At 47.6% G+C, this 287,101-nt stretch overlaps 9 protein-coding genes, 2 long non-coding RNA genes and 1 other non-coding gene across 16 annotated transcripts; 8 read left to right on the top strand and 4 right to left on the bottom strand.

Moving 5' to 3' along the window:
* Window positions 1-73,506: 73,506 nt before the first annotated feature.
* LOC144146332 (uncharacterized) lies at window positions 73,507-123,517 on the top strand. Its single transcript, XM_077678288.1, has 8 exons — window positions 73,507-73,525; window positions 77,849-78,378; window positions 86,199-86,763; window positions 96,630-97,032; window positions 103,820-104,100; window positions 113,342-113,540; window positions 114,180-114,198; window positions 120,041-123,517. The coding sequence occupies exons 1-8, from the start codon at window positions 73,507-73,509 to the stop codon at window positions 120,398-120,400; spliced, it is 2,376 nt and encodes a 791-aa protein (XP_077534414.1). The 3' UTR covers window positions 120,401-123,517.
* Window positions 123,518-127,391: 3,874 nt separating this feature from the next.
* On the bottom strand, window positions 127,392-134,295 carry LOC144145888 (uncharacterized). Its single transcript, XM_077677724.1, has 2 exons — window positions 133,904-134,295; window positions 127,392-133,176 (listed from the first exon to the last, which is right to left on the bottom strand). The coding sequence occupies exon 2, from the start codon at window positions 128,688-128,690 to the stop codon at window positions 128,175-128,177; it is 516 nt and encodes a 171-aa protein (XP_077533850.1). The 5' UTR covers window positions 128,691-133,176; window positions 133,904-134,295; the 3' UTR covers window positions 127,392-128,174.
* A 218-nt stretch (window positions 134,296-134,513) lies between these two features.
* LOC144145900 (uncharacterized) lies at window positions 134,514-139,956 on the top strand. Its single transcript, XR_013317631.1, has 2 exons — window positions 134,514-135,496; window positions 135,821-139,956. It is a non-coding gene; the product is annotated as an uncharacterized LOC144145900 (long non-coding RNA).
* Window positions 139,957-139,958: 2 nt separating this feature from the next.
* LOC144145894 (uncharacterized) lies at window positions 139,959-164,699 on the top strand (the record flags this gene model as incomplete). The annotated part of the gene is made up of 4 exons (XM_077677730.1): window positions 139,959-140,450; window positions 159,673-159,846; window positions 161,097-161,224; window positions 163,809-164,699. A coding segment is annotated over one exon (435 nt), but the record flags the coding sequence as incomplete, so codon positions are not given.
* A 3,148-nt stretch (window positions 164,700-167,847) lies between these two features.
* Window positions 167,848-179,194, top strand: LOC144145884 (uncharacterized). The gene is made up of 4 exons (XM_077677722.1): window positions 167,848-168,231; window positions 171,219-171,413; window positions 175,165-175,246; window positions 176,933-179,194. The coding sequence occupies exons 1-4, from the start codon at window positions 167,937-167,939 to the stop codon at window positions 176,976-176,978; spliced, it is 618 nt and encodes a 205-aa protein (XP_077533848.1). The 5' UTR covers window positions 167,848-167,936; the 3' UTR covers window positions 176,979-179,194.
* Trnas-aga (transfer RNA serine (anticodon AGA)) lies at window positions 172,138-172,211 on the bottom strand. Its single transcript has one exon. It is a non-coding gene; the product is annotated as a tRNA-Ser (tRNA).
* Window positions 179,195-203,618: 24,424 nt separating the features above from the next.
* LOC144145883 (uncharacterized) lies at window positions 203,619-213,939 on the top strand. 2 transcript variants are annotated; one of them, XR_013317619.1, is made up of 5 exons: window positions 203,622-204,347; window positions 205,212-205,406; window positions 208,324-208,405; window positions 210,544-210,635; window positions 210,906-213,939. XR_013317619.1 is itself a non-coding variant. In XM_077677721.1 (4 exons), the coding sequence occupies exons 1-4, from the start codon at window positions 204,035-204,037 to the stop codon at window positions 210,949-210,951; spliced, it is 636 nt and encodes a 211-aa protein (XP_077533847.1). In that variant the 5' UTR covers window positions 203,619-204,034; the 3' UTR covers window positions 210,952-213,939. The 2 variants fall into 2 exon arrangements, 1 of the variants encoding a protein (XP_077533847.1); XM_077677721.1 differs by lacking the exon at window positions 210,544-210,635 and having other exon boundaries at window positions 203,619-204,347.
* Window positions 213,940-218,731: 4,792 nt separating this feature from the next.
* Window positions 218,732-256,328, top strand: LOC144145874 (uncharacterized). 3 transcript variants are annotated; one of them, XM_077677694.1, is made up of 5 exons: window positions 218,732-218,978; window positions 250,024-250,203; window positions 250,879-250,979; window positions 251,245-251,329; window positions 255,634-256,328. In XM_077677694.1, the coding sequence occupies exons 1-5, from the start codon at window positions 218,780-218,782 to the stop codon at window positions 255,714-255,716; spliced, it is 648 nt and encodes a 215-aa protein (XP_077533820.1). In that variant the 5' UTR covers window positions 218,732-218,779; the 3' UTR covers window positions 255,717-256,328. The 3 variants fall into 3 exon arrangements, with proteins under 3 accessions (XP_077533820.1, XP_077533819.1, XP_077533818.1); XM_077677693.1 differs by lacking the exon at window positions 218,732-218,978 and adding an exon at window positions 241,093-241,436; XM_077677692.1 differs by lacking the exon at window positions 218,732-218,978 and adding an exon at window positions 241,093-241,595.
* On the bottom strand, window positions 225,091-238,469 carry LOC144145899 (uncharacterized). The gene is made up of 3 exons (XR_013317630.1): window positions 238,068-238,469; window positions 237,522-237,664; window positions 225,091-227,745 (listed from the first exon to the last, which is right to left on the bottom strand). It is a non-coding gene; the product is annotated as an uncharacterized LOC144145899 (long non-coding RNA).
* LOC144145869 (uncharacterized) lies at window positions 241,787-246,051 on the top strand. Its single transcript, XM_077677684.1, has 5 exons — window positions 241,787-241,972; window positions 242,060-242,236; window positions 242,833-242,953; window positions 243,042-243,164; window positions 243,259-246,051. Exons 2-5 carry the CDS (start codon window positions 242,142-242,144, stop codon window positions 244,279-244,281), a joined length of 1,362 nt encoding a protein of 453 aa, XP_077533810.1. The 5' UTR covers window positions 241,787-241,972; window positions 242,060-242,141; the 3' UTR covers window positions 244,282-246,051.
* LOC144144741 (uncharacterized) lies at window positions 246,026-248,905 on the bottom strand. Its single transcript, XM_077676259.1, has 6 exons — window positions 248,557-248,905; window positions 248,144-248,342; window positions 247,420-247,810; window positions 247,184-247,317; window positions 246,683-246,747; window positions 246,026-246,415 (listed from the first exon to the last, which is right to left on the bottom strand). The coding sequence occupies exons 1-6, from the start codon at window positions 248,776-248,778 to the stop codon at window positions 246,026-246,028; spliced, it is 1,401 nt and encodes a 466-aa protein (XP_077532385.1). The 5' UTR covers window positions 248,779-248,905.
* Window positions 256,329-257,755: 1,427 nt separating the features above from the next.
* LOC144145872 (uncharacterized) lies at window positions 257,756-266,696 on the top strand. 2 transcript variants are annotated; one of them, XM_077677688.1, is made up of 8 exons: window positions 257,756-258,047; window positions 258,122-258,268; window positions 260,693-260,749; window positions 260,838-260,891; window positions 260,967-261,017; window positions 261,095-261,145; window positions 263,499-263,580; window positions 265,875-266,696. In XM_077677688.1, the coding sequence occupies exons 1-8, from the start codon at window positions 257,846-257,848 to the stop codon at window positions 265,918-265,920; spliced, it is 690 nt and encodes a 229-aa protein (XP_077533814.1). In that variant the 5' UTR covers window positions 257,756-257,845; the 3' UTR covers window positions 265,921-266,696. The 2 variants fall into 2 exon arrangements, with proteins under 2 accessions (XP_077533814.1, XP_077533813.1); XM_077677687.1 differs by lacking the exons at window positions 257,756-258,047; window positions 258,122-258,268 and adding an exon at window positions 258,814-259,595.
* Window positions 266,697-287,101: the final 20,405 nt, after the last annotated feature.

Here is a 287,101-nt window from a genome sequence, read left to right as displayed (position 1 = left end):
GGGGTACACGGTCTCCGACGCGTCACTGCGAAGACTCCAGAAAATGCTAAACATTCACCATGACCCATACACAACATCTCATGTGCGTAAAAAAAGTCACAAATAACCGCCGAGGACACATGACCAAAGTCTCGTAGGCTTGGATGCCTCCCCCTTCACTCCTCCCCCCTACTGATCTCGTCCGCTGCCCCAACAGTGGTCCTGGACGTGATGAAGGGGCTTTGTTAGGCCCCTGTTGTCCCATTGGAAAGCAAGCTCGCTCGCTACACCCCTCCGAGCGTCGCAGTCGTATACCGACGCACCCCCTCTCCAGGAATCGTTCCTTGTTCGCCTCCGCTCACCCTGCAGCCAATTAACTCCTCAAGCCGCACCCACCCTCAACTACCGCGACATTCCTGGATGCCAAAATTCTCCTCGCTTTCTTCCATTGTACCAGGAAACAAACTTGAATAGACTGGTGGGGACGTAAATTGAACAGGCCAAAGCTGTGGTCTCATTACAGTTGTCTTCCAGTTTTCGACGTCAGCATTACTCATTGTTACTCATTGTAGGGGCACAAGTGGCACCCCCCCCCCCCCCTTTACCGAGGGGCTGGTACCCGGGGCCCAGGGACCCCCGGCCCCCCCTTAGCGACGCCACTGCAGCTGAGTGTTTTTTGTCACTACAAACGACAACTTACCTTTTGTATATATATTTAGAGGTGTGTGATTATCAACTTTGCGTCTGTGAATTGAACACAAGTTAAACTTGGCTGTGAATTCAATAAAATATTTTTGAATACGAATAGTAAAAGCTGGCTGCAAATTGAATATTTTCAAACCACACTATCTTTGTTTTGATGTTTCTAGAGTGTATAAATGTAACAGAGAAAATAAAACATAGACATGCAAACCAGTGCAACAAGAATTTTGCATATATTGAGATAAAGAAATATGGGTTCCTCAAAATACTGTGAACACAGTAAGCATATTAGGCATATTTAATATGATAGGCAGCAGTCCCCCCACTCTCCTCAATGATTGAAAGGAGGCTGCGCATGCTAGTTGCCGGTGGGACCTCACCAACAAGCCAGCAATAACATTTTATTTCTCACTTCTGCTATTATATTTATAGGAAAGCTATTTTAGATTATAAATTTTGCTTTCGTAGTGTTGCACTTGACCTAACATACACCACAGTTAGTGAACACTTGCTTGGTGCAAGGCTTCTGCATTAGGCTTTTGGCACGGCTTCGGTGTCATGCAGAAAAACCAACCCGCAGGGTCTTACCATGTAGTGAAGCTTCAAAGTTTGCACGTCTTCAGATAGAGCAAACATTCGTTCCTCTACTATTTGTAAATTTCAAATATTTGAAACAGAGCTGCAAATCGAATATCAAAAAGTACTCGCACAGTATTCTAAGTTGCGAATGTTCACACACCTTCAAATATACTGCCTGGTAACTTCAGTATAAGTGTATAATTTACACAAATAATTTCATGAACGAGAGTTAAAAATGCAGTAAGGTGTTTCATGCAAGTTTGACGCATTTATTTGAAATCACTGATAAGCACTGGGTGCAGTTGATTGGATGCTTAACCGCTCTGTCTTCCCTTTACTATCTCATACATACCCTCAAACTCAATGGGCATGGCTTCTCCTACTCCCTTCTTTAAACACTGCTATGCTTTCCTTTCTTCCTCCACCGGATTCGACCTCCCTCGAAGAATACGCCATTGCCCTTGCAATAGAGCATGCTACTCTTAATGTTCCTACCACCACGCCAGTATATATCTTCTCCGACTGTCAGTCAGCCCTTCGTAAATTCGCTAACCATGAGACCCACCCACACACCACTGATTTCGTCACTTCGATACTTGCATCGAATCCTCGGCCACGCTTCACACTGGTTTGGGTTCCTGGCCACGCTGGCATGTGTGGAAACGCCTTAGCAGACGCGCTCACCCGAGTACCTTTCCCGGGTCCGCCCATGTCCTGGCCAACCTTGTACCACCCGCTGACGGTTCGTACTCAACACTGCGCTTCCTGCCATTACCAATTACATGCCCAACGCCTATCACGCACCCTGTACCCACCCCCCAGTTCCTGTCTAACTCGTGAGGCTGCGTGCCTCATTCGACAGGCTCAAACCTCTTCACTCCCCTCCCATCACATTCTTCACCGCATCTATCGGCGCCCTGGCCATCCTTCCTGCCCCAGGTGTTCTTCCTACCCATCCGTCCCTCATTCTAATTGGGACTTCACCCCACCATCTCTTACCCAATCCTTCACTTTCATCACTTCCTGGGAGCTCTGGCTGTCTCCCCCGCCGACAGTGAACATCCAGGCTGCCCAGGAAGCTCTCTACAAACACGTGCACCGGATCCGCACGGACATTCTGGAGTACTACGTGGATCCGGTGAATTGAACTTTCAAATTAGGACCAGGCATTCAGGAGTACTACGTGGATCCGGTAAATTGAACTTTCAAATTAGGACCTGGACTTAGAAATAAGTGTTTGTTCTCTTTCTCTCTCTCCTTCCTTCCTTTACAGGGTGGGCATTCATAGGGGCACGTGTTGGGTAATATGTTGTGTTGTAGTATGTGTGGGTTTGTAGGCATCTGTAAAACGGCTTTGGACTTAGAGGTTGGTGAGGGAATCTGGCAGGTCTTTTCTGCTTTCTACGAATCCGTGGCTAGTAAATTTGAGGGCAGCAGTGCGTGCCGCCTCATTCCCTTGTAGAAAGGCGTGATGTCCAGATGAGGTAGATGATCACTAGCTTTTGTATGCGTCGTAGTGTATTTGAGGTGTGATGCATCCTTCTTGATAAAGGGACATGCTTACTGGGAAGCACGGCGGAATCTGTCATGGCTGTGCTTGCATCTGTTTTTTGCAAAGTTGTGGAAGTGGTAGTGGTGAGTGTGGCGGGCATCAAGGGTTTCTTATGAGTGATTAATGGCAGACGTCCCAGGGTTTTGTGCTTAAACATGCATCAAAACAGTGAACTGAATGAAGGTGGCTACGCAGGCTAGTTGAGACTTCATCTTGGAAAGTTTGGTCAAATGTCAGGCATGACTAAGGAAAGGATAGAGACAGGAATGAGCTTCATCAACGAAGCTTCATTTCCCTCTCAGAGTGATTACAAAGTAAACAATGACCTCATGTGACACTGCTTTAACACATGTAAAAAGCAATTACAGCTGCTGCACTCTTCACACGAATTATTCAGTATTCTATAGTGCATCTGTCTCCCACCTTTATCACATAGGCCTTAAAGATTTCTCGTTCCTGTTTTGTGCCATACAACTTTAGCACTCTCGTCGTATCAAATTCTGGCATGCAGCCACCTGGCGTGCATTGAGTCTTGGAGTGGAGCACCAAATCGGTTTCTGTTCAAGTCGTCACCAATGCGGCATGCTCCCACCACCGCCTGTTAGGGCCTTGTCTGCCCTATGTACCATCAAGATACATTGAAATAGGAACAACAAACTACGTGACTTTCAGTATATGCTGTGCATCATGGTGACGGGCTGTGTAGCCACAGGAGGAACAAAGTTACAAGAATTCGTGTCCAACAGTGTTATGGAAATAGCATTTGAGAATGTTAATTTGGCCCACTGCCGCATGTCGTGCGGGGTCCCGCTAAAGTTATCAAACTTTGTCACTGTGTACGCTCAAGCAGAACTCGTACGACGAAGGCTGATCGCAGAAGCACAAACGGGCACCAAATATGGTGGTGGGCGAAATAAATATTTTTACAGACCGAACAGTGCCCTCTCGACACCCACGTGCAAGTTGGTCGAACTGGAAGTACATAATACCTTAGATAAACTACACGAAGCTTACCATCACTTCCAAACCTCCCGCCTCAACCACCTACCAGACGAGACACCCTTGAACTCCTCGTATATCCAGCGCCCCAAGAACAGCTACAAAGTGTGCCCGTCCACATCCGTCAACACATTTGTACAGCTCCCATACCGCGATATACGCATCAATACGCTCGCCAGGAAAGCAACCCTCTGGAGACCAACGAAACACGTGGATAATTACAAACTTTTCATTTCTGCGCGCCAAGAGTCCTCTGCAATGATTTAACAAGAATATGCAGCAGGACCATGACCTGAATATAATGCCAAGAGCTTATGACAGCACGCAGCGAACCAAAGCGACGCGCAGGAATCACCTTTGTAGCCTGTAGGTCACAATAGTCTTGTTATTTCTTAGTCAACGACCGTGTGGTGAGCGACAAGAGTTTCGTGCGAACGATCGTTCGTGGCTGGCCGGTCGCAATAGTCTTGTCTTGATATTTCTTAGTCAATGACCGTGTGGTGGGCGACAAGAGTTTCGTGCGAACGATCGTTCGCGGCTGGCCATGATAGCACCGCCGTTTGATGTTGAAGGCATACGCGTACTCGCACGTCGGAGACGAAACGCCCAGCGGCCTCAACACGGTGCTCTAATTAAATGCAGCGCAGAAGCTTGTCGCGAGCGCATTCATCACTCTCGCAAATCGAGGCGGCACAACTGATGCAGAACGCCCGTGTTCACCGTCGTAACGCACTACGCGCAAATAAGGCGGCCGCACACACTCAGCGTCTCAATCACACGCTGCACACCACCGTGAGTGCTCTCCAGAAGTTCTTCGAGAGCGCCATTATCACAATCGCAAGCCGAACACCTATGCACCGCTGCAAAATCATGCCGAGAAGATCGCAGCGAGGTAACCGTACAACAGCTGCCATTTTTTTTAAAACATGACGTCACATCCGGCAAAAAAAAAGTCGCTTTCTTTAGGTCTCTTCGATTTGGCTGCACTAGCTGCACCAGTTCAAGGGGTGCAGCACCGTCGTCCTCGTTTTGCCGGTGCCGCGCGCGCCCTCTGCACTTCCTTCCTCGTTTTGCCAAGGTGCAAGTACAGTGCAGGCCCACCTCGGCACTAGTTCTCGGTCGCCGTGCACTCGCCGAAAAGGAGGTGCCGGAATAGTGCAGCATGGCGTACGGGCCGCCCAACGCGTAGCAGACGACGCTGCGCGTCGTTTGACGGCGTGGAGAAGGACGTGTACCTCCTTCACAGCCCGGACGGGTCACCCATGCAGGGTGACAGCGGCTGCTACCTGTACGAGACGTCCGGTAAGCGTTGTTGCATGCCGGCGATGCACACGTGTAGCGTTCAAGAGCGGTTTTATTTTTGGTCGTACCCATGTCGGCCTCGTCGCGTTGCTTTGGGTCGCAGTTTGTGATTTCTCAAAGGCTGTGCCGACTTTATACATGCTGGTGTGTACTTTTGCAGGCGGGCAGCACGTAACGTTGCGGTTCACGGCAGCCGGCGATGAGAATTTGCCCCCTCCGGCGCTACTGCCGACTTCCGCCTGCAGTGACGGCGATGATGGTGCAGCCGGTGCAGCCGCACTGGCTGAAAATGAGGGGGAACTGTGGAGCGCCCGGAAAATGAAGTTCTACATCGCCCAGTACACCGCGCTCAAGGACTTGGTGGGAAAGACCTGAACACTCTGATATGTTATCCTTTGTGTGCAGAATTACATTCAGGATGCCATAATTTCTCCCCGCGCTAATCTCTGAACGCAGTAGCTGCTAATGAACTGTACAGGGGCGCTGGCATTGTCGCTCGAATTTCTAGTTCCAAGCAATTTAAAATTATTCACAGAATGCTAACGTTCACACATATTTTCCTCCTGCTTCAAATATGTGACAGCTGAAATACAAATATCCTGATGTAACGGCACTTAATAGCAGCGCATGTTTACTAAGTTATAGATAAAACGTTGTGCACCCCTAATGCGACTCGTGTCAGTCAAGTGTTACTTTACTTTACCCATACATTACTTCAGCTGTGCTTTTCTTTTGTGTTTAGGACAAAAAAACAGCTCTGGATTAAAATAACCGAGCTCATTAACAAAGAGTTCCTATGCAATATGACGGCCACCCAAGTGGAAAATAAATGGAAGAGTTTGTACCGATCATATAAGCCAAAAATAAAAATAACACTTCAACACTTCCACTGGCCGTGCCCCCACAAGTTGCGCACACGAGGAGTAAGTTGGAATTATTTATTGAACTATTCAACAGGTCTGGCATCCCTCATACCCCGAGTCACCTCGAGACACCATGAACCTGTTTAACCATTGAAATGTTCTTACAGGGAGCTTTCCGCAGTTCTAGAGAAGGAACATAGCATAAACCCAAGGATCCTTTCGGAGCCTGGGAAGGCAATCCTACCAGGAGGGAACCCACCCAGGGTAAGTGAAAATTGCATTGTGTAAGCAAAGTGCTGTCTGTTGGCGTGACGTTTATCCACAACTTCACCAGGGCCAGCACTGCAGCCGAAGGACCTTGAGGGTGGAGGAGATGGACCTCCTGAGGACTTGTCGGTGCACAACAAGGGGGGCCCTGTACCGAAGAGAGTGCGACATAGCAGGTCGCAGCTTGGTCCCCTCTTGGAGACGCTCCAAAAGATGGGGGAGGCCAAAGCGAAGCAAGAGGAGGCCAGGGAAAAGGCCATAAAGCCCGCCAGCAGTGGCAAGAGGCGAAGGCAAAGCGCCACGAGGAGTGAATGCAGAGATTCGACCGCCTCATAGATCTGCTTGCGACAAAGGACAAGTGAAACAAACAATAAAGACGGCGTGTCAGGACTGCACACTTTTTAATTTCATGCAAATGTTTCTTCTAGCAGTGCCAACTCTGTTTTCATGCGAATGTTCTCTATGCACATGGTTTGCACATGATGTGAACACCACCCTTTTTCAGATAGTTCCCAGCCTTTCACAGTGGATGCAGTTCAACAACATAGCAGTTTCCGTGATGTCGGATATGTGGTAACACAAGGCACTTTCATGTCTACTTTGCGTTGGCAGGGCAAGGGTGTCCACAATTAGCACTGCTCTTTAGCAATGCAATCTCTCAAAGCCTGAGCGTAGCCTCGTTGGTTGCAGTCGAAGTCGAACGGTGCAATGACGTCAGCTCCTGCAGGAAGTCTGTCGTCGTTGCAGAAGTTGTGCAGAACGCACGCAGCCATTACAATGCAGCAGGACTGCTCAACAGTTCTGGCGTCTACAAAGTACAACCTCCTAAAACGCTGTTTCAGGAGGCTGAAGGCGTTCTCAATGGCCACTCTGCTGGCTATGTCGCCTATTAAAGTTACTTTTCCACGTGGGAAATGTGCACCCGTTGTCCCTGAATGGGGTCATGAGCCACGGCATCAAGGGGTACGCGCTGTCCCCAAGAATGTAGCTTTCCCCGCACTCGACGGCTGCGCGTTCGAAGAAGGGGCTCTCTCAGGACGCGGGCGTCGTGCGCCGAGCCCGGGAACCCGATGAAAACGTTTCGGAACTTGTTTCTATCGTCGCAGATGCCTTGCAAGATGATAAAAGGCCACTTCTTGCGGTTGAAATACGACTTGGCCGATTCACTTGGCGTCGGTATTTCGATGTGCGACCCGTCGATGCAGCCAATGGCATTTCGAAGGCCCTTTCCACCGCTCTTGGCTAGAAACCCGGCCTTGATGCGCGTCACTTCCTCCACGCTACTTGGCCAGCCGATGGCTTCAGCGCTAATTGAGTGGAGGAAGTGAATGACCCCTGTGACACAGGCATGCACCGACGACTCCGTCACGTTGAACTTGTCTCCGATCGCGTACATCGACACTTGCGAGCCGATGTATGTACACAAGCGCAATGAGGCACGTACTCTGAGCTGATATTTGTTGCCGGCCTTGCACTGCGCTCGGATAGTAGGCCGAAGCGCTGAACCTTGAGCTCAGGCAATCAAACGTCTCCCTCGACAGCCTGAACAGCCTCTTGAATTCTTGTTCGTTGTATCTGCTGACAACACGCTCGTAGCCAGACGCACGATTGGCGTCTTCGCGTACCAACGCGCACGCCACGGAAATGCACACGGTGGCGAACTCGTCGTCAGAGTCACTGCACGGATCACTATACTCCCTGCCGTCGCTGGCGGAGTCGCGCAGCTGCGCGAGCTGCGCGGCAGCTTCGAAAAGTGCCATGTCTGACAGCCGATCCATGCTCGCGATGCACAAAGCTCACGTTCGCGTCTCCCGGCTGCTGCTGAAGGCCTACACTTGTGTCCTCGTTTTGGTTGTATCCGGTGCGCGCTAGTGTCGTGGCTGCACCTGCACTTCCTGAACCGGCGCTGCACGCGCGCGACACCGGCCGGCACCGCTGCGGCACTTTTCGGAACTAGTGCAGCCAGTGCAAGCCAAATCGAAGAGACCTTTGGCGCATGCGCAGTAGGGCTCGTCCACCGTTCCTGAACGTCAGGTTCTTGTGACCGGTTCATCTTGGGCGACGCGTGGTTGAAAGCGGCAACGTTGGCAAAACTTGCTCCGCCGCGGGTCTAAGTTTTCTAACTCTAGCGAGAGCATCGGTATTTTCATATGGTTATTTTGCATGGAGGAAAGAAAAGGTATTCTTTCCTCCATGGTTATTTTGACCATAGAGTTTCTCAATAAGTTAGTGAGAAACTCTATGATTTTGACAACGTCTAATATCGGTTGCTTTGGCAACCAGGAACAAGCCGCTCTCGAGTTTAGTTACGGTCGGGTGATCCCGGTTCAGCTCGGGGCCCCACCTTACGACGTATGGACACTGCAGGCGTACCATTCACTGCCGCCTGTGTTTTTTCTTTTTTCCACACCGTGCATTCTTCTGCGCCTCGTGACGCTCACTAATGACGATTTTTTGCACGAGCTGGCGTGGAGAACGTGCGAAGAGTCTCTATGCGTGCAAAGGGTTGTGGGGGTTGCCTAAACGTCTCCGCGGGCTGATAGTTTCGCTGCAATGTAACACATATTCCAATATTGTAAAAATGGGGCCGTGGAGGAAGGAGCATCACCAGTCCTGCGCAGCTCTGTGGTGCCGCAACACAGGGCGAAACAGTTCGGCCAAGTTTTTTGCCTTCCCCAAAGATAGCAGGTAAGGAAATTAGGTCTGTACGAGTTGTAACGAATTCAAAAAAGGCCGACCGAAGGCACTCTTCTGTTTTAAAATGTTTTGCGCATGTTACGTGGTGTTAAAGGAATGTGCAAAAAAATCCCAGCTTGCAGGCGCGCGAAGTTTTAATGAAAGCGAACTCTTGCTCGTTAGGTGAATTTGTGGCTGCATGCTCGTTTTATGATTGCTTTATTAACAGTTTAAACGTCGAGTCAGGTTTCTTATCAATGTATTTTTTCTTCGTTTTGTGCAGCAGGTTTGAGGCTTGGATGAGGTACGTGAATCGGCTGGACTGGGAAGGGTTGCCGAAGGAGAGGACACGGCTGTCGCACCGTCTCTGCTCCGACCACTTCGTCGTTCGCGACTTCGCTGACCCTGGAAGAACAAAATTGCTCTGTTCTGCGCTTCCGTCGGCTGGAGTCCGCGACGTTAGAGTGTTGGCCCTTGCCAGTGACTGTAAGCACAACGCACCTATACAGTAGAACGTTATCTCTAAACGTTTAAAATCTACTTATTGCGCGCCCAAGAGTTTTCACAAACACCTAGAGGGAAGACAGAAGTGACGTTCGCTGCACAACAACGCGTTATATTATGCATGGATGGAGGAAACTTTATTCAGGACGAGATTTAGCTGCTGATGTTGGGGGACCTGCCCTGTGGGGGGTCTTTTTTAGTCTGAAAAACCCAGGTCCTCGCTGGCTGCTCTCGCTCTTCGTACCAGGTCTCGCTGGCCGGAGAAGTCTGAGCTTTTCAGCTGGGCCGCCCACTGCTCGTAGGTGGGGTTGGGGTTTGGGGAGAGGCTAGGGGTTTGCGAGCACTCCCATTCCAAATGGTGTAGTGTGCTGGGCTGTGCAGAATTTGCAGGTGGAGGGATAAAGGGTGGGGTGGATGGCGTGTAGAATGGTGCCGTGGGGGGTTGTATGAGTTTGTCTGTAATTGGCGCAGAACGGTGGCTTTGGTGCAGGTTAGTTCGGGATGTGGTGGTGGGAATCTTCTGTGCTCGTCTCGGTAGTGGGCCAAGTTGTCTGAGTATTTTAGAAGTTCAGATCTTGAATCGTTGCCCACTGGAGAAATGGCTTGGAGTGTATGTGCGTTGGCTGCAGCATGCGCCGCTTCATTTCCCTCGAGGGACTTGTGTCCGGGGGTCCAGACAAGTTGGATTTGGGGTACCGTCTTCGCAGAGCGTAGGATGTGAAGCATGGAGGGGCATATTCGGCCAATGGTGTAATTTCTGCATGCTGCTTGAGAGAGTGTAATTATCGTGAGGAATTCCTCGTCATGCTTGGTGGGGGGCAGTTGTTGTGGCCAATGCGATGGCTAGTTCTTCCGGAATTCCTCTTCATCTTGGTGGGGGGCAGTTATTTCGGCCAATGGGATGGGTAGTTTTTCTGCTGTTTCTGTGCTTCTAGTGCAAATCGTTGCTGCTGTTAGTTGTGCTCCTTGGGGGTCAATTTTTTTTATTTATTCCAGATACCTACAGTGCCCATTGGGCATTTTTGTAGGGGAGTTAAAAACAAGTAATCATACAAATGCAAGGTATAGAATGGTAATATAGGTTTGTCTCAGTAATCAGAATACAGCAGAACGTAGCAACAGAACACAATTCAAAACATAGCAACAATATATGGTCAAAAGCAGTAAAATCAAATGTTAGCATTTAGGAAACACTTTCAATAGCAGTCAAAACATTCGGTGAGCGCACAATTTCATTCGGGAGCACGTCCCAATGGTTAATTGTATTAGGAAAGAAGGTATACTTAAATACATTAATGTGGCACTGGTACGGTTTAATTTTTTATAAATTGTCTATTCGTGCCGACACGTAATTCGGCGTTTTTAGATGAGTATTTTTGTTAATTCCAGTTGATTCTATTTTAATGTTATAGAGAAGCTTTAATCTACAAATTTTTCTACGCGACCATAATGTTTGCCGCCCTAAGTTACCGTATTTACTCGCATAATTTGCGCACTTTTTTTCGGGAATTTAGGGCCTCAAAAAGGGGGTGCGCAAATTACGCGGGTATATTGCGAAAAGTCCAAAAAAACGTGTAAACGGTCCTAACGCGGACTATACAAATAAAAGAAAATCGAGTATGATAGCAAAAGCGAACGATACTCGTTTATTTAAGCGCGTACACAGTCAAAAGTACACAGAAAAGTAGTTGAAAGTACACAATCAAAAGTACCTACAAAAGTCCAGTCTGTGTGGTCTAGTCGGAATCGCTCGTCGATAAATTCGACTCCGAGTCGTCGTCACGGCCGCCATCACTGCCCTCCCAAAGCGCATCGTCCTCAGCTCCATCGAGTGCATTCAACAGCCCCGTCTTTTTAATGCTGTGCTCCATGATGCTGGGTGAGACCATGTCCCACGATGCCACGATCCACTCGCAGACCGTCTCAAGTGGCGGTCGCTTTATCCTCCCAGTGGGAGTGAGCCCGTGCTCTCCGCTGGCCATCCACTCGACGTACATCTTGCGCACGTAGTCCTTGAAGGGTTTGTTGACCGACACATCCAAGGGCTGCAGGACAGATGTTAGGCCACCCTGAATAACGGCCAGGTGGGTCTGCATGTCGCACAACTTCTCCTTCACACTCTCCACAAGATGCCCTTTGAAGCTGTCGAGCACCAACAGCGATGGCAGTCGCAGCAAAGCCCCTGGTCTCTTGCCCCAGACAGTGTCGATCCAGTCCTGCATCAGCTCCTCTTTCATCCACCCGTTTTCTTGAGCACGAATGTGAATGCGGGCCCCCAGCTTCATTTTAGGCACTGTCTTCCTCTTGAAGTTGACGAAGGGCGGGAGTTTGCGGCCATCCACTGTCACGGCAAGCATCACCGTGCTGCGTTGTTTTTCGAAGCCAGTGGTCTTGATGGGCACAATAGAGCACTGCACGGGCCCGGGCCGCCCGAAGTCGATTATTGGCGGGCCCGGGCTCAATGCCGCGGGCCTGGGCCAGGCTCGGGCTCGACGCCGTGGGCCCGGGCTGGGCTCGGGCTTGAATTCATAGGCACGGCCGTTAATAGGGCTGACGTGAAGTGTAGAAAAGAGCATCAAAATGAATATTCTTAGTTTATTTTTGCGCGATTCTGGCTGTTAGTTGTAAGCATTATTTTAAAAACGTGTTTTGCTAGGTCTGATGGTCACTATACTGCAATTTTAATGACATTTCTTGTACAGCATCAAGATTTTCTATTTGGTTGTATAACATAACCAAGATACGATTACAAGGAATGCCCTAGAGGGGAAGAACTTAATTCAGACATTCTGGAGCTGTGCACCTATGTCTATGTATGTACACGTGTGTTTTAGATATCGCACCAATCAAAATGTGGCTGCCATGGCCGGGAACCAAACACGCATGCCAGAGAAACACCACCGCTTAACGATTACTGCATGTGAAGTACTTCAACGTGCGTACATACTCGTTGGTTCAAATGCGGATCGAAAAATGTCAGCAATACCAACTTGTGGCCGAGACAACCACATGAAGTTGCCAAGAGTCTAGTCATCAAAGGTGATGATGTCTCTCGTGTAAGAATACGAGCTATTATTGCGCCGATGTTGCGTGAACTGCAGACGGTGCAAGCTAAACTATGTGCACTTTTAAACCCTTATTTTTTGCGTTTCAGTTCATGACGTGCTTGTACAGACTAGATGCTCCATCTGATCGCCCGGAATATAATAAACAAACTTTCTTTAGCGTCAAAGACTGGGCCTGGTCACACGCGCGGGCCCTCCCTAAGCCAAAAAATAAATTACCGGGCCGGGCCGGGCCCGGGCTTGAGATGGCGGGCCCGGGCCGTGCTCGGGCCAGGCTCACTAATGAATGCCCGGGCCTGGACCGGGCTCGGGCTAGGTGTTACGGGCCCGGGTCGGGCTCGGGCCTTAAAATCAGGCCTGTGCAGTGCTCTAGGCACAGACGAGACGCCTTTCTCGCTCACTGTGGTGTTGGGCAGCATGTTGAACGTCAGTGGCGTTTTGTCAGCGTTCCCAATCTGGGACATGATGAAGTTCCCCGTTCGGCGTAATCCAATTACGAAGCGGTGAAACAACACAATTTTCTCCTCGTAGTCCTGCGGTAACCGCTGGCAAAGGGTCGTTCTCCGTCTGAGAGACAGTTGGTGGCGTCTCATGGAGCGCTTCACCCAGCCTCTGCTCGCCTTGAATGCCGCAGCAGGGATCCCTTTCTCGTGCGCAATCTTCCTTGCTTCAAACTGTAGCATCTCGCACGACACGTTAAGACAGGACGACCTCATCTGTCGAACATACTTCAACAGCTCTTCTTCCACGGCAGGAAACTTTCCTTGCTTTGGTCCCCGAAACACCCTCCTTCCAGGTTTGGTATTTTGGAGGGAACTCTTCTGCTTCTTCCAATACCGCACGTGACTCGTTCACGTTGAAGTGCTTTGCAACGGCACGGTTCCCGTTTTTCTCAGCAAACTCAATGACACTGAGTTTGAATTTCGCCGTATAGTTATTGTAGCCCATCGCTACTGTAGCAAAAGGTGACTGACTGACGGCGACGGCAAAACGTGAACACAGAGGGAGGATTCCGTTGCAGCGCGCACGCAGGAAAGAGGCAGAGGATTCTCTCGCAGCACGAACGCGTAAAAAAGAGGCGGCAAGGCGACACCGCGGCAGTGCTGATACGCCCTCTCACACCTCCGATGCAGAAATTAGTGCTTCCGACTCCGCGTCTGCCTTTGTTTGTGTTGTGTGTGAGTTCTCACGGCGCAAAAGAAAGGAAAGGAGGAAGGCACACACTCGAGCAGTTTCGACTCCCAGCGCAAGGGTGTGCATGTGTCGGGAAGGGCAGAGCAGGGGAATGTAGCTGGCATGGAGGAAAAAAAGCTTTTTTTTCCTCCATAGTAGCCGGTAAGGGCGCCTGGATGTTCCTCCTCGCCTGCGCTCCGTCACGGAGGGGCGGAGTGGAGGCGCACGCAGACACGGAGAAGGGAAGAAGTGAGAAAAGAATGAAGGGACTATTGGCGCGGCATCGTGTATTACTACTCTCTCATGCGCCATGCCGCTGTCCAAAGCGTGCTTGTTTGTGCGCACGTGCCAATGTGTTCTCTTGGGCGAGACAGGGAGCGCAAAATATGCGAGTAAAATTTTTTTTCTCTAAACTTGGAAAAAAACTTAAGGGTGCGCAAATTATGCGAGGGCACAAATTATGCGAGTAAATACGGTATCTCGGATGAGAGAGCTGCTTATATCGAAGTTGAAGTTACCTGTAACAAAGCTGGCTGCAAGCTTCTGTGCCCTTTCCAACTGTTCTTTCAACACTTCCGTATACGAGGTCGCGGGTTCGATTCCCGGCCACGGCGGCCGCTTTTCTGATGGAGGCGAAAAGCAAAAACGCCCGTGTGTTCGAGATTTCGGCGCACGTTAAAGATCCCCAGGTGGTCAAAATTAATCCGGAGCCCTCCACTACGGTGCGCCTCATCGCCAGCGTTGCGTCGGCGCGTTAAACCCTACAATCAATCAAATCAACACTTCCGTATATGGGTCCCACACTGCGCATGCGTATTCCGAAATAGGCGTAATGTTGGTGAAATAAAGTGTTTCTTTTAGTGATTGAGGGGAATGTTTGAAATTTCTCTGAAAAAAGTACAAGAGCCGAGAAGCTTTTGCAGCTTTTGCATGGATAAGGAGTGTCCAATCTAATTTGGAGTTCAATGTTACACCTAGACATTTCATTTCTTGTACTTTTTGTAATACATTATTGTTTAAAAGATAGCTACATTGCAGTGGCTTTTTCTTATTAGTAAATGTTACATGGTAGCATTTAGCTATGTTTAAATTCACCTGCCATTGCACACACCAATCTGAGACTTTGAATAGAGACTTTGAATAAATCTGCTTGTAATACACATGAATCACCGACACTCTTGACAGGGTAGTACAAGACGCAGTCATTGGCGTACAGTCTGATATTTGACCGGATACAATTGGGTAAATCATTGACGAAAACCAAAAACAGCAGCAGCCCAAGAACTGATCCCTGGGGCACACCAAACAGAACTTCAACAGGTGATGATGACGTGCCACTTATGACTACCGTTGTTCCTGTGCACTAAGATACTGTTTTAACCAACCAAAAAGGAGACAAGGGATTCCCAAAAGTGATAACTTATGCAACAAGAGGTTGTGTGGCACTACGTCCAGGGTGTCTAGCGACCAGGAAAACCGGGAAAAGTCAGGGAATTTTTAGCCACCGGGAAAAGTCAGGAAATTGTCAGGTATTTTCGAATCAAGTAGTACCAGTCAGGGAAAACCACTTTGGGGCCTGCCCACACAGTTTTAGAATAGGGGAAACCAGTCGAACACAACGCGAACGCAAACCAAACGCAACACGTTCACGCGCGACGAAAACGTGAACCGCATGAAACGTTTTCTGCAAGGGAAAACGCGGCGCGTACGCCCGAGGCGCCCTGACGCCGCCGCGGAAACCACCCGCAAGGTGCGTGCCGAGCGGTAGGCGGTGGCAACATGGCGGCAGCACCGGCCGCGGAGACCTGACGTTCAGGAACGGTGGACGAGCACTACTGCGCATGCGCCAACTAGACATCAAAAAACAAAGAAAGCGACTTTTTTTTTTTTTTTTTTTTTTTTTTTTTGCCGTATGTGACGTCATGGTTTAAGAAAAATGGCAGGTGTTGCGCGGTCATTTCGCTGCGCTCTTCTCGTCGTGATTTTTGCCTGCCGTTGCAGCGGTGCATAGGTGTTTGTCTTACGATTGTGATGAAGGTGCTCTCGAAGAACTTCTGGAGAGCACTTACGGTGGTGTGCAGCGCGTGATCGGGACGCTGAGTGTGTGCGACTGCCTAATTTTCGCGTAGTACGTTGCGACGGTGACGTCGGGCGCTCTGCATCAGTTCTGCCGCCTCGATTTACGACAGTGATGAGTGCGTTCCCGTCGAACTTCTGCTCTGTGTTTTATTAGAGCGCCGTGTTGAGGCCGTTGGGCGTTTCGCCGCCTACGTACCGTGGCGAGAGGCAGCAACGCCGGTCAGAAGAGGGCACTGGGATGGCGCATGACCACTCCCATCGTAACCAAGCTAGCCACTGCAAACGTAGACCACAGGGCTGTGTTTTTGTCCCAGTACAACGGAGTTAACCTGTGCGAAGGTATAATTGTGTGTTCGGAGTCGTGAGGCAGGCAGGTAATGTTCACCATTGCGAAGGTGTAGTAACTACCATAATCTGTCTGCTAATCACTTTCTTGGTCTGAAACCTTAAGCCAGCTGATAATAGGACATGCAGCCGGGTGGGAGGTAGGGCTGCGCACAGGACAAAGTTTTTTTGTTGTTGTTGTTACCGGCTGTAGGAACCAAGCCTTAATAATACACATCCAGGCCTCAAGTAGTGAATGAGAAAATATTAACTAGTTGCACTTAGCCCTGGTGCCAACCATTTTTTTTTTTTTTCGTGGGCCCTCTCAAGTTACCGTTTTTAAAATTATCCCTTCTAAGGCACGTTCAAGCTGGTATAATGCCATGCATTCAACAGATGCTGGACAGTTCACCCAATATGTCCTTGATGTGTGCTGTCACATGCTGAAGAACAATATTGTACTTCAGTTGGTACTTTTAGGAACAGATCTTATGATGAGCAATGCTTTCAAGTTCATTTCTTCTGTGTTTAGCGTGACTGAGGACTTGCCTGCAGCAACCTTACCGCAAATAAGTTATTGCTTGTCGAACAGCACAAAAGTACCACTACAACTTAAAACTGAAATTAGTCGGGGATGAGGTTTTGCTTGTCAGTTTTCTCTCTCCAGCAGTGATGGCAATAGAAGCTGAGTAGTGGCGTTGCTGGGTAAACTTGCACCCGGGGCCCAGAAAATTTGTCTCCCCCTCACATATACAAAACAATTATTAATAATAAAACTAGTGTTATTGTTATTATTGATAATATTAATGTCTTCTATTGTTAGCATATGAAGGCTGGTTCACACTTGCGACTGGAGTTACCAAAAGCGATTTCTGTCACTCTTGTCACTCGGCATTGCTTTCATCGCGCAACAAGAGCGATTGGTCTCGACAAATTTTGTGTCTTTCATTTGGATACCAATGTAAAAAAACTTTTTACAGCTACTTAATGCATGGGCTTCGAAACGTCAATGCAAGCATGCATAATATGCGACATGCGATGCGAAATGAAGCCACAGGATACTTGATGTGTAGTTATTTATGAAGAACTGGCAATATATTAGAAAAGTAAGCAGCAAGATAAGCCGTGTGTTATTTAGGCAATAATAGCTACACGAGCTTGGTTTAGAGAACCCCAGACGACGACTCTGGTGCAGATCTCGATAAACTACACCGACCTTTTCAGTGAATTAGGCATCGATAAAAATCCTAACAGTAAGGAGCATCATGGTGTGTCACTCGTGAGCACGAAAACACCATTAGCCGAGAAAGGAGTGGCCAAGAGCTACTTGCGGCAGCACAGGGTGTAATGCGCCAAACCAAAGTAGCGTAGGGGAAAAGTGAAGGCTGATATGAAGCAGTGTGAGAGTACCACATCTTACAGTCGATACCAAGCGAATGGATGCCTGCAAGAGCAATGGAGGTGTGAGAGAGTCTCGGGCCTCGTCAGAAAACGGCACTATAAGGTGGTCACCAGAGGCGTTCGGAAAGCTTTGCAGCCCGCTGTGCCGACTAAATCATGCAGACGTCCCGTGGGCCTGGAGGAGGGTGGCCAGCAATGATAGGGCTGTTTAACGGCAACACATGCAAGACAAATAGTCGCTTCATTCGCATCAATTTTCCTGTGTCTAGGAACACACCTTGAACAAATTATGCTTGAAGGACCACAGGCGGAGCCTGGTGAAAGAAGGCTGGGGAGAAATAGAAGTTTTCCCAGCAAATAAACAGCAGCCGCCCTTAAAAAAAAGCTATTTCCAAGTATTGTGCAGGAAAAGTGGTATACAATGTGAAAGAAACGGCCGCCCCATAAATTAGGAAAAACCGCCTGCGCCTGCCCGTTTGTCACTAAATGCAGCCTCTGTGGCAGCATGCAACTGCGGGAAATTTCTCTAAGTGAGAATTTTAGTATGTTTGAAATAGATACATTGTCGGGTCTCTTTATTTCTATGGTTATGTGATTACTGAGAATGGAAACAGATAGAAAGGGAACATTCAGCGTTGAAAGAGATGACTGGCCGTACATGAGTCGTCTAAGCGGCCAGTGCACGGATAGTCGTGTGGATGTTTGTCTGCGACAATGTTGTCACTTCCTTTCGTACGTTGTAAAAAGATTCCACCACACATTTGCAAATAAGTTAATGGACATTGGCATTTTGGGAAAACGAACACAGTATAAAGTATAAAATGTGAGGTTTGGGCTTTCCAGTGAAGCAGCCACCAGCCAATGGAGGAAATCTGAATCGAAGGAGGTTATGAAGCGATAAAGAAAGAACTCTTGAGTAAAATATCAGATTCGTATGGGCCCGAGTGTATCAGCGCCACACGCTGGCTCACACCCGTTCGGTCGCGCTCATCCCGATGTATTGGTGACGATTTTATTGACGTTGTATAGTCGACTAGCTCAAGACAGATCCTAGATGAAACAACCTTTTCCCAGTAGCTGAGGAAATAATATCGCCCTCTCCAACCAAAAGTAATAACCAAGAACAAGACGTTTGGGACCCATCTCGATTCCCTCTTCCTTTAGGGGTGACTGGGGTCGCGTTGTAGCGCCGGTCGCTCACAAAGCGCCTCGCCGTGGAGCGCGGTGCCTGCATGTACACAAGTGGGAGGGTTCGGAGGGAAGGATTTATGTTCTTTGCATCTTTTCCTCCAGTTGGTCACGCTTCTGGAGCGTTTCACCGAAGCCTCTTTTGCGGTCTGATGTTTTGCAGTACTGGGCGACGGTTTTGCAGCCGGACGTCGTCGTTGTGCTGCCTGAGTCACTCCAGTAGATTTTTCCTCCCAAATGCATGGGGAGGGGCACTCAGCTCAAAAATCGTGTATACGACACCGGGCGTCATGTCCTTTGTCGCACAGTCGTCAACATTTTTTTTCTAGTAATGTTCACAAAGCACTCAGCAGAACGATTTCACTAACACAGAAACTGCCCCTCACTCCCACCTCAATTATCGTGGGGTCTCCCGACCATATTCCGGGATGGGAGCACTCAGCGGATCGAATGCCTAATGATGGAAAGTGGGTGACGTACCTGGTGTTTATCTTTTTGTTATGCACTTAATTCGTTGTCCTGTCCTTTTTTTTCTCACCCTCCACCTTGAAAGATGGACCTACCAGAGCAAAATATTTAGGTCATCAGCTTCAAATATTTCTTCACTTAGAACTCCTTGGGACAGCCACACGAAAACCATGATAAAATGGAAAAAAGATGAACACACGGCTATCCACTTTATTTATGTGCGCAACGCAGATACTCATTTATATTGCTCTTAACTTACAGGGGAATGAAATAAAAAAACGTAGATTTACCTGATTAAAAGTTAGGTAAATAAAATAAATGCCTACATAACTGTTCTAGTTCTTGCATAATTTGTTCGACAAGCTACTCGTCCGTTGTTCTTTTAGTTTAATTACACGGGGCCGCATGGGATATGCCCCTTCCATATAATGCCATCTTCGTACAATTGCCATGTGCTGGCTGCGTCACTGGGCACGATGAAGGAAAGTCAACGACATAAAAAATATGAGCTATCAACACCCGACATCAGATCCTTCGCGATTGCTTAAATCGCAAATTGGTTGGTTAGTGCAAGCACTGAAGGAATCTGGTGCAACCAAGGGGAAATCGCGACAACCCATTTGTCTCGCCTAATGTTGGACAACTGAGCTCCCACCCCTCCTCTTCCACTTGCGCCCCTCCTCCCAACACAGGCTTAATTCGTACAGTTAGCTCCCCCGCACCAACCTTCATTGCATGTTTCACACTTACTTTCATTTCGTTTTAATTATCAGTCCCCGCTTCCTCAAGATTCAATCTTCCCCGTATTTTTTTTTTTTTTTTCAGGTCAATTTCACCTTCATTTCCTTCTGAAAATATGACAACCGGACCGGGGTACGGTCTCCGACGCGTCACTGTGAAGACTCCAGAAAATGCTAAACATTCACCATGACCCGTACACAACATCTCATGTGCGTAAAAAAAGCCACATAAATAACTGCTGAGGACACATGACCAAAGTCTCGTAGGCTTGGATGCCTCCCCCTTCACTCCTCTTCCCTACTGATCTCGTCCGCCACCCCAACAGTGGTTCTGGACGTGATGAAGGGGCTTTGTTAGGCCCCTGTCGTCCCATTGAAAAGCAAGCTCACTCGCTACACCCCTCCGAGCGTCGCAGTCGTATACCGACGCACCCCCTCTCCAGGAATCATTCCTTGTTCGCCTCCGCTCACCCTGCAGCCAATTAACTCCTCAAGCCGCACCCATCCTCGACATTCCTGGATGCCAAAATTCTCCTCGCTTTCTTCCATTGTACCAGGAAGCAAATTTGAATAGACTGGTGGGGACGTAAACTGAACAGGCCAAAGCTGTGGTCTCGTTACAGTTGTCTTCCAGTTATCGACGTCAGCATTACACATTGTAGGGGCACAAGTGGCACCCCCCCTCTTTACCGAGGGGCTGGTACCCGGGTCCCAGGGACCCCCGGCACCCCCTTAGCGACGCCACTGCAGCTGAGCGTTTTTTGTCGCTGCAAACGACAACTTACCTTTTGTATATATATTTAGAGGTGTGTGATTATCAGCTTTGCATCTGTGAATTGAATACAAGAAGTTAACATGGCTGTGAATTGAATAAAATATTTTTGGATACGAATAATAAAAGCTGGCTGTGAATTGAATATTTTCAAACCACACTATCTTTGTTTTGGTGTTTCTAGAGGGTATAAAGCATAGCTACTCCAAAAAGACAGCTTGGGCAGTCAGAACTAGACACATCTCTGTTCAGGTACTTGTCTTTGACATACAAAAAATTTAATGTAACAGAAAATAAAACATAGACATGCAAACCAGTGCAAGAAGAATTTTGCATACATTGCCATAAAGAAATATGGGTTCCTCAAAATACTGTGAACACAGTAAGCATATTAGGTATACTTAATATGATAGGCAGCAGTCCCCCCACCATCCTCAATGATTGAAAGAAGGCTGGGCATGCTAGTTGCCGGTGGGACCTCACCAACAAGCCAGCAATAACGTTTTATTTCTCACTTCTGCTATTATATTTATAGGAAACCTATTTTAGATTATAAATTTTGCTTTCGTAGTGTTGCACTTGACCTAACATACACCACAGTTAGCGAACACTTGTTTGGTACATGGCTTCTGCATTAGGCTTTTGGCACGGCTTCGGTGTCATGCAGAAAAACCAACCCGCTAGGTCTTACCATGTAGTGGAGCTTTAAAGTTTGCACGTCTTCAGATAGAGCAAACATTCGTTCCTCTACTATTTGTAAATTTCAAATATTTGAAACACAGCTGCAAATCGAATATCAAAAAGTACTCGCACAGTATTCTAAGTTGCGAATGTTCACACACCTTCAAATATACTGCCTGGTCACTTCAGTATAAGTGTATAATTTACACAAATAATTTCATGAACGAGAGTTAAAAATGCAGTAAGGTGTTTCATGCAAGTTTGACACATTTATTTGAAATCACTGATAAGCATTGGGTGCAGTTGATTGGATGCTTAACCGCTCTGTCTTCTCTGTACTATCTCCTACATCCCCTCAAACTCAACGGGCATGGCTTCATTTCTCCTACTCCCTTCTTTAGACACTTTCGACCTCCCTCGAAAAATACGCCATTGCCCTTGCAATAGAGCACGCTACTCTTAATGTTCCTACCACCACACCAGTATATATCTTCTCCGACTGTCAGTCAGCCCTTCGTAATTTCGCTAACCATTAGACCCACCCACACACCACTGATTTCGTCACTCCGATACTTGCATCGAATCCTCGGCCACGCTTCACACTGGTTTGGGTTCCTGGCCACGCTGGCATGTGCGGAAATGCCTTAGCAGACGCGCTCACCCGAGTACCTTTCCCGGGTTCACCCATGTCCTGGCCGACCTTGTACCACCCGCCGACGGTTCGTACTCAACACCGCACTTCCCGCCGTTACCAATTACACGCCCAACGCCTATCACGCACGCTGTACCTACCCCCCAGTTCCCGTCTAACTCGTGAGGCTGCGTGCCGCTTCGTGACGCTTCACACTGGTTTGGGTTCCTGGCCACGCTGGCATGTGCGGAAACGCCTTAGCAGACGCGCTCACCCGAGTACCTTTCCCGGGTTCACCCATGCCCTGGCCAACCTTGTACCACCCGCCGACGGTTCGTACTCAACACCGCGCTTCCCGCCGTTACCAATTACACGCCCAACACCTATCACGCACCCTGTACCTACCCCCCAGTTCCCGTCTAACTTGTGAGGCTGCGTGCCTCATTCGACAGGCTCAAACCTGTTCACTCCCCTCCCATCACATTCTTCACCGCATCTATCGGCGCCCTGGCCATCCTTCCTGCCCCAGGTGTTCTTCCTACCCATCCATCCCTCATTCTAATTGCGACTTCACCCCACCATCTCTTACCCAATCCCTCGCTTTCATCCCCTCCTGGGAGCTCCGGCTGTCTCCCCTGCCGACAGTGAACATCCAGGCTGCCCAGGAAGCTCTCTACAAACACGTGCACCGGATCCGCACAGGCATTCAGGAGTACTACGCAGATCCGGTAAATTGAACTTTCAAATTAGGACCTGGACTTAAAATTTAAATAAGTGTTTGTTCTCTCTCTCTCTCTCCTTCCTTCCTTTGCAGGGTGGGCATTCATAGGGGCACGTGTTGGGTAATATGTTGTGTTGTAGTATGTGTGGGTTTGTAGGCATCTGTAAAACGGCTTTGGACTTAGAGGTTGGTGAGAAAATCTGGCAGGTCTTTTCTGCTTTCTACGAATCCGTGGCTAGTAAATTTGAGGGCAGCAGTGCGTGCCGCCTCATTCCCTTGTAGAAAGGTGTGATGTCCAGATGAGGTAGATGATCACTAGCTTTTGTATGCATCGTAGTGTATTTGAGGTGTGATGCATCCTTCTTGATAAAGGGACATGCTTACTGGGAAGCACGGTGGAATCTGTCATGGCTGTGCTAGCATCTGTTTTTTGCAAAGTTGTGGAAGTGGTGAGTGCGGCGGGCATCAAGGGTTTCTTATGAGTGATTAATGGCAGACGTCCCAGGGTTTTGTGCTTAAATATGCATCAAAACAGTGAACTGAATGAAGGTGGCTACGCAGGCTAGTTGAGACTTCATCTTGGAAATTTTGGTCAAATGTCAGGCATGACTCAAGGAAAGGATAGAGACAGGAATGAGCTTCATCAACGAAGCTTCATTTCCCTCTGAGAGTGATTACAAAGTAAACAAAACCCTCATGTGACATTGCTCTAACACCACCTGTACAAAGCAATTACAGCTGCTGCACACTTCACACTAATTATTCAGTATTCTATAGTGCATCTGTCTCCCACCTTTATCACATAGGCCTCAAAGATTTCTCGTTCCTGTTTTGTGCCATACAACTTCAGCACTCTCGTCGTATCAAATTCTGGCATGCAGCCACCTGGCGTGCATTGAGTCTTGGAGTGGAGCATCAAATCGGTTTCTGTTCAAGTCGTCACCAATGCGGCATGCTCCCACCACCGCTTGTTAGGGCCTTGTCTACCCTATGTACCATCAAGATACATTGAAATAGGAACAACAAACTATGTGACTAAGTATATGCTGTGCATCATGGTGACGGGCTGTGTAGCCACAGGAGGAACAAAGTTACAAGAATTCATGTCCAACAGTGTTATGGAAATAGCATTTGAGAATGTTAATTTGGCCCACTGCCGCATGTCGTGCGGGGTCCCGCTACGGTAATCAAACTTTGTCACTGTGTAGGATCAAACAGAACACGACGAAGGCTGATCGCAGAAGCACAAACGGGCACCAAATGTGGTGGGCGAAATAAATATTTTCACAGACCGAACAGTGCCCTCTCGACACCCACGTGCAAGTTGGTCGAACTGGAAGTACATAATACCTTAGATAAACTGCACGAAGCTTACCATCACTCCCAAACCTCCCGCCTCAACCACCTACCAGACGAGACACCCTTGAACTCCTCGTATATCAAGCGCCCCAAGAACAGCTACAAAGTGTGCCCGTCCACATCCGTCAACACATTTGTACAGCTCCCATACCGCGATATACGCATCAATACGCTCGTCAGGAAAGCAACCCTCTGGAGACCAACGAAACTTACGTGGATAATTACAAACTTTTCGTTTCTGAGCGCCAAGAGTCCTCTGCAATGATTTAACAAGAATATGCAGCAGGACCATGACCTCCTGAATATAATGTCCCGCAACTTATGACAGCACGCAGCGATTACAAGACATGGGGTTCGACGAACCAAAGCGACGCGCAGGAATCACCTTTGTAGGTCGCAATAGTCTTGTCTGGTTATTTCTTTGTCATTGACCGTGTGGTGTGCGACAAGAGTTCCGTGCGAACGATCGTTCGTGGCTGGCGGGTCGCAATAGTCTTGTCTTGATATTTCTTAGTCAATGACCGTGTGGTAAGCGACAAGTTTCGTGCTAACGCACTATGCGCAAATAAGGCGGCCGCACACACTCAGCGTCTCAATCACACGCTGCACACCACCGTGAGTGCTCTCCAGAAGTTCTTCGAGAGCGCCCTTATCACACTCGCAAGCCGAACACCTATGCACCGCTGCAACGGCAGACAAAAATCACGGCGAGAAAGTCGCTTTCTTTGTTTTTTGATGTCTAGTTGGCGCATGCGCAGTAGTGCTCGTCCACCGTTCTTGAACGTCAGGTCCCTAGAAATATGTGCTATAGTTGATGACAGGGTAAGAATGCAGCTCCGCCCACAAGCGCTGTTTGGCCGCTAGCTGACTCTCCGCGGTTAGAAAAAATAGTTTGTTATATTGCAGCTGTTTATACCCATGATTACTAATATGAGCGGCTGACAGTATAACCATCTGATTATGATGTCGTTTATATATGTTTCATTCCGAAGAATGAATGATTTTCACAGGAAAAAGAAAAAGTCATCCTCATTGAAAACTGGCTCAGGAGAAAAAAAAATTACTCACTAAAACAAAGATTATTCTTGATAGAAACTATTTCCGGTGTATTTTATGCTTAAATCAAAGCTATCTGGGATTGTTTTTCTGTCTTACTGTTAGACAACAGAAATAAACATATAAACAACGCGCACACGATTTTTTGGGTCTGAATAGTTCGAATTTCGACCGCTGCACGTCACTTAGCCGTCGTCTGCTTGGAGAAACATAATCAACATAATGGTCGTCGTTATATTTTGTCGGGCTCGTCGCAGTTCGACTATTTCTTCGCTTCGCGTGTGCAATCATTGTCAAGAAATGTAGTCGGTACAATGTCTTCCACAGCCATCATCACCGCTAAATCAAGCGTCGTAAACGCAGGGTGGAAGAAAGGGGCGGTTCGTCGCCGCAATGGCTGGATGCAGTGCACGGACTGTGTAAGCCCAGGGTGAAAAGGAAACCAGCGGCGAAAATTCATCGGTGTCTTTCAGAAATCGGCCGCGATATCAACGGGCCACGCATTGTTCTATGTGACTGTTTCGAACGTAGTGACGCAGTGCAAACACCTATCGCGGCGACGCACGCAACCGTGGAGGTCGCGATGCCGCATGAGGTGTCCTGCCTTGCGAAATCAGCTGTTGGCGCGAAGAAACAAGCGTTATTTTATTCCGCTTCAACGAGACGACAACATAATATGGCGCGAGCAGAGAACTGCGGGATGTGAAACGTTACAAGACTAAGCATTTCTACTTCACGAGACACGCGAGTGGCAAGACGCTCTACGTCAGTTGGTTAGATTGACAGTATACAGTGTCATGCTTTCAATCCAGGCGACCATTTCCGAGGTGTTTCCCGGCGATGTAATAAAAGAGCTGCCGGCGTTTCTTTAGTGTCATATCACCACTGCGCAGTTTACAGTGGAATGATAACGCAGAGAACCCCAACTGGCAGTGAAAATTGATAGAAAAACACCCTAAGCACTAGCAGCCGCCTAAAAAAATTACTGTTGCGAGCTTTTATGAAAAAAAACGAATAGTGACCTACAAATGCATCCGTCCGAAGTTCATTTCCCAGTTGTGCTACATTCAACTTTCATTGGCTTTACACTGATGTGCAGCAGCCTACCGTGAAGATATTTTTATTGTTGATTAGGCTTTTGAAATAGCATACATAAAGAAAATATTCGGTTCAACATGTAGTTGCTTTGCAGCCATGTCATGTCAAGCTTTTGTTGAAGCATTTTAATTTCTGATAATCTTCCCGAAGCCAATAATCTTCCCCTATGTACACCAAACAGTGACGTCGAACACTGACTGCCCCATACGAAACCTGAACGAACAGCTATACAAGTGCACTCAATTCTTACTGCACCTATTTAGACAACCACACTCAACAGGCCCAATGATATGAGTATGGACGTGAGATCTAAGTGAATTATTTAAAAATGTGCCGACATCTCCGTGCAAGCATTTCCATTTTATCCACTTCTGCAACCAATCAGAGCACCAAACTGGAACAGGGAGAAGAAATATTTAATTCTCACTGCCCCTTGTCAAGGTGTCATGGGCTACTGCACAAGCATTTTCTATTCTTACCACTCTTTCAAGCCAGCAGCAGCAAAGTGGCAGCCTGAAAGCCTGACATTGGATCCATTTTTATTTGCTGCACCAGTGTTTTCAATGCCTAATGCAGCGTTAAAGCCAAAAGCAACAGTGTGTACGTGAAAAGCAGTGACTTCACAGCGTGAAGGTGTGGCATGAATTCATTCTAACGTACTACATAAGCATCTTCAACTCTCACCACAACTTCATGGCCACAAACTACAACGTGTGTGCGAGAGAAGCAGCGATTTCATAGCCTGAAAGTGTGGCATGAATTTATTCTAACATACTATGTAAGTGTCTTCAACCCTCACCACAACTTCATGGCTAGAAGCTACAATGTGTGCATAAAAAGCAGCGACATCACAGCTTGAAGGCCTGGCATAAACACATTCCAACGAATTTTATTAAAGCTTTCACTTCTTACCATAGCTTTCTAGTCAGAAGGAACAGTTCAACCTTGCAATGAGTTACATAGCATCTTGAAGAAGTGACCTAAAATCGTTGCGACCTGCTGAGTAAGTTTTTCCAATTTTTACTGCATCTGAACCAGCTGGAAGCAACAGAACGCACAGAAAGTAGCGACATGACACTCTGGAGGCCTGAAGTTGAACCATTTTTATATGCCGCATAACTGCTTTCTATTATTCTTGCAGCTGTATAACCAGAATCAACAGTGCATGCTTGAAAAGTATGAACATAGCATTCTGAAGGGGTGACATACCTCATTTCTACCTGATACACAAGTGTTAGCAATTATTACTGCAGCTCTGCAACCTGAACCACCTTCAGTCACTGTTTGAAGGCTCTCCACAGTTGCTGGAACAATAAAAACATCTAAAAGTGGGAAGCGGTGTTGAATCTAAATTAAAGTATGCTCCATGATAAGACGCTCAAACATGTCCTCCACCCTGTATAATAACAGTCTATCATGACAGAGACACTGGAAATCTGAATGTCTGCCAATACACTCTAACCCTTTTGTTGAAACTTAAACTGCACAAGCACCAAAATGCAATCATTAAACTACAGCCATCACTATGAAACACAGCTGCAATAGACAAATTTTTATAACTCATAAAGCCCATCACACAAACTGCATGAAAATAAAGGGAAGATAAACTATTGGTTCATTCCTACTAAACGCATTCAGCTATTTCAAAACAACTTTAACAGCTCATGACACTTATGAGAAATTCCACACTGCACACGAAATACGCAGCCTCAGTACATGCATAGTCAGTTTCTCTGATGCCACTTAGTGTAGCGATGGGAACATACGCACTAATAAGCTTAGCAGGCATAATAAAAAGCTGCGCGCGTGTGTATTTTTGGCAATGTATAAAAAACTACGTGGTCATGTTGCGGGGCCACACATTTCTGGCTTCCTTCAACGACGTGGTTCAAAATCCACCAATCATGCAGTTTTGCGGGGCCACACATTTCCGGCTTCCTTCAACGACGTGGTTCAAAATCCACCAATCATGCAGTTTCGATGTTTATTTAGCCCTCTTATACGTTTCAAAAATGCTACTGATGATTACGACCAACCAATCAGTCAAGAAACGAAACGCAACCACATTTGATTACCTCAACAATACTCGCACTCGTTCATACTTTTGTATGTTCGATAATGTGCCCATTGGCACAAACAGAACGCCATAGGCACCCGTCTCTCGCAGCAAGGCAGGTTCATACCGATTTTCTTAAAGCTACCCAACCCAGTCTCGGATAATTGTGCACGAACGTTTACTTCTTCGCGAGCCTCTGCAATAATGGTTTAATCACACATGTTTACGACGGGAAAAAAAAAAACGCCACACCGCTGCTCCGTTCGTACCCCGGCAGGCTAAAGCAATGCGCGAATCGGCAAGGAAAGATACCTTAAATTGTAAGATTTGGCAATCGTCTTAATAACGTGTTCGGCTGTACGAGCGGCCGTTTCCGGCAAAAAAACACGCCGCACACGTTTGCACGATCCGCGTCGGGCCGGACGGACACCACGTAGGCCTGCGCTCAACATCGGGCGCAGCCTATGCTCACAGCAACAAACGAAAACGCTTGCAACTTGTCACCGCTACTGCCGTAGACGAAAGCAAATCGCGTTATTTCGTCACAAAGGTTGCGTTACACCGACACAATTTCCACAATCACACCAGCAACAGATGCAGCTTCGACGCTTTGCCGTTCTCAGATCGAGTTCGTTGACGACGTTCCGAGTACGTAAAACAGTCCACCAGTGACGCCACGATTTCCTCACGTACGTACAAACCACGACGCGGCAAGACACACACGGGACAGGTGACGATAAGCGGCTTCTTGATGCACTACAGCACATTCGTAACACAAATCGCCTACAGAGCTGTTGGTTCTGGGCAACCTCGTTGTCGCTCGACAGCGCAGCAGCGGTGGGGAAGCGAGCGCGGCCATATTGGAAGTAGTTCTCCTTTCAAACGTACGTCGCCGGCGTCACACTACTTCTTCTTAGGTGATTCGGGTGAAAAAGGAAAAGGAAGTGCACTGGGGATATTATTGAGCCCAACGGGGGGCTCACCTGCATACAACCCAGTGCGGTGGGGAGGGGGAGGAGGGGGATATAAAGATTAGAGAGGAGAAAGGGGGTGATATAGGGATAGGTAGGCGAGCAACAAGAGCGAGGAGCCTCGACGTGAATCAAACGGCGAGACGCCATTGGTTGCGGATGAACACAAAATCCCTTTGATCTTGAAAAGCCGCTGCAGAGTTAAGCCCCAACCACATGGAGCGATTTTGCAGACGTACATCGATCTGACCCTGGTGTCGCAGCGGTTGCCCTACTGCTGGGAGACTGCCAGCAGCACCTGGGGGTCAGACCACTACCCCACACTGGTCACCCCCAGGGATGGCCGCAGGCGTGCTGACACCAGGGTCTATGCCGTCACCAGTTGGGGCAACTTCCGCAAGGAGCTGGCCAAGTGCCTGGAGGACCCGGAGCCCGACTTCCTGGCAGCTGTTGTGAGGAGTGCCGACAAGGCAACGGTACGGGGGGAGGTACCCCTATCCGCGGCACTGCCAGACCTGGAGCTTCTTCGGCTGCGGGCGCGCCGCAACCAGCTGCAGCGACGTGCCATCAGGAGCGGGCGGCCAGGTGACTGGACTGAGCATCGGCGGGCAGACGCACAGTGCAGACGACGGGCTCGGCAGCGACGCACGCAGGGCTGGCAGTCTCTCTGCTCCTCCCTGGACTCGGGCAGAAACTCAGCCAGGGCCTGGCGTGTCTTCAAAGCCTTGCTGCGGCCTGCCACAACCAGCCGGCGCCCGCTGCAAACTGCTGCCATCGCCCGGGGCATCACCGAGGCAGGCCTGGCAGAGATTCTTGCGGACCAGTTCGCCCAGTCTGTCCAAGCCCCCCCGCCTCCTCCCCCTGTCCGGCGGAACCTCACTGCGGCCGTCCTGCCGGAGCCCCAGGTCGTGGCCCTGTGCATCACTGAGCTGACCTTGCGGGAGCTGCAGGCCGCCCTGGACCGCTGCCCCAAACGCAGAAGCGCCCCGGGAATCGATGGGGTGACGTACCAGATGCTGCGAAACCTGGACGTCACCCACCTGGGGCCACTCCTGCGGCTCTTCAACCGCGCGTGGACAACGGGCATCCTCCTGGCAGCCTGGCTTGTGGGCCTGGTGTCTCCTATCCTCAAGGTGGGCAAGCCGCCGTCGGAGCCAGAGTCCTACCGGCCGGTGTCGCTCACGTCCACGGCGGGCAAGGTCCTGGAGCACGTGGCCTTGGCGCGCCTGCATTGGATCGCCGACCAGCGGGCAGTGTTCCGGGAGCAGCAGAGCGGCTTCAGGCGGCACCGCTGCACTGCTGACTCCCTGGGCGACGTCATCTCCATGCTTGAGCAGGTCCGCCACGACAAGGAGGTGGCCTACCTCCTGCTGCTCGACATGAAGGCGGCGTTCGACACTGTCCCACACGGCGCCATCCTGGAGGCGCTGGACGGCTTGGGCGTCGTGGGGCACCTCAGGGCCTACGTGCAGGCATTCCTCGCTGGCCGAACCTTCCGGGTCAAGGTCGGCCGGGCAACCAGCAGCCCACGGGACGTCTGCTCTGGGGTGCCCCAGGGGGGCGTGCTAAGCCCCTTCCTGTTCAACCTGGTGCTGGCCCCGCTTCCAGACTGCATCCCCGCTGGCCTCCAGTACCCAGTGGAGGTGGCGGTCTATGCTGACGACATCCCCATTTGGACGCACGGGCCCACCGGGGAGAACAGGCACGTGAGGGCGTGCCTGCAGACGGCACTGGACTCTGTCGCGGCTTTCCTGGCAAGCCGCAGCCTGGTGCTGTCCGAGGCAAAGACACAGGCCTTCATGCGGCACCCCTCCGGGAAGACCGCCCGCCGCCAAACGCCGGAGTTTGTCCTGAATGGCAAGCCCCTTCCATGGCGCCTCCAAGTCACATACCTGGGGTTCCTGGTGGACTGCCGGCTCAAATGGACACCAGCCGTGCGGGCCCAACAGCGACGTGCTGCCGGGGTACTGCATGGAGTACGACAGCTGCTGGCCCGTGGCAACGGGTGCTCCCACCGTGTGGCATTGCGTATCTACAACAGCATGGCCACGTCGGCCGTGCTGTACGCGCTGCCGCTGGTGACGCTAAAGCGCCGCCGGTGGGGGGAGCTGGAGCTGGACCAGCTCCATCCGGCCATCCGGCTCTGCCTGGGCCTCCCCAGGTACTCTCCCGTTGCGGGCACCTACACCGAGGCGGCCACTTGGACCATCGAGATGCGGGCCCTCCAGACGGGTCTGCGCCACATCGATCGGCTGCAGAAGTCCCTGGATGGGGCCGCCCTGCTGCAGCGGTTCCGTGGCAGGCCCAACTCGCAGATGGGCACGCTGCTGAAGCTCTACGAGGCGAACATCGTGGTGCCGCAGCGGCCCCGTCTGGAGCCGCCTCTGCCTGGCACGGGGGAGGCCCTGCAGATCGCCACCAAGCTTCCCGGGGTACGCAGCAAGCGCACCACCCCACACGTGGCCATCTGCCAGGAGGTGGCTACCCTGCTGCACGAGGGCGCCAGCGGACGCCTACATGTCTACACAGACGGCTCGGTGCTGCCCCACACGGGCACTGCGGCAGCTGCCTGCACGGCTCCTGTGCTGGGCGCCAGCCGAACGTGCCGCCTGCCCTTCCCTGCGTCGTCGACCACTGCGGAGCTGGCTGGCCTGCACCTGGCTGCGGACCTGCTGCTGGAATGGGCGGGCCAGGACAGCCAGGCTTTGGTCCTGACGGACTCTCGGCCAGCTCTGCTACGACCAGCCGTCCAGCTCCTGCGGGCATGTAGAAACATCGTTGGCTGCCAAGCTTCATGCGGTTGCCTCTGGCGGCTGCAACGTCCGCCTGCAGTGGCTGCCGTCCCACATGGGGATCCCAGGGAACGACGCCGCCGATGCCCTGGCCAAGGGTGCCCACCAGCCAGTCACCCCTGTCTCCCGGGACTTCACAGCATTCGACGCTGCACGCCAGCAGCTCGCCAAAGTGGCCCTTGCCATGCACCCAGACCGCCGTGTGGTGAGTGGCCAGACCCCTCGGGTCCTCCCGGGGCGCCTGAGCAGGGACGTCCGCAGCCTGCTGCTCCGGCTGCGGCTGAATTGTGTTGACGTGGCAGCCCGACTGCACCGCCAAGGCCGCCGCTCCTCCCCCACCTGTGCCCACTGTCCCGAGCCTGAGACGCTGGAGCACCTGCTTTGCTCCTGCCCGGAGTTTGCGGCACACCGGAGAGTGCTGGAGACTTCGCTCCAACGTCTTGGGCTGCCCCACCAGCGCCTGGAGAACCTGCTACACCCAGCAGGCCTCGACGCCACCTGCCGTGACGTCTTCCGCCTCCTGCTGGCCTACTTGGAGGCTACAGGACTTGCTCAGCGCCTATAGACAATAGGCGCTCAGCGCCTATAGACGCGCCATTGCTGCTGCTTCACGGATATTCACGTCGAGGCTCCTCGCTCTTGTTGCTCGCCTACCTATCCTTTTATCACTCCCTTTCTCCTACCTATTCTTTTATCACTCTCTTTCTCCTCTAATCTTTCAATACCCCTCCTCCCCTCTCCCCCCCCCCCCCCCCCCCCCGCACTGGGTTGTATGCAGGTGAGCCCCCAGCTGGGCTCAATAATATACCCAGTGCATCTCCTTTCCTTTTCACTTGAACCACCTAGTTAGTTAGTTTGCAAGCGACTTGGGGAGCGACGCGACTAGCGACGAACTACTTTTCGCCGCGGACCAAGTCGCTCATCGAATCGCTCGGTTCTGGGCCGCCAGAAACAGTCGCTCGCCTCCCGGAAGTGGCCTCGGCGACTAGCCAATAGGAGAGCCCCTACGTAAGCACGCAATCTCCGGTTTTGGAAGAGAACGGGGGGAAGACTTTGCAAATCCATGCAGACGGCGTTCGCGGTGCAGCGGAAAAAAAAGCTTCGCGTGGCAAAGCTTGTGTACACGCTGAAGCAGGAGCAAGAAGGCTCCCGCACGCAATGGGTGAGACCCGTGTGGGAAAAACGACGTCAAGAAAGCGAATTCTTCACGGCGTTCATGTTGGAGCCGAGAGACGAGGCGCAGAAGGAGGAGCGTAACCCAAACCAGTTTTAGAGATGCAATGAAGTGCAAAAAGCAAGATAGAAAAGCGTAATACTTTTTAGTCATGCTTTTTATGACATGAACAAAAATATGTTTGCAAACAACCAGCGTACCAAGCGCGTGTGTGCATCAACATTGAAATCGCCATCCTCAGTCGCTCGAGCAGTCGCTGTCATGTGGTTGCCTCGGTGAGCGACTTCGGTTCGGCGACTGCGGATCCTAGTCGCGTCGCTCGTCGCGTCGCTGGAAAAATCGCTCCATGTGGTTAGCGCTTTAAGCTGTCACCAACTATAGTCTGCCGTCCGCCGGCCACGAAGGGGGCTCCCACAGAACAGGGAGGATTTTAGAGAAGCAAAGGTCTAGCTTTGCCTGTAGTGCCAGAAAAAGCGTAGTGGCGGCGTCGTGAACTACCCAGTACGCCCGCTTGATGGCGCTGTAAACACGGCTTTGTAAACATGGCGGATGCTTTTTGCACAGGCCGCTTGAGCTCCTTAATAACATGGCTGCCCTCGCACGGCGGCCGCCGGCTCGCTGCTCCACGGCCGGACTGACTCTCCTCCTCCCGCGCGCGAAAGGGGCGTCGAGACCGGCCGTGGCTGCTCCTGCTGGCTCCTGGCTGGCACGCTGGTCGCGTGTTTACTTGCGTCGCGCTAGTGAAGTGATGTTACGCCAGGTGACCAGATGGCCTCGACTGGCACAGACCACAGTGAGCAGCAAGTGAGAACAAATCGTTTATTGACATCCGCAAGTTTACAGAGGCCAGGACATCATTTCATTTCGATCGCTGCAATTGTACGTCGCTTTCGTGACAACATTTTTTTTTTTGCCATAACAACTCGTTCACTTGCGCTAAGATTTCGAACGAAGGGCACAAATGAAGTATTGACGGCGACAACGGTTTCCTTTGCACCGTCTTTCTAGCGGAGTGCATAACACTCACCTTCTGTTGGAAGAATCGAATATTCTGGCCTCGACAGCTGCCTTCCGATGCGGAATTTCCCACATTTGTCATTCCACAAGCACTCAATTCCCGTGTTTTGCCAGTCCTCTCAACAACTGATGGACGCAAAAGCACATAACAGCAATAACAGTCACGAAACCGGTGCTCCGCGCACATTGAAACGGTCGGCCGTTGCAGCGGTTTCAATCATAGAGATGTTTCAATTTGAATTGGCGGCTTTGTGGTTGCGAATTCAGAAACGAGGTGGTGCACCAGTCGGCTGTTCGTAAAAAGTTGCGTACATTTTTGCTCAACGGGTGTTTGATGCGGAACTTGTTAATAGTATTTTTAAATAACACATTGTAATCGAACTGTGTGGGCTCTTTGAGTCACGGAATGAATGTTTTGTATTCTATACCAAAAGTAACATTTTGCCTGCGCCGTCTGGTGGGCTTGATGGTCGAAAACAGCGCTTTAGGTTGGTCACGTGGGGCGTCGATTTTTACGCCGCCTATAGGGAAGACAGGGAACGTCCAAGCTTGAGAGGCCTGGGGCTCCTCCGTGATGCATGCAGCGGCGGCGCTGTAGTCAATCGGAGCGCGGTGCCGGCCGGCGCGATGGGCAGCGGCGGACGGCGCTCTGCCGTGCCGCTGCTAAGGTGGCTACCGCTGCTGCCTCCATAGTTCTGCCCTATTTCTGGGCGGGTTCAGCCCATTTTAACTGCCCCTTCTCGAACCCTATCCGTTTCTGTCGAGAAACCAGATTAGCCAAATAAGTTCGCTCTCACCAGTACGAAGAGGTTTAACCGAAACGTGAAGTGACAGGAGTACGTTTTCGCGTGTTATGAAGGATCGAGCCTTGTAAAAACCGCGAATCGTGTCGCTACGCTATTTCGATTTCGACACATACTCGGGGGCTTCGGGAACACTGCCGGCACAGCGTCGTTTTGCAGCTTGGAAACATCATGCGGGACTTCAGCTAGAAAACAGCCGTTTTTTGTGAATACCCCCGCCGTTGTTAACTGATCTATTAGTCAGCGCGTGAAAATGTGTCTGTGGTGTGTCGGCGCTCCGCTTTTTTGTATGGCTCTTTGGAACCGACTTTCTTTGCAAGTTTCCCGAGATGTCCCCTGTACGTGGTGTATGTAAATAAAGGAGCTCGAACCGGTGCCTTCTGACCTTTCGCATCGTTCATCTGGAAACCCTTAAAGGGACACTGAAGTGATATGTAAACATTGCGGGATTACTAGCGCAAATTGTAGTCCGGAGTCCCCAGGCCATGTTTCGACCACTCTAGGCGCGTTTACGCGATTTTATTTAGTAGAAAAACTAATTCGAAAATGCTGTCCTCCTCTCTTTACGCTCGCCCATTTTCTGTGGCGTTTTCGTGTGACGTCAGGAGGGGATGAGCTGGCAATTGGCTGCGCCACGGCTGCGCTACTGCACGGCTCCCCGGCCGACAGAGTCAGTCGGCCCAACGTTTCGTCCGCCGGCCGCCGGCGGGTCGTCGCAATCAAGGAGGTTAAAAAAAAATTGCTTGGTCGCAATTCGTTCGCTTAGTTGAAACGAAGCCAGGACACGTTTGTGAATGGAAGAATGTGCCTTTCTTTCCTTGGTTTGTTTGTACACTGTATCTAGCTCCAAGTCAAGGTCGCTTCACACAAGCGCTGCACAAGCGCACATGCGACGCTTCGCTGACTGGTACGCCAGTAGGAAAATATAAGGCCTCTTGAAGGCGGGAGAAGAGTCAGCGAAGTCAATATAGGTACTAAGCAAATAAAATCAACTGATATTTTTACCGTACAGCGTAAAACTAGGGCGCGGGAAGCACTTTTTTGCGCTGGGCGAACAAGCACAGCGGTCAGCAGCACGACAACGCATCTGCGAACGCTTTTCCGTCTACGAAATGCAATTGCTAGACGTGAGCTACTGTGGAAACTCGGGCGACGCTTACTGCACGATCGCAGTACAACAAATAGTCACCTAAGCGGCTTGAAATGCCAAAACTAAATAAAAGTGTAAACCGGTTGTACAATATATACTCTATATTAGCAAGGCCTCCGCGTCCCGTTCCGTGGCTCAGTGGTCTGAGGCGTAGGTATGTCGCCGCGAATGTTTTGCAAGTTACGAGGTCGAATCCCCGCAGGTACGTGCTTTTTTTTTTGTAAGTTAACTTTTTTGTTTTCCGCCGATGTTTTCTATATTGAGTTCACCTTTTTTTGGGCCGCAACGTTAATGGCTACACGAACTAGTTCACAAAACGCGCGCAGGCTGGCACTGGCGCGCTAGCGAGTTCTCGTTGGCGTGCTGTTGCCATAAGCACCGACCGCTTGCAGGCAGTGGGCATAGGCCAGAATGAACAGACCCTTGGCCTGGTGCGAACACGCTTTTTACGATACAGGCATGAGGGAGGCAAGCTCCAAATATGGGGGAAAAGCGCATGACATTTGGGCGTCTGCGGGTACGCGGAGGGCGTTCATGCACTGCGTAGGTCTCGGCTAGTGAATGCTACGACTACAAGCCGTCCTGGGAGGCTTATCTTGTGCATTTTACAGCCGACAACATGGCAGAAGCGCGGTACGATGATTACTGAGATATTGAGAATGCCCATCCAACAACGCCATTGGTTATGTTTTACAGAACCGAAACCGAAACTTGTGTGATTACTAACCTTGGGCATCGTCCAATCACGGCGCCCCTCCTCCCAACGTCACAGCCTTAGTTGGTGCGGCCACCGCAAACCGCGCATGGTAGTTTTCCTTCTTTCGCGCTTTGTAAAATAATTACCGATTTGTCAACCGGATAAACGATGAAAAGTGTGCTAATTTGAGCCAGTCTACGCAGTGCAAGCAAAAACGGGAGCTTGACAAATTCACTTCAGTGTCCCTTTAAGCGCACGTCTTCGCGGCCCCCTGCAGTTACGTCCAGTCAACTGGGAATCTGTTAAATGTAAATGCCGAATAAAACATCAAGACGTGTGCACATGCATACGAATTTTTATCACCTTCAGTCATCAGATACAGTGATTTCTCCATAACTCGAACTCGGATATCTCGAAATACCGGTTAAGTCGAAACCTTCTTTTGCCGTGCATATACCTGCCATAGGCGACATTTTCCACCCTTTGTCTCGAAACGACTTTTCGGGGATCACGGATATCTCGAAATGTTGACAAAGAGGACGCAATGCAACATCCGCTGCAGGCAGCTGATAAGCTCTCGGTTAAAGCTTAGCTCCAATTACGCGCCGAACACTGTCGCGAACGGCAAATTTGCGCGGGGTACGCACTGTGCGCGGCCGATGTCCTGTTATCGGAGCGCTGTCCGACGCCTACATTGTTCATATAGCTGGGGAAGACGCTTCTGATCATGTGGACGACGACGTGTCTCAAGAAGTGCCAAAAACGGCAGGAACAAGAAAAACATATGCTTTGCCTGCTTTACAGCAAGATAGAATATAGCGTTGGCGACCAACAGTTGATGCGGCATTGAGAAGCTCGAGAACACTTTTTTGGAGCCAGATGCGAAGGCGAAACAGGCGAGCATCACGCAGTTCTTTTTCCGCAATACCTAGAAAAAAAATGTTTTTTTTTCTGCAAATTATTTTGCCTGTATTCCGGAAGCGTCCCTGTGCATTAGAGCGTTTGTTACCAGCACTAGCTCTTATTCCAGTGATCTGGCCGTATACATTTTTCGCATTTCGCTTAACCCAACACTCCGCTTACCTCGAAATTTTCAATTATTTGGGTACTATCAAACCTCTTTTGCGTGCCTGTAATTTTCGTGAATACCACGATTTGAAACATTCGCCAGCATTGTGTGCGTGAAACTGATTTTTAATAACACCCGGCTGCAAATCAGTAACTTCGCTTGCATTCCTCATTGCGCAGGTTCTTTTTGATCACCCACACACTCGAAGGGAATTGCGAGGCGCACGCGGGGAAAGCAAAACGGGAGAATATTTGTGTTATGGCCAATCCTTATAATCGCGGCTGTTTCAAACCAAGGAGTAAAAATATTGACGTTTATTTATACTGTCATGACCATATATACCTCGCTTGATCCCCCCTCCCCCCGCACTCTGCCCAAAGTATATAGGAACAAGTTTTTGCTGGCACATTTTACTCAAGCAAGCTTTCGCTTTTATTTTTGTCAGCCTACCAGCCGTCTGTGTGCTTGTCACCGTCAATGACGTTCGTGAATGACCCGGTAGTTTCGATGTGGAACAAACGCAGCTTCTGGTGCCGCAGGGAGCTCTTTTTGAACGGGATCTCACTGTCTGAACATTGATGGTTGAACGCCAAGCTTTCTTGTGAGCGATTCCTTGTCGTCTGAGTTTTGACTTTGACTCGATTGAGCTTTCACTTTTACTCGCACGCATTTTGGACTTATGATCGCGCCGGATTTGACATCGACCCTTCGCCGTTTGATTTCACGCAAAGAAAGCTTCGTGTTCAACCATCGTTGCGGAGTGGAGGAGTGGATACTTTTTCTGACTGCACTCCTCTCCAAATCCAAACTGCTTTAACCATGTTGGAATTGCGCATTGAGATAGACGTCGGCTTCAAAACGCGATGGAGCCAGCTTCGATTCGGACCACGGGAAGCGTTTTTTTTTCCCTCTCACTTTACTCACAAACATCACTGTCGTCAGAGACAGTTGGCTTTCCCGCAGTGCTTTTTCGAGGCGACATAGGCCATCAGTGATACATAGAAAGCTTCACTTTAATAATGGTTCAAGCGGTGGTAGTGAAACGGCTACGCTGGTTGCTGCGGTTTCATCCTTCGGTCTCATTCGCGAAATTCAGCGGCCGCAAAGAGGCTCCGTAGCCCAATTCGCGAAAAACTCGGGGCGTGAAACTAAAAGGTCATAGCCCTAGTGCGCTGCTACTTGAGCGGCACAGGCAGCGCCTCCTGGCAGCCGCGGCGGCATATTTTGCGCGTACGGGGCCGGCGCGGTCAGCCGCCCCCAGCGGCGGAGGTATCACAGAACGGCGCCTTTACGGGCGAAAAATAAGCAATTCTGCCTACATTTATGTTTGCCGATGGCTCAACAGTTACAAAAACAAGTATGGAACATCGCCAAAGAATAAATTATGTTGGTTTTTATAAGAATGTTATTAAGGAAAGCGCAGGCTGAGCTCGCGAGGAGCCATCTGATCACCTCAACGCTTGGTTCCAGCATTTCTCCGTCAACAGCGTCTGTCGGAGCATATGTTGGCTCTACATTTTTGTGGCTGCCCTCGTACGCAGGAACGTCAGCAAAACCACATTCTACATCATGAATTTGTGCGGGCACCTTTTTCGGGTGACGTGTACACTAATTTCGATGTTGGACAGTTTCAATAGCGCTCGTCATGCTAACATATTAATAAGCGTTTTATTTGCTGCTGTGTGCCCTGCGTTGGACGCGCAGATGCCTTATCCCACGCACGCGGCAACTTCTTGGACAATTTCTTCCCGGCTGTCGTGGCTACTAATGTAAAATCGCCGTCGCCGTGTGTTAGCCCCAGCCGCGGCATACAGCCTTCCAGCAGCTTCCTCGAAACAAAAAAAAAAAAGAGAGAAAAAAAAGCGTTTTGGGTTTGCCGACGAGCACAGAAACGAAGCAAGGGATTATGTACGTGAACTATCAACAAAATTCGAGAAATTTAGAAAATTGTACGTGTGTATGGATTCCTATGTCGCTTCTGTTCATCTTGAGGCTTTTAATTGCAGCCATATTGGTGCTTTTCTGACTTCTTCGTCTTTTTGTTTGCTTTTCTGGTTTGTGTTATTTTGGAATCAATAAACAGGTTAGTGCGGCGAATCGGTTTTCGTTTTGTTTCATTGGTTCATTTCTAGCTCTATTGGTATTTTTAGTTTTTCTTATACAAATAACATACATTTACATTATTATACAACAAATGTTTTAGTAATTGTGCCCTTTTGCGCGAATGCAAGGCGTTTGGGATTTGGTGCGTATTAATAATTTTGTGTTCTTCGGGTTGCATTTCCGGGTTCTTTATAATTTTGTTTTATTAATCGTGTGAATGTTGTGATTAGGTAGACTTCTCGATATAGCAAGTTCATTTTTATTCTTTTTCCTGTATTTTTAACTTCACTCGACAAATGGTCTACAGTTACACTATTACGACGCGTTAACTTCGATCTCCCATTGTGCGTTATTGTGCAAATGCCAGGCATTACACAGATTGGCCGGGTATTAGCAAAAAATGCTGATGGATTAAAATTTACGTTCCATATTTTTTCCTTACTCCCAGCCGCACTTGCATTTTCAACTATTCATTTGAATCACACCATGTTCCGGGGCTATATAGAGGGCCCTATTTCGGTCTGAATTTCTGCGTTGAGGCCGAAGACATGGTTGCTGCCGTCTAGTCTTTTTTTTTCCGCAGGTCAAGTAGCCTTTATTTTTGAAGTATTTCTCAGGGCCCCCTATTTATTCTAAGCCGCAGAACAGTTCACGCACGGCTCGCTTCGCGTAGTCACGCTGGCCCTGCGCGCGGGATACGCGGGCAGGCGAAGCGCGGTACGCGCAAAAGATGCGGCGCGTGTCGACAGGGGGCGCCGCTGGTTCGAATTCAGTGGCGCCACCATACCAGCGCACGAGGCCTATATGAGCTGATTGGGAGCTGATGTACCTCGTACCATTCGATTTCACCGCTCTAAGTGGCCGACAAACCCCAATGCGCGCTCCGCGGCAGTAGCGCGCGGCACAGGCCGGCCTGCGGCCGCTCTCACTCCGGCCGCTCGGGCGATGATGATGATGATGATTAAAGGCCTCCCCTTTGAATCGGGGTGATGGCGTGTGCCATCTAGTCTCTCAACTCGGATTTCTTTTTAATTCTGCCCTGCCGCTACCCCTGGCTGGGCTGTTATTTTATCGACTTCCCTGCTTTTTTTCCACCAGTACTCTAGCCGCTGCTTAGTAATACCTACTGCTGACCAGTTAATGTTTCCATCTATTGCGAAGCCCAGTGCCTCAGGAAGTAGGACTTTCCCCCCAATTCTATCCGGCTGAATCTTTTGGCATCCTATTACTATGTGGTCGATTGTTTCTTTATCCCTGCCACATACAACAGATGTCTCATCCTGGGACGAATATTTGCTCATGTAAGTTCGAGTTCTCAAGCAGCCAGCCCGCGCCTCAAAGAGCAACGCACTACCTTTATTGTTGTCATAAAAGTTCTCTTTCCGGATCTCTTTTTTGCTTGCTTTGTAGATTCCCAGCGACGCCTTCTTTTCCATCCTCTCTTTCCACATGAGCGTCTCTGTTTCCTTCACTTGCTTTTTAACTGCCCCCCCTTGTTTATTTGCCGCGGTCAAGGTATATTTAGTCGCCAGCTTTCGCGTCCTCTTCCGCCATTGGGTGTCCACACTTTTAAGGTACAGGTACCTGTGCACTCTGGCTGCCCAGTTCTTCTCATCTAAATGTCTCAGCCGCTCCTCAAAACGTATCTTACTTTGCGCTTCCCTCGCCTCAAATGAAGCCCAACCCATATCGCCTTGTTCCGCCTCATTTGTAGTCTTACTGTGAGCTCCCAGTGCTAATCTGCCGACTGCCTTTTGGTTAACCTCCAGTCCCGACAGGATATCGGACTTTAAGCATAATATACTGCATTAGAGAACGTGAGCGCCGGCACCATTACCCCTTTCCAGATGCCTCGCACTACCTCGTACTTATTGTAACCCCAAAGTGCCCTATGTTTCATTACTGCTGCATTTCGCCTCCCTTTCAGTTTGAGGTGTTCTTCATGGGCATTCAGGTAGCCTTTTCCTTCATTAAGCCAGATCCCCAAGTATTTGTACTTATTTACTAATGGTATGGCCTCCTGTTGAATTCTTATTGGTGCTGTATGAGCTTCCTCGTTGAACACCATGACTGCAGATTTCTGTGGGTTAAAATGTAGTCCTAGGTACGTTGCCTCATCACCACAAATGTCGGCCAGTTTTTGAAGGTCTTCCACATTATCTGCCAGCAACACTATATCGTCCGCGTGCATCAATCCCGGAATCCGTTGCTCCACCAACTCTCCATTGCTTCGGTACGACAAGTCAAAGCCTAATCCACTCTCCTCCAATCGTCTTTCCATTCCTCTAATGTACAGTGTGAACAGCAATGGCGAAAGGGGGCACCCCTGCTTTAAACCTCTTCGAATGTATACGGGCTCTGTGCCTGTACTCCCTTCCCATGTAATATGCGCCCTGTTATCCTCATATATTGCCCTTAGCAGCCCCACAAAGTCTGACCCAATCCCCTCTTCTTCCAGTATATGCCACAGCAATCCCCTATCCACGTTGTCATAAGCTCCCTTTATGTCCAGAAACAGTAGCCATGTTGGTCTGCCCTGCGCTGCCGAAATTTCGATGGTCTGGGTTATTACGAAAATATTATCTTCTAGGCGTCGACCCGGCCTAAATCCATTTTGCAGTTCCCCTAAAATACCGTTACTTTCCACCCACTTCAACAACTCGACTTTGACGGCTTGTATAGCTAATCTATAGAGCACTGACGTGACTGTAATCGGCCTGTAAGAGCTCGCCTTGTCCTTCTCTCCCTTGCCTTTATAAATCAAACGCATTCTGCTTTCGTGCCATTGCGTGGGAATCCTCTCGGATTTTATAGCGCGCTCGATGGCTCTATACAAGTGCGTCTTTCCTGCTGGTCCCAAATGGTTGATAATCTCTATTGGGATACCATCCGGTCCTTTTGCCGTACTTTTGGGAACACTGTGTTCTGCCTTTTTCCAGTCCAAAAATTCGATATTAAATTCTTTATCTGTCGCTCTTCTATTGGCCACATGTGTCCGGGTAGCCGATATCTCGCGTGTTTGGCCGAATGTATTTGCTATGACTCCTTGTAGGTATTTTAATGCGCTGTCCCCCAGAAGAACGTTACCGTCCCCGTCCTGTATCTGAGTCTGCACCTCTTTAGTCGTTGTTCCCAATGCTTTTCAATGATTCCAGAATTTTTTTTTTGGGGGGGGGGCGCTCTTATCCTTCTTACGTATACCTGATACCCATTTCTCACTCGCAGTTTTAATCTTTGCTTGTACTAGTTTTTGCACCTCAAATTTCTTTTCTCGGTACCGGCTCCACCGTAGCTGCACCTCTTCATCCTGATATCCCATTTGTGTTGCCTTTCTGTGCAATCTAGAAGCCCGTTGTCGCTCTTCAATAGCCAGTTTAATTTCCTTGTCCCACCAGCTTCGTGGTTTCCTTTTACCCCTCCAGCGGTTTTGTTTCCTTACTTTGTATATTTCCTTCTGTATACAACTCACAACCTCGTCATATTCCCACACCTTCGTGGGCTCGGCCTCTAATTCTCTTTCTATGCTATTGACAATGTCTGCTACCTGCTTTTCGCTCAATTTCGGGAGCCCCACCTCCGGTGTTTCCTGCCTAGCCCCTCCACTGTCAAATTTCAGGATTATACGCCTGTGGTCGCTGCCCAGGCTGTTTTCTCCTTCATCTATCGTCATTTGGTTCCACCGCTCGTACGTGTGCTCCGAGACCAGGCCGTAGTCTATGCAAGACTGTCTATTGCCGCTTTGCCACGTTATCTGCCCGTCGCATTTATGCTCCCGGTTAACTATTACTAGTTGCTGTTCTTCACACATATCTAAAACCATTGAGCCGTTATAGTCCGTATATCCATCTAGATCCTCAATGTGGGCATTTAAGTCGCCTACTAATATCACCTCGCCGGATTCTTTAAATTTCTTTATGTCCTTCCTGAGGCAGTCCACCAACTCTTTATTTTGTTCTCTGGCGTCATTCCCTGTCCACAGATAGGCCACTCCCAACCGTGTCTTTTTTCCACCCACCGTTCCACAAACCCATAAGTGCTCCTTACAGCCCTGATTCTCCCTTTGCCAATTCCCTCCTCGCCTGATCAACATGCCCACACCCCCACCTTTCCTCTCTCCCGCTGCCCTGTTGCACCCCACCCATACGTAGTCATTCATCACTGGTGGCTCCTCCATATCTCTCAGGTGGGTTTCAGTCAGGGCGTACACGTCAATTTCTTCTTTCTCGAGTTGGGTTTGTATCTCAATCCATTTTTCCTGCTTGCGGCCGCCTTGCATGTTTATGTAACTAATTTTAGTTCCACGGTTTATTTTCCTTTTCTTTGCTTTACGTTTCCGCCGCCGTGCATCAGTGCCCCCTCCCTCCTGCCCTTCGATACCACCTCCACTCAGTCCGCCTTCTTCTTGAACGTTCGGGGCCCCCCTAAAAAAGCCACTGCGCGGGCTGCCAGTCGGTGCCCTACAGGCTCAGCTAGACGGCCACTGAAGTGTATGCCGTCGAACACAAACGCCCCGTTGCGGCCTGCACGGACCAGGTCCCGGTTCAGGTTGACCACCTCAAACTTCATCGTTTTACCCAGGGTCCAAAGCTCCCTGTTTGCCGCAACCACCGCCCTTTCTACGTGGACCCCTTGTTTCTGAACCTCCGGCACCGTGCAAACCGCAATCTGCACATCCTCCGAGACCGCCCTCAGCTCGGTGACCCCCTTCGCAATCTGCTTTGCGAACCCTCCGCGTCCCTGCAACACATCGTTCACACCCCCCATTATCACTACCAAGCTCCGATTGCTCGCAGCGCCCTCTGCGCAGCGCTGTGCGTGCATCAGCGGCGCGGACACGCCTTCCAATAGAGAAAGCGCGCGGACGGCAGACTAGCACAATTTCTAGGGACCCTAGTAGTGCGGTAGCTCCAACGGCCGCTTCTAGCCTCTCTTTAAAATGCTACTCAAGGCACAAACGCACTTGCTTGTGCAGGAAAGGAGCCACCGCAGGCACGAAATCGTCGACGCGGCCGTGAAAATACCGCGCACGAATCGCGTGCAGAAACTCGCTGTGCGGTTCACGCACCTGGCTTAGGTTGCTGGGTGCATTTGTTGCAGAGGGACGTCTAGGTGGTTCCCAAATCGCACGCAAAACGGGCCTTTTTTTCCAGCGAATTTTAAAAGGCAGCGTTATTTGGGGGCTAATCTTGAAAGAACTTCCTTATGACATCAGGAGCCAGAATTATTTAATCAAAAAGGAACATGGTTTAGCGCGAACCCATGAACCGCATGGGGTGTTTTCTGCTCGCGAAAGCGCGCCACGCACGTCACAGGCGCGCTGACGCTGCCGCGGAACTTACCCGCACGCTGCGCATGGTGCTGCAGGCGGCGGCAACATGGCGGCGGTTTCGACCGCGAAGTGGGGACGGGAGCTCCAGCGACCGCTAAGCGCTCTCTAAAATGCCGCTAGGCACGCACGAAGTTGCTTGTGAGGTAAAGGAGCTTATAATGTGGGTGAAAACGGTACAATAAAACATCATCCGCGCCGCTACTGAAAGGGCACATGCACTACCTGACGGGGTGGTAAGCCTTAACATGTCTGGCGGAGCCAGCCAGCTGCATCGAGAGCTTCGAAACTGCCGTCATGAGGCGCGCGGCTCCCCAATGGCGCAATTAAGTCGTCAGGGTCCTCCCACTGCTGCGCGCGACGTGCGTCATTTTCTGAGCGAGGCAGAAGCTGCCGCGCGCGCGAATCGTCGACGCGGGCGTCAAAAAATCGCACGCGCAACACACCATGCAGTTCACGTTGCATGTCAAGCCAGGACAATCAAGAAAAAAAGCAAAAGGGGCTTGCTGAAGCGCAACTTGAAGTTTCTATCCCGCAAGATGAAATAAACTCTCTGAAGCCGTAACTGAAGGCAAGGAAACCTCAAACTGAACAAACTGAAATTAAAGTGCATTTTGAGAATTAGGGCACTTGCAACAAATGTGTTTTTCCGTATGATAGAATGTCTTTTCTCTATGCTTTTTATATGCTTCACGGACCGTTTCCACAAAACGGCGCGTGTTGTATTGGTCAGGGAATTTCAACTAAAATGGTCATGGAAAACCTGGAAAAGTCAGTGAAATTGAATTAGCCAATTTGCTAGACACCCTGTACATCAAACGCCTTTTTAAAATCTAAAAATACTGCGTCTACTTGCATTCCCTGGGCGAAAGAGAAGGCAACATACTAACTGCATGAGCTGGTTTGTGCGGGTACACATAGGCGTCGCAGTACCAGGTGTCAGATTGTCCAGCACACTTAATTTGACGTGGGCGACGCGTCGTGCTTGGTTGTAGATGAGATGCATATTGCATAGAATTGAAGTGACTCTGATGGTTTTGCGAATGTCGAGAAGGATGCGCTGTTAGTTAGAAGGGTAGTTTGTCTAGTTTTGGTGACTTTGAGGCGGGACAGCTGGGCGACATTGTGGGCTTCTTGTATTCTTCCTATGTGTTGTGAAGTCCGAGTTTCAGTAATTTGCATGTGGCCATTTCCGGAGGTAGACCCAGTGCAGTTTTATAGGCTCGCCTAATCATAATGTTTAGCTTCTCTTTTTCAGCATTTTTTGGGGCGAGGTATGGTGCACATAAGTCATCCGACTAATCAAGATAGCTTGGATTATGTGTGTGGTGTCGGCTTCTTTAAGACCATATCGGCGACGAGAGACCCGCCGAGTAATGCTAACCAACTGACTCAGAGTTTGTTGTAGAGGGAGAATAGTGTGAGAGCCGGAGCCGTGCTTCGGGATGTTGAGGCCTACAATTCGGAAGTGGGATACTTTAGGTACAGGTTGGCCATTTATGTGTAGATTAGGATCTGAGATTGCTTGTTCCTGTTTTTTGTGAGTTCTTTTGCATAGCGTGAGGAGTGCGGATTTTTCAGGGGCGCATTCCAAACCACGAGATTGCAGGTATTGTTGGGCGATCTGTATTGCTTCTTGAAGAGCGTCTTGGGTGCCTGTGGAGCCCATTGAGTTCCGCATAGTCAGGTAGTCTGCGTATATCGTATGCTTGAGGTTTGGGATGTGTTGGAGGAGAGGTGGCAGATCCTTCATGGTGATGTTGAATAGCAGGGGGGACATGACTGAGCCCTGTGGGGTTCCCTTTGGGTATTGTTAAAATGTGGGGGACTGAAGGTGTCCGAGGCCTAATGTTGCGGTGCAGTCAGGTAGGAAGGAGGATACGTAGTTGTAGGTCCGTTGGCCACAGCTTATTGAAGCCAGGCCAGCATAGATGTGGGAGACGTTGTCAAAAGCTCCCTTGACGTCTAAAGCCAATATGGATTTTTTGTTTTGATTGCTGAGATTGCCTATGATGTCTTCTTTTAGCTCTAGCAAGGTGTCCTGTGTTGATAGATGTGATCGGAAGCCATACATCGTGTCCTGGAAGTAGTCGTGCTCTTTTATGTGCGAGAGTAGTCTGTTGTGAACTACCGTAGATGTTCAAAAACCTTGCGTATGCAAGAAGTCAGTGATATTGGGTGAAGGTTTTTGGGGGTGCGTGGCTTGCCTTGTTTTGTAATTAGTGTAATGTCTGCATGTTTCCATTGCTGGGGTAGGGGTGTGGCTAGCCAGTGTTCTTTGATATAGTTGAGGAGGTTTTCTAGGGCTATGTAATCCAGATTGCGAAGTAATTTGTTGCGTATCTGGTATCTTCCCGGGATGGTGTTGCGGGGGAGTTTTCTGATCACCGCTTCGATCTCAGCCATTGTAAAGGGTTTGTCCAATGCGGGGTTGACTTGACCAGTGTACAGCGGGGCCTTGTAGGTCTTGGGGCAGGTGGTCGGCTTTAATATAATAGGGTTTCAGAGTTTGCTGAGCAGGCCGTCCTCTGTTCCCTGGTAGTTGTGCATAAGCCGTTGAAGCTGGTGTGCTGTGGCTTGCTTGGACATACCTGTCCCCAGAAGGGAGCGTAGCATATGCGATGTTCGTCGAGTCCAGTGTTCCTTGCAATTTGTCGCAAATATGTGTCCAGTTTTGCTAGCTCAGCCGTGTCGCGTACGCTGCAGCTTCTGCGGTCAGCTTAGCCATGCGACCCTTAAGACGGCGGTTAGTGCGGTGTTTGTTCCATCTTTTGCATAAGCCACAGCAGGCATCCCAGAGGTGGAGAAGGTGCACGTCCACTGCGGGGTGATCTTCAGTGAGAGCAATTCTTTGGTGTGTTGCTGGGCCATTTAGAGTTTTTTGGAGGTCCATTCTTCTAGGTCGGGGATGGGTTCTACAGGTGCTGCCTTGCGGAAGCTCTTCCAATTAGTTAGATGGGTTGTGCCAATTTTACACTTCTTGTTTGGATTATGCGGCAGTTGAATTTGGATGATGTAATGGTCGCTGCCCAGTGTCTCATCAAGTGTGGGGTCGTGTCCCGTGATATGCTGTTGCCGATACAGGTAGTAACTTGGGCGGTATTGCAAAGATGCAGCTGGTTTTGTTGTATTGCATCGTACAGGGCAGTGCCTTTTTTATTGGAGTGGATGTAGCCCCACGTAGTATGGTGCGTGTTGAAGTCTCCCATGATTATTACTTTATGACCTTTTGTTTTTTGGCGGATGGTGCCGACTAGTTGGTCAATGCCGGGTAGGGCGTGATGAGGAGGGCTCTGTATGTTTAGCACAGATAGGATGGTTTGCTGTTTGTGTAGTGGTATGACTTCTACAAATTTATAGTCCAGTTGTGTGGGTGCAGTGAGTTGTTGAGCTTTCAGGGTGGATCTTACTAGTATGGCTGTGCGGGGGATGTTGGATTAGATACAAATGTTGTGTATCCACTAAAGGATATATTGTCAGTTTAACTGGAGTTTTTTGTAGTATTACGTTGTGCATCGAGGAACAAGAAAAAAAAGCTAGAAACGATATTACGGGACCACACCCGATTGATCACGCGACGACCACAAATACCAACTTCGTTTTGGATTCGATGCAATTCCTGGTGCAGTACTCAGCCCGAAAATTGTGCAACCCTTGTAAGGCACTGTGGGCATAGCCACTTTTATTTTGCCCTCTGCATGTTTTTGCAGCGCTTAAAAAAACGCAGAAACGGTTATTTTGACTAAGGTCAGTATTTTCAGTATTTTACATCTGTTATGAGCAATCCCTTCCCTGGATGGCGCTACTGGTTCAAACTTGCGGCTGTACCGCTACGCAAGAAGGCCTTGCCCACAGTGCCTTACAAGGGTTGCACAATTTTCGGGCTGAGTACTGCACCAGGAATTGCATCGAATCCAAAACGAAGTTGGTATTTGTGGTCGTCGCGTGATCAATCGGGTGTGGTCCCGTAATATCGTTTCTAGCTTTTTTTTCTTGTTCCTCGATGCACAACGTAATACTACAAAAAACTCCAGTTAAACTGATAATATGCGCACGAGCGATTGGTTTGATGGCAACATTCACATGGCCTAAAAAGAACGCTGTGATTTTCTTCAACAAAGCATCGATATTGAATAGGGTAGCACATAGAAATGTGGCATCTGGTATTCTACTCTTGCACAGGTGTTCTTTTGACAGTGTGCCGTTGGGTTGGATTTAATGATTCCTGCGTGCACACATCTCTGTGCTCTGACGCAGTCTCTGGAATGTCCCTGATCCAAGCATTCAGCGCTATTCCTCGAGTTAAGTGACCAACCAAGTGCGCATCAACCAGCTGCTAAATTTCCAAGCACCTACGAGGATACTGTTCTAGAGAACTACCCAGGGATCCATCCACACTGGGTCTACAGCAGTTTCTCCAGTACAACCGGTGATCTCTTTCAACTAAGTCCACTGTGATTTACCCACCGCACACGATAAGCAAGTGACCTCACCACTTGCCAGTCTCAAGGCAAGGCTTGTAAACGTGTTATGCAACTGTTCAAAGAACTTGTGTACTTAGCCCTATGCAGAGCTGTGGACACATTATTCCTCGATGTGACAAGTGTGGACGGTGACTTCGTGACCGATGTCCTAGTGTCTGACCTGGCCAGAGCAGCTTAACTTGCTACTATCCATGGCGGGGTTGAACATGAGGTTATTAGTGTGTTCTGTTGATTATGTGGAACACGCGTCAGTTTCTGCTTGTCACGGGCCTGAATTTTCTCTGATGAGAGAACATGTCTGGCCGTCAACTGGGATTGCGTATACCAGGTGCAATCTAATGCTGTCAGTGTGGGCATTGCTGATATTATTTTGAGTTATTGTTGAATGGGGTTGCTGTTCTGACCTTCATTGTGTGGAGGCGGTCTCTGGCAAGATCTGTCCATGTCGCCAGCTACAACAGGTGTAGCCTTAAAGGAGCCATGAAGATGGCATACAACGGCAGCCGCTTTTCTGATGGAGGCGAAAAGCAAAAACGTCCGTGTGTACGAGATTTCGGCGCACGTTAAAGATCCCCAGGTGGTCAAAATTAATCCGGAGCCCTCCACTACGGCGCGCCTCATCGCCTGCGTTGCGTCGGCGCGTTAAACCCTACAATCAATCAATCAAATCAATCAAAGATGGCATACAACATTGTTTTGTTCAGAATATTCTGTTTTATAGTACCCTTAGCACTTGTCTGGCCACAAGCGTATATTCACAGGGAAATTTAATAATTAAACCCACCGTTTCAATCCCGCTACACTACATGTTTCGCAACTCCTACCTAAAATGGGTAGTTAGTATGTCGACTCCCTGCTGAATCCAAACACACTTATCCGCCAGAGACCTGCAGTGAGGCTGACAAGGGCATGATTACTGACTTGGTTCCAGTCGCCCATCCTAGATGACAAACAACATCACTCTGCCTTGGCCTCTACAAATTTTTTTCTAGGAACCTTAGCTCTGCTGATCACACTGCTTTCATGCTCGGTTAGCTTCTCATCGGAACTACGGTTTGTTGTTATTTTTTCCTGAAACATTGTTTATGCCTTGACAAACAGGTTCAAGAAAGTGCCAGTGTTACTTATGCCAACTGGCCGGTGCCTTGTCAGTGCACCCACTACAGCGGTATTACACTGTGCCAGTTGGTAGTAATTTTATGCGTGGTTCTTGCATGGTTACATGCTTGTCTAGAACTTCCGTTGTTTATTCCACCTTCTTACTCTGATCAAGTATAAGATATGCACTAAATTGTAGAGGCCAAGGCAGAGTGATGTTGTTTGTCATCTAGGATGGACGACTGGAACCAAGTCAGTAATCATGCCCTTGTCAGCCTCACTGCAGGTCTCTGGCGGATTAGTGTGTTTGGATTCAGCAGGGAGTCGACATACTAACTACCCATTTTAGGTAGGAGTTCCTCTAACTTTAAAGTAGATAGCCACAGTTACAAGTTATTGAAAAATGCAACTAGTTTCCGGTAACGCTTTACTGGTACTCGTCACTGACCAAGACTGCTGGTGAGTCATGTGGTTGTTCCTTATTTTACTCAGTAGATAGCCTACTGGAGGGAAATTTGTGTTAAAAGTGATATCGCTGTTATTCTAACCAACGTTACTAGAATAAGCTCGGTTTCAGAGCTCCGCATCCCCGCCAGCGGAGGAGGGTGGCCCAAACGGCGGTCACGAGAACTAGTGGCACTGCAGTCAAGTCTTGCGTAAGGTCCCTAAAATTACTAAGGTAGCGCCATCTTTAGATCTCGCCGCCTTTCGCCCTCGCCCGCGCTCCTCTCTTACTTCGTTTTTTGCCATTTTTTTTTCGCCGGCGAACGCCGCGCGCCATTGGCCAAGGGAAAAGTCACGTGGTTTTGTTTTTTTTGCTCCGCCGCCGGGTCGCCTCGCCGATGCCTCGCCGGCTGGGACATTGCGCAACGCCGCCGCTGCGACGCCATTGCTGGCTTCCGAGCCACCGTCGCCACCGTGCTTCAGTACCGGAATTAGCTGCTCGCTTCGAAAAAATGTCGCACCGGTGTCGTTTTAGGTTGCTTCTCGGTGTCGATGTGTTGTGCCTTAGGCAGCGCGAATATCGTCAGGCAGGGCACAAGACTTCGTTATTCCGTCCGGGAAACGCGACGCAGAAAGGAGAAAAGTTTGGTTGCATAGATTTGAACGGACATACTTCAGGCCGACGCTACCATCACTCTTTTGCGAGGTAAGTTTCTGAATGCTTGTTCTTGCTCTGTTAAATTCTGCGCGAGCTTGAGCGGTCACTTACGAAGAAATGCGTATTCCCTTCGCGACCGTCGTCCACGCTTTGTTCTGAGTAGGCATTGCGCGCAGCGCCGAGTTCGTCCCGTCGTAAGCTTTAGTTTGGATAAGAGGCCGTGTATTTGTCATGTGCGCGCTTAACTTCCAGCATCAATATCAGCGGCGTAGCATGTTCAGTCAGTTGTCGTGAGGGTTTCGTGACGCGAGAATTGTTCACCTGAATTCATGCTTGTTTTGGCCGACGGCAGCTTGCGTCTGACCATGTATCGTGTGCGTTCCGAGTGCGTGTACGCTCTTTTTGGCGTGAAGTCATGTTTTGTGTGTTAGCTACCTGGGTGGTATTATAATCCCGTTGTTATGACATCGGAGTGATTTGCTGCGTAATATGGGCTTGGTCGGTGCGGCGCAAATTGAGGCTGTTGCGAGAAAAAAAAAATTGCGGCTAGGTAAAACAATTTAAGGTCAGCTAATATAGTGACCGCGCCGTTGACGTACGTTTGATGCGTAATTTCTGTTATCGCTTTATTAAATTCGCGCACGTTTGAATGAGCACTTCAAATGCATATTCGCACCGTAACGGCTGTACGCCCTTTCTTCCGTGTATGCACAGAGGAACGTTAATTACGACTTACGTTTGCATTACACGTGATGCCGTACATTTGCAGTGTGCGCGCTTACTTCATCTTAGTAGTCAATGGCGCAGCGTATCCAGTCATTGCGATTTGAACCAAAACACACTGGGCGACTATATTATTTTCAGCAGACGTATTTTTGTCCAGCAAAGCGCTTGCTAAACGGGTTTAGTGTAGCGAGTTGAGCGGACGCGGCACTGAGCAGATGCGCGAACACGAATTTGACCATGCTACGGTAGAACAGTCACTAACTCCCTTCTGCAATGCATTATTGCCTATATTTGCGGAGTGTTTGTGGCGCATCTCAAACTCGGTGGCGACATTTCTTTTCCCTTCTCAATAGGATTATTTCACGGATCAATTTGAGCAACGGATATTGGAGAAGCTTGGCGTTAAAAAAACTAAACCCAAATGCCACTCCCAACATTTTTTCTCACGGGAAGCCACGTCAGCAGCACAAGCCACCTGCACGACGTCATTACGGACGTTTGTTCCAATAAAATATGTATTTGCTGGCACCAATTCATTTTTGTGATTTATTGTTTTCTCTTGATAATCATCGTGACATTGGTCCTCTTTCGAATTTCTTTCGGGTGTATCTCTGTGTTACTGCAATGTACAAATCTGCCAGAATATATCCCAGCACAAAACAATTCTGTCCAGGCGCCTCCATTAATAACGGCTGTAAACGACCGCGCCCGGTGAAAAAACGTATTGCATGATTAATTAACTGCAGTAACTAGTTACATAATTTGTACCTAGAGGGACTGTAATTTCAGTTTACCCGATCGATTGATCGCAGTCTTCTCTGGCGCGTATTCCCAGAATTACAAGTCTGCGTTTTTCACTAGGTTCGCACATGAACGTACGGCCGCGAGTGTAGTTTAGTGTATCCGGCTGCGAAGTCGGGGAAGCAGGGGCTTTTCACGTCGCTGTACGTGCACACACGCACAACAGCATGTGTATGTTTTTAGTCTACTCACAGCAGCCTATAACGACATGAAGGTGAAGGAAACATTTCTACGAAAACGGCAAAGCACTCTAAACTGCGCGTAATTAAGGTAGGCTGTAGGTCGTTAGTAAAAGCGGGCGCAGAGTGAACGCCGCTGAGGATACACAATTATCGCAAGAAAGGCGAGTGCAAGGACGCCAGCGCAGCGCTCGAACTACGGCATTTGCGAATGAAGCGCACTGTATACTGCCGCGAACCGTGCGCAAGACCTCTGTGCAGTGATTGCACGACCGCAGTCACGCGAATGCAAGAACGGAACTACCGTAACAGAGCAGTTTGAAATGTCCACGCTCGATCCTTTCGCATTCACGAGCTATCCTGAGGTGTTACAGAATGCCGCACACGTAAACAAAAACCGCGCTGTGCGTATGCGCCAGCGGCATCCGCCCCGCAAATATCCCCTTGTAGACAAAAATATAAAACAAAACACTATCACTCAGTGCCTGTTGGTAAAACGGGGCTCTAGAAATCCTATAAATGCTACCAAAGAGCGATTTCGGCGCGAAAACAAGAGCAAACTGCAGCGAGCGCCCTGAAGCGTAGCGAGGGCGTCTGCTCTCAAGTGGCCAACAAATATGGCGGCCCCGCCGCGGAGTTAAAGGGACGGCGGCGCCGCGGGTGAGGGGAGAGAAAAAAGAGGAGGGCAGCGGAGAAGGAGGGAGCAGTTGGCGCTACCTTAGTTCTTTCAGGGACCTTAGTCTTGCGCTACTCCTGGCGCGTCGTCTGCTTCGGCGGCGGGCGGCCGCTGCAGCCGACCACGGCGGGCCGCCGCGCAGACGTACCGCGGCAGCTTTCTAGTACTGCTATTGCTAAACTTAAACATCTATCATCTTTCCAGTCGACTAGCTTAAACGCCTTCGTCCTTCTAGTCGACGTTACCGCATCACATTTGTGCACTGTTTAAGCGGAAATGCAATGGGTCGCCTGTATGCACTAACCTGCAAGCGCAGCTCATTGGCTAGCTAAGAATCGACGGTCAGCCTATATTTTAACTGTCTACATTGCGTTTAACTTGATTGACTGTGGGGTTTAACGCGCCGAAGCAATGCAGGCGATGAGGCGCGCCGTAGTGGAGGGTTCCGGATTAATTTTGACCACCTGGGGATCTTTTGTGAAAGCTGTGCCTTTATAAGTGCTTTTATCTCCACGTGGCAATAGGACAGTTTTTCTGTATCTCGTCGGTGCAAGGTCCCATTAACCAGCTTCCGGTGTAGAGATCCTATGCTCAACTTTTATATCCGCTGGGCTGGTCCCACCTCATCTCGCCTTTGTGCACTCTGTGGTGCATACGAACATTAGATCACCAAAGATGAAAGTTCGCTTTACAGTTCTTACGCTCAGTTCATCTGTGACAAACGCACTCGTATTTTGTGAGTTCACATTAAAGCTTGATTCCGCAATTTAAAAGTGCTCATGGTACGCCTGTATTAACAAGGATTTTTGACCGCCATTTTGATGTCTTGAACTCAAGAAATCCGTTCAGCTGGTCATACAAGACACCTCCCTGAAAGGCGAATCAGTCTTCAATGAGGACTTTTTTTTTGAAAAAGGCTGAATTGTACATAGCATGACACAAGGATGCACAAGAAAAACCAGCGTTTGAGGGCTTCAAGAACATTGTATTTGCAGGACTCCTTATATGTATGTTTGCAGGACTCCTTATATGTATGTTTGCAGAACTCCTTATATGTTTGTATGTTTATGTGGTGCAGCTTAATGTATGTTCTTTTCTTTTCCTGATGTACCCACTCCTGCTATGTCTCGTGTATCGAGACAGCAGTATCTGTAAATAAATAAATAAAATATGTATTCACGGTGTCAGCACCTTTTGATGTGTTTGTGGTGACGGGAAGCTGCCGAAATCGCTCACACTCAAAATGACTCCATACCACATCGAAACATTTCTTGGTTGCGTAAAAAGAAAATGGTGGCTAAAACAACAAATTACTGCCTCCCAAAGCAGCTTTTTACAGAATTACATATGTGCTGTACGCGATTACATATGAGCGAATACGCATTCAGCCGTTCACGGTGTAAGGTATATTTGCTCGAAACGTTCCAGAAGAGAGGCACATGGAGGAAGCAACAAACGGTACACGAATTTTATTCACCTCATTGTTTACACAATTTCAAAATAAAAAAGACACACGATAAAAGACTAACCAATTAAAAAAACTGCCTGATTTATCAACGTTAGGCTATGAGGCGACTTATACAAAACGCACGCACTTAAAAACCGCAAAAAATACGAAGGCATACCAGCTAACCAGCTTCCTTCAGTTCTGGTTCTTATCTGTCGTTTGCAGATTTTACGAAATAATAGACTGTCTGCTGTGTTCATACACCGTTGTGCGTGCAAGTTTTTCCGGTTGATTTCAGTCAGAATGGGCTGAACCTGATTCTTGAATACACGTTGGCAATCTTCTTCGACAAAACTTAAATGTGATTGTCGATGCATCGCAGTTCAACAGATGAGGCTCCAACTCGGCAAGTAATATTTGTTCAAACAATACTGTCAACACCTCCACTATTGGCGCTCACTATTTGCATATAACGGCTGCATTAAACGTGTAGAACATTAACCCTTGCATTAAACCTGGAAGCACTAAACCCTTTTTCCACGACGTGACGCAATTTCAAGAAGTATTTCGATGGTGCCACGAGACCACCGTTTGTTTTCGCAGTAACGACTTCTGGAAGCTCAGTGGACATCAGTGTAGTGCAGTATTCATTGTGGGATGCGCCTCCATATACTGTCCATGCCCCAAATACTGCTGTATATGGCACTACTGCACTGAGAACAAGCGAAAGGCTTGTGTGGAAGTCGACCCGCTGGGTGTTATAGTTATCATCATTAAGTACCTGCAACAGCGATGATCTTCTTAACGAGGCAAAAGCTGTTGCGTTTCAACGAGGTTTTCATCACCTGAGGGGCAGAGATCAGTCACAACATCGCAAGAGGAGTTTCCAGTATCTGATGATGCAACTTCTGTTCTAATAAAAAGACGCTTGTCGGCAGCTGTAAATTGACACGCAATAGGGCTGTTGTTTTAGCCGCCCTTTCCTTTTTACGCAACCAAAAAATGTCGATGTGGTATTGAGACATCTTGAGCGTGAGCGAATTCGGCAGCTTCCCGTCGCCACAAACCCATTAAAAGGTGCTGACACCGTGCATACATAAGGAGTCCTGCAAATACAGTGTTCTTGAGGCCCTCAAACAGTGATTTCTTTGTGCATCCTTATGTACAATTCAGCCTGTTCAAAAAAAGTCATTATTGAAGCCTGATTCACCTTTCGGAGAGTTGTCTTGTATGACCAGCTGAACGGATTTCTTGAGTTCAAGACATCAAAATGGCGGTCAAAGATCCTTGTTAATTCAGGCGTACCATGAGCACTTTTAAATTGCGGAATCAAGCTTTAATGTGAACTCACAAAATTCGAGTGCGTTTGTCACAGATGAACTGAGCGTAAGAACTGTAAAGTGAACTTTCATCTTTGGTGATCTAATGCTCGTATGCACTACAGAGTGCACAAAGGCGAGATGAGGTGGGACCAGCCCGGCAGAATATAAAAGTTGAGCATAGGAACTCTACATCGGAAGCTGGTAACGGGACCTTGCACCGACGAGATTCAGAAAAACTGTCCTATTGCCGCGCGTAGATAAAAGCACTTATAAAGGCACTGCTTTCACAAACTCGTTGGGTCGTTTTTGGTCGTGGTAAGACGGCGCACTAGTTATAAAAACTACGCTGAGGAGGGTAATTGGCTTAGAAACTACCGTACATGAAGTTAAACGCAATGTAGACAGTTGAAATATAGGCTGACCGTTGATTCTTAGCTAGCCAATGAGCTGTGCGTGCAGGTAAGTGCATACAGGCGACCTAACGCATTTCCACTTAAACAGTGCACAAATGTCATGCGGTAACATCGACTAGAAAGACGAAGGCGTTTAAGCTAGTTGACTGGAAAGATGATAGATGTTTAAGTTTACCAACAGCAGTATTAGAAAGCTGCCGCGGTGCGTTTGCGCGGCGGCTCGCCGCGGTCGGCTGCAGCGGCCACCCACCGCCGAAGCAGACGACGCGCCGGGAGTACCTCAAGACTTGACTGCAGCGCCGCTAGTTCTCGCGACCGCCACGCGGACCGCCTCTCCAGCGGAGCTTTGAAACTGAGTTTATTCTAGTAACGTTGATTCTAACAAGGCAACCGTTCCTATGAACCAAACTGTATTTTGTCTTCATCGCAATTTTAAACCTACTCCTGCATCTCTCTTTATACAAGACGACATGCATCAGTTGCAAAGAAACGAGGTGCTGGTTTGCTGCACTGCACCTCTCGCCTAACATCTGTCAAGCATTCATCATAACCCAGACTAATTCGAATTTGAGACTTAAAATTTGGAGAGTGTATTCCTTTCCTAAGGTGGGGAATTTTCTGATTATGATGATGTACCTTCAAGGGTATGCATGTGAATGTCTTTAATTGAATTAAGAGATTTTAAATTTAACTCGTAAACAAGTTTAAATAAATGTTATCTCGCAGAAACATGTTTTTTCAACTTCTACGATATCTTTTGGGGTTGTTTTTATCCCAAGATTACTCGTACAGATGCCTAAAAGTAAATTACAGAATTTTTAGATATTTTTTGTAAAAAAAATGACCACTCAACAAAAAAGGGTGTGTGTGCATGTGCGTACCATTGCAAGCTAGTTGGTGCAAGTTGCTACGAGAAAAAAGCAGCACTACAAAACGATGAATGGCAGAAAAGATAGGCATCATTTTTTTAGTGCTGTTTTTTTTTCTAGTGTTTGTGTGTGTCATGTGCAAAAATTTTTAGCTAGACGTTTGTTTCAACCATTACACACGCCAGAAAGCACAAAAATGTGCATCTAAAAAAACTTTGTGGAGTTTGACTAAAGTGGAAGCTTGGGCTTATTATACAGTTAAACCTGGAGGTAACTAACCTGTATGTGGCGATTTCCTGGATTTTACGAAGTTTTTCGATTCCCCGTTACCACCCCCATTGAAGCCCATGTGTTTTTTACAACCTCTATGTAACGAAACGTCGCAGCAGTTAACCTTGAAGTAACGAAGTCGGCGAACGGAGTGGTCATTGTTTTTTGCACTTTTGCTCAAAAATCGCCCGGCGGAATGGACTAATTTAGTGAACGCCAGCACTACCATAAGGAGCCAGCAGCAATGATGATTATGATGATGATGAACGTAGGGTCTAGCACCACCCATGGCAAACGTAGCAGTCACTTCCGGTTCTGCTTGTCTAGCGTGGCCCCACACCAGCTAGTAAGTGTTACTAAACCATTCACGTTTTTTTTTTTTCGCCCGCACCGCGAATCACGGTGTGTTTCCATGTGTGAGTGCAGTTTCGGTTCCAGGCTTACGTTTTGAGGTGCTAGGTCACCCTGTCGATGTGTAGTCCCGCTCCTCCACTTCTCTCTGTGGTATCGGTTCGTCGGCGATGAGCGCTGTTGCTAGAAAATGAAAAGTTGTGTCTTTTCTAGAAAAGGGCACAATTTTAAATGCCGTCTCTGTTGGCAAGAAAAAAGAATGTTGGTGCCTAGTATCCCTAGCAAAAATTACCAATAGACAAAACCAATAGCCTATTGGGTTATCGACACCAATAGGTATTGGTGTATCAGTCTATAGGTGTATTGGTACCTATTGGTGTATTGGTCTAGTCCTGTAGGTCTATAGGTGTATTGGGACCTATTGGTGTATTGGTCCACTCGTATAGGTGTATTGGTATCATGGGCCCACTGGAGCACCAATTGAAATATTGCCAAATGCATGCCAAGGCCTTTAGTTCACTGCATTCATTTGGCCATGCTACACTTGCTTCAGCAAGTTTCTAAACACAACGTGGTCCCACTACCCTTCAAATACCACAAAGCCATAAGTGCTGGTTGACTGCAGCTTTATTGCCCAACAGGCTGTCAAATTTCCGGTGCATATATTCCTCGAGTCAGAGCTGCAAGACCTGCAAAAACAGTATGGCAATAATTAGAAACTTCCGCAATAACTGCACAATGTTATAAGTGTGTCTAGCATTTCGTCCAGGCGAAACATACCACTCTACGGCAGCACACCGCCAGACCCCAACGAACTACGGTGCGTCAGTATGCCGATGTGGTCGCAACGCTTCTAAAGCTAGACATTCCGTTTCGATTCCATCTGGATGAAACATTACCCGCGGCACTTCACTTCAGTCGTTAATCCGACATGCATTTGTACTCAGTTCACACGTGGTTTCATCGATAGTGGCTTTTCCAAAAATGAAAGCGCCGATTGTTGAACTACTCTGCTATTTTTAATAAAAATTTTATCAGAAAATAAAAGCTTCTACAGCTTCACGGTGAAAAGAAATGTATACATACCTTCAAATGCAAAAATCCGAGCTGTGTAATGCGTGCACGTTCGTCACCTCGCCGTGCGTGAAGACAATAATCCTTGAATACGAGCGACGTCGAAGGGGTCTTTACATTCTAGTGCTCCACAGATGATGTCCTCGTAACATTAAAACTAACAAATAAAATGTGTGGCACTAAAATTCACAAACACGGTGACTGGCCGCTGAGATGAACGCCCACGCCGGGGATCGTGCCGAAGCGCCGGACATGGAAGAAGCCATTTTGCTTTTTCTTGCATACGAAACCTCCGCCAGGTTCATATTTTCAGAGAAGCATTATTGAGCAGTTTTAATGAATGTATTTCACCCTAAAATTATGATGCCATTTTAAAATTTGAGGTTAATTATTTTGGTGTTAATTTTGATTTTGTAGACTTTACTTTCTGCAAACATATATGAAGTACGACACCCATCCTAAGAATCGGCCGTTGAATCGGCACCCAAAACAAATATGGCCGCTCCGCGGCACAGCGAGTTTAGAAAAATGTGAGTTGATGGTTACGAAGGCGAGCGCTGACGCTCGCGCAAAAAATCTATAACTACTGTAGGCACAGAATCACACGCGCGGTGTTTTTTGTTTGTCGCAAGCATTGCGGGCAACCACCATGCGCCGGCGTCTGCAACTCGTTGCTACCAGGACATTTCTGATCGCTACAGGGACATTATTTTTGAGGCGTACGTGCTAAATGCAATATGCTTGCAGCCAACGTGAATCGAATGTCTTCGGGCAGAAACATATTGCTTGCAGGGCTGCAGATTAATTTTGACCACCGGTGGTGTGTACCGATCGAGCGGCGCAGTGCGAGATCGACACACGGGCGTTTTACCTTTCTCCTCGATTTGGAAAACAACCGCTGCGGCCGGGATCGCACCCCCGCCCCTGGGCTTAGCAGCAAACCGCCTAAAAAAAGCTAACAGCTCTACTTTTTATTAGTGCCTGTAAACCAATAGCACCGAACAATGTATTTGACCAATAGATATCCCCTATTGGTCTATTAGGCTGATACAACCAATAGCTATTGGTTCACTATCCCAATAGCTTTTGGTCCCAATAGCTATTGGTCCCATTAGGACCAATACAACCAATACGAATTGGTCTATTGGACCAATACATGTCACTCTATCGGACCAACAGATTTTGTATTGGTCCTATAGATACTCAAATAGAACCAATAGCCTGACCTATAGGACCAATAGATTATTTCTATTGGACCAATACAAATTTCTATTGGAATTTTTGCTAGGGAAGTCCCAGCTAGCACCCTCTCAACAATCTTGAGTACGGTAAAGAGCATCAAGTTCGCCCAAGAGCGCCGTTTCAGCGCAAGTTTGGTCCTTGTAATGTGTTAAGGCGCAGAAAAGTGTCAGAAGGCGGAAGCAATTCTTAAGTTACGTTAATACGTGGGTAAGTTACCTTGCTTCGTTGGAACGCCGTGTAGTGCCTAAGGTCGTGCGAAAGCAGGGGGCACAACTCGCGCAGTTTTCGCTGTGAAATAAATTAATAAATTGCAAGTTTGCCTCAGATTTCTAAAATTTGGCTTCGTTGCTGCTTCATTCCCACGAGCATTAACTCGAAACCTGCACGCAACGAATATTTGCGAACTTTTATCAACTTCGTTACGTCCAGGTTTAGCTGTAAACAGCGTGAAAGGGAAGGAGAGAAGGGAACATACCACAGTCCAAGCTTTGGCCCAGGCATTGATGCGTCCAAGTACTCAAAGCAAAGTGCATAATTTTAAAACTAGCGCAGCAACAAGTCTTGTTTAACAGGTAACAGTTTCAAGTTCATTTCTTTCGTGTGAAAAATTAAAACAGTCGCTCTGGAGATATCAACAGAAAGAAGGTCGAAATTTATACCATGCAAATAGTTCATGTGCAAACTTTTCAGAAAGTAGGCTCTGCCTTCCGGCTATTCTGACCTGAACACACAGGGCACATGGCATGGTCCCTTATGGCTACCCATGTTGTTGCTCTGTGACGGCGGCTTTCAGCACACCTTACTTGAGCCTTCCCCCGAAAACCACTACATACTGTCATGACCTGAAGCTGACCCCCACCTATCAAGCCCACCTTCCCGCGTACTTCAATCATGAAACTCTACGACTTGGATCCGATCTTTCTTCCTCATACTCCCCTCCTCTTTTCCCCCCCCCCCCTCTTTTCTCCCTTTCTCCTGTGCACACCTAATGCCGTAGTTGGGTTACAGTGATTTAGAGCTTGGTGCGGAAGCCGTGCATGCCTAGATTTGGCTTCATCAGGCCTCAGTGTGATTAAAGGTATTTTATCAGTATTATGCGTTAGAGAGTTATTGTGGCTAGTGCAGGCTACGCTGGGGTCGGCAGGTAGCGGGACCCTACTTCGCATGCACACTCGGGCATGGCCAGCAGGGCCACCCCTTAGAGTTTCCTCGAATATTTACTAAGAAACTCTTTGGGCCACCCTTCGCCAGAACAAATGCACGGCGAGTTGGGGTGCTTGTCCCTGCGGACCGAATGAGCACTTACCCATTCGAGTCCCGGTAGCTGCGACCGTAGCATAGCGCATGCTAGCCACTATGCTGAAACTCCCTAAAGAGTTTTAGCATAGTGGTTAGTGTGCGCTAACACTACGGCGGCGAGTTACCGGGACTTGACTGCGCATGCGCGCGTGGAGAGGGTGAGAAAGTCGGCCCTCAGCAGAACGAATGCGCGAGCTCAGTGGCACTAACAGAATATCCTGGCGAACATTTTAAGGAGAAAGCTTAACGTGTTTTAAATGATGCAGTTTGTGCGTCAAATACTCCATGTTTTATTTTGGGCCTTGGGCTTTGCAAAGTCGTATGATCGATATCAGAGTTTTATGCTAACATGAAACTATGGTCAAGATGGTCAGATCCAGATGGCATCAATGATCGTGGCCCGCCACCCTTTGCTTTGACGTTTCGACCATTTCTTCCTGCACGATGTAGATGCACAAAATCAGCTATGCAGAGGCAGCCAGGCGTAGCAGCTCCCAGCGGGGCACTGGGGGCGAGACAACACAGCATAATACAGGCGGGTGGCCAGCCCATCACCAGCAGCCTCAGGCGACAGCCAGCGTACAGAAACCCCCAACCACCCAGCCTGCAGCGCAATAATAGGAACAGCTGGTCCCTGTGCTGCTGGCCCTGGTCCACAGCCTCATGGGCAACCTACCCACTGAGAACCAAGCTCGTCTAGCAGCCCACAGTGGCCTTAGCCCACTTTAGTCCCCTACCATGGCTAGGAGACCCTGCAGGATTGGCCAACGGCCCCGCATCCTGCAACTCACTGCTATGGCAAACTGCTGATCTTGCAGAGACACTTCAAAGAGAAGACTACCATGTCCTTGCTCTGCAAGAGGCCTATGTCACTGACCCACCATGTCTGCTTGCACACGGCACTCATGCACGGCACTCAGACGCTGGGCACCCACCTGCACATGCCACGACTGCGATCTGCGTCAAAGCCACTAGTGGTTAGCGCACCTGTGCATCTGACATTGGTTGCAGCAGGGTCTATGAAGTGCGTAGCTGTGACTGTTCGCATGGGCACCACAGACACCACAGTGGCTTGTGTCTATCTCCAGCCTGGCAAACCCTGGGACCCCTCAGCCTTCTACAATTTGTGGGGAAAGCTGGGAAAGACTGTGTTGTGTGGGGGACTTCAGTGTGCACCAAAGCTGTTGGGGAAGCGCAACACACGCCAGGGCCGGGAGTTGTTATACTCCTTCACATCCACTGGCCCTGCAGTCATCAACACTGGCAGCCCCACCTTCGTCCGGCATCACCGACATAAGGTGTCTGTCACCCATATTGACCTCAGGCTCGTCTCTGGAGGGTGCGTGTACTCCTGGAGCCTTGCATCCAGCATGTGGGGGTCTGATCACTGCCCCATAGTGGCTGCCGCCACCACGGTCCGAAGAAGAGTGGGAACAAAGACCTACCAGGTGACGAACTGACCGGTGTTCAGGAGGGCCCGGTCAACTTCAGAGGAGAACGGGCAGGTGGACCTTCTGACCACGGTGGTGCAGTGTGCAGCATTCGCCACAGTCCAGCAAGAGCTGCCTCCAGGTGATCCGGTTTCTGACATCCACCTGCTGAACTTGCGGGCACGCCGGAACCAGCTGCAGAGACGGGCCGTTTGCAGCGGCAGACGTGAAGACTGGACAGCGCACAACCAATCGGACGCACAGTGTAGGCAGCACGCGAAAGAACAGAGAACCCAGTTGTGTTGTGCTGTGGACTGGACGATGTTGTGCTGTGGACTGACGGACCAGCAACAGAGGCCGTCACCATCCGGATCGGCCTTCAGCAGAGTATCGACGCCATAGCAGCCTTCCTGTCAAACCAGGGACTGCCTCTGTCCAAGAGCAAGAGTCAACAAGCCTTTCTTGTTCATCCTTGGGGCACTGTTGCTCAACAAGCTACCCCATCTCTGCAGCTGCATGGCAACCCTCCTACCTGGCGCAAGTCCATCACCTACCTTGGTCTGGTCATCGACTATAAGCTAAACTGGATTCCTGTGGTGAAGGCCATCTGATCAAGGGCAGCCCAGGTGCTCCAAGACGACAATGTAGCGTACGGTGGTATGGTTGAGTTTTTGACGCGTACCAGTTTTCGTTCGCAGTGCACGCACCGGCGGCCCGGTGTGTTCGAAACTGCGTTCATGAGGGCCCTCATGTGTGCAGTTTTCGCTGGAGCCGTCAATAACCTCAGAGAATTTATTACCGCACATTCCGTGTCCCTTGTTGTTCATGTCGGTGGTTACACTGGGAAAACGAGCCCTGCATACGCTCATAATGATTCAAATTGCAATTTCTCACTTGCGCCGTCTTCGTTGCTAGCATTTTCGGGAAAGTAACTTTCAACATGGTTCATTTTAACGCCTTGGTTGTGACATACACACTTCTGAAAGGAGCCATGAAGACAAAAGACACGTTCGGTTCATTCAAAACACAGCCTCGTTAGAATCATACTGACACCAGTTTTAACGTAAGCTTTACTCAAATAAGCATATAATTATGAAAAACGGAAATGGTCATGCGACCCACTCGCTCATTTCCTGCAACAGAACCTGTGATGTCATACCAGCCTGCTCTACGATTGGCAGAGGCCAGCAAAAGGAAATGCCAATTAGGCTGAGCTTATAAGCTTGCAAAACGAAAAATTTGTGCTTAAATTTAGGGCACAGTTTTTTAAAGCAACAAGAATGGTGGGACAAACAGTGAAAGTTACGAAATCACATGTAAACACAGAAGTACTGCTGTTTGTACTGCGCGCACTACGCTTGGCTTAGCTGCACAGCGCTGCGGGGCTTTGGGGGTGTCTCAGACGACACTGGCCAATTGACGCAAGCAACGGTGCCTCACGTGAGCATATTTCTCATGAGCTTATGTTTCGCATGAGCATATTTGTCCTGAACATACGTTTCACGAAACGATTATTTTCGCCCGAACAAAAACAAACCAAAGGCAGGAAACGGCTTGCCACAGTATGGTGGCGCCATCTAGGTTCAGTAACGTAAACAAACGCGCGAATACCTCAAACCAGCGCCGCTATACAGGATGGAGACACCCTTTGTACGGTCCCATGCTGCTGCAATTGGGTCAACGTGCTCAACGCGTTCTTTTCATTTCCCATGAGACCCAGCAATGCAAAACAAATAAGATGATTCAAACTTCGCCAGTAAACCGCGTTCGGCGATAATTTTAGCACGGTTTTGAAACAATGACTTGCTTCGGCGGCAGCAAGTGACCCAAAAAGGCGGTGCTGATGTACACGTGTCTCCACCCTGTACGGCGGACGCGTGAATTAAGAGACCCTAGGCTGCAGAGCGGTCGGTTCCTGTGATGTCATTGCAGACCACGAAAACACACGATTTAGCGGGAAAATCAAAATTTGAACTTAAATTGATTAATTTCGCAGTGAATAAAGTATCGTTTGTATCCGGACAAGCGCTGTGAACACTATAAAACACGAAATTTTTCGAATAAAACAAACTTGTATGTTGTCTTCATGGCTCCTTTAACCCGACAGTGCAAATGAAACTGCCGTTAGCGAGATGCTGGTAAGAGCGAAACAAACGTAATGACCTGTCTGGCACGTCCTCTTCCTGGTGATCTCTCCGGCACCATTTCTGAGCTAGCAGCAGGAAAAAGCTACTGTGCTCTCCATAATCGCATGCTCTCTTCTCAAGTCTGAACAATCAGTTGACTATCCAGCTCTAAGACTAACCATTCTACATGGCAATTCCATATCGAGCTGCTTGTTGCGAATAGTTGAGCCGTTGTGAAAGCACCCTTTGGCCGCACGGCAGCTTGTAGAATAAGCTTTGTGGCTTTGCAAAACTGAAGAAGCTTGGTATGTCATTCTTTATATTTGCAGGCATCAGTCCCACCAGTGAATCCCTGAGCTGCTGTGACGAAAATTGTGCTGAGAAGGCCCACCGTCTGCACTGTGGTGTGGCTGTGAGCTTCAGATTAATTATGCATGACCTTGCAGTCAAATCGTCTCCTTTCTGCGGTCTCCTCTAGTCCTACCAAGTGCCTGAGCCAGCTCTACCATCAGCTAAGCAGAAGCGTGCCAGCTGTTCAACCCAGAGAGAAGGCTGTGCTTGGAACTTGTGCTTGGAACTTTTTTGTTGGGCTATGAGTGACGGTTCTTGCAAAATTTTGGTGACCCCAATAAGGGCTGCGTATGTCATTGCTGCTACATTCGTCAGTGCTTGAGCTGGTCGGTTATCTGTTCCAAACTGCTCTGTTGTTTCCTGTTGATGGTCATCCTTGTTCTGTGTCATCTGGTTGTCACCTAAGGATGGTTGTCGTTTTAAGGGTGTCTGATGTGCTCAGCTGTTACTAATCTGTATGTAGCACTTGGGTGGTGTAGGAACAAAAGAAACAATTTTTGCTTGATTTGATAATTTATCATCAAGAGTGGCAGCAATTGCACCTGCATGTGCCATTGCATAGCTACATACAATCCAGCTGCTGGTCTCTAATTTCTTATAGCCTAAAGGGACACCTACGTCAGTTGTAAACATTGTCTTTTCTGAATTTATGAGCTGGGTTTTAAGCTTTTATGGGTGATTTACGCACATTTCTTAATGTGGAAAGCACGGTCTAAAGTCAAAAGTGCTGCTTTCCTCGTACCATTCTATCTGCTAAATTGCTGATGTCCGCTATGATGGCACACTGCAAGTCCTCAGGGGTAAATTTAACGGATTGCTAGCGTGTTTAATATACTCTGAGTAAACGCAAAATTACCAGTATGACTTATAGTGCAGTGAATGCGAACGCATTAATGTGCCATGGCTGCACATGTCTGCTCATTATAATTTCCCCTTTCCGTCTTTCTCTTTTCTCATATATGCAGTGCTTGCCACCATCTGATGGAACAGTGCCATATAAATGCAGGTTTCAGTAATGCCACTTGGTGACACTGTTTTCAAACACACAGCAATGAGGGCATTTTGCAGAAATGTGCATTGTTGCTTGGTGGTTAGTTCTGTAATTAGCATTCATGAGCTACAAATGTGGGCTTTGGTACATGTCTCTAAAGTGTGTTCCCAAGTCAAAAGCCACAACCCATTCAGTGGGTACACCTGGAGCCATTGGGTCACCGTGTTGTTGGTGATACATATTTGTCTCGCGTTTCAGATGACCGGTACGATTCCCACCCGGATCCCCATTAACTGAATTTTCTTATCAATTGAATTGCATTACTGTGTTTGCAGCAGTTTGGCTGAGATATATGCCATCACTTTGAGCATTTTAACTGAATTGCATTAATCTGTGGGCGCTTTAATGATAAATGTGCCGTCAATGTCAGCAATCGTTCAACTTTTGGTATTCTCTGAGATCCCGGTCTTTCTTTTGTGTGTGTGTGAACCATCCAGCAGCCATGTTCTGTGCTATTCTCTTCCTCTTGGTGACACCAGGTTTTACGCATACCAAGTTTACTGATGCTTTCATATTAAACAATTCACTCTAACAAAAAAGCCAATGTTTTTAAGGCTGATGCAGCATGAAAACAGTCTGCAAACTATTATAATGTCATTTCGGTAGTGATTAAGGTTGCCATGATTTGTTTATGGGGTTTCCTGTGTTGCCACCTGCTGCAAATTATCGAAACTAGAGTTTTCTAAATCATCGCATAAAGAGCACTTCATAATACAGACACAAATAGGACCTGGAGTAATTTGCTTCGTTGTCTCCAAGTTTATTTCGTGGACAAGAACTGTGTTTGCAAATTCATGACATGACTGCAGTGGGTGAAAAGTAATCTGGTTCATTTGTTTCGGTTGAATCAGACAGGATCGTTTCTGGTATGCTCCGAAACAATCTCCAAAATTTAGCCTCGTGTCCAATTTGTTCACCGCAAATGGCATTGAATGATTTTTGTTGTCAGCCGCCCCTGTCCCATAACTCCTTCTCTACTCCAACCCCTCATGCTATTCCCTCCTCTCTTACTCGTCTTGTGATGAGTTGAATGGAGGTGTGTTCAATGCAATTTAAATTTTCCTACCTTTGCACTGCTCATGCCCCCATGTCGGGATAGTGGGCATTAGCCAGTGTTGTACAGAACTGCGTTCCTGGAACTAGTTCCTTTTTGGAGGAACGGAGTTATGCCACCGTTCCATTAAGGGCTGGTGGAACTGTAACGGTAACCCATTAGCCTTATGAAGGAACGGCAGAAACGGCGTTCCTTCTGCAAACGTTACATTGCTAGGATTTGGCTCTTTTTGATCCCAAGGCTTGAGTACGAAATTCCACGTCGCTACTGTGCTCCTCTTCCTATAAGCTGGCCAATTTGCCCACCCTTCCGTGGAATGTGCTTCCTCGAAGGTCAAAGGAAAAAGAATAAGCATGCAGCGGGCCACAGCTTCTGCTTGCTTTCATGCCGGTTGAGCTTACGCGGTGTTCGACGGGTGAATAGCGCAACCGCGAGAATGCTTTTCACCTTTCACACCTTTCATCGTTTGTCTGGGGAGGCCAGGATGCGCGTCTGGCCGAGAGTTGTCCCCTGCCGGGGACGGGTTGCCTAAGTCTGAGCGGCGCTGCAGGTACCTTGTGAAACCACCGTATGTGTATATTGTCCGGGGTAATTACCGAATCAGTGTACATGAGGCGTGGGTGAGTTGTTGTCGGGAGAGTTACGCTCGCTGTGAAGTCATTCGAAGGATCACCGGCTATCATTAGAGCTGGGCGCACCGCAGTGTCTCGGGATGTTGTACTGCTCGCAGTTAGAGTACGCACGCAGTTCGTCGCGGCACGGTATGTCGCCGATCTGGCGGGAATCGGTCGATGGGGGTGCGAGGTCCTTTTATAATGCACGCGAAGTGTTGACAAAGGACAGGAATTTCATCATTGTTGGGCCTAATTTTGTCGCACGCCGTATGGACAATACCTAAGAGAGGCCGCCCGAAGGTCGACGGCCAGCATTCAGAGTTACTTATCGAAGAGAGTTTGTGAAAATCCTCACCACAAGTTTTTGTATTTATTTGTGTTTCTGCATAGATCAATAGTTATTTGCAAGTCTGCACTGGTCCTTGTGTACTTCTCTGTGTGGTGTCTTCCTCAGCGCACGTTGCACCTTTTGATAATGTGCACCAACTCGCCCAACAACAAGCCCGTCTAAAGTTCTTACTTGCCACGGCATCTGATGTGAATGTCACCTAAAATAGAGATACACATTTTATTTAAAAGGCAATTGGTTTTGTTTTAAAACAGTAAAAGGTTAAAGATATCCTGGAGGCATTTACGTTGTTTTTTTGCAATTCTGCGAGTTTTTCAATCGCTACTGCTATCATTATCGAACATCATTTTTTCGCCATGTAGACCCGCATGCTCAAAGTGAATGTCATTTATAGGGTACGCCGTTCGCATTGAATGGCAATAAAGACCTATGTATTGTTCATTTCCATGCGGTTTCTTATGCAAGAAATTTAATTATGTTCCTGCATGTAAGTAACTTTCTATTTGCACATCTGAAGCGCAGTCACCGAAGTGGAAAGTGCCACATGTGTTCCACCTATAATAGACGAGCACCAAAGTTACAGCTAGACATGTCTGGAGTTTGTCCGGTGCTCCCTGAACAAATTCGTCTAGGATTCTGTTTGTCTCCAGGTAATCTGCTGCCAGCGGTGTACATATTCAAATAATATACGTAGCTCTAGCTGAGTTTTAAATTTCTCACTATTTCGCCTCCGGACTAGCCGACACCATATTTCCATTTTAAAAAAATGAAATATAACGACACGTTCCAATGTTCGAAGTGTAACTGGAACGCGTTCCTTTCGCAATAAAGGAACTTGTAACAGAATCTCGTTTCAAAATTGGGAAGGAACGAGCTTTCGTGCCTGTTTTAGAGGAACGTGTACAACACTGGTGTGAGCAGCCTTCTCTATCTTTTGTTTCTTGCTCCGCCTAGAACAGTGTGCGAAGCTGGGCGAGTCAGTAGGGATTCATGATTAGAAACAGCGCAAGAGACAGGACAAGGAAACTGACAAGGACGGGTCGGGTAGCCCTAGCAGAAGCGCACCCAGTGGAGCTCGACTGCTTCTTCTGGCTGGCCCGAGGAACAGGCACACGGCCGGCTGCAGTGTCACTTCTGCTTCATGGCTGTATGCGCGATCTGCCAGCAGGTGCAGCGTCGTCGGCGACTAAGCTAGCTTAAACATTTATAGTTAATTGCGAACACATTTCACGGAGCTACTTGTTATGTGTCAGTTTTGGTGATGGGTACGGTTCGTTAAAAGTAAGTTTGGCTGAGGTTAGAGAGTCCAGTTGGCATTTAAAGCCCCACTGTTGGTGCAATGCGGCCTAGTTTCCATGGTGTAAGGACTGTTTCCCCTCCCTCCCTGATGCAGGCCCCTCTGCTTCTCCCTCCTTGGGCCATGGCCACAAGCAGCAGCAGGGCCCTCCCCCGGGTCGTCGGCTGCTGCACTGCAAGCAGTGCAGCTACGTGACATCGTACCAAAGCCACCTTAAGAGCCACCAGCGCATCCACATGGGCGAACGCCCCCACCAGTGCAGTCAGAACAGCACGAACGCAAGCTCTGTTTTTTGGGGCTTGCTTTTATCTCGCAAATGTTGAAGTGTTTTTGTGTATTTTGAGTGTGTCCCCTTTTGTGTCTCAAGAACCAACGGGTCCTGCCATTGTTTTCATTGTGACTCAAGTATGCCTGTCGTTTCCTTTGTGATTAATAAGGAGGTCATTGCAGGTTTTGTTCTTTGGAATTGGTCTGCCAAAATATGCTTCGTTTGGATGAACAATATCAACTTTTGGCTGGGAGGCCATGTCGAGGGAAAGACAGGCAAAGGTTTTTGCATTTAGGTGTCCTAATGAAGACTCATCTTCAAAGGCCAACTGCACTCAAAATTTCGACATCTTAAAAACCACATTTTCATATAAACTGTCTAAAAAGACTGCAAGATTCAAAATCTGACAGCTAAAATATGCGTAAGCACGGCACAAATAAAAATAAGAAGTCGGTGATCTTGACACCGACATTGAGAAGAGCGGTGCTGAAGTTGCCTTGCCGCCGGCTGGCCTGAGCGAACTTGCGCACAATACGTCACGGTCGCTGTAGCCCTAGCAGAAGCGCACCCAGTGAAGCTCGACTGCTTCTTTTGGCTGGCCCGAGGAACGCACACAGCCGGCTGCAGTGTCACTTCCACTTCATGGCTGCGTGTGCGATCCGCCAGCAGGTGCAGCGTCGTCGGCGACTAAGCCAGTTTAAACATTTATAGTTAATTACGAACACATTTCATGGAGCTACTTGTTATGTGTCAGTTTTGGTGATAGGTACAGTTCGTTAAAAGTAAATTTGGCTGAGGTTAGAGAGTCCAGTTGGCATTTAAAGCCCTACTGTTGGTGCAATGCGGCCTAGTTTCCATGGTGTAAAGACTGTTTCCCCTCCCTCCCTGATTCAGGCCCCTCCGCTTCTCCCTCCTTGGGCCATGGCCGCAGGCAGCAGCAGCAGCACCCTCCCCCGGGTCGTCGGCTGCTGCACTGCAAGCAGTGCAGCTACGTGACATGGTACCAAAGCCACCTTAAGAGCCACCAGCACATCCACACGGGCGAACGCCCCCACCAGTGCAGCCACTGCAGCAAGGCCTTCGTGGAGAAAAGCAAACTGGACATCCACCTGCGCACCCACACAGGTGACCATCCCTACCAGTGCCACCTGTGCCCCATGGATTTCGTCCGGAAGACCACCCTTGTTAGCCATGTGCTCACCCACACGGGCGAGAGGCCCATCGTCTGCCGCTTCTGCCCCAAGGCCTTCACACAACACACTCAGCGGAAGAGACACGAGCAGAAGATGCACAGCCACCAGCTGTAGTGCAGGAGAAGAGAAGGGGGACGGTGACTCTAAGCTAGTTTGATTGTGGTTAGGGGTTTGACAGACAATAGCATCTTCTCTTGGTCTCAAGCAACCGCTGGGGCTTTGCAGACTGACATAAGCAAGACACGCCCCTCTTGGAAAGTTGCAATTACGATGTGTCGCCACAGATATGCATGCAAATGCTCACACAGTGTGTTTGTCTTGTGTAATTTCTCAGTTTGATGCTGCCTTTTGTCAGTAAACAAGTTTTGATGTGCAGGGTGTGCTCCTTGTACAAGTAATTTTAATGTGCGTTGACGCAAACACAGTGACAAAACACGAGAGGCGTAAATTGATGCCTATCATTCGTGTTAGATTCCATTTTCCAAATCTGTTGAAGGAACAAGCACAATGCCAATGAAAAAGAGGGAGGCATCAATATTGTCCGTATTAATGTGACACTGGTATTGTCTGTTGGGATAGTCAAGTACCCCCTCTCCCCACACCTAATTTGGTATTGTCTGGTTCCGTTTCTTTGATATACTCGCTAAATGGTATAGTGGGCAGTTGGATCAGTGTACGTCTGTTTCTTCACTCCATGAATGTTTTACTTGAACCTTAAACATATTTGTGCAATGAATTATCCAAGATCCTCAGTTCCCACACGTTTTACTCTTCGCATATGAAAGACCTGGGGGATCCCTTAAATGGGGGATGGGGAGGAACAACTGTTGTCAGAATTGATGAAAATGTATTTGCGAGACAGCTGCTGTTATTTCATAGCTGAAAAATTTAAAGGAGGCAGTGTGGCTCCTGGTACCTTTCTTCTAGAAACAGTGCAATTGTCCAGCCTTTGTCCAGCCTTTGCCCATTTCAAAGATCGCTTGTGTCTTCGATTTCCACCTTCATGGCTTCATGTTGTGCAACCTCTGCATCACAAATGCAATGGCATAAATGCGTTGAGCTTTAGCTAGCTTTCTTCCCCCAATGACATCTGAGCAGCCAGGTTGTATCATACTCAAATGTACAGTGTGCAGCACACTTGCATATAACAGCGAATGTCAACTAGTTATCGCTGAGAACTGCGGACACAAACCTAAGCAAATACGCCAAGGACAACAGTCACAGCCGTAGACATCAACGCTATAGTAGTTTTGTTCGATCCCGTTTCCGGGGAGGCAACTTATGCCCCCTGTACAGCTTCCGAGTGAGCGGACGTGAAGAAGTAACTTTGTTGATTGATTCTCCTTCTGAAGGGATTAAAACAATCCGTTGAATTTTTTGCAGTAAAATCTGGTTTATGGAAGTGCGAGCTGTCACACTTGGAGCCTGCCCAGCCCCCCTGTCTGATATGCATGGACATGCACTCAAAACTGGACAAATACGCACATTGGAGTTTATTGGGGAGTGAGCTAGTTCAAATACGACACCGGGCATCTGCATCCTCTTCCATGTTTCCCACATCGCTTATGGCGTGTTGTTTACTTCTCTGAAAATATTGTGCTGTATTTCTTGCCCACACGGGGGTAAGAAATACCATCTGAATATTCCAGGTTCTGTGTGGTGACAACTTCACGGGGATGTGCCCTTCGGTTGCGACTGTGACTCACTATCTTGGGTCATGACCGCAGGGTGACTTTTCTACTGTTTGTGTTATTTTTGGAAAAAAAATGAAGGGAGCTGACAATAACGTGTAAGACTTGAAGGTAGCAAAGCAGTACACAATTACAACAGTTTGTCTGCAATTGTGGGCGATTTGCTTCTTCAGTGCCGCAAGGACTTTTACTCCGTCATTGTTGCCATAAGTATGGGCTTCCTTAATTTTCTTGGAAGTGATAACACCTTGGAGGTGCATAAGATGATGCGTCTTTCTCGTTCCAAGCAGGTGTTGCCATGGTTATAGTGAACACTGGAGTCTCTCATTCCGAGCAAGTGTTGCCACAATAACGGTGAATGCTGGAATTTTAGATGCAAAGCATCTCTTAGTCGACCCTCCGTCGTCCGACGTCCGCGCCTTTTCTCCTCTCCACAACAGCTGTGATAACGCCGCTCTCTCCCCTCCTCCTCTCCACACCACCTGTGCGCTAACGTGCACTGCTCCTCCTCTCCCCTCTGCACACCAGCTATCCAATCGCGCATGCGCGCTGCTCCTCCTCTCCACTCCCTCTGCTCTGCAAATAAACCCATCCGCGCTCCGCTCAGTTGCTTCTTCGGTACTGCACCGTCCGATTACTGCAAATGGACGCCAACGATTCCGTCAGCAAACTGGCTGGCACACCTTCAACTAGCACCAGCCAGCACACTGTCAGAACCGCGAGAACCTCCGAAGACAAGGCTGCACAGAGGAGAGCTCGCGACACTGAACATAAATGGCAGCGTCGAGCAGCGGATTCCTCGCTTCGAGAACGAGAAGCCGCTTTGAAACGCCAGCGGCGAGTAGCTGATTCAGATGGCGTTCGGCATTGTGACAACGCTTCGAAACGCCAGCGTCGAACAGCGGATTCCTTGCTTCAAGAACGAGGAGCCGCAAAACGTTCCCCACTACTCAATAAATAAGGAAGACATTTAATATGCTACTACACGTATATTTGCTCTACCAAGCAATTAACACACTACTACTCCACAGCTTTGCATCCCCTCAGGGTTCCCACGTGGGGAGATGGTGTAATTTTTTGTTTGTTTGTTTGGCCAGTCTCCCTGAGTGGGTATAATTGGCTTGACAAACGTGTGCCGGGAACGCTGGGCAGTTGCCACGAGGCACACACATGAGCTCTCAGAATTTTTATGGTTTTAACAGTGAAGCGCTGTTGAGCAAATTATTTGTTAAAATTACAAAGAAAAGGTCAAGTGCACGTTCGTCAAGCCAAGTATACCCACTTAGGCAGATTAGCCAACATTGGCCACAAAAAGCTCAAGCATTCGCCATATCGAGCCAACACTTACCCGGAATGAGAAAGACGCGTCATAGCGTACGTCGCTCGTTTGTTCATCCTTGTGTCGTCGTTAGCATTCGCTCTACCGTAGAAGAGCCGCAACTTGAATGTCGAAGTTGCTGTAGGTGATCATTGACCCGACATGTCCCAGCCGTGGATAGTTCGCACGGCTGAAAAAGGGGCCGCGCTTTGAGAGGCTGTGCCTGCAAAGCATCTGCTAGAGATGATAAGCCTTGCTTGCAGAGGGGTGTACGAAAATGTCGACCAAAATGACGAGCTCTTTCTGACCTTTGTGTACATAAGGTCATTGAAATGCCAGGCTGCCGACGTCAACATCGACACCACAGGGATACCAAAACTCAACTTTTTGTCCGTGAATTATCACCTACAACTGCTGGTCGGTCGCCACAATCTTGGCCAATGTCCCTAAGTTGGTATCCTTGGCTTGACAAATGTGCGCCGGGGACGCTGGGTGGTCACCATGAGGCACGCACACACGAGTGCTCGGCATTTTCCTTTTTTTTTTACTGCCGGGTGGTCACCACGATATGCGCTCACACACACACTCCGCATTTTCTTGGTATTTTTACTGCGGACAAGAAAAATTAAAATTAGCTAAACAGCTTCGCTGTTAAAAGAAACAGTCGATCTGTAATCAAATGTATAAGGCACTCTGACTAAGGTTGTAAGCTTCTGCCTCCAAAATCAAATCAAAATTGTCATCACACTTGATTTTTGCCCTTATTTTTTCCTGTGTTGCTCTTGTTACATTTATTACTTGTTCTAAACGGCAGCTTTGAGTGGTAGCAGACGAGAACCACATAAGTGATAACTTAAAGCAACCGTATGCTTTCAGTTGAGGAGCCGTGCACAGGATGGTGAAAGCTTTTTTTTTCTTTTCTGCTACATCTGAGGCTGTCAGATAACCTGATAACAGTGCATGTTGTCTACACCGAAATTGGTGAACACTGCTGAGGTGCTCAGCCTAGTTGAAGCGGTAGTGCAGAGTTGGTTGTCTCAGTCAAACCGCACTTGCTTTTAAATTTTTAACCGTTTTTTTTTTTGTGTGTGTGTGTATTTTCAGGGGATGTTTCTATATGAAAGCCGGGCATAGAAGCTGAGGCACGTACAACGATAAGTGGATGACAAGCGTTTGTTTAGAAGGAACCATTTGATGGGCAATTTGAATTGAGTGTCTTTTTGGTGGGGGGTGCATTTTGGGACACCATTGGTATGGCCAGAAAACCTGCCGAAGTTTTAAAATTTTTGGGTAGGCTTGGAAGTTGGTAGTTTCAGCACATTTGAGGACGTTTTGAAAGTGAAGCTTCATATGGCTAGGCAAAAGGAAAATCTGCTGGTCCTGTGTATGAAGAAAACCCCTCCAGCATAACTCTACAGGCATGCGGGAAGGAAACATGTTCGGAAGGCAATAGAAGAGTGGTGTGGGGCGAGCACCATCAGCGCAATAATGATAGACTAGCTACATGTTACGTCGAATTGGGAAGGTCACGTCTCGTATGCACTTGTGGTCGGTTTCTTTGGTTGTCCGTCTTTTTCCAAACTGCTTCGACCATGTCGAAATGGAGCAATCGGTAATGCTGACCTCACAAGGGGAGGGACCCAGGTTCAATTCTGTCCATGGGAACCATTTTTTCTTTCACTTCACCAACAATCATTCATCATCATCGTTAAAAAAAGTTTGCTTTCCTTCAGGGCACATTGGCATAGAATGAAATCAGCCAGGACAATAACGCTTTCATTTAAAACAAAGGCAAAGCTTGTTCCAGCAACAGTTGCTGATTTTCGATCTTCAGCTATGCCTTTGTCTACGAAGCAGAAGGTAGAGGCGACATTACATTCTTTGTGAAATAAAACAGCCTGAAAAAGAAAGGAAGCAGCAAAAACAAAAGAACTAAACTCCAACCAAGAAATAAAAAGTTGGGATAAAGGAGCTTTCACCTCCTTAGCACCTATAGATGTTGTGTGCTAATGTTATGAGCAATTGTGCAATTCGAACCTTTTGCAATGTTGACATTAAATGGGATCCTTAATTCCTTGAAAGACCCTTGAGTTTTTACCTTTGTAGCCTGTACGAACCCTGTGCGTGGGCGCACTTTTTTAGTGAGAACACTGACATGTCGTTCCTGAACAAACCACAATTTAAAAAGCCCGGATCCGGAGCGAAATACTGCTGAGCCAGGAAAAAGGGGGAGGTATGCGCGGCTGGACAATGCCCAGGCATAATAAGCTTGCACAGAGAGGCTCTCCTGGCACTTGCAGTTTTCTCCCTTCCCTTTGGTGCTGTTCCTTTCCCCGTCCATTCAAATGTTGATGCACTACCCCTGCGTGTGCCACTGGATGGTCTCTCGGTGTTTCCCCCACCCTCCCTGTTGCAGGCTCTCCTCCCTCCTCGGGTGGCCGCAGGGCGCAGCGACGTTCCCCACCAGGTTGTCGGCAGAGGTGCTGCCAGCAGTGCAGCTATGCGACGCCATCTCTGAGCAACCTGAAGAGGCACCAGCGCATACACACAGGCGAGCACCCCTTCCAGTGCAGCCACTGTGGCAAGGCCTTCGAAAAGAAGGGCCACCTGGTCGAGCAACTGCGCACCCACACGGGTGACTGTCCCTACCACTGCCACTTGTGCCCCATCGATTTCGCCCATAAGACCAACCTGGTTAGACATGTGCACACCCACAAGGAAGAGAGGCCGTACCAGTATCCCCTGTGCCCCATTGATTTCACCCACAAGACCAACCTGGTTAGACATGTGCGCACCCACACGGGAGAGAGGCCCTACCAGTACCCCCTGTGCCCCATTGATTTCGCCCACAAGACCAACCTGGTTAGACATGTGCACACCCACACAGGAGAGAGGCCCTACCAGTATCCCCTATGCCCCATTGATTTCGCCCACAAGACCAACCTGGTTAGCCGTGCGCACCCACACAAGCGAGAGGCCCCTCCACTGCCGCTTCTGCCCCAAGGCCTTCACACACCGCCTCCAGCAGAAGAGGCACGAGCATAAGGAGCACGGCCACTGCCAGTAGCACAGCACGACGGGAAAGCCCCAGTCGGGTGTGTGCGCTGACAATCGGGAGCACGCTCCTCGATGTGGAATGTTACGACAATCGTGCGGAACGTTACAGAGAATGCGTTTGAAGCATGCCAAGAGGTGCAGGACTTGGAGAGAGAGAGAGCCCATGTTGCCATACGACAAGACCTGGCTTTTACTGAAGATTTTGTCATGAGATTGTGGCCTCACCAGCCAGTTGCGATTGCTCCACTCTCTTGTGGGGAGCGTCACTGTGGGTGGGACTTGTGGCAGACGGTCGCGCCCTGTGGTGGTGCAGCTCCTGTAAATTTGTGGTTGATACAGCTTCTTCTAATGTTAACACAATTCGTTACATTTTTTTAGTAGAGAGAGAGAGAGAGAGTAAACGTGTTTATTGCGAAAAGCAATGGGGAGGAGTCCTCCGTCCAAGACCCCTTGAGCTTTCCCCGTCTCAACAGCCCTCAACACCAGCAGGCGCTGGTCATTGAGGTCGGAGCTGGTCAGAGCTCTCCCAAAGCTCGCGAGAAGGAATGGAGGGGTTTCGCGAATGTAGTGGGGTGTGCGCGCAACCCCCTACCATATGAAAGAGCGTCCCGGGGGCTCCGCAGAAGCGGCATAGCGGGGAATATACGGTGGGGTGCAAGATATGGCATTTAGTGGGATGGGGGAAAGTATTCGTCTGGAGTGCACGGAGCTGCCGTTCCTCCTCTTTCGTTAGGTGTTTATGCGGTGCTGGGTAGGTGATACATCCCAACTTGTAGTGCTGTGTTATTTCGTGATACGTGATCAGCGGGGTTGGCCTCTCTTGCTCGCTTCCCGGGGCCCGGGGGGATAACTCTCGGGCCAACAGGTGGGCGGTTTCGTTGCCTGGGATGGCAGAGTGGGCGGGTGCCCATGTGATCATGATAGATCTGTCTGGTGTACGCTGGCAGATGATTTGGTGGGTTGTGCGGTGAATTTGTCCACACGAGAAGTTGCGGTACGCTTTCTGCGAATCTGTGATGATTACGCTGGCGGTAGTTTGCGTTATGGTGAGAGCGATGGCCGCTTCTTCCGCTTGTAAGGGGTCGTATCCGGGTAGGGTTAGGCTGGTGACGTGTTTATTGTTCTGGACAACCACGGCTGTCATTGCTCTTATGCCGGGATAGGAAGACGCGTCCGTGTACACTGTGGTTGGTTCCCTCCCGTAGTATGTGTGGATGGCCTTGGCTCTTGCTTCCCTGCGCCCAGTGTGATGCTCAGGGTGAATGTTTCTAGGGAGCGGTGAGACGTACAGCTGTTTCCTGATATTGTGGTCGAGAATTCTCATTTGAGATGTCTGACGCTGCAGAGGGGATGTGAGCCCCAGACGAGAGAGGAGTCCTCCCTGTGCTTGTAACTCCCAGCCTCAACCTTTGGCTCGAAAGATGGGCTTCTATGAACTCGTCGGCTGTATTGTGCAGGCCCAGCTTCAATAGCTTGTCGGTGGCCGTGCTGATGGGAAGTCCGAGTGCCTGTTTGTAGGCCTTCCGAATGATGACATCCAGCCGTTCCATTTCTGACTTGGAGAGTGTTTGTAGGCCTTCCGAATGATGTCATCAAGCCGTTCCATTTCTGACTTGTAGAGAAGAGCGTAGGGTATGGCGTATGTAATTCTTGAGATTATGAATGCTTGGACGAGGCGGAGGGTGTCCTCCTGGCGCATTCCCCGTGTTTTGGTGGTCACACGCCTGATCATATGTGTGACTTGGTCCGAGGTATGTTTCAGCCTATTTATTAGGATGGAGTTTGTTCGACCGGCTTGAAAGGTCATACCAAGGATCTTGATATGCGAGGAGGGAACGATGGTGTGGCCCTCCATGTGGATGGTGACAGTGGGTGGCCTCTGGAGGAGTTTCGTTCTTGTACAAACAAGGAGGAGCTCCGAATTTTGTGGAGCACATTGGAGGACGCAAGACTTGGCGTAATGAGTTACCGTGTTCGCTGCAGTTTGTAGGCGCTCCTCTATCTCGCCTAGGGATCCTGTCTTCGACCAGATGGTAATATCATCTGCATACAAGCCGTGATGTATGCCCGGAATAAAATCCAATAAGGGAGGGAGACCGATGAGCGCAATATTGAACAACAAAGGGGAGAGCACTGCCCCTTGTGGTGTGCCGCGGCTGCCCAGCAGCATGGGATCTGTGGTTAGGTCTCCCACTTTAAGTATTGCCCTACGATCTGTGAGGAAATCTCTTATGTACTGATACATTCTAGGCCCGCAGTCGAGAGCATTTAGTTGCGAGAGGATGGCGGCGTGTTTAACATTGTCAAACGCCCCCTTGAGGTCCAGCGCAAGGATGGCTGTGGGTGAGTTTCGGGTGGCAGGCAGCATAACCTCTTCCTTGAGCTGGAGTAAGATGTCTTGCGTAGACACTCGAGGGCGAAAGCCAAACATGGTCGTAGGTAGCTTATCGTGATCTTCGAGGTACGTTTATAGCCTGTTTAAAACGATGTGCTCCAACAATTTGCCTACACATGATGTGAGGGAAATAGGTCGAAGGTTATCAGTGCTCGGTGGTTTGCCCGGCTTAGGTATGAGCCTGACTTCCACTGTTTTCGATTCATCTGGGAGTAAACCCATCTGCCAGATGTGATTGAAATAATCCGTTAGCTCAAGCAGGGAAGGAGTGCCCAGATTAGCGAGGGCCTTGTTGGTTATTTGGTCTATTCCGGGCGCCCTATTGTGGCGAAGCTTGTCCAGAGCGGCCATAACCTCATGCAGATGGATGTCGTCGTCCAGGAGCGGGTTGGGCCTTCCAGAGTAGGGGGAAGGGGCTCCGTAGGGTGAGTGGGAAGATAGCGGGCCGTAAGAGTGGCGAGCAGGTTTCGTGTGCTTCCCGAGTGTTGGTGAAGGATTCTGGCCATTGTGCGTTGGGATTCCGTCTTGCTCTTGCCGGGGTCTATAAGAAAGCGCAGCAGCTTCCACGTTTTGGAAGTGCTAAGGGAGTTACGCATACCATCGCAGAGGGCGAGCCAGTTTTCTTTGCACAATGAGGCGGCATAGCGTGCGGCTTCCTCTGTAAGCTGAGCAATGCGTTTTTTTAACTTACGGTTGAGCTTTTGTTTGCGCCAGCGTTTAATTAGACTGCGGCGAGCTTCCCACATGTGGAGGAGCCGCGCGTCCACGCATGGGGCAGTAGTTGACGTCTCAATTACTTTTGTGTGATTTTGGACGTCCTGGTGGAGTCGGGATATCCACTCTTGAAGAGTGAGTGGTGGATGATTTCTCGGTTTTTCTCTTGTTTGTCGTTCTTCTCGGAGTTTGTCCAGTCAGTGAGACGCGCCGTGCCGAATTTGACTCGGTACTGTGTGCCGTGTATGGTGGTGGCCAAGATGGCGTGGTCACTTCCTAAATATTCTCCGAGGTGCGCCCAGTCCGCGTAAGCATCAGCTGACGCACGGTTCTGGTTTATGGAAGTGCGAGCTGTTATGCTTGGAGCCCACCAAGCCTGTGCGTCTAATATGCACAGATGTATCGGGAAAATATACGTGGAATATTGCATGTGGAATTGGCTGAGCATTTAATACCCCTCCCCGATTTTAATATTTGAAAATCTAGGCCATCTTGTAATTTTTTTTATTGATTTATATGCATTTTTAATAAGAAAAGCATGTTTGGAAGTACCGTTTTCCTCATACCATCCTGCCCACCGAATTTCTGACATTGTCCATGTTCATGATGACACAACGGTAAGTCAGTAGAGCCAAATTTAGTGAATTGCTTGTGAGTTCAGTGTGGGCTTATCGTGTACTACATTTGCATGAAGAAACGCGAAATTTTGAGGGTACCTGATGATGTGAATGTGAAGGCACTATTGTGCAATAGTAGAAAATGCCCTCTCATGACCATCATCATCTTTCCTCTTTTGCTTCGTTTTCTTCCCTTGTTTGTACAAGCCTTTCGTTCAAGTCTTGTACCTGGCGACTGATGTCTGCTTCCCTCTTCCCTCAACATGTAGTGGTAATTCTCCAGCTCATATGGCCTAATTAGCCCAATTGTTGCTTGAGGAGGGTGATCTGATGGGTACGTCTGTTGTTGGCTGGAATGTGGAGACCCAGAAACCAGACTAGCTTATATGTCCGTTGTACGTTTTGGCCTTTGCTGGTGAAGTAGAGCTGTTGTAATGCAGGGTCTTGAGAATTGCCTCTCTTCATAAACAGTACTGTCTTTTGAGGTGACATTTAAGGCCCATTGCATACGTGTGTTTGCTAATCATGTCTGTGGCTTCTTAGTGTCTCTTGTAGCTTGGCCAGGGCGTCCGGTTTGAGGGTCCATAAGGTAATTTCATCTGCATAGAAGGCTACCTTGAGGTTTGGAAAATGTACTAGTTTCTGCGGTGGGTGGAGAAGAGGGAGATTGAATAAGAATGGAGAGGACTGTTACTTGTGGGATGCCGCGGTCATCAATCTGGAGTGTGTCCGGCTGTAAGCCACCTATCTGGATCTGTGCTGCGCACGTTAAAAATGAGCGAATTCAGTTGTGACGTGCTCACCACAGTCAGTGATGTTGAGTGCAGAAAGGATCCCCTCATGGATCATGTTATCAAAGGTGCCTTTCCGGTCCAGTGCCAATGTACCTCTTTGATATTCCTGCTGGCCTTGTGAAATATGTCCTCTTTATTCACCAAAGAACTACATCATGTAAGCCAAAATTTCAATTCTCCCACTGCATCGTGTGTTTTGTGACGTCGGAAGTGACGTATCCAGGGCAGGTACGTAAAACGGAAGTTTGAATGTTTACTAAGGCTAGCACTAATGGCACAAAACAGTGTTTTGTTAACTTGGTTACCTTCTGCATGCCTATATAGATGATACCGCCAATGAACTGCTTCGCACCCTGTTTTTTTTTATATAAGGGAAGCTTTTTTTCATATCACTGATGGTGACGTAATAAAAATGTACTGCAGGAAAGCCAACTTTACACATTCGGAGGTTACGTGATGATGATGGTGATGAAACAAAAATAAAAACTTGTCCCGTGGTCGGAATCGAGCTTAGGTACCTCGTGTTATGAAACCAACATCGATCCAATTGTGCCATTCCGACACAGTCGAAGCTGTTTGGATTTTGTAAGCGTCCACTCATACCCTTACGTACAGGAACTTCTAAATAAAGCTAAGTCAAAGACATCAATCACAAGCACCCGCTTAATTTTGCACAGTGCAAGCTTCACGTTGCTACCATTTTCTTGCTAGATAAAAGGGGCTTTAATTTTTTGTGGTAACGTTTTGCATGGTTGTGTAAATGGGCGGCCTAGATCGGTGTCAGAAAATAATAAAACTAGCACGAGACATTTTCTTACTGGAATTGTGCCTGGCTTATTATTACAGTTGATAGTAATAGTTTCATGAAACAGGGTATAAATCGATGGACAGGGTCATGTAAGTTACGGTGTTGCTTATGCCAGTTGCCCAGTATCGTGGCAGACAAGCCCAATGCGCCCAATGGCTCTGCAGCATCAGCTGGCATACTCCACGCTGTACACACTAGTACTTCTATGTTTACATGTTTGTTGGTGGCTTCCTTTCTTTACTCCACCATTCTTAAGCTATAAAAATATTTTGCCCTTGAACTGAGTGCAAATAGCTTGTTCTGTAAGCTTTTAATCCTTCCTTAATTTGCATTAAATTTTGTCAGCCTCAGCCAATTGCTATGAGATTCCCACAGTAGGTATGCCATAAGTTCAGTGAGTAACTGGTGAGTCACATGGCTTTTCTCTGGTTTCCTCAATATGGCGACTAATTTAGTGAAGTTTGCATAACAGTGGCGTCAGTGTTATTCTAACGAGGCTAGCATTCGAATGGACCTACTTCCATTTTGCCTTCATGATCGCTTTAAAAAAATCCCTCAAATATTCCATTTCCACCTCCATACCTTCATGATATGTTTTCTCTGCATTAGAAATGCGGTGAGTTAAATGCACTGAACTTCAGCCTGTTTGCTTCTAAAAAAATTGAGCTGCACCATTGCATCTTGGAGAAATGTACAGCTGGTGAAGCGAGCACTAATAAAGAATTAAATTTGTGGGTTGATTCAGCTTCTTCGTCTTGCATAAAACAATTGGTTGCACTGTTTTCTTTATAACCTGCGGACTTGCACTGTTCTGGTTTATAGAAGTGTGTGCTGTCACACTTGGATTCTGCCAAGCCTCCTTGTCTGACATGCATGGATATGCACATAGAACTCGAAAAGTTGACTGTGGAATAGGATGTATCAAAAATAACACTAGGCACCTCCATTCTCTTCCGAGTTTCTATGTGCCTTATCCTGTATTCTTCCCTACTAAACTTTGTGTCACCTGAAAGATGCCTTGCTGTATTTATTCAACTATACACTGGACCCAAACATGCCGTTCTTTGTTGTTAGAGGCCACACGAGAGCAAAAAATACCAACTGCATAACTGATTGTCATTTTTATGCCACATGTGATTGGCATATGTGATTGTCATTGTCATATGTGTTGTCATGTTTGTGAGAAACTTATGTCTGCATCCTACTGTTCGGCCATGTTTGAAAGAAGGCGCTGTGCATGTGAAGAATGTATGCCTGTATTTATTCAAATATACCTCGCCTCCAAGTATGCCTTTACTCACTGTTAGGAGTTGTGCGAAAGTAAAAGAGGCCCGTGTGAATATGCCAGGTCGTGTGGTGACTTCATGCAGTGCGCTCTCAGTTGTGACTGTGGGTGACTTTCTGTGGTCATGACAGCAGGCTGACTTCCCTGGTGTTTGTGTACTTTTGTAAAAAGCAGTTAACCTGTAGTGGATTGAATACTGCATTCATTTTTCAGGTTTTAAACTTTCGTGTCATCAATGGTGCAAAAATGACTGCTGTAACTTCATCATACCGCATGCTTTGCAGTATTGAAAAGCAGTGCACAGGGGAGGTGACGGCTGTTCTTTCTTTCTTGCTACTTGGTGTCATCTCAGTCTGTCGGATAACGTAATGGCTGGGCATGTTATCTATGCCGAACTTGGCAAACACTGCCGAGATTCTTATTATAGCGGAACTGGTAGACAGCCATGCTGGCCTCAGTTATGTCACATGCTTTTCTTTCTAAGTCTTCTGAACTATTATTCTTTGTTTGAGTGCCCTCACCACTTGCCAATACACGGAGTAGAGCAAAGAGGCTGAGGTAGGAAGAGCTCAATAAGGTGACATAAACTTGTTTAGAAAGGGCCTGTTACCCGCCGCGGTGGCTCAGTAGCTAAGGCGTTGCGCTGCTGAGCACGAGGTCGCGGGTTCGATTCCCGGCCGCGGCGGCCGCTTTTCCGATGGAGGCGAAAAGCAAAAACGCCCGTGTGTACGAGATTTCGGCGCACGATAAAGATCCCCAGGTGGTCAAAATTAATCCGGAGCCCTCCACTACGGCGCGCCTCATCGCCTGCGTTGCGTCGGCGCGTTAAACCCTACAATCAATCAATCAATAGAAAGGGCCTGTTGAATTAAGCGTCCACTTGGTGACGGTTGCGTTTTGGGATCCCAGTGGTGTGGCAAGAAAATGTGCAGAATTTTTGGGTAGGCATGAACTTTGCAGCTTTCAGCACAAAGAGAAATATTGAAAGAAATTTAGCGCGAGCACTATTTTAACTGCCTTCTGAGCGGGAGACTGCCGAGCCAGTGAGAAAGACGAGGGCTCATTGGCATTGCTAGGCAATGCCCATGCATGTTAGGCCGGAGCAGAGCGGCTCGCCTGGCACCAACGCAGACGCTTCCTTCTCTTTTGTGCTGGTTCTTTCCCCTTTGACCTGCTGGTGCACTGCTACCACGTTTGCCAAAAGAAAGGCTCTCAGTGTTTCTCTCTAATACCCTTTTGCAGGCTCCTCTTCTTTTCCCACCCCGGATGGCCACAGGGTGCAACATCACCCCCAGTCAGGCAGTTGGCTGCTCTGCTGCCAGCAGTGCAGGTACAAGACACAGTGCCTGAGCCATCTCATGAGGCACCGGCGCATCCACACGGGGGAGCGCCCCCACCAGTGCAGCGGCTGCAGCAAGTCCTTCATTCAGAAGAACCACCTGGTCGAGCACTTGCGCACACACACGGGAGAGAGGCCCTTCTACTGCCACCTGTGCCCCATGGCATTCACCAAGAAGGCCACCCTGGTCACGCACGTGCGCACTCACACAGGCGAGAGGCCCTTCCGTTGCTGCTTCTGCCCCGAGGCCTTCACACGCCGACGGCAGCAGAAGAGGCACGAGCAGAAGGAGCACAGGCACCACCAGTAGTGCAGCAGAAAGGTAAGTGCCTTCTTGGGTGTGTGCACAGACAATCGAGAGCCAGCTCCTCTTTGGGGGACATGACAAAGAAGGGTGTGTAGAGAGAGCGTGTGTCATCACACAATGACACCTGGCCCCGAGCAAAGGTTTCCATGTTCGGCATCACATTGTCCCCTCACCAACCCAGTGACCATTGCTCCATGCTAGTGTGGGAAGTGTGATTGTGGGTGGGAACTGTGGCATCCTGTATTGCTCACATGCATCTGAAGACGGCATGGCCCACTAGCGCAGATTGCCGACTAGATCATGCATTACCACATTGCAGAAATAAATGAGCAAGGTGGTGGAAATTGTGATAGGTCACCAATCATACGCATGCAAGCGCATGTGTGTGTAGCTTGTGTAATTTACCACTGTAATGGTTCCTTCTGTGGGTAAACAGCCACTGACGTCCTGTGCTTGTCCTGCGTGGTGCGTGTATGGATACTTTTAAGGGGCAGCATTGAGAGAGTGAGGGCAGATGGCAGCCATAATCTGATGCCTGCTACTTGATCAAGTCTCCACTGTTTGGAAAATGCATTGAGCAAATGAGCGCAACCATGATAAAACATTCTTGGGGACGGTGACTTTTTAATAACGGATACCGAACACAGGTAATCTACATCTGAACAGTCATGTGCCCCCACACTGTTCCGCATGCTTTGTTTCCATGGCAGAAAAAAAACTTGAGCAATAACTTGGCATCGCGGATGTCTTGTGTATCAATGTATCCTCAGCAAGTTGTAAGTACCGTAATTACCCGATTCTAACGCGCCCCCGATTCTAACGCGCACCCAATTTTCCAGGCAAAAAACTGAAAAAACTTGCACCTCCGTTTGCAACGCGCAAGGAACTTTGAGAGCAAGAAAAACGAATGCAAGAGAAACGGGAGATTTATTCCCAAAAGTAATCTCACTCCTCGTCGCTCTCCGAAAGCTCCTTGTCGTCTTCCGCTGACAGCAACATCTAGTCATTGGTGCCGTCAAGCGCGTTCGCGATGCCACACTTTTGAACGAACGTTCAACCATGTTCGATGGGATTGTGGCCCACGCCTCGCATGCCCATCCCGCGAGCTTCTCCAGAGGCGTACGCTTCAGCCAACCGCTCGTTGTGAACGCGTGGGAGCCGCTCGTAAGCCGCGGAAGCGGCGCACCTTCGTTGCTGCTGCTGCCATCGCTGTTATCAAGCACGCAAGTGGAATAATTTGACGATTTGTGTGAACGCCGATAGAAAAGCCTAGGCGCCTAGATCCGAAAAACTGTTGCTAAAAGCTTTGGTGCCCTCTTGAGATGGCGATGGCGATGGGTAGAACGAAATTTCATATGTTTCGGCAGTTTCAGTTTCGTATCCGATTCTAACGCGCATGCGATTTTTCGGCCTATTTCTGCGGAAAAAAGGTGCGCGTTAGAATCGAGTAAGTACGGTATCTGTGATGTATTTTTTGTCATGGGTAATTGTTAGCTATCTTGTGTGCAATCTCTTGCTTATTACGCCTGATTTTCCGCCTCTCGTGTTTTCCGCCTCGTGTTATCAGGTACCACCCTTTGTTCCGTTATATTCTCCGGTCTGGGGTGCTGCCTTGTCCTGTGGTATGTCATCAGCGGATATCAGAGAGGCTACACCAGATAGGCGATGCCTAGAAGATGGCATCCGTTCACGAGAACGAGATTGGCCCCTTTGGTGTAGCATGCAGCGAAAACCTCCCGTATCGGGAGAGACCCTCGTCCTGCAGTGGACAGGCTGACGATGGGGATTTCATTTATGTGAGTGCGTCGTGCGTGCATGTATATGTAAGCGCCGTATTATACGCAGCTAAAGTACAGGAGGCGATGGTACAGTGAACTGTGGCTAAGGCGTCCGTTGTGCATAACCTTTTGAACTTTTGTAGGTGACATAATCCCTCCAAAACATAGGTTAGCGTGGTGTTTCACATAACAAATAAATGAAAGCTGCTATACATTCAACATTCCTCAATATTGCGGCAACCGAGATAAACATGTACACAGGCAATGTTAGTTAATTGTGGTTTTTTTCGTGAACATTGCTAAATATGTAAAAACCACATCCCGAAATTAACGTATCCTGACGTACATGTACTACATCGCCAACATTTAAGTTTGCTGTATGGGATCATTTGAATTTTTAGGCAGCTTATGTAACTCCCCATACGATCGTTTAACATATGAAATTTGCTAACATTTGGCAACACTGCTGCAACGCGAAAAAAGCGTCTAAAGGGCAACGTTGTTTTTAAACATTGTATGAATGTACCCGACGTTGGCCCACATTTGGCAACATTGCTGCAATGCAAGAAAACCTGCATGTGGGCAACATTGCCTATGCGCTGTTTGTAAACGTTGCGTGAATGTTGTTGAATGTGTCAAACGTTGGTCCACATTTGGCAACATTGGTGCAACGCAAGAAAACGTGCATATGGGCGACATTGCCTATGCGTTGTTTGTAAACGTTGCGTGAATGTTGTTGAATGTGTCCAACGTTGGCCCCACATTTGGCAGCATTGCTGCAACGCAAGAAAACGTACATGTGGGCAATGTTGTCCATGAGTTGTTTATAAACATTGCGTGAATGTTGTTTAATGTGTCCAACGTTGGCCCACATTTGGCAACATTGGTGCAACGCAAGAAAACGTGCATATGAGCGACATTGCCTATGCGTTGTTTGTAAACGTTGCGTGAATGTTGTTGAATGTGTCCATTGTTGGCCCACATTTGGCAGCATTGCTGCAACGTGAAAAAGCGTGCATACAGGCAACGTTGCCTATACATTGCTTGTAAACGTTGAGTCAATGTTGCTGAATGTGTCCAACGTTGGCCCACATTTGGCAACATTGTCACCACGTTGTGTAACGTTGCCTAACGTTACGCAACATTGGCAACACGGCAGAAACGTTGCGGCAACAATTTGTGCTACTAGGGTTGGCATTAGGGGAAAAAGCTTTGCAGCGCTAAACTCGTTTACAGCGCCGACGAAAGTGCCGGGACCGTGACGGCGTCTGCTACTCGCAGGTTCACCGATCGATGGTCGTACGAAGTAAAATTTTAAGTGAAATTTCTAGTTTAAACTAATACTCTAGGTGACAAAGACTTCTCAAAAACAGCTGATCAAAAAAGAAGAGTGACGCAATCGGCGATGATTGCGCTTTAAAAAGCCAGCGAGTCCGGCGGACCGCAGGCTCGCCTGCTGCGGTGCGCCGCTCTTTTAAATGCAGAGCATTTCAGTAACTCACGATGTCACCCGCGTTGACGTCCGTAGTCGTAGTCCGCACCTCTCCCCCTACATTATATAAAAAAATACTATCCGGCGCCTGGTTTCGATCCCTCGACCCTGCGGGCGGAACGCAATGTACATGGTGCTCTACCCACTGCGCCACAAAGCCGACACAGAATGGGAGGCTACGAACGCGCCTTATATCCTTGACTCATTCAAACTATGTCAAGACGCTGCTGATACAACGCATTCACTACCACCAACTCCCCAAACACTAAACGTTAACGCAATACACCCACCCCCTATGCGACGCATTTACTCGAGTCCCCCTCGCGGGGAGATGGGCCCAATTTTTTTTGCGTACCTGCACACTATGCGTGAACTTTCCTTAATAAACAGTGCTCGTTTGCGTCGCCGTTACGAATACATGGTGCAGCGTTAGCTTGCCGTTTTGTTACGTGTCTGATCAGTGACAAAATGCCGCGACCGTCAGAAGCGTGAAATCTGTTTTAAAGTGTTCGGGCGAACTAAGAGGACGCTCGCTTTCCTTGTTTGCTCTCACTTTACTTAATTAAGCTCTTGCAGCATACATTCCCAGTTCGCACTTAATAGCCTAGAATCAGGGTCAGCAACGGCCGAGTTCCATGCAGCTGACACGGCGGAGGGCTGGACGGCAAATCGGGTGGGAGGAGGAGGAGGGGCGCTTTGAATGCAAAGAGAAAAAGTTCAGCGAATTTCTAATAATATTTGACAATAATCTGGCGAAGTGTGAAGATAGGGGGGGGGGCAATTCAACTGGAGGACGCCAATTCTCTGTTCTTGTCTCGCTGTCTAACTTAATTAAAACTGGCGTGTCGGCGTTTAGATTCGACGACCCCAGCACTAGAAAACCGACACAGTCAGTGATGATCATATGTAAATATCCGGGGCCCCGCACCGTGTATGCGGCTGTGTTGTGTGATGTTATAGAATTACACATCTCTGCAGGCAGCGGGCGTGTAATTTCGTGCATGTTTTGCATCCTTTAATAGCGCATAATTTGTTTATTTGGCGCGCCCCACCTACTCGCTAGTATACATGTACCCTGCCGTTCGTAAATCGTGCGGCGTAAAACGTTACGCATAGGATGAGCAGCGATATAGGATGCGTTACGATATAGGATGAGCAGCGTTCCGTGTTTATGCTACTCGTGAACTTCCCTTTGTCGACCGCACGCAAGAAGAAAAAAAATTGGCTGCGTATCTGCTCCTTTCGTTGCAAATGCCGTCAAAAGACTATAGTCTTTATCCGCTTTTGCGAAGTAAATGCCTCCCTTCGTTTTCCCGCTCACCTGTCATGTTGTACCTCTTGCGTCGCGCTCCTCCCAATGTAAAGACGCCAAAGGTTTGCTTAAATCATTTTAAATTTCCCGCGTTCCACTGCTCCAAACCGGGTGTCTCGATGCGAACGCTGCCGTACGGCGAAGACGCGCGTTAATCGAGGCGCCCTACTTCAACGTTTATAGAACCGCGTTTCCCTACTCCACGTGTGTTGCAAGCAGAATGTGGAACCTATCTAGTGGAACTACAGTGAACTAGAATATTGGAACCTTGCGTAACTGTTGCCGGTTGATTTCTTAAAATGGCGCCAGAAGCTATAGTGGCGCGGGCGACAGCAGGCGACGGCGGAGTGAATTCTTTTTCTTCAGTTGATGAAGCATTTAATTTCACAAAAGCCAAGCATGTTTGATTTCTTTATAAAAGAAAACTGCAAATATCACTTCTGTATTGATTTGTTGTCTCATATTTGCGTAATATCTTGTTCTTCTTCAACAATATTGACAAGTATGACATAGACGGGTAGATTTAGCTGTGACTATATAAGACGATTGCGCAGGCATTGTTTTGCTTTGGCCGGGTGGCTGAATCGAGTCACAGACAGACAGACAGACAGACAGACCAAAATTTCTGGGTTTAAGTAGCCCTAGAAAGACTATCGTCTTTAAAACTGCAACTGTCGTCAGACAGTTAAACCACCCGACCTGTCGACACTGTCCCACGCCGCGACCACCACGACAGCTCGCTCAAAAGAAAGTCGACAAAACGGCTTCTTTTAGCGGATATTATTTTGTTTAGCCTCTGCAACTACTTTAAGGGCTGTTTCATACAGTATGCAGTCATTTAAACGCGCCACAAAGCGCCACAACCAATTTTCTTGTAATTGAAAACACATGGAGGGCGGCGAGTGTCGTCTGCTTTTGTACTACCCAGAGGCGTCGACCGCTAGGGGCGCTGCATGTCGCCAAAACTCCAGGTCAGGAGGCCTACCGGCGCCAGTGCCTCCTGCCGGCGCCCCAACAACACCGCGTCGAATGTAAATGCACCTGTCACTTTAGAGAGGTGAGCCCCAAGTTTGTTTTTCTTTTTTGCGCGCGCAAGTCTTCAGAATTATTTAATGACCGAAGTGTGACATTCGCTGGCCAGACACCGACGGAAATGAAGAGTCGCGTACTCGCGCAGCCTAGCACTGACGCGGCGTGATGTTTGAAGCGTGTCAATGCCGGCTGACTGCCACAACGCTTGCGTCATTCCAAGTGACGGCCATAACGCTTTCATGCGCGCAGTTTTTACTAAAGGTGCCGGTAACCCCGGACAATTGATTACCGCGTGTTCAGTGTCTCTCATTCTGCATGTTGTTGGTTACGCTGGGAAAACGAGGCTGTATACATACGCTCATGATCGTTCAAATCGCCGTGACTCACTTGCGCCGTCTTCGTTGCTCGCATTTTCCGCAAGGTAAGCTTCTACGCGGTTCATTTTAATGCCTTGGTTGCGACATACTCACTTCTTAACCCGGCTGCGCAAAACGAAACTGCCGTCCGTGAGATGCTGGTAAGAGCGAAACAAACGTAATGACCTGTGTGGCGCGTCCTCTTACTGGCGATCTCTACAGCGTCATTTCCGAGCCAGCAGCAAAAAAAAAGGCTGGTGTGCTCTCTGGAAGAGTCTGCTCTCTTATCAGGTCTCAACAATCAGTTGACCGTCAAGCTCTATATGCTTGACCGCAACAAACACCCTACATGCCGATTCCGTATTGAGCTGCTGGTTGCAGTGTTCGAGCCATCGTGAAAGCACCGCCAGGCCGCACGGCGGCTTCTAGAATAAGGTTTGTGACTTCGCAAAACTTAAGAAACTTGGTATGTCATGCTTCATATTCGCAGGCATCAGTCCCGCCAGTGAACCCCTGTCCTGCTGTGACGAAAATCGTGCTGAAGAGGCCCACCTTCTGCATTCTGACATGGCTGTGATCCTCAAATCCATTGTGCATGACCTTGCAGTCAAATCGTCTTCTCCCTGCGGTCTCCTGTAGTCCTACTAAGTGACTGAGCCTAGCATTACCATCTGCTAAGCAGGAATGTGCCAGCTGTTCAACCCAGAAAGAAGGCCGTGCTTGGAAATTTGTTGTTGGGTTACTAGTGGCTGTTCTAGCAGCATTTGGTTACCCCAATAAGGGCTGCATGTGTCATTGCTGCTACATTGATCAGTGCTTGAGCTGGTCGGTCATTTGCTGCAAATTGCTCTGCTGCTTCCCGTTGTTGGTCATCCTTGTTCAGTGCCCTCCAGTTGTCATCCAATGCTGCTGTGGCTATCGTCTTGCAGTACACTTCACTTTATTTCCTTAAAGACCCCACAAGGGGGTGTTGCATAAGGGGTGGGTTGTACTGAGATGTTACAAATGTCACAATTTTTAAACAAGACATGTACATGGATACACTTTGAACAAAATGTGATGGACAGGTGATAGAAACGATGTCGTGGGGAAGGCCATTCCATTCTGCAGCTGCGTGGCAGAAAAAAGATGCAGAGAAAGTTGTGGTACCAGAGCGGGGTCGGGAGACTTTGAAGTGGATGGCCCGTGCAAGCAGAAATGCCTGGTGCAGTTTTCTGATGGGCTCAGTTGTTACTAAGTGGACATTTAAATGTTAAATCTTCCAACTTCGGTGGTGTTGGAAGAATGCCATGTGTCAATGAAAAATTTTTCCGTGATATAATCAAGTGTGGGAGCAATTTCGCTCGCATGTATCATTGGATATAGCTATATATAAACCAGTTGGTGGTTACTAACTTGTTATTGCCTCAACGGCCACTTGTGTCAGTTGTAAACATTTTCTGTTTTAAACTTTTAAGCTTGGTTTTAAGCTATTATGGGTAATTTACATGCATTTCTTAACGGGGAAAGCGCTATCAAAAGTGCTGCTTTCCTCGTACCATCCCAGCTGCTAAATTGCTTATGTCCTCTACGATGGCACACTGGCGAGCCCTCAGGAATAAATTTAACGGAAATGGCTAGTGTGTTTAGCATGCGCGTAAACAATCGCAGAATTACGAGTATACCTTATGATGCAGTGGATGCGGACACATAAATGTGTGATGGCCGAACAAGTTCCTCTCATGATCTTTTCCCCATTGCGTTTTTCTCTTTTCCCCTATACGCACTGCTTGCCACCATCTGATGGGACAGTGCCGTATAACTTAAGGTTTCAGTAACGCCACATGGTGACACTGTTGTCAAACACTGAGTAAAGCGGGCATTTACAGAAACGTGCATTGCTTGATTGTTAGTTCTGTAATTAGCATTCCTGTGCTACAAAGGTAGATCTTCGTGTGTGCCTTTACTGTGTGTTTCCAAGTCAAAAGCCGCAACACGTTCAGTGGGTACACCTGGAGCCATTCAGCCACTGTGGTGTTGAGGATGCCTAGTTGTTTCACATTTCAGAGGCTCCGGGATTGATTCTCATCAAATCTATATTTACTCACTTTTCTTTTTGACTGAATTGCATTACTCTGTTTGTGGGAGCTTTGCTGAGAAATGTGCCGTCAATGTAAGTATGTTCAACTTTTGGTATTCTCTGACATGCCAGCCTTTCTTTTGTGTGTGTGTGTGAACCATCCGTCAGCCATGTTCTGTGCTGTCGCTTCCCCTCGGTGACACCAGGTTTTAGACATACCGAGTTTACTGATGCTTTCTTATTAAACAGTTCATTCTTACAAACAAGAAAAAGCCAAATCTTCGAAAGCTGACACTTCAGAAAACTAGTCTGTAAACTAGTATAATGTCATTTCGGTAGTTGATAGGGTTTCCAAATTTCGTTTATGGTTTTGTGCATTGCCACCTGCTGCGCATTAATTGAAATTCTAGAGTGTTCTAAACCATCACATGGAGGGCAATTCATACTATAGACACAAATAGGACCAGGAATAATTTGCTTCGGTGTGTCTAAGTTTATTTTTTGACAAGAGCTTTGTGTTTGCAAATTCTTGACATGATTGCCATGGATGGAAAGTAATCTGGTTCATTTGTTTCAGTTGAATCGGACATGATCGTTCCTGGTAAACTCCAAAACAGTCTCCAAAATTTCACCTCGTCTCCACTTGGTTCACGGCAAACGGCGTTGAATGATTTTTGTTCGCAGCTGCCCCTCCCCTGCCCCATAACTCCTTTTCCGCTCCAACCCCTCACCCTATTCCTTTCTCTAGCTTCAACCCCTTATGCTATTCCCTCCTCTCGCTTTTCTTGTTAAGAGTTAAACGGAGGTGTGTTCAATGCAATTCAAATTTTCCCGCCCTTTGCACTGCTCATTCCCCCATGTCGAGACAGTGCACACCCTCTATATCTTGTTTCTTGCTCCGCCTTGAACAGCATGAACGCGAGCGCTGTTTTGTTGTGCTTGCTTTTATCTCGCGAATAGCGAAGTGTTTGTGTGCTATTTTGAGTGTATGTATGTCTCTTTTTATGTCTTAAGAACAAACCCAAAGTATATTCTTAATTCAAAGAACACAGGTCCTGCCATTGTTTACATTGTGACTCAAGTATGCCTGTGGTTTCCTTTGTGATAAATAAGGAGGTCATGTATGAATTATGCCTGCAGGTTTTGTTGTTTGGAATTGGTCTGCCATAATATACCTCATTTTGATAAACGACATCAATTTTTGGCTGGGAGGCCATGTCGAGGGCCAGACAGACAGGCTAAAATTTTCGCGTTTACGTAGCCTGTCATCTTCAAAGGCCAACTGCGCTCAAAATTTCTCCATCTTAAAAATCTCGTTTCCATATAAACTGCCTAAAAAGACTGCAAGATTCAAAATCTGACAGCTGAAATATGTGTAAGCACGGCACAAACAAAAATAAGAAGTCGGTAATCTTGACACCGACATTGAGAAGAGCGGTGCTGAAGTTGCCGCTGAAGTTGCCTTGCCGCCGGCTGGCCTGAGCGAACTTGTGCACAATTCGTCACGATTGCTGTAGCCCTAGCAGAAGAGCACCCATGGAGCTCCACTGCTTCTGGCTGGCCAGAGGAACAGGCACACGGCCAGCTGCAGTGTCACTTCTGCTTCATGGCTGTGTGTGCGATCCACCAGAAGGTGCAGCGTCGTCGGCGACTAAGCTAGTTTAAACATTTATAGTTAATTACGAATGCATTTCACTGAGCTACTTATGTGCCAGTTTTGGAGATGGTACGGTTCGTTAAAAGTAAATTTGGCTGAGGCTAGAGAGTCCAGTTGGCGTTTAAAGCCCAACTGTTGGTGCAATGCGGCCTAGTTTCCTTGGTGTAAGGACTGTTCTCTCCCTCCCTGATGCAGGCCCCTCCGCTTCCTCCTTGGGAGATGGCCACAGGCAGCAGCAGGGCCCCTCCCCAGGTCGTCGGCTACTGCACTGCAACCAGTGCAGCTACGAGACATTGTACCACAGCCATCTTAAGAGGCACCGGCGCATCCACACGGGCGAACGCCCCCACCAGTGCAGCCTCTGCAGCAAGGCCTTTGTGGAGAAAAGCGACCTGGACTCCCACATGCGCGTCCACACTGGCGAGAGGCCCTTCCACTGCCACCTGTGCCCCCTGGATTTCGTCCGGAAGACCACCCTTGTTAGACATGTGCTCACCCACACGGGTGAGAGGCCCATCGTCTGCCGCTTCTGCCCCAAGGCCTTCACACAACACACTCAGCGGAAGAGACACGAGCAGATGATGCACAGCCACCAGCTGTAGTGCAGGAGAAGAGAAGGGGGATGGTGACTCTAAGCTAGTTTGATTGTGGTTAGGGGTTTGACAGACAATAGCATCATCTCTTGGTCTCAAGCAACTGCTGGGGCTTTGCAGACTGACATAAGCAAGACACGCCCCTCTTGGAAAGTTGCAATTACGATGTGTCGCCTCAGATATGCATGCAAATGCTCACACAGTGTGTTTGTCTTGTGTAATTTCTCAGTTTGATGCTGCCTTTTGTCAGTAAACAAGTTTTGATGTGCAGGGTGTGCTCCTTGTACAAGTAATTTTAACGTGCGTTGACGCAAACACAGTGACAAAACACGAGAGGCGTAAATTGATGCCTATCATTCGTGTTAGATTCCATTTTCCAAATCTGTTGAAGGAACAAGCACAATGCCAATGAAAAAAGAGGGAGCTGTCAATATTATCCGTCTTAATGTGACACTGGTATTGTCTGTTGGGATAGTCATGTACCCCTCTCCCCACACCTAATTTGGTATTGTCTGGTTCCGTCTCTTTGATATACTCGCTAAATGGTAAAGAAAACCTTAGTAGGCAGTTGGATCAGTGTACGTCTGTTTCTTCACTCCATGAATGTTTTACTTGAACCTTATATATTTGTGCAATGAATTATCCAAGATCCTCAGTTCCCACACCTAATTTGGTATTGTCTGGTTCCATTTCTTTGATATACTCGCAAGATGGTAAAGAAAACCTTAGCAAGCAGTTTTACCAGTGTACGTTTGTTTCTTCACTCCGTGAATGTTTTACTTGAACCTTAAATACATTTGTGCAATGAATTATCCAAGATCCTCAGTTTCCAAACGTTTTACTGTTGGCATATGGAAGATCTGGGGATCCCTTAAATGGGGGATGTGGAGAAACAACTGTTTACAGTGTTGATAATGTATTTAGGAGACAGCTGCCGTTATTTCATAGCTGAAAAAAATTTAAAGGAGGTAGTGGCTCACGGTACCTTTCTTCTAGAAACAATGCCATTGTCCGGCCTTTGCCCTTGCCCATTTCAAAGTCTTCCATTTCCACCTTCATGGCTTCATGTTATGCAACCTCTGCATCACAAATGAATGGCATAAATGCATTGAACTTTATCCAGCTTTCTTTCCCCAATGACATCTGAGCTGCAATGTTGTATCAGGCTGTACGATGGGCAGTGCTGCGAAGCTCGCCTCCATGACGTCAGCTTAGGGATTCTCACATTTGTCATCTGCTTCACTCGGGTCGCTCTCCCTGCGGTATCTTTGCTCTCCATTTACAACTGATGCTTGACCGCACCAGAATTTGCATGTGCGTAACTTTTTATCATAATAATAGACTTAAAATCGCATACACTAGCTCAAGGCGTGGGTTAAAGTATAGTTTTGGATACTGCTACGGATGAAACATTGCCGGTGTCGCCTCATTCCTTGCGAAGCCGGTCCTGTGTGGAGCGCGAAGAGTCGGAGCTAGGTGTTAGCTTCTGTATTAAGCAATCTTTCGAACAAAGGGAACATCCAGCTGCTAGTAACCGACAACAGCGAAAATACAAGACCAAAACCAATTCCATGCCTTCCGGGCTGTCGTTTTTGGCAGAAGGCATTACTAACATTCCCCGTAATCATATGTAAGGTAAAACAGTTCTTGGAACCTTGCCGAACTCTCAAAAGTATTGTATCACATCACTTTACGTTGTCATGGCATGAAAGTATGCCGACATGCATTATGGCGCACAAAAAATATAGGTTAAGTTCCAAATAACTTACTCTGTGTACAGGTGCCTGCTGGTTTTATACGAGGCTTCTAACCAGGATGGAGGTTTATCGAGCAAAATGAGTCACGTCTACGGTAAAGATGCAGTAGCACTATGTTTGTTCAGACCTGGAGGGATACTTCGGTACATTTCCCACAGCCATATCTTCCCAATATTCAGATGTGCTTTATGGGAGAACTGCACTCAAGAGGAGGAGGAGGAGGAGGAGAAAACCTTATTTAACAGTAAAATCGAGCTAATTGGTCAGACAGGCCCTCAGTCCAGGACAACAATCTAAAAGTAATTTCCTTCAATTCATAGGACGCCATCCCGAGAAGACCAGGATTAGTTTCTTATGCCTGGAAGGGTTGGAAAACAACAAAAAGCTCCTTGGAAATATTAATCGGTTTTGATTCTTGCAATATATGCACGTATACAATTTATTGCATTCGTTAGCAAGTATATCAAGCTTTCGACACCGTAATCATGTCATAATTGTTCGGGTTGAGAGTCTGTTATGATAATGATGGCTGCGATAGAAATTCAGGTCACAAAAGCCGCTTTCGAGTAACTACTCTGGACAACGTTGTCTGGAGCGCGGTTGCGTAGCACAAACTTTCTCATTGCATTTGCATGTGAATAAACAACGCACGCTATGGATATGCACCTTCTTGCACCCAGCTACAGCGAAAGCCATTACTGCCTGAAGAAAATATGCACAAGATCTTTGTGAGTCTCCCGAACATACCCAAACCTATTAAGACGTTTGTGACGGTGCAGGAAATTATAGGGTTGGGTATAGAAAAAAAACGTTCGTGTGATACAAGTCGACAAGGAAAGAAGTAGAAGACATCTGCTTTATTTCCTGCTCTACGATGCGCGTGTAGGGGCCCACTACTTGGCACATAGCATTAAATTGTTGAGTCTTCATAAGAGCATCTCAGAAATACTGTAGGCAACCCTACGCATTTTCAATACTTATCGGGGAACTCTGAGCACTGAGCCTCACGAATAAGCTAGACAGGACGAGGTACACAAGATCTTCTGACCGATGCTCTAAGGAAAGTTGTTCTCTCTCTCCTCGCTTGTGGCAAACTTGTGGGGGATACAGCTTGAACTTATTCAGATGTGTCAGAAGCTGGCAAAAATAGCTAAATTACTAGAAATACGCTTTTTAATGCACTAAAGCATCAAAGCGGGTGATTTCTAGCACAGGCACTGCTGCCCCTCACATGCGGAGTGTGCAGACGACAGCGGCACGAGTCCCTCAGCCGACGTCAGAGCCAGGGGGCGCCACTCAAACATCTCACCACCAATAACAGCAAGTACAACTTCAAGTAGTGATCAGTGAGAACTGCGGACATAAACTTTAGCAAATACATCAAGGATGACAGTCGCGGGCTTAGATTTCAGAATGCGACAGTAGTTTTGTTCAAATCCATTTCTAGTGAAGCAATATATTCCCCCTGTACAGCTCCTGAGTGAGCAGACTTGAAGTAACTTTGTGGGTTGATACTCCTTCTTGAAAGATGAACACAATTTGTTGCATTTTTGCAGTAAGCCTGAAGCGACGTCCCCCAATATGGTTTATGGAACTGCGAGCTGTCACACTGAGCCTGCGAAGCCCTCCTCTCTCTGACATGCATGGACATGCCCACTAAACTGAACAAATATGCACATTGGAGCTTATTCTGTAGCGGGCTAGTTCAAATGTGACACCGGGTAGTTACAATTAACGGTGGAGTTTTTATTTCTTTTTTTTGTTTCTTTGGCCAGTCTCCTCAAGTGGGTATGCTTGTCTTGACAAACGTGCACCGAAGACGCTGGGCAGTTGCCATGAGGCACGCACACGAGCGCTTAAAATTTTTATGGTTTTGACATTGAAGCTGTTGAGCAAATTGCTACTGTGTGGGTCCGCAGTTAAAAATACAAAGAAAATGCCGAGTGCATGGTCGTCAAGCCAACATTGGCCACAAAAAACTCCAGCGTTTGCCATATCAAGGCAACACTTGCTCGGAACGAGAAAGACACGTCATAGCTTATGCCCTTTGTTTGTTTGTACTCGTGTCATCGTGCGCATGCGCTCTGTACTGTAGAAGAGCTGCAACTTGAATGTTGAAGCTGCTGTAGGTGATCATTGACTCCAGATGGCCCGGCCGCGGATACTTCGCACGGCTGAGGAAGAGGCCGCTGTGCGCAAAGCATCCACTGAAGACGAGAAGTTGCGCTTGCAGTGTGGTGTACGAAAACTTCCACTAAAACAACGACCTCACTCTGGCTTTGCTCAACATAAGGTCTTTGAAGTGTCATGCGCCGACATCAACCCCGACACCACAATGATACTAAAACTCAACTTTTTGTCCGTCAATGATCATTAACAACTGCCGGGCGGTCGCCACAATCTTGGTTGCCACAATCTTGTCAAGCCAAGGATGCCTTAAGTGGGTATCCTGGCTTGACAAATGTGCGCCGGGGACGCTAAGCAGTCGTCGCAAGGCATGCACACATGAGTGCCCGGCGTTCTCTTTCTTTTTTTCAACTGCAAGGCGGTTGCTGCGAGATGTGTTTATGTGCATGCTCTGCATTCTCTTGGTATTTTTAACTGCGGACAGGAGAAATTACAATTGGCTAAACAGCTTCCCTATAAAAGAAACAGTCGACCTGTAATCAAATGTATAAGGCACTCTGGCTAAACTTCTGCCTCAATAATCAAACCACAATTACCATCACAGTGCAAGAATGTTGGTTTACTTGCTTCATCTGAGGCTGTCAGACAACCTGATAACTGTGCATGTTGTCTACACCGAAATTGGTGAACACTGCTGAGGTGCTCAATCTAGTGGAATTGGTAGAGCAGAGATGGTTGTCTCAGTCAAACAACACAGTTGCTTTTAAATTTGTTGAGCTGATTTTTTGTGTGTGTATTTTGAGGGGATGTTTGTATGTGAAAGCCGGGCATAGAGGCCAAGGTAGGTAGAGCCACAATTAGGTGACAAGCGATTGCTTAGAAGGGGCCGTTTGAAGGGCGATTTGAATTGAATGTCTGTTTGCTATTGGGTACACCAGTGGCATTGCCGGAAAGCCTCCCGATTTTTTAAATTTTTTGGGTAAGCAGGAACTTTGCTGCTTTCAGCACATTTCAGGACATTTTGAAAGTGAAGCTTCATATCGCTAGGGAAAATTAAAATCCGGCGGTATTGTGTGTGCAGAAAACCCCTCCGCCAAAACTCTACACGCATACGGGAAAGAAACACGTTGGAAAGGCAATAGAAGGGTGGTGCGGGGCAAGCAGAGTCAGCCTGGTCACGATCAGGACTGGCTACACGTTACGCCGAAATGGAAAGGCCACATCTCATGTACTTGTGAGGAGCAGACAGCTCACAATCAGTGAATTGGGCAGGAACAGAAACGAAATAAAATACCACAACCGTGCAAAATATGATGAGAAAAAACATTGATGAACCATGTGGAGTATCATGGGAGTAAATACTGGCCACACGTGTCAACTTTGCTGGTTAATAATCTGTAGATAGTGCATGCAGAGTTCGTACAGGTACATGAAAACCTTGGAAAGAATTGAATTTAAGTGTCATTTTCAAGCCTTTTCATCTGTACAATGGGAGTTTGAGAAATGTGACTGTTGCGTCGTCCTGTTTGATGAGTCCACTAGTAATTACTTACATTGAAGCAAATAGATATTCCAAAATGCGTAATTTCAGAAAAGGGGCAGCTGGCAGGAGCAAGGCAATCAAAAAGACACATTGTTGAAAATGAGACTGGCAACATGCGAAAAATCATGCACCCCTCCATGTAACGATGACAATAGTTCAATACGAAGCGTTCTCGTGACGGATTGTTTATTTTGGCAACCCCCCACTGTGACTATGCACTACTCTGGAGGTGCACACCTCTTTTCTAGAATACCCTCAGCAACTCTTGGGTGTTTGGGTTTGGTATGTACAGCGCGAATCGGTACCTGTTGCTTGGCGTTCAGTGAGCAATTTTTGAGTGGGTGCTAATTTTAAGTTTTTAAACCATGAGATGGGACATCAGGCCTAACGTCCTAAAAGTCAAGATGAGAAGTTAGGCCTAACGTTTTGTGGCTAACCACCTTACGCTTTGCAAAGAAACACCATTCGTCTCCTGATGGATTCTGTGGTTGTCAGTTTTCCAATCTACTTCGACCATGTAGAAATAGAGCCATCAGTAAACGCTGGTCTAACAATGCGAGAGACCCAGGTTAAATTCTGGCCATGGAATCATTTCTTATTTCACTTCAACCACCATTATTCATCACCGTTGTCAGAAAGAGGTGGCTTTGGAAGTATTGGCGTACAATGGCATCAGTGAAGACAATAACGCTTAGATTTAAAATGAAGGCAAAGCTTGCAGCAACAGTTGCTGATTTACGACCTTCAACTGATGCCTAAGTTGACAAAGGAGGAGATAGAGGCGACATTACATGCTTTGTGAAATAAAACAACCTGAAAGAACAGCAAAAACTAACTAAACTCCAACCAAGAAATAAAAAGTTTGGATAAAGGAGCTTTCGACAGCTCCTTAGCAAATGTGGTGCACTAATGTTATTAGGTGTGCTATTGGAAACTTTTGCGCCATTTAAAAAATATATATATTAGAAAATGAACGAAACAAAACAGACGGGATCTATGAAAGTCCTTAAAAACCCGAGTTTTTATCTTTGAAGCTTGTACGAACCCTGTGCATGGGCACAATTTTTACTGTGAGAGCACTAGACGTGCCGTTCCTCAACAAACCACAATTTCTTATGCCTCTGGAGCGAAATACTGCTGAGCCAGGAAAAAGGGGAGGTATGCACTGCTGGACAATGCCCTGGCATGTTAAGCTTGTGCAGAGTGGCTCCCTTATCACTTGCAGAGTTTGTTCCCCTCCCTCTGGTGCTGATTATTTCCCCATCTACCCCATTATTGATGCACTACCCCTGCATGTGCCACTGGGAGGTCCCTCAGTGTTTTCGCCACCCTCCTTGTTTTAGGCTGCTCTTCCTCCTCGGGCAGCCGCAGGGCACAGTGGCGTTCTCCACCGGGTGGTTGGCAGCAGTGCTACCAGCAGTCCAGCTACGCGACGCCATCTCTGAGCAAGCTTTCGAGGCACCAGAGCATACACACAGGCGAGCGCCCCTTCCAATGCAGCCACTGCAGCAGAGCCTTCATGCCGAAGGGCCACCTGGTCGAGCATCTGCGCACCCACACAGGAGTGCGGCCCTTCCACTGCCACCTGTGCCCTATGGCATTCACCAACAGGACCAGCCTGGTCAGCCATGTGCGCACCCACACAGGCAAGAAGCCCTTCTGCTGCCACTTCTGCCTCGAGGCCTTCACACACCGCCGCTAGCAGAACAGGCACAAGCAGTAGGAGCAGAGCCACTGTCAGTAGCACAGCAAGACGGGAAGGCCTGAACCGTGTGTGTACGCAGATAATTAAGAGCGAGCTCTTTTTTGCGGAACATTACAGAGAAGGGTTTTGCAGTGCGCCAAGAGGTGCAGGACTCAGAGACAGAAAACCCATTTTTGTCATACGACGTGACCTGCCTCTGGGATGCGACTTTGGGATGACATTGTGGCTTCACCAGCCAGGTGGCCATTGCTACACTCTAGTGTGCGAAGCATAGTTGTGGATGGGACTTATGGCAGACGGCCGCGCCCTGTGGTGGTCACAACCGCTTTGCACCAAGGGTCAGCCCACCATCATAGAGTGCACATTTGAACAGGCACTGCAGCTTTGCAGGCTGATAAAAGACGCACTTGTGAAGTGGGGAAGTCACAATGCATCTCTGGATAGGTGTGCAAACATGCACTCTGTGTGTAAGTTTCTCATGTAGCTGTGATGTTGCCTTCTCTCGATAAACAGCAGTTTATACCCAGTGCTTGTCAGGAGTGCTGCATCTACAGATACTTTTAAAGGGACACTGAAGTGAATTTGTCAAGCTCCCGTTTTTGCTTGCACTGCGTAGACTGGCTCAAATTAGCACACTTTTCATCGTTAATCCGGTTGACAAATCGGTAATTATTTTACAAAGCGCGAAAGAAGAAAAACTACCATGCGCGGTTTGCGGCGGCCGCACCAACTAAGGCTGTGACGTTGAGAGGAGGGGCGCCGTGATTGGACGATGCCCAAGGTTAGCAATCACACAAGTTTTGGTTTCGGTTCTGTAAAACATAACCAATGGCGTTGTTGGATGGGCATTCTCAATATCTCAGTAATCATCGTACCACGCTTCTGCCATGTTGTCGGCTGTAAAATGCACAAGATAAGCCTCCCAGGACGGCTTGTAGTCGTAGCATTCACTAGCCGAGACCTACGCAGTGCATGAACGCCCTCCGCGTACCCGCAGACGCCCAAATGTCATGCGCTTTTCCCCCATATTTGGAGCTTGCCTCCCTCATGCCTGTATCGTAAAAAGCGTGTTCGCACCAGGCCAAGGGTCTGTTCATTCTGGCCTGTGCCCACTGCCTGCAAGCAGTCGGTGCTTATGGCAACAGCACGCCAACGAGAACTCGCTAGCGCGCCAGTGCCAGCCTGCGCGCGTTTTGTGAACTAGTTCGTGTAGCAATGCACGTCGCGGCCCAAAAAAAGGTGAACTCAATATAGAAAACATCGGCGGAAAACAAAAAAGTTAACTTACAAAAAAAAAAGCACGTACCTGCGGGGATTCGACCTCGTAACTTGCAAAACATTCGCGGCGACATACCTACGCCTCAGACCACTGAGCCACGGAACGGGACGCGGAGGCCTTGCTAATATAGGGTATATATTGTACAACCAGTTTACATTTTTATGTAGTTTTGGCATTTCAAGCAGCTTAGGTGTCTATTTGTTGTACTGCGATCGTGCAGTAAGCGTCGCCCGAGTTTCCACAGTAGCTCACGTCTAGCAATTGCATTTCGTAGACGGAAAAGCGTTCGCAGATGCGTAGTCGTGCTGCTGACCGCTGTGCTTGTTCGCCCAGCGCAAAAAAGTGCTTCCCGCGCCCTAGTTTTACGCTGTACGGTAAAAATATCAGTTGATTTTATTTCCTTAGTACCTATATTGACTTCGCTGACTCTTCTCCCGCCTTCAAGAGGCCTTATATTTTCCTACTGGCGTACCAGTCAGCGAAGCGTCGCATGTGCGCTTGGTCAGCGCTTGTGTGAAGCGACCTTGACTTGGAGCTAGATACAGTGTACAAACAAACCAAGTAAAGAAAGGCACATTCTTCCATTCACAAACGTGTCCTGGCTTCGTTTCAACTAAGCGAACGAATTGCGACCAAGCAATTTTTTTTAACCTCCTTGATTGCGACGACCCGCCGGCGGCCGGCGGACGAAACGCTGGCCCGACTGACTCTGTCAGCCGGGGAGCCGTGCAGTAGCGCAGCCGTGGCGCAGCCAATTGCCAGCTCATCCCCTCCTGACGTCACACGAAAACGCCACAGAAAATGGGCGAGCGTAAAGAGAGGAGGACAGCATTTTCGAATTAGTTTTTCTACTAAATAAAATCGCGTAAACGCGCCTAGAGTGGTCGAAACATGGCCTGGGGACTCCGGACTACAATTTGCGCTAGTAATCCCGCAATGTTTACATATCACTTCAGTGTCCCTTTAAAGGAGCCATGAAGAGAAAATACAACTTCGTTTAATTTGAAAGAACGAGGATTCAGTATCTCACTCAGCTCCATTAGAGCCACAAAAAATGTTTTTTTAACGAAAAAAAAGCAAGAAGTATTTAAAAACTTTCAAATTTTGCGCCACAGTGACGTGTTATGAGCAAGAATGACGTCATACGGGCCAACAATAAAACATAATTTTCAGTGCGTTAACTGCACGTTAGCATTCAAGTGATGCGGTAAAATGGAACTAGAGGTCCCATTACAGACGTCCAGTCATGTGTCGTCGCGACAGGTCTCTTAGGCGGCCGCCAATCGCACAAACAAGGTTCTGTGACGTCATAGAAAAGTTGCGGGAAATTGGCTAGGGGGTCGCGACTGCTTCAAACGTTTTCTTTAATATCTCCGTTATTTGTTCGAAGATTGCGATGATATTGGTATCATTGTTATCGGGACTAAGCAGTCTTTCTAATAAACCCAACTTGTATTTTGTCTTCATGGCTCCTTTAAGGGGGAATTCAAACATTCAGAGTGAGGGATCAAACAAACAAACTGCAGCTATCTGAGTAAGTTTGTTTCCCTGTCAGGAAAATGCATTGAACAAATAAGTGCAAACCATATTTAAAAGAAAATCAGCAGGTTATGACTTTGATTACGGATACCGAACACTAGTGTATGGTACTGAGCACGCTTTTCCAGTATGCTGTGTTTCCATATCTTTGATGTATGTGCTAAATGTCCAAAGTAAACTTCAGTGGTGAGATGGCATCACTATATGTCGATGTTTCTTCAATTTCTTAATATTTCTAGTTGAACCTTAAAATTCAGTGTACCATTAAATAATCAACAACCTCAGTGGCCATTTATTGATCTCTTTTAAGACATGAGTTGTCTGAAAAGAGGTAAGGACGCAATGGAGAGAAAGTGCCACTTGGTAGCTGCCTTTCTGCAACAGTGTACTTTTGCTATAAGCAGTTGTCTGCCACCCCTCAATTTAACTGACCCTACCAGTCTTCCATTTCCGCCTTCAGATCTGCTATGTTACGTGACCTCTGTGTCACAACTGTGAAGACCAAAACGCATTTAACTTCGGCTGTCTTGCTTCTTCACAAGATATATGCTGAACATTGTTTCACATGGTGCTGAAATGTACAGCTCCTGTAAATTTGTTGTTGATACAGCTTCTAATATTAAACAAGTCTTTATATTTTTTAGCATTAAACATCATGTGATGCAGTTCTGGTTTATGGAATTGTGAGCTGTTATGCTTGGAGCCCGCCAAGCCTCCACATCTAGTACACACAGATGTACTGGAAAAATATGCGTGGACATCTAATGTGGAATGAACTGACCATTTAACACCCCTCCCCGGAATTAATCTTTTAAGGTCTAGGCCATGTTGTAGGTTTTAATGGATGATTCAGGTGCCTTTTAGTATGAAAAGCATGTTCAAAAGTACTGTTTTCCTCATGCCATCCTGCCCGCCGAATTTAACATTGTCCATGATGATCCAGCGGCAAGTCAGTAGGACCAAATTTAGTGAATTGCTTATGCGTTTAATGCGTGCTTATCGTGTACTACATTTGCATGAGGAAACGCGAAATTTTGAGGGTACCTGACGATGTGAATGTGAAGGGACTATTGTGCAATAGTAGAAAATCTCCTCTCATGGCCATCATCATCTTTCCTCTTTTGCGTCGTTTTCTTCCTTTGTACAAACCTTTCGTTCAAGTCTTGTACCTGGCGACTGATGTATGCTCCCCTCTTCCCTCAACATCTAGTGGTAATTCTCCAGCTCATACGGCCTGTTAGTCCAATTGTTGTTTGAGGAGGGCGATCTGATGGGTATGTCTGTTGTTGGCTGGAATGTGGAGACCCAGAAACCAGACTAGCTTGGATGTCCGTTCTACGTTTTGGCCTTTGCTGGTGAGGTAGAGCTGTTGTAATGCAGGGTCGTGAGAATTGCCTGTCTTCATAAAAAGTAGTTCTGTCTTTTGAGGTGCACATTTGAGGCCCATTGAATACGTGTGTTCGCTAATGATGTCTGCGGCTTCTTAGAGTGTCTCTTGTAGCTTGGCCAGGGCGTCCGGTTTGAGGGTCCATAAGGTAATGCCATCTGCATAAAAGGCTACCTCGAGGTTTGGGATGTGTTGTTTCTGCAGTAGGCGGAGAAGAGAGATTAAACAAAAGTGGAGATAGGACTGCCACTTGTGGGGTGCCACAGTGATCGATCTGCAGGGTTTCCGACTCCAAGCCACCTATATTTAAACTGTGCACCCTGTTAAAAAAGGAGTGAACGTAGTTGTGGCGTGCTCACCGGAGTCAGTGATGTTGATTGTAGAAAAGATCCCCTCATGGAGCACGTTATCAAAAGGTGCCTTTCAGGTCCAGTGCCAATATACCTCTGTGATATTGCGGGTGGTCTTCTCAGATGTGTCTTAGTTGCACGAGGATGTCCTGGGCGCTAACATGTGAGTGGAAGCTACTCACGTTGTGTAGGAATTGTCCTGTTTCCCGAGAAAAATTTGAAGTCAGCCTTGGATAACTTTCTCCATCAGCATGCCCACGCAGGAAGTGAAGGACAGTGGTCGTAGGTTTTTGATGGCGAGTGGTTTCCCTGGCTTCTGATGAATGTAACACTTGAGTGTTTCCATTCTCCAGGAGTGAAACCTTGTTACCATGCTTGGTTCATGTGCGTTGGGGGGAACAGTAAAAAGCTTCTTGATAATTTTTTCTCATCCTGAAATTTTGCTTCACACAATACCCCATGTATGGTATAAGCATATATATACCATACGTATGGTATCGTATACAGACCATATGTATGGTGTCCAGTAAGACTTTAACACATAGTGGCTGAAATGCTTTTATGCAGCTCCTGTCGTAGAAACCTTCACAACTAAGTTTAGGGTGTAACAGATATTTGAAATTGTTTTGTACATCACTTTCATATATTCATGAGCTCCTGAAAAAATGTGCAGCTCCTTTATTCTTTGTCTTCTATTTTCCAACGTTACCATTTTGGTTAGTTTCTTCTTGCTGAAAATTGTCTGCTGCAGGTGAAGTAGGACGTTTTGGGGCAAGTATGCAAGCCTTGCAAATCAGTTTCAGGTGAAGTTGTTCTTTTTTGAATGCTGTCGTAACTGGTTTATGGAAAGTGCTCATTTTATCAGCCGTTTTACAAAACCGTGGCCGACTCACCTCCAGTGATGTGTGCCACTGTATGCTTGCTTGTATGTACTACGTGTCCAGCTATGAAAAAGTCCAACGGGATCAACTTCGCATGCCTGAGTACAGTGCACACGTACTTGCGCAGCCACACTGGCACGGTCGAGTCAGGGGATGCGCATGTTCTGCAGTTAGCAAAGCACCTCCAGTAATTAACACTTCACTGGCTGCCTTGCTAAACAAGAGCTTAGGAGCTTTTCGCAAAAGCTGGTATCAGAGGAGACCTTTCCTAGTCTTGTAGCAAGACGTGCCATTCCTGAACAAAGCATGATCAAGAAATTTTCAAAGCCTTTTGAGCGTAATACTTTCGAGCCAGCACAAAAGAGGAGGGCTCATCTGCATTGCAGGGCAGTGTCCAGGCATGCCAGGCTTGTGCAGAGCAGCTTGCCTGGCACCAACGAAGACACTAAGTCCTCTTTTGTGTTTGTTGTTTCCTCTTTTACGTCACGGTTTACGCGCTACTCCTGTGTCCATTGATGGACGGGCTCTCAGTGTTTTGCATCCCGTCCTGTTGCAAGACCTTCCTCCTCCCTGGGTGGCCACAGCCAGTAGCATGGTCCCCCAGCGGGTTGTTGGCTGCCAGCACTGCAGCTACGTGCACTGTGCTCGCGTGATCTTGAGAGGTGCAGGTGCAAGCACATAGGCTAGTTAGTGACCCTACCAGTGCAGCCACTGCATTAATGCCTTCGTGGAGAAGGGTCCCTTTGTGGACCCCGTGCATATCCACACGCGTACGTGAGAGGCCCTTCTGCTGCTGTGTCTGCCCCATGGGCCTCGCCCGCAGCCACAAGCGGAAGGCACATAAGGGGAGGGCACACAACCACCGTGTGTGCGCGCATACACTAGCTGTTATGATATCTGGAGGAAGCAAGGCCCTTCTTGCAAGGAAGGCCCTTTTTGTTGTGCAGCTCGCTATGAGGCTAAAAAAGAGAGAGCCCATTTTAGCCTACATAGAGACGTGGCTCCAAGCAAAAATTTTGCTGTCACACTGGGGCCTGTGCTTGCACCTGTGCCTGTCAAGATCACGCGAGCGCAGTCACGCAGTAAAGGTCACTCTGGGGCAAAAGTTTTGCCGTCACATTGGGTGACAACTGCTCCATGCTGGTGCAAGAAATGTAATTATGGGTGGGACCTGTGGCAGACATCATCTTGTGTTGGTCACAGGCGGCTTGCAGTGAGAGCCGGCCCACCTCTGCAGAGTGCCCGTTTGCAGCTTTGCAGACTGATACATCCACAAAGATGAGCCCCTCTTGAAAAAAGACAGTCACAATGCACCACGGTTCATGTGATCTATGTGCAAACTCACTCTGTGTGTGTCACTTGCTAAATTTCGCATTGTAGTGATTTTTGTGTCATTCAACAATAGTTCTTGTCCAGTGCCTGTCCCATGTGTTTCTTGTACAAACGGTCAGCATGAAACATCAAGAAAGTAAGCCCAGAGATATAATTTCACAGCTAACTACCCTAAAAAAGTTGTTTCTACTATTGGCAAGCATTGCATGAGCGGGCGCTAACCATAATGGAAAAAGAAGTGATGGATGGGCATGCTGCTGATATTAAGCAGTGGTCGTATACATCAGTAAAGTCATGGTGCCCCTCGTACTTTTCATGATTTGCTTCTACTTCTTTGATATAGCAAAAATAATCCAAGAGTATCAGTGTGAATGCCACTGTAGCAGTAGTGGTAGTTGTAAGTGATCATTGCTGGCGCCCTCTTGGGCTAGCATAGAACTGCCAATAGCTGCTCTACCTAAGCGACACCATATCATATCAACGACAAAGAAAGTCGCGACTCATCACTTACGTTTTTCTTTGTTCAACAAATTGCCAACCTCAAAAATAGAGTTTTGCTCATTTCAGGCACAAAATATCTACAAAGAGTAAAGGAGACAGGCTTTGTGGGTGCTACCCACCTGACACAAAGTCATCGTTGTGGTAAAAATTTGTCCTCCCCTTGTTTGAAAAACCCCTCGCGTCTTCCATTTCCACCTCCATATCGTCATGTTATGCAACCTCTGCTTCACAAACGCAATGACGTCAGAGCATTGAACTTCAGCTGGCTTGCTTCTCCGAAAGACGTCTGTGCTCCAAATGTGCAGGCGTGAGGCAAGCACTCTTCATGAAGAAAATCTGTGTTAATACAGCTTCTAGGAGGATTAATATAACAGTTGCATTTCTTGCAGTAACCTGAGGCCGCATGCTGTTCTGATTAATAAGAGTGCGAGCTGTTACGCTTGGAACCTGCCAAGTCTCCCTGTCTAACACTCATGAACATGCATACTTCAAAAACGCGCACATTGCAGTTTACTGTGGAATGGGCTGGTTTAAACACGACATTTGTTACCCGATTTCTCTTCAAAGTTTTTCAAGTGGATTATCGTGTGCTGTTCCCATGGCAACATTATACACTTACTCGGCTAGGAAGATTGCATGCTGTGTAAAATTGTCATTTTTTGTCAGAAAATGCGCTTGTCCTATAACTGAGTCACCTGAAAAATGTACTTCCACATTGATTCGAATTAGCGCCATCCCAGATAAGCCCTACCTCATTGTTAGAAGCCACACGAGGACAAGAAATACCATCTGAATATGCAAGCTTGTGTGCATTGACTCTTTCACGTGGACGTATTCTTCGGTTGTAACTATGGGTCGGATTTGTTTGGTCATGGTTGCGGGCTGAGTTCTCTGGCACTGGGTGGTATCTTTAAAAAAAGTAGTGAACCTGTGCCCAAATAAATACAATATTTCTTTTGAGATTCTAATCTTTTGGGTCAGTAAACAACCCACAATAGTTATCATGGAGCAAAACTGTTGCATTGCTTTTTTGTCATTCTTTTTCCGTCATGTTGTTAAAGCAGTTAATGCCTGTTGTGGGAGGTTATTCTGAATAGTAGTAGACAGCGAACCGCAACTGTTTTAACTTGATCCTATGGCATGCGTTGCAATTGAGGATTGGTGCACAAAAAGGCAACTGCTTATTTTTCTTTTCTGCTACTCAACGTTGTCTGAGGCTGTCGGTTAATCTGAAAGCTGGGCATGTCATGTATGCTGAACATAGTGAACATTGGCAGGTGCTTTGTCTAGTGTAACTAGTAGAGCGGCCATGCTGTGCTCAGTTACGTTGCAGACTATATTTTCTAAGTCCTTCGAACTGTTTTTTTTTTCTGGATTGATGGGGCCCGTCTGGTTGAACTGATTACCAGTGTGGTGGGTGACGTTTTTTGGGACACCAGCAGTGTGGTTAAAAAAAATCAAGAATTTGACAAACTGGAGAAAGGCTTGACAGCTTTCAGGACTAAGCACTATATCAGAGAAGATTGTTTTCTTACAAGAGCACTAAATGTGGCATTCCTGAGCAAGCTGTGATTCCGAATTTTCTGAAGCCTTGCAAGGAGCAAGAGCTGAGCAGTAAGAAAGAAGGGCTCATGTGCTTTGTTCGACAGACCCAGGTGCATCGGGTGCACAGAGCGACTTTCCTCACACCAGTGGAGAACCATCCTCCTCCTTCATATTGTTTTTTATCCTTTCCCCTTCTGCCTGTCTGCTGGTGTACTGCCACCACGTGTGCTGCTAGAAGAGCTGTTTTTTCCTCCCCCAGTTGCAGGCCCTTCCCCCTCTTCTCCCTCCATGGGTGCCTGCAGGCTGCAGCAGCAGTGCGGCCCTCACCTAGGTTGCCAGCAGAGCAGCTACACCGCGCCATCCCTGAGCAAGCTGGAGACCTACGACTGCACACACGGGTGAGCGCCCCTACCAGTGCAACCACTGCAGCAAAGCCTTCATGAAGAAGGGCTACCTGGTTGGCCACCTGTGCATCCACACCGGCAAGCGTCCCTTCTGGTGTCACCTGTGCTCCGGTGCCTTTGCCCAGAAGAGTACCCTAGACAGGCCACGTGTGCACCCACACGGGTGAGAGGCCCATTTGTTGCCGCTTCTGCCCCCGCGGCCTTCGCACACCGCCTCCAAGGGAAAGCGCACGAGGAGGAGCACAGCCACCCTGTGTGTCGTGTGTGAACACTCGACCAATGTGACTGGAGGAGAGCAAGGTCTCTCTGGCAATTGTTACGATGAAGAGCATGCCAAGAGTTTGGGGGCTCCTAGAGAGAGAGAGAGAAAACATTTTATTGAGCATCTCCTTAGGTCAGAGGATACTCATGGCCACAGGCATGATCCGAGCGGCGACGTCGGTAGCTAGGGTGACCAGGGTGGTTTGCACGCCTGGGTCCGAGCTACGCAGTGCCTCCTCCCACTTCTCGGATGTGATGAAGGGAAAGCTATTTTGAGGGCAGGCCCATATGTGAGGTAGATTGGCTGGGGCGCCGCATAGGGGGCAATCAGGTGTGGGGTATGTTGACGGGTGAATGTGTAGCCTTGCAGGGTTTGGGAACATGTTTGTCTGTAGGAGGCGTCAGACATGGGCTTGCTCGTTAGTTAGGTTTTTTTCCGCCGGAGGGTAGACCCGGCGGCAGAGGCGGTAGTGTTGCGTGATGTCATTGTAAGACACTAGTCTGTCCCGTGTAGATCTGGCTCTCCGTGGTTTGGATACAGGCTAGCTCCAGCCCGGATGGTGAGGCCGTGGGCCATTTCGTGAGCTGCCTCGTTTCCGTTGAAGCTTGAGTGCGCCGGTGTCCAGACAAGTTCTACGGGGGACAAGGGGGGATTTCTGTTCAAAATTCTGAGTGCTGCTTTGGAGATTAAGCCAGCAGCAAAATTTTGAATTGCGGTTTTAGAATCTGAGATTACTGTGGTTGAGGTGGGTTGCAGTGAAAGTGCTATGGCTATTGCCGCCTCTTCCGCTGTCTCAGGACTGAGGTTCTTGAGAGTAGCAGTGTCTAAAGGGGACCCTCCGGCGTTTACTGCGGCGATCACGTAGGCATTGTGGTGTCTATACTCAGCTGCATCAACATACACATGTTGGGCTTACTTCCTAATTTTGTCTGAAGAGCTAGAGCTCTTTTTTCCCGTTGCTCTACGTGGTGTACGGGATGCATGTTTTTTGGGATTGGCCTAATGATCAGGCTTGCGTGCGTGTCATGCGGTATCGGGAGTGCACCAGTTTGTTTGCGGGATGTTTGATACCTAAGTTATACAGGATGTGTGCTCCTGTAGGGGATTTGGATAATCGGCCGTATTGATTTAACAAGTGGGCTTCAGGGCTCCTAGAGAGGGGCTATTTCGTTGCAGAATGAAACCTGGCTAAGCGAAAATTTCTTGTTCATCATCACATCCTAGCCTCCCAAGTGGACTGTGTGCCACATCATGCATGTGGAGCATGCATGATGTGGCGCTCGTGAAGAGACCAGTGCAGCACTTGGAGTCGCCGCTTGGCGATAGTATGAAAATAGGCCTATCGACTCCAACAACTTAAAAAGAGAGACAGAGAGAGCAATCTTTAAAGAATTCTGGTAATGTCAGCCGGGCCAAAATGGCTAGCTTGCTATGCCAGATGTATGTGGTGACAATGAAAAAGGTGATGGGGATAATGTTTGAAAAAGTTGATGTGCATGAATGCAATCAGTCATTTACAGTAACTTGTCAAGACCTATCTGTTGCAGGTCAAAGCTTGCGTGGCCCATGAAGCACGTTTGGGACATGTCCATGGACCTAAGACGCCCTTCAGTACAACCTTAACGGTGTTTTTTGATGATTGGCAGCCGCTTGAAAGCAGATCGGAAGGAGCATCACTGTGCCTGACTCTGAACCGCTTGTATAGAGGCCAGCCATTGACCACTTGCTTTACCGATAGTAATCAGTAGATCAACTGAAATGTGTAAGTGTGCTGTTTGACATGAAGATGCAATACAGACAGGAAAAACAAGAACAGACGAAGTAAAAGGCTTCACCTCATCTGCTTTTGTTCCCCCCTTGTCTTGCATCATCATGTCGAACAGCACACTTCGATAAAAGATCAGTAAACAACTATCCCAGTGCCAAACCTCGCAGTAGATCCAGTGCTTTTCTCTAAGCTGTGCCTGTGTGTCTCCCACGGCTTCATGTAGAACTTCACCATGGGATCTAGCCACTATTAGAGATAAAATAAGTGTTTTGCTATCAATATTATTGACTGCTTCTGCATTTCTGCACCTTCAAACCATGCTATAGGCATCTGCCTACTGGAATGATACCGCCAGCAACCAAGTAAGTATTTAGGTCAGCTGTGCTTGAACGGCCAAGACCGTCTGCAGCCTATTCTTTGCCAATAGGCAAGTTCTGAATCCTTTCATTTGCTGCAAACCTCCCTGTATGAAACCGAGCTTCTGCACCATCTGTTTTGGCGGAATTTGAAGAACTTCTGAAGCCTTGTAATTGCTATCTCGATGTTGCCTGAAACCTAAATCTCAGATTTCCACAGTAGTGCCACTTCTTATCTTCCATGCCGGAAGGAGTTGTTTTTCTGGGTGTTCTGTTCCACTGCATTCTGTGCGCTACATCCGCTTGATGGGTCTAAAAATGTTGTTTTCGACATTCCATAAAAGAGCAAAAGATCCGGACGAGTTTTGTTGTGTTGATTTTTAAAACGCAGAACATCGCACAGCTGCTTGTTGCAATTGTGACTTGTTGGAAGCAAAACGGCTTTAACTATCCATGGTAATGCACACCTGGCTAGAGATGTAAGTGTTTATGAAATTTTGAGGGGCATAAAAAAACAAGCTTTTTCGCGTTTTCTTTTCAGAAAGATTAAAAAACCATTCCGCACAGATTTGTAAAATTCTAGGTACTTCTTGAGGCGGTAGGCTTAGATGTCTCATCAAACGTGAACTCTGACTGTAGTTGCCGGCGACTACATGAATTAAACCAAATAATGATATTGTAAATAGAAAAGTAAATAAAGTGTACATAGAAACCTATTTGTGTCCGAATGGGATTGGAACCCGGGTAGCCAAAAGCCGCTGCCAAATGTGGTAACTACAGCACTGATCCTGTACCACACGATGATGCAACGGAATTATCCAGAGGCATGTCGCATGACATGTGAACGTGGGGGCACCGCAAACAGGATGCAGCAGTGTTTTCAATGATTGCTGGCTATCGCCTTGAAATAGCTTAAAGGGGATATGCAGACAAAATACAAGTTTGATGTATTCGAAAAATTTTGTGTTTGTAGTGCCCCCCAGTGCTTGTCTGGAAGCAAACAATGCTTTTTCACGGAGAAATTAATCAATTTAAGATAAAATTTTGATTCTCCGGCCAAATCGTGTTTTCGTTGCGTCTGCAATGACATCACAAGAGCAGGTCTTCAAGCTCAACATAGCGGGCTGTGGAGCCTTGTTTACCGTTAGTCAACCTAGATGGCGCCACCATACCACAGCGGGACGTTTTCTGCCATTGCTTTGTCATTGACCGTATTTGTACCTGGCTTATTTTCGTTAAGGTAGAAAATAATCCTTTTGTGAAACATTGTGTTTGCTTAACAAATATGGTCACGTAAGACCCCGTCGCTTAAGTTAATTGCCAATTGTCATCTGAGACAACCCCAAAGCGCCACAGTGCTGTGCAGCTAAAACAAGCATAATGCCCGCAGTACCAACAGCAGTACGCATCAATACTTCTATGTTTACGGGTGCTTTCGTAACTTCCACTGTTTAGTCTAACATCCTTACTGCTATAAAAAGGATGTGCCCTAAATGTAAGCGCAAATAGCTTGTCCGTAAAGCTGATAAGCTCTGACTAATTTGCGTTTGCTTGTGCCGGCCTCAGGCAATCACAGAGCTGGCACATGACATCATAGGATCTGTTGCGGGAAAGCAGCTAGTGGGTCACATGGCCATTCTGTTTTTTCCTAATTATGTAGCTTGTTTGAGCGAAGTTCACATGAAAAGTGGTGTCTGTATTATTTCAACAAGGCAATCTTTCGAATGAACCGAACTCGTGTTCTGTCTGCATGGTCTCTTTAGGAAACCTAAACGCCTGATGAATTTTGCACTTACACTAAAAAACATAATTGTTACATGCTGTATCACAACAGTCCTAGCAGAGCTACCACTCTCAAAATCTGCGCACGATTTCATGCCAAATCATCAATTTCAGAAACCATTTTCCTCTCTGCCGATTGGTCGCATCACTACGAATGTCACTGGCGAAGCTCAGTGTGTTTTTCATTGTTACCATTGTTGAAAAAAACCTGTTTTTTCGTAATGCTTTCTGCTGTATTTTTTTCAAACGTTCACATCTGTACCCCTGGCCCACCTTGCAGCTTGTAGAATAAGCTCCGTGTCTCCGCAAAAAACTGAAGCAACTTGGTATGTGTTGCTTCATATTTGCAGGAATCAATCTCATCAACAAGCTCCTGATCTGCTGGTACGGAAGTATCCACCATCTGCATTTTGACGTGGCCACGATTTTCAAGTTCATTATGCCTGACCGAGCTGTCAAATCGTGTCCTCCCCATGTTCACATTCAGTCCTACCAAGTGCCTGAGCTTAGCCGCACCATCTTCTGAGAAGATATGTGCAACCTGTTGAACCTTGGAATGTAGTTTTTGCATCACAAGTGAAGGTTTTAGAAACATGTGGTTGCGATATTAAGTTATGCATGTCTTTGTTGCCACCTTCATCAGTGCTGGAGCTTGTTGCTCATTTGTTACAGATTGCTCTGTTGCTTCCCATTCTTGTATTCTTTTTCAGTGCCTTTGATTTGCCAGCTGAGGATTCTGTCCTCTTGCAAAAGTCTGGTATGCTCAGCCATTTAACGAAGCACTTGGGGGTGTAGGAAGAATGCCATGTGTCAATGGAGTTTGTTGTTGTACTGGTAGGGATACTTAATTTTCCATAGTGGCATATTTCTCCAGTATTTGCTGCTCCACAAAGCTGTGTCATATGCTTGCGTCTAGTAAATTTTACATTTTGTAGCATAAAAGGACAGATAAATTGGTTGTCGACACCGGTAGTTCTGAATTTTTAAGATAGGCCTTAAGTGTTTATGCCCAGTTTACTCACATTTTTAATGAGAAAAGCAGGTAGAAAGTGTGATCTGCCGTATACCACTCTGCCTGCTACTTTGTTTATGTCGGCTATAGTAACATACTGGCAAGCGGCCAGGGATAAATTTAATAGATTACTAGCCTGTTTAACATCCGACGGACTAACACAAAATTACGAGGACACCTTATGATACAGTGAACACGAATGCATTAATGTGCCATTGCCAACCGTGCCCACTGATTATCATTTCCCCCTTGCGTCTTTCTCTTTTCTAATGTTTGCTCTGGTCATTCGGGATAGTACCATGTTATTGCAGGTTGCACTAGAGAACATGAAAGCCGGCATTTTGTAGAAATGCACATTTTTACTTCTTTGATTGCTAGTTGTATAATTAGCATGCCTAAACTACAGATGTAGGCCTCGGTACAAGTCTCTAACGTGCACTTCGAAGTCAAAGGCCACATCACATTCAGCGTGTACGCCTTGAGTTTGCTGGAGCCATTGAGCCACTGAAGTGCTTGGGATGCCTGCTCGTCTTCATTTCAGAGTTTGATTTGTGTTTGATTTGTACCCTCATCCAATTTTTTTTTAACTCAATTGCTTTACCTTGTTCACGGGGTTTATTTGAAAAATATGAATTAAGTTTAAGCAATCCTTCACTTTTTTGTGTTCTTCAAGATGTTGGATCCTTCGTTGTGTGTGTGAACTGTCCGTCAGCCATGTTTTGCACTATCTCTTCGCCACAATGACGCTAGGTTTTTGACCTACTCATTTGACTACTGCGTTTGTATTAAACAGTTCGTACTAACAAACAAGCAAAAAGCTAGAGTTTTTCAGGCTGGGGGCATAAAAATAGACTGCAAACTACTATGGCGTCATTACATGAGTTTGATTTGGCTTGGTGTATAAGGTTTTCTGTTCTACTGCGTGATACCAATAATTTGAGACTGGAGTTCCCAGTACCGAAAAAAATCATTGAAAGATAAAAGAAGTCTCAGGGCCTTCATATTTTGATACGAAGGTTTGTATAGTCCTTAGAAAGTTGTCTCCCCAGCCATGAACTTCTGTTCATAGGTGAAGCCGACTTCAAGAGGATTCGAGTGAACTTGGTCTGGCTTTTTCATATTGTGCTGTACAATGAAACATTGCCATTTACAGAGGGATTCGAGCCATTACAGAAAATGGCTCTAACTCATGTCTGAAAAGAATTAGTGCCAATTAGCCACTTGGAAGACTTTACCATTACTCTGAGTTTCATTTACATGTCATAATTAGTTAACAGGTAAGTTGTAAGTGCTGGAGAATTACTGCGTGCTGTCAATACATGGCGTGCTGCCAATAGTACAGAGCGAGTGTGGTTGTAGAAAATTGCTGTAACTTATTTCACCGGAACTACGTGTAAACGAATTATATGAGAATTAGCTACTAAGACTAGGCAAAGGTTCTGCACCACAGCTTCGCCCATCATCCTTCTTCACAGAGTTGTAGGGCACTGATTTTTATCCCCTCCTCTCTTTCCGTCTTGCAGGCCCTTCTGTCTCATTGAGTGACCGCAGAGTGCAGCACATCCCCAAGCCGAACCGCTTTCTCCTGCACTGCCAGCAGTGCAGCTTCACAACAGGCTACCGGAGCAACTTGAAGGTCCACCAGCGCACACATACGGGCGAGCGCCCCTACCAGTGCAGCTACTGCAGCAAGGCCTTTGTGCAGAAATCCCACCTGGTCGTGCACCTCCGCATCCACACGGGCGAGCTTCCCTTCTGCTGCCACCTGTGCCCCGCAACCTTTGCACAGAGTGCCGCCTTGAACCACCACATGCACACGCACACGCGTGAGCGTCCCTACTAGTGCCACCTGTACCCCAGCTCCTTCACCCAGAAGAGCACACTGGACAACCACGTGTTCACCCATACTGCTGGCATTTTTTTCGCTGACTCGTCTGCCCCATGAGCTTCACTTGTCATCTCCACCACAGTATGAAGAGGAGGAAGCTCCACACTGGGGTAGGAAGTGTGATTGTTGTTGCGACCTGTCCACACAGGTCTCAACAACAATGGCACTTCAACCAAACTTCAACAATCTCACCAAAAACCGAACGCCATCTTGCATTGGTCTAAGTGACCCCTTTACAGTGCCCATTTGCGGACTGACACAATTAAAAATACACACCTCCATGGCAAAGGAGCGATCACAATGCATCACCACTGATGCACATGCAAATGCCCGTGCTGTTTGCATGTCTCCTGTGCAATATTTTATTCCTAGATAGGTGTAAGCCTCACATTCCGGTGCAATGTAAAACATTTTTCCAAGCTTTCTTAAGCGTGCTAAAATTATTCCTGTTTTTAAGAAAGGAGACAAGCACCTAATATCTAACTACCGGCCTATTTCTATCCTTTCTTCTCTTAGTAAAGTAATCGAAAAGTTGTTTGCTAATCGACTAAATAACTATCTAACTAAATTCAACATTCTTAGGCCCTATCAATTTGGTTTTCGTTCTGGAAGTTCGACTAATCTTGCACTTTTGTCTTTAACCGATTTTATTAAAAAATCGTTCGACTTAGGTATGTTTGTTGGATCTGTTTTTTTAGATTTTACTAAAGCTTTTGACACTATTAATCATGATATTCTGTTTCACAAACTTGAATCCTATGGATTAACCGGACCAGCTTTAAATTTCCTAAAGAATTTTCTTATTAACAGGGAAGGTAGTGTTTGGATTAATAATGCATATTCTATGACTAAAACGATTAATCAAGGTGTGCCACAAGGTTCTGTTTTAGGTCCTTTATTGTTTATTAACTATATTAATGACCTTGCTGATTCCATTAATGCCTCACACTGTGTTCTATATGCTGACGACACCACAGTATCTTCGGCTGATAAATCTTTGTCCAATCTTACGTCTAGCCTAAATATTGTTTTGGCTAAAGTAACTAATTGGTGCCTCATCAACCACCTACTAATCAATCCATCAAAAACTAAATTTATGATTTTTAGACCACCCCAGAAGCGCCTATCATATATTCCAACCATTTCTCTCTGTTCGAGTACCATAACCCCATGTGACAGCGTCCTTTTTCTTGGAGTGTTCATCGACTCGCATCTGAAATTTCATAAACACATTGATCACCTTCGAAATAAGACTGCTTTTGGCATTCGAGCTCTGATAAAATCCCGCCCATTTTTTTCACGCCAAGCCCTTATGTCTCTTTATTTTGCTTGCGTTCATAGTCATATCACATATGGTATTGTTGCATGGGGTAACACTTATGATTGTCATCTGGCACCATTACAACATATTCAAAATCAGGCTCTTCGTATCATTACTAACAGCTCATTTCGTGCTAACGCCTGTATTTTGCTTCAACAGAATAATGTCTTATCGGTCAAAAATTTATTCTATTACAACATAGCCACGTTTTTGTTTCAGCTGCGTGTTAATAATTTATCGTACCAATTTATTGACAGGCAACTATTACAAAATAACAACTCCACCAGATTTGCAGCCAACGAAAATTATTTATTACCCATTGTCCATACTAACTATGGTCAGATGACATCCGCTTTTTCAGCTATCTCATTCTGGAATAGTCTTTCGGTCGAACTAAAATCTTCATCATCATTCTTTTCCTTCAAACACTTGCTAAAAACGTTTTTGTTGAATCAATGAATGTATTGTTTTTATAATCTGAATTGCTATGTTACTGTTCATTTCGTTGCCCAAGTTTTTAGTTCAGCTTGATTGTAGTTGTAATGCAAGTGTATACTTAATGTTTTTTTTTTTTTGTTGTCAACCTTTTTTACCTTTTTTCTTTGTTTGAATTAGTATTGTAATAGCAATATGCGACGTGTATTTTTTTTTGCATTTTTGTTTAACTGGTTTCGTCACTTTTTCTTACTCTATTTTAGCGCTGCCTAAGCTGTGTTCATTGCGTTTAGTTACTGTTCTTTTTTGATTTTGCTGCTTTCTGTGTATTCTTCATTTTGTATTAATTAATCAAGGGTCCCGTTGCAGTCTGTTGACTATGGGACCCTTGTCTGTATACTAATTTGTATGTATTTCTCACCGTTTGGAATAATAAACAACAACAACAACAACATTAACGTGTTTATATGCAGTGCCCACATATAAACCATCTTAAAAGATTCCACATAATTTTTACTTACGAAAAGAATGCACAAATTGAGCTGAGAACATTTTACTGTCATAAAAGTTAAGGGTCCTGAAAATAAAATAAGCATTTCTGAGGCTCGAACCCTGGTCGTTCATTCCACTGGTCGTATGTTCCGAAATCCACGGTTCTACACATAGCCCATCGAGACAGAACACCAGAGTTCTTTGAGCAGTTGCATAAAGAAATAGAAGGTGTGCTCCAAGCGAAGCTGCAGTTGGTGTTGCGTGCGCACAGAAAATGCCGGGCTTCTACCCAGAAGGGAAACGAATCCCGCGTCGCTCGTGCAATGCCTTGTTAGTAAACGGCAGCTGATGTCCAGTGCTTGTCCCGTGTGCTTCTTGTAGGGATTTTGGGGGCATCTAGAGGTAGACTTTGCACAAGAACACACACTTCAGAAAAGGAAACGGGCAACACATGTCCGCGGTTAAAAACAGCGTATTCGGACCTAGGGGACCATTTCTGCGCATGTCACTATTACCGAAAGTCCAGGAAAACCACGTGCTTGTACCGGAACAGGAATGTACAAGCTCAGGAGATCATGGAAGTGTCGCATGTATGTGATAGGGGCACTGACGCTTATGTAAGCTAGCTGTTGGTGGCCCTCAAGGAGAGGGAAAAGCGAACTCTTTCTGCTTCGTGGTCGGGCACACAATGATGATCTGGGCAATGGAGGAAGAGTTAGGAGAGGGGAGTGTTCACACTTGGTTTTTGTGTGCGTGCGTGTTGTTCGTTTCAATAAAAATTGTAGTTGATAGTCTGCATTTGTGTTGTCCGTTTCCTTTTCTAAGATGTGTGTTTTTGCAATTTTTTTCTTACTATAAACCGACATCAACTTGTTCAAATTTGTCATTCTTTTTATGCATCAAGAGACATCGACACAGTAAATAAAGACAAACATACTGACGGCCGACTACACACCATAATTTATTTCCACTATTCGCAAATGTATTGCAGAAGCCTGAGCTAACCATGATGAAAAAAAGGAGGTGGCGGTTGCGTGCGACACTGATGCCAAGCTCGGGTTGTGTACACCAGTAGTGATAAATTGGCAAAATGGCAAAAGTACACTTCAGCTGGCATTTGGCAACAGTGTATGTCTGTGTAGTGTTAGTGAGGCAGGAGGGATAAACGTCTTTGTGGAGCAGTCGGCCCTGAGGAAGAGTCAAGATTCCGTGATCCTTTGAGACCATCCAGCTTCTTGGGCTCTCTTCACCTGCCAAAGCTGGTCATCGGGGTCTGAGCTGCTCTTCCCCTACCAGTGTTCACGGGAGGGGAAGAGCAACTAATGTTGATGGGAGTTCTGGTTACAGCACATGATATGGTGCAGGGTGTCCGGAGCCTCGACATTGTGACAAGTAGAGGGTGGGGGCGAGAATGTGGGCTCTAGCGGGCTGGAGAAAGGTGTTGGTTTGGATGCCTCGGAGGTGATGTCCTTGTTCCGTAGTGAAGTTTGTATGCGCAGGGGGACATGTTTCTTCCTTACCGTAATGGTGGGTGATTGCAAGAAAGGACAAAGGCAAACATACCTACCATTGCTCCCTGAGTGCTTGGCTTGCCCGCTGGGTCAACTCTGGTTTGTAGCTTAGGTGGGCAGCTTCGAGACAAGGTGGAATGGGCTGGAGCCCAAATAATCCTTATGGGACGTTGGGGAGGAGGATGCTGGAGAATGTTTCTGGCAGATTGTGGTATGAAACGGCTGGAGAAGCAGCTTCTATACGCTTGTTGGCCATCTGTCATCATCATTTTTGCAGAGGTTTGTGCGACGGCTAGGGAGATCGCCGCTTCCCCCCGTAGGGAGTGGACAGTGGGAATTGAGCATGTTAGCAGGGGGTTTGGGTAACTCGCCAATGGCTCCCAGTCATCACTTATTCGCAAAACCTTAAAACTTTTGTACAAGGGATGACGAACCAACAATCTCAATGTCCGAGAGTAGTTCTGTTTTGGCTCGGAATGCCTGGAAAGTATAAAAAAACAAAGGAACTCTTGCTATGGGCCTCCCATAGTCACACCATGTGGACCTTCTCTCAACCCACACGTTCCTGAGCCAACTTGCTTAATTTCTTTGTTTTTTTCTCGGCGTGCTCACAGCTGCACATTATTAAAATTACGTGTACAAGGACCACACGAGATGTACTAGACATCATGCTGTTTACCGACAGAAGCTTACCACCATCCCAGGGGGAAATTACATGAGAGGCATACAGTCCGCATTCTTGCATGCATGATGGAAACAGATAGAAGTTTTTTGCTTATGTCGGTCTTAAAAGCTAGAGTGCACATGTATTCAAGTGGGCACTATAAGGTGGTGGGCCAGCCCGGGCCTTGGTGCAAGCCACAGTACCAACACAGGATGCCACTGTCTGCCACGGGTCCCATCCACAACTAGACTTTCTGGGCTAGCACCGAGCAATTGTCCCGAGGCTCAGGAAATTCAATTTCATTCAGTTATTTTGCATCAAGTAAATGCAGGATGCTGGAGGCCTGCACAAAAAGACGACGAGATGTCAGCTCGATGGAGCCACAGGCCCCCACACTGGCCGCTGGAACAACATTTACAAAAAGATGTAACGTGAGCTCTAACCATTCTGCTGTTTGTTGCTGCGATTGAGCTCATTGTAAAACACGAAGATACAGTAACGCGAGAACAAAAAAAAATGTAGGCACAATGATTATATGAAGAGCATCAAACACAACAAAGAAAAATATATTTGCCACAATCATCACTGGTAAGCTAAGTAAGCTTTTAAAAAAACAAAAGAACCAAGCACAACAACAGAAAAAAAGGCTCCCAGGGAGACAAAGGAACTCGCAGGTTCCTAATGTTCATGCCTTCTAATGCAATCTTTCTATAACGAAATGTGTACCGAATTCTTGGTAGCCGATTTTACAGCATTTGTGATCTGTAAGATTTTTCTGTATGTCAGAACACTCCAGTGTTCTATATAATGTCACGTGTTGCACAGGGTATCATTTAAACTTGTCAACCTTTTAAGCAGAGATCCACCCTTTTATACTTCCTGTTTTAAACCTTACAAAGATGGTAGTTGAACATTGTGGTTACCAGCATTACATTGTACTTTTGTAGTAAATGTTGCGCGTGCGCGATGAAAAGGGATGTTTCTGAGAATTTAATTACCTTTTTCAGTAGACGGTGAATTTTTTTGCAAGTTTTCCTGAGTGATTAGCCACACAACAAATGGCAGTAGTTTAGCCTAGAAAACAAGATGTTATATATGAGCAAAATAATTTTATAATTTTAAGTGGTGGTATATGTGCCCAATCTAGCTTTAAACCATTTTTCTTCGTCAATGCTTACAGTCTCTGCAAAGTTGAATTTGCATTTCCAATTAATTCGTGCACCAATTTGCCTTGGAGGAACATACTCATATCATCGGCACAAACAATATTAGCACGACGATATGCAAATATCATTTACGTAGATTTAAATAGTAAGGGTCCATGAATTCTGCCCTGCAGTACCCCAGATTTACTTGAGGAACGTCTGACAAAAAGCCATCCAAGGCTTCGATTTTATAGTGTTCTTTCAGATAAAATATCATTAAAAAGGCTGGCACACCAAGTATTCCACATCGCTCTACCTCCCGTACCACTAAATTGCTGTGGATATGGTGTCGTCAATACGTGACTGCGTACATGGGAATTTTTGCTCAGAGCCAGGTCTTGTAGTAAATTGTGCTCTGAGCCCCCACCTCAAGGCTTGTTGCACAAACCTGCTGTGTAACGATCTGCAAGATAGGCCTTGCTTCCTTCGACTTCACTGGAGTGAGCGACTGCGCACACACGACTCGGCCCCTCTCCTCCTGCACCACTGGTGGTGGTTGTGCGCTTCCTTCTTGTGCATCATCTGCTGGAGGCGGCGCAGGAGGGACAAGGGGGAGAAGCGGCAAAAGAAGGGCCTCTCACTTGTGTATGTGTGAATGTGGCTGTCCAGTCTTCTGGGCGAAGGCCTTAATGCGTATACGGCACCGTTAGTGACAGTCGCCCGTATGGATGTGCAGGTCTAGCATGTTCCTCCGGGTGAAGGCCCTGGGGCACAGGTGGCACCAGTACAGACGCTCACCCGTGTGGATGCGCATGCGGGTCACCAGGTTGCTTTTCTGCACAAAGGCCTTGCCGCAGTTGCTGCAGTGCTGGGGGCACTCACCCGTGTGTATGCGCTGGTACCTTTTCAGCAGACTCGGGTGCGGTGCTGTCAAGACGCAAGCAAAGGGAACCGAGGCAGACGATTAAGCGGAAAAAACGTCCAGCTGTGGCTGTGCACAGGTCTGGCCAGGTTGCTTTTTTGAGCGAAGGTGCTGGGGCACAGTGGCAATGGATGGGACGCTCGCCAATGTGGATGCGAAGGTGGTTCTTATGATGTCTCGGGTGCAGTGTCACAGCAGTGCAGCTGCAACCAAACGAGCAGTGGGAGGGCCATACTGCTGCCCGCACAAATTCGAGGAGGGTAGGGCCTGCAACGAACAGCAAGTAGAGAGGGAAACACTGAGAACACTTCTAGCACGGTGCACCAGCAGCGATGAGGAAGGAAGCTTGTCCTCAAAGAGCAAAACGTGAGGGCCCCGAGGTGGTTGGGTAGTGCAAAGCATTTTAAGGTTCAAACAGGAACATTCCAGGAATGAATGAACACACATACACAGATGCCAAACATCCACTGAAGTTTATTTCTGCCACTTGGCAGATATATGAAAAAAATGGAACCAAAACACATCGATAAGGGGGGACAGAACATAATTCACAGTTTCCTCCTCTCTTTTCTTTTCCTTATGTTTGTTGCAGCTTGTTCAATACATTTGTCAAATGGTAAAAACAAAGTTAAAAGGTTAGTTGACATTAACTTATGCCTCTCATGATTTCTGATGCTGTGCATTTTCTCAGCTGCACTTTAAAAACTACCTGTAGAAAATACACATGGGACAAGAACTGACCGTTAACTGTTTCCACACAGAAGGCAGCATCACTGGGAATTAACATGAGAGACATCCACACAGCATGTGCGTTAGCACATATAACCATGGTGACACACTGTAATTGCTGCTTTGCAAAAGGGGATCGTCTTTTTGCTTTTGTCATCCTGCAAAGCTGCAGTGCATGTTCAAAAGGGCACTCAACACTGCTTGCAACAGGTCCCTCCCACAATCACATTTTCCTCACTAGCGCGGAGCAATTGCAACTTGGCTGGTGCGGCCGTGATGTGATGACCAAGGAAATTTTCACTCTGAGTCAACTCTTGGTGAACGATAAAACAGGCCCTCTCTCCAAGCCCCCCACCCCCTCATTGGCATGCTATGCAACACTCCTTTGTAACGATCTGCAAAAAGGGGGCTTGCTTCCTTCCAATCTTGTTGTGCACTATGGGTGGTGGCCGTGTGCTTCGATCTCTGCGTCCTGTGCAGGAGACAAGCGAAGCCCACGAGGCAGACGAGTCAGCGGAAGGAACCACCAGCCGTATGGGTGAACACGTGGCTGTCCAGCGTGCTCTTCTGGGTAAAAGAGCTTGGGCACAGGTGGCACCGGTAGGGGCGCTCACCCGTATGCGTGCGCAAGTGTGTGGTCAAGTGGGCCTTCTGTGCGAAGGTCGCGGGGCACTGCTGGCAGCAGAAGGGACGCTCACCCGTGTGAATGCGCAGGTGCTCGACCAGGTGGCCCTTCTCCACGAAGGTCTTGCCACAGTGGCTGCACTGGTAAGGGCGCTCACCCGTGTGGATGCGCACGTGGGTGACCAGGTGGACTTTCTGTGCAAAGGCCTTGCCGCAGTGGTTGCACTGGTGGGGGCGCTCGCCTGTGTGCGTGCGCATGTGCCTCTTCATGCTGCTCAAGAGTACTGTCACGTAGCTGCACTGCTGGCAGTGCAGCAGCCGACCACCCGGTGAGCCACCGTGCTTCTGCCTGCGCCCACTCACGGAGGGAGAAGGGCCTGCAAAGAGTGGAAGGGGAAACATTGAGAGTACTTCCAGCGGAAAATGATGTGGCGGTGCGCCAGCAGCGACATTTTAAAGACGACAGTCTTTTTTAGGCTACCTAAACGCAAAAATTTTCGTTCATCTGTCTGTCCCTTGACTGAGGCTTCAGCCAAAGTTAGAAAGCATTCATCAAAAAAAGATATGTATCGTTAAAATTTCTCCAAACTACACCTTCTGACCTAAGTCATACAGGTAGTCATTATTCATTGCTAGGGTTGTTTGTTTTTGGGTAAAACCCGATTGTATCCGATTTTTACACCTTGAACATGCCTCAGGAGATTCGGGTTAAACCCCATTTGTCCCCGAATGGACCTTTTCAAAGGAGCGATCTGCACAATTGTGGTCTGACTTTCTGCCGTTCTCATCCAGTACTTGCTGGAAGCAAGCCCCGCAAACAGACCTTCCAAACTCACTGAGTACTGGAATGGCTCTACCACCTGCAACCTCAGGCTAGCATATGCTACCCTGGCATTGTTGTGCCCAGCTAATAAAAGCTGAGTTGTCCAGAGGACTTTCTCCCAGTTGAGATACGTTAAGTGATCAGACAGGCCTTAAATGAAGACCGACAAGTTGTGCAAGCAGATCACAATAATGTATGTAAACAAGGATTAGAAAACAATCGATGGCCAGCTGTTCGTGATTAAAATCTTTCATTTGTTGGAAGTTATCAATGCTATTATTTATTGTCATTATTTAGTCATTTTCAAACTTGCCAAATTTCAGAGAGCATTTTCAAGTACCCCCATAGCATCATGGAATCAACACCAGTTTTAACACATTAGAGTTAAAAAGCTTGTGATACCCTCCAAATAAACTTAGCATATTAAAATAATTTGAGTACATCTATGGATTTAACCCAAAAAAAACAATTTCTGCATGGTTTCACGAAAACACTCGATTTCTCCCCGAAGATCAGTTCAAAAAATACCACCCGATTTTTACCCCCCCCCCCTGATTTTGAAAAAATATAAAACCGGAAAATGAACAACCCTATTCATTGAAAAGGAAACCTCGTGCACATTTCGAGATGAACTGTAAGGACTTAATGGGTAGGTCCCATGTTCTTGGGTTCATTGTTATAATATAAAGTGAAGAAAAAAAGAAGTGCATTAAAATTAAAATGGCGCAGCAAAAATCTAGCACGTACAAGGTAGAAGCTCGCACAAAAAAGAAGCAGCTTGTTGTATTCATGCTTCTCTAGCCAGAGCAAGAAAAACTGAAAAAAAGGGTGTTTGCTCTCTTCACAGGTGGGCGAGAGCAGTACGAATGCGAGAAAATTGAATTGCATTGAACAAACCTCCATTCAAGAGGAGCGAGAGGACAGGGATAGTGCCAGGGGCGACTTACTATTGTCTTTAAATTACATTTGCAGTGAAGCAAGCAGATATGCAGACGATTTTTTGCAGACTGTTTCGGATCCTGCCAAAAAAATTGTGCTCAATTCCCCTTTAACAAATGAACCGGACAAAGTTCCGTCCACAATAGTCATGCCAGGAATTAGCGAACAGAATTACGTTGCCTGCCCAATGAACTCTAAAGGGACACCGAAGCAAATTAGTCCAGTTCCTATTCATGGCTGCTTTACGAAGTGTCTCCTGTGATTAATTGAATGTTTGGCAAACCCTACAGTATCCATTTATCTGTAGGCAGTGGCAGAACAGAAAACCTTATACACCAAACAAGGCAACTGTATCAACTTACAGAATGACACCGTACTAGTTTGCAGTTTGTTTCCGTGCTACATCAGCCTTCAAAACTCTAGCTTTTTGCATGTTTGTTAGTATGGACTGTTTAATACAAAAGCAGTAGCCAAGTTGCTAGGTCAAAATTCTGGCGTTGCCGCGATGAAAACATTGCACAAAACATGGCTGATGGATGGTTCGCACACATAAATGCCAGCATCTGAAATACCAAAAATGAAAGAATGCTCAAATTGATGGCATATTTCTCTGGAAAGCTCCTGTAAACACTAGGATCTGCGTGTTAATCAAACCCAGCGCCCCTCAATTGTGAAACAAGCAAGCATTGCCAACACAACCATGGCTCCAGCAAACAGTAGGCATACCCACTGAATGTGTCATAGCCTTTGACTTGGAAACACATGTTAGAAACATGTACCGAGGCCTACATTTATATTTAGAGTGTGCTAATTATACAACTAGCAATCAAAGAAGTAACAATGCATTTCTGCAACATTCCAGACTTCCTCGGTGTTGAACAATACTGCACCCATGTAGCATATACTGAAACCTGCAATCATAAGGTACTGTTGTAACAGATGGTGTGCGAGCAGTGTGACCATCAGAAAAGAGAAAAACACAAGGGGGAAATGATAATGAGAGGACTTATGCAGCAATGGCGCATTAATGTATTTGTGTTCACTACATCATAAGGTATCTTCATGATTTAGTGTCTGTCCGCTGCATCTTAAACACAATATACAACCGTCAAATTTACCCCCAAGAGCTTGCCAGAGTGTCGTCATGGGCAATATCAAAAATTGCTCAGGCACGATGGTGTGGAAAAAACAGCCCTTTCGACAGCATTTTGCCCATTCAAAATGCATGTCCACCACCCATAAAAGCTAAAAACTACCTTAAAAATTGAAAACAGGCAATGAGTGACTCCAGGTAAAAGCATGTCGTGTACTCCTAGGTTTGTTTCGTTCTTGGCTTTTTTGTCTTAAAATACTGCTCGAGAACTGTGCACAATAAATGGAATGATTGCCGTGCAAGTTTAAATAAAAATGATAAACAACAAACAAAAATGTTTACAACTTCTGTAAGTGCCCCTTAATGCAATAAGATGTTGGGTAGACCAGCAGCCGGTACGTACAGTCAAGGACAATTGAAGTACGAACCGCAGAATGCACGGCCGAAGATACCAATGCCATCACCTGGCAGTGGCCGTGGAAATGACACGGACATGCGCAGTTGAGATGTTGAGAGCTAGGATGCATGTCCCACTGCGATATGCTGCCCTCTCCTCGTTCCCATGCTTGCTCTGTCGCGATGCCGCAAGAGTGCTGTAAGCACTGCAAGCACTACCGCCACCACAGCTGAGCGTGTTGGTCATGCTGAGAGCAATGCGGCACGTAATCACTTGAAGCTGCAGCCAGTGCTTGCGTGGGAAATGCTTGCACGCTCTTGGAAGGCATATTGTTGAGTTCATCATGCTTTCTTGAAGAAAACCAGTGCACAGAAATGGAAACAAGAAAAGCATGATGCCTAACTTCTGATGTCACTGTACAGTTTTGTGTTCGTGGTGCAGGGGCTTGAGAATTGAAGAATGAGCTGGCCACCAAGAACTCGCCGTTGTTCCACGCAGTCATGGCCGAGTCATTTTGTGGATTCAGTGCTTGTAGCAACAATAAATATACCACCATAATTCATCTCCAATGATATGTATTAACTGCAAGCATTGTGTGGGCTGGGATAATAATCGCAGAATTATAATATTTGCAAAAATTAGGAAGCTATAGGCCAGTTGCACTTGCACAACAATGTTAGTGGCCCAAATTTTTTTTTGTTTTGTTTGTTTGCACACCCTTCCATGCTTGTAGAACCCGAGAGGGCAGCACTGAACGTGGTTTTGGGCGCGACACAGGTGTCCATTGTCATTTGCTCAAGTTATCGCACCACAGATGCAAAGTTAAGTCGGCAATGTGACGCCGGCACAGACAGGGTGTGGGCGCTCGTGTGCACCGAGCGTGCAATGCCTGCAGTTATCTCACACCACATCGCTAACGGTTGTTGGCAGCGCTCTTGCAACATGGCGACAAGGCAAGCATGGGAGCGAGGGAATGCGGCATATCGCAGTGGGACATACACCCTCCTTCCCAACATCTCAACCGTGCATGTCCGTGTCTTTTCCACGGCCGCTGCCAGGTGACGGCACCGGTATCTTCAGCCGTGCGTTCCACGGTTTGTATTTCAATTGTCCATGACTGTATGTACACAGCTATGTAATATATCAAGCAAAAACTTTCACTGACACATGGAATTCTCCGTACACAACCCAAGCACTTCATTTAAGCCTGTACACTTAGGAACAACTGAGGACATCATACAGGAGCAAGTTTACAACCACAGCAGCATCAGGTGGCAAATGAAGGGCACTAATGAGGTCAACCAACAAACAACACAGCGGTCTCTAACGAATGAGCAATGAGCTTAAGCACTAATGAAGACAGCAACAGTGACACATGCAGCATTTAAGGTTGTAACAAAATGCTGCTAGAACCGTCACTTGTAACCCCACAACTACATTTCAAGCAAGGTCTTCTTTCTGGGTTAAACTGGCACAGTCCTTGTTAGCAGAGAGTACGGTTAAGGCGACCACAGAAAGGAGGCGATTTGACTGTTCCGTCATGCATATTGAACTTGGAAAATCGTGGCCAGGTCAGAACGCAGACGGTGAATATTCTCGTCCCAGCAGATCAGGAGCTCGCTGGCGTGACTGATGCCTGCAAATGCGAAGCAACAAATACCAAGCCACTTTAGTTAAGCGATGTCACAACGATTATTATAAGTGCTGCAGTGTGGGCCGGGGGTGCATTCACTACGGCAAATTCACAATTGCAGCAAGCAGCTTGACGGGAGATTCGCGTTGTGCGTGCTCTAGTCTTTCGGTGCTTGACTGTACTATCTTGATCACAGTTAGGGTGAACACAAAAGCTCGTGTCCTTCCGTGCGCGTGAGCCGCCCGTCGGCGTTCCGAGTAACTTCGCACGCATGCGCAGTTCGTTTGCAACGAGGCTATGTGATGCGCGTGCGAAGTTACCCGGAACGCCGACAGGCGGCTCACGCGCACGGAATGACACGCGCTCCCGTGTTCACCCTAACTGCGATCAAGACAGTACACTGAATCATCGCGACAGCTGCTATCTCGTAAATGACGCTGGAGAGATCGCCAGTAATAGGACGCAGGACGCAACATTACTCATTACTCTTGTTTCGCTCTGACCAGCAACTCGCTGCCGGCAGTTTCGTCTGCACGGGCGGGCTCAGAAGTGCGAACTTCGCTACCCAGGCGTCAAAATGAACCGTGTTTGAACTTTCCAAAGGAAAACACGTTACCAGCGAAGTAAAAACGTTTGCGGCAAAAATAACGCGAGCCTCACTGTACTAGCGAGACCATCCACGTGCAAAACGAAGGACACGAAAAGTGCGACGCATCGGACAAGCACTTACCAACTGCGTTGACGGGTGCATTCGCGTTGCCGTATCACCCGAGCGGTCGGCACACACACTGCCGGGAGAGAAACCAACTAGCTCGTACACGTCCAGGACTCGATCAAAACACTGTTCATTGCATTTGCTGTTTTATCATTCACAGGGGGCCAATGAAGAATGGAATGAAACAACCATTGCAGCCGGCGGCCCGGTACGACACGTCGTTATTCTCTTGAAGTAAACACTAGTCCACTGCTGAGCGGCGCTTCGCGAGCACGCTACTTTTTGTTTTCCTAGGTACCTGACCGGCAAACGTTACACGCTAAAAAGAAATGGGGAGCCAGTTCTATAAACGTTGGTCAAAACCATCCTCCGTGCTTAACATAGTTAACACAGGTAACTGGGCGCCGCCATGGTTGATGCCATCGTAATACGACGTTCCAAAGTAAAAACACTTTTTTTACTTAAGAAATTCGGCAAGCTCGCTAAACATACGAAATGTTCTCTGTTTATAACGCATCTCCAAAGAATAATAACTGGTACTGAAACAAAACGACTGCAATGAGAAGCTCCAATGCTATTTATTGTTGGCTGCCTTTATTGTTTCAATCTCTTCGGTGCCGGTTATTATACGCGTAAACACGTTCTAAACAGAGAGCACCTCGTATTTGTAGTAAGCTAGCCTTAACATTAAGAGATGCACTTTTGGTTTTTAATGTTGTTTTTTTTTGCAGCCTTTTTTCTTTGAAAGTCGTGCTGGTCGTTTCACGGTGGCATCAACGATGGCGGCGCCCAGTCGTTTATTTTGACGAATTTTGGCCACGACCGGCTGCACGGATGACCCGCTGTGGTTTTTTCCACTGAGCATGGTTTTGACAGTGCTTGGCAGCTCATAACGTTTCATACCGTTATATAGTGACAACTGGTTCCGGATTTCTTCTTAGCGTGCGACGTTTGTGGGGCAAGTACCCAGGAAAACAAAAGGAGCGTGCTCGCGCAGCGCAGCCAGCAGTGGACAAGCGTCTGCTAGCGTTCACTTAGAGAGAATAATGCCGTGTCATACCGGGCCGTCGGCCGCAATGATTGTTTCATTCCATGCTCCATTGACTCACTGTGAATGATAAAACAACAAATACAACGAACAGTGGTTTGATCGAGTTTTGGACGGTGCGTGGCCTCCGCGATCCAGCCGATCGCGGAGGCCACGCACGGTGCGAGCTAGTTGTTTTCGCTCCCGGCAAGGTATGTGCCGACCTTTCGAGTGATTCCGCATTGCGAAAATGAAAATGACAGGCATGTGATGCACTAGTCAGCGCACCGTGCGTGCTTGCCCAATGCGTCCGTAAGCTGATACAATTTATTAGCGCACGTATCGTGTCCTTCATTTGACACATCGGGGGTCACGATAGTACTGTGAGGCTAGTTATTTAGTGACACTAAGTGAGGCTAATAACTGCTCTAATAACCATGACTCGCCTGTGTTGTTTTTGGCGCAAGCGTTTTTACCTCGCCCCTAACAACGAGTCTTACTTGGGAAAGTTTTCACGCCTGGGTCAAATACGCACTTCTCAACCTGCCCGAGTAGACGAAACTGCCTGCAGCGAGTTGCTGGTAAGAGCTCGTGCGTCTTATGGCTGGCAATCTCTCCAGCGTCATTTCCGAGCTAGTGGCATGAAAAAGCTGCTGTGCTCGCCGTAACCGTGTGATGCCTCATCGGGTGCTAACAAGCAGTCGGCTGTCACGCTCTAAAAGACTAAGGCACACACAACGCGAATGCCGTGTCGAGCTGCTTGTTGCGATTGTCAATTGTCGGGAGCAGGAAGGTTCGAACAAGCCGTCATGAATGCGCACTTGGCTCGTCTAGCGGCTTGTAGAATAAGCTTTGTGACTTGAAAAAGTTTAAGCGGCTTGGTTTTTCATGCTTCACATTTGCAGGCATCAGCCTCGTCTGCAAGCCCCTGAGCTGCTGGGACGAGATCGCCCCGCCGTCAGCATTCTGACATGGCCATGATTTCATGTTCATTATGCACGACCAAGCGGTCTCCTCCGTGTGGCCACCTCTAGTCCTACCAAGTGTCCCAGCCTGGCCGTACCATTTGCTAAGAAGGAATGTGCCAGCTGTTCAACCCAGAAATAAGGCCATGCTTCAAATGTAGTTGCTGGGTTACAAGTGACGGTTCCAGCAACATTTGATTACAAGTTCAAGTGCTGCATATGTCATTGCTGCCTCCTTCCCCAGTGCTTGAGCTTGTCGCATATTTGTTACGAACTGCTCTGTTATTTCCCGTTGTTGGGTCGGCCGTCTTTGTTCAGTGGTCTTCATTTGCCTCTGCTGCTCCTGTGGTTGTCATCTTGCTATAGTCTGGTGTGCTGAGCCGTCTATATACCACTGTCACATGGGCACTTTCAATCGCAATTGAGTAGATCCGGATCGAGCTCAATTCGGATCAGGCGCTGCTACACGGCAGTCTCAATCGCGATCGAGCCGGATCTCTCTCGAACTCAATCCTGGTTTCTCAAGCACGATTGTGGTTTCCTAGACCGATCGGACAAAAGCGGCAATACTCTCGTCCCCCCTGACTAATGGCACTGAAGTTGAGAACTTCAACTAACGCCAGAAATTGTATTAAATAACTTGACCCAAATAAGCATGCGGTAATATTTATATAGTTATGTGTACCTACGACAGCGTAAAGTTACCAGGCGCCGGCCGCGAAGTACATTTTTGGCGCCGCCTGGAGTACGCGATTGCAACCGGTGCAACTTCTCAGTCGGGATTGAAACGTGCCGTATAGCGGCCGTGGTGGATCGAGTGTGCTCGAAAAGTCATGCACGCTTCGCTTCAATCCAGACTGAAAGTGCCCGTGTAACAGGGGCATAAGTGGACATCATTAGATAAAGCACTAGGGTGCTGTACGAAAAATGCTATGCGTCAATTAAAAAGTTCTTCCTTGATATGCTGCCTAATCTTCAATTGTGGCAGCAATTTCTACAGTCTTTACCATTTCACAGCTATGTATACAGGGTGTCCCAACTATCATGCGCCAAAGTTTTAAAAAAGAGCAACGGCGTTGCTTGAAGAAAACCTAGACCATAATTTTTTCGGTGCAGCGGCGTACCCACCAGTAACTTTTCTGTTAATGAAATTTAATTATGTAAATGTAATTATTTATCTAACTCGAGAAGTACTCTCCAAATTATCAAAGTGGCAATGAGGCACTTGTATGTTCCTGCGAGGAATATCTGACTGCGGTATTTTCAGTAACGTACTAATAGCGTACTCATTTATTCTGACTAATAAAGAAACCCCGCAACATATGAAAAATACCACCTAACGGCGCTGCCACCCGCATCATAAAGCAGCACCTTCAAAGAAGCTGATTGAAAGCAGCTGCTTTGCCCATCTCGGGCCCGAAAAGTCTGTGCATTACCTTGATAATGGCATGAAAGGAGAAGGAGCAGCAAGTTTGGCGGGGCACATGTGGCAGATAGAGGACAAAGTTAATTGCGATTTTTCTTTCCTTCTTTTGTTTATTTTATTTGGGCTAACTAAAAGAGAGCCTGTGCAAGTGCACTGCTTTATGGTGCTGGCAGGAGCAACATCACCAGCTGTTTTTCATATTTCACGGGGTTCCTTTATGAGTATAAGAAAAAATGAGTACTACGCAATTAGTGCATTGCTGAAAATACCCCAGTTGGATGCCTCACGTGGGTACCCACTTACAAGTGCCTCATTGACACTTTTATGTGTAGGGCAGTACTTCTCGAGTTAGATAATTAATTAAAATTGTCTAGTTAAATCTGATGAATGCCGCTACTCCAGTGTACTGGAAGCATTATGCACTGGGTTTTCTTTGAGTAATGTGATCGGTCGTTTTTAAAATCTTGGTGCATGACAGTTCGGGCACCCTGTACGTCAACTGCTAGTGTGTCTAATCAGTTTTAGCTTAAAGGAACCCTTAAATCAGTTATAAACATTACTTCCTTGAATTTATAACCCAGGTTTTAGGTTTTTCTGGTAGATTTACATGCATTTTTTAATGGCCGAAACGTGGTCGATAGTACTGTTTTTCTCGTACCATCCTGCCCGCTGGATCGCTTATATCGGCTGTGACGAGAGTCTGGCCAAACCTCGGTGGTAAATTTGACAAACTGTATACCGTGTTTAACATGCGGTGGGCAAACACAGGATGCAGTGAATGTGAACCCATTAATGTGCCACTGCCGAGCATGCCCACTCATTATCATGTCCCCCTGGCAGCTTTTTCTTTTCCCATGTTCACACTGCTCATGCACCTTCTGTTGGGACAGTACCATATGATTGCAGTATGATTACAATCTGCGTTTCGCAGAAATGCAGACTGTTGCTCGCCTGACTGCTAGTTGTACGATTAGCACGCCCAAACTACAAATGTAGGCCTTGTTGCTTGTCTCTAACGTGCGCTTCCAAGTCAAAGGGCACGTCGAATTCAGCGTGTACGCCTTTCGTTAGCTGGAGCCATTGAGCCATTGTGGTATTGGATCGATACCTGCTTGTCTCGCATTCAGAGTCCCCTTGATTCCCACCCAGATTCATATCTGCTCAATTTTCTTTTCGACTCAGTTGCTTTCCTGTGTTTACGGGAGCTTTTTTGAAAGTTGGCATCTATTTGAGTGTTCTTTCACCTTTTGTTGTTCGCCGAGATGCCGGTCTTTCCTTTGTGTGTGTGTGAACCATCCGTCAGCCATGTTTTGTGCTGTCTTCATCGCGGTTATACCAGATCTTTGACCTACGAACCCGCCGTGGTGGCACAGTGGCTAAGGCAACGTGCTGCTGAGCAAGAAAACGCAGGTTCGATTCAGGGCCGCGGCGGCTGCTTTTCTGATGCAGGCGAAAAGCAAAAACGCCCGTGTGTACGAAATTTCGGCACACGTTTAAGACACCCAGGTGGTCAAAATTAATCCGGAGGCTCTCCACTACGGTACGCCTCATTGCCTGCGTTGCGTAGGCATGTCCAACCATACAATCAATCAATCAATCAATCAATCAATCTTTGACCTGTGAGTTGACTGATGCTTTTTCATTAAACATTCCATACTAACAAACAAGGAGAAAGCTGAAGTTTTGAAGGCTGACATAGCACGGAAACAGACTGCACAGTAGTATGGCCTCATTGGGGTTGTTGATAGGGTTGCTATAATTGGTTTATGCAGTTCTCTGATATGCCACCTGCTACCAATAATTTGAGACTCTAGAGTACACTCAACAATCAATTAATCACTTCTAGACACTTCATAATTCAGCCGCAAATAGGAGTGGGGATAATTTGCTTCATTGTCCCTGTTAATGGGGCATAGAACTGCGTTGTCTTGGCTCATTCCTGGCACGAGTGCTGTAGACAGAACTTTGGTTCATTTGTGTAAGGTGAATTGAGGACGCAATTTTTTTTTAGGGGGGGGGGAAGGCTCCAAAACAGTAAAAAATTGGCTACATATCTGCTTGCTTCACTGCAGACATCGCCGAAAGATGATAGTCTTTTTCTGCTCCTGCCTTGTTACTCCCCGCTCCCGCCCCTCACACTATCCCTCTTATCTCGTTCCTCATGCAGTAAGTTGAATGGAGGTTTGTTTGATTCGAGTCAAGTTTCCCGCCTTTGCACTCCTTGAGGAGTTCTGTTGGGACAGCGTGGATCCTTTTGTTTATCTCTGTTTCTTGCTCTGTCTAGAACAGCATGAGTGCAAGCTCTGTTCTTTTTGTGCTTGCTTTTATCTTGCCCATGCTGAAGTACTTCCGTGCCATTTTTAACGGGCGTGTTTTTTTTTCTACTTCATATCATAAAAACCTACCCAATGTATATTCCGCACTAAAAGAACACGGGACCTACCGGTTACGTGCTTACATTTTGCCTCAAATGGGCTTGAGGTTTACTTTGCGATAAACAATGAAGACATGTATGACTTATGCCAGGAGATGTTGTTCGGAGTGGTTTCGCCCTTGCATACTTATTTCTGACAAATGGCCTCAACTTTCGGCGAGAAGGCTGAATTGAGGGACAGACAGGTAGACCAAAGTTTTTGTGTTTAGCTCGCCCGAGAAAGAAGGCCTGTCTCGTTTTTTAAAACGTCGCTGCTGGTGCGCTGCCCCAGCGTTTTTCGCTGGAAGGGTTCCCAGTTTGTTTTTTTTTCCTCGTCCCTCCCTGTCGCAGGTCCGTCCCCTCCACCGAATGTCGGCGGGGTGCGGCACGGCCCTCCAGCGGATCGTCAGCCTCTGCGCTGCCAGCAGTGCAGCTTCACAACGTCGCGCCTGAGCCATCTCGTGAGGCACCGGCGCACGCACACGGGCGAGCGCCCCTTCCAGTGCAGCCACTGCGGCAAGGGCTTCATGCAGAAGGCCCACCTGGACGCCCACCTGCGCATCCACACGGGCGAGCGGCCCTTCCGCTGCCACCTGTGCCCCAGGGCTTTCACTCAGGATGCGGGCCTGGTCAGCCACGTGCGCAGCCACACGGCCAGGCGATCCCACCGCTAGAGTGAACTGGAACGCAAATTGGTCGGAGCGAGCTGACAAGAGTGATGCGAAAACCAGGTAACGAAAGGGGAATCCCCTGGAGTAGTCTCGCGATTGTCTCTTCGCCACGCGGTGCTTAGTTGTAATTTGCGTTCCTTCGTAGATAATCGAAAACAAACGAGTATGAATGTGAAAAAATGTGAATAAATAAAAATAATATTTAAACAAATGCATGTGTTTTACTACCACCGTTAGGAATCTGATGGAGAGTTCCCTGAATTCCGGCGGTGGTGCCATGCGGCAGCCAGAAAAAAAATCTTGCATCATATACTACTACATAAACTTCTGCGGTGCGGAGCTCATGGATAGAAGTTAACGCACCCCATTGTTTGTAGGCAGCTCACAAATGTAAAAAGAAACGGGTCTGAAGCGAGCAGTCTGCTGGGCTGAAATGTGCACCAGTGATGCAGCAATATCTTTCCTCCCTTTATCTGCCCACAATTTTCTACGTTTGGTGAAAAGTGCTGGGAAGCTTGAAACTAGCACTTCACTGCGTGAAGCGCGCACTGAGGAGGCGACGGTTCAACGAATATACCCCACTGTCACGTAGACCAAAAGCGTGCAGTCGAATCCCGCTACAACGAAATTGACGGGACGTGCGAAAAATTTCGTTGAAGCGAAAATTCGTTGAGGCGAAATCTGCCGCAACACACCACGGAAAGGCCAGAAAAATAGCCCCGTATGCTTCCGCATCATTGGCAGCATAATACAATGTTTAGAAAAAGGAGTGACGCGCAATAACGTCATGTTTATTCGGATAACAAACATACCAACGGTTATCTGTTCTTTCACTGCACGCGAAGAACGCGTTGCGGAGTGGGGTGAAGAAATGCAGGCGCAAAACGTATTGCTGTACAACAAGGCGTGTCCACCGAGCTGATTACTTGCAGATAGCTGCAAGGCCCTCACTTGTAGCAGGAGCAGTGCCGTTATCTTATCATCTGACACGGCGCGGCAGCTACTGACCTTGGCAGGTTAGACGCGCGCGCTTGCATTTAACACAACTGCGCGCTCATGACTAAGATAGGATGACTTGGCTTCAAGACCAAACACGCAAACATGATTTTTGCTCTTGGCTATTAAGAATGGTAGAAGGAAAACGGCAAGGACAGCTGCTCACAACGCATACATGACGGCGCCGCGCCAGCAGCGGAGCACATTTGTTCGATTTCAACTGGATACGGATTGCCTGTAGCTCCGGCTTGGCGAACCGGGCCTGCGCCTCATGTAAAGACGGCCAGCCACATCGTTATCACCATCAAACAATGGCGTCCGCCTATAATTTTTTTTTTTTTTTGTGACCAGAGTTACTCAATATAGACAGTTGCGAAACTCCGCTTCAGAATCCGGGCGGCGCTAGCCCCCCCACTCCGTGGAAGCTGAGGGGCAAGTCGACGCGCGCGGCACCTAGGAGATAAAAACGGAACTTCGCTAAACTATTATTATTCAAAATTCTTCTGTAAAATAAAGATTGCTTTTTAAATTAAAACACAATAATTACGTAAAATTTACTTGTGTTTTTGCGGCTTTACATTTTATGACTTACGGCAGCAGCCTCAAGCACTTAAGTACTGCTTCAACGTCCTGCCGACAGACGACAGGCTAGTCAACTTGCCCCGTGCTTGCCCCGGCGCAGGGGGGCAACCGAAGACCGGCTTTCGATACATGGGGCCTATGGGGAGTTTCGCAACTGTCTATATCCAGTAACTCTGTTTGTGACGGTGTGGCCGCACCGCGCAAGTTTTCGGTGAAACTAAGCGTCCTGAATGTATAAAAAGTTACAGATAGCTGGCGCTATGCTTATTTTATTGTAAAATAATTGTTCAAACCCAGCCCAAATCATCGAAAATTTCGTTGAAGCGAAAGCAAGCCGGACAAATGGTTCGTTGCGGCGAGGACTTTGTTGCATGGACTTCTATGGCTGGCTGACGGGGAATTGGAAATATTTCGTTGAAGCGGAAATTTCGTTGAAGCGGCGTTCGTTGTAGCGGGGTTCGACTGTACAGTGAAATCTTGTTGATACGTTTTTCACGGGAATGGGAAAACAAAACGTATTATGCGAAAATCGTTTTATCCGAAAAGGTTAAATAGAAAGGACGAAAATATCCGTATAATGCCAGTAACTCCTTTTTATTGACCAACATTGAAGCAGCTGGTAAATTTATACTGTGCTTTTTTCATTTCAACATCCAGGAGTAAATTCGTCCGAAACCTAGAAAAAAGTAGCTGCCATTTGCTCTTTCAGCTTTGCATTCTCGATGAAGCTGTGAAGTGCTTGCGAGTGTTTGAGTGCGCCACTTGCCGTTGAACACTGGCTACGTAGTTTCTTTCTTTTTTCTTTCTTTGTAGCCTGTCGAAATTCTGATTAGAGGACCCGGTTACGGTGATTTGGGGACAGATTCTTCTCGCCAGGTGAGCCGCGAGTAAATTCTTTAGTGGTGCTCTCGCATTAGAATCTCAACGGCACAACGCCAGGGGGGGTGAGCAGCGGGTCATTACACTCATAAAAACACTGACTGGGGACCCTGCCCACCCCTCCTCCATCTTTCCGAATCCCATGGCACAAATAAAACGCAGGGTAAGAGTTACAGCATGCGGGGCAACAAGTGCACGTGTGAGGTGTGCCACGTATTGCTGCTATCATTCTCCCGAGAACATACTCAGCCGTTGCGGCATAGTGCCATTTTTAAAAGTGCCGGATAGGTGGAGCATTAAAGGGGCCCTGAAGCATGCTCCGACAGCAAGGAGCAGTAAGCCATAATGTGTCATGCCAAAGCTGTCTCTTGGGATTATACGGCAAGATCTGTCATGACATTCCAGCAGCAAACCGTAAATTCAAAGCAAAGCCAACAATGTCTGCGATGCAAATGGGATAACTTGCACATCCATTATCCATGCACCTGTGACCTGCGCGGGTTTTCCCGTAAACTCACCACATTGGGTTAAGTAAATGAAGTAGCCCCCTAGAGAGGCCAGAGCGAAGACACTGCAATGTCACTGGGTCATTCTGTGTCCCCCAAGAGAAATGAGGCTCTTGTAAACCTCAAGCGGCAAGTGTGACGCCACAACCGCAAGTGACAACACATGTGATAGCAGCGGGAAATGTGGCGTCGCTACCTGATGTACCGTCAAAGGCACTTTCCGTTGGCGCCATTACTTTCGGCACCTGTGCGCTGCAGAGGAGACGCAGCGAATGGGGAACAAGTGCATCTGCTAGGAGGCCCGAAGGGGGCTGAAACGAGAAGACAAGTTCTCATAAATCGCTCTCATCAGCTAACCAAGGGCTCAGCTGAACGCCACAAGCGCTGGTCATTCAATGTGCACACAGCAGGGATGTTTCGTAAGTTTTATGTTTCGCTTCCAGCTCAAGTTCCAGCTGAAGGGGGCTATGAAGGTTCAACTTTATGCCCATGTTTGTTGAAGCGCTGCTCTGCTCTAACAGTACAATAGACACTGGAGTATTGGGTTACTCTAATATGTATAGGGAGTATTCACTGGCGGCCTACCCGCGCTGCTGCAAGGCCTAATGGGAAGGGCGATTTGGCGATCCCCCACTGCGTTGGGGGCAGTTGTGGGTGTGCTTTTAAAGACGATAGTCTTTCTTGGGCTACTTAAACGGAGAAATTTTGGTCTGTCTGTATGTCTGCCTGTCTGTCTGTGACTCAATTCAGCCACCCGGCCAAAGTGAAACAGAATCTGCACAATAGTCTTATATAGCCACAGCCAAATCTGAACACCTAAGTCCAGTGGCAGTGTTCATACTTGTCAGTATTGTTGAATAAAAACAAAATGTTACTCAAATACGAGGTAGAAAATCAGTACGTAAGTAACATTTGCAGTGTTCCTTTAATAAAAAAATCCTGGATGCTTGATTTTTAAATACATGCACTGCTGAAAATAAATTCCTTCTATCGCCTGCTGTCACCCGCGCCACTATAGCTTCTGGTGGCATTTTAAGAAATCAAACGGCAACAGTAACAAAAGGTTCCACTAAATTGGTTCCACGTTCTGCTTGGAACGCGCGTGGAGTAGGGCAACGTGGTTCTATAAACATTGTAGTAGGGTGCCTCGATTCACGCACGTCTGCGCCGTTTGGCAGCGCTGGCATCGAGGCACCCGGCATGGAACAGTGGAATGCAGTAAATTTAAACTGGCTTGAGCAAACCTCTAGCATATTTATCTTGGGAGGAGCAAGACAGAAGAGGAATAACATAAGAGGTGAGTGGGAAAGAGAAGGGAGGCATTTACTTGGCAGGGGCGCCACACGGCTATCGTCTTTCGTCGACATTTGTGCAACAAAAGGAGCAGATACACGGGCAATGTTTTGGTTTGCAACGTTTGGGTGGCAGTTTATCGTACTTTAGTACTACGTACACTGCTGCAACACGCCGATGCGAACAAGAGGTGGACGTGAAAACGATCAGCTGGTGAGCTTCTTTTCGGCGGCTTGACACCCTGCACCATCAATGCAGCAGAACGACATAGATGTCCACGAAGTGTTGCGCCAAGTGCACTCCGGAGTGGTTTCATCGTTGCAGCCATGGTGGCATCAACAAACAAGCTGCACACCAAAGTTTACAGTGAGAATTTCATTTCTGGGAAGCATATTTACGGCTCTGCATGTACATACGCTGTTTTAGTGTGTTCCAAGCGTGCGTGCTGGCGTGGGAAGCCTGCTGTCACAGAGAGAGAACAGACTTTATTGTGATCCCTGTTAAGACAAATGCACCTCGCGGGAATGTCTAGTGTCTTCATCCCATCAGATGGCGGTCAGGAACCCATGGTCCCTGGCGGCGTCCTCTGCCAGTTGGATGACAGCAGCTTGTATCTTTGAAAGAGAGCTGAGCAATGCGGCCTCCCACTTCTCACTACTTCTTATGTGTATTTCATGTTCAAAGGCCTGTCGTTTATTGGGTCATTGCCACACCATGTGTTGTAGTGTGGTTGCTGCAATGTCGTACCACTTGTATCTGTCCATGTACCTATCCAGATGGCTTCGGTTACACAGGGCAGGGTGAGGGAACGTATTTGATTGCAACCTGTGCCGTGCACTGTTTGCCATTTGTTTAGTGCGGTGTGGGCAGCAGGAAATTTCAGTCGGCTCAGCCTATAGTGCTGGTTATTCTCCCGGTAAGTTGCCAGTCTCTCCCGTTCCCCCATCATAGACGGCCCATTGTCGGATTCGAAGTCAGCCTGGTTCATGTATCATCTGGCTGCTTCAGGTGCCATTTTGTTCCCCGAGAGACGAGTGTGCTGGCGTCCATGCCAGGCAGATGTGCCTTGAAACGGGGGTCGCGCTGTTTGTAAGGATTTTGGCGGCTTTGGAGTCCGAGATCATGGTACGTAGTAGTCTGCGTGCCCGTAATTGCAAGAGCTTTGGCCACCTCTTTCCCCATTTCTGGGTTGTACGTAGGGATTGAGCAGGATGAGGTTGCATTTCCCTGCTGATCTACGACCGCAGCCACTACCACAAGTTGGCCAGGGTAGTCCACCGTGTCGACGTAGCATACCACTGGGTTTGAGCTGTACTGATTGTGGAGCGCCTGCGCACGGGCAAGCCGTCACTGTTGGGGGTACTCCGGATGCATGTTTAGGTAGTGGGGCCACACTTATTTTGGCTCATAGGTCCTCTTCTATGGTGGCTTTGGTTCCATTCTGGTCCACAAAAGGTATGTGCAGCAACTCCAGAATGGTCCGCCCAGTTGGGGCCCCAGCCAGTGTGTTGTATTGGGCAATGCGTTGGGCTTCTATAAGTTCATCCATTGTGTTGTGAATGCCCATCTCCAGTAATTTTTGTGGAGAAAGCCATTGTACACCTACAGCCGCCTTGGTTGCTTTGAGGATAATTCGGTCTATTTTCTCTTTCTCTGCTTTCTTGATTTTCAGGTACGGAGTAACGCAAGTTTTGCTGATGATAAAGGCTTGAACTAACTGGAGGAGATTGTGTCCCTTGAGGCCATGGTGTTTATTGGCTATCCGGGTGATGAGTCTGCCAATTTGTACAGCTGCATTTTGCAGGACCTGTATGGTAACCATGTTGGTTCCTTTCTCATGTATTCTAAGCCCAGCAGTTGTATGCATTCAGTTTTGGGTATTGGGCTGCCCTGCAGCAGGATTTCTATGTTAGGGTCGTGTCCTTGTGTCCTGCCGGGCCTAGCTGGATTGTAGAAGAGGACTTACGATTTTTGTGGTGAACATGTCAGGCCTCTTTGGTTTGCGTATTCTTGTACCGTGTCAGCGGCTGCTTGCAGGCGTTCTTGTATATCTCCATTGCTTCCTGCCATGGTCCAAATCGTGATGTCATCAGCATAAATACTGTGACTACATCCAGAATTTGTCGTAGCAAAACAGTTAGCTTAATTATCATCGCGTTGAAAAGAAAGAGCGATAAGACCGAGCCCTGTCGTGTTCCGTGGCTGCCCAAGCATATGGGGTCCGACTGGGGGCTTGGTACGGTTAGTTGTGTGGTTCGTTGTGCTCAGAAATCCGCAATATAGTTAAAGGCCTTCTTGCCAACGTGGATGTCGCTCAAGTCGTGGAGAATAGCGCTATGTTGCTCGCAGTCAAAAGCTTTGGTGAGATTTAAAGCCAAGATTGCTCAAGTGTCTAGTGGGAACACAGCGGAGTTATTGATTATTTGAGGCTGTAACTTGTGGGGATCAGGGTTCTTACGGCGACCTATCTCGCACTCGAGACGGCCGCAAGGCTAACTGTACTGAACTACGCCACGGACCGCCAACGGCCGTAGTGGCAGAGAACAGCAAGGAACACAAAAGACACAACGAAAGGACGAAACCTGCGTTTATTGGGTGCTCAAATAGCGTAGTTCGACTCTTCACTCGTCCTGACCCAGCCGACTGGCGAAGATCGGGAGAAAGGCACAATGGGGACAGACAAAGGAAGGCAAAGCCGGAGCTCCAGTACTCACGTCTGTGGTGTCCGACCGCTCAAACCCAAAATGCCCCTTTCCTTGTCTCGTGCACCCGGACCCGGGCCCCCGACAAACCGGTCATGTGAGGGGAGTCCGCCGCACCAGAAACGCCACGACACGCCTGCGCCACAGCGAGCAGCGCGTGGCCGCCAAGGAGAGTGAGAGAACGTTCCCCTCTCACCCCGGCGGCGGGCTGTGAGGACTGGGGAAAGCGCCGGGACTCTGGGTTTCCCGCAAACTGGAGCACGATGTCTTGCATTGATAGCGATGGGCAGAAGCCCACCATGATATGTGGGAAGAGTTGGTGTCCTTTCATGTACCGATGCAGGCGGTTCAATACACATGTTCGAGCAGTTTTCCTAAACACGAGGTCAAAGAATTAGGCCGAAGGTTCTCAGGCTTCAAATGCTTTCCGGGTTTGCGAATAGACGTGATGAGAGTGCTTTTCATTTTCCCACACTTTGTTCATGTAAGCTGTGAGGTCTTCTATGGATGAGTCGTCCAGATTGGTAAGTATCTTGTTGTTGATGCCATCAGGCCCTGGTACAGAGCGGGTTTAGTTTAGTAATGGCTTCACAGATTTCTAACTTTGGTAATAGGCCTGTCCATTTCGGGATTGGGATTACCAGTATATGAGTTTGCTGGCTCCTGAGGGGCTCCTTGTATGTAAAGCTCTTGTAGCTTCTGCAGTAAAGTGGACCCCTCCCCTTGATGTGCGTGTACGATGGTCAGAGGGTTGTTATGCTGGGTTACCCACTGTCCGTTCGGGTTCAGAAGGCTGCATATGGTGTGCCATGTTTTTTGGGTGTATTTATTTGTATGTCCATTATTTGGCACAGTGCATTCCAGTGTTGGTTAGTGAGATATGCTGCGTGCTTCTCGATCTCCTTGTTTAGGCGCGCTATCCGGCAGCGTAAGGACCAGTTGTGTCGCTGCCCGTGCAACTGTCTCTGAAGGCTGCTTTTGTCTTCCCACATGTGAAGGAGGCGAGAGTCGACCTTGTCTAGGTTCGCTTCTTCTGGCACGTTTCGAGTAGCCATCGTGGTGTGTTCCTGTGAACACTAGACCTATTTTCCCAGATCTTCAATGCCAAAGTTCTCAACTTCTGAAATCTCTGCCCTCCGTATATTACAGAAAACATCCCAGTCGATAATTTTTTTGTTTGTGGCCGCTGTACTTTAATGCCCCGCAATGAGTGGGGTTTCCACTCTGTAGTGGTCATTGCCAAAGTCCTCAAGGGTATTTGTCCTCTGTGCATAGCAGACATTTTTCACGGTGGTTAAGTCAGGGGTGGCGTCGCGTTGGACACTATTACCTCCTCTCATGGGATGGTCAGGGTCCATCAGAATGGTTAAATTGAGTTGTTGTGTAGTGTCCCATAATGTGTCAGCCTTTTTTGTGGGCCTTGTGTATCCCCAGGCAAGATGTGGTGCATTGAAATCCCCCATGATGGCCAATGGATGATTACGGGATGTGTGGAGGGCTTGTTGGAGGAGCTGTGTAAGGTTATGGGAATGTCGGTGCACGCTGTATACATTCATTATGTATAGGTTCTGCCTTTGCCTTGCTGCTGTGGAAATTATTTCCAGGAAAACGTATTCTGGTCCTGTGCTGGAAACGTGCAATTGGTTAGCCGGTATATTCTTATGCAACAAGGTGGTTACTCCTCTTGCTTGTGGAGCATCCATGCTGGGTGCGGGCGAGTGGTATGCTCTGTATCCCGATAACTTGCCGTCTCTTGTAACGCTGTGACATCGAGTGCCGATTGGGTGTTTTGAACCAAGTGGTTAATGTATTGTTGCAATGCACCCGGCTTAGATCTGTACCCCCATCCATTGCCATATGTAGCATCCGTGCTTATCTCTGTTTGGGTGCATACAGTACTATCCGATGTTTTGACCTGAAACAACTTCTTGGATGGTCGCACTATTCTGTGGCCTGTCGGCGTTCGCAAAAATGGACGGATGCATGAGCCCAGTTGGGTTGTTCTTCTGCGCTTGTGCCAATTAAGCTATATTCCAGAGTGGTAACCTTCCCTCTGATCGTTTCTCTGAAGTTAGTGAAGGCTCCAGCCAGGGTGGTAACCATGTGAGTTAGCCTGTCGAAACGCTGGTCGAGTTTCTTTTCTAATTTAGCTTCAAGAGCATATAGGGCCTGTAGTTCCGTTGGCTGCTGGTCAACGGTTTCCTGAGCACGTCTTTTTGGGCGGGAAGGATTGGACTCTAAGGATTGTGAATGATGTGTTGTGGGTGGCCTAACAGTAGTTATGGGGGTGCAGCTACTTTTAAGTTGTGAGAATTCAGCTTGAAGCTGTCTGTTCTCCACCGTAACCTGCTCTAATTTGACTCATATGCCATTTAGTTCAGCAGAGATGTTGTCAGGGGGCTGTTTGTGAGGGAAGTGCGAATGTATGTGCTCTTGAATTTCTTTTGTGGGAGGCCTTAGCTGCCCAGCTCATCTGCGAGGTTCCCACTGCAGACCTGGTGCTGCTCTGGTCTCTTTGTTGCGTCGCCTGGCCCTTATTGGAGCCTCGTTTCTTCGAGTGGGAGTGAAACTGTCCTTGTGCTTGAGCGCAGTTGCTCCTGAAAACCTGAAAATAAGAAATCCAAACAAGAAAACTCACCTCACTAAGACAGTTTCGTGTGAATCTAGGCCCATACCACAAACTAAACTAACACGCAATATTAAAAAAGATGGAAGCAATACATTATTATTTCAGCTTTTGCAATACACAGCTGCTTCTGAATGTGAACATCTTCGACAGAACTCTGTCTGGTTGGGTTAAACTTAAAGAGGCAAATACACCAACCAAGGGCATTTATTCAAAGCGGTCCCAACTTGGCTCCTTCATCAGGGCTGACTGTGTACGACAAGAAGCAGCGGTTATATAGGTGTCTTCTTTTTCTTTTTTCTTACTGGAATCTAGCCCTTGCGCGTCGGAGGCCGTGGGCGTAGATGGTGGGAAGGGCTCCCAGGGGTCTATTCAGGCCTTGCCGGTTCCCTTGTATGTGCCAGGACTCAAGGAGTAATCTTTGTGAGTAATTGGTTTTGGTGCCAATCACCTGCGCGCCGTCAAAGTTAATCCTATGGTCAGATTTTTCCCAGTGCTCGGCCAATGCACTGCGCTGAGTGTCGGACTTGCGAATGTCGTTTTTGTGTTGGCGGAGGCGTTCCGGGACTCGAGGACAGACAGCTGCTTCTGGTGACTCTCCTCCCAAAATGCCAATCCACTATGTTTCCAACGGCACGTAGACCTCCTTTAGTGACAACACAACATCGCCTACACTGAAAGCGTGCTTGTTCAACCTACAACAACTGCCTCTCAAGTGTGACACCAGTATCTCAGGAATAGGAGCGTTGCACCAAAATTTATGACAGGTAAAACTGCTACGAGAAAAGCACAGCGCATTTCATTGCATGTGACAAACAGGACCAATTTTGTTACATCTGTGGGGTACAGAGTGTATGCAAATGTATCACAACAGGAAGCTGCTTTTGTTGATTCACTAATTACTAAACCAGAGCATTCGTGAGCATGTGGATTGTCTCCTTTAGTAACTCCATGACACTGACCACGCCTTAAAACCTGCTTGTTGAGCAACTTACGAGAACTCCCTTTTCTTTATACAACGCACGTGTAACAGCTAGAATATCTACATCAAATAAAAACAGGACAAACAAAACAAAGCATACATTTTTTGCAAGTGACAATATCGTGCTTGCAGTGGGAGTTGGTTTCTCACGCACACGCTACCAGGATAGGGTGGACAGCCAAGGACGTCGATGGTATCAAGCGACCATTGTGATGAAAGCTAAAGGTGGGTGGTTGATATATTATCCTACTGATTAATCGATTAATGCATTAATTGCGGTAACATTTTTGTTAATCAGTTCAACTCAGGTGAGCGCATTAAAAAAAAGCTTCCCAAAACTCTACGTTAGATTATCTCACGCTGTCGCCTCACATCATAACAGTTCGCTCGTATACTCCCGTATTTAAAACGTCACGTTTGAAAGGTTCCCAGACAGTTTATCGAACGCCGTTTTATCGAACGCCGTCTTATCGAAAAAATGCCCGTTTTATCGAACGCCGTTTTATCGAATGCCGTTTTATCGAACCACCTACGTCCGTTTTATCGAAAGTGCGGGTTTGCGGCTTTCATTGTAATTTTCGGTGTTTATATTGTTTAACTGGCCATCGCATTAATCTAAACTGCAGTAACCTTCATTCTACATTGTCTCTGTCGTGCATTACATTTTACCGTGTTTTCGTGTTTACCGTGCGCCTTTACCGTGTTTTCGATCACCTTTGTTTTATTAAATTATTTTAATTTTTGAGTCTATTGAATTCACTCAAGCATGTATGACCTCCTTGTTTATATTACAGAATTTGCCCCTATAGTACCAACCCTAACCCCGATGCGCAATATTCCTTAGATGTGTATCGGCGTGTTTAGGTTAGTGGTGCCAAATATATCCCTTGCGCCATGGTTCATCATTACGTCATCCACAGTCTTGTCCCCCCTAATTGTTCTAGTCACGTGGTTTACACGCGACTCCTACTTGGACATTGGGGTCACATTGTTTGCATCTGGAGAAATATTGGGCCAAGAACTTCTGAAAGATTAGTGCTATACGACTGGAACAGGGGCGTTCCGACCGTGATAGTGAGACCCCAACAGAGGTGGTGGAGTCTAGGAGAACTCGTCACAAGGGAACCCGTCACAGCCAACTCATCATAGATGAACTCGTCAAGTAGGACAAGTCGTCAGAGGTCATCTCGCACTAGGAAAACTCGTAAGCTAGTACAACTGGACAATTGCCCATCCCGTCACAATTTACGTTTTTTGTTAATCATGCTCAAATAAAAAAAAATACAGGATTTCGTATACTTTTCTACTTTTGCGTCAACACTCTTCGCCCCTCTTTCGATTCACCAACCTTGCGTTTTCGTGGTGGCCTTAAAGGAACGCGCCCGACCAGGAAACGCATTTCGTTGGTTTTTGTGTACTTTGTTCAGGTAATCGCATGGGCCATAGTATTGCTCGTCCCCATTTTTTTTATTTTTCCATTTTTATTTACAGGTAATCGGGTCATGGCGTTGTATTTTGAGTAGACCTTCATGATTTCTCTATTTTTGGTGTTTACTATTTTGATCTTAGTGTTTTTATGCTTTATGATAAAAAGGCAAAAGTATGCACCCCAGCAGACATGGTGGGGTGCAACCGGAGGAAGATGAAAACGAACCAACCTGCAGTACGGTGACAATTTTGTAACTAACGTTTTTCTCGTTAGTTCATGCAAGGCATGGAGAACAGTTGTACAAGGCTTGGTAACCTCTTAGCAATTGAACTAAGTAATTAAAAATTAGGAATGCATAAATCAGGAGAGACTTTTGCTAGCGTTCAAGTTAAGCTTTTGACATTGGACCCTCAAGCGCCAAGAAGTGCCTTTTTTTATGTACAACATACGCGGGGAAATAATTAGAATATGTGTCGACACAAAAGTGGTGTATACAAAAAGGTACGAAGCATATCGAGGCATTTTAATCAATACGCCACAATGACGTGATATGCTTCGGATCAGAGGGGATAGAGACACAAGGAGATTCGTTATGGCAGTACCAATTGCGCAATGAACGCAACAAAAAATTCTGGTGACATTTTTCGCGCATCACAAAAACAAAAAATTACAAATTTGCAAATTACATAGCAAGGAGGAAATTAAAAAAAAAAACGTACTGGAAATTCTGTTACTCGAAAAGGCCGAGAAGAATACTTTCGATAAAACGGCTTCGATAAAACGTCCGTCGATGAAACGGCGTTCGATAAAACGGCGTTCGATAAAACGACTTCGATAAAACGGCGTTCGATAAAACGGCGTTCGATAAACTGTCCGGATCCCGTTTGAAATGGTAACAGCAAGGTGCTCCGGGTTCGCTTCTTTGAGAAATGGTGACACCAAGCTTGCCTTCCAGCCACAATATGCCAGCCACATCTACAGCGCGAGGGTCTCTTTAGCGCACCATCTGGACAACCACACGCATAGACGATATATTGCCTGAAAAATGCAAGAATTTATATGATTTTGACTCTCGCGTGGAAGACCCCATAGCAAAAGAAAAGAAAAAGACTTCGAACTTGAAATGTAGGTTTTGGCACCAACCGATTAACCGATCAATTAATTGATCAGTTAATCCGCCTGTTGACTAATCGGATAATTTTTTTAAAAATCTATGCCTAGCCCTAAAAAGCACATGCTGGCGCCGCTTAGCCTAACCAGAGGCAGCGCATATTGAAATTTGACACGAATCGTCATATCAGCTGTTCGTCGCTATGCTGAGCTAAATGCGCCGAGTGCCTCGCACTACGTTCGCGTTTGTTTATCGCGATCGTATATGCGGCGACTTTCGACGTGCGGCGCGCGACGCCACCGCGCCCTCCCGTTTGAATTTGGCGCCGCGGCGTCCTGAAAGCAGACTTCTTATACGGGCCTAACTGTAGTGGGTATGAGCAGTATGAGTGGTATGAGATCAAGTGCGGGAAGTCGCTTCCTCTGGCAAAGGCTGCAGAGCCAACTTCCAAGCCTTCAAAAAAGTTTCATCCAGTTATGTCAGCTATGACTTCGTCGCCGCGTCGGCGACACAAAGCGCCTCGCGGCTCCGCTCCGAGCACGCCGTGTAGGCTCCCGCCGAAAAAGGGTCGGCCGAAGAAGTATCTAACTCCAGAGGAAAAGGAAGCGCAGCGCGAACGCCGTCGTGCCGCTGATCGAGTACGTCAGAGACGGCCCGAGTACCGTGCTCGTGTTGCGGAGCGCTATCGGAATCGCCGGCAAAACGACCCTGGACTTGGAGGAAAATCCATGGGTGAGGCCAAGTTTAGCCCGATTTTTCAGGGCCTTTGCGATCGGTCCCCAAGACAATAAGCCCACACGTACAGAGGTCAGAACTGTTAACAACAACGCGCGAACGCGTGGCTTTCGATACGTGCAGCGCAGCCTGCTGTAGCCACCGGCGTGACCGGCGCGATTAGGTGACGGCGCTGCGGCGGCTTGGCATCCCAGGGGGAAGAAGCTGTGTGCTATGTTGCCGGTGAGGCCTTTGTGCGTACTGCAGGTGCCGTAGCGTGCGACGAACGTCTCGTTCCACGGTGAACATCGCTTTGAAACCGTCGTTACCCCGGACAATAATGAGTGATGCAGACTTCGCAAGTGTTTTGTCCACCAGCGCTGCACAGCGCGCAATCCGCGCAAAGGCCCAGCGCCTCCGGCGACAGGATCCCGCGGTGCGCGCCCGTGAAGCGGCAGCTAAGCGCCGCCGCCGACAAGACCCCGTAGTGCGCGCCGCCGAAGCAGAAGCCCAGCGCCGCCGCCGGCGAGACCCCCTCGTTCGCGCAGCCGAGTTAGCTGCCTTCCGCAAACCGAGGACCGCGAGGAGCGACGGTTCGACGGCTGCAACGCGGACGTTCCGGGGACTGGTCTATAAGTGTATGCACCTCCCTCACAATTTACCGTACTGCATCGCAAAATCAAACTGGCCCTACATCTGTCGTTTATAGGGCCCTGCAGCACTTGCCACCGACTACTCGGAATGTATTTTGGGGTAAAGTCTGCTGTCCCAGCAATCCCCTCCCGCAAGAATTATAAAAATCCCTTCGCTATCATCAAAGCTACGCAAGATCCGAAATCGCGTGTAGTCGTTCCCTCTCTTGACTGCGGACTACATGGCGAAAACCGTGCGCTCTCCCGAAAGGGAGTGGCTCGTGGCGTTCTCTTCAGCGGCCTTCTGTATATGGCAGGCCAGGGAGTTTTCTCTGCTACGTGGAGGGGTCTATTTTCGGTCTGGTGAAACAAAAACGCAGGCATTGATGCCTGCTTGCAAGCGCGTGGTCAGGCTGGTAGGGCGTTTGTCGAGCGGTCTGGTTCAAAGGGAAGCATTGAGTTCACCACTCAAACTCCGCGTGCACTCAAAATACAAAAGTAATGTCAAAATTGTTGATCACGGGAAATGCGAGAAATAAATCGTGAAGTTCACCAGCAACTGCCAAAAAGGACAGCCACCGCTGTAATGACGTAGTTGCAGCGGAGCATACTAAGGGAAACTGAAAAGAGCTCGCTCGGTTTTTCACAGCGATTTGCGAGCTTACTACTTCACGTGCACGTTTAATGCTCGGCATGGGCATTCCTGGCAGTGTAATATAAATGTTGCGCAGGTTTATTTGCACTGCTCAAATCATGTTGCAGGGTCCCTTTAATAGTCGGGCCATTATTTATTTACTTCGTGCCTGTCACCCCTCTGGTACGGTGCCTAGCGCAGTGTGGTAGGTGGTTTGGTTTGAGAATGAAATGAAGCTGCGCTGAAAACGTTGTGTTGACATTGGAATACGTCTTCATTTCAACTCGGGGCAGGGGGATGAGAAAAAAGGGCGAGAGTACGAAACGTTTAGGGAAGCTTGCACTTGTGCGAGACTTGAATGGCAAAGCTGTTGTATAGGTGATCATTGGTGGACACAAAGTTGAGTTTTAGTATCGTTGTGGTGTCATGGTTGAAGTTGGCAATATGGCATTTCAGCGACCGTATGTTGAGCAAGGCCAGAGTGAGCTCGTCATTTTGGTCAACATTTTCGTATGCCACTGCAAGCGCGACTTATGGTCTCTAGCGGATGCTTTGCACGCCGAGCCTCTCTAAGTGCGGCCTCTTCCTTTCGGCCATGCGAACTATCTGTGGCCGGGCCATGTGGAGTCAAAGATCACCTACAGCAGCTTCGACATTGAAGTTGTGGCTCTTCTACGGTACAGAGCGCATGCGCACGAGGACAAACAAACGAGGGGCGTACGCTACGATGTGTCTTTCTCGTTCCGAGCAAGTGTTGCCATGATACAGTGAACGCTGGAGTTTTTTTTGTGGCCAATGTTGGCCAATCTCCCTAAGTGGGTGTGCTTGGCTTGACGAACGTGCGCTCGAGGCATGCGTGCACGATCATTCGGCCTTTTCTTGGTATTTTTAAATGCGGACACCGTACACAAACGATTTGCTCAACAGCTTCACTGTAAAGAATAAACAAAGGGTGCAGAGGGCTGGCAATTGGGGCTGGGTCTTTTATGTGCAAACGCGTCTCGCACACTGCTGGTGCGCTGCGTCCGGGAGAAGAATCGTGAAGTGATGAGGCAAACTTGATGCAGAGAGGAGCCATTTGCAGTGGGCTCTACCACTTCAAGTTTGATGAACAGCTGACTCTGTTGTGTAGTTGGCGCACGATTGGCAGTCAGAAGCAGATGACCGCACAAAAGTATGTCCGCACAGCTCGGTGGCGACAACTAAACTCGGCATAGTGGCCTCACTGCTGTCTCACATGACTGCACGGCTTCTGCTGCATAGTCTACAACTGTGCAAATTCTCCCTAATCTGGGACAATGACTCGAGAGTTTGTCATTTTGGAGGTCGAGGAGGTTGTGGCAGCAACAGAGAGGCACTGTTGGACTGCCAAAACACTCGCTCAACGCTTGTGCTCACCTAAAGGTGTTCACGTGGCAAACGCAAGGAACATCGTCGTTTAAGAAGTGCTTCAGAAGAGGAACATGAGGCTCACTGTAGTGCTAAAGCAGGAGCCAGGAGGGACTAGCCTCAACGGGAGAGTCTAGAATAGTGCAAACTGTGACTGGAAGCTATGCGGTGTGCTTAGGCGGACACAACGAAACAGGGAGCAGCAGTGCGCCTCACTGATATCTTGGGAGTAGGTAGAGAGACTCGAAGAAAAGTGAGACGCTAGAACAGCGTGAGGGCTAGACTTGTGTAATTACAGACTAGAAGGAATGGGTTCTGCATTGGAACTGCACTAGGAGTAGCGTCAGTCATAACGGTTACTCGGCGAAATGTTACGAAAGAATAACTCTGAAAATGTGGATATCTGAGATCAGTATGATTGATAGCCCCATCGACTGTAGCCATAACGTTTCGACCTAGCGGCCAAGTGAAGAGCTGGAATGTTTTTTTTTTTTTTTTTTTCTATGCAGTGTGTGCGGCTGTTTTTGCATTTCACCTCAATTTGCCACCAGCATTTGCAATCAAGCCCCGCTATTGCATTGTATACTCGGGGTCAACTTAACCCTTTGATGCCCAATGTCGCTCAGGAGTAACAACTTGAACAATATTTTTCTCCCGCACTTTCTGGTTTTTTTCGACATTTAACACCATCGGGTGAAAGAAAAAGATTTTCAGACCTTCAAAAATTAGAAAAGAGAGGGCAGCACGTACTTCTCTGTGCTGAAAAAAAATCTTGTTTGTGTGTGTCCACTCGCATCGAGCCCGGGGGCTTGATTGGCTAGTGACAGGTAAATGAAATTGCGCCATTTCGTTCTTAATACAAATGATTGCAATACAAAATTTACGTTATTGTCTGCACTTAAACCATAAAACATGCCGATCGAGGCATCTTTCTTGCTCAAGTGATATAAGGGCAGCCAGTGCTCAGTGTTTCCCAGTGCCCAGTGAGTCATTGTGTCCGTCCTAATGAACCAAATTTTTTAGGTGCGGAGTACCTTAGGACTGCACAATGTCCATCCGCGTCCGTGCGCATAGCATTTACAATCACAAAAAATCATACAGGCACCGGCAGGATTCGAGCCTGTGTCTGGTAGACCAGGCAGAGTTAGTGTCAGTTGTCTTACCCATTGGGCTATGACCAGGAGTTGTAACCTGAGAGTCAAACGGCTTACTCCCTCGCCTGTAACGGTGCGGAGTACCTTAGGACCTAACAATGTCTGTCCACGTCCATCCGTGCGCACACCACCATCAAGCGAAGTTCGATTTGAGCCGTGAGTTGGGTTTCATTTAGGGAATAATCAAGGTGAAACTCACGGCTCAAATCAAATGACGGTCGGGGCGCAAATCGGATATCACTCGGTGCCCAACTTGGATGTCATTTCGAGTCCCCGTACTCCACACCCTCACCCTCACCATCATCCACGGAGTGGAGATGCTGCCATTGTTTTCTGACTTCATATTTGTGATGTCAGAAGTTCTTTTAGATCATAAAAAATGCTTTCACAATCTCAAACAAAAAAATTAGGTTTTGGGCATCAGAGTTAAGAACGGCAACGGAAGTTGCCCCTTTGCCTCATCACCGCAGCCAACTGTTGCTACTCTGCACGACGCAAGGAGTGCCTTACTGCGAGTATTTCGAACGTGACACAAGGGGTCATGATTTCTCGCACTTAATTTTCTTTTAAATTCCAGCAGCGACTGCAAGAAATCTGTGTGAAAAAGAAGGCGATGTTATGCATTAAGCGCAATCTCGTTTCAAAGCGCACGCACGTTGACATCCGGGTTCCAGCGGAGTGATACACTACATGAGTTCTTAACTTATGCCTGAGTATAGCTGACACACTTTCACCTGTTGCTTGGCTCAGCATCAAAGCTGATGCGAGACTTGTACGGCTGTTGCTCCCCCCTTCCGTGCCTGACGGCAAGCAAATTGTGGGAGGGTTTGCTGTAGTCCAGTGTTTCTAACAGTTCTCATGACAAGGTCTATTCTGTAAGAAAAATTTCACCCATAATTATTTATCTCAAGCATTGTTGTTGGCAAAAGCTGATGAAGCTACGGAACATCGTAATTACACACCTCCGGGTTTTTCCACTTCAGTAATTTTAACAATATCTTAGTTTAAACAAAAATACATCTAGCCTTTGACAATGTTCATGCGGGCCCTTGAAAACCCATGAATTTGGAAAGCTTGTTTTCGAGGCCTCTGAAAGACCTAAAATTTTGCAGACCCTTGGAAATCCTTACAAATAATGAAGCTTTCCTTCTTAGTAAGCATGAAAGTAATATGAAGCCCTTGTAAGGACTGAATGAGTGTTTGTTGCTGGGCTGAGGTTCTTTAGCGAATGAACGATTGCATTTTGTCACACAGCGAAAGTGCTGATCCATGTAACTACAACAAACAATTATAAAGAATGAAATATCGCTGGAGGCATTATTTCGACAACGCGACTTATCTGAAGACATGTCCTTTTTCTGAAACATTCGGTCCAGTAACTCTCCGAGTTTTACTGATTTTTCATAATTTCAAGCCCCCATCTAACCCCTGAAAATTTTTCTTATTTGCATTTCTAGCCAACCATGTGGTCCTTGATAATCCCCCCCACAGAGCCTTGAAAGTCCTTGAAAACCCTGTAATTGTTGTTGTACATGCCGCACAAATCATGCTTGGTGTGTCTTTACTGGGCTGAATATTGAACAATCTGCTGGAATCCTCACAGTCCCTCTTGAGTTTGGACTTGACGACATTTTGTTGCATTTCTTATCCCAGGTTCTGGGATGTGTGCAACCAGTGTAACTAGGCCATCGCTGTCACCTGGGAAGAGCAATACGCTGACACAGTCCATCAGGCCAATGAGGTTCCAGGCTTCACAGGCAAACGTAAAAGTCAAATTAACGAGCGTCGGAGTGCAGACACGGCATACCAGGAGAAGAAAACATACAGGTACGTGGGCTAAACCTCTTGGTCATCGAAACGAGGGCTATTTCCCCCGCCCCGCTTTTGTCATCTCAGCATTGTGTTGGAAACATGGCTGTGAGTCCTGGATGGAAATTTTGTAATATTTGAGCTGTTGAGATGAAAACTTGACATACATGCATGTCTGAAAATACTAACTTGAAATGTGTAATTTCTTTCTTTTTCTATGTGGAAAAGTTCTGGTTTTGCCCCCACTTTCATCTTTTTTAAAAACTTGTTCCCTTTTAAAAAGAAATCTGTTCTGAGATGGTTCTCACTCTTGCATTTCACGTCATTCTAGAGCAGGAGTGCAATACTAAATAAACAAAGTACCCTTTTGAAGGACACTGCTTGTATTTTTTAACCATATTTTTATTGAGCTCATCAATTTGTCTGCTTCCCGTAAAATGTTGATAGGCCCCGTATGTGGTGGAAGTGAATATAAGTCTCATTCATAATTCTCACAAATAATTAAAATTGTTTTGTTTAGCAAAATTTTTTTAGCTAAGTGCTGTTTCGTTGCTAATGGTGGAGGGATTTTTGATAACCCAAAGTTATACTTTTAGCTAATTTTATTAGGGCAAACATTCAATAAACAACTTACGTTCTGGTTAGCTTGGTGCTGCAGTGTACTATTTATGCATTATTTTTAGGTTGGAAAATAGCTAGCTACGTGCATGCAACTCTCATGTCCTTATTTTAGGTCTCGACATTAAGCGTGGAACATTAAACATAGAAATGTAGAAACAATGCAAAAAATTCATAAATCACTTGACAAACTTGGTTGAACGCACTTGTTGCCCTTCCTGTTTCATCATTGGGCATCGTATGGCCAGGTTGCATGGAGCTGAAACTGCGATGCTGACACTGTGACTCGCAGTGGAGTGGAAAATTTTGTGCAAACAGGTCAACATGCGCATTTTCTGACATTCCCCTTGAGCATCGGCTGCTTTATTTTCGCCTTCAATGTTTTGCAAAATGACTTCAGCTACACTTGTGATCAAGTTCATGTAGCGCTGAGGCATGCGACTTGATTGTCAAATCTTTCTTCGGGTTTGTGCTGACAAAATTCAGTTAGTGAAGTTTTCCAGCACGTTGTGGCTATTCTCCTTGGTGTTAGTTTGGAATGAGCATTGGCAAATGAAAGGAGGGCAACTTTTTTTTAGTTTTGGGGTGATACACATAGCACATGCAATTATTTGAAAATTAAGTCTGCGGTGTAAAAATTGGATGTGCAGGACCACTTGGAAAGAAGAGCTAGGTTCAACTACGGTCCCGCCTCGAGCCATCCACAGCTGCTTGCCATGGTTTGGGAAGTCGGCAGCTGTGTTGTGGAGCAAGACTGGGAAAGGGGCTGTCAGCGGCTGTGAGTGCTTTGAGCAGTGCTTAAAGGAGCACAGACACGAAAATTTTATGTTACACTTTTATTGCTTTTATCGAGGCTTAATGGTCTGGCGAACCTGAAACAGCACTTCAAATACTTCAGCGCGCGATAGTTAATTATATTGAACGGCCTGAAAATCGTTTGTTTCAAATTCCCGCGCTTTCATCCCGAATGGTGCATATGACAGCCTCCCAGTTTGACCTCACCGCTTTGTGCGGACCTCACCGGCGCCCGCTTGAGAGGGTGCTGCGCCCGCTCGCCGCTCGTGGGGCCGCACTCGTGAAGTGACGTCACGAGTTTTTGACGAGCGCTGTCGCGTCACTTCTTTTTCCTCTCCTGGAGTGATGTCACGCTGATGTCCATTTGCTGAGTGCCGCTCCGCGCGCTGCTCCGTCGGCGCGATAACTGCGATGCAATTGAACTATGTTCTTCGCGTCGCAGGCCTCTCATATTTCAGCCAGGGTACTCTGTTGGAGTGAAGGAAGCGAACTGTGCAATAATATTAACGCCGAAAATTGGTGTCAGTGCTCCTTTAAGTCTTCTTTGAAAAAAGTTATTGCGTTGTTACAAAATCTGCTTTATGTTAACGCACGCGAACGTCGCCTCTCTGCAAAGAACCAGTCGGGTGGACACCACATGGCTCACCGCAGCAAGAGCTTTGGGGACACACGTAAGCTAGGCAAAGCAGCTTCCGTGAGACAAGCAAAAGACGAGATGGAGAAAGAGGGGTGATAGAGGCTTACTATGTCAGAAAAGCCAGAAAACGACAAGTGGCATCAGTGAACCCTCCTCTTTAGTCGTGTAAAGAGGCACGGTCACCTGTGACCACCCCTACACCATGCTCATGTTTTAATAGGTGCCTTTACTGTGCTGCTGTGGGTGTGTTTGGAACAATTCATAATCTCGTTTGCATGTTGTATTGATACCTCTCACCTATTGAAGTCCGTGCTAGATTTTGGGCTAGAACAGAATGAAGAGTCCGTAGTCCCGGCCGATGTGTGTTTGTATTCATGTCTCCTCTTGGTCCCATCTTGTTTGTGCTGCAATTTTTCACTGAGCACAAGGATGCGGGTTCGATTCCCGGCCGCAGCGGCCGCTTTTCTGATGGAGGTGAAAAGGAAAAACGCCCAGTGTGTACGAGGTTTCGGCTCACGTTGAAGATCCCCAGGTGGTCAAGATTAATCCGGAGCCCTCCACTACGGCACGCCTCATCGCCTGCGTTGCGTCGGCGCGTTAAACCCTACAATCAATCAATCTGCAATTTTTCAGTACAAACCGACTAACTCGGGTCAAAGTAATATTGCACTCTGGCAATCGTACCTGTTATTAGTTTCCCAGGCTATCGTGCACTCCCAGGTATGACTCAGGAATGTCATATGGAACGATGTTCCTCGGTATCTGCTGCTACTGTTGGACATGCCCCAATGGAATGCAACACAACTGAAATCGTTTCCCCTCTCTTCACCCTGGTCTCCACCAGTGGATGCACCTAGTCCCGCATCGAATGCATTGGACCTGTTACACTGAGTGTGCGTTCAGTGTAGGTTGAAAAAAATGATTCCACTGTTTTCAGATTCTGTCTTTCAACAAGGGGTGGTATCCTCCTATTTCTGAAAGCCTCTGTGATGCTTCCAGCATTGCGTAGCCACCTTCACCAAAGTTGCCAAGGCAAATGAAATGCCTTGGCAACTTTTTAGCTTCAGTAAGTTACGGAACTGTTGTAGGGCAATCTTTTCTTTTTTGTGACTCTGCGAAAAAGTGAGACATAGGGAAAAGCATGTGCTGCGGTCGCATATGGTCAGAATCGTTACAGGCAGAATTCAGTCTTGGAAGTGTCGTGGCAGTGTGTCGTCACATGGTGAGATCAGTGCATTAGCTTTTCACAGCCATGGAGGAAGTGGAGCGGCCTTCCTGTGTTACGAGTACTGGTACAGTTTTTTTTTTTCTCACCTTCACAAGTTTATAAAAGCCTAACTGGAGGTTTCTGTAGTGTTACAATGAGCATCAAAGAAAAGGGAAAAAGAGCTAGAAAGAAAATTGTGGGAGCCTGCCCGATAGACCACACGGAATTTCCAAACGCCAACAAGTTCATTTCGGTTTCAGTGCAATACTCGGCTGGAAGATTGTGCAACCCTTGTAGGGTACCATGGGCATAGCCACTTTTATTTCGACCCTCTGCATGCTTTTGCTGCGCTTAAAAAAACACAGTAACTCTTGCTTTGGCTGAAGTCAGTATTTTCAAGTGTACACGACGTCTGGCGTGCACACCACCTTCCCTGGCTGCCACTGGATGGTGCTACTCGTCCACACTTGGGGCGGTACCACTATGTGATGACGCCCTGCAGGGGCTACGCACGAACAGTTGGTTTTACGGAAACATTCATGTGGCCTAAAAAGAACAATATGCTTTTGCTTTTCATCAACAAAGCATCAATATTGAATAGAATACCACAAAGGAACATAAAATCTGGTATTCTAGTCTTGCACAAGTTCTCTTTTAACACTGTGAAGTTGGGTCAGATTTAATGATGCCTGCATGCGTACATCTCTGTGTGCTCCCACGCAGGCTCTCTGGAATGTCCCTGATCCAAGCATTCAGTGATACTCCTCGAGTTCAGTGACCAAGTGCGCACCAACCAGCTGTCAACTTTCCTAGCACCTACGAGGCTGTTGTTCTAGAGAACTGCCCAGTGATCCATCCACACTGGGTCTACGGCAGCTCCTCTAGTGCAACCTGTGATCACTTACAACGAAGTCCGCTGTGATTTACCCACTGCAAAGGACCAGCAGGTGCCATCACCACTTGCCAATCTCAAGGCGGCACTTGTGAACATGTGTTGTGCAACTGTTTAAAGAATGTGTGTTCTTAGCCCAAGGCAGAGCTGTGGACACGTGTGAGCTGGAAAGCTTGTCTCATTGGTCCTCGATGGGACAAGTGTGGACGGTGACATTGCGACCGGCGTCCTAGTGTTTGGCCTGGCCAGAGCAGCGTCACTTACCACTATACATGGCGGGGTTGAACACGAGGTTATTAGTCACCGACACTGTCAGTGTAGAACACATGCCAGTTTCTACGTGTCACAGGCCTGAATGTACTCCTATGAGAGATCATGTCCGGCTGTCGAGTGGGAGCGTGTTCATTGCGGGGCTATCTAGTGGTTTGATGCCCCGTTCGATGACACCTGCCTCTCCTGCACAGCTCCTGCCAAACAAGCTGATGCGGATCATCTATATTGGGCGTGTCCTTCACTGGACTCGGCCAGAAGGCGACACCTGAGAGGCACAGGTCTCCATCCTGGAAGGCCTCCCTGACCTCCGGCGGTGGCTCTGGCGACCTCACCACCGCTCCCTTCCTGCCTTCCTCCGAGAGGGGTGCCCATCTCTATCTGTACATAGGTTATTTTTATGCCTATGGGCATTCTATCACAAATAAAAAAAAGAGTGCAGGCATTGCTGACATTACTTTGAGTTGTTGTTGAACCGGGGTTGCTGTTGTGACCGGAATGCGAAGGTGGTCTCTAGCGAGATCCTTACACTGCCCCTGTCGCCATCTACAACAGGTGTGACCTTGAAGGGGCCATGAAGACAGCATACAACGTTGTTTCGTTCCGAAGATTCTGTGTTTTATAGTGCCCTCAGCGCTTTCTCCTCTCACAAGCAATTATTCACAGAGAAATTTAATATTTAACCTCATCATTTTATTCCCGCTAAAATTGCATGTTTCGTGACTCTAAAAAGGTACCTAAAATGGGTAGTTAGTGTGTGAACTCCCTGCTTAATCCTGCTTAATCTGCCAGTAGTGAGGCTGACAAGGCCATGATTACCCACTTGGTTCCCGTCGCCCATCCTAGGTGACATAACATCACTCCACCTGGGCCTCTAAAAATTTTTTTTCTAGGAACCTTAGCTCTGCTGATCACTGCTTTCATGCTCAGTTTGCTTCCCATTTGAATGAGGGTTCATAGTTATCGTTTCCTGAAACCTTGTTTATGCCTTGAAAAACAGGTTCAAGTAAGTGGCAGTGTCACTTATGCCAACTTGCCAGTGCCATGTCAGTCCACCCACTACAGTGGTATTGCAATGTGCCAATTGGTGGTAATTTTGTGCATTGTGCTTGCATGGTTACGTGTTCGTTCATAACATCTTTTGTTATTCCACTTTCTTACTATGATCAAAAGAATATGCACTCAATTCAAATGCGAATATGTTGTTTTGCAAGCTTGTAATCCCTGTTCAATTTGCATTTGATTACATCCGCCTCAGCCAGTCACACAAGTAGGCCATAATGTGTTGCAACTCCAGTTCCAAAAAATATATGGTGAGCAGTCATGGGCACGTTACCATTAAAAGTAACAGTGTTACAGTTACACGTGGCCGAAATAGTACTTTCTCTATAATTACAGTTTGGAAAGCAACTTTTTACAGTCGCAGTTACTGTGAAAAAGTAAGGTCGTTACTTTTTCATTCTTGTATAAAACTAAGTAATAAATGGGAGCCTGGTCCGTCCTGTGGGATTGTGAGTCCGAGCATGCGTATGTGGGTAGCAGTTGGAATAGGAAAGTTTTCAATATGGAGTTCAGGTTCTGGTACTGGAAAGATTCTTCTGTCCTTTGTGTGTTGTTGTAGGGTAAAAAGGCCGATATTTCAGGTGTGCACGCGATACCATGTTCGTGTAAGTGTCTGCGTGTGAAATGAAGAGCTGCTTGAAGGGCTTCTTGCTGGTCTCTGATGGATCCTGTAGTTGTCCATAAAGTTAAGTCATCTGCATACAAAAGCATGCTTCAGTTCGGGTATGCTGGAAAGTTGCGTAGATAGATCCCTGATAGTGATGTTAAAAAGGAGTGAGGAAATGATAGATGCTTGTGGGGTACCACGTGGAATAACAGGAAACATAGGTGAGCGTAGGTGTCCAAGTGCCACTGTTGCCTTGCGTCCTGTTAGAAAAGGTTTAACCTAGTTGTAGGTGCTCGTGCGGGGTTGAGGGTGGCGAGGCTGTGTAAGGTGGCGTCATGAGTGACATTATCGAAGGCTGCTTTGATGTCCACATGTACCCCGAACACCATCAAGCACGAAAAGCGGCTAGGGCAGAAGCTCTTCAACGTCAGCACGGAAAATCCGAGGAAGTGGTACACACTGACGCCGCGAACTATGCCCGTTATGAAGTAAAAGCTGCGGTAACTGCCACACCCCACTCCCTCCTCAGTAGCTTAACATTACAGAAGGCAACAACGCTGCAAGCAGAAGAGACGGCAATTGCCCTCGCAATCGCCCAAACCCGAGCATCCACCATCACCGACTGCCGAGAGGCATATAGAATTTATGCGGCAGGAAGAATTTCCAAGATTACTCTCAGCATCATCCTTCAACGCCCACCTTGGATAATCTGATCTGATAAGAATAATCTGGACTCCAGCCCACTCTTCTCTCTGCGGAAACAAAGTGGCGCATGCCTTCGCTCGAGATTTGGTCAGCCGAGCACCGTTGCAAGAAGAGGAAAGGACAGTATGCCCCCTTCTCATGTACAAGGACATCACACAGCATTACCGCAGCTTGGCCAAATGTGATACACTCCAGTTTCTGAGCAACTAACCAGGCCCCAACAGACTTCTCTTCGTCAACTCCAGATGAACACGTACCCACACTCTACAAGGCTGCACGCTATACACCCACCCTCTACGATCCCCTGTGCAGACACTGCGGCGTTCCTGCCACGCTTTACCACATGGTATGGGAATGTTACGTTAACCTCCACATCTACCCTGTCCCAAACCCCTCTCGAGAGTAGTGGGAGAGAGAACTCGCTAGCTCTTGCCCCAGCAGACAGCTGCAGCTGATTGAACGGCCAAAGACAGCGGGTTGCTCCAATGGCGCCCTGGACTGAGGGCTCCACCCACAAGACTTTTCGAAACAACAAAAGTTGTACTGCTCCTCCTCCCCCTCTTCCTCCAAAGCAAGTATGCAGTATTTAATATTTCGGGGGGGATACGAAGTATGATGTCTTCCTTTAGTTGAAGTAGAATGACTTGAGTGGACAGGTGTGGTCTAAAGCCTGGAGTCAGTACGTGGAGTCAGTTGTGGGCCTCATCGATTATCAGTTCTTGTCCGCGGACTACCGGAGACGCGATCCGCTGCTCGATTTCCCTGTGTATTCCTATGGGACTTCCAGTCCGAACGCAGTTCTCGGACTGCCCGCGTACCACCCAGGACTGGTAAATCGAGGATGCCCGGTATGGTGCTTAATGCGTTGTCTATTTGAGACTGATTTCTGAGGCTTCGGATTAAGTGTGATGTCGGCATGGCGCTACCGTGGTGGGAGCGTGCCGTGGCCCCAGTGGTCAGGAGATGCTCAAGCGCCAAGTCGTCCAGATTGCAGAGGAGTTTATTTGTGGTCGTGTCCTCACGTAGTGTTGGAGATGAGTTTACAATTAGTTTGGCTTCAGGGCGCCTCACAAAACGGGAATGTAAAAATTTTAATGAAGAAAGAATCCGTACCCCGCTGTCCCGCTGCCCGTCTCGCTGTCCTACCGTCGATCGTAGCGCCAACGCTACTGTCGGGCGCCGCAGGCACGGCAGCTAGCTACGTCGTTACGTAGAGTGCCTTACTAAATATGGATGCTCCTCTCTGCACCACGATAGAAAAGCAAGGCCGAAAGAAAAGTTTCCCAGGCGTTCGTTTCCTTATGCCTGTACCCCTATGGAGTCCGGATCGGCGGCCGCAATCCCGGTATTTGCGAAAGGTGGCCGTCCACGCCTGTTCACCCCGGACGAAATAAGACAGCGGAAGAATGCAGCGAAGCGGGCGAAGAGGCTGGCGGTGAAATCTACCGTCGCTGTCATTTCGCCGAGCGCACGGCGGGCCCAACGAGCAGCAGCGCAACGCGCTAGGAGACAGAACGAAGCCATTCGGAAGCGTGAGGCAGAAGCGGATCGTGAAGCCAAGCGTCTCAAGCGTCGCTTCAATGCTATGCAGTATCGTCCAAATCACTGCGGTAAGCTGGCGAACTATCTCGCAGCGCAAGCCTTGAACGAGCGCTGTTGTCGGACCTCAGGGACGAAATAGTTCACAGTTTGTGTTCTGCAGCGGTTCCTTGTGTGCTGTGTGCGTCTGCGTGCGTACGAGCGTGCGTTTCTTTTTTTTTTTTTTTTTCCCCTTTTTTTGGGGGGGGGAGGAGGGGGGGGGGGGGTGCTTGCATGCATGATTACTGACGAGCAGATTTTTTAGACAACACAATTCACATGCGGAACACTGGATGCGATAATTTTAGTTTACTAGACACACTGAAGGCAACTAGCAAGGGTGGCATGAAAGGAAAGTTTGACCTAGCTTAATTCCCAGCCATTTTAGCGTTGATTCGGTGCCAAAAGATGCTTTAATTGCTGAGAAATCGCTAAGTAAACAGTGCATTTCTTCGCCTCATTTCCCTCGCAACAATTCGATGACGAAAACAACGGCCGCTATTGGCTGCTGTTTGCACCGCGATAGACCAGAAGCAAGCGAAGCAGCGGTGGTGTATAGCGGAATAGAAGCAACCAAATACAATGCTACCGTGTACGAAGCGGTTTTGTCAGTTTCCGTCAAATCAGTCATGATTTTCTGTAAATCTGCGTCCTTTACTGCACCGCGCCTTTAAGTGAAAGGTTTCTTCATAAGACCATTAAATGATCAGTATTGACGTTTTATTGGAGAAAAGCATCTGTAACGGAACGCTAGAGCAAGTAAAAAATTATAATTACCTTGGTCAGGTCGTCTGTACTGATCCCAACCACAAGAAAGAAATCCGGCGCAGAACTGGTATGGGGTGGGTTTGCAGTCTGCAAACACTCCCGAATAATGAGAAGCAAACTGAAAAAGATAATATATGACTAATGCATCCTTCCGTTGATGACATATGGAGTGGAAATGTGGCACCTCACTAAACAACTTGAAGGCAAACTTAGATCGGCTCAGTGGGCCATGGAAAGAATGGTAGGAGTAACGTACGTTGAGGGAGAGGAAACAAGCTTCTTGGATCACAGAACAAACTAGAGTAGAAGATATCATAATTCGAATAAAAAAAAAATTGGCTTGGGTTGGGCACGTAATTAGGCAAGATTGATTGATTGTAGGGGTTTAACGCACCGACGCAATGCAGGCGATGAGGCACGCCGTAGTGGAGGGCCCCGGATTGATTTTGACCGCCTGGGTATCTTTAATGTGCACTGAAATCTCGTACACACGGGCGTTTTTGCCTTTTGCCTCCATCAGAAAAGCAGCCGCGGCGGCCAGGAATCAAACCCGCGACCTCGTGCTCAGCAGCACAACGCCTTAGCCACTGAGCCACCACAGCGAGTAATTAGGCAAAATGACAACCGGTGAACTACGAGGGTGGCACAGTTGACACAACTGAGAGACAGGTCTAGAAGAAGGGGAAGGTGGATTGCTCGATGGAGGGATGAAATAAGGAATTTCAGGGGCAAAGAATGGATTTGAGCGGCACAAGGCAGGAGCAATTGGAGGTTGATGGAAGAAGCCTTCATCCTGCAGTGGACCTAGTGGGCTGATGATGATGATGAAGGTTTGCGTTGAACCAACTGCTCGCCCGGGCCCCCCTTCCTCCCCGCATAGTGTCATTACCGACTGCTATTACCGACTACGCCATCTCGCACAGTATCATTACCGACTGAGTGGATGGCAGCCAGAGGAGACGTTGCGTACGCCAGACGTTGTGCACTCTTGAAAATACTGACTTTAGCCAAAATAAGCGATCCCGTGTTTTTTAACGCGGCGGACGCACACAGACGGGTCATTGTGCAAGTGGCTATGCTCACAGTACTGTACAAGGGCCGCACAATTACCTGGCAGGGTACTGCATTAGGTATTGCGCTGGAACCCAAATTAGCTTGTTGGCTTTGGGGATCACTGTGGGATCCATTGGCTGGGCTCTAGCAAATTTCTTTTTGTTCTTCAATGTTCAAACATGAACTACAGAAACCTCCATTAAAGTTTTTATAAAATATTATCATGCATTTTTAACCACTTCCAGTTTAAGTTGTGTGGTACAGCCAAAGTGGCCAGTCGTCCCGATTTAGGCGGGACATGTCCCGGTTTTGCGGATATGGTCCCGCTGTCTCGGCAGCCTGCTTGTGGGTGGTGTTTTGTCCCGCCTTCGGCCGAAAGTATGAAGACAGGTATCAAGCCCTGTGTCACGGCAGAAAAGCTGGAAGAATCGAAGAGCCCAAAGGAACCGTTTGCGGAACTTCACAGCGCAGATGACGGGACTAAGCAAGAAACACAACATAACACCTGTGTTGTGTGTTCCTTCTTTAGTCCCAAAGTCTCAGCTGTTTTCTTGAAGTTACAGTGTACCAACAAGCTGTTCAGCACACCCTTTTGCTTTTGAGGGACGGTGAGAGAAGCGCTTCAGTACTTCGAGCTCTGCGACAATATCAAGACAATCGCCGAGTAAGCCATGTGCTTGTGAGGCACAAACGCGCCAGTGGAAATGGTGTTTGACTTGATGAATAAGATGTGGACTGTAGAGAAGACGCACCTTTATTTGACCACACTCAAAGCAACGAAGGTGAATCTGCACATGACGTGCGACACATAAGGAAGAACTGTTGAGGGCAATTCATTCAAACAAAAAAGTATCAGTTACTGGCCACGGAAAAACCTGGAGGACCGGGAAGGCTGCATGGTGAAGTTGTAGTAATACAAAGTACAATTTGTAATTTAAGCTATCTGCCACGTTATTTCTTACACCCCCCCTCCCCGCCTTCTCACTTTATGGTACAAGGAATATGGTCACTTTAGGTATGGCCAGTGGGGGCGCGACACTGGTCTTCATGTTTGCGCTATTTTCTACCTTACTTTAGAAACTGCGCGTGAGAGTTGTAAATTCATGTTCCCAGTGAACTAATCTATCTATCTAGAGCAACTTGTCTTTTGCCTTCGTGTCCCATTAATGGAGTTCTGTTCCCTTTTTCTTGCCGACAGTTGCAGGGCTGTTGGAACCTTCATCTGCTGCCAAGTATGCGAGCAGTAAAACTGGGTCGTCGTTTTCGGCTGGGAAAGGCAATTCACTCACACAGTGCGGGGTGCCAGTGGTGTTCAAGTCTTCCCAGGCAGACTTTAAGCCGAGATCAAGAAGCGTAGGAGTGCAGACGCAACACGGAAGGAAGATACCTGCAGGTGAGTAACTGTTTATTTTCAAGAACGTAGCTGTTTTTCTTTTTTTTTTTTCTTTTTTTCAATTGATGTGCGTGAATAAAGTTCACGGCTGCGAGGCAGAAATGTGGCTGAAAAACAACCTGTCGCTACAGAATAATTTGCAAAAGTAGGGGCTGTGTTTTTTGTTTTCTGGGTGAAATTTCTGTCGTTTGATCTGCTGAGATGAGAGTATGACGGCACGTGTTCAAGCATAGTGATCTAAATATCAGATTTGTTTTTGTATGTAACGAAGTTTTAATTTTGTGCCCATTTCTTTCTTAACAGCTTGTCCCGAACTTTTGAAAGGAGTAGTAAAAGTGCCATGAAGACAAAATACTACAAGTTTAAATCTAACTTTAAATCAAAAGATTGGCTTGTTAGAATGATACTCATACTACATTCAATGCAAACTTCACCTAAATAAGCTATTATATAATGAGGAAAGCAAAACAAGCGGGTGGCTCACCAACTTTTCGCACTAGAATTACGACACAATACAGCACGCTCGTGCAGTTGGGTGAGGCCCAGAAAATCGAATGCAAACTGCACAGCTATTGCAAGCTTAATTGACCGCATTTAGGGGAACTCCCCTAGGTGGAGTGAGTTTCTGCAAAGGAAAATTTGGCATCCACCTCAAATGCAACCGTACAGCTACAAGGGAAAGCTGTACAGCTATCTCAGAAACTTCGAAGTTGAAGAAAAATTCATCCTGGTCCAGGATTCGAACCCAGGACCACTGCCTATCTAAGGCAGTCGCTCTACCAACTGAGCTAACTAGGAGGCTAGTTGTTTGTAGCACGAGAGCATTGACCAACAACTCAAAGTGATGGACAGGTGTTAATCAACCAGATTTAGGGGAAATCCCGAAGGTGGAGTAAGTTTTTGTGAAGGAAATATTCTTTAACTGCGGAGTTTCTGAGAAAGCTGTACAGCTTTCCTTTGTAGCCATACGGCTGTATATGAAATGGATGTCAAATTTTTCGTTGCTATTCCAAGCTTGTAAAACGAACTATTTGTGCTTGAAACTTGGTTTGTTATTTTTATGGCAACAAGAATGGTGGAATAAACAGGAGAAGTTTTGCACAAACATGTAAACGTGCGCAGCTGCACCACATACAAAACTACCAGCAGCTGACACTGAGAAACCATTGTGCAGACACTTTTTGGACGCATAGGTCCTTGGGGTCAATGGTCTAGCTCGCTTGCGACCTTGCTTGGAATGTTCATGCATTAATCACAGATCATGCCAAGCAGCAACCTGTTTATGCATAGAGTTAGTTATATGTTCCGTCCAGAGTAGAGCACTCGGGCAGTCGGCGTGTCTGACATGACACTGACCAGGTGGCATAAACTACACTCACTCACGAGAACTTGTTTTTCGAGTAATACCGAATGCTTCCCAAAATGATTACCACGAAATGACATTACAGGCCTTATCAGGAGTAAATGCAGCATGGAGTGGCAGCTCAGGTTTTTTTAGGGCGTTTATGACGAGAGGCATCGCTGCGCCACCTAGCAAGGCCAATGTTAAAGGAGTGACACGAAACTTCAAAGCTGAGGTAGCTATGTAAAATGCTTCCTTTTTATCAGGAGATGTCTCCCAGCAAGTTTCAACAGTAGCTGTTCAGTATAACATATTCTGCAGCGTGAGCTACACTGGCAGAGGTTGAGCAGTTTCGCGTGGCTCCTGGAGAGCCGTGCTGCGCATGCGCAAAGAGCAGTGATGTCACACGGTGCACAGAACGTTGCTCGCTGCCCAGCGTCTCTCACACACCCCACGCGCCCAGCGTCTTCGCCGACCTCCGTTCCGCACGTGGCGGCCCGGTCCACTTGGTGATCATGCGAGGGGTGGCCGTGTGTGGAACCAATGGCTCGTGCGTTGCAGCAACACCGGCATGCACCTGTGGAACCAGCTTAGCCCTGGGGCAATTGGTGACGCTGCGCCGGAGCCGCTTGATAAATATACATGTGTCCCATAATGCGTATACCGTGTTTGTGTCATTGAAGCAGCAGTAAGCGTTATAAATCATTCTAATCCTAGACAACCAGTAAAGCTAAGAATAACCAGCTGAACCTTAGCTCACGCTACGTATATCCTGGCATAGCCGAGCTAAGCCACTGCCAATTTTTTAAAATCCATTTTAATCTCTGCCCGCATGAGAAAGCCCAGAGCGGGCCAGCATGACATCATCTGCTACTAGCCATAAACTGCCGACATCAGGGCTCCCGTGATGTAACCGACGCTCTGGCTGCGGTTGGCGCGCGCTTCTACGCCGTGTGTACACGTTATGGTTTTGGGACTGATGTCGTGCTGCTCGGGTGCACAGGGATGCTGAAGGCCTCAGCCGGTCTGGGCGCACGCGTGTGCTTGCTCGCACGCTTGTTTAGACCGTCAGCTGTGTGGTAAGAATGGTGACGTCACGGGCGACCTCCTGTCGTAGCGGCCACTCGGTGTTCGTTTTGCGAAACCGAAACTGACACGAATGAACGACACCGTAAGCGATTGTTTACGCTGCGATCGACCGTCTAATGTGCCATTCTATGATTACTGGGCACCCATAGCAGTGAAAAAAAACGTAACACGAAAATTTCATGTCAGTACTCCCTTAACCTGTAAATGCATTTTGAGGATGTGTTTTCACTGCCCCACCGCCCTATCAGGTACGTTAATTCATCGTTCTGCTAGCGTGTCAAACTGGGTGCAGCAGTTTCCCAAGTGTAGGGCTAGGCTGTACAGTGGTGCCGTTTATATTACCGCTTGCAACTAACAGCTGCAACTGAATCTGCAGCTGTTGAGTTTGAGGAAGCTATACGCACTCAAAAACTTGCCAGTTCATTTTTACTCACCGTGACGTCTCTAACAAGGCCGCAATGCATATCTGCTTGCATGGTACCAATGCATTAGCGTTTGCCTGTAGTGGGCTTGTCGTTTTCCGGTGCACTGTGATGTGCTGAAACTATGGTCGCTCGTGCTCTTAGCAGCATGGATAGTTCAACTAAGCATTAATCGTCAAATTCAAGCCTAAGCTTCTGGGCAAGAGCTGTGTTGTTCGGAGCCAGACACTTCGTGACTACGGGTGTGCTAGAAATTGCTAGTATTTTTAAATAGTGGCAGCCTCAGTGCTGATTCCTGTTAGATTGCAACATTTGGATGCTACATGAAGTCAATATGGTAACCACCTGCTTTAGCTACCTCCCTGAATTACACCGTTCTGGTGTCATGAAACGTGTGGTGCGGTGGGAGAGCTGAAATTTTTTCTTTGTGAAATTTCTCAGTGCGTAAAGCATTACTTGCTGCCGGGCATATGCTAAGGGCATTATAAGATACAAAATCTATTGAATAAAAGAAGTGTATGTGTTCTTCAGGGCCCCATTAAGGCCAGGTGTGCATTGTTCAAGATGTGCAGTATGATGGTGCAGGCATAACTTATTTGCTTTGTGATACAAGGGGTTCAAGTTCAATTCCATCTTCCGCACTGTATATTTGGGGGCAATATATTATGGTTGTAGTCATTCCCGGAAGCTCTAGCTTCGATTGTTTTAGGTATAGTGGAATCTTTCTTTTTTTTTCTCCCACCCTTCCGTGTTAGGTGACCCGTGGTTCCATATTGGCAAGTGCCAGTTATGGCAAAGGAGGTTTTTTTCTGGCACATTTTTTGGTGACCCTTGTTTGCCCCCAATTCTGCCCTGCATTGCTTCCCCGTGAGTTAGGTTTCTTTATCTGACATTTCAGGTTTGACGCGCAGGAAAGGTGCAGCCGCAGGGACGTCTGCAGTCCGCCGCTCACGGCCTGAAGCGGCTGACATTGCTCTCAGGTGAAGTGCCTGCAGTAGTAGTCACGACCGAAAAGAATAGAATACAAAGTTCATTTCCAAGTTGTCTGTTGAGGCAATCCAGGCAAGAAGGCGTTCTGTCACACAAGACAGGGTATGGGGATGTGTGCAATACAGCAGAGCTTCAGAAATATGCCGGGCATAAGAAATATTTCAGAATAAAGTGTGGGACCTAATACAGGTCATCTTTTCGTACCTTAGCTAACAGAGGTGGGCACGGGTATAAAAGAAATGAGCTCAACACAAGAGTATTAAATGTATTAAAGGGGTGTGTAGCAGCGTTCTTGAAAATATAGAAAATGACGACGTTTTGGCAGAATCGTGCAGTGAAAACTAACATAAATGAAGCCGCATTCACATGAGGGGAAAAAATAAGAACAACCAAAAAAGTGCTGTCGACAAGTTAAAAAGCACTCCTGTACCTGGTGTGGAGAAAGTTTGTTTTCATTACTATTCCAACCTTTCAACATGTTGAGCAGAGAAGGCAAATGGTGTGTTAGCAATAGTTAGCCTGGTAGTGGGGAATAAGCCTTAAGTCATAGCTGCATGAATCCTCCTTTTGTAGTTAGTTGTGAAAATGATTTGATAAAATGCTGGTACTTATTAATAAGTAACCAAGAATGAGACATTGAAAACCGTACAAGTTTTTACACTTATTGCTTTGTATATAAGGAAGAAGCATGCTGCTGCATGTAAGTAGTTTCCATTGCAGCGAATCGAAGTTTTCACTAAAGGATGAATTGTATTTATATTTTCTAATGTAGTGGTAGTCCAGACAAGCGTGCAGTAGCTTTTAGTGCGTGATGAACCTGTTGTTTTGCTTTCTTGAGCATAAGGAGACGACTTTGTGATAAGCACCCATACCTGATGGAAACTTTGTCAGTGGTTTGATGAGAAACTGCCGAAACATATCAGATCAGATGGTGGTACCAAGAACTTTGTGTTTATTAACTATTCAATTGATGTGTCTCTTAGTTGAGCTTAAATGTGCATTCGGTTGCTTTCGGTGCGAAGGAACATTAGGCTTTACATTTGCAAGCGGTTATTTTTAGCCTGTTAAATTTTGACCCATTTTGAAGTTTTCCTAGCCTGAAGTTAGCCCTGCATTAATTACTGTCTTTTGTGGTTTACTGCTCAGTACAGACAAGCTAGTGTCATCCGTGTAAAGAAAAAGATTCATATTTTCATCAATTTGACAAATATCGAGAATGTGCGTGTTAAAAGGAAGTGGTCCCAAGACGGTCCCTTTGGGCACACCAGACGAAATTATCTACTAATGTGACAGGTAATTTCCAATTGCAACTCATCTGTTACTCGGTTAACATTTTGCTACGGTGTAAGCTACTGCACGCACCCCATAGTTGTCAAGCCTTTCTGGGAGTAATTCAGGGTTTAAATAACCAAAAGCCTTGATACAGTCTGCATAGAGATCCCTAGCTCAAGCTTCCTTTTTGTAAAAGCTAAGAATCCAGTTTCAGTCAATTTTTTCAAGCGGTCACCATGCTAGCATTTTGACAGTAGTGCCTCTGTATTGAAGAAGGAATTTATTTGCGAAAAATTAAGTTTTGATATGTTTTTCAAGAAGGCAAGAACTATAGAGACTGGCTGATAGCTGCCAACTTTGTGGCTTTGTCATTTTTGGCACCTTCTTCTCTGAACTGCATGCAGGCTTTGGGAAGAACTGCAGTCCAGGCATTTGGCAACTACTACTTGACCGAAGCGACGTGTTAAGCAGCTGGCTGCTGTGGCCAACTCACTTGCGAAGCACCTAAGGTGCAGCTCTTTGGAAGGTCCACTACGAAGGTCTCTCAAGTGGCGGACACTTGGGGTGCAAGTGCTTCTCCAGTGCATCTAGTCATCATTTTACAAGACTGGCAAGCGTTTTCTAGCCACTGTGACTCATGGCCAAGGCATTCCGAGATGGACCACAGGGATGCAGGTTCGATTCCTAGCCCCAGCAGCTGTCTTTGCCACGGAAGTGAAAAATGAAAGGCCCCAGGTGTTTTAAATTAACTTCACTGCAATGCACTATTCTACGTGTAGCTTCGACATGTAAAACCCCCACCTTACACCAAAGTTTTGTTCCTTTTTGATTCATCTCATCAATGCCTAATGGCCTGGCGAACCCGATACAGCACTTTAAATACTTGTGCGGGTAATAATTAATTACGTTGAACAGCCTGAAAATCGTCTGTTTTGGTTTCCCACGCTTCCAGCATGGAGGGCGCGCATGACAGTATCTCAGCATGACCTCACCACTTTGTGCGGACGTCAGAACACTGCAAAGGCTCGTGGAGGCGTTGTTTTGACTGCCCCACCACCGGAGCTGAGCGGCTGAGCTGCCTGAAGGCGCTAAGCCTAGCAGTCGAACGGAAATTTGATTACCGCTTTCAAGAAAAGTCCTGATGGCGGCTTCTGTTGCGATTCCAGGCTTTATTATGGACTCCTTTCCCGCGTGCGGAACTTTATTTTTGGCAAGAGTGCCTTTCTGGGCAGCTGTCATGCCTGTATCTGTGGCCATGCGCATCACTTCAAGAACGCGCCAGTGCCCAGGCTCCGCTCGCCGGGTCACGCGTGTGAAGTGACGTCGCGAGTTTCTAACACAAGTGATGGAGGCACACAGCTACGTCACTTCTTTTCCCTACCAGGAGTGATGTCACGCCGGTGTCCAGTTGCTGCGCGCCTCTCCATGTGCTGTTCCATCTGCAAGATAGATATCAAATTGAAGTATGTTCCACACGTCGCAGGCTGCTCATATTTCAGCCAGTGTATTCTGTTTGGTAGAGGAAACGAACTGTGTAATAATATGAACACAAAAATTAGCGTCAGTACCCCTTTAAGTTTTGTCTCCTCAAGGATTGGTGTGTATACATTCCACATGGTGTTCCCATAATTGAAATAGTATGGGAATTCTCGGCTCTCTTGTCCATGTGCTTAGTACGGAAGACTGCCTTTTCTTTTTCTTTTCTTTTTTCTTTTTTTCCCTTCTGCAGCGTCATTGATTGAGGAAGCCGTACAACACACACCAGGTGGTTCCTTAAGTGTCCCATTTGTGAACAGAATTTGTATTCATGCAATCATGGAGGCTTGTAACGGATTTTAATAAGGTGAATGGGGTGTCAAACCAACCTGGAAGCTCTTGGACCGAAATACACGGAAAGTACATGATTTTACATGCTCGTGTCCTGTACTGTAAGCTTGCCCGTAGGGGCATTGTTCTTTGACTGCGGCTCATCTCTCGCCATGAAGTAAACAAGTTAGGTTTGCCTTCGACTTCTGGGCTTCTTTGAGGCAGCAACATTGGCTGGCCGCTCACTTCACCACGCTACCACAGGCATGGCAGAGGCGACGGAGCTCGGCTCGGGTACGCCTTCCCGTATGCAGCAACGGGTTGTCAGTGGTGGGATGGCGACGCTGCAACAACTGGTAGATACATTAAATTACATACATTTAGAAACTGTACAAAGACACAAAATTACTATTCATCTTACAGGATGGCAGATTCTTTATGCAATACTGCGAATTAACTGCAAACTGAATTCTGACATTCAGAAATGGGGTTTGCTTTACAGCACTACAAAAGCTGGAAGAAAACTGAGTACTTGTTAAGCACCATGCCTCCACTTTTATTTATTTATTTATTTGTTGAGTTGATTGAAAATCCATTGCATTTTAATGCTGTATATTGAAGCATACATCATGTTTTATAATATTTTTGTTTTCTAGGCAAAAACTGTGCTGTATATAGTAAATGTTGCTCATCGTTTGGACATTTCATCATTGTCTTTGCGTAATTTTGGATGTTTGTGCCTGCTGCCTGGTCAGCCAACCAGCAATGTGTGACCACTGCTCAGAATGTGTGACTTGACATGACCAGCAGATTCTTTTGTAAAAATGTTATTGTAAATAAATGTGGACTCGTTTATGATATGCGTTAGTTGCCAAAGCTGGGGTGACTGGCTAGGCAAAATGCCATGGACGCCAGTTGTCGGATGCAGCAGCTTTTTCTTTAATGAGGTGGAAAATGAAAAGGTGGGAGTCTCAAAATTTTTGTGAAGATACCTAGGTGGCTGAAATTAATCCAAAGCCCTTGGCTATTGCGTGGCACTCCGCTGTTGTGTGGCGCTCCGCTATTGCATGGCGCAATAGCGGACAAAAATTTAAAAAAATTTGCGATCTATGTGAGAACGAAAGTGCTTTCCTTTCTGCCATTATAAGACTGCACAATACATGTGTATCTGTCATCTCCTCTCGCCCCTTATACAAAACATAGCTAATGACATCCTTGAAGGAGCAGTAGCTGCAGTGCATAATCAGTATTTCGCAATTGTTTACACATTATGTAATGCAGGTGCTTTCGCTCCAATGAATGTGCAAATGATCCGCGTTTACATGGCTGCAACAAAAGCGCATTGCAGCGGTCTAGCACAGCAGAGGGGGGCCTGTCCATGGTTGCTGGCTTGGTGACTTTGCTCTTTTGATTCCTGCTGTTTGCATGATGTTAATGCGGCCGCAATGTAAACACAGCTTGGAAAAAAAAGGAAAGTTGGGTGAGTAGGTGGGTATTCATGTTGAAGAGTAACGTTGCAATAAACGGCAAGGGACACAGAAGAAATTCAGAAGATAGTGTCCGTCTTTCGAATTTCTTCTCTGTCCCTCATCGCTTCTTGCGCTGTTACACTTCAACAGCTTGGAAAGACGAGCACCGAGATGAGGCTGAACCGCTCCAACGATTGTTGTAGCAGTCGGCACCAGAAATGTGAGGGCATGTTTTCTTTCAGCTCTACCTGACAGACGACAGCTGGGGTAAGAGGGGCACTGCACTTGTGATGAAAAAGGTCGACTGAGCCAACAGTTAGGTTTTCGCACAACCGCCTCTGTTGATGGACGCTGAGGCGAGTATTTTTTTCTCCCCCCCCCCCCCTTTTTTTATTTTTTTGCATACCCAGGTAGCTATCAACGCCAGCTGTCAAGAGTGTTTTATCTCAGTGTCCATAGGAGTGTGAAGCTAGATATATACATTGTTTTTCTTAATAGTACAGTTTTCCCCTTTTAAAAAATAAATGTGACCAATTTTCGCATCATTCGATCAGTAAACCCGCGACTGGTCAATGGCACCTTCTTGGATCCTTATTCATTAGTGTTGGGGTTTTTTGTTTTGTTTTGTTTGTATTTGAAGATGCTACACTGTAAATGTACCTTGTCCTCTCCTCTTTATCATCAGCAGGCGTTCCGGCGTGCACCCCTAGGTGTGACAAGTTACGCCTGCTGGTGGACTTCCCTTTCAAATATCCTGTCAATAAATTCATTCATCTCGGCTTTCTTATCTAGAGGGAGTTGACTGGGCAGATGAGCGCGGCCACGTAACCAGCAGGCTACACTTCTAGTTCACTGTAAGCATGCGAAAAGAGAAGCGCAGTGGCGCAGTTGGACTGATGACAAGGAGGTACGAGACGTTGCCCGAAAGGCCGCTTAGCCGCACATCACCGGAGCAGTGAGGGGAAGCCAGTCGCGGGCAGCAGAGCTGGCAGAGACATGATATAATCGAACCTCTATGATTTACTCGGAAATTTTCAAACGTCGCTCTTTTGTGCAAGGCGGAACAGAATACTGCGTTATTCGCTTCGATGTTCGAAGGTTTCGAATATTCTCACAACCACATAGCGGCCCCCTGTGCATAGTAATTCTGGGCAGATATGCTGCACTCTCCTTCGGCGCACACATCATGCCGCTGTTCCTGCATGGTTACCGACCCAGCTTTTTTAGAAATTAGAATGATTACAATGTACTGCCTGTTTACCGTTCTGTACATTACTGCATGTTCTCATTGGACCTTGCACTAGCCTTAAATTTGGCTAGGGTTCAACCAGTGTTTCTAAGCTTTATGTGACATAAATGGTAATAAAGCTAAAAAAATAGTCCCAGTGCCGGGTAGAACAACAACGGGGGAGTAAAGAACGGCAGCAGACAACGCGCTCGAAACGTTCCGCCGGGAGGCGTCGCCTAGCAACGCCTGTTGACGGCAACGTTTTCATTGGTAGGGTGCCTAGATGCCGTAGGGCGGAGACGCTCGTGCATTGAGGCAACCTATTTGTTTGTTTTGAGGCATCCTATTTGTTTGTTCATGGTACCATGCAGACAGGAGAAACAGAACACAAGGAGACGATCAATGCGATTTTACGAGGTGGGCGTGATATAAACTATAAAATTTGCACGGTTACTGCGCTAATAATCTTTAGCATGCGTTTATACAATATTCTCCCCCAAAAAAGCAGTCATGAGCACCGTAAATTTTCCTATTAAATCCAGTTGTTAAAACCGTGGCAGCGCATATGATCGCCTACGAGGCCGCTGACGGTGTAGAACGTGCTGAGACACCGGTATTCCGGACTAAGAACCGCGTAGTGAAAGCATAAATATGCTCCATAAATATTTCTCTCCCTCCATCCCGTAAGCCAAAACCTGAGCAGTGGGAGGCCGAGCAGAGCGACAGCAAGCCCTGGTGCAAAGATCTCTGGACGCGGTTCGAACTCGCCGCCTCTTGTATGACGCTGAACACATCATCTTGTTCTAAAATTCCTGCTCCTCCTCTCTCCCCTCTCTCTCTCTCTCTCTCTCTCTCTCTCTCTCTCTCTCTCTCTCTCTCTCTCTCTCTCTCTCTCTCTCTCTCTCTCTCTCTCTCTCTCTCTCTCTACATCTGGAAACACGCATTTCGATAAATTTGCTGTTTGTAGGGCACACATGCACATGCAGGAAGCGCATAAGACTAGTTACCGTCATATTGACGAAACTTTTTTTATTAATAACGCCAAAAAAAAAGGCACTCTTTCGACTTATCGGATTTCGTGCAGGATTTCTCAGGCGTGCGGTCCCCGTAACTTGTGGAGACACCACAATTCAAAAATCTCGGCGACGCTCCCCTCAGCCACGACCTAGTTTCCATCGAGCGGCCGTGCCTCAGCGCTTTGTCTTGCTGCGACGGCACGGAAAGCAGGGTTGGGTATCCCTTGTGCACGCTCATTGGTCGCATCTTATACACAAGTTTGATTTTCTCCACTTCGTCGTAGGCTCTAGACTGAAGCGTCGTGACGTGCCTGGGTGCTGGCTCTGGGGAGCTAGTGCTGTCCCTTCGGGCTTGCGTCAAGAGACGGGTACCACAAAGTCGTTCTTCAGCGCCGTCTTTACCATAACCCTGATCCACAACCTCCTCCGCGCATGCCCCTTCGAAGAGCTTCTTGAACCACCTCGCGAGATCGTTGGGATCCCCGATCAGTGACCACAAGACACAAACTCCGATGTCCGCTTTGTCCAGTCCCTGCTGCAGCAGCAGTGTCACCCGCTGGTGCTCGAGCTTGGCATCCCGTCTCACCTTGTTCAGCGGAAGGCCAACAGCTGGACACGGCGCGTTCAGGAGTTCGCAGTAGCCGACCCCGGCGGCGAGGTCTCCAAGCTCGTTAAAATTGTTCCCGGCAGTCCGTTCACCCAGGCGACGAGGTGAACGCGAGCGGCGTCGTCGCCTGCTGAGCACAGGCTGATCCCACGCACCGTTGGGGCCGTGGACCGGGACATCCTTTCGCCAGCACTTGTACGAACGCACTGTTCGGGACCCCGCAGCGTTTGCGTGGCACGTCACGAGGTGACACGCCACAATGTCTGGTGATGATGATAGTCACCGTCATGTGGATGATGATGATAATGTATTAGAAGATGACACGTGGCAACTGAAGATTCGAGTAGGGGTTGCCCAGACTTTTGGCTAATGCGCTCCAAGTGAAGCTGCATATTAGGCAATATACAAATTACTTTTCCTTCATAGTAGAACACTGATCGTGTCTAACCGCCGTTAGGCGCAGCGGTGAACGGCGCTCTCGGCCGAAGCCGCGTCCGCCTTTCTCCCGAACATTGAAACATACATGTTACGAGGAGGACACCGAAGATAGAGCTAGCAGACAAGCGAAGGAGGGGAGTATGACGAAATTGTGAGCGGGAGGTCGGTATGCCGCGGGCGCCTTGCGAGACGTGTTCCGTGGAGGCGTCGCGCTACGAGGTAAACTCCTGCATGCGCGCCGTCGTGCATTCGCTGATGACGTGATCACTTCCCGTGACGAAGGAAGTTCTGACTGAGCAGAGCCTCCATGGAGCAGAGGCTCAGAGCCGCCGGCGCCAGGATACAGACTCAGAGGTGCGCGCCGTTGTCGAGAAGATTCGGCAGTTCTCATTGCACTCAAATTTTGCACCGTAATCGTCAGCCATTTTTGAAAGAAGCGACCATAAGTCGCCTGTGCTCGCAAGGGGGTTGACGGGGGGCAATTTAAACTTGAGAAAGTATCGCCAGGCCGTGGTGCAGAACTTATGAAATGCTTTTCAGAAATTTCGCGCGTGCGAAACCAGCGAAAAAAGGACGCAGCACGGAAGGAGAGATCGACGAGACAACACAACGCTGGACTAGCAACTGAGTTGTTGCGTCCTTTTTTCGCTGGTTTGCTAGTCCAGCGTTGTGTTGTCTCGTCTTTCCTTCTGTGCTGTCCAGTTTTCGCTTCCTATCTGTCAATACGTACCAACTGGGCCACCAATTAAAGCTGCACTTCTTCAGAGCTTTCATGGAAGATCTCGAGAACGGTTCACGGGAGTTGTCTTCAAACAAGGTCGAATAGTTCGTAATGTGCGATTGCAATCGCTGGGCTATGATTTCTTTTGCTAAGGTATGGCTGCGGGGATTTCACGGTTAATTAATAAGGGAGCGATGTTTATAGTACTCCAGGTCTATATAACCGTACCTAGCAGACAACAGTATATGCGAGAGGGGAATCACTTGGGCCAAATTCTCGTCCTTGAAAGGTTCAGAAGGGATGACGCCGATAATGATGGTGATAATTGGCGTGCACCCGAAATCATTATCGCCGATCCCAGCGTCGGGGACTGTGCCTGCGGGTGACCATGATCATTATCAGGGTGTTCCGGCAAAACATGGGGGCCGGGGGGAGGACTGGCGAAAACAAAATTTGCATTTTTGCTGCGAATTCTTGTGCAAGCGGAATCAGCTTCCCCAGCGTTGTAATCACACACAAGGGCCGAGCGCCAGGCCGAGGAGTCGCTTGTACCTATTTCACCCGTAGGTGCCCGGCACCACCAAGGCACACGAATGCACATGGTGACTTCCACAGCCACGGTGGACGCTCGACTCGTAACCGCCTGTGGCAGGACATGCCGCCAGGCTCTTTCACTCCTCGGCAGTGCGGTGTTGCATAATGACGGTTCCATTTTGTATTTGACAGTGTTACGCCTTCCATCACTTCCTTCCATCACCTTTGTCTCTCCTCCCTATCACTGTCAACCTTTCTCCCACTCGAAGGGGTTACACGTTGGGGTTGGGAGAAGGAAATTACGCCTTCTGTGGACTTCGTGTTCAAATCTCTTGCCAATAAACTCATCCATTCATTCATGACAGCACGAAGCTCGGCTTTGTTTTCTAGAAGCCGTTTACTGGAGCGGACGAGTGCGGCCACGTTACATCATGCGAAAAAATGGCGGATTTGGCCCGATGACAAAGAGATACGAGGCACGGCCCAAAAAGACGTTTCTCTTGCCGCTTAGCCCCACATCACCGGAGCAGTGAGGGAAAGCCGTGGTTCGGGTTATTTCGTGCGAAAAAAATTTCGAGAAAACGTGCCGCTTCAGTATTCCTTGTAACTGTTGGATATAAACTGCGCAATGGGGATTGCTTGCTGTCTACGGGAGACGTTTTTCAACAAATGCATGGGTGGCGATACAGACGTCGAAGAGCAGAGCACAAACTACTCGAGCCTGCTGGCGTCAAGATGAAATAGTAAATGCAGCGGCACGCCTTTTGTGTTTCAAGTGAATACCCAGATGAAAACCCTTCTCGAAATACATGTACTACATTTGCAGACCGCGTTATTCAGAGCACACTGATCTTACTTTATTGAAATGTGTCGCACGGCGGGCTTTAACCAACCCCACACTGAGCCTAGCCCGCGGTTCCTCAATGTCTTCGAATCCACTTGGTGCTCTGCGTGTTTTTACTGCGAAGTTGCAATGTATGTCGAACACCTACCCCCACCCCCGGTTTTTATTCCGGTGAAGCCGATTTACTCGACGCCGCTCCGGGGCTCCTTCTCGCCACCGTCTTGCACAACTGTTGCTGTCCGATCGCCACCACCGAACTCTTTCACGAGTTGCGCAAGCACCTGACAACGGCGGTAGCGCCGTTATCATTCTTCAAAGAGTGGAAGGACACTAATAATTTTTTTTCATTCTGACATGAACTTGCAAACCACAATAAGATCCCTGCGACGGACGCCGGCGGTCATCAAGTGAGCCCGGACCAGCCGTGGCACACCATATGAGCAGCACACATTCGATTGTGTGCCGTAAATGGAGTGCACGATAAATATATCAAAGTGGTCGAAGTAAACCTGGAGGCCACCCGCGACGCCATGCCTCATATTCATAAATTCTTAGGTGGGGTCGGCACTTTATGCGCTGAAATTAAATTTTATTCATAGTGTGTTGAATTAATCTTTAATTACGAGACCAGACCCCGGCCGGCACTTTGGAAAACTACGTGTTTCCACGCGCGTATTTTTATTATACGTGGGCACTCACACGAACACAGACACACACGGATAAGCTCGCCATATCCCTGCCCCCTAGGGGAAAATGAAAACTCCACGCCTATGGCACCACACATCTCAATGTAATGGACCTCTCCCTGTATGCAAACACCGTGACGTCACGAAGCGCACGTGCGCGACGGGTGGCGCCTGCTGGCGGCCGCGAAATGCGGCTTCGGTTGGCAGAACGCGCCTGCGCCGCCGGCCCGGCCTGGCCGCGCGGTGCCCGAAAGGAATGATGTGCCGATGGTTCGGGCCGTCGCCCCGTCGCTGGCCGCCTACGTTACAGGTGGGGGTCTAGCTATCCTAGCTGCGGACGTCGCACCTCCATGTAGCTTTCTGCACCAACAACCTCAGCAACACTTTCGTATATGACGAGTGACGCTTTCGGATAATCAGTGCGTGACAGAACAACATTAACGAGTCATTCTGAAGATTGGTGCGTTTGCGACACGTTCCAAGAATGTTTTGTTATGATGCTTTATGTTAGGACACATACCAAGGAAAGCTCATCCATTGTTGTTTTCGAGGTCCGCTTAAGCTGAGCGCGGTGCCTCAGGCAGCGTATACGCTCCCTTCTTGGTATCTCTGCGTCGCCCGGATACAGTGGCTTACGAACTATTTCATGTTGAGGGGGGAAAGGAAAGGTAAAGCATGAAAAGATAAAAAGTAAAATTAGCAGCAACGAAACAAAAATATAAAGAGCAAGAACCAAAAAATTATTCAAATAAAATTATCGCGATGATGTCGTGCTCTACGTAGGTGACCGATTGCTTTGTTACATTTTTCCCCAGTAAAATCGCGAAACGGCTCACTGCCATTGTGAGAGTAATAATAATAATAATAATTTTATTTGCAGAGTCCACCCAGTGGCGTGCACGGCTAGGCAGAAAGGTAGAGACCCTTACGCAGGTGCGCCTGCTAGCCCGCCACTGAGTGGGCAGAGGGAGCGTAAAACGCGTTGAATAAATAGACAAGGATTGGAAAGAAAACAAACAAACGAAAAGAAGACGACAACAGACACAAAAAGTGACAGCAGAGAGATTGTAGGGACATACACGAAACGCAGGAAGAGAACACGCAAGGACACACGGAGAATAATATAGACTTATAGTACATGGCGGGGCGTGGAGGAGACTAGGAGGCACTTGACAGAAGGAGGCGTGCATACGAGCGACAGAACTCTAGGGAGTCCTCTCTGCCACGGGGCAGAGGCTTGCGCTGGCTTGCAGGCAGTGAGAGGAACCCTCGTACAGCAGCGGGAACGAGGGACGTGCTATGCCTAGCAGTTCGTGCAGCCACATATTGTTAGTGCGTATAGCTTTCGCCAGTGACAATGACATAATTATCGGTACTCATTATTTCATGATAGTTAAAGCTAGTGTCCTTGTACACCCGCTGAATTCGCCGGCGTCTGGAGGCCGCAACAAAAGAATACATTCAATGAGTTCGTTCGCTTAGGGCCAACAGATAACGAGTTTTTTCGAGACGCGTGAGCGGCCCATCTCACGCCGAAGGCATGATGCTACATGCATGTGAGCACGGCAAGCATATCAGTTTTGCCGCGTCCTCAAGGCATAATATCTTTGATCAAGGTAAAACTGTATTGCATTTACAAGCAATGAATTTCGTTCGTCTTGAACAGATCTCCCCATACGACCAAACTTGTCGTGGTCGATTTGGCGGCAGGCGGCTATCGCGGATACTTCTTCGAAACATTTATTTCGCGTAGCTAAGCAGGTCAGGGGGTCAGGCATTCACTGTATTTTTAATACAGTACTCTATCTCATCAAAACATGACAATATTTCCCAGCCAGAAGGTTTCCATCTGACCCTAACCCCCGTTACTATTTCTGCTGGTGCTGCATGATAGAAGATGGTTAATAAACAGCATCATTTCATGGCAGTAATCAGCGCGGACTGCCAATGTAGACGATATGACTGCGCTTTGAAGAACAGCAGAAGTTCGAGAATGAGAAACGTTGCTATGAGTAAGAGCGGACGATGTCGCTGCTTGGGCTGCTCGCCTCTTCGGCGCATTGCGCGCATCCACAATACCTGCCGAATTTACCTGTTTGGGGACGCGGCAAAGCGTGATGCCGCTGACTTTGCTCGCACGATTTGCTTAGCCGAGAGCACAGTAACCCACCGGCATCAGAAAACCCAACACATAAACACAAATTCCACTTTTGCGCGCGTCTAATGCAGCCTCACAGCATACGCGCCGCGCGCGGGTCCGAATGTTTTGCCAACCACCCTCCCGGCCACACCCAGCACGTGCGCTCGCCGTGACGTCACGGCCGCCGCGTGACGTACCCCGGGAGAGGTCCATTCTCCCGCAACGTAATTTGCTCCGCTAATAGTCCATAACATGCGTTTAGGCAACAGGCCCTGCTACGATGGCAGTCATGTCATGAGCAACGCCAGTTTTCTTTGTAAGCCCAGTTGTCGTAACCATAGCAGTTATCCAGCGCACGCGATCGCTGACCACCCACGCTGACGAAGGCGGCAGAACGAAGACAGCGCTCGGCCTTCCGGAAGCCACGTGCTGAACGCATAAACATATGCTCCATCAATGTTTCTCTCTCCCTCCCTCCCTATTACTCGGTGCCTCTCTTTCTCTGTCTCTCTCGACATCTGCAAACCCGCACCACGAAAAATTTGTTGCCTGCGCTGTACACGAACACGTGCCTGAAGCAACTCTGGCAGGAAGCTCTTAGAGTCATGTTAACGAATTTATTATCAACGTTTGAAAACGTCAGTCCTTCACCAATCGAATCTCGTGGAGGCACTCTCCGGGAAATGGTCCCTGCGACAAGTTCGTACGGGCGAAGTGTCCGAAGGTCTTGTCAATTCCGCTCCCCTCAGCGCTTTGGCTTGCTGCGACGACGCGAAAAGCGGAACTGGGTATTGCTCGTCTCGCTCGTTCGTCACATCCAGCTCGTTGGTCTCCCCTCTCCGTCGCGGACATCGTGACGGGCCTGGGTGCTGGCTCTGTAGAGCTAGTGCTGTCCCTCGGGGCGATCGTCTCTGCAGTACCCATCTATGTACTGCAGTGCCGTTCTTCAGTGCCATCTTCACCATCACCATAATCGACAACCGCCTCCGCGCACGCCCCGTCAAAGAGCTTCTTCAGCCACTAGGCGAGATCGTTGGGATCCCCGACCAGTAACCGTGCGACACAAACTCCGAGTTCCGCTTCATCCAGTCCTTGCTGCAGCAGCCGCCTGATGGTGTTCACCCACTGGTGCTCGAGCTTGGCATCCCGTCTCACCTTGTTCAGCGGAAGGCCAACAACTGGACACAGCGCGTGCAACAGCTTGCAGAAGGCGACCCCCGCGGCGAGGTCTTCGAAGTTTGTGAATATTGTTCCCGGCAGTCCGTTCTTCCAGGTGACAAGGTGAACGCAAGCGGCGTCGTCGCCTGCTGAGCACGCACTGATCCCACGCACCGTTGGGGCCGTGGACCGGGACACTACGCACCTTTCGGGACACCACAGCGTTTGCGTGGCACGGTACGTGCTGACACGCCACAATGTCTAGTGATGATGATAATGACCATCATACGGATGGTGATGATAATGTATCAGAACGAAAAACGTGGCTACGGAAGATTGAAGGAAGGGTTGGCCAGACTTTTGGCTAATGCGCTCCAAGTGGAGTTGCGTAGTAGGCAATACATGAATTACTTTTCCATAATAGTCGAAAATGGATCGTGTCTAACCGCCGTCAGACGTTGCGGTGACTGGCGCTCTCGCAAGAAGCCCGGCCACCCCCACCGCCTTTCCCCTCTACGTCTTAAAAAAGCGCCAACATTGAAACATACATCTTACGAGGACGACGCCGAAGATGGAGCGAGCAGAAAAGCGAAGGAGGTGAGTATGACGAAAGTGTGAGGGGGTCCGGGGAGGTCAGTATGCTTAGGATGCCTTGCGAGACGTGTTCCGTGGAGGCGTCGCGCTCGAGCGCCGCCGCGTAGTCGCTGATGACGAGATCGCTTCCCGTGACGAAGGAAATTCTGACCGAGCAGAGGCTCAGAGCCGCCGGCACCAGAATCCAAAGGTGCGCGCCGCCGAAGCAGCAGCTACGTGCCGTTGTCCGGAATACCCTGCATTTCGCATTGCACTCAAATTTCGCTCTATGGAGTACCGTAATCGTCAGCCATTTTAAGTGCGAATGCACTTCTTAAGCGAGCCTGAATCGTTCGCCGCCGTAGTCCGCATAGCAACAGCTGCGGGTGCGCGCGCTCCTCGTCTTCCTTAGCAACGGGGGGAGATGGGCGCGCGCTGCCTGGCCGCTGACATGGCACATACCCACGTGGGGGATTGGCCAGGAATCGGGCGTGAGAAGGGCTAATGCACCCGCTTAAAGGAGTACTGACACGAAATTTCAAAGATGGGCGCGCGCTGCCTGGCCGCTGACATGGCACATACCCACGTGGGGGATTGGCCAGGAATCGGGCGTGAGAAGGGCTAATGCACCCGCTTAAAGGAGTACTGACACGAAATTTCAAAACTCTAGCAATCAAGTACAACGACAACACAAATAGGTGTCTGTGAATAAATGCATCTTTCTTTCTTTGTAGGTGTGTGATCTCTCTTTCGCGAACATTACCGAACCGCGCAAATTCAACTCGTGCATTCGCACTTTCACATTCTTCCCCTCGGGGAAATGAGGGGAATTTTTTTAAAGACGATAGCCTTTCTTGGGCTACTTAAACCCAGAAATTTTGGTCTGTCTGTCTGTATGTCTGTCTGTCCGTCTGTCTGTCTGTAACTCGATTCAGCCACCCGGCCAAAGTAAAATGCTTACCACACTAAACTTTTTTACACCCTTTTGGGCCGAAAAGGGTGTAAAAATCTTGTCCCATGGCTAACACCCTTAAAAGGTGTTTTGGCAAAAAAAGGGTGTATGTATGAAAAAAGGGTGTTGAGCTCAACACCTTTAAAAAGGGTGTTGAGTCTCACACCCTTTTTTTGAGGTGATGGCATGCGCAGAGGCAATGTCAAACGGCGGAGCGCGCAGCATTCAACACAAACAGTCAATACGTACAAGGTACAGTTGGAACACGGGATGCAAGCGGTACAGGGAGTGCATACTTACTTAGCAATACATGTGCTGTTCTTGCTTTTATACCCAGCAGAGGAAAGCCCCCAGATGGAGTCGGTGGGCTTGTCGCAAAAAACTGATATTTTAGCGCTAATTTTGGAAGTATGGATTTTACTACGAGAATATACAAATCAACACATGGATTTGCAAAAACTTTTTAATTACGCGGTAGTTTTTCTGATCTGTAACTGAAAGAATTTTATTAAATACCATACAAATCTTCCCTGCCACCTCAACACCCTTCAAAAAGGGTGTTCATTATTTCAACACCCTTTTTCCCAGAAGGGTGTAAAGCTACAAATTAGGGTGTTCGAAACTAAGAAACAGGGCGTAAAGAAAAAAAGGGTGTAAGAAAAGACCGCCAACGAAGAAAAAAGGTGGAGAGACCTCCAATTTTGGAGGCATTTTGTACCTGTTTACACGGGTGGACTGAACATTCTCTACAAGCGGGCGGGGGGGGGTTGTGCCTCACGATGTTTACAGCAATATGAATTTGCATAATTTGTTACCAGCGAAGCTCTTTAAGCTTCAGGAGGTAGTTTCGGCAGCATTAGCAAAAAAATACAAAGAAAAAACTGGGGCGCCTGTAAAGAGTGCACCACCGCAGATAGGGTATTATGACAGTGAAGTCGGCTTTCGAGCTTGTTAGAGTGAGAGCACAAGGGGCGTATGCGTATCCGCACCTCTTACTGTACCATTTCAAAGGTACTAGTCTTTTTTGGATTCTAAAAGGTAAAAAAATCCGGGCAGCTTGCAATAGTGGTGCAAGGCTGGAGAAACAGCAACGCTGGGGGCCGACCTACCTTGTTTCCCTCTTGGATCTCCTGGAAATGGGGAGGGGGGGGGGGGAAGGCGGGCACACTGGAACAGCCTTGTAAAATCCGGTTAAATTTGGCCTCATCCCTGAGCGGTCATCCTGGCTTAGCAAGAACATTGTAAACCGTAGCAAACATAACAAAACCTAGCAACACCGGAAGAAACTAGGTCGACCCCCAGCTCCGCTGTTCTTTTTTTGCAACTGAACACCTATTTCACACCGTTTCAACAACCTACAGAAAGCCAAGCGTGTTGCAGTTCGTAAACATCCTTTTCGACACACGACTACAGTCTTCTTAATTTTGAAGGTTCAAGTTGGTGTTTCACGTGCCAAAGCTAAACTTGGGGCATGAGGTGCACCCAATAAGGAAACGAGCGATCATTGCATAAGAGCAATTTTTTTTTTTTTTGCGTTTGGAAATTTCTTGCGAGTAGAGGAGTATATGAGGGGATGTCTTCTTCTTTACAGTGCTATTATGCATCCGAACATGGCCTTATTCAATGAACAGCTGAACACCTTTTCCACACCCTTTCAACACCCTAAGAAAAACCAAGGGTGTTGAAGTTGATCAACACCCTTATTTTCAAACAAAAAGGGCGTAGAGCTAGAAAAAGGGTGTTGAGACTCAAGATAAAGGGTGTAAAGGCCTCCCAACACCCTTTTTCCACCTATGCTACGCCCTTTTTGGCTGAAAGGGTGTAAAAAAGTTTAGTGTGTACGCAATAGTCTTATATACTCACACCCAAATGTAAACGTCTAAGCCCGGTTTATATGTTCATACTTGTCAACTTTGTTGAACAAGAACAAGACATTACGCAAATATAAGACAGGAAATTAGTACACAAGGGATATTTACACTGTTCCTTTATAAAAAATTCATAGATGCTTGGTTTTTCGATAGCAAATGATATTCTACATCTACTGCAGAAAACCGCCGCCTCCTGGCGGCATACGAAAAAGTATGGCCAACCTCCCCTGCAATCTTCGGTTTGCACGTTTTATATGTTCTAATACATTATCATAATCATTCGCATGACGTTAACTATCATCATCCCCAGACATTGTGGCGTGTCAGCTCGTGCCGTGCCACGCAAACGCTGCGGGGTCCCGAACAGTGCGTTCGTAGAACTGCTGGCGAGAGGATGTCCCGATCCGCGGCACCAACGGTGCGTGGGATCAGTGCGTGCTCACCAGGCGACCACGCTCATCGCGATCGTTTCGTCGCCTCGGAGAACGGGCTGCCGGCAGCAATATTTACGGATTTCGAAGACACCCTACTGCAAGCTGCTGCACGCGCTGTGTCCAGCTGTCGGCCTTCCGCCGAACAAGGTGAGACGAGACGCCAAGCTGGAGCACCAGTGGGTGAACACCATCGGCCTGCCGCTGCTGCAGCATGGACTGGATAAAGCGGACACCGGAGGTTGTGTCGCATAGTTACTCATGGGGGATCCCAACGATCTCGCCAAGTGAGTGAAGAAACCCTTCGACGGGGCGTGCGAGGCGAAGGTTGTCGATCAGAGAGATGGTCAAGATGGCTCCGAAGGAGGACTCTGCGGTATACCCGTCGCGTGACGCACGCCCGAAGAGACATTACTAGCACCGCAGAGCCTGCACCCAGGCCCGTCACCACGCCCGCGACGGAGAGATGAAGACCAAGGAGCTGTTCATAGGATGTGACCGAGGAGGTTAAAAAAAATTGCATGCGGCCAACGAGCGAGACGAGTAATATCCAGTTCCGCTTTCCGCGTCGTCGCAGCAAGTCAAAACGCTGAGGGGAGCGGAATTGAAAAGACCTTTGAACACTTGCGCCCGTAAGGACTTGTCGCAGGGACCATATCCCGATAGTGCCTGCAAGAGATTCGGTTGGCGAAGGACTGACTTTTAATAAATTCGTTAACGGGACTCTAATGAACTTCCTGCCATAGTTGCTTCCTGCATGTGTTTGTATACCGCGCAGGCAACAAATTTTTCGACATGCGGGTTTGCAATGTCGAGTGAGACAAAGCGAGGCACCGAGTGAAAGGGAGGGAGAGAGAGAGAGAGAAACCTTAGCCGGGCACATGTTTAGGCGTTCAGCACGTGGCTTCTCAGTCCGGCAGTCCAAGTGCTCAGCGTGGCGGTCGGCGATCGTGTGCGTTGGATAACTGCTACGGTTACGCCAACTGGGTTTACAAAGAAAACTGGCATTGCTCATGACTGCCATCGTAGCAGGGCCTTTTGTCTTAACGCATGCTGGGTATTATTCAACGGAATCATTTACGTTGCGTGAGAACTTTATTGAGTTGTATATGGTGCGATAGGCGTAGTGTTTTCATTTTCCCGAAGGGGGCAGGAATATGGCGAGCTCATCCGTGTGTGTGTGCGTGTGTTCGCGTGCACGTGCCCGCGTACAATAAAAATACGCGCGTGGAAACACTTAAAGCGAAACTTTAGTGTAGGCCATTGTACGTTAATACGCTCTGCAGAGAAGCCAACCTTCTCTGAGGATGGTGATGAATGATCGTGGGTGAAGTGAAAGAGAAACGCTTCCAGTGGCTGGAATCTCACCCGGGTCCCTCGCCTTACTAAGCCGGCGTCTATCCGATTACTTCATTTCAACATGGTCGAAGCGGTTTGGACAACTCAGACGACAACCAAGGAATCCGTCACGAGAATAATGGCGTTGCTCTGCATGCCGCAAGAGGCCGAACTACCCATTCTGGGGTTTATGACGTTAGGCCTAATGTCACATCTTGGTGTTTAACACCTCAAACCGGGCCCCACTCAAAAAGGCAGCATCCCCCCGAAGTTCCTACAGCATGGCTAACACATACGCTAAATCGGCTATTAAAGCATGGTCTCGGTGCAGTCTTCACTTTCAGTTTTCGTTTCCTGGATGCCCAAGATATCGATTTCTTTTAAGTGCGATGCACTTCTTAAGCGACCCTGAACCTGCGTCCACCGGCGATGTCCGCATAGCATACCCACGTGGGGGATTGGCCAGGAATCTCCTCGTCTTCCTTGGCAACCGATTGGCCTGGAATCTCCTCGTCTTCCTTGGCAACGGGGGGAGATGGGCGCGCGCTGCCTGGCCGCTGACATGGCACATACCCACGTGGGGGATTGGCCAGGAATCGGGCGTGAGAAGGGCTAACTGACACGAAATTTCAAAGCTGAGATCCGCTCTAGCAAGAGAGAGAGAGAGAGAGAGTAAACTTTATTTGAAAATAGGAAGACGGGAATGTGGAAAGAGTTATGGGTGAAGTCCTATTTCCAGGACTCCAGTAGCAAAGGCTCCCAGCTTGGCTCTCTCTAGCAGCTCAAGCTGTGTCGAAAGGTACGAGCTGGACAGTGCTAAATCCCAGGACTCTCTGGAGGTTTGGTAGGTGTTCTGTTGCCAAATTATAGGGCAGTTCCAGACTGTGTGGAATAAGTCTGCTCGTAATTTGCATTTGTGGCATTCTTCGTTATATCTCTCTGGAAACATGAGAGACAGTCTGGATTTGTGAGGGAAAACGTTAGTTTGAAGTTTTCTTATGTTTCGTGCGTCTTCGGCATCTAAAATGTGATGCGGTGCGGGCATGGTCTTTCTCGCTTGCCTTTGAGTGTAAAGCCTTTCATTAAGCGACATGAAGGGAGGAAGGGTGTAAGAGTGGTCCGTCAATCAATTGGAAATCAATTGGCGATGTCCGCATAGCATACCCACGTGGGGGATTGGCCAGGAATCTCCTCGTCTTCCTTGGAAACGGGGGGAGATGGGCGCGCGCTGCCTGGCCGCTGACATGGCACATACCCACGTGGGGGATTGGCCAGGAATCGGGCGTGAGAAGGGCTAATGCACCCGCTTAAAGGAGTACTGACACGAAATTTCAAAGCTGAGATCCGCTCTAGCAATCAAGTACAACGACAACACAGATAGGTGTCTGTGAATAAATGCATCTTTCTTTCTTTGTAGTTGTGTGTGTGTGTGTGTGATCTCTCTTTCGCGAACATTACCGAACCGCGCAAATTCAACTCGTGCATTCGCACTTTCACATTCTTCCCCTCGGGGAAATGCGGGGAATTTTTTTTCATCAACCAATCTTTTAAGCTGACACTGCTTTCGGCGAGCTCCCAGACCCCGTACGTTTAATGGCAAAGCGTAGCGGTCTTTCAAGCACTGCCATTGTTTATAGTGAAGACTGCGCCGCGAGCAAGGTAACAAATATACAAAAAAACATCCCCCTCGCGAGGGGCACGATCAAATGCAGAGCATTTCCGCGGGGGGCGCGCCTGCAAGTCGTATGGATTACGTATTGGTTGTTGTTGTTGTAATTGTTGTCTTCCAGCGTAGACATTGTCGATGAAGTCGATGGTGAAACGTGAAACGTGCCGTGAACCCCCTGCCGCGGCTATGACGCAACGTGGAGCGGCTATGACGCAACGTGGCGCGGCTATGACGCAACACAATCCAACACAATCCACTTTAATCCAATCCAAACCAAGCCAAGCCAATCGAATCCAATCCAATGCCCCTCGCGAGAGAGTGTTATCGAACGCGTCATGTTGACGTCACGATCGCGTCACAGATGTTAGCGACCGGAGCGCGCGCGAACGACATATGTGGTTTAAGCGCGCCGACCGCGGCGAGAGAGCGCGATGCGAGCGCTCCCACCTGTTCTTGCGCGCGAACCGGCTGTTGCTCAGCGCGAACCCAACGCGGCGAGAGAGGGTGTTGCGCACGTCCACACCTGTTGTGCGCCCGAACCGAACGCGGCGAGAGAGGGTGTTGCGAGCGGAGAGAAGGCGAGGAGGACGCGGGGGAGAGGGCGCACCTGTGGCCGACGGTTGAATGAGTCAAGGATATAAGGCGCGTTCGTCACCTTCCATTCTGTGTCGGCTTTGTGGCGCAGCGGGTAGAGCACCATGTACCTTGCGTTCCGCCCGCAGAGTCGTGGGATCGAAACCTGGCGCCGGTAAGTATTATTTTTTTATATAGTGTAGGGGAAGTGATGCGGACTTCGGACGTCAACGCGGGTGACATCGTGAGTTACTGAAATGCTCTGCATTTAAAATCACGCGGCAACAGCAACGAAAGGTTCCACTGGCTAGGTTCCAGCTTCTGCTTGGAACGCACGTGGAGCACGGCCACGCGGTTCTATAAACCTTGTAGTCGGCCGCCTCCATTCACGCGCGTCTCCGCCGTACTGCATCTATGTGGGCGTCGCTGCCTTGCGTGACCCAAAGTGTAATGTCGTCCGCGTATATTGTCGAGTGGAGGGACGGTATATTTTCTAGAGCATTCGCGAGAGTGAGCATGGAGAGATTGAATAGCGAAGGCAGGATGGGTGGGGTAGGCCGCTGCGTCTACGTAGAGAGTATGATCAGAGGAAGGGTAGCGGGAGAGGTGTGCTTGGGCTCGGGCTAGACGGCGTCCGCGGTGGTAAGCTGGATGCATATTTCGCGGGATCGGCTTAATTTGGAGACGCCCGCGGAGAAGCCGGGGGATGTGCGCTGGAGGATCTAGTATAAGCGGGGGGTTGGCATGAATTCGGTCGAGGATCTGCCGACCAGCCGGGGTCTGGGAAAGGCGCGTAAGCTGGGCCAGGCGATGGGCTTCGATTAGTTCGTCTATGGTATTATGTATACCAAGCGCGAGGAGTCGTTGGGTGGGTGCGTGGGGGGGGCAGTAGCAGCACGGAGCGATAGGCTCTCCGAAGTAAGGCATCGAGGGAGGTAAGTTGAGAGGGGGTGAGCTGTGCGTACGGGAGGTGATAGCAAAAACGGCTGCAGCGCTGGCATCGAGGAACCTGGCCTGTAGCAGTGGAACGCGGTAAATTCAAATCGCCTTGCGCAAACCTTTAGTGTGTTTACCTTGGGATGAGCGCGACGGTACAGGAACAGCATGAGAGGTGAGCGGGAAAGCAAAGGGGGGCATTTCCTTGGCAAATGTCTACAAAGCCTATCGTCTTTTGACGACATTTGCAACGAAAGGAGCAGATCCGCGGAAATGCAGAGCATTTCAGTAACTCACGATGTCACCCGCGTTGACGACCGTAGTCCGCATCGCTCCGCCTACACTATATAAAAAAATAATACTTACCGGCGCCAGGTTTCGATCCCACGACTCTGCGGGCGGAACGCAAGGTACATGGTGCTCTACCCACTGCGCCACAAAGCCGACACAGAATAGAAGGTGACGAACGCGCCTTATATCCTTGACTCATTCAACCGTCGGCCACAGGTGCGCCCTCTCCCCCGCGTCCTCCTCGCCTTCTCTCCGCTCGCAACACCCTCTCTCGCCGCATTCGGTTGGGGCGCACAACAGGTGTGGACGTGCGCAACACCCTCTCTCGCCGCGTTGGGTTCGCGCTGAGCAACAGCCGGTTCGCGCGCAAGAACAGGTGGGGGCGCTCGCATCGCGCTCTCTCGCCGCGGTCGGTTCGCGCTTAAACCACATATGTCGTTCGCCGCGCTCCGGTCGCTAACATCTGTGGCGCGATCGTGACGTCAACATCACGCGTTCGTGTGGTGGCGCGATTTCGGCGCTATAACACTCTCTCGCGAGGGGCATTGGATTGGATTCGATTGGCTTGGGTTTGGATTGGATTAAAGTGGATTATGTTGGATTGTGTTGCGTCATAGCCGCGCCACGTTGCGTCATAGCCGCTCCACGTTACGTCATAGCCGCGGCAGGGGGTTCACGGCACGTTTCACCATCGACTTCATCGACAATGTCTACGCTGGAAGACAACAATTACAACAACAACAACCAATACGTAATCCATACGACTTGCAGGCGCGCCCCACGCGGAAATGCTCTGCATTTGATCGTGCCCCTCGAGAGGGGGATGTTTTTTTTGTATATTTGTTACCTTGCTCGCGGCGCAGTCTTCACTTTAAATAATGGCAGTGCTTGAAAGACCGCTACGCTTGCTTTGCCACTTTAAACGTACGGGGTCTAGGAGCTCGCCCGTATTTGTATCTCGTGCTCACTCGAGTTCATGGCGAGAGTGGTGTCCTCGGGCAGACGAATGTCTTTCACATCCAGCGGCTCGAGGCTGCTCTTGCAGGGCAGAAGCGTAGGGAAGCGTCGTCGGAGGGTCGACGGGTCAACACCCGCACAAACAACGCGCGCCGAACGCGCCGACGCCCGCGAGGCATTGCTTCGGGGACGACCTGACCCTCGTCTAGGAGAGGCCGGCCCTGCGTGGCCGTAGCCCCCTCCCTCCGCAGGAACATTCAGTAAAGTCATTTTCTCTCTCTCTCTCTCTCTAGGAGCTCGCCGAAAGCAGTGTCAGCTTAAAAGATTGGTTGATGAAAAAGAAATCGATATCTTGGGCATCCAGGAAACGAAAATTGAAAGTGAAGACTGCACCGAGACCATGGTACGAACCTTTAATAGCCGATTTAGCGTATGTGTTAGCCATGCTGTAGGAACTTCGGGGGGGTGCTGCCTTTTTGAGTGGGGCCCGGTTTGAGGTGTTAAACACCAAGATGTGACATTAGGCCTAACGTCATAAACCCCAGAATGGGTAGTTCGGCCTCTTGCGGCATGCAGAGCAACGCCATTATTCTCGTGACGGATTCCTTGGTTGTCGTCTGAGTTGTCCAAACCGCTTCGACCGTGTTGAAATGAAGTAATCGGATAGACGCCGGCTTAGTAAGGCGAGGGACCCGGGTGAGATTCCAGCCACTGGAAGCGTTTCTCTTTCACTTCACCCACGATCATTCATCACCATCCTCAGAGAAAGTTGGCTTCTCTGCAGAGCGTATTGACGTACAATGGAATACACTAAAGTTTCGCTTTTAAGTGTTTCCACGCGCGTATTTTTATTGTACGCGGGCACGCACGCGAACACACGCACACACACACACGGATGAGCTCGCCATATCCCTGCCCGCTTCGGGAAAATGAAAACACTACGCCTATCGCACCATATACAACTCAATAAAATTCGCACGCAACGTAAATGATTCCGTTGAATAATACCCAGCATGCGTAAGACAAAAGGCCTTGCTACGATGGCAGTCATGAGCAATGCCAGTTTTCTTTGTAAACCCAATTGTCGTAATCGTAGCAGTTATCCAACGCACACGATCGCCGACCGCCACGCTGACGGAGGGGGCAGAAGACAGCACTTGGACTGCCGGACTGAGAAGCCACGTGCTGAACGCCTAAACATATGCCCGTCTAAGGTTTCTCTCTCTCTCCCTCCCTTTAACTCGGTGCCTCGCTTTCTGTCTCACTCGACATATGCAAACCCGCATGTCGAAAAATTTGTTGCCTGCGCGGTATACAAACACATGCAGGAAGCAACTATGGCAGGAAGTTCATTAGAGTCCCGTTAACGAATTTATTAAAAGTCAGTCCTTCGCCAACCGAATCTCTTGCAGGCACTATCGGGATATGGTCCCTGCGACAAGTTTGTACGGGCGCAAGTGTTCAAAGGTCTTTTCAATTCCGCTCCCCTCAGCGTTTTGATTTGCTGCGACGACGCGGAAAGCGGAACTGGATATTACTCGTCTCGCTCGTTGGCCGCATGCAATTTTTTTTTAACCTCCTTGGTCACATCCTATGAACAGCTCCTTGGTCTTCCCCTCTCCGTCGCAGGCGTGGTGACGGGCCTGGGTGCAGGCGCTGCGGTACTAGTAATGTCTCTTCGGGCGTGCGTCACGCGACGGGTACCGCAGAGTCCTCCTTCGGCGCCATCTTGACCATCTCTCTGATCGACAACCTTCGCCTCGCACGCCCCGTCAAAGAGTTTCTTCAGCCACTTGGCGAGATCGTTGGGATCCCCCATGAGTAACTATGCGACACAACCTCCGATGTCCGCTTTATCCAGTCCCTGCTGCAGCAGCAGTGTCACCCGCTGGTGCTCGAGCTTGGCATCCCGTCTCACCTTGTTCAGCGGAAGGCCGACAGCTGGACACAGCGCGTGCAGCAGCTTGCAGTAGGGTGTCTTCGAAATCCGTAAATATTACTGCCGGCAGCCCGTTCTCCCAGGCGACGAAACGATCGCGATGAGCGTGGTCGCCTGGTGAGCACGCACTGATCCCACGCACCGTTGGGGCCGTGGATCGGGACATCCTTCCGCCAGCACTTCTACGAACGCACTGTTCGGGACCCCGCAGCGCTTGCGTGGCACGGCACGAGCTGACACGCCACAATGTCTGGGGATGATGATAGTTAACGTCATGCGAATGATGATGATAATGTATTAGAACATATAAAACGTGCAAACTGAAGATTGCAGGGGAGGTTGGCCATACTTTTGTCTAATGCGCTCCAAGTGGAGCTGCGTAATAGGCAAAACGTACTTTTCCTTCATAGTTCAAAATTGATCGTGTCTAACCGCCGTTAGTGGTTGCGGTGAATGGCGCTCTCGCCCGAAGCCAGGGCCACGGTGCGCGCACACCCCCCTTCCCCTTCAACGTGTTAAAAAAAGCGCGAACATTGAAACACACACATCTTACATTAGATTGACCAGGACATCCTCTTGCCAGCTGTTGTTCCTCTAGCCACATACCCACGTGGGGCAATGGCCAGGAATCGAACGTAAGGAGGGAGTTGGGAAAGAGCGCATAGTCACAAGAGAGTTAAAATATTGAAGGTATACAGGTTGGAAGAGAAAAATCAGCTTTACGTGCAGGGAAAGGAACACTCAAGAATAAAAGCTAATAGGGCAGACACCTAGTCTCGTATACGTGTGCGTGACTGGCTGCAGCTACCCCTCCGTGACAATACTCCAGGTATGACGCCCCAAACGAAACCAGTACGGGCATTGAAATAGGAAATCGTTGTAATGGCGCACCAAGGTGACGTTGCCGCGTAAGATAAAAACCGCGGCAATAAAAAAAAGTGATCTAATGTCTCGTATTCACCGCAAACGCCACTAAGGTCGGAGGAGGCGAGAGCATCCCGGTACAGCTGGGGAACTCTACAACGAAAACTGGTTAATGTGATCTCGCATTGAGGAGATTCACAAAAACGGGAATTCCAATTACGTTTTTAGTGGGCATAATCTTCCAACTTAGTGAACCCTTTCCTGCATTTATGAATCTTTTCCTGCATAGTGAACCCTTTCACGCGCAGTTTTTCAACCCTTAAAAAAATTAGCAGTGGCTTAGCTCGGCTATGCCAGGATATACGTAGCGTGAAGTAAGGTTCAGCTGGTTATTCTTAGCTTTCGTGGTTGTCTAGGATTAGCTTGATTCAAAGTAACTCTGGTTTGATTATCATGCTTACTGCTGCTTCAATGACACACGCGCGATATACGCATTATGTGAAACATGCATATTTATCAAGCGGCTCCGGCGCAGCGTCTCCAATCGCCCCAGAGCTAAGCTTGTTCCACAGGCGCACGCCGGTGTTGCTGCGACGCACGAGCCACCTGGCCACCCCTCGCATGATCATCAAGTGAACCGGGCCGCCACGTACGGAACGGAGGTCGGCGAAGACGCTGGGCGCGTGGGGTGTGTGAGAGACGCCGGGCAGCGAGCAACGTTCTCTGGTCGCCGTGTGACGTCACTGCTCCTGGCGGATGCGCAGCACGCCTCGCGAGTCACGCGAAACTGCTCAACCTCGGCCAGTGTAGCTCACGCTACAAAATGCAATACCCACTAGCCCAACAACACGCTGTACTAATTGCTGTGTCAAGCGACCATTGTGATGAAAGCTAGGGTTGGGCGATTGATGGATTACCCTACCGATTAATTCGATTAATGTATTAATCGAAATAATTTTTTTACCAATTAATCGGTTCAACTCACGTGAGCACATAAACAAGAAATCAAGCTCCCCAAAAAACTCTACGTTAGATTACCTCACGCTGTAGCATAAAACCTCACGTTTGGAGTGGCAACGACGAGAGGATCCGGGTTCGCCTCTTTCAGAAATACAACAGTAAGCACGCGTTCCATGGACACCATATGCCAGCCACATCTACTACGCGAGGGCCAGTTTAACGCCCCATCTGGAAATGTACCACACACATAGATGATACGTTTACTTCAAATTAAAGAATGTATATGATTTTGATTCTTCCGTGTGGAAGTCTCCGTAGCAACAGTTAAAAAAAAAAAAGACTTCGAACTCGAAACGTAGTTTCCGGCACCAACGAATTAACCGATCAATTAAGTTATTATTGCCTGTAGATTAATCGAATTAATTTTTTAATTGATGCCCAGCCCTACAAAGTTCATGCCAGCGACGATTATCCTAGCCACAGCCAGTGCATATCGAAATTTGTCACGAATTGTCAGATAAGCTGTTCATCGCTAAGCTAAGCTAAATGCGCCGAATGCCTCGCGTTTTACGGTCGCATTTATTTATCGCGATCGTATATGCGGCGACGACGCTTTTCGCTGCCGAGGGGGCGTTTCGACGTGCGACACGACCGCGCCCTCCCGTTTGAATTTGGCGCCGCGGCGTCCTGGAAGCAGACGACGCGACCGGGCGCATGCGCAGATAGCAGTGGGGTTGAGATCAAGCAATCAAGTGCGAAAAACCGCTCCCACGGAGCATAAAGTGTGGGCCTGTGTGGCGCGCGCAAGAAAGACGTGTGCACCGTGTGCACAGATTCCGTGGAATAGAATCATTTTCGAAAGGCGGCCGACCGCGCCTGCAGACCGCGATGAAGATCGAAGGGCGCTGCAAAACGAGCGAAGAGGCAGGCGGGGAAGCCACCCGCCGTTCGAGCAGCGCAAGGAGACAGGACGAGGCGATTCGAAAACGTGAAGCGGAAGCCAAGCGGCCCAAGCGGCCCTTCAATTCTCAGCGCAGTATCGTACAAATCATTCCGGTAAGCCCGAAAACATTACTCGCAGCGCTAAGCTCGTCCTCTTCGTTTCACAGTCGTCCCGAGTGTTTTAACAGCGAATGACGTTTGGTTGGGCCGGCGAACGTGTGCAGGAATACCGGAATGACGTCATCGCACGCGCCGGCACTGCTTGACAGCGTCCTTCGGGAACGCTCTACCCAGCGTTCGAGGCGTGATCTCTGTTGTGCTATTTTCGCCAGTTCACGTTCGCCCGCGCCTCGTGGGACACACAGACAGGCTCGTGCTACAGACGCCGAGTTCGCGAAGCCGCGGTTGCCACATAGCGTGTGCTACCACGGCCGGTCCACTTTGGGGGAGAGATCCATATGTATCCTGCGGACAAAGCCTGCTAGTCGCGGAGAACTTTCAGCGGCAATTTCGGAAACCCATGTGAGGTGCAACAGCTAGCCGGGTCTCCGACGAAGGGAGAGATGGGGCGACACAAAAAGTACGTCACTCCCGAAGAGAAGGAAGCGCGGCGCGAAAGTCGGCGCGCCGCTACTCGAGAACGGATGCGACGACTTCGATCCGATCCCGAATACCGCGCCGGTGAAGCGGCGGCGAGACGACAGCGAATTGCGGGAGATCCGGAGTTTCGAGCCCGCGTTACCGAGCAAAAGCGTGCTAGCAGCCAGACGCGTCGGCAAAACGATCCGGGCCTGCGAGTCATGGAGAACTTTCAGCGGCAAGTTCGGAAATCCATGCGACGTGCCGACCAGAGGTTTGCCCGCAAGCTTCTAAACAGTAAGTTTGGCCACACTGCCGTGTGTGATAGGCTGTGGTTTAACTCGAGCTATATATCTACGCTGACCTCTGTGCGCGACAGCGAAAAGTGGGAGATAGCCGTGCACATCTTACGGGAGGCTTCGTTGCTCCTAGGAAAACTTCCCCAACATCAAACGGCTTGTGTACCCACCAAAACCAGCTGCGCCCCAACTGGACAAAATCGAAGAACGCATGGTGTCTCCGCGTCTCTCCTTCATGACCATTATACCCATATGCTACACGAGCGTTTCTGAATCGAATGTCGTTTGACTCAAATGTGACCTTGAGCTGCTACATGACGTTTTTCAAAGGTCTTTGGTTAAAATGCTATTTGAGTCAAAGGAGCACCACCAATGACCTTGATTTATCAAAGGCCTTTGAAATGCAAATGCTCGTACTGTCGAGCGCAGTTTCTGCGTACTGTAATTATAAAAATTATTTACGAGTCGCGGTGGTGGTCAGTATGGCATAAAAGGCCGGATCGTCGACGTAGCAATCGATGAGTGTTCATTATTTTTTGAGAGCTAACGACGACACCATGCAGTAAACTTGACCGAGTCTCCAAGCATAACCACGCATAAACTTATCCAAACCAAGAAAAAGCTCTGTGGGGACACCAGCTGTGCTGTTTGCGCAGTACTTTTCATGCCGCTAGTGCGAAGCTGCCCTTCCCCCCTTTTTTTTTCAGAATTTTTATAGTGTTGTGCTCTGATTTACAGTTCGGCAGATTTCTGACCACACTTGAATTAAGCATGCTGAACATTGGATAGTCGAATGGCCCCTTTGAGTATGTAGTTCATTGGATTCTTTTTTTTCTTCTTCTTTTTTTTTGTCTTGTCTCAGGGTCAAGGCTGTTGGAACCTTCCCCTGCTGCTGACCATGCAAGCAGTATAACTTGGGCTTCGCATTTAGCCGGGAGAGGCAATTCGCTTACGCAGTGCAAGGTGCCGGTGGAGTCCAAGTGCTCACAGGCAGACTTTAAGCCCAGATCAAGAAATGTTGGAGTGCAGGCACAACACGGAAGGAAGGTACTGGCAGGTGAGTGCTCCTCACTGTTTACTTCCGAGAAAAAACATTGGTGTTTATTTTTTTCCTGGTGACTTATGAAAAGAATGGCTGTGAGGCCAGACTGTGGCTTAAAGCCCCCAGTTTGCAAAAGTTTCTTGTGGTAGGAGTAACCTTGATAGAACTGTAACATTATCTGGGCCGTTGATATGAGACTTGATGGTGTGTGTTTTAGTGTACAGATTTGAAGTACCAGATTTGTATTTAAATGAGATAAAATTTGGCTAGCTGTAATTATTGTTGGCAAATCTCCCCCCAACCCAGCAAAATTAGTGGTGCGCCCACTTCACAACTTGCAGTAAGAGCAGTCTGTCTCGGTTTCACCTAACGAAACCGCAGCCAAAGCAGTGACGAAACCTCAAACAAAGCAAGAAACAATGCTTCTGGCTAGTCACTGAGGTGTAGCAGTTTGGTGGGATCGTAAAGTGTAGTGTTCAGAGTTAATGTTTAACAGCACTCGTTATTTTGAGGCTGAGCTAGCACTCTTCAATGTGTGTAGTACAGTGGTGTAGGGGGCTTGCGATATATAGGAAGCAAGTTCGTTTGCGCCTTGAGCACTTTTATCTCTCTCTTCCTCTTTGTTTTGATTTTTCAGTGATTATTTGTGTTAGTTCGATTACCGTACTTGCATGATTCTGACGTGCCCCCAAAGATAACATGCAAGTATGATTACAAAAATTCGAAAAAATAATTTGATGTTGATTCTACTGCACAGATGTCAGACTAGACACCACATAGAGATGCTGTCAGAAGTAAATAGAGCACGGGAGCTGTGGCCGAACCGCATAGGAGCGCCATGTAGCTGCATAGGCGGTAAACAAAAAAAGCAGAAAACGCATGCGTGCCTGCTGACGGTGATAGCCCATCTGTACTTCTCAACCCACTTCTTTTAACTCGACTGTGAGCATTATTCGCAGCATAGTAGCCACGGCGATGGCGCTGATAGTGTACACACCTAAAAATATTCGAAAGAAAAACTATCACTGCAGATTCTTGTGATAGCGCACCATTTTTCTGGCAGCTCGCGGGTGCTGGAAGTGCGCCAGAGACGTTGCTAGATGCTTCTCTGCTATCAGCGCCATCGCAGTACGCTGCAAACAATGTTCAAAGCCAGGTGAAAAGAAGCGGTTTGAGAGGTATAGATGGGCCATCGCCGTGGGTAGGCATGAATGCGTGTTGTCGCCCTTTCGTTTACCGCCGGTGCAGCTACATGCCGCTCCGATATGGTTCGGCCGGAGCTCCTGTGCTGCAATTAGTTCTGACGGCCCCTGTACCTTTCAGAAGACAGTTCATCAAATGCATGCAAGGGTGACAGCAAGATCCCTTGCTTCGTTAGCTGACTCATTCAGCTTCTGCTGAAATTAAACCTGGAGACAGAAACATTGAAAGTGTTTGCTATTTCAAGTGTCTTGACCTTCATAATTTCTGCTGTGATGGGTTGTTGGTACATTCGCTGCTCCTTTATGAACGTCCGTGTGTGACATACCTCGGGTATGAAGAGCAAGATGAAAGGCACCTTGCAGCAAACGAATTCGTCCCTACCCTACCTAAACTCTGTGTGGTACCTTCCAGTACATGGCCATATCGCTCAGAGGTATTGAAAGGTCCACAATTTTTTTCCTTTTTTAAACATGGCTGGGCACATATAGTCATAGAATCACTGCCTTTTTCTTAACCGCTCTACAAAAATAAAAGATGCAGCAGAAGCACTGAATGAATGAATTTATTGTTAGCTTGTAAAGGAAAGACCGCCAGCAGGCGTAGTTTTGTCTAATCTAAGGGTGGACACCGGAATGCCTGCTGGTGTGGGGAATGGGGAATACAGGCAGACAGGAAAGGGAGGAGAGAGAGAGAGGGAGAGGATACATATATACAAGACTAGTAACTACATATACATACAATATATACAAGACTAAAGACTCAACACTATTATATATGCAAGACAAAAGACTAAATGCTAAGAATAATAAAGAAAAACACAGCCGTGGTTCAGTTTGTTAACTGGGGAGATAGTGGAGAGCTGGGAGGAGTCCCGAGGCATTGAGGTGAGAACCCAGGGCCTCATGGACTCCGTTCCACTCTCTTGGTACTGCGCGGCGCCCACAGAATCTTTTAGGAGGGCCGAGCCTTCCCCTGAGGGCAGCCAACAGTTCAGCCCTCCCTGCCGCAAACTGGGGGCACTCGAGGACCAAATGCGGCAGGGTCTGGAGGGTCGTTTGGCAGTGCTGGCATGATTGGCTGTCGACCAGCTCCAGGCGGTGCTTTCGCTTGGCCCTCCACACGCACCCCACGCAGAGGCGCAGGACAGCCGAGCGTTGCTGTCGTGGCAGCTGTGTGGCCCGCCCGGGTGGTGGGGCCTCTGCTGTGGCTAACCGCGGATCTGGATGCTGGGCCCGCACATGACGCTGGATTAGGAGGCGCATCTCATCCGCACCTGATTTGGCTGCCATGCGTGAAGGGGGCAGCTTGTCTGCCCACTTGTTGCCCTCCAGCCCAATGTGGCCTGGCATCACTGCAGCCGTAGGCGAGCTCCCCATTCAGCCAGCCGTGCCACCTTTTCCTGCACTGCAGTTTTATTCAAAAAAATGTTTGCACACATGCTGCCTAAAAGTTGCACAACAGTGTAAGCTCAAGGTTATATCAGAGTGACAGCTTGAGTATGGGGATTAATAGCCTGGCTGCATAATAAGTGGTGCCGTAATCTGCTTCTCTCTCATTTGTGTTACACCCTTCTCGATAGGTGACGTGTCTTGCTGGTGTTGTACTGGCCGTGCTACAGTGATGGGGCTTTTGCAGCTCGTGTGCTGTCCTTTTGTGTGACCCTTGTTTGTCCCTCATTGTGCCTTGTGTCGCTTCCTGTTCAGTTCGGCTACATTCTCTGTTATTTCAGGCTTGGTACGCAGGAACAGGGCAGCTGCCGGGATGCATGCAGTCCACCGCTCAAAGCCCGAAGCGGCTGAGCTCACTCTCAGGTGAAGTGTGTCTGGCACTGTAGTCGCATGCGAGGCAGCCATACGAATACATGTATTCGAGTGTTGCAAGGGGACTACTGGCACACCAAATGCTTGCGCGACATGGCCACGACTCATGCTGTGGTGTGTTTGGACGGTTGGCAATTTGGCTGCACCTGTGTAGGTAGCTGGGAAAGATTTATTAGGTGCACAAAGTTATGGCATTTGCATTAACTATATATTATAGAGAGATTTTGGTGCATATTAACAATTCCGAAGTGGTCAAAATTAATCCAGAGCCCCCCACTACGGCACGCCTCAAGCCCGAGTGTAGAATTCAGCGCGTTAAAGCTCATAATCCTAATCTGATTCTGGTTTTGAGTGAATGCGGCTTGGCCTCGTTTTCAGTACTGAATGACTTCTATACATATTTATGACCTCTGCATGCAATTGACGACATCTTCATCCCTAAAAAAATGTAAATTATTAGAAGAGCTTCTTGTTCCACGAGTCATCAGGAGACATAGAACACTCTCGTGCATTTGACAAGCCGCTAATAAAAAGCTCTGCCGAAGGGCTCACTGAAGACTGCAGCCTTTTTTCAGGCTCAGAAAAGCACGCGAAGTAATTTATAGCGAGGTGAACATACAGCAACATATTCATTCTCTAAATGTAGGCTAACATGTCACTAAATAGCGGCTTTACTTTTTGAGTAGCTCTGGACTATCCCTAACAAAAGAAGATGATAGTTCGTAGGCTCCGTCCTTCTCTTTAAAAAATGTTATTGTTGTGTGTATATTTAAATGTCTTTTGTGTGTACATGGCGTTCACAGTCAAAAGTTTAAAAAATGAGACAAAAACACGGATGGCGCTACCGCCACTGGTGCTTCTAGGGAGCTTGTCCACCTATGGTAAGGATATGAAGGAGTAATTGGAAAGTGTGATAGTAAGCTATGCACGTAAGCTATGCAACCATGGTGCAGTAAGCTTTTAGCCAAAATAAAACTTTGGCCTAAAAGGTATGGGCAACTCAAAGGAAACCTCAATGGTCATGGAACCTCGGGTACTTGTTGGGGGGGGGAGGGGGGTCACCAGTGGGGGCTCGTGCCCCTGAGCCCCCCCGTTCAGTCGGCGCCTATGCATCCTTTCTCTCTGTTGCATATAAGGGCTTTGTGTCTTGCGTCCCTAAAAACTCAGGTGCTTGGTGGAAATCAAGTCTTGGCTTTTCCTTACAAACGTTTGCCCAGTCCAGTCCAGTCACTGGCTCTATTTGGACAGAGCTGCATACCCTTTTAAATTCCGAACAGTGTGTAAATGAAACAAGCCTTCAGAGATTTCATTAACCCCGGCAAGTCCTTTCTATAAAGAGAGGGGGAGGATACATTTAACTTTCCTTTGTTTTGGCTGTTGATGTCTCGTATCTTCCTGCATTCTTTTTGGACAGAAACTGATGCTGCCACTGCAAAGCCATATGCAATTTAAAGGAGCAGATTTCAAGATCTTCTTTGATGCCAACAACTTAAATCGGCTAGTCGCCAAAAAATATGCTACTGCAGGAACTAATTATCACTGGTTAAAAAATTTGAGGGGTGATTAGAAAGAAGCACACCATCACAGCCGAAGCCTTTTACTTGTGCTTTGAAATGTAGATAGTGTAGTGGGTTTATTTAGACAGCCAAGGAACCGAGGGGATCAAGCGACGGAGGCAGAAGAAGCTCGAGCAGCCGAAGAAGCAAAGCAGCCAGCACTGAACACGATCACGCTGCGAATGCTGTGCGCTTGATGCGTGGGGATTGTCCGTGGGGATTGCCCTGCTTCAGCTTGGATTTCAGCCTGAGCTTTAATCCCTTGACCCGGACCTCTCTTCTTCGTAACTTGCTCAAGTGTCACAGTAACTGTACAGCTATAACATCGTGAGCATGTTTCCGGTGCTATGTGTGAGTGGCTTTGATCCCCAGGGGTTCAAACCTGGGCCTTGGCGATGCCTTGGGCAATGAAACTCGTTCAGATCATGAATTGTACAACTTGACCCAACTTGATGCCCGGTGGTGTCGACGGCATGGCCACTCAGGGTTTGGTGCTCTTCCATGACGTTGAGTGCAGCTGTGCTGCTTTGGATGTCCGCCGCAACTAGCCATCTTTGTTTTTCCCATGCACAGTCTTCCCTAACTTGCACTTGCACCAGCAAATCACGTCTGTATCTCCGACATCGCTGGAAAAGATTGCAGAAAAGCTGCCTGCACCTTGCCAGGTATTTATTTTGTGTAGTTATCTGCATTCATTAAGCACAGCTTAGATTAAGATTGGCATGTCTGTTAGTTACTCCAACATGCCGATTTACCTTGACACGAAGTGTGTTGTGTTCAAGGTCTTTTTAAAGAAGAACATTTGCCACTCCAAGTGTTGCTGTTGCAAAAAGGTCAACCCTTGTGTCTAGCTGCCTTTGGTTCAGGTGGCACAATGTGGTTGGGTAAAATCTAGTTACACGTGTGCCTTTGTCATTCCTGTCACTACCACGCAGGCTTTGGGAAGAGCTCAAGTCTACAGGTTTGGTGACTGCTCCGTGACTCAAGTGATGTGCTAAGCAGCCAGCTGCCATGGCGAGCTCACTTTCGAGACAGCTTTGGGGCAGCTGTTGAGAAGGATCGTTACGAGGATCACTCAAGTGACTGAGTGCAAGAGCTTCTCCAGCACAACTAGTCATCACTTCACAAGACTGGCCAGTGTTTGCTTGCCACTGTGACTCTTGGCCTGGGCATTCTGCTATGGACCACAGGGACGCAGGTTTGGATCCTAGCCGAAGCAGCTGTCTTCATCAGGGAGGCGAATAGGAACATCCCGTGTGTGTGTGTGTACCCGCCGCGGTGGCTCAGTGGCTATGGCATTGCGCTGCTGAGCACGAGGTCGCGGGTTTGATTCCCGGCCGTGGTGGCCGCTTTTCTGATGGAGGTGAAAAGTAAAAACGCCCGTGTGCACGAGATTTTGGTGCACGTTAAAGATCCCCAGGTGGTCAAAATTAATCCGGAGCCCACCACTGTGGCGTGCCTCATCGCCTGCGTTGCGTCGGCACGTTAAACCCTACAATCAATCAGTCAGCATCCCGTGTGTGCGCTCTCCAGGCATTGGACAAGCCTTGCGTGCTATCACGTGATCATGCACAATCTGGTGCGCTGTCTGAGCTGTGATAAGAAAGAAAGGTAAAGAATAGTACCTTTGAATGCAGGTGATGTACTGATAGCGATGAACTTTTTGCTACCGGGGCCAATTTTCATTACTTGCTGATGCAATGGAGCAATATGTTGCGTCTGTTCTACATTCTTTCTGTGGCAAACATTCGCTGAACTATCCAGCTGGGTGTGTGTGTCTTCAAAAATTAAAAATAGTATTTTACAATCGCATTGGTTTAGTGTCATTTGTATATTTAAAAGTGTTCAAACAGCTGTCTCAGAATTTAATGTTTCAAAACAGTTTAAATTTTCAAAGGCCGATTTTGTATAAAGGCCTAACTTGCCAAAATAACACATTAAGAAATGTGTTATTTTTGCAAGTTAGGGTGTGGTAAGTGGGAGGATGAATACAGCAAATTTAGAATAGTGAAGTACAAGGTACTTACTCCCACCTTATACATCTGACCTTGGCTTCCTATTGATAGTTGAAGTCAAAGAATGCAGGCAGACCCTGCCCTTGAACTTGATGTTTTATAACTTGCACAGAATAGTAATATTTCAAAGGGAGATTTGTATTTCTTATTCGTAAGTGTTCATGAAACAATATTTATGCATGTTGGGAGTAATGTGGAACTTTTTCTTATCACACAAACCAGTATATTTGTGTCGCTGCAATTGCAATCCTCGTAAGTTGCAGAATCGAAAAATTGCCGTGAAGTGTGGAAATGTTTATTTTGATAGGCATTTTACTCGGCAGAGTCACATTCACCGTGCCTATAATTTGAAAGTTATTATACATAGGGTATTCGCAAAATCTGTCTTTACTCAAAGTGTGCCATCGTAAGACACGTGCAAGTAAATACAAAAACAGGAAATTAGGTGTGCTGTTGGAGAATATTGCAGCACTTGCAATATATAAGCTGTTAGCAGAATTGAGCTTGACTTGTGGCGTTACACGGCACAGTGCTAGTCCTGAGCACAAATAACTGAAAATTAATGGTCCAAATAAAATGCTAGTAGTACACAGTATAGCATGTGGCACCGTGGTGCTTGAAGTAGGAGAAAAACTGTTCATTATGGCTGCTACTAGTGTACGAGCGATTTAAGTGTGTGGTAATGATGTGCCATTACTTCTTAAGGACTTTAAAATACGTGTTCACAAAAAAAGTAATGTTAAGGAAAATGTTCCACCATGAATGCGTCACACCCCGTGGGAATGAAAACTTAAAAAAAAAAAAAAAAGAAATTTCCATCTGCTTTTGACAATAAGGTAACAGATGGTTTATTCAATATGATCTTAACTAAATAAATACATGGAATGTGTTCTGGAAATGGGTCCTTGAGTACACACGATGCAAGATTTTTGAACATGTGCTTTGAAGCACCGTGCCTCTCTCAGTTATTTATTGACCTTGCTGTAGATTTGCTGTATTTTAGTGCTGCATAGTTAAATATTGTATCATACTTTATTTACTGTTGTTTTCTCTGGAGAAACTCAAACTCTGCTGTCTACTATATGTTATACCCATGCTACACGAGCGTTTCGAAGGCCTTTGAGTCGAATGTCATTTCACTCAAAAGACACCTTTGAGCTGCTACACGACGTCTTTCAAAGGCATTTTGTTCAACTGGCATTTGAGTCAGGAACACGACTACTGACCTTTGAGAGTCTCAAAGGCCTTTGAAACACGAACGGTCGTACCCTCAGGCTCAGTTTCTGCAAGCCGTAATAACAAAAACAATTATTTACGAGTAAAACTGTGTGTTTGAAGTGCAAGATCTTCATAATTTTTCACTTGTTTTCGTCCTCGGTCACTCGCTCTACGATTACGAGGTAACTTGGTACTCTCAACACCGGCGGTGCGAAAAGACAAAAAGAAACGGGCTGCCTTGTGCATGTTTTGTGCGCGCTTGTAGATAGTTATCAATTTGATCTCTAATAATTGATTTTTTGCCCATTTAAACTCTAAAATTACATTTTCGCCGAGAACGAAACATGGCAGCAGTGGTGACACCAAAACATGGCGGGCGAACGCGGAAACTTTTAACTGCCTTTGAGAATGGTCGTGTAGATCGACAGAACTCCTTCCAGTTTGAATTACATTTGAAATTTCGAAGGTCATTCGACTGAAATGTCCTTCCAAACGCTTGTGTAGCACAGGTATTACACTTCATTGTTTCTGTTTAGTTTCCCCCTGTTTTTATTTGTGAAGTACAACCATGTTTTAATTGTGTACGTCTTTTAATGTCTCTACGTGCTCCCTAATCAGCCAACAAGCACTGTGTGCACTTAAAGTGACAAGCAAATTTTTTTGAGGAAAGGAGATTGTAAATAAATGTGGATTGATCTGTTTTATACTGTACGTTATCAAAATTATAAAAAGCCACTTGCTTGGCACAATGTCGTCAGTTTTTGCGTGTTTGTGGGAAGAAGACGTCGCTGCTGCATTTGAGAATAGGTCCATCCTGGTCAACTTTCAGATGGACTCGGAGCAAGTCAAAGTTTGAAACACTTTCCTTTATTGGCTTCTGTGGATGCCACACCCTGTCTTACAGCATTCAAGGCTTTGCCTTCATGTAGCAGCGAATCGTTGCCAGCCCCAGAGGCTGCAGTACCGAGTAGACGAGTGAAAACACACGCCAGCAGTCTCCCACCGAACGGTGGGTACATCAGAACAATCTTGCGGGAGAAAGCTACATGCCCACGGAAGTCGGCAAGTCAGCTGACCTCACTAGAGTTCTTGATTTCGAAAATTGCCTCCTGTATTTTTTTATGGGTGAAAGATCACGAGAAACCATTCAGAAACTATCGTGGAAAGAAACTACGGTCCCTAGAAAGATCATAGAGAAACAATCGCCTCTAACTGCTGGCCCTGCAGATTGGGGAGTAAGACCAGCGACTTTGCAAAACAAGTAAAACAATTTAAGTGTGGCTACAAAAAAGTTAATACCAGGTAATTCTAGCAGGGACCAATGTTGTTTTTCGCCAATTTCAATTTGATTATTGCGCTCCTAAACGTAGCGGCCCTAGGGATGCAAAATGCTACTCCTGTCACTTTTTCTCTCTGCACGCGACTGGAAGCGCACATGTGCTATGTAACGGTGATCGGTGCCACTGCAAGGCAAGTGGGCAACACAGCTCACTTCATTTAGAGTTCAAGACTTATTCTAAAACGCTCTAGTCTAGAACACTATTGCATAGGAGCAGGTGTTTTGCCAGAGCTGTTCCTTACGCCCATGGACTCCGCACAGCATGAGCAGCAACGGGCTCTTGCCAGAGAATGGCAGCACCGCTGACGAGCAAATTCAGTTTCAAGATCGGGAAGCTGAAGCCAAGCGTCAGTGGACGGAAGCTGACCCCGAGCTTCAAGAAAGGGAAGCACAAGCCAAGCACCAGTGAAGTTCCTCCCCGCAGGAAGCTATCTTAAACTCTAAGCGCCAGTGGAGGCAAGCCAACCCTGAATTTCGACAGCACAATTCCAAGCAGACGCCAACGCAGAGAGACCGACGGTGCCTGTGACCAGCTCAAGAGAGAATTCCTCGACTGTGAGTTTGGCCATAGCTCCAAAGTGAGTGATACACTGTGGTTTGGTCACAGCCTCGTGAAACTGAAGAAAATCGACTGAATCACAGTGCAACACGAATCGCCGACACCCGCCAACCAATCGATCTCGGGAAAACTCAGAAAATCACCGATGTGAAGAAACCACTCGAAAACTTATTAATAAAATGCAAAGAAAAAGAAAAAAACAATGACGTCTCACACTGTACGAGACTTGTGTTATGAATGTAGTAGTGCACCAAGAAGGCGCTACTGTATCGTTGTTTGTCCCGTGTGTGTCTTGCAGAGTCGTTATTGGTACGTGAGCCTATTGTATGTGGGGGGGGCTGTTTTTATGCGTAATTAAACTGAGAAACTGTGCTTAAACAAAGACATTAAGACAAGACACAGCTATGAGCGCTTCTCTTACTGTCTTCGTTTAAGCGCTGTTTCACAGTTAAATTATGAACCAACTAGCCCAAACCCAAACGTTAGATTTTTTTTTATGCGTAACATTGTTACTGATCTTGTGACGAGAACGTCAACACTGCATCTACTGCCGGTGTGAGGTGAAAATGGTGTCTGCGTAACGCAACCTCTCTGATGGAGCATGAGTGGCTTTGTTCTACGACAATACAGTGACAAGTTGCAAGGGTTCTTTTTTCTTGCTTGGAACGGGGGCTTGTCCGATGTTGAACACGAGGCCTACATAGCTGGTGTGCATATGGCCGCTCTGTATCGTCATATGTTACTGACAACAGGAGGTATTGCATATTGCTTAGCCGTGCAGGTTGCACTGATAGTGGTATGGCCGAAGCACCAGTGTACCTTTTTCTCTTTTTTTTTTACTTTCTGCAACCTAGAACGGGACACTGCAGCTCGTTTTGCTATCTATGCTGACGACCTTACAGGATGGGTTGAGGCCGCCGACTACGACTGCACAGAGGACATGGCAACAGAATTGCAGGCGGCGAACAGCCTTTTCACTACTCTCCCAACTTTCGGTCTTGAGTTAGCACCCGAGAAGACGGAATTTCTCCTGGTCCACGGTCAGCACCAACCCCCCACTGGTATGCATCATACCATGCACATCGGCGACACACCCATTTCCTCCCACTGTGGTCATATTCGCTTGCTTGGCATCCCCTCGCCAGCCACGACAGCGCTCGACAGCGGATAAGTCAACTGCGGAAAAATTGGAAGCCAATGCTCCACTTTCAAACAAATTTGGTGGTGCTCACCAATCCGCGTGCTTCGCGCTCTGTCGGGCAGTAGCGGTCGGTCGTCTCGCTTATGGCGCTCCGGCCTACAGCCTATCCTCGACTTATAAGAAGCATGTAGCGGTCCTTTATCGGGTCATGCTCTGCACCATCACTGGACTTCCCAGGCATACCCACATCGATGCTCTTGAATGGGCTGCTCCTATGCCTCCCATTTGAGCTCCTCGCGAAAGCCCTCGGACAACATGACCTTCGGCGGACATTAACACCACAAGGGGCTGCACTCTCCACCTGGGACTTCCGCATTCTTCCGACACTTTCCTGAGCCTCACCCCGCCACCCCCTTGGTCACTCCCGCCTACCACAGTGGCCTATCAGCAAACTTGTGTCCCCCGTACTCGACCAGTTGCCCATGAGAAATCCCTTCGGCATGTCCTTGCGACAAAACTGCCAGATGAAGTGGACATTTACACGGACGCCGGCCTTTCGCCTTTCCATATGGGTCTGGCCTGGCGCTGCCCACCTTGCTGTGTTATTCGGCCAGGACACCACTCACCCGCCGCGGTGGCTCAGTGGCTAAGGCGTTGCGCTGCTGAGCGCAAGGTCGCGGGTTCGATTCCCGGCTGCGGCGGCCGCTTTTCTGATGGAGGCGAAAAGCAAAAACGCCCGTGTGTACGAGATTTCGGCGCACGTTAAAGATCCCCAGGCGGTCAAAATTAATCCAGGGCCCTCCACTACGGCGCGCCTCATCGCCTGCGTTGCGTCGGCGCGTTAAACCCTACAATCAATCAATCAGGACACCACTCGTCTCCCTTGGAAGCAGAACTTCAGGGCATCCTCGGCGCATATGAGCTAAAGTATTTAAACGCCGCCCCCTCCGCGTTTTCAGATCCTCACGGCCTCCCATCAGGCACTTCAAGAAGTGCGCAAGCCCTTCAGTGATCACCCAACTGTGCACGAAATACAAAACGTGATCACCATTCTAGCTCGCAATGGGACCACTGCCCGATTGACATGGGTGCGGGGTCCTACAGACTCGGATGGGGGCAACCAGGCAGCACATGATGCAGCAAGGGAGTGTCTCGCTTCCCGTGGATGATGACGTGTCGCGCCCCTCTCCTGACCCTCGCCTTCAAATTTACCGTGCACGCCTTGCTCGGAAGGTATGCCTTGCGTCCATTACTCCCGCTGGCTACCTGGCTCTGGCTCCTCCGATGCCTCGCTCTGGCTCCTCCGATGCCTCGCTCTATGGAAATTTTCATAAACAGAACTATTGCTAACGCAGCCCTCACACCCCGCGTCATAAGAAAATGGATTCACCCTGCAAGATCCCCACCTCCTTACTGCCCCTGCTGTCAAACGTCAGTGTTCGCCACCCTCAATCACTTAATCTGGCACTGCGCCGCATTTTCCTTGTACCGCTCAATGCTTTGCCACGTGATTCCTCTCAAGACGCGCCCCTTCCCTCACCCCCCCTTACAGCCCTTCGAAGACCCTATAGTTTTCTCATAGCCCTCATAGTGTTCGGACTAGAGAGTTAGTTGTCTCTACAGATTAGTGTAAACCGGGGCCTACCCCGGTCGTAATAGTTACTTGACTGCACTCACATGATTTGCTGGCGGCAGTGATCTCTTCTATGGCGTTCAAGGACCCACCATTGCTACTCGGCTACTCCTCCCTGCCTCATCCTCCTCTTCCCTTATTATGGTCGCATGGCCTAACCTTTGAAATAAAGGATTACAACAACAATACTTTTAAGAGCGATGCTGTTTAAGATGGTGGTTGGGTGGGCGATCGTGCGCAGAAAAACCTTGGCTTGCCGAGCGATGAAGTCATCGCGCGCGCCATCACTGGGCATCCTCGATTTACCAGTCCTGGACGGTCCGCGGACAGTCCGAGGACTGCGTTCGGGTCGGAAGTCCCATAGAAATACATGTGAAAATCGAGTGCCGGATCGTGTCTCGGGCAGTCCGTGGACGATCCGGGACTGATAATCGAGGAGGCCCACTGCATCACTGTAGAAGGGTAGAAGGAGGCGATGACCGTAGTGACCGTAGCTTCGCCTTGCCACACTCGGGCGGGACTCGTGTCGCCATCTGTTGCAGGCGCGATACAACTGGTACAAGCACGGCTTTGGAAATGCGTCGCGGGGCGGCTCGCTCTATCGCTAGTTGCGACGAGGGGTGCAGTCCTCCATGGGTGCAGTTTTGATGGTGCAAAGAGAAGAATTAATGCCAAAATGAAAGAAGCCAAAAGGCCGAGAAGCGATATAACGTTAATGAACTTCTTAATTAGCGCCCCACACACCAGACGACGCAAGCTGAACATTGGCCACCGAACGAGTTCAAAAATTTTAAGCAAACGCTCGAAATTGTTTGCACGCGGCGTGCGGACTAAAAATAAAAATTGTTCCCACGCGGCGTGCGAATAGGGACACCCGTAAAGACGGTAAAGACACCCGCAAAACATGGGTCGGCCGAAGAAGTATGCAACTGCCGAGGATGAAGAAGCGCAGCGCGAACGCCGTCGTGTCGCTTCTCGAGAACATATGAGACGGCTACGATCTGACCCCGTGTATTGCGCCGAAGTCGCCGCGCGTAAACGGCAGCGAAGAGCCGAAGTTCGCGAGTACCTCGCTCGTAATGTGGAGTACCAGCGGACTCTTGGTAAGTGTCGCCGAGAAGCGCGCGTCCTTTTGCCTGACAACTCAGACCAGCGGAAAGTACGACACAAAGTGGTATTCTGAATCGATTTCCCCATTCATAAGCATAACGAAATCCTCTCCTCAGCCGAGGGGAGGAAGCAAATGGAGTGGAGGAGGAACTCGGAAATTTGGCCCAAACCAGCTCCGCTAGCTGTTTCTCGAGCCTTGCATAACGTACTAGTCTTAAAGAGCTGTCGTAGGTCGAGTCTTCATTAGTCTGCGGAAGGTTGTGCGTTATGCATTACCAGCATTACATTGCCAGGCCGATAACTAAACAAGGAAGGCGCCCTGCACGTCACTATGAACTATGCAGTCGCCGGTCGGACTGACGTCTGCTAGCTTGCAGGAAACTGTTCGCTCCAGCTCCCGCCTAACACACTGCGACAAAATATTTCCGCAGACGTGTGTTCATGTGGGCATATCTGGTGAAAAATTTCAAGCTTTGCCTCTGTTCCCAGCGATCACGTGGTAGCGAAAAGAACGCTTGCAGGGAGCTTCACGGATCCTTTAGAAGGTCTCACATTTCGTTGAACCAGCAACTTAATTTGTGGAGTCTTGCTGAGAGAGAGAAACATCGTGGTACCGTCAGTACCGTGTGGCTGCAGGGACATACACTTCTCTGCACTTGCACTTTTTCTTTTCGGCTTTCGTAGTGCTCCGGACAGAATCCGGTAGGGCCAGATACTGACTCCCGCGTGCAAGTCGCACTTAAAAGCCTTTTATGAGGTGTGTGAGGCTGATGATATTGTCAAAGGTTTGCCCAGTCTTCCCAGCTTTTGTTCTCACTTCTTGCGTGGTTCATCGTCCAAAGAAACGGCGAAAAAGACGCTTTGGGATCAGCTGGATAACCGATAACCTGGATAATCGCGGCTGCCCGGCCTGTACTCGCGAGAGCTATTTTTATGATGCATCCACACCTCTTGCTGCTGTAGAAGATCATCACGGTAATGTAGAACACGCAGAAAATGCAAGATATCGACCATAAACGGCAAGAGAATCTGTCCCAACCGCGCGCTGGCAACACAATCGTTTGCGCCGCTAGCAGACGACGCCAAGCAACTCGATAATAGCCGTTTCCCGATGGCTCAAAGTGGCTGCATGAGCAACAAAAAGTTTCTAGCAAAATACTGTGATAACAAAAGCGAGCATCTTTCTTCCATTAGTTTACCTACGGCACCACATCAACCAACGACGGCGGTAACAACTGCTGAGCCTGAGCGCCTCAAGCAACGACGGCGCCGCTGGAAGAGAGCGCAGTGGCGCTCCTGGCGGCGACAGTCGCGTTTTGATTCAGCCGATACCCTGCAGTGTTCCCGTTTGCGCTACTAGGTCAAAAATGTGGTTCTTCTGTACTGCTGGGAACTGCACTGACTGCACGACTGCACCACTGGTCGGCGACTTTGGCTAGTTTCGGTTTCCGAAATTGTGGCGATCCTAGCGGCACGGTGCTGCGGCGTGGCCCTTCCCTTTCCCTCAGTGTTTCTTTCTTTCCACACCGTCAACGCTTCCGCGCCTCCTCACGCATGCGCAAAAGCTCACCGGCGCCAATATTTTTTTTTTCTTTTTCTCGGCGCGCACGGCGGGCCAGTTCGGTACCGAAGCGACTAAAACCCGCCCGCTGACCGGACGTTGTTGCCAGCATACTCGAGAAACGCGTGCTGGCAACACTGATTTGTTCCGACCGCGACCGACGCTGGACGCTGCCCCTCATGGCTATGCTGGCAACACTTGCAACGCGCCCGGAACAACGACCGTGTTGCGGGCGGGTTTTAGCACGACCGGCTCCGGTCGTGGGTTTTAGTCGCTGCGGTCTGCTGTGATGCTGCACAGCACGGCCCAGCACTACAGAACCTAGAAGCGGGTATCGCGCATCAGCCGATCTACAGAAGAAGCCGATGTCCACTGTGCAGCGCCGGAAATGTGCCCATCTTGCTGGTTGCTTTCATCAAACTGCTGCTGAGTGTTCTCCGTGCGATCCTTGTGTGAAGTTGGCTCACCTTGGTGCATTTGGTGCAGCACCGCCACCCGTTTGTGCTAAGGAATCGGAGAGTGGAAGGCTAGCTTTACGCTCCCTGCAAGCTTTCGACATTGGTGCCTGTGCTTCTTCGTGTATTAGCCGGCGTGCTTCCGGCCGTCACTTTTATCTCGTAGTTGTGATGGAATATGCCTAGCAATAGTGACTAATTACCCAGGACTTCTATGAATAACCTCATTCTACTAGAGCCTGCAAGCTCCGCTTCGGTATGTTTGTAGTGTATCAGCTTGTCAAGTCTGTTTGAATTTGTAGTGTATTCTAGCCTGTTGGATCTTTAGTCGTTGCATAATATGACGTGTGCCAGCATTTGTGTTCAGTTTAGAAGAATCTAAAAAAGCATGTAATCTTAAGTTAGTGCGAAGGGTGAACAAGGAAACGGACAATGCATTTTAACTGTACATAGAAGCTCTAGTTACTGCATGTGGCTTGTGCTACCCACTATGATGCCTGCATCGCTTATTAATTTCAGCAAGGTAGGTACAAAGACATACACAACAGAAAAGTGCCGCGCTGTTTTATGCTTGTATTTGGCGTTAGGATGAGGCGCTGTTTTATACCAAATCACCCAGGATTGAACTAACAGGACGGACGCTACTTGCAACTGATTTATTTAGGGTATGTCCATCATGTATGAGAAAAGCAATAACAAAAGGCCACAAGCATTCGACCAGAGCGCACACAAAAAGAACTTATCTAAGAAGGCACATTCCTTAGAGTAGATTGATAAAGAGGGGTCTCACTCACATATTGTTCTCCTTCATTTGATACAAACTTAATGTGCCATTACACCACAGCTTCCTTCCGCTATTTTTGTTTATCAATTTGGGTACACAATTACAACCTTTGCAATGAAACAGCCTGGGTAATTTTCTACCGAAAGTGCGTGTTTTCAAATGGTCCCTAATAATTTAGGTCATTTGGCTGATGTAAACTTGTCAAGTCAAGGGTGTCTCATCACACACTTAACAAGAAGCTTAGCATGCTTCTTACGACCAACTGTGTGCAAGTGTGCTGAAGAATGGCGCATGCCCACTCGAGGATTGGCAAGGGCAGGGTATTATTAGTGCACACGCACTAGGGAGGCTGACCACGAGATATTCATGCACGTGTCTGGTGCCTCAAAAGCCGAACCCCTCCGACGGAAACGCTTGAGTTTGTGCAAAGCATTTCCAAATTAGCCATTTAAAGAAAAGAAAAAAACCAAAGGAAGAGCAACTTATGCTGCGTCTCATTCACACACGCTAAAGACAAGCGGGTTCCATCTGGGCCCACTTAGTAAGGGCTGTAGCTGCACAGGATACACAGAACGACAGTAAGGAGGGTAGGGTAGAGCATATATACAGTAGACGCTCATTAAGACAAACTCGAGGAAACCGTAAAAATATGTATTACCAGAAATTTCTTTTAAGCTGAGGTTTTTGCGTTGTGGATGTTACAAGCAAGCAAAAGTGTTGTTCATCCTATTCATGGAGTTCGTCTTAACTGGAGTAGAGGCGTGAAGGTTTGGGAAAAGAGAGCTGAGCACAACCAGTGGTCAATTTACTAAAACAGCAAAGAGGACAGCCGCTGACTGTGAGAAGCGGGGAGCTCAAGCTTAGTTTTCTTACAATATATATATATATCCGCTGTCCGGCCTTTGCGGCTTTATTGCCTCATATTCGTGCAGTGCATTGGCTCTGCAAGCTAAATAGTCTCACGGGTGGACAGGCAAAGTATTTCAACTGATATCAATGCTCAGTGTCACACTCGTCAGTCTGAACAAAAAAAAAATCAGAACGATAATCAAACTGTGCTTCCCCCGCTCAAGCGCTACTACTCACACACTGAAATCAAACGACTGCCAAATTCTTTTTTTCTATAATGGAGGGTATGTAATTTACAGAAAAAGCATGCTGTGCGCGTTGCTTCAGATTGGGGAAAAAAAAAACTTCCACTTCCTCCAAAGAAATTAGATTTACTACTCCTGCGATACACCTTTTTGCAGGGGTGTACAAATATCAAATTTTGTACCGCAAATCACACACGAATAGAAAAAGTGACTGCAGATGGAATAAAATATGTTCGACTGAATATCATTGATTTAGCGTGTTTACAGCTTTGAAAGCAGAGCTCAAAGAGAGAGAAAAGATAAATTGGTTAATCACAACCTGACATGTAGAGTTTGTGCACTGATTTAGAAATGGTACAAAAAAAAAAGGTGAATAAGAGACTGGAGCAGTGAAAAAAGTTTGGCACACATTTTCTTGGAGACATGTGGGTTCTTCAACGTGCTCTAAATAGAAGTATATTTGACGGGCTGCAGCCCCTCCAGTCATTGAAATAAGGCCCTTGCTATGCATGCCTACTAGGACCAGTATGCTACCGAGGCATAGCCAACAAGTAATAACTCAATTTCTCGTTCATGCCATCCCACTGGCCGGACACTTCTTTCCGGCTTATTAACTTTGCACAGGTAACATTCCACTTCAGTTACTGTACAGCAGAGTTACCACTCTGGCTTTGCTCAAGGTGTTGCTTGCATTAGGCTTTCTTGCAAGGCTTAGTCGTCGTGCAGAAAAGCCGACCCAAACAGGCATTCGTTGTGGTGAAGCTTGAAGGATTGCATGTTGTATGGCAGAGCAAACTTTTATAGCTCTGTTCGTAAATTTTGAATACCTAGAACGGTAAAATTTCACTTCGGATAGAAGAAGCGTACAGCATAAATCTGCCATTTGCTCTCTATAGTAGCAAAATAGCGTTAACTGAGGTATACATGCGTGGCACCTGTGATATCCAGCCGGCCGTCACATTTGCAAGCTGGCTTTCCTGACTAATGTGGCCCTGCCTGAGGCATAATCAAAATAGGAAAAACACAGCATAATTTACGCTAGGTCACTCACTTTAGAGGTGCTGTTAGAAGTTTCTAGGCTATTGCGTTCATGTGTTCCATCGCATTTTCTCACTACTTACATTTTGAAAGCTCGGTCCATATAAGTTTGGATAACACATTTGCCTTAATCGTGGGTCTCTATTTTGCGATCTTCTGAAAAACGTCTTCAGGATCTGCCATGTGTTCTATAGCTTGATACAACTTAAGGAGCTGTGCGTTCTGTAGGGAACCTTAGAAGGTTATTGATGCAAGCAAAAATTACCAAAACCACTTTTTGTTCTGTTTTAAATTACGTTTCTGCTAACAAGAAATAGATCCAGTTTAAATTAAAACCATTATGTACTACCCACTGTAACGGCCCAGCGGCTAGGATGTTTCACTGACAGGATCGAAGATGTGGGTTCAATCCCAGCCATGGCAGCCATTTTTCTGGTAGAGGCGAAAAAGAAAACCTGTGTGTAGAGATTTTGCTGCACATTTCAAGGTCCCCAAGTAGTCAAAAAAGCCCCCAATATGGTGTGCTTCGAGGTGCATGTGCAGCTTCGGCACACAAGTTGAATCAAGCCTCTCTCCCCCCCCCCCCCCCCCCCCCCTCCCACACACACAAAAAGGGTATAAGTTTCAGCTGTTGGGGTTGCTCAATTACATAGACCAATATAGGACCTTTACTTTAAGATTTTATAATATTACGACTCAAAAATTTAGTGCTGCTTTGACAGGCCAGTGTTATTTTATTGCAGCCTTTCAGAATTTGGGGTATTGTTTTCAACAGTGAGCAAACCATGGTGTACACCAGATATTGCCTTTTCAGACAAAAATAGCAGACAGGTAGGCAACGCTCTTTGTAGCAGTGCAAAGTTGTGCCACCTCTGTAAACATTTCTATCGAGTTGTTGTCCCAGTCATGTTACGAATGGGAGCTCCTTCAATTTGTAATACTTCCATGGAGGCCTTTCCGGCCAGCTAGTGTACACAGACCAACAGACAGTTCTTCAGTGAAAATTTTCTGTATGAACTTAGTGAAAAATAAAGTAGGTTTGATGACTTGCTTTGCTGCCATATTTTCATTTTAATCTGTTAGGCAGGACCTGGCGATGAAGGTTACTCGTAGGACTGACACTTGGACAAGTAGATGCAAACTGTATTGAAAAGGTGCAACACAAGAAAAGGAATCGCTCTTGTGAATAAATTTTATTTACACAAATGCACTGTACACGCCATTTGTGTGGTTACAATGAGGTGTACAAAACAAAACTATAGGCACCAGAAAGAATAGCAATAGCCATGAGAGGAAAACACGTGCCCATTCAAAATTATATCCTGGCATGCTGCAACTGCACTTCAACAACAATACACTTATAATCCATGTGGATTATGTGTATGGTCAGGTGAAGAGGATGAATGAAAGGATCTTTCCTTCTGCGCTGTTTTTTTTACTCCGCTGCGGCTAAAACCAGGCTGGCTTCATAGATAGCGACCTTCCCATGGCAACCGGCGACAATGAGGGCCAGCGTGCTGAAAATTGCTGGGTAGGGACGGCGCACTCCATCAGGTGGTGCTAAATAATCTCCAACCTCACCAGCTTCACTTTGCTCACAGAGTGACTGTTGGCACGAAATGCAGTGGCTGTACCAATAACAACCGACCGTTCTAGTTAGTATGTATATCACCAGTCAGCACCTAGAATACAATGGCTCGTCCAGACCTGACTCTCACCAATGGAAAAGTCAACGTATACAACTAAACCACACGGGTACCACACTTTCTGGCTCGACTACCATTATTAATTTTTGAGCATTCCCATTCATTCAAACATTCATAACCTTTACTAACCTTGGCTCTACATGGAGAAGCTTTCTTTTGGCGTGACGGTCATTTGCGCACATGCGAAATTTGACAGGAAACGCTTGAGTTTGTGCAAAGCATTTCCAAATTGGCCATTTAAAGCAGGGAAATGCCGTCATTCTTGCGCGGGAGCATAACAATTTTCCAGCTGCAGGAGCACTAGTTGATCCAAACTTCGTCAGGGGCTGCGGCTCTTTCACATAAACTGTGCCACTCTTGTAGCACCGTCCTCAAGGTGGCTCGCCAGCCCTACAAATGGCAAAGTTGGGTATACGAGAGTTGGCCCTGGTCAGGGCCGGCGATGAGAACCGTACACATAGTTATCTTTGTGATATCTTTTTGAGCCACGCCCGTATACCAAAGCGATAAGAACCAAAGAAAAAAGAAAATGCTTTTGCCATGCCACTGCTGGCCTTGCTCAGCTGTATGCAACAGTAAACCATCGGGTTGACTCAAAGTGCAACGCAAGAAAATTGCACAGGATCTCACCATATTCTAACAGGGTGAGAGCGCGACAGCTTCTTTTATGGCTCGGTTTGTTGTCGAGCGTTCCGCCAATGCCGCCTATAGCCTACAATCCTGACAGTGAACTTGGTGCAGCCACTCATTACAGAATCACTATCCATGCTGCTGCGGCACTGCCTCGACTGAAGCAGAGGGCCAACAAAGACTGCAGTAGCAATTTATTTGAATGCACATTTATTTTTGTGTTGCATGTTTTACGGAGCGTGTTGCAAGGAAATCGGAATTGAGCAAGCGCCAAATGTTTCTTTTTCTGCAACAGTATATGCAACAGTGCACACCAAGTGCTTCTTGTTTATTTCTTTCTGGTCCATGCCATGGAACAACCATCCATGGAATTCCATGGATGTGCGCACCATTCTGTGACATGGAATGTTAGGAATGCATTAGGAAATTGTCAGCTGTTGTGGACGCTTTTTGCAGACAATATCCGAATGTGCATTCTGTGGACACCGACCGGGTGCAAGCGTTTCGCAACATAGCAAGTAATATTTTCGCATTTAGAAAGTGATTCACTGAAGCACACTGTCGAGCCCACAGGTGTACTTGGCGCAGTGTCAATGAGCCTATAAAAAGTGCAACAAACTGAGGAGGAGGCGAAATACCATTGACAACAGGCCGGACAAATAGCTCACAATGCTTCAATGGGGATCACAAGCAGCACAAGCCGGTGCACTGGCATAGGAAAGAACTAAAAAAGGCCAAACAAGGAGAAAAAAAAACATTTGGCATCAGCGAGCATGGGAGGTCACTGTATATAAAGTCGGTCGGAGCAAAACTGTTTTTCATAAACCCCCTCTCAATTTTTTTTAAACTCATTCCTCACTCCGCCGCTGTCATTAAAACAGTTGCACGAGGTGTGCATTTCTAGAGCAGCTGTTTTTCTTATGAAGGCAAACAAAATTGCCTTCGTGCGCAAAGTCTTAGACAACATTATTGCACCAACTGGTTTAATTAGCCGATAGTCTGCAACTACGGTATGCATTACAGCTCAAGTATGGCTTCCGTGCATTAACCTACAAATTTTAACTGCTGTACGGAAAAGAAAGCAAGCTTCTTAAATATATGTGCTGACAGCAATGTAAACTTAAAATTCCTTATAACAGAGCTAGAAATTCTTTCAGAGCTAAAATGCAGTGCTGAATGATGCAAGGCACCACGAAGTACTGTCATATATGTACACGCAAAGAAAAAAGTTTAGCAGTGTCAGTAACTCTTCATAAAACTTTTCTTTGTGCCCTTTGGCAGGGCATGAGCAACAAAATGTCACTGAATTGCTCCACAACAATCGCTTTCTTCTTGCTGCTCTGCAAGTGCCATGGCTCCAGTCCACCGCTCAAACAGATGAGACACTCTACCCCGCTGACCACGAACAGAAGTTCTTGGCTCGCTCCAGGGACACACCACCAGTGGTACCAATCTGCACCAAGTTTGTTGCTACCTGGCTTGTGGCTCCCTGCTGGCAAAAGAAAAAAAAAAATGTGCAGTGAGAGTTAGACAAGGGATTGCAGGGAAAAAAAATCAATTTCTCCTTTTAAATGATTGCAGGACACACCACACTTCGATTTCACGTATGCATTAGCAAACACACATGCACTCCTTAATGGAGGCTTCATGTCAATGAGGCATGGGTGACATAACATTGCCCCTTTGGAAGGGAGGTGTGTTCTCTTCATCTTGCTGGATGGCATGGCCAGCATGACAAGGATGGCAAGACCCGAGGGAAGGAATGATGATGTGGAACAGAAACAGCGGCATTCTACTTATTCGTAACTGTCGCACATAAGAAGCTGCACCACTTCATGACTCTTACATTAGTGAGGTCCACATCTTCTTGTAAGCACAGTCGTGATCCCGCCCATTGTTCCCCACCCTCTCCTTAGCGGGCTGCGGCTCCTCCCCCGAGTTAGTGGCGGCTTTGACGGTGTGTAGTGATGCAAGTAGTACGGATAAATTTTAGCCCAAGCTTGGTAGCTGCCCTACCTTATCGAATCGCATCTGTTATTTTGTCGAACTGTGGAGTCAATGGGCATGGAACAAAAAAGTGACGTGCAAGACAGAAAAAAAGAGAGTAACAATGTTAGACCACACAGAAAACACAGTGCAGTAGAAACAAAGGACAAGGTGAGGCTGGGGCAAGAGCTAACTTTCGACAAATGCTTTATTGCAGGACCTGCACTTATAAAAACATCTGGCTCATAATAGTTGAGAAAGAAAGGAAAACATCAAAACGAACAACGAAATATGAGACAAAAACCACCACGCGCCGCCTACACCAAAAAATAAATCTCTAGCTTTCATAAAGCCATAGATGGTCTATTGATGCATTGATCACCGGAACTCGCCATCTCAGCTGCTTCCAGAAGTTCTTTCGTCAGTCCAGACTGGTGGTAATGCAAAGCAATCATCTCGTCGTGCAGGGGATAACACGGGTACCCCGATACGCACTTTTTACAATGGGCAGCCAGCTGGCCATCAGTGGCAACGCTGCTTACTTTATTCTTGTACTCTTAAATGGACATTCAAATATCTGCTTGTTTGGCCAGTATAGTCGCTGCCACATGAGAGTGAAATTTTGTAGACAGCATGATGCCCACAGCGTACCAGCTTAGAGCAGACCGGTTTTTGCACACGCGTTAGGCAGGTTAACCTGCACAAGCCCAAAAGCCTGTTCGGGGCTGTGAACAAGACATTGATCCCACTAACAGCCACCTAGCTGCCCATTGTAAAATGTGTGTATCGGGAAACCTTTGTTATCCCATGTACGACCGGACAATTGTTTTTCATTACCACTGCTCTGGGCTGACGAGAAACTTGTGCAAGCAAGTGAGATAGCATGTTCTGGTGATCAGTGTGTCCGTAGACTGTCTGTGGCTTTATCAAAGCCAGAGCTTGATTTCTTGGTGTAGGCGGCATGTGGCGGATTTCGTCTCATCTTTTGTTGTTTATTTATTTTTTTATTTCCTCCTCTTACGAGCCAGGTGTCTTTATATGTGCTGGCCCTGCAATAAAGCATTTGTTGAAACCTTGCACTTGTCCCGTCCTCGACTTATTCTGTTTTTACTGCGCTATGTTTCTCGTGAGAGTATGAACCAACACGCCCAAACATTTTCCCTTCTGCTGGACAGCATCCAGGGCATAACAAAAGTTCACAGAGCGAAAGAATGTTAAGTGAGCAAACGAGCTTTTCTAGGCAATGCCCAGGGGCGTCGAGTATGCTAGATACAGCAGTTGCTGCAAGAACGAATGGAGAGTGCAGTAACTGCACAGAGACGGCAGTAAGAGGAGGAGGCTAGGGTATATATAGTCAGGATCCAGCTTACATGGCCTTATCGTCTGGTGGTAGGGCAGTGTATCGCCTTTATCACCTTCCAATAGTTTCAGGGAGAGAGGCCATGTAATTCAGCTGATATTAGTGCTCATTATCACGCTTTTAGAACTTCGCAGAGTAAACAATGCCAAGGTCATCATGAAGTGTTGAACCCAGAATAATGGCTCAACTAGTTGCACAAAACAAGATAAGTAACAGCCACTAAGCAGTGCTTAGTGACTGTTCGAGCGCTACCACATCGATTCACATAAGGTAAACAAATTTTTCTCATCCGGCATGCATTGCATTCTGTAAGCATATATGCTGGTGCATGTATATATGTGTGCCAGCATATGTTGTATACATATGACTAGTGGCATAGGCAAGATACATAAACTTGTGTATAGCTTGAGCCAATGCATTTTGGCCTTGGCAACTACAACACCACCTGAAGGTAAGGCTAGCCAGATGAAATTGTGGTGGAGGAACTCCTGACGTTTGTACTGTGGATACAGGAAAATTTTGATATAGTCAGGTACACATCACATTTTCTGATAAAATGTGGCACTCCCCAGCATTCAGCTGAGCGACAGTGGAGTGCTGGTACTGGATGAATTGCATGGACATTGGAACGTAACGAAACCCTGCAGTGTATGAGCATAGCATTCCAGGTTACTCCATGTGAAGTAACACGTGATAGCTTAAGCAAAAAGCACCATATTCGTTTGGTCGTGGAAGTCAACCAATGTGTGAGCAAGGTGCTCACTGCATGTTCCAAAACATGCAAACGTCTATTGCAGTCTCGTCCTGTCTATTATGTTCGGCTATTATGCACGCTTTCAGTGTTTAATGAACTTCTTATTTTCGCTACACACGCCCATTGAACGTCCGCACCACAACCAGCTGCGCCACCGATGCAGTGAGCAATTTTTGCGAGTGTCGCCCTCGCCTTACCGCGGTCCAATAGGATCATACGTTAACACTAATTTACTCGTAAATTTTAACCCCATAAAAATCATATTTAATCAAATTTAAATGTTTAGAGAATAATATTCGATCACTGACTGATTCGCACAATCGTTACTCGCAAGACATCCAATCGTCATCGCATCGTCACTGCAAGTTCTTGATCCGAATATCGGCACATCATCGTAACGGTCATTCTACGTAGTTTTTAACGAAATCGATGCCACAAGGCAAGTTACACTGACTGCAAATCATGCCTGAACATCCAAGGAGTACTATAAAAACAAGGGCGCAACAGCAAACAGTAGGGCTCTTTAATTTCCAGTCTCGGACTCGCCGCGGACTCCCCGATAAGCAGTCCGGCATTCGATTTTCCCATGTATCCCTATGACTTCGGGGAATCCTCGGACTACCCGCGGACTACCCACGGTGAGTCCGAGACTGTGAATCGAAGAGCCCCAATGAAGCAACCAAGTTACAGCCACGGGACGTGCGACAACGCCGGTAAGCAGTTCGGCCTCTTCCACTGGCTAATATTAGTACTTTACACAGGTTAACTGTACAGAACCGCTAGGCTCCGAAGCTTTTCCGGCTTCGGGTGCGTCACGTAAGCTCAAAAACAGCGTAATATAGACCGTAGCTAATGAATAAGCGGTATTTGAGTTCGATAACTCAATTGCCGTAAGCATACATGGGCGCCGCCATCTTGAATGTTTGTTTACATCAATGTTACCAGACCAGCATCGACATTCCGCTAAATTTAGCGGCCACTTACAGTTATTGCGATCTGAGTACTCGTTAAGCTTCAAAAGAAAGCAAATATGAAATGGTAATTGAGAAAGCCAAAATATCACGGTATTAATCCACAAAAACGCGAAATCCGCTGTAGCAAATCATGATGCATGAATGTGCTTGTAGCAGAAGCAACAGCATGGTAGATTGGCGGCAAATTTTAAATGCATACAAGCAGATTTGTATACAGTGTTCGACCTAATCTCTTGTTAAGTATTGGTGACAACATATTGTTAATTAGGTACGCTGTCTTTCGGTGGGTAAGCGCGCTTTTTTCCGTCATGCCGCTGCTGCTGACTGTGTGGCTTGCTGCTAGTTTTCTTTCAAGAAAGCCCCGCATTTATACGTTCCTTTCTGTGTGACCAGCCATTGGTAACAGACACGTTTTCACTGTCTTTTTCATGTGGTGCAAGCTATGTTCCATCAGGTGTATGTGACACCTGAGGTAAGCTTCCACAAATTTCTGCATTCTCCAAACGGGTGAAATAGAACAAGCTATGAATCTGACAAAAAAAAAAAAAAAAAAAAAAAAACAAGAAAAGCGGCGGGCAACCAAGAATACCTTGTTTTTTTTTTCTTTTGGTTCAGAAACAGCGATTTCTTGTGTATGGTTGGAGTATTGTTGGAAAAATACACTGGCACACTGGAGTCCAGCCTGATGATACCTTTGCCCTCTGTGCATATAAAGCTGAAGTATCATTCGAAAACTCGGAATGCAAAATAAATGTGCTGAATACTGTCGGCAGACCAAGTGTGTTTTGTTCTTCAATTGCAGTGAGCTGTTTACGGTGTGTGATTTTGAGATTATTGGTAGCAGCATATCTGCATTGGGTGCGCTAAAAGTAAACATGATACAAAACTAAGATACTGCAAACTTTTCTGAACACTGCGCTACGAATAATCATCAAAGAAAAAAAGACGCCTCAAGAATACGATACTCCCTAATGCAAAATTGGAGCGCAGTGCGAACTGCAGTCTTCTCGGTGACAGCGTGTAGCTGCTGTGTCTCAGGAAGTGATCGTGTCATCAGTGAACACACGACGCAGACGCTACTCTGGCGTTTTCTCACAGCGCCTCGGTGCCACTGAGCATGTCTCGCGTGGCCTCTGCGTACTGCCCTCCCTTTCACACTTTCATTTTACTTTCCTCCTCCGCCTTCCTGCTTGCTCTATCTCATTGATCTCCAGTGCCCTCTTCTTCATTCGGTTACAACAAAGTCGACGGCCACACGAAACCACAGGAGTCAAGCGGGCACTTAATTTCGACCTCTTGAAAACACCATTTCCGTATAGTCTGCTGAAAAAGAAAGCAAGATGCAAAATACAACGGCTGAAATACGCGTGTGGACGCCGCAAGCAGTCAGCAAAAACCGGCGATTTTGAAACCGAAATCGAGGAGAGCGTGGCCATTAAAATGACATTGCAGCCATCCAGCGAGCGGCCGGACGGTGTACGGGGCAGCAAACGGGTGAAGTGTTCGCAGCAGAGCTTGACCGGTTCTCTAGCTGCATGGCTGGCCAGAGGAAGAAGCCACCGTCAGCTGGAGCGTCACAGGCGTGTCATGGCTGTTTACGCAATCTGCCGGCAGGTGCAGCGTGGTCTACGGCGGAGCTTTTTTAAACGCTTCTGACTGATTAACGAGGCAGTTCACGGGGCTACCACTCGTGTCCCAGCTGATGTGGGGGTACTTACTAGACATTAAAATAAATTTGGTCGAGGTGAAATTTGAGTGCCGTTGGCCACTTAAGAGGTGTGCTCTAAAAAAGAAATGGCAAGCAGACTGCCTTAGCAAGCTGCGTTGCAAGAAATTATTTCTGTAGCTGAACAGTTCTGAAATTTGGTTGCTTCTGAAGTTTGTTCAATCTATCCCAGTCAGGAAGAGTATGATATACAGCTGTATAACTCCAGCCCTTTTTCATTTTTAAGAAGTGTTTTTCTCTGTTTTTCCTTACATTTCTTTTTTGCTGCTGCAGCAGCGCTGGGAGCATGAGCATGCAAGACAGAATGTAAAAAGTGGTATGGTCACGACACCTTTCACTTGCATTACAAATTTCCTGATCCACTTTACTCGAAGTAGTAGAATAATTAAGTGAAGTATCAGTTTTACAGTTAAAAAATGGGTAAAAGAAGTAAGTCCACCACGGGTATAAACATTTAAAAAAATGAGATGTCTATTTATATGTTGTATTAGCTGGCGCAGAATCTAGCAGTGCACCCGATGTCGAACCATATTCCATACCGAGACACGGTGCTAGTAACTATAATACCTTCGACAAACATCACGTAAACTGATAGGTTCGCCTGGTGCACTGTCGAGGCACGAGTCATGAGGGCCCCAGACAGCTCCGATGAATACCACGCAATCTGATGGCTTCAGCTGGGAGGCTATGGAGCCCTGCAGTGTTGTGGAGCCACCAAGGACTTGCTTTCGTTTTGTATGTTATTTCTCCTTGTAAGCCATGCTCCATGTGTACCCAGGGATTATAGTGGCTCTTCACTGCTTATAACACTAAATATTTATCCTCATGGAGCAGATAAAGTTTGCAGCTCATTAATAGAGAAATAAAAGTTGGCTCTGCCACATGACATGCAAACTTCCAAGCTTCACTGCATGGCATTTTCTTTAGTGTTAGCTTTTTTGGCACGACGCCGAAGCCATGCAAGAAAGCCTACACAAAAGCCTTGCACAAGAGTGGAACTCTGGCAGCCAATGTTGGCTGAGGTGCAACGCTACCTGGGCAAAATTTATAAACTGGAAAGAAGTTTCCCATCAATATGGTGATATGAGTGAGAAATCAAGGTTTATTACTTGCTGGAAATGCTTGCATTAAAGTAAAGGTCATACCAACTACTAACGTACCTAACGTCTTTTCAATGCCTGGAGCAAGCCATTCAAATGCAGTCGACTCTTGATCATCACCTAATTGGAATTTTCGGGTAATTGGAAGCAATGCTCAGGTCCCACCAATGTTACATTCAATTCAGTAGAAGAAATTGCTTGGTAATTTAAAACTGAAACCCAATTTTTTGATTAATTGAAAGTTATTTCGAATAAAAAGCATCAAGGTGAACTTCACATCTTGATAAAATTGGAAATTTTAAAGCGTCAAAACACCGCCGTGTCCTGCAATGTTGGCACCATCACAACCGAGGCAGCGCATAGCTGATAAAGCAGCTGGTCACCTGAGACTTGTGCCAGTGTAAGCATCTCTCTTTTGAGGCCCTCAACCTTCTTTGTTGCGCACAGCTCCGTGTAACAGTTTGCGGGGTGAAAGCTTCAGGCTTCAATTTTAACCACAAGTCTGAACTATCACGGCAAGCTGTGTCACATTCGAATAGGCAACAAAACAAAACCAAGAAGATAAGACTGTTGCGGACCAATAGCAATGCGCTTATTGTGCCTTCTGTTTTTTCGTTGCGGACTTTGTACTAATGGTAGCCAACTGTATAATTTCTCTGGTCACAACATGTTGAGGAAACCGCATTTTCCACGGCAGGGTGTGCCAAATTCCATTCGGCTGCCTTGCCATACTGTCTTAATCTTTTAAGGGGCAACCACACGCAGCGACGTGAAAACTAACTCAATGGGTACACCAAACAGATAGCACGAGTGACAGCAACAAGTGAAAACAATGATCAAACTGCCGCCAATGCCCTGCGTTGTCGTCGTTCGTCGCTGCTGCTCACTTGTGGGCTGCTTCTGTCCAGCAAAAAGCAAGCGGCGGCATCAGCCCGTCGCCTTCTGCTGTCGACTCCCTTAGCAACATGCTTATAAACATTTTCGCTTGTCACCGTCATCCACACTACCAGTTTGCTGTACCCATTGAGTTACGTTTTGCCGTCGCTGCATGTGGTTGCCGTTTACTTGCCATTTTTTGTACCATTTTCCTATCGATACATAAACAATCTAATGCCTCAGGTCCTGACGACTGCCTGTGTATTTTATGCACAGTTCGAAATTTCCTGTTTGCACATCTCTAGTTAATATGTTATGCAAGATTAAATGAATGAACAAGCTGACCAATTGTTCAAACTTTCTAGGGAATGTGAGAGCAGTTGAAAAAACGAATGTACACAGAGAACGAAATCTCACTGGTAATAATCGTGTGTAGAAACCAGGGTCGGAGCAAAAAAAGAAATGCCAAAAGCAGATATCTAACGCACAGTAAATGCCCACAACGAAGTAACTTGTGATGCTTCCATGTGAAGGAAGAGAAAGAGCAGGCTCAGAGGAGGTTGGCACTGGACAACTTCTTCTGAGCCTGCTCTTTCACCTCCTTCACATGGAAGCATCACAAGTTTCTCCGTTGTGGGCATCAATTTCCTGACTACCTGTGATTTTGTACCCCTTCTCTCTCTTCTACCGTCTAATCTTTTCTTCATATGCTGCATGGCCAAAATATGAAGTAAAAAAAAAGAGGTTAGCAGAGGGTAGTACATGAAAATTCTAGTTGAAAGCTGTAGGATAAAGCGAACAGCAATAGGGATCCTGCGGTTATTGCCATTTTAACCTCTCGTCACGGCAAACAAAAAGTCAGAAAAATCAGATGGTGAATGGCTTCAGCATATTAAGTTTCAGATGTCGTTATACAGTGGCACAATAGGGTGGACGGCAGCGCCACTGACGTGTCTGAATGATTGGACAATCTAAAAAATCAGACTGTGACTGTGTACAGGTGCCGTCATAAGTAATTGGAGCACAGGAGCTGTGGCCGAACTGTATCGGAGCGCCGTGTAGCTGCACCGGCGGTAAATGAAAGGACGAAAAGACGCATGCGCGCCTGCCGACGGCGATGGCCCATCTATACCTCTCAAACCCCTTTTTAAATTTGGCTTCGAGTATTGCTCGCAGCACAGTGCCGCTCTCGGCGACGGCGCTGATAGCAGAGACGATTCTGGCAGCGTCTCTGGCACACTTCCAGCTGCCGGAGAAGCGGCGCGCTGTCACGGGAATTTGTAGTGAGTTTTTCGTTCAAATATTTTTACGTGTGCACGCTATCAGCGCTCTCGCCGAGACCAGTATGCTGCGAACAATGCTTGAAGCCAGGTTAAAAAAAAGTGGTTTGAGAAGTACAGATGGGCTATCGCCGTCGGCAGGCGCGCATGCGTGTTCTCGTGCTTTCATTTACCGCCGGTGCAGCTACACGGCGCTCCGATACAATTCGGCCGCAGCTCCCGTGCTCCACTTATGACGGCACCTGTACGTAAAGATCGAAGTCAAACATTGCTTTCAGGATTAATTTTTCATCAAAGAATTTGGCATGACCTACTCGTTCGAAAGCACCTTTTGTCGCATGAAAGCTTGCTCACACCTATGACAATGCCACCAAGGAACGAGAGGCCTGAAGAAGACACCACTCAGTGGAGGGGTGTGAGAGAAGAAAACTCTGGGGCAACAAATGGATATGGACAAAGCAAGATAGCAGCAATCGGAAATGCAGCAGGCAGGCCTTAGTTCTTGTTCTACAGTGTACACAAATAGGCTCAGGACGATGACTATAGCATGAGCAATGCGAGAAAAATTCTCGTCTAGTGATGCGAGACTGGCCAAGAAGTGCCCCGTGTTAGCGAAAAGTAGCGATTGCTACCTATTCTTTGATTACCTACGAGACTCCTGGAATTTCGAAACCACACTTGCATTGCTTGAGAAAATTTCTTCTGAAGTGCAATTACGTTAGTAAATTGCAATCTTTAGCAATTCAATAACCTATAAAACGACCATGCTCAGCAACCCTTGTAGTGCGAATATAGCAATTGAAAAAGATAAGCAGCTGCATTACGTACACTCAACACCAACTGTCGGGAATCAAACGTGAGTGTGTTAAGTGGGCCCACCACATGCTACACAGTATTTGTTCATTGAAAGCATCAAGTATCTCTATTGCGCTTTCCCTCCAACAGAATGTCATGACATGCATTCCGTGAAATAAATTCCATCTTCCAACTCCTGCATACAAACGCTGAAAATTCTCCATTCTGTTTAAAAAAAATTAGAACAGAAATTGTGAGGACAGGTGCAAATTGTATCGATATACACACATACACGCACACACACACGCACGCACGCACGCGCGCCACAAATATATGTGGCTCCGCAACAGAAATATACTTGCACTGCACTGTCTACGAAAAACAGGTTCGGGAGCGCAGATTCGGCTAAACACTTACATCCGCAATGAGAACAGTGGCACCCTGTATGCCAAGGCTTGGAGAAGCAGTCTCTTGAGGTAGGTCTGGCTCTTAGAAACGGAGCAGGTCACCGATCAGCGACTCGTACACATGCTGGGACTGTGGTGGAAATCTATCAGCCCCTGTAACGAAAGCGCAGTGAGCGGCGTCTCGATGACACATGATACGAAATAAATATCTCCGAAACATTGCTTGCTTTACATTTGTGCGTGCAATCTAAAACCCCTGTTCTGCTTACTACGGCTGTTAACGTAGTAAGCCTCCATGTAATAACTGTCACTAGTGGTAAGCATAGTGACAGCACAGCAGATTCTAGCCAACAGTTACGCACATGAGCCTGTAAGTTAAAAAAGAAAAACATTACGACACTAGCGTGTGTTTCGGGTGTGCTTTCGCAAGAAATGGCACGTAGCTTATCCACTTTGAAATTAGCCTACACTTCTACCACGAACACTAAAGGCAACTTCACCTTGTGTGTTTTCTTCTCCGTATGAAAAGGGCGATGTGACAAGTCTAAACACTTACCTCCTCACGACCTTGTTGCTACCACCGACGTTGACGGCCACGAAACCGAGCTAGCGAAGTCTCCGACTTTGCGCTGTCGAAGCTGAGGCGCAGACTGACGTGAGGCTCGGTAGGACCCTAGGAACTTCAGTTGGAGTAAAAGCTGCGATTCCAAACCACGAAGGCGCACAGGCCGTCCGGCCGCTAAGTCGAAACGGTGCCGGAGAAGCAGGGAGAAGCACGGCCCGCACGGACGGACCAGCAAGAAATGCGCAAAACAATGTTGTCAGCACGGCCAAAGGCCCTCGATTTTTCAGACCAAAGTTGGAGACGTTTTGAGGCAAAAACGACAGCGTTGCCAGCATAGTTTGGTGCGTTTAGGCCGATTTGGCGGCGGTCGCGGGCGGGTTTTAGTCGGATGCGTTCGGTACGTGCGTGAGCGAGCCGGCGTGCGAAGGGTTGCGCGGGTTGCCTAAACGCTTCCACGGGCGGAAAGTTTCGCTGCATTATAAAATACATTCGAATGTATTCTAAATATGGGGCAGCGGAGGAAGGAGTGTTACCGCTCCTGCGCAGCTCTGTGGTGCAGCAACACAGGGCGGTACAGTTCGACCAAGTTTCTCGCCTTCTCCAAAGACGACAGGTAAGCAAATTAGCTTTGTACAAGTTATAGTGAATTCCTTAAAAGCCGACTGATTGCACTCTTCTGTTTTCAAAATAATTCGCGCATGTAACGTGAAGTTAATGAGACATGTCACTCGTATTGGAGTGGAAACTAATATGCAAATATATCCCAGCTTTGCAGGTACGCAAAGTTTTAGTAGAAGTAAACGCGTCTTTGGCACGCACACACTTGCTCGCAAGATCAATTTGTGGTGGCATTGCCGCTTTTTGATTATTGCCTTAGTAACTGCTGGAACGTCGATTCAGTATACTTATCAAGGTATTTTTTGTTGTTTCGTGCAGCAGGTATGAGTCTAGGTTTGGGCCCCAAGTCGAGGACGGTTTGCGACTTCATTGGACGTTTCCTCCGGTGACTCTCCTCACGACGCACAATGTCATCACGACGCACCTGCTCACAAAGAAGGCAAGCTCAACTGTACGCGCTTCTTGCCTTTCATGGCGTACATACTACCACATCGATTGATGGCGTGGAGGTGCTGCGCCCTAAGCATTTTTTCCTCCCCCGTCTTGCTCCAAAACGTATATTTGCGGCGAAACTACTGCCAAGCGTTGCTTCAGAGCTCCGAAAAATCTGAATTACTCCGCGGTGTTCAATGCAAGTCGATTTTCACATGAAGCAGTGGAAGGCCAAACCGAAATACATGCGTTGTCTGCAGCCGCCATTGCAAGCGTTTCGCTCATTAAAAAATAAATAAAACCAAGTAGCATTGCCGGCTTTGCTGTTCAATCTAAACTGCGCGCCCGCGCCTTGTCATCTCATCGCGAATGGGTTTGGTGTTCCATAGTTCTGAAGTTAGAATGGTCATGCCGTATCGGACAGGATGAGATAAGAGGCGCTGCCCAGACGCGAGTTAGAGGGTAGCTTGTAACAACCTGGCCGATATCTGCGGCTTAAAATACAGGAAAGCTTCTTTTTTTTCTGGGTGTCTTCTCCCCCCCGCCTTCCCTCCCACCCCCGGTAAGCAGACTGTTAATTCACGCGCCAGTAAAAGAAAAGACGGGTGCGTTCGATTTGTGTTCTGTGTTCTACGACGTGCACATGGTTGGGCATTGTTTTTGTACGTAGATATAATCAAGCAAAGAGTGTCTACAGTGCGGTCATTGTGTTGCAACAGTTTTTTATGGCTGCATTTTGTTGGTGTGAACATAATTTCTCGGAAGTGTATGCAGGTTAATGGGCGGGTCAACGCTTTCTTTCAGAGTTTGCGTTAACTCGCCCGAAAGGCAGGGCTTGAAGCATACGTGTGCGTGCTTTCTTTTAACATATAGATTCCCAATTATTGTGTCTCTGAACTGAAACGAATTTTTTTTAATGTCTACAGAACATTCCTGTCTCGAGGTGAGCCCAAAAAATAAGTATACATTGAGTGGAACTTTCAAGTTCTTTTCTTCTCCCGCCGCGGTGTGAGCGAAAAAAAAATCTGTGTAGGGACTAGAACTTTCGAAGTTCTTCTTTCGTAATCAAGTATTGTGTACCTAAATGTGTATTCATGGCTGTAACTTTTGCGCAACTTTAGACGGAGACCGATACAAAAAGGGACTCGAAGACCTGTACCTGTCACCGTGTAAAGTTGCGCAAAAGTTACAGCCATGAATTCAGAATACCAACTAGCCCGCCTAACCGTGTTATTGTGAATGTGTATGTAGCACGTTTTTTCCCTATTGTACAATGTTGTATGCCTAAATTTGCATATGTCATATTTTTGCTTAGTCCGATACTGTGTACATAAAATGTATGTGCAATATATTGGTGTAGTACATGTGTTTTCATGACTTCGAATCAAAGACGTCCTCATATGAATCTTGAATAAATGCATAGCAAAAATAATGTTTGTGTAACACTCCAATTATTATCGCCACAAAGACAACAATTTGACACCAGAAAACGTACTATGACCTACATGTTTTCTTCGTTCAATTATTAAACACGTTACTGCACACATAACAAATGACGGGCGGCGGCCATTTCGAGTCATCGGCGCCGCTCGTCCAACTTTCGCGCCTGGTGCCATTGCCGAGCGGCCCATGAGGCAGCGACCGGCGGCAGACGCGAAAGTTGGACGAGCGCGCCTGGTGCCATTGCCGAGCGGCCCATGAGGCAGCGACCGGCGGCAGACGCGAAAGTTGGACGAGCGTCAGTTTCAGGGGCCGGCGCGCGGCGGCACGGGCTGGCTGCCGCGGGATAAATGACGTCAGCAGCGTCCGCGACGTCAGCAAATGCCCTTTCCCCCTCTCCACTCGTTGCCATGGCGATTAATGCAACGTTTCTCAGAGGCCACGTACTACTAGGGGAGGATTTGGCGCTGCTGGCGCGAATTACGCGGGACCACGGTGGATGCGAGAGAGGCCGCCCCGTGACTGCACTGCACTCACTTTGCACTCACTTTCATTCCATGGACTCCGCTCGGCTCGAACGTCAACGGGCGCTCGCCCGAGAACGGATGCGCCGTCGCCGCGCTGATTCTGCGGTTCGCGCAAGGGAATCTGCAGCTAAACGTCGGCGGCGGGAGGCTAACCCAGAAGTACGTAAGAAAGCAACAGAAGCCAAGCGACGGCAAAGGCAAGCGAATCCCGATCTGGTACGCAAGGAAGCGGAAGCCAGGCGACTGCGAAGGCTAGCGAACCCCGAGCGTCGAAAGAAGGCATCGCACGCTAAACGCCGGAAAGACAACCCAGAACTTCGAAATAAAGAGCCGCAAGTGAAGCGTACGTGGTGGAGGCAAGGAGCCGAACAGAGCCGCGAGCGCCCGGAGTTTCCTTTGACCGAGGGTGCCGCGGATGGCCGCTTCGAGAGAGATGATCTGGCCCTTATTTATGTGTGCATACCGTACTCCGTGGACAAAAGAACCGCAGTTCAACGAAGAGGTCGGCCGTGGCTGTTTGTGAATCTTGAATCAACTGTCATTTGTTTTCAGTAACCGCTCTATCCACTTCAAGCAGCCTATAGGGATCCTGCGCTGGAGCTTTGACTGACAGGTAGCGCCGCCCTAGTGGAGAGCGCCACCATACTTCCGGTAGTACAAGCAGCAGAAGCTCACAACCAAAATGGCTGCAAACGTGAGTGGTAGCGCAACTAGTAGCGACGTGCCCCGCAAAAAGGCCCGTAATCGGAGGTACTGCTGTGTCTACGAATGCCACAACCAAGAAGGGTTTGATGAAAACATCGTCTTCTATACATTCCCGTCGAAGCCGTACGAGGTCGAGCGGCGACAACGCTGGGTTCAGGCGGTCCGACGGACACGGTAAGCAATCGGACTCATCGTTGCGCGTCTGTTGCGCGTCTAAGCGTGAAAAGACAACGCGTTTACGACTATTTATTCCACCGACAGGCCAGACGGAACGCCATGGCAGCCCACTGGGAACACAAGGATATGTAGTACGCATTTCGTGGGCAACGCAACAAGCAACTGTATGCACCACCCTGCGTACGTTCCCACAATTTTCCCGTCTGCGTACCGCCGTGCAAAGCCTTGCGATGCTTCTTCGTCCGTGGAGCGGTTCGAGAGGTAAGCATTTGCTGTCATAAACGAGGCCGTGTATTCGAATTCCGCAGCACAACTCCGCCAGCACCCGGTCGACGTGTATACGTTGTCGGTGCGCGTTGGCGGACGAGTACGGCAATTTCACGACCCTGATTTTGATATCGCGCGTTATGAGTACGCGAGCATATCACAACGCCCATTTTCGGTCCGCGAGACGGAGTGTCGCAATGGCAGCAGCGGGTCTCGCGAGCGCGGTAGCTGCAAAGCGCACTGCAGGGAATTAACGGAGTCTCGGGCAGGAAGGGGGGGAGATTTCACGACGTCTGCGAGGCGTCAGTCCACCTTATTTAGTGTCGCGCTGCTGTGCTAGTGCCGCCCCCCCCCCCCCATCCGTCTTTTTTGTTGTTGTTCCCCGGAATTCCCTGTTGCAACTACGAAGCCCCTGCAATTGAACTACGATGATATTAACACATTTAGTTAATCACTTGGCCTTGCAGGTGTGTACACCACGCCTTCAAAACTGTTCTTAGACCATATAATGAACTTGGGAGCGTTTGTTCTTTTCAGTTTGCCTTTTTTTTTTTCATGATTCAATAAATCTTTTCCGTCTACTTGTACAGGTGGACAACACGTGCTCAGAGCAGCGCAAACCCAGCACATCCTACAGTGGTTGTCAAAGACGGAAATGGGAACGGCTTGCATCATAGCTCCCCTGACGACATGGACGTGGAAATTCCCATGGTTAGTGAAACAATAATCGGTACATACTTTGCCAGTTTTGTATTACTAGCCAAATTATTTGTATTCTGTGCTCCTTGAAATTTTCCAGGAAGCTGCAAAAGACACGTCCGAGCAGCTGCAACCACTGGACCTGTCCAAACAGCGTGGCCGGAACGCACCACCGGCAACCAAAGCCCTGCCGGAAAACTCAGCAGGGCTGACCGCCCACTCTGTAAGTCTTAGATTGTGCACTTTCTCACCCCCCAGAATGAGAGTTCGGTTTATTGTCAAAGTTATCTGATTGTGCTATGCTATGTTGTTTTTAGGGCAAAATTGATGAACACCAAGGAAATGTGGCCTGTAAAGCTACCAGCGGCACTGCTGACACATTTGAAGCCGGGTCCCTGATGGCACGCAACCTAGTCGTGCTTCATCGTGCTGTAGGGCCCGATACGAGGGTGTGCTACTTTGGAGGCTATGATGCCGTCTGCCGTTTACCAGGAGGGATTCGGCACCTCTGCGGGGTAGACGACAATGTCTTCGCCCTTCTGCTGAGTTTGTTTCCGGACGTCCGGGAAAAAACAAGTGATGTCAGCCTCCCGAACAAGCTCATAATTTTTCTTTTCAAAATGAAACATGGCCTACCATTCAGCGCCATGGCTGTACTGTTTGGCATACATGAAACCACTGCCGCCAGAATTTTTCATGCTGTTTTAGGTACTCTTGCTTATGCAACCAGTGGGTGGATATACAGGCTGGACAGGTATGTCACTCAGAAAACCTTGCCAGACTGTTTTAAGGTAAACTACCCAAAGTGCACCCTCATTGTTGACTGCACAGAAGTGCGAACAGAATCGCCCTCTGAAGTGAGGCAGCAGCATGTGCTGTTTTCCACTTACAAGAACGGGTTCACCCTGAAGTTCTTGGTAGCGATTGCCCCGTCTGGCTTTATCGTATTCAAGTCAAAAGCGTACGGAGGCCGCTGCACAGACACGCACGTTGTGGTGAACTCGGGGTTTTTGGAAGTGGTTGAAGAAGGTGACGTCATCCTGGCAGACAAGGGCTTTCCAGGCATTAGGGCAGGTGTATCAGGAAAGAGTGGTGTTTTAATAATGCCGCCTTTCTCAGCAGGCAGCCAGCAATTTTCAGAGGCTGATACCAGCAAAACTTATGAGATTGCTCAGGTCAGGATTCACGTTGAACGTGTGATCCAGCGCATAAAAACACATGGCATTTTCCAGCACCGGTTCCCCATTAGTCTGATTCCTGCGGCTACTCAGATTTTTCACATGGCCTGTGTGTTAGCCAACTTGCAGAATCCTGTAATAAAAGCTGACACACCAAGTTGAACGCATGCCCCTTTATTTCAGTGAAGCTGCCATGCTATACCCCCTCTTTACACGATATCGTGCGCTGACACCTTAAAGGAACAAAAAAAAGTTATCCAGCGTTTAGTCTGACGTAAAGATCACACAGCTGCTTATGTCACAAATTGATTTGATTGTGGGTTTTTTTTCTCGATTTGTTCATTGTCTTGATGGTTCCACCGTACGTTGTTATGACGCGTGCGAAGCACAGCTATAGGAATGCTATACTGTTATTTATTTGTGTTGGCGTGTGTTCTGGTGGGCCATGGAATGCACGAGTGGGGCTCGCCCTGTGGTTGCTTGGTGCGTGGATGGTGTTCCTGTTACCTTGTTGCGTTTAATGCCAGTGTTGTGAAGTATAGCATGTTGGTGTGTTGCAGGTGCTATTTTTGGGGGTTCCTTTCGTATTGTTGTTTAATATAGCACACAGCCAGTGTTGTACACACAGATAGTGTAAGGACAACCTTGTTGGTAGGGCAGTGTTAAGTTTGTAGCAGCTCACTTCATTACAAAGCTCTGCCACTAGTGTCTTTCTTTTTTTTTCATTGCTTTCTTCGTTGTGTGTCGACCGTGCCACCATATTTGACAGGATGGAAAGTTGGGCGAGTTGGGAAGGTTTGGAAAGCGCAGCTGTAGGAACACTTTTTTACTCTGAAGTTTTCTTACGATGCCAGTATGTCGCAGCAACTATAATTGGAACAATTGGAGATACGCCGGTCAAGAGTCATACAGCAGATGTGTTCGGGACGTGATAATTTACGTTTCCACTCGTCTTCAGTGAGGCCCACATGGTGTCTCGCCTTGCCTGTTTTGCGGTTGAGAGGTTTGGAGGAGGGGAGCGTTAGAGATTGTCATGGGCGGCTGGCTGTTACTCAGAAGGAAAGAGGTATGACTTGGAATCCTTCCTTCCTGGTGTAGTGAGAATCCGTTTCCTCAGGTACACTGTCGTGGCGGTCTGAGTTTGACACAACACGGCAAGAGCTTGTTAAGGGTTTTTTCCCCCGCTTGTTCGTTGCAACTGTAGTTCCGGAATTGTGATTGCACGTTTACATGGAAATGCCAATGCAGCATGTGGAATGTAGGTCACATGCCTATGTGTGAACACTGCCTTGAGTGGCCAGAAGTGCATGATTTTGAGGTCCATTCTCCCTCTCAGTTCTACCCCCTTTGGGGGCGTGCTTTTTTCAAATGAAAGCAAGATGTTTGATGTGTGGAGGAGAGGAGAGAGAGAGCCTTGCTTGGTGCAGGTCCTGATTCCACTTTGATGTGCATTGTATGCTTTTCAGTTCTCATAAATGTTGTAAACGTATTGGAGTAGACTGCCATCTGCCGCTGATCAACAAGCCAGGATCGATTCGCCGATCCCCCTATCATCACAATTGACTGTAACTGGCGACAATATTTGTTTCATTGCTGTTGGCGTTTTTTGTGTTCATAAGCTACTGCTGCTGAGTGGTATATTTGTATTCTGCCAATATAGGCAAACTTGCTTTTACCCTTTAATGTCTCTTCCCAATCATTCTAATCTTCTCTGAGACAGTGTGTGGGGAGAAAGCTATATGTGAACCATTACAATATTCGTTATTAAGGTGTGGGCAGTCAGTAGGACAGCTCCATTCCACAGCACTACCTTTATAGCACGGTTCCAATGCTGTGGGAGCAAGAAATAGCAGGCTGAGCTTGCAATTTGAGGAGATGAAAACATTTATTTACACTTCCAGTGCTTTTAGTGCACCAGCTGTTTCAGGTAGTAGGAACAGTAGAAATGTTGCAGTTGAGGAATGGTTGCCGCCAAAAATGCCTCGTCTCTCTCAACGACGATGGTGACGCTTTGTTTTGAACTGTATACAAAGAAAAAGCAATCTTTGGTGTTGGTCACATACATGGCCACCTGTACTTGGCAGTAATACGCGTGATTCTTGCGCAGTTTCAGGCAGCCATCTTCATAGATAATGTAGTCAACGAAGCTGTGACACAGCTCGGCATCAACTATGGCCGCATCCTTTCGAGTAAAGGGGCACTTGATTTCGAGCAGTGTCACCCCGTTGGTTGTCTTGAAGAGCCCATCCGGGCTGGCCGAAAGCCACGGCTGCTGAGTGTGAACGACAAGGCCGACCTGCAAGTTTTAGTTTTCATTAGCAACCCCAAGGGCAGACGGCAAACTCTTGGGTGACTATATCATATCGATGGTGATAGATGCTAGCTTTCTGCTACTTGATTACAAAACCAGTACTTCACTTTGCAGCAACCAAATATTGCCCCAAGATAGTCAATGTGTTCACAATAAAGGCAGACTGCTGTATTCTAGCTAAATATGAACAAAAATGCTTAGCAATTCCTTCAGATGCATTAGAAACTGATACTAGACGTAACAGCACAATACCTGGGTCACACTGGTGCCAATTTTTTTTTCGAAGTCCATCCGGGCCTGAGCTTCCATTTCTAGTCCTGAAACAAACCAAAAGGAAAAGGTTTGTTTATTTGACAATCCATGGGGCTGGTGTTAGGGCACTTGCCCTGTAGGGAGAATTCCTAGTCCAGGATGCCCTCCCTCTCAAATTGACTGGCCCCATGATTTTCAAGAACTCGACACGTTTCAATACCAACTTTTTGAAACTGGCCTCACCTTGGAGGGAGAGAATGGGGGGGGGGGGGGGGGGGGGGGGGAGAGAAACCTGTCACCAAACTACACCCTTTAGGGGCTGCACCATTTGTATTTTCAAACATGAATTTCTGTTGCAAGCCAATTAATAAAGTCTTTTGCTTATACAAATAGTCGTGAAAAACTGTCACCACCAGTGCACACAGCATTGTCTTTTTTGCCTTCATTACGTCTCTAACATTAAAGGTAAGTTCATTTTTGCAGTAAAGTAATAGTTCTTACCGTATACAATGGAGTCAACCCTAGGCACGTTAGAGTTTCGAAGTTGTTGTGCCAGGGTATCGAACGACCGCTTCCTCGATATAATGCGGTGTGCAGTCGAGCTCGTTATGCGCAACGACCTCTCCTTGTGCCATCTGTAAACAAAATGCCCACAAGATGTATTTCCACAGCAATGATAAGTGTGTGATCATGCATTAAATAGAAGAAACACTGGTTTGTGTTCTTTTGTTACGAACCGAGCACATTTTCCTTGAGTTATGGTTTCTGCAGCAATCACTTCCGCTTGCACCTGGCTGCATGCCACCTCTGTTTCAAAGAACTTCTTTTCCTCTGCAGTCAACGCAAGGCTGCCTGCACTTGGGCAAATCTGGCTTCCTAGGTGTGTTCCATACAGAGGGAAACTGTCGTCCCGAAGCAGCACTTCTTTCACTGAACACAAATCGGCATTGAAAGCTGCCTGTGCGCATAAATTTTCTAGAACGTCGTGCACAGCACGCTCGCTTTCTCCTTGGAGCTCCACCCTGAGTGCTGTGTTCATGCTGCAGCTGACATCTGGAAAATGTTGCAGCACGTAGCCAGGCTCGCATTGTCTCGGCCGCTTCCCGCCAACATAAGTTGGTTTGTACTCTGCAAAAGACAAGAGTAGCAAGTCTTAGACGCTGCTTTGTTATTTCGGAACTACTAATTCACACGCACTAAAGGAAGTCTCAGTAACCGAACTAGCACATCCAAGCATGCACCTACTGCCGGTTGTTAAGCAAGCAGTAGTAGCGGAGCTTCCCTTCGTGCATGTGTGATGAAGGCATCACCTTAGGAAGCTAAACGGGGACCAAGTGCACCGCGGCAAGCTTTTCGGTCTACGCTGGGACCGTTTTTTTTTTTTTTTTTTTTTGCGCTGAAGCCTAATTCCCAGCTCACATTCACAAATTCACCCGCTCACATTCACAAACACACACTAACCGCCGAACAGGTCTTCGATGGACTCTTTTTTCGAGGTGTCAGGTTTCGAAGTCCTGCGCCCCCAGGCCTGGGGAAGATCCGTTGACGACGGCCGGTCTGTGTTCAGAAAAACCACCACGGCGGCTACGTGCTTGCAACGGCCGCCAAGGCCAGCCTTGCAACTGCAGGTCGCGCTGACTATTTTTCTTTCTGACGACAGCTAGAGAAAAAAAAAAAAAACATAGCAGACTTACATTATTATGCAGCGCTCTTTCGTTAATTTCCAAGAGAGGAAGAGAAAGAGAAAGTCATCAGCCAATAAATAACTGCAAGGAGCGACAAGCGAGAAAACGGCAGAAAGACAACACAAAAGAAGCTCTGCCGTTTTAATTTTCTGATTGACAACCCGAAAACCAATATTAAAAACTACTCACCTGGATTGCGACATCGTAGGACATGTCCTTCACCTGCGAATTGCACTTCGCAGTCACACGAGAACTGCGAGGACCGCCTGCCTCGTGGGGATCGCTTTCCTCCGCGTTGTACACGTAACTTGCTGTGCACAGCTTGCGGCCTTTAGACAGCAAGCTTTCTCTTAAAAACTCTTCGGGTGAATTTACCCTAGCAAACCCATACCGTAAAACCACCGGCGGCATTGTCCTCCAGCAAACACAGCACGAAACGAAGCCAAAGCGGAACCGTGGGCACGTATGAGCAGGCGCGGATCGGACGATCGGCTGCTTCCGTACTACTTGGTGTTTCTGCGCCTCTCCCCTTGGTGGCGCTCAGTGCACGACGTTCGGAGCGCCTCCTAGCCAGCGCAGGATCCCTATGTACGAAATGTAATCTTTGCAGGGGCCATATGAACACAAAGTCCAACTTTAATTTGAAAGAACTAGGCTACGGTACCTCACTCGGCCGCAGCTACGAGAAGTGTTGAAATTTTTTTCAAATTTAGCGCCACATTGATGTGGTATGGATAGGAGTGACGTCATATGGGACAACAATGGGGCTCTTCAATTTACAGTCTCGGACTCACCGCGGACTCCCCGAGAAGCAGTCCGGCATTCGATTTTCCATGTATCCCTATGGCTTCGGGGAATCCTCGGACTACCCGCGGACTATCCGCGGTGAGTCCGAGAGTGCAAATCGAAGAGCCCCACTGAAAGCATAATTTTCACTGCACGTTAGCAATCGAGTGACGGGATCAAACAGAACTAGAGGCCCCAGTACAGTAATAGAGTCGTGTGTCTTGGCAATTGTTTAAATTGGGCACAAATTGCGCAAGTTGCCGGTAAGGTAGTAAGGGAGTCACAACTGTTTCGCCTATGTTCTTTAAAATATCTCCATTATTTTTTCGATGTTCGCGATAAACCTATTATCATTGTTATCAGGACAAAGCAGTGTTTCTAATTAACCAAATTTGCATTTTGTCTGGATGGCCCCTTTAAGGCATTCATTGTTTGAACAAGGAAGGGCAGTCTTGCCCTCTGCATGACACTCGCACAGCCCTTGCAAATGCTGTAATGTGTGGTGCGACGGTCATTGTGAGCAAAACTGTAGGAACAGGATCACTTACCATTCCTTACAGGAACAGCAAAATTCTTATCATACTAATGTGTCCATACCAAGTTACAAAATGAAAGGACACCAGGGTAATATGGAGGTGGGTCATTAGTCCTGGAAAAACGACTCATTCGTATTGAGCTTCGCATTGCTGACCACTCCAGCAACTGTGCCAAGACTTGGGACCCTGCCCTCTTGCACAGCCCCTGCCAGACCTCAATTTATGCTCTGGAGACATTTCATGTGCTAAACATTGTATAGCCAACACGGATGTTAACGGTTCGTTTGAGTTTGTGCTTCACGCAATTCTATTTTTGTCTTCTTCTTCTTCTCAGGTTCAATGCTTTTGGAACTTACCCCTGCTGCGGAGCATGTACCACCACATTTGGTCAGGAAAGGCAATTCGCTCACACAGTGCAAGGTGCCAGTGGTGTCCAAGTCCTCGCAGGCCGACTTTAAGCCCAGATCGAGAAGTGTGGGAGTACAGGCGCAACAGGGAAAGAAGATACCAGCAAGTGAGTGGTTTTGACTATTTACTGGTCAGTACAAAACATAGCTGTATTTTTTTTTCTTCAAGTGACTTATTAAAAGACTGTGTGGCCAAACTGGCTATAAATGAAAGCACCCGGCTGAAACTGGATACCTTGCGAAACTAGGAGCTTCATTTTTTTTTTTTTTTGGTAGGAACATGTGCCTTGAGTGCAACTGTACTGTTATCTGAGTTTTTTTATTTTGGCATGTGTTTCAGCGTACTTATCTGAAGTATCAGGTTTGTATGTAGACGAGACAAAGGTCGGCTGTGCTATAGTAATTATTGGCAAATCGCCCCCTAACCCGGTAAACCAGTGTCGCGCCCATTTTGCAAATTTTGCAAGCAATCCGTCTCGATTTTTGTACCTATGTGGCCATATTTTCGCCACCCATTTTTAGCGGGTGCTGTTGTTAACTATTAATAATTGCAGATTGTCTATGTAGTTCTAGTGATTGCTGCGTGTAGACAAAACCCCAGCCAAACCAAAGAATATCTCTGGAATACAAGGCCTTTCGCAGCAAACGACTATGCATTTCTACCCCATGTAAACTTTGTGTAGTGCCTAAATTTGGAAATTCAATTCAGTTAAATTCAATTATTCGTCACTCGGCACACTTAGTCACAGAAATCGCTGCACGTCTACCTTTCTTCTTTATAGAGCTGCAGGTAACAAGAGATCGCAAAGCGCTGCAGTCTTATTCGGCAAAACCACTGCACACGGAATACTACCCAAAGGTCACACAACATCGTGGCCTCAAGGTTAGATATGTCCGCTGGCTTTTCACATGAGCAGGCGGATAGTTAAGTTGCCTAGCTGCATTGTAAGCAATTCCATAATTTTTTTTCTCCCTCGTTTGTGTTAAACCATTCCCAGTCCTGCCGGTTTTATGCTGGCCCTGCTGTAATGATGGGGATTTTGCACCGCTTGCGGTACCCCTTTGTCGCTCATTTTTCGGGCTGTTTGTCCCTCATTTTGCACCGTATTGCTTCCCCATAAGTCAGGTTATGTTCGTTGTGCTTTCAGGTTCGGTACGGAGGAAAAGTGCAGCAGCTGAAGGGATATCTGCAGCCCAACGCTCAGCACCTGAAGCAGCTGACGTCGCTCTCAGGTGAGGTGTATGCTTTGGTAGTCGCATGCATAGCAGCTATATATACGCCTCGAGTGCTGCCCGTAGGGACGCCACCAAAGTGCCCCTAGCGTTCCGTTTCTAAAACACCCACTGGACGCTCCGGCCCGCTCACCATTGTCGCTGCGGCTTTTGGGAACAGTCACAACTGAAATTTACCTTTTGTGTGTGTTCGAAATACATATTAATGTAGAGCAGTCACTCTGTCTGCACATGTGGTGTATTTAGGAGAGTGTAAACGTTTCTGACGTGATCTTAGTGTGGTACATTCGCTCTCTGAGCGCCAAGTGCGTGACACAGACCTGCGTCGGAAGCTGGCATATGTATGGAGCTGATTGTAGTTCTACTGCCCTGAAATTTAATGACGGTGTAAGCAGTGTTTCCTCAGATGGTCATGCTACGGCTATACACAGTGATCTAAATCAGTTTGGAGAATTTACATAGTCTAGCGGAGCACTCATGCCTGACAGCAGTCACATTTGCCACTATCATACCTCGGATAGGGATCACTACCATGGGCGGATCCAGGTTTTTTCTGAGCAGGGGGTCAGCTTCTATCAGTTATTATGATGATGATAAGGAGGAGGAGGAGGATAGTAGCATTTTTTATTCACCAAAATTTTGGAAAACCAGAAATACAAGAAATAGAAATAAGAAAATCAACTATACCTAAGAGGTCATTTTTTGGGGGTTCAGGACAACCGGACCCCCCCCCCCCCCCCTCTGGATCTGCCAATGATCACTACCACGGACAAGCAATGTGGCATAAACTTCACGAACATTCTGTGAAAGAAGCGCAGTGGGTAATGCAAAATTATACCATACCGGGGATCAGCTCATGGCAAGGATTTTAATGCTGGGTCGTCATGTCCAGAGTTGAGCCCCCACAAACATTCAACATCTGCTACATATATCCTCCGTGAGCGGCACGGCGACAGGCTTATAGAGTAAGCCGTGTCCCTGACTAAACACTTCTTCGAAACATCACCATATGACACAGGGAGCCTGCAGAAACTAGCACGAACTAAACTCAGAGGGCCTTATCAGATACCGTTCTCTTTCAACGACACCATTTATCCTTTGTGAACTGCTTAATTAACCTGTAAAAAAATGCATCTGATGAGTGATCAGCTGTTCATTGAAGTAAAAAAATAGAAGGAAAAGTGTTTGTGTGATTACTAAAACGTTCATTCATTGATTTTGTTCTGCATTCGGGCACAACATAGTTAAGTGTCTCCCCCCCACCCCATGTCCTGCAAATAGCAGTGCACTTCATATCTAGTTGGGTCTGGTGTGGCCTACCTGGCTTAAGTATAGTAGAACGGCTTCAGCATTTCCGAAGCTGCCTTGGGTTTTTTCATTCCCGTACGATCTATTCAGTTGCTTCCGGACGTGCAGATCATTTATTATTCCGTGGTTTCACTAACTTTACTTGGTTCTTGCTAAAAGGTGTGAGTGGGCACATATTTAACGATGCAGAGCCTTGCACTATGCTGAACATTTTGGCATGGCCAGGGGTGAGACAGCTGCACATATTGCGCAGATTTGATACAAATTTGTTCTCCTGCGCCAGGCTGCTCCAAAAGCTTGAAAATTGCAAAAGTTGCGCCAAACTGCTCCAAAACAGTCTGAGAGCCAAGGATTTTAACGCTCCCGTCAGTTCCAGTGCAGAAAAATGCTTACTGAAGGCATAATTTTCCAGCACCCCCAAGGTGATGCTGTTTGTAAATGTTTAATTGATTGATCATTCCATGAAAAACCTGCTTAAAATTGTCCCCGAGGTAGTTTTTTTCGAAAGTCACAATGTCGGGTTGCACATGTTATATTCTGTGCGTTTTTAAAATTTTCCCATTGAAAACCATTGCAAAGTCCTGTAGAAAAAATGCTTAGGTGTACGTAGGCATTAAACCGCTTGTGCAAGTTGATGAAAAAACGGCAATTTTTGGAGCGCCGTATCTCCGGAACGACATTACTGGGCACCGCCACCTTGGTGTGATGAAGATATGAAAACATGGCCGCCGGGTGAAACAGTTCCTTGTGGTTCAGGCAGAGCGCTCATCGCCAATTTCTACCTTGGTTTTAGTTATGGGGGTGGCTGGGTTTACATTTAGTCGTTTGATCGGTTGCTGGAAGGGGCGCGACTCAAAAGACGGGAGCTCATCAAAAACAACATGGCGCCCGCGAATTCGCCGTGTTTCGGCCTTGAGTGTGAGGCCAGTACGTGCTTGAAGTGAAATTTTGGACTCATTGCGGTGTTATAAAACACTAAGTTATTGATGCCTTTCCCAGCGGACTTGCGAGCGACGGGAATGGGACGATCGACGCTGCAGAAGTGGCGGCACAGGCTACATCGCCGCGAAATGTTCAAGCAGTCTTCGATAGCGGGACGGGCTATTATTGCACGCTAGTAATAATGGTTCATTTATCTGAAGTGAAATTTATTGCCAAAAGAAGGGTGGGGGATAAACATACCAACGTTACTCAGATTACGATCGTAGTGAACATGCACCTTGGGGATTGAAATGGGAGGGCTGGTGGGGTGCGACGACTGTGACCTTGCTTTGGCCGTGGCTCTACACTTGTGCATAAAAACGAGTCTGCATAGGATTACAAAAGTAACAATTTTGGCATTCACATGATAATAAAAATGCCTTACGATCGCTTAGTTTTTCAATTTGATATCATCAATGGAACTCCACGCTATCTATGCATAGAGCCTAAGAATTCAAAAATGGCTAGTAAAAAGGTAGTGCAGTTCGTACCTTGTGATACCCTGGTAGAAAAAACTTTAGTGAAAGGCTGTTGCAGTGTTATGTACGTTCAAAATCAATTAAAGAGCTCACTTTTCACCCGTGAGTTGCCAAAAATTTGATTTTTTTGGCTCCTAAGGTGATATAATAAATGTCGTTCTTCTGCTCCAAATCAAGGTTCTTCTGCTCCAAAATCGATATTTCGCTGCTCCAAAAACTGCTTCCAAATCTGATTCAGCTGTCTCACCCCTGCATGGCGTGTATTCCTTTAAGAGGCACAAGTGGTTGTCGGGTATTAGTATGATCACATCCCTGAGACAGATTTTTCTACAACGTATATATTCAAAACGAAGCCGCATTCAGTGTCCGCGCTGCAAGATGAAACCAACCTCGCTGTGCCAGCACCACGCCTAAACGAGGCAACAATAGAATTCACTTGTGCGTGACATGTGTTCAGAAGTTACAGTGGTGATATGCTGCTGCCGTCGCCGACGCCCGTATGAGCGGTCAGGAAGCGCGCAGAACTGCGTCCCTGCATAGCTTTTGTTGGCATTTGAGCACACTACCAAGTCACTGCTGTTCTTTGAAGGGTCCTAAACGTACCGTTTATTTAAAGACGGGACCATAACAAGTTGTTTAGGGCGCGGAAAGGCAAAAGAGAACCAAAACACTGCATGAGCCCCTATCAGCCACCCAGCGTTCATCCCGTAGACACTGTGGAGAACCGGCGGCAGGCGGAGTAGCCATCGCGAAACTCTAGGTGTAAAGTACAGAGGTATACATGCATTTGCAGCCACACTGCTGGCATAACAATTGTTCACACGTTGGACCACATCTTGTGCGCGGTGCATTTGTATGGTTGGCAATTTGGCTGAACCTTTGTAGTACTCAAGATGGATCACCAACTCACCCAGTCCTGCACTTTGCGTGAGCATGTTTCCATTGCTCTAGACTAACGGATTTGACACCCATAGAGTCGGACCCAGGTTTCGTCCTTGTCTCAAACAGTGAAGACCTCAATTTTACCCAAGTTGATGCCCAGTAGTTTGGTGCTTTTCCAAGATGTTGAATGCAGCTGTGGTGTTTTGGATTTCAACCACAACTAGCCCTTTGTTCACATGCACAGTCTTCCATAATTTGCACTTGCTTTGTTACATTGGCACCAGCAGGTCACATCAATATGTGCCTTGTTGCTAGTAAAGGTTGCAGGACTGTTGCCTGCGCATCAGCATCTTTTGTTGTGATATAGTTATCTGCAATCACAGTTCACATTAAGATTGGCATGTCTGCTACCCCAACATGGCCATCTGCCTTGCATCGAAGAGTGTTGTCTTGAAGTTCCTTTAATTAAAAAAAAAAAAACGGTGCCATGCCACCCGTTGCAGTTGCAAAAAGGTCAACCCGTGTGCTTTTCCACCATTAATGGCATTGTTTGGCGTGTTGTGGTTCAGCTATTTGACAGTGTGCCGTTATCAGATCTCACGGCACGTGAGCTTTCGTCATTTCTGGCGTCCTCTTTTCTGCACCCTCACGCAGGCTTTGGGAAGAGCTCCAGTCCAGGCATTCGGATACCGCTTCTTGACTTGAGTGATGCGCTGTCAGGCACCCTGCTGCCATAGCCACCTCACTTTTGATGCGCCTACGGTGAAGCTGTTGTGAAGGATCACTCGAGTGACTTAGAGTGCGTGAGCTTCTCCAGTGCAACTAGTCATTACTTTACAAGACTGCAGCCAGCGTCTGCTTGCCACTGTGACTCATGGCCTGGGCATTTCGCTATGGACCACTAGGGCGTGGGTTTTGTTCCTGGCCCTCACAGCTGTCTTTGTCAGGGAGGTGAAAAAGGACAACGCCCTTGCGTGCACTCCTTGCCACTGGACAAGAACCATCCTTGCATGCTTGTTTTGCGTGCTTTTCATTTGATCATGTGCAATCCTCTGAGATCTGAGCTGTGGTAAGAAATGTAAGTAATGAAACAATGAACGTTTTATTAGGTTAATTTTGATCACTTGCAAATGTATACAAAAAAAATGTGTGACATCTGCCCTAACTTTCTTTTTGTGTTAAGCATTTGCTTAATAACTACATTGACCTGGCAAGGATTCAGGCAAGGCAAGGGGAAAATGTGGTCGGCAAAGTGGTTATGAACATTCAGGCTGTTCCCTTGCAACCTTGCAAGGGATGTGGAACCATGACCATGAATATGCTGGCATATTAAAAGCATCTTCCTGTTACTTAGGTGATTCACTGTGTTGATAGAACTAGCATACACATGTGATCCTGTGTTGTAGAGTGCTTACAGCCTTGACAGCGCAATGTAAGGCTTAAAATTCCAAAAGCAGTTGCAGGGACAATTGCATGAGTACAGGTGACTTTTGGTGTCCGAATGGTTCAGGCTTACAGCCGTGATTAACCCTTCTTTTAGTAGAATAGCTGCTTCTGTGTGCAACACAAGGTGGTCCTGAGAAATATATATTTCAGGAATACTGCCAGCCTTGCACGAAATCATCAGTAAAAGTGGGCGTACAACGTAACATGAGCAAAAAAAGAAAAATTTGCACTAACAGTAAAAAAAATGACAAGTAATGCAAGCTGCATGCTAAGGCTGTAGAATTAATGGGATAGTAAGCAAAACAGTACAGAAATGCGAAAGAAATCAGAAATGCATGTGTTTTATGGGCATGGTGGCATTCACGCGGGAAATGAATGGCATTGACTGGGTAGACATGCAAGGGAATAGTAGGTACGCACTCTTCTGTGCTCGTACATAGTCTGCACAAGAAGCGTGGCTTCGTCTCGACAGGTGGTGAACAGCTTTGTTTGTGAACATTTCAGGAAAGTAAGTACAGGAACAACTTAGACGCCTTGCAATAACAGTAAGTGTGAAGAACTAGAATGCGCAGCAATTTTAGATGCTCTGAGGGCAACACCAGTATTGCTTTTTCAGAGACAACATAAGTGTCCGTACCACTAAACATTCCTGAGGATCGGGGCAGATTTATTGCGGTAGAGCAGATGCATCAATTTAAGCCTGTCCCAATAACGTCTCAGCTGCAAACTTTCTAATTGTGAACTTTTCAGAAGAGCACTGGGAGATGTGCACCAATTATATGAATCTAATGGCCTCACGCTGCACTCTCTCTAGTTTATTAATGTTAATTTGAGTATATAAGGGTCCCGTACAACTGAAAGCTAATAAATAGGATTTACCTTATTTATTCGAATCTAAGCCGATAGTTTTTTTGAAATACTGATATATCAAACTCCAGGGTCGGCTTGGATTCGAGGATTTTGAAATACGCGCCAATTTCCAAGTGAAGTAGCGCGCAGCTAGCGCCACCCAGAAAAGAAAGTATTGTAGCCATCACTAGACGAGCCAGTAGCCACTTAAGGCATAGGGTTCCCCAGTGCACTTTCCTTTCCTTTCTTCCACCAAATCACTTCTCTCTCCCGTCTCTGTAGAGCAGATTTTAAAGCGACGGGCCCCGTCACTGTAGTCTTCAATCGGCAATAAAAATATAATACTTCCATACGTAAAACAAACAAAATATTTTTGTTTGTGGACCTTCGTTCATTGTTAATTTACGTAAAATATGAAATCAACATATTTAATTTTCATACTCAATACTAGTGGGTCAGCGCCACTACAGCTTTCGAAATCCATCAAAATCCGGCCAAGTCCCTAAGCGGGCAGCAGACGACGCATGAGCGGGAAGGGGTCGTGGTTGTATTTACATTTGAGCGCGGAACAATGCCCACAACTTGTGCTGCGTTCCGCTGTAACTCGGAGGGCCGAAAAGGAAACGGTATCGGCTTCTACAGCTTCCCGTCGGCCGCACGCGATCGGCTGCGGCGGCTGGCATGGATAAAGGCGGTCCGCCGTGAAAGTAAAGATGGCCGTCCATGGGAGCCGAGTCGTGCGTCCAGGTTATGCGGGAAACATTTCGTCTCTGGCAAGTACCTTACTCAAAAAAAAACCTTATGGCATTTGTTCCCGTGCTTAAATTTCATTCTTTTCCCCGGACAGGCTCTCCGTCGCTTTCACCGCGACACCCGGACTATGTGCCGTCGGTGTTTGCGCACACGTCAGGAAACGAGCACCGTCGGAGCAGTGCGCTTGACCGCTTTCTGCGCCAGCAACAGCGGTCGTTGAATAAGAAGCGATCGGAACACGGTAGGTTAAACGCAAGTTCGTGATACATTTCACGGATGCGCGTAGTAAGACAGAGTATGCGTTAACTGCAAGCGTAACAGGTGTTCGAAGGAAGAAGAGCCGTGCCTTTTTCTGTGCCGCAGATGACCTCGTTGTGCAGAGATCCCTCAGATATAGAAGCTTGTACTGAGCATTTTTTAGGGGCGAAGCTCCTAAAGCCATGGTTCTGGCATAGCCTATGCCAGAACCGCGCATTCGAGCGCTCGGTCTCGGTTACGGTGTGCGTGGCCTGCAGGCATTGTGCAGTGGCATTGTCTGGTGTGACACTCGTGCAGGAGTGCTCAACCACGACATGCAAAACTGTGAACGCCGAAGTGTACTCTCTTGTGTCTTTCCATGTTTTGTATGTCTTTCCCTGTTTTTTTTTTCTTTTTGTATGTTTGTTTTAGTTGGCCAGAGTGCCGACCCGTTGCAAAGGGTATGACCATTAAATCATCATCATCATCATCACCCTCCTCATTCCTCTCCATGTTCCCTCCCCATCCTCTCGTTATTCTCCTCCCGGTTGAGGCTGGTTGAGGTGTCATCAGTGTCATCCTAAGATAGACAGTTACCGGGTGGCTTCCTCCCACTTCACTTATATATATATATATAACCACACACTCTGTCGCAACGAGCAGTGCCTCCTCTACGAGTCACCGGATGGAGGAGGTGGTTGTTGACAAGGTTGCGGAGCGGAGGGCGCGCAGGGCGGCGGCAGCGCGCGCTCGCCGACAGGATCCCGCCGTGCGCGAAAGAGAGGCCGAAGCATCTCGTCAGGCTGCGCGTCGACGTCGCCAAGATCCTGCCGTACGAGCGGCAGAATCGCGCCGTGAAGCTGAGCGCCGCCAAGATCCTGCTGTACGGGTAAGCCAAGCCGAAGCTGCGCGTCAACGTATCCAAGATCCGGCCGTACGTGCAAGACGGGCCGAAGCTGCACGTCGACGCCGCCAAGATCCCGCTGTACGCGAAAGAGAGGCCGCAGCGGCACAACAGCGGCGCGAAGCGGATCCGCAGAACGTGAGAGCTCGTGAGGCTGCAAGCAAGCGCTCGTATCGGCAGGCAAACCCCGATGCAGTGAGAGCTCGCGAGGCGGCTGCAAAACGCATTAAGCGAGCTCGGCCCGAAGCTGCCGACGCGCGGTTTAAGCGCGACTTTCTAGACGTTTCGTTCGGCCACAGTTGTGATGTGTGCGACAGATTGTGGTTTTCCAACAATTTGGTCACGATTTCTTCCATCAAGAACGACAACGCTCGAGCCACTGCCATCGCCATGCTGCAGTCCGCGTTCCCCACCGCCGCCGTCAGCAGTGAGTACAAAGTTTGTGCGAGCTGTAAAGGTTCCCTGATGGCCGGAAAAGTGCTTTCTATGAGCGTCTCCCACGGTTTCAAATATCCACCGAGACCGGATCACTTGCCTCTGCTGAACCCCGTGGAAGAACGACCAATTGCGCCTCGTCTACCGTTCATGACTATAAGGCGGTTGACACACGGGAAAGTTGATTTGTACAATGTACGCACACAGTACGTCTTTCTTAATGATGTAATGGGCGAACTTTCACGGGAGAGTTACGGTTACCGATGATCTCCCCCTCTCGAGCTTCGCCCCACTTATCATCATTCATTCCGTGGATATGGCGTGATTTTTTTTTTTTTTCATGAGATGGTCTCACTATCTGCGACAGACGGATCGATCTAGTCAGCGCTGTTGACCGCAGTGATTTGTAGACAATTCTTGTAGCTCACTAGTGCTGCACGCTTTCCCTACTTCTGCCCAAACAGGTACGCTGTTAAATAACGCTGTGTGTGTGTGTGTGTGTGTGTGTGTCTGTCTGTCTGTCTGTCTGTCTGTCTGTCTGTCTGTCATGTAGCGGCACTAGACTGCTATACGCGCAGCATCGTGGAAGTTAACCTGCACGGCTGTGCACACAACCACATGCGTTCTAATGGAAACGGAAGTGTGGCGTCGCCTTTGTGGTCTTGAGGTAAGGTCTCTGACTTCGGCACAGAAGCTCTGGGTTCGAATGCTAGTTGCTCTGGCGTGCAGTTATTTTTTTAACAATGGTTATCTTGTTATGTCTCATTTTTTTATATTTCTTAGCGTTATTTTTTAACTAGAATGGACTGCTAGACTTTAGGGCGTTTGCGGCTCAGGTCACCGAAAGCACTGCTCTGCACTTCTGGAGCTCCCTTTTTTAAGCAATTTTATGTGCAGTATTTTTGAGAGGCTGTGGCAAGGTTGTACCTTTTAGGGCGTGCATGTCAACACAGAATGCGTAAAAAGTGTTTATATTTCGGAAAATAACAAGTGTCATGTTTTAGGATTGCATGATGCCAAGCGTACAACTTCGGTGTATTTGTTCACATTATCCACATTCTCTGGCTATATTGAGTTTTTTTGTTTCAGGTGACCTAAGAGCAGCTGGCTGTGCTTTACACGACGAAAACCTCCAAAGTGTCCAAGGTAGATAGTGTGATTTTTCTAGCTTAGAGCAGACTTAAGTTCACTTCAAAACTATTCACTGTCAATCTACCCCCCCCCTCTACTTCAGCCAACAGCACTGTGGCTGCAAGTGTTGAAGGTGCAAGGCCTCAAAGCACAGCAGGTAGATATCATTGCAAGTGCTTTAGTGTTTTCCCACTTATGTTGCTCGCTATATTTTTAACATGTACATTTGCAGGCAAACCACCTTCTGAAGGTGCCTACGAAGTTGACAACAGCAATCCACTAAGTGAGTGAAGCTACAAGTTTTTAAACTGTTGTTGGTTCGCTATGGCTGGCTTCTTACAGTTTTCTTTGGTATTGCAGCTGAATACACTGCAGCTCCAACTGGCACAGCAAACTTCTCCACTGAAATAGGTTGGTGTTCACTTCAACCATACATTTAATTTCCAATTGTGTTGCGCATCTATGCAAACTTTCACATCTTGTTCTTTGGGCCCCGATGAGCATACGGCTTCCGCCGCACTACTGATGCCGAACATGCCACCTCCAGACGCATCAAAGGAGTGCAGTGCTTCGTGCACAGAACTTGCAGCAAAGCTCTCGAAAGAGATCATGTTGTTAAAAAAGAAGGTGGAGAAACTGGAGGGCAAGTGCAGGAAGCTTAAGTCCCAACTCTTGGCGGTCGACAGCTTAGACAGCAGTGTTTTCAAATTTTACACTGGCTTGGCCAACAAAGGTCAGTTTGATGCGCTGTATGGTCTTGTCAAAGAAAACGCTGAACGCATAATGTACCCGTGGAACGACCAGCCAGCAAAAGAAACTGGCAGGGATTGAGAGCTGTCCAAGCGAGAATAACTGTTTCTTGTGCTTTTCCACTTTAGGACAGGCTCTTCAACAAAGGAAACAGCAAGAATGGCATTCAAAGCACCCAATTTGAGTCAAATGACATTTGGTTCAAATGACATTCGGACCCTAGTGTAGCCGGGTAGACACCTAATCGGATAGGGATATCGCACCATACTGGCATTCATGGTATATTCACGCATCTGCAGCTTCGTTTGGTAGCAATCAACACAAACTGACGTGCTGGGTACTGACAGCGCAAATCGTTCTCTCGGGGGGGGAGGCGAAGTAGGCACATATGCTGTGCCTACTTCGGCGTTGTCCCTAGGCGCTCAAAAACAAGTCAAGTGACATCACGTTTTGATCACGTGACGCAAGGATTTCTTTCCTCCTTCTAGCTCAGTGCTGCCAACCAGCAAAGCCACCTTTCCCCTAGTTCGGATGAAGAAATTTCCTAGATTTCCCTAAATTTTTGCTGAATGCGGTTATTAGATGTTTTCTCTCAGATACTGTGTTCAGCGGTAACCCGCTGAGGCAGCCGCATGAGAGCGACGGCGACACACGATCCCAATATTGCCGCACAGTGCCCAATACAATTATCGAAGTGCACTCTGCTGCAAGGCTTTTTATGTGTGCATCTGTCATGAAAACGGGAGACCTTGAACTACACAACATTTGACACAAAAATGTTTCACTACGAAAGAGTGCATACCATGCAAGTATATAAAAAAGAAGAAGAATAGGAACGAGCACAGACGATGTGCAGTACAGCCGGTAAAAGGCTTGTCTATAACACAGCGTTCGTACTCTCAGCCCTATCCTGCCCCGCCGGAGTGTGATTTGAATAGAACTAGTGCGGAATTCTGAAGTATTAGCCCTTCACTTTTGCCTCCGACATGTTTGGAACGAGTATGTTTCGGCAGTTTTCGGATGTAGCTAATTGAAGTTGAAATCGCTGTTATAGACAAGCGTTTTACCGGCTGTACATGATATATTCGAGTGAGCAAGTGTGTAAAACTCATGAGTTATGTTCTTTTCAAATTTACACCAGCAATGTCAAACGAAAGAGCGATAGCTTTGCTGGATGCACGTTTATGTGAAATAGATACCTGCGCTTCACCGAAAAACTGAAATGCACAGGTATAAAAGATAATGACTGCTAAAATTAATAAAAGGCACCATTACACGACTGAAGGCATAAGGTCATGTAGACTCAGAAAAATTCCCTAGATGTTTACAAATTTCCCTTTTTCCCTGAAGGCGACCCAAATCCCCTAGGTCGAGGGAAATTTCCTTAGAGTTGGCAGCACTGCTCTAGCTGTGTTGCCCACTGCACGATAGCAACGGTAGGTTGCTAACAACAAAACCCGCCACGGTGGCTCAGTGGCTAAGGCGTTGCGCTGCTGAGCACAAGGTTGCTTTTCTGGTGGAGGCGGAAAGCAAAAACGCCCATGTTTACGAGATTTCGGCGCACGTTAAAGATCCCCAGGTGGTCGAAATTAATCCGGAGCCCTCCACTACGGCGTGCCTCATCGCCTGCGTTGCGTCGGCTCGTAAACCCAGCAATCAATCAGGTTGCTAACAACGGAGTCTGAGGTTGGGGATTTCACGACGCCTACGAGGCGCCAGCCCAACATCGTAGGCTCAACGCTGAAGTTTAGGTCAGACCGCTGGGTTTTGACGTGAGTATGAGGTAATCAAAATAGCCTTGCTGCACTGTAAATTTGGGCATCATTTTTTCTATCCCTCGTTTGTGTTAAACCATTTTCAGACTTACCGATGTTGTATTGCCCCTGTTACAATGAGGGGAATTTCGCAGCTCGTGCAGTACCCTTTTTTAGCACTTTTTTTGTGGTGTTTGTCCCTCATTTTCCCCCTTATTGCTTCCCCGTGAGTTAGGAGGTTACATTCTTTGTGCTTTCAGGTTTGGTACAGAGGGGAAGTGCCGAAGCAGGGATATCTGCAGTCCGCTGCTCCAGGCCAGAAGCGTCTAGCCTCGCTGTCAGGTGAGGTGTCTGCAATGGTAGTCGTATGCGGAGCAGCTTATAGCACAGAGGTAAATGTATTTGTGCGCTGCAGCTACATTAACGGCACAACAGTTGTTTGCACAATATGGCATCATCTTGAGTGTATGTGGTTGGGGGGAAGGGGTTGGATGGTTGGCAGTTTGGCTGAGCCTTTGTAGGTAGCAGGGAAAGATTACGTGGGTGCACAAAGTTACTGCAGTGGCATTGAAGAACATCTTTTGGAAATCTTAAGTACAAAGGAAAAGTGAAACAGTGGCAATGTTTGGACATTTCGCAAACCCATTAACTCTCCCTCCAAGCGCGTGCTTTCATGCTGTTTGCCAAAGTTTTGCCTACCTCAACATAGGAGTAATGTTGCTGCTTTTGCAGAGATGACTCGGAAAACACGGGTAACTGTCACAGGAGATCAGCCATGCAGAAACCTTTGTAAAGGGGGAAATAAATATGTTTTCTCTTTCTCTCCATTCTTTCTCTCTATTTGCATACAAGGGCTTTGCATCTTTTCTGTCAACATTCAGCCGCTTAGTGAAAATCCAGTGTCAGCATTTCCTGACAGAGTTCATTTTGACTGAGATGCGCTGAGAAACCCCTTTTAAACACAAAACGAGGCTTCTGATATATCGCACGTTCTGACAAGCCCTTTCAACTTGACTGAGGGGACCATGGAAGAGACATGCAACTTTCCTTCATATTGGGAATTGGGCTTTTCAGTCCTCACTGTGCTGTTGCTGTACGGAAAATGGTACTGACATTGCCGAGTAATGCGCAATGTAAAGAGGAAGCGTGCGAGTTCTACTATAGGGCCAACAGCTTAAATTGGCTAGTCAGCTGAAGATATGCTACAGCAGGGACCGTGGCATTTAGGGGTGATTAAGAAAAGGCAATGCACGGTCCCAGTCAAAACCTTTAATTTCTGCTTTGAAATGTAGGCAGTGGCCTGGCCAAGTGTCACGATAACTGTACGGCCCCAGGAGGTTGAACCTGGGTTTCGATGCTATTTCTGACAATGAAGCTCTGTCTCTCATTTAGAGCATGAATGGTGCGGCTTGACCAAACTTGATCCCGGCCGTGGCGACAGCATGGCTGGCCAAGTTTTGGTGCTGTTTTGTGTTTCAATCGCAACTGGCCTTTTTTTTTTTTTTTTTTTGCATGCGCACTCTTGATTCGCATTTGCTTTTATATAGGCACGATCATGTTATGTATGTTTGTATCTCCAAAGTCGGCGGAAATGATTGCAGGAAAGCAGCCTGGGCATTGTCACTTTTTTTTTTTTTTTGCTATAGTCACCTTACTGCTTGCATTATGATTGGCACCTTCTGTTCTCCGACATGACAGTCTACCTTGAAGAAAGGTGTGCGGACACCTGCAATGCTTTCCTTTCAGGTACTTTTCGGACCCTACGTCTGTTCTTTGTGTCATTCAGATACAGTAACAGACGAAAAAAGAATTATCCGGATCGGTGCGGAAGTGAGAAAAATATTCAATTTTTACATTTACAAGTACAAGCACCCGCGGCACTGCCCATGTCACACTCTAATGACGCAACGTGGGGACCCTACAGTTGGCAGACCTTGCTATATTTTATTTGTCATTGTATCAACAAAACGAGCCTAAATAATGCTATAGGTCATAATCTTTCTCGGGATTAAAACTTAACCAAAGAAGAAAAAAAATAAACGAATGGAGATGCCCGCTCCGAGCGTTGGCTGTGTTACGATAAACCACTCTCAGCATCACCCAGCGCCTGTGCAGTTTGCTGAAATGCATGCAGAATTGTCCGTCTGCATTCCATATGCCAATATCTATCCTCGGTAGATACCGGCGTCAGTTCCAGAAGATCACTCAATTAGCGTCAATGCCAGGTCAGATCCCTGTGTGCTTAGAACTTCTGGAATGATTGATTTTTCGCCACCTTTATTGGTTCCCTGATGCGACATCATCAGGCGAGCAGGAGTCCCCCAGTTTTCGAGAAGAGGGCAAATTTAAGAATTGAACAACTCTTTCAGTTCTGCGCATATCTTGGTAATTCTTTCTGCATATATCTCTGCATGACACAAAGAACAGACGTAAAGCCCGTAAAAGTGCCTAAAAGAGCAGTGTTGCAAAGGTCCTTGGAAGGTCCTTTTAAGGAACAGTGCCACGGCTGGTGACACTGTAAAAAGGTCACTCCTTGTGTTTAGCTGACTTTTGTAGCGATGTTTTCTTTTACAGCATGTCGTCAGGTCGAATCTAATGACACGCATGCCCTTTTCACTTTTGACACCCTTGCGCAGGCTGTGGGAAGTACTCCAGGCCAGGCGTTCGGAGACTGCTTCGTGACTCCAGTAACGTGCTGCAGCCGACTGCTGGGGCCAACACACTTGCCGAGCACTTACAAGGCGGCTGCCGCATAGAATAATGACTGGAAGGACCCACACTTTGGTGTGCAGCAGCATCTCGAGTACAACTAGTCATTACTCTGCAAGCCGGGCCTGTGTTTACTTGCCACCGTGACTCGTGGCCTGGGTGTTCCACTGTGTACCACAAGGCTGGGATCCTAGCCGAAACAGCCGCCTTTGTCGGGAAGGTGAAAAAAGGACAACACCCACGTGTGCACTCCGTGTCATCGGACTGTAGGCAGCCTTGTGTGCTCGTTTTGCGTGCCTATCACCTGTTGATGCGCAATCCTGTGGTGTCTGAGCTGTGATAAAAAAGACAAAGAATGATGTCTTTGAATCCTAGTGATGCACCCAAAACGGTGAGCATTTTGGTAGTTAGCGAAGTATCGAAGCGCAGCGCAAGACGAGGGACAGAAACAAAGAAGACGACACACGGAGTGCTCTGTGTGTTGTCTTCTTTGTTTCTGTCCCTCGTCTTGTGCTGCGCTTCAATACTTCGCTATGTACCAACTCATCCAAACCAACACTCTGTTGATAGTTAGGCTGATTTCCATCACTTGCAAGTATTAAACGTGTGGCATACGTTCGACAATCTTCCTGTGGCAGACATTCACTAAACAATCCAGCTGAGTGTCTGTTTCTGCAAAAAGTAAATGTTGTATTTCATAATTGTGTTGCTTTAGCATCATTTCTGCATCTAATAAAGGTTTTAAAATATGTCTCGCATTTCAAAACGATTTGGCTTTTCAAAGGCCAATTTGGTATGCTCTTTTTAACATGTTATTTTGGCAGTTCAGGGGGTGTTGGCGAAAGGATAAAAACAACAAATTTGGAGTAATGAAATAGAATGCGTACTGTAGACTTATGTGTCTGACCTTGACTTCCTACAGTAGTTGAAGTCAAAGAATGCGGACCCTGTCCTTGGTCTCGATGTTATAAGCTGTCGCAGACAATGCTAGTAGTATTTCAAAAGAAAATTTGTGTCTTGCATTGGTATACTGAGCATGAGTACGCGGGTTCGATTCCCAGCCGCAGTGGCCGCTTTTCTGATGGAGGCGAAAAGCAAAAAACGACCGTGAATTCGAGATTTCGGCACACGTTAAAGGGACCCTGCAACACTCTTTGAGCAGTGCAAGTAAACCTGCGCGACGTTTAGATTACACTGCCAGGAATACCTGAGCCAAATATTACACGTGCACTTGAAGCGGTGAGCGCGCAAATCGATGTGAAAGACGCGGAAAAACAAACCGCTCTCTCTTCAGTTGTCCTCATTATGCATGGCCTAAGGGACGTCACATAGGCCATGGCTGCCCGATCGGCTGTCACTGGTCAACTTCGCGGCTAGATTCTCCCATTTCCGTCGTCGTCATCGCTGTGTACGAACCTCTTCTATGCCTGAACCTGTAGGCACAGTTTTACCGTTTATTTTGTGTTTTGAGTGCGCGCGGAGTTTGAGTGATGAGCTCAATACTTCCCTTTCAACGGGACCACTCGACTACAAACGTTTATTGCTTCAAAAACACCCTACCAGCCCGAGCGCGCACTTGCGAGCAGGCACCCATGCCTGCTTTTTTGTGGCACCAGACCGGAAATAGGCCCCTCCGCGTTGCGGAGAAAAGGAGAAAACTACCCGGCATGTGATGTATCGAAGGCCGCCGAAGAGAACGCCGCGAGCCGCCCCCCTCTCCGGGAGAGAGCGCGCAGCTTTCGTCGCCTTGTCCGCGTTCGAGTTGAGAGGGAACGATTATGCGTGATTTCTCATCGCGCGTAGTTTCGTTAATTGTGAACGAATTTTCATAATTCTTGCGGGAGGAGATTTCTGGGACAATAGACTTTATTCCAAAATACAGTACTAGTAGTCGATGGCAAGTGTTGCAGGGTCCCTTTAAAGATCCCCAGGTGGTCAAAATTAATCCGGAGCCCTCCACTACGGCACGCCTCAGTGCCTGCGTTGCGTCAGCACGATAAACCCTATAATAAATCTGTTGCATTAGTGTATGTGAATTTCTTTTTTATTTATAAATGTTAAGGGAAAAAAATTCTGCATGTTGGGAGTAATCAGGAATCACTTTTTTGTCCCACAAACTGGTATGTCTCCATTGGTGCAGTTTCAATTCTCTTAAATTGTGGGCTGTACTATACGAAGCTGTTGTTGACTGTGTAGGCATTTTCTTTGATGGGCATTTAACTTGGCGCAGTCAAGTGAAATGACCATCAAGGTATGCATGTATATCTTGCCTGTACGTATCAGCAACTATTTAAGGGCTATTGCTACCATGATTAGGAAACGCTACACTGAATTTGAAAGTTGTATATAAAGTGTTTGCAGAATATGTCTTGACTTAAGGTGTGACGTTATCAGACTCTTGCAAGTAAATAAACGGGGGAAAAAAAAAAAGCCTAGTGTGGAGAGAGAACCCCGAACTTCGAAGGAAAGAAACGTATGGCAAGCGTATGCGGAGGCAAGCACTGGCTGAGGTTGTTGGTGGCCACTTCGAGAGACAATTATGACCAGGCCCTGAAATGTGTTTGCTTATAATATCCACTGTTTCAGCAGGTTTCACACCGGGTGAGGTTCAACATTTTTTTACAGAGGTCGGACCTGGCTTTTTCGACTGCCCTGAATCAACCATCATTTATTTTAATAAGTAACCGCTCTTTATTCACTTCAAAAGTCTTGTATGATATTTAAGGTTGGTATTCACTTGAGTGAGGAAGAGCAATCATATCTTCTGCATGGCACTTGCAAGTGCTTTTAAGCCGTGATATCATGGACATCTTGATTAAAACTGGAGGAACAAAATCACTTCCACCTCATTACAGGAGCAAAATAGTGATCTGTCAGTAACAACTTGCATCTGCCATTTGCTGCAGCACTCGCCTCTTAATGGCTGATAAAACGACTTGACATTACCCTTGGAAATAAGCGTCTTGTAATTCTTACAGCCAGCGGTGGCAAAAAGGGCGAGAAGTAAACTAACCTATTGTAACCTAAGCTAACCCAACCCAAAGTTACTGAACATAATCCAGGCCTACTACACCAAACACAATCTAAAACTCAACCCAGTAGAACTACGTGTCGATATCGTGATTGTTCTAGAAATAACCTACAAAAGCACAACAATCGGAAACTTAATTGTCTAATTCTGCAAACAGCAAGAAAAGAGAAAAGCTCGCCCTATTCATATGATTCAAACTGTTGGCCTTTCGGTTAAAATCAGGCGTGGTATCGCCAAGCAAAGCAGGTTCCTGCGGAGTATTTGTTCCAAGCACGCTTCAGGTTGCATTCTTACTCTGCTCAAAGGTAAAGCCCTGACTGCCAGGGGAAATGCCCTGAGGTGTTTCGACCGGTTGCCAAAGAATAGACACTACCAAATTGGAATTAATTTCATTTCATTTATTGTCACCTTAAAACCCAAAGGCATTACATAGGGGGGGGGGGGGGGGGGGCTGGGCAATAATAACAGGTTGAATAAAGTACATAGTGAACACTGATGAATTCAAGGCACAGCAAAAATCGCTACAAAATTTCAAAATAAAAAAAATCTGTACAGCTAGGGTACACTGAGGCAAGCTGAAAGACAGAGCAAGCTTATACAAAGGCGAGCATATACACTAAAAGAGGATCTGGGGCAGCAGGGCAGACACATATGCATTCGTTTACAAGATGGAGCAACAGAAGAATAATTTATAGAGTACATATGGTGGAGTGGGGGTGATTGGCGAGCGATAAAATAGAGAAGGGAATTACTGTGTATAGCGATTAAGAATGATAGTGATGTGGCGGTAACAAGTTACAAGCAGAAAGAAACGAGGGGAACCGGCAAGTACTGTGGAACCCCGATTATACGGCCCCGGGTTTTACGACAACCCGGGTTTTACGGGGTGCCTGCGAAGTCTTCGTAAAAATAATGGATTATCCGACCTTAACCTTGGTTATCCGACGCAATTACCGCAGGTCGGCCACGCGATAGCCGACCGGCGGGCCTATCTCTGGCGCAGCTTTTTTCTCGTCTCATCTTTCGTTTCTCTTCCCTTCGGCAACGCCCGCTCCTCCACACCATCGCTTTCCCCCTCTCTTCACTGGCGTCTCTGGTTGCGCTGCGGTCCTAGCCTGCGGAGCTCAGTCTAGAAGGTGTTCCCTGTTCTGCAAAGGTGTTGGGCGGAGGCACCGCCGAGTGTTTGTAGCGAAGTTTTGCGTTGTGTCGGGGAACGGCGATGTCGCGAAAGCGAAAAGTGCTGTCGCTCGGCGAGAAGCTGAAAATTATCGAGGAGGCTGAGAAGCGGCATGGAGCCACGAAAAGTAGCATTGCTCGGTGCCTGGACATACCGGAATCTTCTCTTAAGACGCTCCTGGCGAACAAAGCTGTGATACTTCAGCATGCAAGCAAGTTCGGCCTCAAGCGGAAGGTGGCAAAAGAAGGTCAACACGAGGAGTTGGAAAGAGTGCTTGTGACGTGGTTGCACCAAGCACGGAGCTCTGCAAGCAAAGTTGACGGCGCCACTCTGAAGGAAAAGGCCGAACTTGTTGCTTCGCGTCTTGGTATAGACGACTTCCAAGCGTCGAATGGGTGGTTGGATCGCTTCAAAAAACGCAACAAGATTGTGTGCAGCCGCTCCTGTACAGATAGAACCCCGGTGGACGCATCGAAGGTGACCGAATGGATGCAGTTGCTGCCGGAGATGATTGCGGCGTACAAGCCCCGTGACGTTTTCCACGCCGACGAGGGCGGCATCTTTTACAACATGCAGCCCGAACAAACCCTTACACACAAGGGTGAAAGCTGTCGCGGTGGGAAACGAAGCAAGGAGCGTCTGACGGCGCTGTTCTGTGCTAACGAGGATGGTTCAGAGAAACTGCCCGTGTTCGTCATTGGCAAGTCTGCGAAGCCGCGGTGCTTTGAGAACCTGAGGACGCTGCCGTGCAGCTACAACTTTAATAAAAACGCATGGATGACGTCCGCGCTCTTCAGCAAGTTTTTGCAGCAGCTCGACAACGAAATGGGTGCTAAGGCGAGGAAGATCATGCTTTTCATTGACAAAGCACCGTGCCACCCACCAGATTGTGCTAGCAAGCTTAGAAACGTCAAGGTTGTCTTTCTTCCGCCGAGCTGCACACGCCCGCTGCAGCCGCTGAATGTCGGCATCATCAGATGTGTGAAGCAGGGGTATAGGAAGCGGCTGGTGCAGCGTCGGCTGGCAGCTATGGAGCGCAGAGAGTCGGGAGATAAAGTTTCCGTGCTCGACGCCATGCATTTCTTGGCCAGTTCATGGGACGCGGTGCCACAAAGCTCAATCGCCAATTCGTTTAAGCACTGCGGCTTTAAGCGAGAGGCGGCCTCCTCTGCTGGTGACACAACACCTTCAATGGACTGCAAGCTCGAGGCCGAGGTAGGCTTTGTCGACGAAGATTTTGGTGGTCTGTTAGACACAACTGCAACCTTCACAGAGTACGTTGAGGCCGATGACAACGTTGCCATCTGTGGTGAGCTGTCACTGGAGGATGCTGTTGACGAGGCATTGACTCGTGCTGAAACCACTGTGACATCGGACGAGGACGATGACTCCACAGATGTTGCCGTGCCTGTGCCTACCACGTTCGCTGATGTGCTTCGGCACATAGACGGCATCAGGAACTACATCTGCTCGTGCGACGACACAGAGGACCTCCTTTCGGACATTTTCCAGCTGGAGCAAAAGCTCTCGCTTCTGGAAGCAAAGAAAATTCAGAAGAAACGTATGGATTTTTATAACTCTGTGTCTTAAGGTGCGTCGGACGTACCTGCGAAATTTCTCAAAGATATGTCGGACGTACACGCGAAATTTCTTAAAGATATGTCGAACGTAGCTGGAAAATTTCATGAAGATATGTCAGATGTACCCGTAAATTATCTTAAAAATAGATCGGACGTACAGTGCCCAGAGTGGCTAGAAACCAACGTGGTTATCTTGAATCATCGATCGCTAGCCAGTCATCCGCTAGCCAGTCATCCGGTTGGAGCCTTCACTGAGGTCTGAGATCAAATGTGGCATTCCCACACTCGCTTGTTTCCTCACTGCGGCATATGCTGCCCCCGTCATTGCTGGCTTGATGAGATCGGCATCTAATGAGTAATGTTGGGCAGGCAAGTAAAGTACAACCAGCGCCAGCGAGCGTGATTGATGAATCACTGGCAATGCTGTAGGGCAGGTCTGGCAGTTGGTCCAGTGTAGTACTTCTACAGACCTTCTACAGGCCAACTATGCAGCGACAATGGGGTTCTTTGATCATCAGTCGCGGACTCACCGTGGATAGTTTGCAAGTAGTCCGAAAGCTGTCCTTGCCATTGAAATAAGCGTTGAAATCAAAAAAGAACGCCGGATTGCTTCTCAAGAATTCCATGGCGAGTCCAAGGGCCCCAGTGCTGCTTGTTTGTTGCAGCAAACGCCACAGAGCTCTTTCACACACAGTGACTTATCTAAAATCTAGATAGATGTCGTCCTCGTGCAAGTCTCTAGAACTCTAGAATCCTGGAATACGTGGTTTCTTATGCCTGAACCACGAAATGAGCCTCCAAGACTTAGTACCCTGAGGGGAAAAACTGCGAACTGAGGGGAGAAACTGTGAATAGGATAACACCGCATGGACAGGTAGTTGCGACGTGCGTTGATGTTAGAGGACCTGTCACATTCTTGTCACTGTTTCTTTCTCTTCTTTTTTTTATAGAAGTGTCTAGCGTTCCATCCAGACGGAACAATCAGGAATGCTAAAGTTCTATCCAACCGGAGTGTGAAATAAAAAGTCGTGTTCCGTCCAGACGGAATAAAAACCAACTGATCAGACACCCGCCTCAGCTTATAGATGTTATAATCACGCCCCCTGCCCGCATTTTTTTTTTTGCCATGGCTAGTGATTCGTAGTAGCTATACTTCATGCCCGTTTTACAATTCACACGGTGAGAGCAGCCAGCCTTGGTTTTCACTCAAACAGCCGAACCTCTACCACTCATTGAAGCCAAGGGCAGTGTTACGTCCGACCATTTGTAATTGTTGATAAGGATTAATAATTGACGGTGATGCTGGCTAGTCAGTGAGCAGAAGCGGTCTGGCCGGTTGGGTAAAAATGAAAAAAAAAAGATTGCTCTCACCACCAGTTGTGTTTCCTATTGACGTAATGTTAGTGACAGCTGCAACTAAAGTGCCTGGGTAAGCTCGGTAAGGTGGCGCGCACAGTTATAGATAATCAAAGAGCTCCGAGTGCAACCGAGTACGCCGATGTACTTTTAACAAAAATTTGCGGATACAGTTAAACCTGAATGCAACAAACCTCCATGTAACGAATTCCTGGATTTAACGAAGTGTTTCAATTCCCCATTGCCACCCCCATTGAAGCCCGTGTGTTCGCGACCTGTATGTAACGAAGACGTCGCGGCGGTTAACCTTGATGTCACGAAGTTGCTAAGCTGATCAGTCCTTGCTTTTTGCACTTTTACTGAAAAATCAGCCGGATAATTCATTATTTAACGAATACTAACACCACTGTAAGAAGCCAGCAGCCACGAAAACGTCTACAATTGCCTGAAAACAAACTTCATCGTCATGATGATGATGATGAATGGAGTGGCTAGCTCCATCTTGTGGCTGCCGTAGAAGCCACTTCTGGTTTTATATGTGTAGCGTGCACCACACCAGTTGTCACCGTAAACTACGTGCACCCGAAACTACCTTGTGTTTTCCATGTGTGAGTGCAGTGTCGATTCGAGATTTGAGGTTTGAGGTGCTAGCTAGGCCTGCTTGTCAGCGTGTAGTTGCACGTCTCTACTGCTATCTGTGGTATCGGTTGGTCGATGATGAGTTCTGCTGCCAGAAAACAAAAAGTTTGGTGTTTTCAAGTCAAGCTCACAATTTTAAATGCTGTCTCCGTCGGCGAGAAAGAAGAATGTTGCTGCCCAGTGCAGTATTCCAGCTAGCACCCTCTCAACAATGTTGAGGACGGAAAAAAGCATCGAGTTTGCGAAAAGGTGCTCTTTTAGCACACATTTGGCTCTTAACCCCTTAAGGGCTCATTAAACGAAGGAATTATGTTCTAAAATGGCCAATTTTTTTAATGAGATGATATGCTTCAGTAACGTGTTCAAAACAAAAAAAATATTATTTAAAATATTTTACGGCATATAATAAAGTTTTATTGGTCATTCTCCACTCCATGTACGCTATACCTGGGGCATATCAAATATATTCACAAATAAATTTCTGCACCTCCACAAAGTAAAGGCTGGGTTTCAATTGCCACGCAGAGTACGCACTATTCCTCGATAGTTCACCTGGAGCTAGGTGAGGCTACCGTCTGTGTGGTAGCATTCAGAGCGCGGCACTACGCAGACAGCCTCCTCGAGGTCTATGCGGTACCATTCACGGGAGCTTTCCATCGTATCATAGCGGCTGTCTTCCCCTTCGGAGTCGCTGTCCGTAAAAACGTCATCGCTATCCCCTTCACTTGAAGAATCAAACACACAGCCAATATCCTCATCACTCTTTCTTTCATCATCTGCAGAAGACAGATTTTTCGCACCAGAACGCCGCACGGATGAGGCCATGTTTGTATACCGTGCGGGAAAGAAACCACCCGTTCCGCCATCTAGTGTGGAAACTCTCATTGAATACAAGCGCCAATGGTGCAACCCGTGCTGCAATCTATGTTGTAAATAGAAATGCACCGTTTGACGAGCTGGGCTCGTCAAAAGCCTCTTGTAGCATTGCAAAAGACCCGCGACGAGTCCAGCTCGTCATAAGCAAAATACTGGCAACTGCTCATTACGAGCTCAGGTCGTCATAAGCCCTTAAGGGGTAAAGCACGTTAAGGCACCAAAAAGTATCCAAAGGCAAACGTGATACTTAAATTACGTTTTTCGCTGTGGGGGTAGGTGACCCTGCTTCTTTGGAGCACTGTGTAGTGCCTGAGCTCAGGCGAAAGCAGCAGGCGATACTCAGAGTGAAATAAATCCATGAAGGGTGATTTCCCCTTGCCTGATGCCTATGATTTTGGCTTCGTTTCTGCTTCATTCTCGTGATCCTCAATCGAAACGTGCGTGCAACAAAAACCTGCATGTAACGAAAAATTGCAAACTTTTGTCAACTTCGCTACATCCAGGTTTGACTGTACGTCTGGCATATTTCTAAGAAATTTTGTGGGCACGTCTGACGTATCTTTAGACACAGCATTTTTTTAAAATTGTGTGGTTATAAAAATGTCGGAGAACACACTGTGCCATAATTCGCCCTGGTAGGCGGGAATTGCGGCAATGGACTGCAGTACAAGATTTGTTTTCATACAGCGTGATTGGCACCTTCACTGCATTATTCTTTTCACGTTTACTCTTCTTGGAGATTTGGGTTTCCGAGCCCTGCAAAGCATTAGTTAGTAGTTTACATTAAAGTTTCTTGCAAATCCATCATGCAAAGCGCCTATTTATAGGCGTATGTTCGGACTTAATGATGCCTGCCTTTTACGACGTTTTTTCACGGTTTCAAGAAAGTCGTATAATTGGGGTTCTACCGTATATGATTAGCCTTTGAGACGGGTCATATGCTCTGACAAAATTACTCGTTTGTATAGAGCTTCTTTTGGTGGGCCACTCCAGTAAGAGATTTGTTATTGTCGGCTTTAGTGTCATGATATATCTGTTAATCGTGCCCTCAGCCCCTTTTTTTCGACAGCAAGGGAGGCTCAAGCCACTTTGACACTGCCCCCACTTTCAGAGTCCCTGCCAGATCTCGATATATGCTCTGGATGCATACACGCGGAACATTGGATATAGTCAACACAAATGTTAACGATCCTTTTGAGTGTGTTTCACAGGATTGTTTTTTTTTCTTTTTTTCGTTTTTGTCTTCTCAGGTCCAAGGCTGTTGGAACCTTCCCCTGCTGCCGAGCATGCAAGCAGTATAACTTCGGTGTCGCACTTAGCTGGGAAAGGCGATTCGCTAACGCAGTGCGGAGTGCCAGTGGTGTCCAAGACCTCACAGACAAACATCAAGCCTAAATCAAGAACTGTAGGAGCGCAGACACAACAGAAAAGGAAGGTACCAGCAGGTGAGTAACTGCTTATTTGCGAGAACAAAACACAGTTGTTTTTCTTTTTTTCTGGGTGACTTACGAAAAGCACAGCTGTGAGGCCGGACTGTGGCTACAAAGCACCCTGTTTGAACCCAGTGCCTTGCAAAAGTAGGAGCTGTTTGTTGTTTTCTGTGGTAGGAACGTGTGCCGTGAATGAAACTGTGCCGTTGTTCAAGCTGCTGGCATGAGAACTTGATGTGTCAGCGTACGTTGCAGATCCCCAGGCGGTCAAAATTAATTCAGAGCCCTCCACTACTGCGCGCCTCATAGCCCAGGGCACAGCTTCGGAGTGCCTGGGCTATTTGGCACTCTGATCAGTTCATGGCGTGTATCTCGGCATTTTATTGATCCGAAGTATCAGATTTGTATTCACTTCGCAGCTCGGGGGTGATAGCAGTCTGTATTGATATTTACCTTACTGGCAATACTGCTATCAATAATTGCAGATTGCTGGTCGCAGTTTGAACCCTTCTAGATAGGTGACGCATCTTCCTGGCATTGTACTGGCCCTGCTATGGTGGTGGGCATTTTGTAGCTCGTGCCCTTTTGTGGCGCAATTTTCGCTTCATTGATTCTCCGTCAGTCAGGTTATGTTCTTTGTGATTTCAGATTCAGTACGCAGGAAAAGTGTGGGGATGTCTGCCGTCCGCCGCTCACGGCCTGAAGCGGCTGACGTTGCACTCAGGTGAGGTGTCTGCATTGGAGCCGTGCACAAAGCAGCTGGCTGTAGTCACGCAGGTAAATGCATTTGGGCATTGCAGTCACCCTGGGCCTCCTCGATTATCAGTCCCAGATCGTCCGCGGACTGCCCGAGTGAGTGAGTGAACAACTTTAACGGAGCTTCAAATAAAGAATGGTGCGTGCAGGCACCAGATGGGGTGGTTCCCATATGTGTCCAGTAATTCTTCTTGAGCCACCAGCTGTTGCTGAATGGCGAGGTCAGAGCTGGACAGTAAGGTCTCCCATCGCTCAAGCGGGTTGGAATTGGGGGAGGGGGGAAGGGTGTAGGGGGGTGTCTTGAGTTTTTTGCACTCCCCAATAATGTGCGCGAGAGTGCCGTCTCCCCGGCAGAACGGACGTGTGTTGTCGTGTTCTGCAGGGTACATTTTGTGCAGAAGCGCCGGGTGTGCGAGCGACCCTGCCTGTAAGCGGCGCAATATCGTCTGCTGCCGTCTGCTTAGTTGCTTGTGTGGCTTCGGAAGCCTCGTTCTACTTTCTTTGTGTAGGCGGACGACGTACTGCCCGAGATGCGATTCGGCGCTCGATTTTTCCTTGTATTCCTATGGGACTTCCGGTCCGAACGCAGTCCTCGAACTGCCCGCGGACCGTCCAGGATTGGTAAATCGAGGAGGCCCACTGCTCAAGCATGTTGGTCCCAGGGAACCCTGCTAAGTTCCGTTAAGTGCCAACTCCCCCCCCCCCCCCCCCTTCCCCTCCCACTCCCACCAGTTTTAATTCCGTTTATGCTACATTAACGTACAATAAATTCAAAAGCAAGCAAGGGTATCGTTTTTTTTTCCCGTCGACTTTATGCGGGCACAAACGCTAGCAGCACCTATCTTCAAACAGGAGAAATGCGCATGGGGGTAATATAAGGCCGAGATTCAAGTGCAATAGTTTAACCACGTGGCCCGTTTTCGGAGTCTGGCTGGCTACAAGCTGCTGGCGAGATTTATTGCGCAGCTCGCGCGTTTCTGTTATGCGCCGAGATGTGCATGCTTACTGTCACTCGGGCGTGAGTAATGGAGGTTCCTTAGATCGATCGCACCTCAAGTTCACCATATAAGACTTTGCGACTGCGGAACCAGGGAAAATTTATCAGTGGCTCGCGGAACCGTGAGGAGGGGCCTGCGGAACCCCTAGGTTCCGCGGAACCCACTTTGAGAAACCATGTTCTAAAGGTTTGAAAGGCCAACCGCTCTCAATTTTTTTTTTTGTCTTAATTTGATTTAAATAAGTTGTTTATGCTTTAAAAATCACCATGGTGAAGTTCTAGGCCCGCATAACAAAATGACTGCAAGCGTTCAAAGTAGCTTGTAGTAGATGACGTCTGCACCTGGCAGAGAGTTACTGAAAGTAGTTCCAGTGGCCTGTGATGGAGAAGAGAAACCTGTTCCGTGGAGCTCGCACTTCTTGGGTGACTGGCACAGCTACACCACTGTGTTGTACCGCTGTTGGCATCACGTATATTCTTAGAATAATGGCATAGGTAGCAATATCTGCAGTTGTTTTCTCCAATAAAAGAGATTCGAAGCCTACAAATTATACGTGCAGTTGCGGTGCTTCTGGAGTTGGGAAAACTTTTTTCTTGGAAATTGTTTACTCATAAATATAGCGCGAAATGCGCACCTGTACATTTTCCATTCCTATTCCATCTGTCACAGAAAAAAGGATCTCTTATAGACCCTTGGGCTCTTGCACTTCCGTGTGCAATATTTGCTGTATTTAAGCTGGTCCAATGCCACCCTTGCCCCTTAGACTTCTCTAAAACTTTGACGACCTAACTAGGGTTGTTCTACGCTCGGGTATAGATAGTTGTGCGACTTTCTCCTCATTCGCTAAGTGAATCAAAATCAGCCTGGCTCGTTGTAACAGTACCTCTGCACAAACAAGGATCGGCCATCGTCTTCGCGAAGTGCGAACGCTAACGGAGTTGCTCCCCTCATAAACGATAAACTACATTTGCTTTTAAATCCCGACATAGAGTATCTACATTTGTAGATTGTTAAATTTAGTCTACTTCAAAGTAAATTGTTATCAACTGCACATGTCTCTGGTGAAAGTAGAAACAGTGGTGGATAGGTAACTTTCTTCGAGCTTTAGGGCATTATCTTGCTGTGAGAGCTGACATACAATTTCAGTCTAATTTTACAATTCAATCCTTGATGTGCAGCGAGGTACAAAAATACTGGGCTGATATTCACAAAGCTAATTGCACGTAATGGCCGAGTGAAAATGGCTCGTGATTGATCTCTGTCCATGCGCTGTTTGTTCCCTTCAAAAAGAGTGATATGATAGCTGAGGCGCCGTCTAACCAAAGGTGCTTCTCGTTATCGTACGAGGAAGAAGGTTTGTAAATGTAAACCTGCTTTTTAACTCGCATTGCCGAGGGTAGTTGCTCCTGCAGTTATTCTGATGCAAAAATAACTGTCGGTTGATCTACTTCATCTCAGTGTCAACCGAGATGCACGCGATGTCGGAATCGTGCCTAACTACATTAGCCTCGGCAAAGTGTTAGTGGAAGTTCCTTTGTAGAAATAACAGTGCGAAATGCAATGCTACTGCGCATTTGGAGGCTGCTGTGAGTGGCCGCCGGTACTGGCGTGCCCGTTTTGTTCTACCAACTGCGTCACGTCCAGCTGCCGGTAATAGTAGCCGCCTATTCTTCTCACTTTCAGTTTTGAAAGCGCCAATCTTCATGAGCCGTTTTCATTGTGCGCGTTCATGTTTGAAACGTAGTATTTTGCATTTTGCACTCTTTTTATGTGTACTATTAGATGACATTATTTTTACGCTGTCGAAAATTTGAATGCAGTTGTCCTTTAACCCAGGAGTTGAGCTTGCTGCTGGATATTCATTGCAGTAATGAATTTATTTGTAGGGGTGACCTTGGGGTCAAGGAAATGGCAAGCAAAGATGACAAGCTGAGGTGACAAGCAGAGATGACAAGCAAAGGTGACTGACAAGCGAAGAAATTACTGTCCCTCCTTTCTCTCTCTTTGCATAATCTCAGAAGCCTCTGTGTCTTTTGTCTTTTTCTGGCTTTGTGTCTTTTGTAAAATTCAGCCGCTTGGTGAAAATTCAGTCTTGGAATTTCGTGCTAGTTCATATGGGCAGTGCTTCTGGAAACTTTTGTAACTCTTTCATTACCAAATTTTTCTTTATGGTTGGTTCTAGCTCCCTGTCGTATTTTTGTTTGTTTGTTTGTTTTTGCGTATTCTTTTTATGCATATTTTATGTTAGTAATGCACTACAATGCTTCGCAGGCCATATAAACATTTTATTCAGGATAATCTCATCCAGTAAACAAGTTTTAGTGAGTACACACAACTTAACATTTACGCAGTGTCTAGAGTTACGTCCGACGGAACCCAAAATTGAAAACTAGAGTTACGTCCGACGGAACTTTAACACGGTGTCTAGAGTTACGTCCGACGGAACCCAAAATTGAAAACTAGAGTTACGTCCGACGGAACTTTAAGCCAGTTTCTAGAGTTACGTCCGGCGGAAAACTAGAGTTATATGTCCAACGGACGTTTAGGCCAATGTTTTGAGTTACATCCGGCATAACGTAAAGCGCAAAAAAATTACAGCTAACGGCAGCTACCGTGACGCTCTAAATGTGTAATCTATACGCAACATTAAAAGAGAGTTATAACAGATCGGAAAAGCGGTTCCAGTGCGGTAACGTCTACCGTCTGGACGCCACCCCGCATGAGCAGAACCCTACCGTAAACCGGAGCGACTTGGCCGGACGGTACCGAGACGCACCGTGTCCGTCGTTCCAAAGCGGACGGCCGCTTTGGAAGAGTTTGACAGACGTACACTTGGCTCGCGCCTAGTCGAATGGATTGTAAATATGAGATCGTTTAAGAAAAATTAGGTTGCAACAAGTGAAATCCGTGCGATTCTGACAGCTCAAGCAGCAAGCGAAACACGGTCCCGAACCAACTGCCGTGGCATGTGTCATCGAGCGACGCATGTACGATAGCTTCTTTTAGGTTAAATAAAGGCGATCTGGCTACATAAGTAGTATTAACAGCAACATGGGGCCCGTCTACAAATCGGCGAGTGAGGAACAGGCGGTGTCAGTGCGAGGGACTCTCAAATACAACGAAAAACTAGGAGCAGCCAGCCGTATGTATTGAGAGCCCAGCTTGACCTGCTGGCACCATCTTTGAGATGCAGTAGAGGTAAAATGCCCGCTTCATGTTCACGCAGTCGCTAGTTGTAATCTCCGTAATCCGTTTCCGATCTGTTATAACTCTCTTTTAATGTTGCGTATAGATTACACATTTAGAGTGTCACGGTAGCTGCCGTTAGCTGTAATTTTTTTTGTGCTTTACGTTATGCCGGACGTAACTCAAAACATTGGCCTAAACGTCCGTCGGACATATAACTCTAGTTTTCCGCCGGACGTAACCCTAGAAACTGGCTTAAAGTTCCGTCGGACGTAACTCTAGTTTTCAATTTTGGGTTCCGTCGGACGTAACTCTAGACACCGCATTAAAGTTCCGCCGGACGTAACTCTAGTTTTCAATTTTGGATTCCGTCGGACGTAACTCTAGACACCGCGTTAAAGTTCCGTCGGACGTAACTCTAGTTTTCAATTTTGGGTTCCGTCGATGTAACTCTAGACACTGCGTAACATTTAACTAATTAACAAACTAATAATCAGCGGATTGGGTTGTCTAGGTATTTGGTAAACATTTTATTTTAATATCATTCAAAACAACGCATTACACAAAGCGGCTGCTGGCAGTTCAAACGCAGATGGCGACATTCCCTTCGCAGCTTTGGTCGACCTGGCTCGCCGCGGCCACCACGGGTGTACTGTATAGATAAGACAAAGCAACACGGATGGAGAAACATGCGCTCCCTCTGTTGTCTAAAATTTACCCAACAAGTGACCTCTCACTAGGTGGCGTGTGATGCCTGCATTATTTTTTTTACCCAAGTTCTGTCAGGAGTGGCAGTGAAAGGGTTAAGTGTGTAACAATGTTAAGGTGAAACGAGGCTTCTGAGATTTCACACACTCGGGCAAGCCCTTTCTTTCAACATAAGGGAGGGGAACCATAGAAGGAACTTACAACTTTGCTTCATTTTGGAGATTTGGATTATCACTCCGCACTGCGTTCTTGTTGGATGGGAAATGATGCTGCCATTGCTAAGTAATCCACGATGTAAGCAGGCTAATTTTGAACTTTTTAACGGGATTACAGCTTAAGACAGCTGGTCAGCAAAAGGCATGCCACAGCAGGGACTGCGAGATTGGCTACAGCTGATTGATACTTTGAGGGGTGCTTAAGAAAGAAATCCACCGTCACAATCAAAGCCTTTTATTTCTGCTTTGAAGTGCAGACAGTTCCTTGCCAAAGTGTCATGATAACTGTGCAGCAATAACCGTGTGAGCATTTTTCCAGTGCTGTACATGAACATCATTTAGACACGGAGTGTCAAACCTGGGTATTATTTTTGTCTCAGACTAGGAAGCTCTTGTTCAGGTCACGAATTGTACAACTTATCTATTTTATGCCCAGTGGTGTCGACGGCATGGCTGGCCATGGTTTGGTGCTCTTCCATGGTGCCGAGTGCAGCTATAGTTTTCTGGATTTCGACCACAACTAGCCTTTTTTTTAGATACGCATGCAGTCTTCCTTAATTTGCAGTTGATTTGATTATTGGCACCAGCAAATCGCATTTGTGTTATTGCTGTCGCTAAAAAAGATTGAAGGAAAATTGCCTGGGAGTCTGCACGTTTTTTTCTTTTTTTTTTTGATGTAGTCATCTGCATTCATTAGGCTCATCTTGCATTGAGATTGGCATGTCAGTTACTCCCACATAACAGTTTGCCTTGAGGAAAAGTGTGTTGTCTTGAAGGAGAGAGAGCGTGAGAGAGAGGAAGCTCTTCATTAGAGAAGAAAGCTAAGAGGTTTACCAGAATCTCAACACCGACACGTTACTCAGCGGGGGAACGGGTAGGGGAGGACAGAAAAGGCACCTGCCGTGGTGGCTCAGTGGCTATAAGGCGTTGCGCTGCTGAGCACGAGGTCGCGGGTTCGATTCCCGGCCGCGGCAGCCACTTTTCTGATGGAGGCGAAAAGCAAAAACGCCCGTGTGTACAAGATTTCGGCGCCCGTTAAAAATCCCCAGGTGGTCAAAGTTAATCCGGAGCTCTCCACTACGGCGCGCCTCATCACCTGCGTTGCGTCACCGTGTTAAACCCTACAGTCAAGCAGGATAGAAAAGGCCCTATAGGTACGGGCAGAAGAAAGAGGAGAAAAGAAGTAAAAAACAAATGACATGCAGTTTGTGTAAACAGTTTAATGAACATTACGATCACTGTAGTGTTTTAAATCATTTCAGTGACGCTGATCTCATCCAAGTATTCAAATAACGCCACCAGTGCTTTGCGTTGAGCTGAAGGGGAGGGCCGTGGACCGAGGAGTACTTTTAAGCTTACTGGTCCTGGGCACAGGTGCTCGATCTCCTGCACCAAACGGTGCCATTCGAGCATATAAGTGAAGAACTCTAACAGTACGTGTTCCACGATTTCCGGCGATCCACAGTTAGCACAGCAAGGATTTGAGGTTGAACCAATTCGAAACAGGTACGTTTTCGTAAGTTCTGCTTGAGGCGTAATCGGTGCTATAAAGTTTCCAGTCAGCGCGGAATTCACTCTGGCAGCTTAACTCTTTCGCTACCGCGCCTATCAAAATCGATCGAGACTTTTGGGAGCGCGTTTTCATAGCGTTCCAGGCGTTGCTCGAACAAGTAAAGCTGTTTGGAGTTAGATCAGAAAATGGCCTTTCAAAATCAGTTTTGTTTTTATTTCTGCAACGAAAACGTGATTTTTGACACGCGTTTGAATCACCTGGGTGTGGAAAAGGGGCGTGGTCATCGCGCGTCACTGCTACCAGCGAAGAATGCGTGCCACTCGTAATTACTCTGCACCAGCGTTTGTTTATTGCTATCAGGGCGTGAATGGTGAACCAGCAAACGATTTTCAATCGTCAGGTTTCAGAAATCGGTTGAAAATGTCAAGCAGTGCCTGGTTGCTAAGCTACTTTATGATTTCAGGCAGTTTTATTGCCTTTGCGCACGTTGTTTCAAGTTCTGTGGTAGTTCTACTTACTCCAGGACCATTCACGAACAGTTTACAACAGTTTCGGTTTCGTTTCTACATCGCGAAATTCATATTTAGCGCTACTACGCAATTACCCAACTTCAAGGCTACCTGCCATGGCGCCTGGAGCGTCCGCGACTGATCCTCAAACAAAGCACGCCGCTCCTGATTTCCCCCCACCCTAACCCGATTTCTGCAATAAGAACTTCAGATGCAAGTCAAAAGCTCACACCCAGTCGCCAGATATCTGTTCAGCCGAGGACAGCGCTTCAAACCGGCCTTACACTGCAAGCTGTTCGCCTTCCAGTTTCGTTTTCATGCGAGGGTACATCCGGGTGTCTAATGTTGCTGCTTAGTTAAACTGTCTATTCGGACGGAGTCTCCGATAAGTTTTTGTACTGTTTCATTTGAAAACTGTTAGGTGCCGCTGCAATAGAGGAGGCTCCTTGTGCTAATCTTTTTCAGCGCGCAACTGCTACTCGGCCAAAGATCGCAGGGCACGATTCTAGCTCATCGTACCTCATTTTTGCGAGCAAGGCTACAATTGCGAGTAAGAAAATTACAATAAAGCTCAGCTTTATGTTTTGAGAGATAACTGACCATGAACGACAACAAGCATCAGCCACGGCGTTCCGTTTCCAACTTCATGCATGTTTTTTTCCTCATCGCGTGCTTGTCCCAAATATTGTGCTCGCTGTAAATGCAAAGTCAGCCATTGACAAGATGTTCTTGTGTTATGTGGGGGCAAATTGGTGCCTCTGATAATGAGAAACCGCCAGATTTATTCCAGAAAGCCACCCAAAATTGCGCATTTTGAATTGGAGGTTGGGCTTCACCGCATGACACGAGCAGTGTGCATGCTAACATTTTTTTTTATATCTGACAAATTGTTCCGCGCAAGTCGACATTTTTTCTAGGGTGTGTTTTTGAAATGCTTTCCTACAAAATGTATGTTCTAATTCTTTCCTACTACCGGTGGTTTGATATACACAACTCCTTTTTTATCATTTTTTTTCGACAACTTCACAAAAATTTTGATTTTGATATTTTTTTTTTACAACTATCATACATAAAACCTTTAAAAAACTGGTGTTATTGGAAAGGCCGTTAAATAATCTGCATTTTGTGTTCCTGCAATTAGTGCCTAACCAATTTTTTAGCAGGAAAAAAAAATGTTTTCTTGGACCCCTAAAATTAGTCAATTTTCCGGCGGTAGCGAAAGAGTTAATCCTGAGCTTGGGGTCTATGCTGTGCAAGAGGGCATAATAGTGCTCTGGAAGAGTCCAGAGGCGGTTCTGCTCCATTAGAAAAAATGCCTTTCGTCATAGCTGAGGCACCATGCTTGGTGAAGAACACCTTCCTCATATTACGCATTTGAAGGCCCCTGCATCTTTTTAACTCTTTCGCTATCACAAGAAAATTTACCAATTTTTAGGGGTCCAAGAAAACATTTTTTTCCTGCTAAAAAAATTTGTGAGGCACTAATTACAGGAACACAAAATGCAGATTATTTAACGGCCTTTCCAATAACACCAGTTTTTTAAATGTTTTTATATATCATAGTTGTGAAACAAAATATCAAAATCAAAATTTTTGTCAAGTTTAAAAAAATGATAAAAAAGGAGTTGTGTATATCAAACCACCAGTAGTAGAAAAAAATTAGAATATACATTTTGTAGGGAAACATTTCAAAAACACGCCCTAAAAAAAATGTCGACTTGCGCGGGACAGTTTGTCAGACATTTTTTTTTAAAATTTAGCACGCACCGTGCTCAAGTCATTCAGTGAAGCCCAACCTCCAATTCAAAATGTGCAATTTCGGATGGTTCCCTCAAAGAAATCTGGCGGTTTGACATTATCAGAGGCACCAATTTGCCCCCACATAACGTAAAAGCATCTTGTCAGTGACTGACTTTGCATTTACAGCGAGCACAATATTTGGGACAATCGATTCCCGGCCGCGGCGGCCGCTTTTCTGATGGAGGCGAAAAGCAAAAACGCCCGTGTGTACGACATTTCGGCGCACGATAAAGATCCCCAGGTGGTCAAAATTAATCCGGAGCGCTCCACTACGGCGCGCCTCATCGCCAGCGTTGCGTCGGCGCGTTAAACCCCACAATCAATCAATATTTGGGACAAGCACGCGATGCGGAAAAAAACATGCATGAAGTTGAAAACGGAACGCCGTGGTTGATGCTTGTTACGTTCACGGTCAGGTATCTCTCAAAACATAAAGCTGAGCTTTCTTATCATCTTCTTACTCGCAATTGTAGCCTTGCTCCCAAAAATGAGGTACGATTTACTAGAATCGTGCCCTGCGACCTTTGGCCGAGTAGCAGTTGCGCGATGAAAAAGATCAGCACAACGAGCCTCCTCTATTGCAGCGCCACCTAACAGTTTTCAAATAAAACAGTACAAAAACTTATCGGAGGCTCCATCCGAATAGACAGTTTAACTAAGCAGCAACATTAGACACCCGGATATACCCTCGCATGGAAACGAAACTGGAAGGCGAACAGCTTGCAGTGTAAGGCCGGTTTGAAGCGCTGTCCTCGGCGGAACAGATATCTGGCGACTGGGTGTGATCTTTTGAGTTGCATCTGATGTTCTTATCGCAGAAGTCAGGTTAGGGTAAGGGGAAATCAGGAGCGGCGTGCTTCGTTCGAGGGTCAGTTGCGAACGCTCCAGGCGCCATGGCAGGTAGCCTTGAAGTTGGGTAACTGCGTAGTAGTGCTAAATATGAATTTCGCGATGCAGAAATGAAACCGAAACTATTGTAAACTGTTCGCGAATGGTCCTGGGGTAAGTAGAACCAACACAGAACTTAGAACGACGCGCGCAAAGGCAATAAAACTGCCTAAAATCATAAAGTAGCTTTGCAACCAGGCACTGCTTGACATTTTCAGTCGATTTCTGGGATTATTACTGTCAGAGCGCAAATCTGATGATTGAAAATCGTTTGCTGGTTCACCATTCACGCCCTGATAGCAAAAAACAAATGCCGGTACAGAGTAATTAGGAGTGGCACGCATTCTTCGTTGGTAGCAGTGACGCGCGATGACCACGTCCCTTTTCCACATCCAGGTGATTCAAAAGCATGTCAAAAATCACGTTTCCGTTGCAAAAATGAAAACAAAACTGATTTTGAAAGGCCATTCTCTGATCTAACTCCAAACAGCT

This window comes from Haemaphysalis longicornis, unplaced genomic scaffold (assembly GCF_048455015.1).
Source record: "Haemaphysalis longicornis isolate Haplotype H1 unplaced genomic scaffold, Haemaphysalis longicornis Haplotype H1 scaffold_7, whole genome shotgun sequence".
Taxonomy (NCBI): domain Eukaryota; kingdom Metazoa; phylum Arthropoda; class Arachnida; order Ixodida; family Ixodidae; genus Haemaphysalis; species Haemaphysalis longicornis.
The sequence above is the reverse complement of the archived record's forward strand: the minus strand, read 5'-3'. Positions and strand labels throughout refer to the sequence as shown.

Coding starts and splice junctions, on each gene's coding strand:
- LOC144146332 (XM_077678288.1), top strand. Junction 86,764..96,629: donor ACCAGTAGTGCAGCAGAAAG/GTAAGTGCCTTC, acceptor TCCCTGATGCAG/GCCCCTCCGCTTCCTCCTTG. Junction 97,033..103,819: donor ATGATGCACAGCCACCAGCT/GTAGTGCAGGAG, acceptor CTCCTCGGGCAG/CCGCAGGGCACAGTGGCGTT.
- LOC144145888 (XM_077677724.1), bottom strand. CDS start 128,690: ATGTTTCCCCTTCCACTCTTTGCAGGCCCTTCTCCCTCCGTGAGTGGG.
- LOC144145884 (XM_077677722.1), top strand. CDS start 167,937: ATGGAGTCCGGATCGGCGGCCGCAATCCCGGTATTTGCGAAAGGTGGC. Junction 168,232..171,218: donor GTATCGTCCAAATCACTGCG/GTAAGCTGGCGA, acceptor TCTTGCCGACAG/TTGCAGGGCTGTTGGAACCT. Junction 171,414..175,164: donor CGGAAGGAAGATACCTGCAG/GTGAGTAACTGT, acceptor CTGACATTTCAG/GTTTGACGCGCAGGAAAGGT.
- LOC144145883 (XM_077677721.1), top strand. CDS start 204,035: ATGGGGCGACACAAAAAGTACGTCACTCCCGAAGAGAAGGAAGCGCGG. Junction 204,348..205,211: donor TGCCCGCAAGCTTCTAAACA/GTAAGTTTGGCC, acceptor GTCTTGTCTCAG/GGTCAAGGCTGTTGGAACCT. Junction 205,407..208,323: donor CGGAAGGAAGGTACTGGCAG/GTGAGTGCTCCT, acceptor CTGTTATTTCAG/GCTTGGTACGCAGGAACAGG.
- LOC144145874 (XM_077677692.1), top strand. CDS start 241,124: ATGGACTCCGCTCGGCTCGAACGTCAACGGGCGCTCGCCCGAGAACGG. Junction 250,204..250,878: donor GGGAAAGAAGATACCAGCAA/GTGAGTGGTTTT, acceptor TCTTCTTTATAG/AGCTGCAGGTAACAAGAGAT. Junction 250,980..251,244: donor CACAACATCGTGGCCTCAAG/GTTAGATATGTC, acceptor TTGTGCTTTCAG/GTTCGGTACGGAGGAAAAGT.
- LOC144145869 (XM_077677684.1), top strand. CDS start 242,142: ATGCACCACCCTGCGTACGTTCCCACAATTTTCCCGTCTGCGTACCGC. Junction 242,237..242,832: donor TCCGTGGAGCGGTTCGAGAG/GTAAGCATTTGC, acceptor CTACTTGTACAG/GTGGACAACACGTGCTCAGA. Junction 243,165..243,258: donor CAGGGCTGACCGCCCACTCT/GTAAGTCTTAGA, acceptor TGTTGTTTTTAG/GGCAAAATTGATGAACACCA.
- LOC144144741 (XM_077676259.1), bottom strand. CDS start 248,778: ATGCCGCCGGTGGTTTTACGGTATGGGTTTGCTAGGGTAAATTCACCC. Junction 248,343..248,556: donor CCTACGATGTCGCAATCCAG/GTGAGTAGTTTT, acceptor TTTTTTCTCTAG/CTGTCGTCAGAAAGAAAAAT. Junction 246,416..246,682: donor TTGGCACCAGTGTGACCCAG/GTATTGTGCTGT, acceptor TAAAACTTGCAG/GTCGGCCTTGTCGTTCACAC.
- LOC144145872 (XM_077677687.1), top strand. CDS start 258,950: ATGGAGGAGGTGGTTGTTGACAAGGTTGCGGAGCGGAGGGCGCGCAGG. Junction 259,596..260,692: donor CCCCACCGCCGCCGTCAGCA/GTGAGTACAAAG, acceptor TTTTTGTTTCAG/GTGACCTAAGAGCAGCTGGC. Junction 261,018..261,094: donor TGACAACAGCAATCCACTAA/GTGAGTGAAGCT, acceptor TTGGTATTGCAG/CTGAATACACTGCAGCTCCA.